General features: G+C 37.5%; 2 protein-coding genes and 1 non-coding gene across 3 annotated transcripts; 1 reads left to right on the top strand and 2 right to left on the bottom strand.

Moving 5' to 3' along the window:
- Positions 1 to 5,499: 5,499 nt before the first annotated feature.
- LOC105842522 (uncharacterized) lies at positions 5,500 to 6,999 on the bottom strand. Its single transcript, XM_038013666.1, has 2 exons — positions 6,627 to 6,999; positions 5,500 to 5,549 (listed from the first exon to the last, which is right to left on the bottom strand). The coding sequence occupies exons 1-2, from the start codon at positions 6,997 to 6,999 to the stop codon at positions 5,500 to 5,502; spliced, it is 423 nt and encodes a 140-aa protein (XP_037869594.1).
- A 27,928-nt stretch (positions 7,000 to 34,927) lies between these two features.
- On the bottom strand, positions 34,928 to 179,015 carry LOC101747010 (zinc finger homeobox protein 3). The gene is made up of 5 exons (XM_004932901.4): positions 178,733 to 179,015; positions 137,184 to 139,947; positions 130,148 to 132,840; positions 125,488 to 128,320; positions 34,928 to 38,267 (listed from the first exon to the last, which is right to left on the bottom strand). Exons 2-5 carry the CDS (start codon positions 139,909 to 139,911, stop codon positions 37,651 to 37,653), a joined length of 8,871 nt encoding a protein of 2,956 aa, XP_004932958.2. The 5' UTR covers positions 139,912 to 139,947; positions 178,733 to 179,015; the 3' UTR covers positions 34,928 to 37,650.
- Positions 54,467 to 54,564, top strand: Mir3267a (microRNA mir-3267a). Its single transcript, NR_107552.1, has one exon. It is a non-coding gene; the product is annotated as a microRNA mir-3267a (primary transcript).
- Positions 179,016 to 209,608: the final 30,593 nt, after the last annotated feature.

Genomic DNA, 209,608 nt, shown 5'->3' with positions numbered 1-209,608 from the left:
TTTCAATAACCAATAAATATTATAATCTAATTAAATAATTGGCTTTTATTTATATAAATCGAATACCTTAGTACCAGTTTGATTGGGACATTAGGCACTAGACTGCGGGCATTACCATCGAGATGGAAATGAATTAAACATAATTCGAATAATCGAGCTTCGGCCAATACAATAAAACAAAGAGAAAAGTAGGTACGTCTGCGGCCGGCCTTACCGAGGGAACGAAGGATTTCAATTTGGAACGTGATGAGGCGAGTTTTCATTTACGTACCGCCTTTCGATGATGTCTGTAATGACTCGGACGAGACGACCATTTTTTTTTTTTTTTTTTTTATGATTGAAGGATTACTGGTGGCCCGGAGGCCTTTCCAGTTTCACCAGGACAGGTGGGCGAGCAAAGGCTCAGCCAGGAGGGGTGGGATTTGCTAACAGCTACCCGAGCGCCTCCGAAGGAGACCTAACAGCTCAAGAGCAGCTGCTTCGCGAATGAATCTACTACCGGATCGGAATCGCGACCCGCTGAGAAGATCCGGCGAGAAACTCAGCGAGCTGATTCATGGGTTAGGTTGCACGGCGAACTCTTTGTCGAGTTCGACGAGTACGGTTACCGAGGTCCCTAAGCCTGCTCCTAGAGCTGAAGGTGTCGAGTGCGAAGGTTATTGGATCTGATGGATCCGTAAGGACGTGTCTAGGGCGTCGACGGTGACTGGCTCCTGCATGATCAGGATTCGGGGAGTAGTCAGCGGCGGCTACGATAAGGCGATTATCATGACGCATAGCCTTATCGAAGTACCGTTCCGACGCTGACTTCATGTATTTCTGTATAGATTCGAGGCCCAGGTCGTCGTGTAGGTCAACGTTCCTCACGAACCACGGAGCTCCGACGGCTAACCTGCAAAAGCGGGATTGTAGAGATTGAAGGGTGTCTATGTGCGTGCGGGCCGCGTGAGCGAACACCACACTCGCGTAAGTCATGACGGGCCTTATGCAAGTTTTGTAAAGTGTCACCTTGTTCCGAAGGGACATTTTACTCCGCTTACAAATCATGGGGTAGAGTCTACCGAGAATAAACGCGGCACGGTCACGGACTGATTTTATATGCGGGCGGAATGTCATCGACGCATCCAGGGTAACGCCCAGGTACTTGACCTTCCTGGCCCAGGGTATGGATTGACTAAAGAGAGTAATCGGGGGTGTGAGATTCCTCCTCCTAATACGGGAGGAAATCCGTGTGGAGCTTCCCCTCTGAAAGAGCACCGCAGTACTTTTCGCTGGGTTGATGTCTATGCGCCATTTTCGGAACCACTGTCCTAGGGCTAGGGCTGCGCTCTGAAGCTTCTTCGCGATTAGGGACTTGTTTCTACTGGAATAGTAAACAGTCGTGTCGTCGGCGAATAAAGCTAAATGGGTCGGCGGCGACCGGGGTATATCGTTAACGAATAAGCTAAATAGGAGGGGTGAGAGGACAGAGCCTTGCGGGACTCCAGCTGTGAGAGGTCGTGGGGAGGAGCGGGTTCCCTCGACTCGATATCGAAAAGAGCGGTTCGACAAGAAGTCCCGTATGATGAGCACGAGACTATCCGGCACACCCATGTTGAATAGTTTGAAAATCAAACCGTTGTGCCAGACTTTGTCGAACGCTTTTGCGACGTCGAAGAAGAGAGCTCCCGTGTATAACGGTTTTGGTCGATTAAGCCCCACAAGAATGTGCTCCGTGAGGCGGTGCACCTGTTGAACGCATGAGTGATTTGTACGGAATCCGAATTGTTCATCGATGAGAATGCCCTTGGATGAGACGAAGTCTCTGAGGCGTTTGTAGAGCAGACGCTCATACAGTTTGCCTAGAGACATGAGGAGGCTAATCGGGCGGTAGCTCGTCGGATGATTTTTTGGTTTACCGGGTTTATGTATGCCGATAACGTCCGCTTCTTTCCACACCGCGGGAAAGATACAGTTCGCCATAGCGGCATTGAAAATAGATGCCAACATCACGATGAGTTGGACGGGTAGAAGTTTAATAACGCGGTTGGATATACCGTCGGAACCGGGAGCCTTGCGAGGACGTAGGTCTTTGATCAAGTCTTTAACTTCCATCGGGGTGACGGGTGGTAACACATCAGAGGGTGGCAAGGAGGCTCTGCGTTCTACCTCACTGTCTACTAATTCTACATGCACAGGGTCCACGGATTGAGTGCTGGGCGTGCACTGGGTTTGCAATGTATCGGCCAGCAGCTCTGCTTTTTCGTCATCATCGAACGCCGTGAGTCGGCCTGAGGGGCCTACGAGGGGGGGCATAGTTACTACCGTATCCGATTTGAGAGTACGAGCTAAGCGGTAGTAAGACCTTTGGGAGGGCGCGAGTCCTTCTAAGAAATCAGACCATCTGGCATCTCGGACTTCGGCGATGCGAGACTTTACGTCGCGTTGTAGGGCACGCATTCGAATACGATTTTCCGCGGTAGGATACCTGTCGTAGGCGCGTATCGAGGCGTTCTTAGCTCTAAGGAGTTCCCTAATATCGTCGGACAATTTGAAGCGGTGAAGGAAGTCCTCCGCTACAACTTGTTTCGATGACCTATCTAATGTCGAGGTGATGTGTGACGTTAAGATGTCTATGGCTTCAGCGGTATCCTGAGGAGACGGGGTAGAGTCCGGGCTAAACGGTAGCGATGGTGGATCAGATTCAGCCAGGCTGATGCCCAGCGTGTGCCAATCCACCACAGTCCTCGTGACGGGAACGGAATCGGGAGCGCGACCGAGCTTCATAACGACGGGACGGTGGTCTGAATCCAACTCTGAAACTACTTCGATCGAGTGTAAGCGCAGAGTTACGTTTTTTAATAACGCTATGTCGAGTATATCCGGGCGATGCGCGATATTTAGCGGGTAGTGAGTCGGGATTAGCGGAGCGACGATATCGAAGGCGAGATTATCGACTAACGCGTCAAGCCGCCTGCCATTCGGGGTTGTGGTGTGTGAGTTCCACCTAATGTGTTTACAATTTAGGTCGCCCGCCAGAATGACAGAGCTCCCCATGCCGAGCAGCGCCTCGATATCACTGCTTAGAACGATCTTATCCGGTGGAAGATAAACGGACGCGATAACGATCGGCGCGTGTCCCGTCAGTGAGATTCGGCACACTGATGCTTCGATATTAGCGAACGCGGGAGGATCGAGTGGGACGCAATGCAGGGCTCTTCTATAGTAAATGACGGTACCACCACCACGAGCAGAGAGCCTGTCGTTCCTGACCATGTTATAGTTCGCGATTTTAGGGTCACGGCGCGCGGGCTTAAGTAGGGTCTCCTGCACTAAAAAGATATCAATTTGATGGTCACGCAAAAAGTCAGAAACCTGATCACGCTGATTTGCGAGACCGTAAGCGTTAAAAAATCCTATCGTTACGGATAGGGGCTTTATTCTACTTATATACGCCATTGATTACCGGCGGAGTGAGGGGAGGACGTACGTATTTAATGACGCGTATACGTCGGCGTATTCTTGCACAACGGCGATAAAGTGTTGTGCAGTGGAGGCAGAGCGAATGGCGTCGCCCAAAGCGTTAACGCGCTCAAAGTTGATCGACTGAAAGAAGTCGATCGCTAAAGCGAGATTGTCGGACGCGGTCGGAGGGCAAGTCGCGGGAGAGGGACGAGTCGCGGGGGCGGGACGAATCGCGGAGGAGGGAGTTGTAGCCGTGTTCATGTACGGCAGCGGTTTCGCCCAGGCCGAGACACTGGGCACCGGCGCCGGAACGAACGCTGGCTTAGCCTGCGACACAGAGGGTGCCGAGGCTTTGATGTCTGGGCCGGAAGCTCGGAGGCGTTTTTGGCGGGCGACGCGGCGATTTATTTTCGGGGCTCGGGGGCATCCGCGGTAATTTGCGGGGTGACCCTGTGTTCGACACAGGACGCAGCTAGGCGGTTCTGTCGCGGTTTTTTGATCGCGAGTGCATAGGGCCGTGGCGTGATCGCCTAAGCACTTGACGCATCGGGGGCGCGCGTGACAGTTACGGGAAGAATGCCCGTATAATTGGCAGTTATGGCACTGGCTAGGTGTGCCTTTCTTGTGTGGGGTTTCGACTGCGATTCCGGAAAGGCTACAGACCGTTCGGATGTTGAATATTTGCTTACCCTCGGGGGTAGGCTGGAGGGCGACGAGAACCATATTATATGGCTCCCTTCCGCGGCCTGTGTGCATGCGGTGTACGGAGTTAACCGGTAGGCCTTGTTCGAGAAGGTCGGCCTTGACGAGCTCGGCATCCAACTCTTTAGGGATGCCACGTATAACGGCACGGAGTTCGCGCTCCTCCTGGAGCGTATATGTGTGGAAACTTATACGCTCCTTACGGAGGTAAGAAGAGAGGGCCCTATGGTCGTCGGATGTTCGAACCTTAATTTGAATGCCGTTCGCGAGGTTACGGGCATTCGTAAAATTGATATTTTTGGCCTTAAGGGCCAGGGAAACTCGTTCCCAAGCTGCCTTCTCTTGAAGGATTACCGGGGGAGGGGTCTGGGCTTTATTTTGTGCCACCGGACGCGGCGACGGAGTGGCACGGGCTGGAGGCGCAACGGGAGTCTGAGGGCGGGGGCGCGACGCGTTCGCGGCTTTGCTAATTTTAGCGGCCGCGGGAGCTCGAGACTCCGCGGCACGCTTCTTACCCTTTTGCACCAGGGTGAATCCATCCGTCGATGAGGCGGGAGCGAGGTCGACCTCCATCTCCGAGTCAGAGTCGGAGGACGAGGAGGCGGGCGCAGGTGACCTACGAGTAGGTGTTTTGGACGGCGCGACGGAGGCCGCGGATGATCGCGCTGCTGGAACGGTGACCACGGCGGACGACGCAGCAGTTTTACTCGCCAGTATAGGCGACGCGGGAACGGCAGGCACGACGGAGGCTGCGGTGCTCGATGCAGAAGCTTTGCACGCAGGTACAGGCGACGCAGGAGCAGCGAGCTCGGTGGAGTCCACGAGAGGGCTCGCAGTGTGATCGGCCTTGAAGGCCTGAAACTCGGAAGTGAGCTTTGGGTAGCGAAGCCGGAGAAATTCCGCAAATACAGCGTCCATGATGTCTACGTGCCCAGGTGGGGCTACCCTGGGTCTTAGAAAACACTCGCCTTGCGGCGAGGCCCCAACTTCTCGGACCTGAGCGGTTCTATTGAACACAGGTGGCGATGCGGCACGATTACTGCAGGACAAAGAAAAATCACAACAAAACGGAAATAACAAAAAGAAACAAAACAATTAAACACTTCCAGGAAGACAGTTTGTCGGCAGATGTACCACGAACACAGAAATAACAAAAGGAAACAAAACAAATAAAAACTTCCAGGAAGAGCACTTAGTCGGCAGATGTACCACGAACACAGGCCGCGCGAACAATGGCCGGGCTAACAAAAGCCGGGCGAACAAAGGCCGGGCGATCGAGTGGTCGATGAGCACGTCCGCGCGTGACGGGTGCCTCTATCGGAATGACGAGACGACCAGAACCATTGATGCGATTTAGTTTATCTGTGGATTAGCAGTGTCGTTATTTCTAATTTTAGCTGTCACTGTCACGTTTAAAAAAAAAATATTTTTTATTTTTACCTGGGTAAGCCTATCGAGTCATACTATTTTGGTTGCATTAGAATTACGGGCCTGTTCTAGACGAAGCGGTTACCGCGACAGAAATAAGTAGGTTGATGGTACTTGCATCTTACCACAAGTAAATACGATATAAATAAAAGGCACTGAAGATTCTTTGTTGTGTTTATTTTTGAACATGTAAGCAGATACCATTTGCCATACCGACTTGTAACTATGAAAAAAACTACTCTCAGTGTCATTGTAGATTGACATTAGGCTCTGGGTGGAACTTTTTTTTATGCTGCGTGATTTCGATACTCGGGAAAAAATTATTGGCGACGATAAATGTATAATTTCTGACTCTGTAATTATACTGAGATTTTAGAACGCTTATCTCAAGGTGGGTGGCATTTACGTTATAGGCGTCTATGGGCTCCGGTAACCACTTAACACCAGGTAGGCTGTGAACTAGTCCACTCATCTATGCAATAAATAAAAAAATCATGACATATAGGATGAAACTTTGATCTTCTTGATTTATACACAAATTAGTTATTTTACATTATCCAATAGTAATAATCTTTCTTTCTGGTCGTTCCCTCAATGCTGAGGATCGTGACTGTATGTCAATCTTCTCTACTCGGTCCGGTTCTGCGCCATATGTACCGCTCCCCATATCTGGCCTCCAGTCACCTCCTTGAGTTGGTCAACCCATCTAGCTGGCGCTCTTCCTCTAGCGCGCTTCCCCTCCATCTGTCCGAGAATTGTGAGTTTCTCCAGGCTGTGCAATGAGGATCGCATTATGTGCCCAAAGAAACTCCGGATCCTTTCCTGGCACATAGTCAGCAGGCGCTTGGTGACCTTCAACTCTTCGAGGATGGAGACATTGGTTCTCATAGCTGTCCAAGGAATGCGTAGCAGCTTTCTCCAGCAATACATTTCAAACGCCTCAATCTTTTTGCGTTCCTTTTTCCTGAGACACCAAGTCTCCACCCCGTACAGGAAGATAGAGAAGACCAACGTACGAACCAGACGCATCTTAGTTACTCGGCGAATATTACGGTCTTTCCAGATTTTATCGAGGCTAGTCATGGCACTTTTAGCCATCCCGATACGGCGTCCGATTTCTTTCTCGCAGTTACCACGGTTAGAGATCAGCGACCCCAAGTATATAAATTCCTCCACTTTCTCATAATCCTTGAGTGCATTTGATGGACTTAAAACTTGAGCTCTGTCCACCGTCATCACTTTGGTCTTAGAGCGGTTTATGTGCAGGCCAAATTCAAGGCTCACTCTCTCTATTCGCTCCAAGATCGCAGCCATCTCGGTCTCGCTGGCTGCAAGGATTGTTGTATCATCGGCATATCTTAGGTTCGTGATCTTCGTACCGCCCACCGTAACGCCGCCGTTCCAGCCATCAAGCGCCTTCCTCATAATATACTCGCCGTAGAGGTTAAACAGCTTCGGAGAAAGTATGCATCCCTGACGGACCCCTCGTTCTGAGTAATAATAACAATGAGTAATAGTAATAATAACAACCTTTATTTGGTAACCTAATTTGTGGGACAAATTCATAACATGGTTCCCCTGTTTTGATTTTCTTTTTCGAAAGGTGCCTCTTTTGCGTAAGAATAAGTTTGGTTATTACAATCCAAATGATTATCTACCATACAATAGTATGATACTGAAAAATGTGACATCAACGACAGTTTCAATGCTTGTTCAGAACAATAACCTTCTGATCGTTTATGGAGTAAAACATCCGCTCGGGAGAAGATATCCCTGGTGTAGACGCTTCATTTAAGTATCTTACTGACGTGATAGGCAGACTGAAGACGGTAGTACGCATCGATTGTCTTGAATGGTTACGAGTGGGCCCATTGCGTTTGAGTTAATTCGAGATGGTGATTTAGGGATGATATGATATATTCACTACTACACACTACAGAAATCTCGTGTCCTTTTTAACTCTAGAAATTTATGTTGCACGACTTGTCTTATAGAGTCCTGTTCATTATCTATAATCGTCTCAAATATCACCAGAGCTAATTAATGGTTCAGATTAGTTGTTAAGTATATTGTTAGGGACACTACTTAAACGCTCACTTCGTTTATTCTAGACTTATTTCCAAGAGGCTGCTAGCTGAGATTATTTGTGAACATTTTTATAAATATTGAAGAAAATTTTCGTCTTTGATTTGATTATACCTAGTCAGGTCATAAATTCTGTCAAATGTTTAATGTAAAATAATTGAAACAAGTTTATTCATTATGTAATCATTCATATACCAAAATGAACTTAACAAAACATAGATTCTTATGACATTAAAGTTTATTCAAAATGACCTCCGTGATTTTGAATACAGGCCTTCAATCTGCGCGGCCAGTCGTCTATCGCAGCACGAACGAGGTCCATGTCAATATCGGCGGCTGCCTTAATCAAGGATGTCTTGAGTGACTCCAAATTGGGATGAGGCTTTGAGCACGCCTTTTCCTCCAAGTGTTGCCATATCTTGTAATCTAACGGATTCAAATCTGGACTGGAGGAGGGCCAGTCTTCGTGCCGGATGAAGTCGATTTCACGCGCCGCCAGCCAGTCTTGTGTGCTCTTCGCTCTATGAGCTGGCGCCGAATCTTGTTGGAATACCCAGTGCCTGTTATTGAACATGGTATGAGAAACAGGTTCCACAAAGTTCGTCAGGACTGTATTTTGATACACAACTGCATTCGTTTTTACACCTTTCTCACAAAAATGTACCTCTGCTAAGCCCCAATAAGAAACTCCCAACCATACCATGAGCGAGGATGGAAACTGACCTCGTTGGACACGCGGAATACGGTTTCTCGCTTCTTCACTACTGTGTGCGTACACCTTATCATTTTGTTTGTTATAGCTCTCTTCTACGGTAAAAATTTTTTCATCCGAAAAAAGAATTTCCCGATATTTTTTTCCCGCGTACCGCTTCAACAAAGCGCGGCATCTCTTCAGTCTCAGGTCCATTAGACGAGCATTCAAACGATGTCCTGTTTTTCTTCGATATGCCCGAAGCCCTAAGTCTTCATTTAACACCCTTTTCACCGTGGTTCTGCTTAACCTCATCTGAAGGGCCAACAGTTTCTGCTTACGTTTGGGATTTCTTTGAATTCGCGCCTTCACAGCTTTTATCACTGCTGGAGTCCTAATAGACCGAGGGCGACCACTTCTTAACCTGTCATCTACACTAGAGACTTCATTGTATCGTTTGATGGTACGATAAACGAATCTTTTGGTTATATTCAAATTTTTCAGTTTGTTAAAAATTTGAATTGGCGCGTAACCGCAACGATGCAACGCAATAACTGCAACACGGTCTTCTTTAAGCGTCCACTCCATATTTAAAAATGAGTAAAATTCTAAAAAGTATACATTTTTATTTTCATGAACAATTCGAAATTCGAATTCAATAAACTTTTTTGTGGCCAGCATTCTAAAAGAAAAGTTTTTACTGTGTGACAATACTTATGACCTGACTAGTTATTAATGTCGTATTATTCGATAAAATAATTATCAGCCAGCAGATAAATAAGAATACTGTTGACACCTACCATATTTTTGTCAATCGAATATAATGTCCGCAGATAATGAACTTTGCTTACAATTTATTTCAATTTCATTCAAAACGTGTGGTTGCGAAAGATGAATATAATAAAATAAAAAATACTTTACACATATTTTGAATAAATCTTTCATGTATTTATTTATTTGCCATTACAAATTACAAGAAAAATAATAATGAGTTAAAGTCGTATCTCATTACTTAAGTTGAAGCTCAACGGATCTGGACGGGCCAAGAAGCCTGGCTGCCGGCTAGCAGGACAAAAAGTATTTAAGATATAATATTACTGCAAACGAATTTAGGCTGTAGTTCCTGAAATCAGAATCGAATTTCCAATGAAGGCAAATGCGATTTTAGAGTCTTCATGAATTGCATAGCATGTGCAGAGGCCGTTCCATAATTAAAATTTTAAAATGACTCATGTTTGGCGATACGCTGAAGATCTTATTGGTTTATAGTTCTGTTTATAATATGTATTCAGATGCTGCACGTGCACGTAATATTTTAAATATTTACAATGAAAAACATCAACTTACCCCACAGACAGCCCACTGAGTTTCTCGCCGGATTTTCTCAGTGGGTCACGTTTCCGATCCGGTGGTAGATTCTGCGAAGTACTGCTCTTGCTAGGGCCAGTGTTAGCAACACTCCGGTTTGAGCTCCCCTACCCGTTAGGGCGAAGCTGAAATAGCCTCTCAAGGCTATCATCAGTATAGGTAGGGAAAAAAACGTCAATTTATCGCGTACACCTGTGATAGTGGAGTATACTATAACATAATGTAACGCCATAGCCCGACATATACAGGTAAGGTGATTGCGTCGTGACAAAATAAAATGAATTAATGGGTTTTTTCCTACCTATGCTGATAGTCTTGAGAAGCTATATCAGCGTTACCCTAGCGTTTAGGTGAGTTCACGGGGCTAAAACCGAAGGTGTTGCTAACACTGGCCCTAGCAAGAGCAGTGTTCCGCAGAATCTACCACCGGATCGGAAACGCGACCCAGTGAGAAAATCCGGCGAGAAACTCAATGGGCTGTGTCTATGGGTTAATTTACTCGCCGCGACATTCGTCGCAAGCGACGGGTACGGTATGGACGGTGACCGGTGCTTGAGGTACCTAAAAGCACCGTTAATGGATCGGGAGGATCCGCATTGACGTGCTTAGGGCGACGTCGACTGTTTACCATTCGGTCCACAGGATCGGGTATGGCAATGGATATGATTTATAACAAACAGAAATACAGCCTGACAATTTAGTTTATAATTATAGATTTGAGTGAGCGAAATCGTTGTCATGGTACCTGCGACATATTGCTGTGGGATGAGGGCAAAGTGACTGCAAACTTGTTTTAAAAGTTCCACCCAAACTTTTCGAAATTGGTCTGAACTCAATCACGTTACGTGTGACTTTATCTGGAGGCATAGTAAACGACGAACTGAGCATCGATCATAACATATTCAAATAGACATCAAGCGTTATGATTTAAGTTTTTTATATTCGATTTTATTTAGTAATTTAAATTTTTATAACATTCATATTTCACAAAAAATAATACTGTTATTGTACTCACATGATAAGATGAACGAGGTTTATCTACCTTGATGCACGACTACGATTTTAGGTCGAATTGTCAATCGCGTGGTACATACAGGAGCTCTCCCACTTTTCTAATCGGAACTCTGGACTGCTTTGCGGCAACGACAGCCGGGACGGTAGACATTTGTATTGTCGGTCAAGTACCTATTTCCATGGAAAAAAATAGAACACATCTGCCTGATTTGAACGCTGGCACGGTCGAATCACTTGATAAAGATTAAGCTGGGCTCCTAGTCCTTTATGCCATGACGTCTTTAAAATCATTGAATAGTAACTGTTTTTTTTTAAAATACAATCTTAACTATTTAAAAATATTTTTAGGCTGTTGAAACCAAATAAACTACTTTTACGATATTGAAAATACGAAGCATTCACATTTTAGTGATGAATTTCATAAGCGAAGATTTTCTAAAACCTCTGACATCGCTATTTAAGTACAATTGAGATAATGATCTCAGAATTTCCTTTTCCAAAGTCTATTACATTGCGAGAACAAATTACACAGCATTCTTACACGCTTGTGGTATCTGTGCTGTTAACCCGTCGAATAATTAAAGCGCCCACTTATAATTACTCGAACGGCGTTTAAGCGCTGTCGCCTCGAGTGTGTTCAACGTGTAATGTATGCGAAATGTGAACAGATAAGGAGGTAAGATTTACACTTCTTAGTGTCATGCTGCATCGCATGTACCGTTCGTTGACCGACCCTGGCGCGGATGTTTTAGGACTTTGTTTTTTGTTTTTTTTTTTTCTGAACATTCAACGCTTTCGGATTTGTACTAATTTCAAAAAAGTTTACGTTTTGTAAATATGTATGCAATACGAAATGGCGTTTTTTCAAAAAGGTTTCTTTCTAAAAATATTCGTTTAATAATATCGGGCTCTCTCAATGCTGATTACTATCTTCAGGTCTTTCGCCTTCTGTCTTTTGGAGACACTCCATATTGCGTTTACCAGTTCATTACAACTCTCACGTCAGCGCATTTACTATGGCGTTTTTCAGTTAATGATAATTCAGCATGTTGTTCATTATTCAATATATACACTGTAAAATTTTTGAGATATAATTTAAATTAGAACTACATTTAAATATAAGTAAATCTCGCATTGTACTATTACGGACAAGAGATAAAAAATTAAAATGTCAACGAATAACAAATTTGTGTTGCGTGACCACAAGAATTGTTTGTTTTTCAAATAATAATAAACGCGAGATTAAACCGTAAAAATAGTTTAATTATGTAATGGATTTGCGAAAACCTAGAGAAAATATTTACTATACTAATATATGTACTTTTTTTAATGGATACGCATAAGTTGTACTCCTTTTTACGAAAATTGCGCTAACGGAGGAGTATGAAATTTCTTACACTTATAGAGAATATAGAGGAGTGCACAATGCTAATATTTTTTTAAAATAATGCGTAAAAGATACTTTAAATCAATAAAGAATATATTACACACACTACCATGTATTTGATACAACACATACATAAAAATACACTCTTTGTTTACTGTCAATTGAGTAACTCTTGTTATTGTTTAGAGTCTGTGGTCGAATTGAAAATAGATTAATGTTGTTTGTCTTTAATATTATTGATCTACAGTGCAGTTTTGGCGAATACTGTGATTATATTATCGAATTATAATAGTGTTTGAGAATAGAACCATAATAATGTTTAAGCTTATCATTTCAATTAATTATAGTCGAATCTCGACTACTGCGGGGCCACTAGTATTCATTAATAGTGAATGATAAATTCAATTCCTCAGACACTAACATATTGTTTTTTATCTAAAAGCTTGGAATTATTGTGGAATATTCTTTTTCTATGACAGAACAAACAAACAATATCTTTTCATTTCGTCTCCGAAAACCGTAGCGCGAAGAGCGGCCGACAACAAAAGCTAACAAATCCTGTTTGTCCTGCGGGAAGCGTCCGTGATTTAATACAAATTATTATTAGAGAACATAAATAACGTTGTTGCGGGGAAGCCGAGCCGGGGTGGTTAATAAGTAATAAAGGAGGTCGTTCATAGCGAGAGACACGGAATTAACTCGCGCGGACATATGCTGTGCTGGCGACAGCGGCTTACTGACCGTCGGAAGGGTCAGCATTCAGCATTTTACGTGATTTCTTGTCATAAGCTTCATTGAATTGCAATTGAAAATCATTTAGAACAAATAAAAGCTCAAAGATTACTAAGGTTAGTGAAAGTGATTATTATAATTGCTTTCCTTAATATTTTGTGAATATGTTAAGTCTAAAGCTTCGCGCAGATAACTTTACGTCACACACGTTAACGGTAGGCAGCGGCTTGACTCTGCCCCTGGCATTGCTGAAGTATTTGGGTGACGGTAACCACTTACCATCAGGTGAGCCCGTATGCTCGTCTGCCCACACAGGCTGTGTTACTAATCTTTTTTTCTTTCTTCTTATGACATCAATGATTTATAATACATAATTTAGCATCATTGGACATCAGCACTGAAAAATTACGCAGCTGTTTGACGGGAACAGTTGCTATGCTTTTTAAATGTATATATTCGATTTTCAAACTATAGTCAATTTCTATAAAAAAATAACATATTTTATTTATTCTTTGTTTGTCAATTATTAGCAATTAATAATCAAAATACTGTGCCCAATAAAGGGTTAATTAGATCGAATAAATAATAATTTACCTCGGGAGGCATCGCTAGATAATGCACCCCGGATATTCTTGGCACGCGCGCTTCTAATAAACCGATATATGAAGTACACATTCCTTGGTAATGTAACGAGATATACGACCAATAAACTTATAACTATTACGGGATATCTTTGTATTATTTTGTTTTGATACACTACAACGGTAGAACACCCCAATCCACAATCAGAATTAAAAATACGAAAATATTTTCCTGGTCGTTGACTGTTGATGGTGTTAAATAGTTATATGTTTAGCATATAAAATACCGGTTAGTTTCTCTTTCGATTTATTGCTTCTATGAATTTATCATGTCATTTTGTAATTCAAAATCAGATTTTTCCTTTTTCTTCTTGTTCTTATCCCATAATATGTAATGTTTGTATCGCATGTCCATTTTTTCCATTCAGGCCTACGTTCTTTCATCCTCTTTCACACGGACTAATAAATAAGAAGCTTGTTTACTGATATGCAGTGATGCAACTATGCCAAGGTTCAAATCCTGCAGGTAGATAAAAAATTTTGAGGTCGATTCGAATCTAGATTGCTTCCACAAACGACTTCTACGATTAAGGAGTCATTCGGCTATCCCGGTCTTAGTACCGATACGCGCTATTGTTTGGCGGCAGAAATAGGAAATTCGTACTATGCCGTAGGAGCTCACAGAAAGTCCTACCGCCAGTAAGGTAATAATTCTTTTTCTATAATAATACGGCGGACAAATTAAATAATGTATTTCACAAGAATGTTTATATAATAAATAGTTCCTGATGAATTTCTAGAAGTTATTTCTAAGCCCTATTCTGTTCCCGATCGGGATATTAATATTTTCGATGGCATATACATTGCAGGCAGTGAAACTAACACGAAATTGGTATTCCGCTGAAAAATTCTAGTTATCACGGCGTTTTTTAACATAAATTTCGAATATAAGATTCCTCAGCGTTATGAAATACAGTTGTTGAATTTCGAGCACTCTCTAAAATAATTTTGATAGGTTCAAAGCTGAAAGGGTTGCCGGCCACGAGGTTGAAAAGCGCTTCGCGGACGGTACCGTAAAGCTCACCGCACACAAGGCCCCATTGCTGTACTAATCGGCAAAGTGCCGGCCCGATCTAAATATCGCTTTTACACATTCATCGAACCATAAATAACAACTCTATGAAAACATAAATGTTCTCTTTTTTTCTATCATTTTCCGACATTTCGTTTTTTTTTCATAGAGTCAAAAGCTTGAACGGACCACTTTCGCATTATGGAATTGCCAAAACTCCATTTAGATTTGAAATCGAAACAGTTTATGCTGTTGCGGCCCTTTTCGATTTTAGCATTTAACGTCAGGGCATAGGGACTTTTTTCATTGACTTTCAATTCGAGATAGGCCATGTTGCCATTGAGTGCAAACAGTGAGCGTAGAAATGAGATATTTTGGCAGTATTACGCAAATTGGATAGCTTTCAACACTCAACGGAGTAGGTTCCGAACTTTCGCGGGGAAAATTGAATTAAAAATATCATAAGACGTAAATATGTATGGGGCTCGTAATGATGTTGCCACTACGTCGGTTCGCAGACGTTTCGTGTTTGGATTTAATAAGTTTTACTCGGGCGAATTCTACTATAACAAGTTTAAGATTGTATCACATAATTTGGTAATATTTTGCGTTAGTGGGTAACTTCTTGTCATGTCACAACAAGAATTCAGCTGTAGTAATTTGTTTTTCTAGGACGTACAGATATCATAAATTGCACAGATAACTGTCGGGGTCAAAGATGATATTCTGATGAAAAAATGACTCATTAGATAACAAAATCATAAGTAATTTGTTGATATTTCAGAGACGTATATTAAACTATCCATGCATTACTTACTGTCTTTTAGCATGATAGTACCTTTTCGTTACATTAAGAATTTGATAATCTTCAAGAGACAGATCAATCAATGAAATACATTTTGTAATTATAATTGTAATACAACAAATACCACTTAATAGGACATTGACTTCGATGTGGTTCTGAGCCTAAGGATAGGATTGGTCACAAAAAAAATAATGAATTTCGAGTATATCAAAAAAACGGCATCGGTAATTTTTGATAATTACACAGAACCAGTTGAGAGTACATGACCGTGGGATGTAGACACACATACATACATAATTGTTTCTTATTAAAATCAACGTTAATCTTTTTTCGGAGCGGAATTCGTCGGGGTAGAGGATCGCATTATGTTTAAAAATCGACAGCTATAATTTCTGTTCAATCAAGATTTAATTGTTTTAATGAGGCAGCATGCGTGAATGGACGATCCAATTATTGTTTATTTTTAATCGCCCCAAGAGGTTTTTGTGTTCGCAAGGAGGCACGCAGCCGGCCTCCGGCGGTCATTTTCATTATTTTAATAATGTAAACTTCCAATAATAATTTACAGTGATTTGGGGTTAAACACGTTAAGAGATATTTATGAATTCCCCGAGAGACCCGAACGTAGTTAGCTATGTAATTTGTTCGTTGCTTGATGATGCTGGTTTTGTTCCCTTTAATCCAATTAAAAGTGATTCGCCTAATTCGTGGTGGCGGACATTAGGTTATCCTTTAGCGGTTAACTTACTTTAAATTATTTAAAAATTATATTTTACAGTGTTAGCCCTTAATAGGGCGTAATGATCTCAGAAGTAATACAAAAACGATTAGAATATCATTTTAATTATGTTTTTTTTCTAAGGAAAGAATTTTTTTATTATTTGATATTGCTAGGACAAAAACTAATTAAACTACGGTAGCGCTTAAAAATCAGCAAAAAATGAACTTTGGCTTTACAAAGGGTTTTTACTGGTGATAGGACGACTTGTGTGTCCGCACAGTGTGCTTATTACAGTATGGAGTTGGAATGTTCGCCTGTTTGTCGCTAGGGACACTGTCCCAGCTGCATACAAATTTGAGTTAACTTTTACGTTATCGAGAACGTTAAAAAACTCGCACTAAGCATATTGGTACGTATCACCACTATGCCTATTTCTGTCGTGAAGCAGTAAGCATTTCGTTTTGAACGTTGGTTGACAGTTGTTGTACTGTACTGAGACTTAGAACTCATGTCTTAAAATGGGTTATTTACGTTCTTGAAGTCTCTACGCTCCAATAACCACTTAACATGGGGTGAACCATGACCTCGATCTAAGAAAAAGAATACCATTTGTATTTAATTAAATGCATTTTGATAATTTTAACAGTCGAAATGCAAATCTAGTTAATATCATATTTACACACAATAATATTGTAATAACTGTAACCGTAACTGTAAATGTAACTTATTCCAGAGCTTTTTTAGTTGCAACATTTTAACATTTTTAGAAGTTAATAACTGACCATTGATTGAAAGTAACGGATAAGTAGGTGATAAAGCTTATCTACAATTTTGAGTGTGCAGAGTTTGGAAATCACGGAAAGCCCTAGAATAAGCTGTAACTAACAAGTTAATCAGCCCGCGGCGAATATAAAGTTTATATCAGGCTTTGCATTATGCTTCATTATCTCGGTAATTTTTGCATTGTTATGCGTGAAGTTTAGGGATGCGCTAAATTAATTTGTAAGTTGTAATAAAATCTCCTAACCCATATCAATTAGAAAATTTAGGTATTTGGAAAAAAAAAATCGTTTTGCTACAATTCTAAACGTATTTAAGTATTTTAAAATTTGTATCTCTATTTTAAATAGGCTATTGACAGTTTTAAATGAAAGTACTCTGGGTATGGGTAGGATGAAAAATATTACGGTAAATTACGTCTAATGAGTGGAAATTATTTCTACTTATAGGCAGTATTTATGTCACTGACAACCCTGTTGTGGCAAGTGAAACGGCAAGTCGCCCGCGGCTGTCCGCGACTATAGTCCACGCATTCCCTTGCGCCAAGCGCCCATGCAATTCTTCATAGATAGATCATGCAACCAGTAATTAACATATTATGTTATAGATAGGCTACGGTTGTTTTGTTCATGACAATTTTGGTTAATTATTTTAGATAAATGTATTTTTTTATTTGATTTATGTTATCCAGCCATTACGTCAGTTGAGGATGCGACTATGTCCGTTACTGACAATGAAGTTAAAAATAAATAAAAAAAAACCTACAGATTTGATTTGAATTTCCGAACGACATCCACAATTAGAATTTATAATACAGATAAATTATTGGTAGGGTATATTGTGAACGCTTACATAGGTAGCTACAACCATTTTGCTTATATGAGTTTATACGGTGAAGAAGCACTGCGATATAGATTTAAAATTACGACAGCTGTTCAATGCAATTGAGTCTTGGATCTCATGTCTCCCGTACATATGCCGTGCTTCTGGTAGCCGCAAACAACTAAGTCGTCAGATTATCTGTCTAATTATAGCAATAAAAAGTACTATAGTAGTATTACAAAGCATTTTTTTTTTTTTTTTTTTATTGCTTAGATGGGTGGACGAGCTTACAGCCCACCTGGTGTTAAGTGGTTACTGGAGCCCATAGACATCCACAACGTTAAGCGCCACCCACCTTGAGATACAAGTTCTAAGGCCTCAAGTATAGTTACAACGGCTGCCTCACCCTTCAAACCGAAACGCATTACTGCTTCACGGCAGAAATAGGCAGGGTGGTGGTACCCCCACCCACGCGGACTCACAAGAGGTCCTACCACCAGTAATTACGCAAATTATAATTTTGCGGGTTTCATTTTTATTACACGATGTTATTCCTTCACCGTGGAAGTCAGTCGTGAACATTTGTTCAGTACGTATTTCATTAGAAAAATTGGTACCCGCCTGCGGGATTCGAACACCGGTGCATCGCTTCAACACGAATGCACCGGACGTCTTATCCGTTAGGCCACGACGACTACTGGCATGGCTGGGTACCACCATTGTTCCTATTTCTACTGCGAAGAGGAAACTTTTTCCGGTTTCAAGAGTGAAATAGCCGTTATACATTACAATTGAGATTACAACCAACCCGAAAGAAATAAGCTTTCGTAAGTAAATAAATAAAATAATAAACGGTCATGATTAATGTTTTTTTTTTTTAAATAACAACAAATTGCTTGTCGCATTTACCGGCCATTAGAACGCGATCGAACGTTTGTTGTAGCAAACAATAACATTTGAACCAAATTGTCAATTTCACTAAAAATGGATAAACCTCAATTAGCCGTAATAATGACGCTATTGTGGAAACACAAGAGCCGGAGAGGGAACGGACTGAGAATTCAAAAGCATGGGGAACCTCCCGAATTACTTTAGAGTTTCGAGTTCTTATTTAAAAAAAAAATCGTTCTCATCTGAACAACAATTCGTTCAATTCTTTCATTCAAACGTAACTCAATGTCTGTTGACATAAAATTCATTATAATTTTACGAATCAGGTTACGTTATTTTAAATTATCAAATAATTGAACAATTAACAATTTAATTTAATTAACTTAATTATAGTGTATCAAGAAAAACGACAACTTATCATGTTCATTACAAGACGATGTAATGAAAACAGGTTTTTTTAAACCAGAATTTATACTTAATTCAACGGATTTTTTTAATGTGTTCCCTTACATTTCGCGTTACGTATAAATATATATCTAAGTGAAGTAAATTTCGAGATTCTTCATTCATTACTTATTATGAGACAGTCTAAATAGTTATTATGTGTAAATGAAAATACCATGAGCCTCATAAATATGATATTTGACTTTAAATACGTTTTTGCCCAAATTTCAATAGTTCAATTTTAATTTCCGTTTCTATTGTCAGATTCGTCTCTGTGCCCCCATTAGAAAAGAGTTAATCTCGATGACGGAACACATTACGGAGCACGATAATGAGAGGAGCGTGAACCTCGGCTACAATTTACAGACTCCTACAGGCATTTGGAAGTAGGCTACTGGCCCTTTCGCCTCAGATACACGAATTAACTCGCCACAATGTTTATATAGAATAAGTAGATAGAGCTGCAAAGAGATTCAGTGGCATAGACTTTTGTCATATAATTAAAAAGTTAAATTAAAAAAAGGTAAGATACGGTAGACGACCATAGAGTATTTACTGTTTGTAATTTCGTTTCTGAATGACGATGTCTTTGATTTGAAGCGGTACATATTAAATATGTTCCCACGAATTGTATTGTTCTATCTAGATATTGCGACTATCCGACACAGTCCTCGGGCTATAACTGAGATTTTGTGGACGTTGCCACGAGAATTACATTACATCGGCTATAAATATCATGCATGACACCTAAATTTGAAAATATACAGGTCTATAAATATCGAGGTGATCGCAATGATAGAAAATTAGCAATATTCGCGGTAAGAGTCGCGGTGAGGTATGGAACGCCGCCGGCGGAAACTAAACAATGCTGGTTCACGAGGCACAGTCGCACAAGTAAGTGTACAGCGACTCTGTAAGGCACATCAGAGTAGGACACCATCATATTGGGTGACGTGTAACAGAGCGGGACACAGCACATTATTACACTTCGCGAACTTTTGATTTATTCCATATAATTAACGAATAATCTGTTTTGCATCTCAGGCTAAATCTACTTGTATAACGTAAAGATAATTTTGTTCCATTACATCGCGTACTAAACGGTGACCGTTCACTAGCACAGCAATTGATAATAATCGTTGGTGAAGTATAATGGCGTACACCCAGCGGTAATTATTGTTGTACAGTCGTGAGTTCGTGAGCTAGTGCTATGGCGGAATGCATCTCCTTCGGGGGTTGCTGGCTGTAAACCAACATAGCTCGGCTCGTCGGTCGGCCGCGTAAATAACTGATCGCTCACCTCGCGCTAATGATAGTGCGGCCGCACGCTCTCGCGTCCTATTTGACCGATGCAGATAAAATATAATTACTTCTATTTATAAGCGCGCATATTTAATCGGATCTGTTACACTGGTTTTTACTAGTTGGAATGAAGTTCCTTATGGGACGATGCGGAGGGGTACCCTAACCGAGAAAAAACGTCCGTGACGTAAGATTTTTATTAGTAATGCACACAGCGTACGACTTAACTTTGTAATAACGTACAAAAAATAACATATTTTTTTATCATTCATTGACCACGACCTCAGAGCGTTCGTTTGCGCAATACACTAACTCTTATGCAAACAACCTTGAATGAAATGTACCACAATAAGTTCGCACGTTACTGAATGATCGTGGGTTGCTGCGAAACCTACAGTTTTATTTTCTTTATACCTCGAATAGAACTTAAAATTAATATTTTTATAATAAGGAACTTTGTTCTTATCCGGTGTCCCACAACACCACACATCTTTTTTAATATTGATGAAGGTGTTCCTGACGATAAATTTAGATGGCAATCGGAATCCGCCGTTGTTGGTCTTTAACGATGAACGATATATGGAATGTTTTTTCTGAGAAATTCACTAAAAAGCGAAAACTATTCGGAGTTACAATGAAGTCATTTTGTTGGTGGACGCCTCAGGATGCATCGTTCGTACGTTCCAGAGAATACACTCAACAACAGAATGCATTGACGTTTGGTCACGGGGTATCGTCGAATGCAGTTCTCTTCCGACGTTAATGGGCTCTGGTGGCCGTCGGCTCCGTTATCCCTCGTAGCTAATGATTGGCCGGCATTAAGGCCCGGCTGTTCCGTGCGATTATTGGATCTAACAGATAATTTTATATCGCATTGTCCTCGAGCGTAAAATTTTCTGTTGTTATTACGGACCCGACGAAACGCGCTTGATGCGGACTCTCAACTCTGCCTTTGCTTCTCGAAGGACTAAAATATGAGTTGCGAATCGATACGAGCATTACTTGTGGTATTTTGCAATTTTGAATATGACTTCCAACATATTACAAAAGTTTTTTTTCTTCCTACCTTTGCTGATAGCTTTGAGAGGCTATTTCAGCTTCGCCGTAACATGAGGGTGAACTCACGGGGCTCAAACCGGAGTGTTGCTAGCACTGGCCGTAGTAAGAGCAGTGCTTCGCAGAATCTACCACTGGACTGGAAACGCGACCCACTGAGAAGATCCGGCGAGAAACTCAGTAGGCTAAAAGTATTTGATCACGTACGAAATACATCAATTTTATTAGGCTTATGTACAGAGAGAGAGAGAGACAGAGAGACAAAATTTTTTGGTTACCTTTTTTTTAAAGACAACTTTTCAGAAATATTTCCTTTTTTCTTTTAAACGTTATGTTCTGATCGATTCTTAGTAAACATGACTTGTTCATCCCATAATACAGTATGTACGTAACTGGGACAGCATTCCATAAGATGTTACGAGTGCTTAAAAGGCGTCGGAGCGTCAGGTCTGCGCCTTCAGTTCACGACTGCCATTCTTCTCGCGCACATAATGAGCCCTCTAAATCAAACAATAGCATTAAAGTGTCAATAACACTTCGATAACACCTCGTCGTTTTCTTTTGTATACGGAATTATGGCTATAAATCTGTAGCGAAGTCTTTTAGTATTTACTATTTGTTCTCGAATTTGAATAAGTCTTGATTCTAAAACTGATTTTCAATAAAGACGGATGCTGCTGATGAGTTTGGTCAAATTCTAGCCGAGTATCAGAGACCATAGGTGCTGCCTATGAAAGATAAAGTTGAAATCTCAACTGAATCACAATTTCAGAGATTGGTTTTATTGCACGTTGTAATGGCTTTATCGTAGAATCTCTTGAATACAATATCGTACATATAGTAAGTACTTGGCTACCATAGCACGTGGTATATGGTTTAGCTCAAAGACATAATTTGAATTATTTTTACGGTTTAACGTGGCGTGGCGTTTACTTGACGGACAAGATCTTGCAGGGTTTTAGTCGAAAGATTTTCTTAGCATTTATGTTTTGTTTGGCCTATGCCACTTCTATAAGTCAAATGTACTGTAACGAAAATAGGGTTGTCAAGAACAACATTTTCTACTAATACGACATCGTCGACAATATGAATGTGTCGTCTTCGGAGTAGCGCCAAATGAAGCTCGTGGAACAGAATTTTTAGGACGTTGAGTCCAGAAAACATCTGCAACGTAAATGCGTCACCCACCTCGAGATACAAGTTCTAAGGTCTCAATTATAGTTACAACGGCTACCCCACCCTTCGAACCGAAACGCATTGCTGCTTCACGGCGGAAATAGGCGGGGTGGTGGTACCTACCCGTGCGGACTCCTAAGAGGTCCTACCACCGGATGTTTCTAAATCAAAATACTTAACTCATGATTAAGCCGTAAATGTTGATTTAGTTAATATTTACACTTTTCTTCTTTTTTGAAAATTAAATAACATAAACGTGGACTAAGGCGAATGCATCACAAAAAAAACATTTTTGTAAAGCTAAACACTAATTTAAGTATCAATGTTTTAGAAATTTCATATTTCGGCATCCATCGCGAAAACTGTTTTTCGTTTCCCTCTAACTATTCCCCCGCTCCTCCCCCAGCCCCAGACGAGATCGTTGGGGACACTCGTCTTTAATTATATGAAATGCGAAAAAAACAAAGCTATATTTAATGTAATAAGGAAACACAAACACTTACAGCTTATTTTAATTTTTTCAAATATTTTTCCTGTTATTGGTATTATGTCTGTATCCTACCTACTTACCATTAGGTGCGAATAGTACTGTACTTGTTTACCATCAATGAAAAAAATCCTATACATATCCACTATACATATAAGGCTCTCTTAATATAAGCTCTTTCACTCTAAGTAAAAAACGTGTTTTTTTGTCATTTAAGCAACCAAAGAATTAAAATATCACCGAAGTATTTCTGCGAGTAAATGGTTTGTTGACGATAAAAGACGATGTAAATACCTTTTTGCGTACCGATAACGAAGGTACATTCATTCGATATTAGAGGCAGTTAGCAGAAAATTATGGAATAAATTACGCTGTTAACTTGTCGAACCATTTATTCAGTCTGACACCTTTATTCGCTGGCGACCTTTTGTGATTGCTGGCGGACCTTCAAAGTAACGACTTAGAATCCTTTAACTGAACTATGTTCATTTGAACGATGATTACTTTATGATTTGAATGCGTTACTACATGTATGTATGTTTGAAGTCGTCGTGGCCTAAAGGATAAGACGTCCGGTGCATTCGTATCTAGCGATGCACCGATGTTCGAATCCCGCAGGCGGGTACAAATTTTTCTAATAAAATACATACTTAACAAATGTTCACGATTGACTTCCACAGTAAAGGAATAACATCGTGTAATAAAAACAAACGCGCAAAATTATAATTTGCGTAATTACTAGTGGTGGGACCTCTTGTGAGTCCGGACGGGTAGGTACCACCGCCTTACCTATTTCTGCCGTGAAGCAGTAATGCGTTTCGGTTTGAAGGGTGGGGCAGCCGTTGTAACTATACTGAGACCTTAGAACTTATATCTCAAGGTGGGTGACGCATTTACGTTGTAGATGTCTATGGGCTCCAGTAACCACTTAACATCAGGTGGGCTGTGAGCTCGTCTAACCCGTCTAAGCAATAAAAATAAATAAATAAAATGTATTCTGCGGACTCGCGATCGTCTTGAGATGGACCTGCTGAGGCTGCTGGCTAGATCGGTGTGGTTGTTGATGACTTGTGTCGTGTTACGCGATTTTGAGACTTAAACATAGATGACGCGGTGATATATGAAAGCGGTTGTTCGGAGTTCTACATTAAATGACTGCAATGAGAAAAATTCCCTCGACCGTATGACCGACGGTCAGAATATAGTTGAATTGGAATTTGTTTCTATGCAAGAATGGTTGAAATTGTTATCGAGATACTGATCGGTGGTAAATACCACAACTATCTTCGGTATTTCTTCAGAGCTATGAAATGTCTCTATTCAAACGAGGCTTGAAAACTGTTTTTAGTTGTAGGCAGCGCTGCCATTACGTAACCTGTCATTACGCGGGAATAGCCTTTTGAGATAAAATTGATAATTTGATATTACTAATTGCTTTAGTGGTTGATAGCAGAATTGGTAATTGTCGTTTTACTCTTGCCAAGTCCACCTTAACTACAACTAAAAAATCATAATATCAATACATTGTATCTAAGGTTATTAGTTACACACAACACATTCTAAGTTTAACTAAAAACTCTTTTTCGTCGCCGAATAGTCAATGACCCCGAAAAGTGTAATATTTTCCAAAGTCGTAAATAACATTGTCACAGTAAAATTCGGAGATTAAATCGTAAAATACCTTTAATTCCACGACTCACAAAACCGAAAAAAATTCGTTCTTATAATTATTATTTTTTGACATGATTTTGAAGAATAAGATAAGACGAATAAGACAATGCGGTCAAGTTCTAATAAAAATTTTTCATTAAAAAAAAATGATTTGATTTTTTCTATTTACTTTACTTAAATTAATAATGATTTGATAATCTAGACGCTGATATATTTAAAGGTTTCATTAAAATCTGTCCACACAAATCTATTACATTGAAACAAAAACAAAAACACGTCTGGTATTGAGAATCGAACAAAACGTTACAAAGTCGATGCAATGTCGTCGGACGTCGAAGGGTTGAAGATAAATACGTGGAAGGGGTCGCGAGGTCGGAGATAAACATGGGGTGCGCAATTTGTACCTCTACACAAATGCACATCTAACCCGTTTCAATGGCTTTGTCCGAACGGGGTGCGACCACACTCTGACTCCTTAATGCTTATACGGTTTGTCTATATTATTTACATTCTTACACTGTTCTAGAAAATTCTCCAAACAGATCTGTCGTCAAGAGTTTGAATGTTTTTTTCAGGTCGAAATTGTTTACATTGAGTGTCGGCGTCAAACGATTCTGGAAAATTCGTGTAGAAATAAGTGTGTGTGTTTTTTCATATTAAACTTTTATAGCCGCGAGTAAAACCAATTGCTAGGTGGCGATGCATATCGTGGCGACGCGTCACTGCGCTATGTGGGAATATATATGCGTATATATATACAGTATACAGTTCTAGGTATATATAGTAGTGTATACGGTGTGGCGACACTCTTTCTTAATATTTATATTTTATCTTTCATTAAGCCACATGAATTTCCTGTCGTAAACTATCCTTTTATGCATCTATACCTGTACAAAATAATATCAATATTTCACATCGGCCAGCCTTTCCACGATAGCTCACAATTTTTTAATAGTTGCACCGATAGGACCGTTTATTGGATTATACAAGCTGGTATGGGCAGGTACCGCAATTATACGAATTATTCTGCCGCGAAGCAACCTTCCGTTTCGGTTTGAAGTGACAACTGTTGTACAACACAATTGAGAGCTCGCTGCGATTCTCAAGATGTAGTCACAACTTAGTACCAGGTAGACCGTTAGCTCTTTCAATAAAAAAAGTCAGTTTTGTCAGAACAACGTAGCCGAGTTTCGTAAGTGCAAAAAATATAATATTTTTCAGTTACCCATGATAAAAACAGTTGTTATGATCGAAATAAAAATTAATCTTCTGGAAAATAACAAAATTTAATTGGTTTATTTTGAGTTTCTTTTTATTTATTTATGTTTGAGCGAAAATTACGTATGCGATCACGTAATCCAGACTAGACGATCGCAGAGCAAACGCGCTAGGGAATATTCAGTTTTAAACAACAGGAATAAGGTTTACTTGTCTATCAATGTATCAAAAATATTAACAGGCACGTTCTTTTGAAACTGTAAGACCGGTAGCTAATCCTCATTGAGAATGCTCGGCATAAACAGCAGCTCATTAATCACAGGCACCGTACAAACTTTGTCTATTCAACGAACACTCCACCTGACTACGGCCATTTTCTTTTAACTTTTAAGCTTTGTTCGAAACTCTTGATGGACCCAGAGTTTTAAGTAAGTTCAATAGTAATATATCTTGTACCGCCGTGTCAGGAGGTACCTTTATTGTAACAATTTAAAATGCTATCATTCGTAGCTCAGTTTCTTTTTCTGATTTTTTTATAATTGGTTTTAATATACATATATGAGTTGTTTATTTACATGTCAATTTAGATATTTTTGCAAAAAATGGCTGCATTCCGTCAAGGTCTTTATTTTAATAATATAGCCCTAAGCTTTAATATGCAATTCTTAGCTGTTTAGGGACAGAAATGGGCGGACTAATAGTACCTATTTACTCGTGTGAGCTCACAATATACCGTAGCACCGGCCAATTCTTTACCTTTTTCTTTTGGTCTATATATTTAGGCGATTTCCTCCTGACAAAAAAAAAAAAAAAGGGCTTGGCAGGAGTTCGCTATCAACCCAAGTAAGATTGCAAAATGCTCTATCGTCAGATAGAATGGATTAAGTTAAGGGCTTTACGACTAGTACCAGCTGTCATCAACAAGAAAATGCAAGTAACACATAATTGAAAATATAAGAAGCTGATATAATGTGCGCAAGAGTATTAATTCATTAATACCGATATGAGAGAAAAGAAGTTTTTATTTGATCCAATAACATTTCGGCCAGTATCAAAATATTTGAAACAAAAATTCAATAACTCGAGAAGCATTATCGTTTTATGAGTAAATTAAAATAATAATAAAAAAAACATATCGAAACTCGTTCTGTTGTAATCAGCTTTCGACGTTTTATTACAAAAGTATTTATTATCGTGCCTATTGTTTTAATGGTTTAAATAATTGAATAGGTAATTCGATTTCGAATTCAATTGAGAAATACGAAATGGTTTCGTTACGATTTTATAAACAATGCGCCCTGCTTTATTTATTATATTGAGATGTAATATTATTTACAAATTTGTTTCGGGCTATTTTATGGTACAGAATTAATACGTTAATGAAACGATGTACGTACAGTAAATATGTATCATGATGGTTGTTTTCAAACAATTGCTTTCGGCGTATTTTCTATATTTATTTCATTCTCTCACTGTTTTTACAAGCACCAATGCATGTGTTGCTGTTATTTGTTATAGTTAAGAAATTATATAATTATTACTTTTTTCATCTCGATTTTTAAGGGTATAATATTGATTTATAGCATGAAAATGGACATGTTAATCAATTTTAATTGAATTATATGAATGTAGTGATATAATGTTAGAAAACCACTAATCACAAAAACAAACTTTATTATAATTGGGTTAAACTTTAATGCTTGGAAAACTTTCGCAATGAAACAGAATTCCTTGTAACCTTTCAGTACGATCAAACCAGGGCAGCTATTACAATCTAAGCCGGATTTAGTTCCTACCTTATTGCTGAATTGAGAATTTTTATCACTGGCAAAGCAATCAGAGCGCCAATAATTTCCCTCATAATGACTTGGCGGTCGTAAAATTTGAGCATTGCGCCAAAATGGTGGCACATTAAAATTCTCTCCCCATCGTTATGAGTGGAGCTATCGACGCGTCGATCGGCACCGGATCGGCGCAATCGGCATTTCCATCTCAATCGGCACCGAACGCCCTCCAATAGTTCGTTTTCTTTTTTTTTTAAATCGTGCGTTAAAGATTTTGCGTATGAAGGGTTGGCCCTCGTTTTTCTGACAACCAATATCGATGGATAGCAATAGATCACGATAATTTAAAGATAAAGCTCGATTCTCGTATGGTATAAGCTCACTTTCGATTACCGGTTCCATTCTATTCGTATCGATGGTATGGACTCGTGTAATGTTACTGGTGGTAGGACCTCTTGTGAGTCCGCACGGGTAGGTACCACTACCTTGCCTATTTCTGCCGTGAAGCAGTACTGCTTTTCGGTTTGAAGGGTGGGGCAGCCGTTGTCATTATACTGACATCTTAGAACTAATATCTCATGATGGGTGGCGCATTTACGTTGTAGATGTCTATGGACTCCAGTAAATACTTAACCCTAGGTGGGCTGTGAGCTCGTCCACCCATCTAACCAATAAAAAATAGACATAACAATACTATAAAAATAACTTGTAATTACAATTCTTGCCACCATATCTTCTGTATTCTCATTTTTTTTTTAATTTTTTTTATTGCCTCTTAATACTCTCCACAAGCCTCGTTTGAAGAAGGACATGTCATAGCGCTCGGGAAACACCGTGGAGGGGAACTCATTCCATAGCCGGATGGTACGTGACAAAAAAGACCTCTGGAAACGCACTGTGGATGACCGCAGTGGCTCCAGGTAGTATCGATGAACTCTACTCCGGTGGCGGGCGGTGCGATGGTAAAAACGAGATACCGGTATCATCTCGAACAATTCCTCAGAGCACTCCCCATGGAACATACGGTACAAAATACAGAGGGAACCGAAGTCCCTCTGCAGACCCAGAGGTTCTAAACCAGGTTATCATTTGTGATTCAAGATCGATTTTTTGCTTCAAAAGTTAATAAACGGAAATAGTATTATATATTTCCTTATATGTATATGTCTACATTTGTAATGGTGGTCCATCACAAATCTCGCAGTCTTGCTGTTGTTCATGGACATCGGCAATGTCAGAGGCATAACCAAGTTGCTTCCCACTGCCTATAAGCGCGAGTCATTTCGTCCAAGGACTGAAACTTTGCTCCGATATTTAACACTAAACATACTATAACGGGTCCAATGACCCATTTTGAACTTTTGCATTGATAATTCACGTATCGTCTTATTGCTTTTGCATATTTTACTTCATGACTTTTCTTATCAATTAATCTACAGTTATTATACTATTTTTTATTTTTCTTTTGTTTTGTTTATACTTGTCGTATACCGCCATCTACCCGCTATTTTAGAAATTGGTACCAGTAAGTGTTGGTATGATTAGTGTTAATTGCTAATCTCTCTTAAGCGATTCTCGTTACTCCGATCTCGCCACAAGCCGTAAAGCATGTTACGTCGCAACTCGAACTACACGTTCATAAAACAACAAAAGCACACATGAACGCGACAAAGTTTGTAAAGACCCTTGATGTGACCTTGTTCGTTAAGGATTTTGTAACACTAACTTCGTTTATTGTTCTTACAAAGTTCCGAGCTGCGAGTGACACGACACTGACACAGGTTGCGATGTAAGCGTAGTCGCGGGAGAATATGAACGAATATTTTTATTACGTCATCCCTATAATATATCTTTTGTTTGTTTTGTTGTATTAAATAAACTGCAGGATTCTTTTGAGTGTCCTTTTAGTTCTTTTAAGCTTAGTGAAGTTTTTCATTTAAAATTTAATCAACAAAATAAATATATACTTTTTTACTAGTCCAGAACAATTTTATAGTCATTGTCACGGAACGTAACTTTTGTGCAATGAGTCTGGCAATACGGTCTTAAGAAAAAACACTTGTCAAATAATATGTGAAGCGAACCGGTTGTAGTTTTTAGTTTTTTTGTAAGTTAATATTTTAAATGTGCTAAACACACGGTCATACGGAAGAAAATGTCGTATTAATCGATAGCAAGTATTTTCTCTCAAGATCCGTCACAGTCATTTCAATTTTTCTCTTGTTAATATTTAATGAAAACAATGTTTTAAATCATTTTGTTTAGCCTACACACCCTGTCATTTTATACATTCACGCATAGTTTAATAGTTTTCATCACAATTCAAAATCTTTGCAAAACAAATTTGTTTTCAATGTTTCAAAATACTAAAATACTAAAAAAATAATGAAAAACAAATGAAGCATTTCTGTCGACCCTCATTTCAACGTTAGAAAAAGTTCAGAAGTGAAAGATAACATAGTATCCAAGCAAAAGGGTTTCCTTTATCTACTCGCACTCCCGAATTATGTATGCAACTATGTCTCATATATGTAAAATAATGCGGCCGATATATCCTCGACACCCTGGGGGGGTTTTGGGGGGAGTGGAGACGCAACCCCCGCGAGCGACTTATTCCGATATAATCAATAACTTAGTGAGATCCCCTTTGCATCCGTGTGACAGTTCCTACAATCGAACGGGATACGGCCGTCGTCCCACTTCAAGCGGCTAGCGATAAGCGATTTTGTTAATCTGTGCTACGATTTATTTCTGAATTAAAACGATTAGCCCATCGGACTCGTGATGCGCTGAAGATCTCATATTACTACACTATTATGAAAAGCCAACACCACAGACTATAAATAAATAAAGAAATAACCAGAGCATATTACACACACTTGTCTGGTTCTAACTAGAATTCCATGTATATAATACATGGAACTAGAGACTGATAAACATATTTACACAAATGTGAATAAATAATTATACATGTGGGGAGTGTTATTTTTATTACGTTTTTTTTTTTTTTTTTTTTTTTTTTTTTTTTTTTTTTTTTTTTTTTTTTTTTTTTTTTTTTTTTTTTTTTTTTTTTTTTTTTTTTTTTTTTTTGTTTTTTTTTTTTTTTTTTTTTTTTTTAATATTTATTTTGTGCCTGTTGTACCTTAAGTATTAATGGCAACATTCTATTAGGTTCAGAAAAAGATAGTAGTTTAAGGTTAGAGAGGGAAGTTCAAAAATGGAATAGTTTTAGAAAGACGTGTACGAAGCGATTGTGAGGTAAAATAAAGAATTTCGCTATATTCATCCCACTTTTACTTATGAACGATCCCACATACATATATACATAAGGGATACATTTTAAACACCTAGACAAAGAACAATAATAAAATTGTTCGCCTGACCCATGACTCTCGGCTCTCCAGTCACCGACTCAGTCAACACTATAAATACTTCTATATTGGAACTTTACTAAACAACTAACTGCTTTAATGATATAACAAAACTAAAGCATACCTCAATACTTACTAATAAAAAAATTGCAAGCTTTGAGAATGAACACATGAAAACTTCTATTGTAATAATAAATATTCTTGTTCGGAGAAACCTTGACAAACTTATTAATATGTAAATAGCCAAACATTGATATCTAAAGACACCTTCTCAATATACGACATCCATCATCCTTACGACATCCCATCTAGAACTATTTTCCTACTTAATTCCCTCATTTAAAATCTCCTAGTTCATCACATCAGTTAGGCTGTCAGCTCATGGTCATTTTGGCTAGGAAGTAAAAAAATCTCTGAAAAAAAATGAAACTCACATTATGGGGATTCTTGTAGATAATTAGGCATACGATTTTTTTATACACATATGTCTGTATTTTCTGTAAACTTTATTTCGTTTTAGACGTAGATGAAGTGTTTTTATATAGTTACAAAGGGTTGACGAGCTTGCAGCCCACCGGATAGCATCGTTGGTGATCGTCAGCAACGCTGAGAGCATAACCAAGCTATATAACCTTACAGACTGCTTTCAAACCTCGTTTAAAGAAGGTCGTGTCATGACCTTTGCGAAACCCAGTCAGTAGAAGCTTCCAGAGCATCATACTAATTATTGTTTATTTAAGTACATGTCATACAATGAGTACAGTTAAAACGAAAAACGTTACCGATATCCGAAACTTAAAACTAGCTATTTGAAAATAATACTTAAAAACGTAGAAATCCAATAGCATTAGGTGGAACAGCGACCTTAACAAGATCCCCTTTGCATCCTTGTGACAGTGCCTTCAATCGAACAGGCTAAGGGTTATGTTTTTTTTGTTCAAACACCGTCTGATTAGAGGCGCACGGTGTACGAGGGGCATTTCGAAGTAGCTTCCAATTCGCGATTGATTAGTTCAAACACAAATTTTTACCACAACTAATTGAATGAACACGTTTGCCGAATTTAAGAAGATGCAAAACACTTTGAGAGCTGTCCTAAGTTTGTCTATGATAATTTTGTGTACTGGAAACACATGCATATGAAAACAGAGACTAGTATACCCAATAAGGAATGCTGAATATCTTTATCTTTAAGAAAGAAACAAACTCCGACCTTGTGGCGAAACATTGGGTCTTTAAGCAATAAAAATAAAATATATTATATTTTTGCCACGTACCATCCGGCTATGGAATGAGCTCCCCTCCACGGTGTTTTCTGAGCGCTATGACATGTCCTTCTTTAAAAGAGGCTTGTGGAGAGTATTAAGCGGTAGCCGCTGCCTTGGCTCTGCCCCTGGCATTGCTGAAGTCCATGGGCGACGGTAACCACTCACCATCAGGTGGGTCATCTAAGTGCAAGGGCAATAAAAAAAAAATTATTAAAGCAACCAGGACTCATTATGTTAGTACGGGTAACTAACCCGAGCAAAGCGAAGATTTTAGTAAAATTACGACCGTTCGAAATAAACAGGACGACGTCTGCGCTACAATGCTTTCCAAATTAATTCATGCAAATCGAAAGCTTATGAATAATTAAATACCTTGTAATATTGAAAATATTAAATATTAAGGCTTTATAGTTTAGGTATCGTAAAAGTCGGTTATTTTATTACCACAGTACAGCGAAGGAGGCTCTTCATTTGTATTTTCATGCAGACCTTACAACTCGAGCTTGTGAGGTTAATGCAAATTGATAATTCATCAAAGGTTGAAGATGTTTCTTTATGCTGTCCACTAATGTTTTTTAAATGTTGTCAACATTAACTTTTAATAGTGTTAACAATATTTCCGTTTTTTTAAGGCTCTAGATTTGAGAACGAATTCACATCCCAGGGTTATAGGAGCCTAGTATATATAGTTATAGTTATAGGATATAGCAACGTGAATTACGCTCCTCTTCTTAAGACGTGAAGTCGAAAATACGGTTGTTTTTAGATATCATAATATTGTGTAATGTATTTATTTAAGTACGAGTATTTGTATCTATAAATATTATGTATGTTATATATACACATATGTTTAAGTAATATCACTATCACACTACACCTACCAAGCTTCATCTCTGCACTCCCCTAAGGTAGACTGTTAGAGAATGCCTATGGCATTAAGTCCGCCTTTATACTTTCTAGTATAAGAAGTTATAAATAAATAAATAATATCATGTGTAATAGATATCATAATCATTCATAGCGATGTTGACCACGAGTGCAAACGACTGAGAAAAATGAGAAAGAACGCCACTACTTTGCGGCAAAAATAGGCGGAATTGATATTGATATGAATTTTAAGTGACCATAAACAATATTATTTGTGGAATGTTGCTATAAAATCGGTTATATAAAAGTAAGTTTAATTTGTCTTGTCTGTTTGTGCCCCGAAATAATCATGCTTGATTTAATGAATTTTACTTGCATCATCTTTATATAATCAAACGTAGACATAAATGATGCATTTAATTGTAAAGAATGTAACAAGTCTTTTTTTTTCTTAAAATTAACGAGTGTTCCTTGAAAATGAATTCTTTGATATTGCATCCACATTCCTATCTATTTCTGCTGGGAAGCAGTCAATTGTTCCAGTATTAAGATTGGGATTTTTACTTTATTCAGTAGATACCAGGTCTCAATGTGGGTAGCGAAATTATTGGTGTGATATCTGCGAACTCTAGTAATTAAATTTGGTTGTCTGTCGACTCTAATAGTTTCCGGGAATACTTTAGCTTTTGTCCAGAGTTCTTTGGTTATAGCAACAAATTAGATCCATAGGTTGTGGCGCCACGTTGATCTGTGGCCAGGCCTGAAATAGTACCTTTTATACTTACGATATTTTACTGCACCAGTGTAATTGCACGTTCTGCAACTTCTGCTATCTTGAATATACTAACGGTACATTGTTAAGCATGATCTAAGGAATTGTGAGCTTTATTCTAAGCGAAGAACGATATATATTTGCTCTAAGCAGAGATACCGTTTACCGTAGGCTCCATGGGGTGTGTTTTGAGGAATTGTTTGAGATGATACCATTATCTCATTTTTACTATCGCACCGCTCGCCACCGGAGTAGAATCATCCATACTACCTGGAGCCACTGCGTTCATCCACAGTGTGTTTCCAGAGGTATTTTTTGCCACGTACCATCCGGCTGGAATGAGCTCCCCTCCACGATGTTTCCCGAGCGCTATGACATATCCTTCAAAGGAGAGTACTTGTGGAGAGTACTTAACGGTAGGCAGCGGCTTGGTTCTGCCCCTGGCATTGCTGAAGTCTATGGGCGACGGTAACCACTCACCATCATGTGGGCCGTATGCTCGTCTGCCTACGATTCTATTTAATGAGTTAAGTGGGTACCAGAGATCATGGGCACCGTTAACGTGAATACCCCGGCCTCCTCTAGACAAGATGTCGATGGATGATTTGTGTTTTATTACGGGTGTTTCACCCTTCAAAATCACAACACATAACAGCTTTGTGGTAGAAATAGGCCAGACTAATAGTAGTTACCTGTGTAAGTTCACAATTCGCTATACTATAGTTTGTTCATATTTTAATTTCCCTAATTAGAAAATGTTTCATAATAAAAACAAACGTGTCTGGTTGAAATAATATCTATATTGATATAATAATTTATTCAAATTACAACAATACAAACTTTAGTGGATCATAAATTTTTAAATGCAACAAGTATGTTTCCGAATGGCGATAGTAAAACGTCTGTTTTGCATTTATTTATTAGCAAATTTAATAAAACATTTCAGATAGTAGTAGTAATAATAACGGGTATGAAAATAAAACTCCAGTTTCTGATAAACTAACTTTGAGTTTATTTTTACCATTTACACTTGACAATGTATTCGTAATCTGTTGCTGGCTACGGATGGCATGCGTCGTAGGCGCGTAGCACGATCGTAGAGGTTAGCTACGCACACGCCATGCTACGTGAGACTGTCCCGACTTAAATAAACTAAACATACGGTCGAATGTACTAAGAAATTGACTTAAGAATTTTCGATTACATAACTGAATGCAAACTATAATTATGAAGGTACACTTGAACCCAATTTATTAGTAACTTTAGTTTAGTTAATACTGTTTTTAGTTTACGTTTAATTATTCGTGTACCTTTAGTATAAATAACGCAACAACATAATATTAAAACTAAACACAATTAGCAGACTCCTCGATGAATCGGTATAGAATTTTGATCATTTCAACATTTGCGTTACAGTTTAAATAGTAGGAACAGTAAATTTTTCACTAGTAAAGAATTTTAAAATAACTTTTTTATTACAATACAGTATTAGGAACTATGATAGACACGAGCTACCTTACCGGTAATAAACTAATATCTCGCAGTCAACACATGTATGTAGCTTCTAGATAAGAATAAAGGTCATTTTATAAACTGTACCGATTATAACAAAATTATAATAATATCAATATTGCAAATGACAAATTACAAATTAAACTAATAAACACTTAGTAACGAACAGACAACATGACCGTGGCGGCACCTCTAGCAGCAGATACAACAGACTAGTCCGAATTAATCTTAAAATATTAAAATTTGTATTCGGAAAGTATAGTGAAACTCTAGATGCGTTAATATTGAAATATACATAGGAACCATGATTCATTCCGCGGGCATACGTCCGCGGAGACACAACATCGCACTACCGATTTGTCCACCTACACTAACTCAAAACTTACACTCACGTACGTCAGACACGAACCGGTCAAAATAAATATATATATCTCCTGTGTAACGCTAACGACGTCCGTCACGCGGTGGAGCTCTGAACGCAACGCCTCAACAAACGTGTTTTCATTCTAATAAATATTAAATACTAATCAAACAAAATAATGGTGTTATAATCGCGCTCCTTCGCATCAACATAGTTCGCGGGCGCCAAGTCTATCTCGCAACGGTTTCATGGACTTCATCTTAATTTCCGTTTCATTAATTTTAGAGAAAATTCAATCAACGTCACGTACTGAACGAAAACCGTTCACATGTAGTTGTATAGTGTAATTCTATACGCCCTTGGGAATCGCGAGCCAATGGGAGATAGACGCAACACATTCGAACTTCGACTCATTGCACACATATAACAAGGACCGCCGGCAACCGGTGGAATAAAACATTGCACTTAGATAAAACGGAAAAAAAAACAAACTCAATGTTGTAGTAGGATTCACTCGATAATATTGTAATAGAACACGCCGCTAGATAAAAATGTAAATATGTAAAATATGTTTTATAACGTGACTTTTGTGCCGTCGAATGTAAATCGGACTCCACGCACACACGGTGAAGCGATGAACTGTTACGCAGCAGTCGGTTAGGGAGCCCACACTGCGTGTTAGTCCATCGATTCGATACGGACGCACTTATGTCACTACTAATAATATTACAATATCAATAAAAATTCAAGAATCACACTTAGTTCCAAAATAAACTCACTTGTATGCGAGGAAGGCTGAGCGCTGGCGCGCAGCCCGAGTTTCGAGTTCGTTCGTTTTGGAAATGTTAGCTACAATAATAATTATAATTAAGTGTTACCGATAAGCCTACGCGGTGTCGTCGCGTCTCCACGGGCGGCTCGGCGAGTGTCCCCTGCAGCCACGACCTGCATCCAGCGCCACAAGTATTCGGCTCAGTACGGACGTCACTTCCAATACGGAAAGATAACATTGTGCACGCTATTAATGACTACGCAACGAAATACTATGAACCAAAATATCACGGACCATGAATTTGTATTGAAACGATTAGTCAGTTGTGGTGGACGAGGGACCCGCGAGAGAGGACGACCGCACTACTGCCTAAATACGTACCTAACTTCGCTTCATGTTTAAAAAAATCATATACGTATATCACTATATATATTTTCATACATTTACGATGCATCAGGAACTTCTTACGAGAACATATCTATGCCTATAATTAGAACGATTATATGTATGTATTACATAGCTTTAAACAATAATTAAATCGTAGTTATCAATATCGATAATATTATATGCCATAAAGATAGGAACTTGTTTTCCTGGGAGTTGATGTTAAAGAGTGCGAGTGCGCCGGAGTGGCCGCCGACCGCGTGTCGCCGCAACGATAAACGTATTTATAATAAAACCTGTCTAACGTATGATATGAAGTGCGAGCACGCGCGCGGCCGCGCCGACGCCCGCCGCCGCCGCCCCCCAGTGCGCGGCGCGCGGCGCGGGAGCCGACCGCTAGGAACACGGACTCCGCTGCGGATTCTTTTATTGGAGCCGACTTTGACCAACTCCATCCAAACAGACTATTATAAAAACGGGACAACGGCGAACGGCTCCCGATTAACCTAATACTTAAACTACTACAAGCTTTAAACGTATAACTAGGAAAGTGCCGCTTTCGCGACGACATTCATCAACGAAAAGAAGCATTAAGAGCTAATAGTGAACTGCTGCGTTGTCGGACAACGGAGAGAGCGAGGAGCTCAGATAGATAGTAACTATACATTTCGTCAAAATAGGATTAGTGGCCGGCGCTCGCTATCGGAAGCTCGCCGGGCGGTTGGAAGCGAGGCCCGGGCACACAGAAGTTGGCATTGGGATCCTTCGGTGCGGAGTCCTGCGCTGCACGAGCCGCCAATAAAGTAATTTGATTGACGACGTCTTCCATCTCGTGCGTTAAAGCTTCCGGTTGAGCGGGTATCGGAGGCGGCAGTCCCATATTCCGAATATGCGTTTCTGTTTCTGCGTGGCGCCGGAAGTCCATAGCTGTACGGAACCGTTCCCCGGGACACGAGCGGCATTCCAGTGCGGGTTGGATCACGCGGATGACGCCGCGAGTTGCCTCTCGGCCCGCGTAACACGATCGAGCCTGATGTATCTGCAGGGGCGCGGGCGACGGGAACGCAACTTTGCAGTGCTTGCACACGTAGCACAGGTCGAAGTCAAGCTCGCGTGACCCGATCGGGGTTTCGGTTGCTGGCGGAGGCAGACGAAGCGTAGACGCACCGGGGTCTGTGGCTATGTGTCTTATTTGTTCTAGGGTCGTCGCTGGCAGTTGGAGGACGCTCGCGCCATTGCCTGTCTCGACGATGAGGCCCTGTGGTTGAGGCTGAACAGCAATGGGATGACCATTCGATCCTGAAACAACAAAATTGTTTACATTATAAAAAGAACTGGTGGTAAGACCTCTTGTGAGTCCGCGCGGGTAGGTACCACCGCCCTGCCTATTTCTGCCGTGAAGCAGTAATGCGTTTCGGTTTGAAGGGTGGGGCAGCCGCTATAACTATACTGGAGACCTTAGAGCTTATATATCAAGGTGGGTGGCGCATTTACGTTGTAGATGTCTATGGGCTCCAGTAACCACTCAACACCAGGTGGGCTGTGAGCTCGTCCACCCATCTAAGCAATAAATAAATAAAAGATAGGGGATAACAAATTTGAATGTGAGTTCAGTTTGTTTTTCGCACCGGAGACGCTTGTGTCGATGCAAACAAGTACTCTAGCACGACACTCGAGTGCGTTGTAAAGGGGTTAATCCACTTACGCGGGCTGAGGGTCGGCCCGCAGCCGTGAACTGACCTTTCGACCGATACACGATTCATATGTTTTTTCAACCCTGTCCTTGAACAAGCGTTTCTTGCAACTCCAATTGCATTCAGTAAACGGTCGACGTTACTACAATTTATGTAAAATATTCGTTGAACAACAAGAAAAAAAAAGGTGCAGTTAATAATCGTGGTCGATCTTGAAAGGCAGCTATTCCCAAATTGGGCGTTCCATTGTTCGCAATAGGTTAGCACCAGATAAGCTGGGCTTACGTTACCGGGGAGTCGATTGTACATGCGTGATGCGTTTCTAACGAGCACCGCGGCCGCTGTAATTGATTCGGACGCTGGTTTATGCGGCATATATTCACGAATGCATAATACATGCGGAGTCGCCGCGAGTGGCTAACTCGTAGGAAAGTTGCTGCAGGATTTAAATAGATCTGAACGTAATATTCGAGCGAGTTTTTTTTTTTTTTTTTTTTTTAATTAAAAGAATTCGATTTCGCGTGTTGTTTAAACAAAAATATTAGATTGGTTTTTTGAAATTATAATGCATTCCTTCAAAGAAAAACAAAAAAAAAACATCATAAAAAATCGATATTACTAAGAGGATCTTTCCATCTCCCTAGTTCTTACATTAAAATCGCAGATCGTAAATAATTTATCAGGAGCCAGGCACAAAGCCGTGTGCCAAAGCCGCGGCCTCGACGTTAATTCGCAACCCTTTCTGCCAATTAGTTTCGAAATAACCACGCTATTGTGCCGCTAACACGACCACACGTAGAACCTAACGAACTAAATCGTCGCGACTATTATGAACCTTACACTCTACAACTTAAGGTTATAAGTTGTGGTTTGCTGAGCGGCATAGGTTGGTCAGTCGGCAAGTCCTACGAGGTTTTAAGTCAAAGGGCTTCTTAATCCGGACTTGTAGGTCGTTACGCGTTATTATAACACGGTCCGAGTCGAGTATTTCTTCGCTCATTTACATCTCATTAAGGAATCTATTATTGCAGTTCAAGAGGCATTATGTACACTTACATTTGCGATGCTGCGCAATTCAGCTCAGCTTGTGTAATTACGTATGTTTAGCATTTCATTTTAAGAAAATATGTAAGTAGGGAATTTTATTTTTATGATCTTTGGATCGAGTGGATATTGATCATGACTCACACACAACGAAGTCCTGCTTCGATTCTAATGAGTGCTTAGTATTGTAAACATAAAAAACTATACAAACAAATAGCATTGAAAAATAGCATATGATCGAGTTCTTATTCAGAACGTTTCTCACAAGGCAGTGCTGAGATTTAGATCGAATTAGATAGTAAATTCCGTTTCTTAACCTGATCAACGTTTATTTATTAAACCAGACCGCTGAGAAACTATTATCTCGACAATAAATTAATTACCTATGATGCCTTTTATCGATGAGCGTTCAATGTGAAACTGAAAAGAATCAAGGTATACAGCTTAAAGAGTAATTTAGATGTGTGAATAATTAGTGGGTCGTGATTTGTTGTTTAATTCGAATGCCTTCAAGACTTAACCTATTTCGTTTCTCTATTTATAATCTTGTTCATTTAAACCGTGATTACGAGTGTGTATTTAAAATATATTACCGCATATTTATAAATCTCGAAAATTTAAAACGTGATTACGAATGCATATTTAAAATATATTACCGCATATTTATAATTGTTGAAAATTTTAAACATGATTACGAGTGTATATTTAAAATATAGTACCGCATATTTATAATTCTCAAGAATTTAAAACGTGATTATGAGTGTATATTTAAAATATATTACCGCATATTTATAATTTTGGAAAATTTAAACGTGATTACGAGTGTATATCTATACTAATATTATAAAGCTGAAGAGTTTGTTTGTTTGAACGCGCTAATCTCAGGAACTACTGTTCGTTTGAATTTTGTTTGAAAAATTCTTTCAGTGTTAGATAGCCCATTTATTAAGGAAGGCTATATGTATAAAACATTACGCTAAAGCCAATACAAGCGGAGCACCAATAAAGAATATTTCAAAATCGGGTTATTTTCCCTTTTGAGAGCTTCCGCTGCGTGCGCTGCAGAAACGGTTAAAGTTTCGCTAAAATAATGTATGACAGAATTGTTTCCCTTTAAAAGATCTAAAAAAAAGTCCGCGACAGCATATGTCTATATGTTAAGGTTGGCTCACTATAACCTTTTTTCATGCTAACCAAATTTGTTCTAAAATAAAGCATTATTTGTGAACTATTTCACGCGGATGTAGTCACGGGCAACAGCTAGTTTAAAATATATTACCGCACCTCAGATAACACCAGTCTTCCTCGTTTACCATAAACAGCGCGCCTATCTTGGTGGCGTATTCCGCAAACGTCCGATTCGAGCTACGAGCCGCGACAGTTTCGACAGACGTCCATCCCATCAGTGTCCTTGCATGTCGAACGAGCAATTAGACTAACGGACTGCAGATATCGTCTCGTTTACTTTTATACCGGAATAAGGACGTGATATTTTGGGTCGACGATTAAGTTTCTTAATTTAAATGTTTTTTTTAGAACGAAGTTCCTTATGGGACGATGCGGTACCCTAACAGGGAAAAAAGGTCCGTAACGTAAGATTTTTATTAGTAATGCACACGGTGTACGACTTAACTTTGTAATAACGTACATAAAATAACATTTTTTTATCATTCATTGACCACAATCTCAAAGCGTTCGTTTGCGCAATACACTAACTCTTATGCAAACAACCATGAATGAAGTGTACCATAATAAGTTGGGTTGTTGCGAAACCTCCAGTTTCATTTTCTTTATACCTCGAATAGAATTTAAAATTAATATTTTTATAATAAGGAACTTCGGTCCTATCCGGTGTCCAACGACACCACACATCTTTTTTTTTAATGGTTCACTTTGAACAGATTCACAGTTGTTCTGAAGTGTGAGTATTTCACACATCTTAATCTGGGTAAGACATTCCATTTTTTAGTTTCAATTGATGGGCTCTTGCCGAGATTTGTATTTTGAGGGCATTTTTGTATATAAATGAGCAGATGCGACATTCATAAATGTCTTCAAAATATTATTTGAATACAGTCAAACCTGGATAAGAGAGAGTTCAAGGGAGCACAATCTCATTCTCGCTTATAGAGGTTTCTCACTTACCCAGGTTTGACTGTATTCCCTATAAACCCTATAAAGACAATTTGTAATGAAACTCAAAGGTGTAGGTAGCGTTTTTTTAAATTATTAATATGTATTAAATTTTGATAGAAAAATATATAAGTTTTAAGTTAATTTGTTTCCCAAATAATTCCTTTGGGTACAAGATATAATAATACCTTTGGTTGCGTATAAGACATCGCTCTAAGCGATCAAACTGTATGTTGCTGTTATGTATATGTATCTATGTTATTTATAAATTCAACTATACGGTTCTTAGTTGTGGCTGTTTCAGAAAGGAGTTCTATATTATATGATTCTATAACCGGCGGTGGAAGTTTACACATTCGTTAGGTTATTTAAGACGCTGTAAGCACTGAAACCTTAGGTGTCGGCAGTTGTACGCCTCATGTAAGTATTGGAATCGGCTTTGCTCCCGCACTACAATAACTATCTGCTAATCGAATTATGTCTGACGCGTACTCACGCGGGTGCCAATACTGTAAATTTTATTTTAGTAATCACATCGTCAAGACTGCCATCCAGTTAAGCCTATCCTATATTCTAATATGAGGTTGAAGTCTGTACTAAATAAGGGCTGCCCAATCCATAAAGTGCGTAATTGTTTTGCTAAAAATAGTTAGGACGGTGGTAATTAGCCGACCAGGCCAACAATATGGCTTATTACCGGTATATGCTGCTGACGATCGCAGTTTGGTGGTATACTATACAAATAACACTTCTACCTGATCTTCCTTAGTGCTTATGTCTATGATCTATTAAAAGAGTTTAAATGATAGAAGATACTAAGAATGATCGAGAACATTATTGTTCACGAAAAGCAATTCTAATGGACGCTACGAAATAATCTCTTGAAATTTTATATCAATCATATTAACGCGCTGGCGAACTGAAACTTCCATTATCCCGACCTTACTCTCCGACTCCCCGCGGAAATCTCACCGCATTCAAATATTTAATTACTTTAGCTCTCGATCGTTTATAAATTCGACCGGGAGTGGTATCATAAAACGCGTTAATGCTTTATAATTAAAATATTCTCAACAAGCCGTGGCGTAATGGCACCTCCGGCGGTCTTCTCCTTCAGAAAAAAAAACGCATAAAAAATTACATTCACCCCAGAGGACTCACCCCTTGTGTCGGGAAAATCGATTAAAAAGAGGAGTCGCGGGGTGAAGTGCTGAGGGTGGAGGGACCGAGGAGTTTAATATGTACGAAAAATGCACGACGCCACCGGGGGAGGGACCCAAGGAGCGGGTCTTGAGTTGCCTTCAATTTTTATAATTACGTTCATACGTGAGTGGCGCGCGGCCCAGCATCGCCGGCCTCTCGACGCTTACAATGTAGTGAACATGCATCTGAGAGACAAGATACATTTTAGTACTCCACAAGAATACTTTTGAATACGTTTTTATTAGCTTGTTGGTATGTAACGCAATCTTTAAGCGTCAGCTTCAACGAAGACACTGCTATTAAATATCAGTTCAAAAAAAGAACAAAACAATACAGAAAGTCTAATTTCATTGAATGTGATAAAATCGATTTCCATTGGTATAAGGTCTCCAAAGTTTTCCACACACATGGCAATCAAGGAAAGGAGGAGGCAATAAGAACGGGATAACCGACTGGATCGCGTTATCTCAGGAGACGGTTTGCAAATGAGCTGGCGACGCACACGCGCACGCTATCACACACATACGTTAATGCCGTGTCCACACACGCCACCTACGACGCGCGTACATTTTATAAATAGATATCGCTTTTTTTATCCCAGCACAAGAATAGGGGGACCGCCACCCCGTACAAGGGGGGACCCGCGGGGGACGTGTTGGATTTCAGATTGCTACGAACTGCAAAAATGAGGGATGAAAGAAATATAGCTTAAAACGCAGATATTCCCGGCGTCTTAAGGCGCAAGGGGGCGACGGGCGGAAGGGAGTGTGTGGAACAAAGTAGAGTGGCGATATTGAACTAAAATGAAATGGTAAACGAACCGTGCGCGTCCGATCTAATGCGAATTTATAATTTGGACATTGCCCCGGACGGCGTACTCTTTGAACTCGGAGGGTGGGTTACGAAGGTGAATTTACAAAGAGTGCGGATGTGATTTATAAATAGGGGAGGCAAGCCGCTTTTACTGACCGTTCATTTTCGTTAGAAGTTTTTTTTTGTCCATTAATCTTTACGTTAACTAATATACGGAGCGAATTTAGCGTAGCCGGCCCAGTGCTTAGACGTATCCTTATTGCTCAGGTTAATGCGTGTGTCCGCCGACCTAATTGTCGCGGCGTCGCTCTTAATCGGGATATGCGCCACGCGATAATTGTAGCAAACTCGAGCTGTATTCTGAGCAACGTAAGCAACGTAAGCATTTTAATCTAATTTAGCCAACATCTCAAGGAAAACGAACGAAGCCCACACGAAAAATGCGCAGAATACGACTGTTAAAATTTTAAGTACTTATAAAATCACAGGCAATGTTGCGTCATCGCGTTAAATGTTCATTGAGGTCATTACAACAGTTAAGTGCGACAATTGCAATTCTTACTAATTCGTTAATGAGGAACGTAGGTGTAGCGCGGGCGAAACGCTTTACTGTAACAATCTTGACTGATTAACTCTAACTAGGTTTTCAAATTACTCAAAGCTATGTGTAACACGGGAATGTTAATGGATTAAGCTACGTGACGTCATTTTTCACCGGAAGGAAGATAAAATGTGCGCTGCCTAAGCGGGAAAGTGAAAATTGCGTACGTGAACTGGAAGAAAAAATATTAAAAATTAATCAAGAGTCCGTATTCGGGCGAGGGTACGGCTGAGCACATGTGTCGACAAAAAAGCGTCTCCCTCTTTCGGGGCACGTGCGAAGAACCGTTTGGAACCGTTACGGCGCCGAGTTAAAAGTTTCTTCGGACAAACAGAGGATTTGTCACAATTACAGCGGGGCGGTGCGTCCCTACTTGATTAAAACCTAAATCACGTGACGTGTTTACAGCCGCGCCCGAGGTGTTTTCAATTTGCCGACTTCTGGACGGAGCATTGGCGTTCCGGACACGTCTCGACGCACCTATCTGGGGGAGTACCGGCGTTTTGAATTTGCTGCGAATTAAATTATTGACGACGTAATCGGTCAGGTCCGTTTGGACATAGCCGCCCGGCGGGGCCCGTCGAGCCGATCCGATCAGCACAAGTCACGTAGCTTAATTATTTCTAAATGTCGCGCCCGAAATCCGAAGTAGATTGCAATACGGCCCCGTTTCGTTACGGTAGCGTTTAGACCGTAAAAAGCTACGTGAAAAGAGGAGATTAGCATTTGAATTAATCGGGAGATTAAACATAATGAAAGAAAATCTCATTACAATCCGTATAATGGCGGTGAGAAATATCGCCCGACGAACGGAGAAGAAAAAAAGAAAGGCGCGCGCGAACGAAATTAAAGGCAAAAACGAAATTAAAATTGTTGAAAAAATGTAATCGACGCGAGAGTGCGATTAGGGGGAAAGCAAACAGAAGCGAGGGATGCGCGGAGGGGTGCGCGGGGGGTGGGAGGTAAAGTTCTCAATTAAAGGCCGGCAAACGAGCTCTTGCTGTAATTAGATTCTTTTTCATCTCCATAAATCAGAAGATCTCTGCCTGCTGACACTGAGTCTGTTTAATTTGTAATCGAGACTTGTTATCGAACTCCTTCTTGAATTTTCTCGTGTCCTATGCCTAGTTTTGTTCGAATTATTTGATATTAAGAATTTACGAACGCTTCGAATCAACTTGATTGTTGTCTTCATTGTTTGATGACATACGCATCATGCTTTGTAGCCGTTTCTACACGTATGATATCTTGGTACGATTCATAATATATTCATATCTTTAAAAGCATTCTAAGATCACATTAATTATGTACTTAATCTGATTTGAATTTTATTTATTTATTTATTTTATTAGGCTCACAATACACATCACAAGCTAAAGATACATAAAAACACATAAATAAAAAGAAACAAAATCTGGCTTGCAACATAAGTTATGTTGCAACAAAACAAGACATATAGTGCTGAATTTGTACAAAACTCATAGCAAAATAATGTTCATGGGTTGTATTTATTCACTCAGCTACAAGTAGACATATTTGGAAAGAGATATCTTAATTTTAGCGTTATTTCATAAATGTTCGTGTTGGTTAATTAATTAATAAAGTGAATCTCGTGATAAAAATTTTATTGTTGTATAAGTTAGGTACGTAAGTGAAACTAAATATTTTTTTGATTTTTTTAGATTCAATTAGGTAAGAAAGTTGTTGTTGTTTTTGCTTATAACGGGAGAGGAGAATCGAGGTGTATTTGCTGTTGAAAGATATTCCATAAATCGGAGAACAAAAGTAATAATACAATGTATTTCATTAATCTCTGATAAACAATTTTAACATTAGTTAAAAGTTTGCTGGTTTATAAGTGCGGTTGATAGTTTCCCCGCAATGATCAAATTAATTGAATCTTATTTGGTTTCAATTGAAGAACAACAACAATTATTCCTAATACAGTTCACACATCTAGCGCTGGGGCCCGGTGACCTACAAAACTAGGATCGTACACAATTACAGTAATCTCCGGTAATCATTACCATCTGTCGCCTTCAGTCGCGTGTCTAATGTATTCCAGTTCCTGTACTATAATTAGCACGAGGATGCAATGAGGAATCTCTTGTGAAATTATACACAATTAGGCTGTTGACTGATGCCATATTTGATTTTACTCAAAGACCTGGTAAAGGCAAAAGGCGTGTTCAAAAACAATAGGATTAGGCTTACGGAATACTCAGATTTAAATGTTTCCAGTTTTTGTGAGAACAAAGTTAATGTCGGTTTAGAATTTGTGTCGTGCTCTTAAACGTTGACGTCATTGTGCAAAATAGTGCACTCTCGATCTGCTAACAATTTTATAGAATTTTAATTTTATTTTAATTAATCTTCTTTAGTTAAAGATACTTACATAACGGAAGAGGAAGAGCGCCAGCTAGATGGGTGGACTAACTCAAAGACTGGAGGCCAGATACAGGGAGCGGTACATATGGCGCAGAACCGGACCGAGTGGAGAAGATTGACATACAGTCATGATCCTCAGCATTGAGGGAACGACCAGAAAGAACATAACGGAAAATAACAACTTCAAATAATTAAACAAACGTAAGCAGCTCATAACAGAATAAGTAAATAAAAATTAATCTCCATCTTTCCGTCGGTTAACAAAACAACAAAATTTAATTTTGTCGTCAGACGCCGCAGTCAAATATTCAAAAAAGGAAAAATGAAAACACCGTAATTCCATCCCTTAAAATCAAAAGTTTAAACGGCTGTAACACGATCCCCTCTCAAATAAACAAGCTCTTACCCAAGTAATTAATTCCCAGTGTCCGAATGGGCGACGGAGCGTAATTAAACATCTCGCCCTGTAATTACCGTTTAAACTCATCGGAAGTTGTCGGGAATTGTCGGCGGTGTTCGGGAAGTGGTCAGCCAATTAACGCCCCCGCCGGCGATTAAGCAATTAACGCGGTTGGACGGTTGGTTCAAGCGAACCGATTTTCCGTCGGAAAACTTGGGTTGTCTGCGCAAGAGGGCGCGGGAGGGCGGACGACGCTTTGATGTTCCGTGATTGCGGAAAGCTGAATACGGATATTACAATCTTGAAGTAGCTCGTTAAATTAAATCAGGATTTTCCTTTTAATTTGATACATTTCCTTTGTAATGCATCTGCTTAAACAGATGTCTTTTGAGTAATGCATTTTTATTGTGAAGCAGTGAGGAGTTTCGGCTTGGGCAGTGGGATACCCGTCATATGATAGCTATCCCCCTGTACTGTACCAACAAGACTTCGATCAAATTCACTTTGTGACGTGGGCTCCTGTGAACATTTTACACCAGGTATGACGCGAGGTCGTTCATCAATTACGCAATAAGTACATAAAAACTTCGAATATCAGTGATTTTTTTACTGGTGGTAGGATCTCTTGTGAGTCCGCGCGGGTAGGTACCACCACCCTGCCTATTTCTGCCGTGAAGCAGTAATGTTTCGGTTTGAAGGGCGGGGCAGCCGTTGTAATACTGAGACCTTAGAACTGATATCTCAGGGTGGGTGGCGCATTTACGTCACGGATGTCTATGGGCTCCAGTAACCACTTAACACCGGGTGGGCTGTGAGCTAGTCCACCCATCTATGCAATAAAAAAAAAAGATTATGGTCGAACTTCGATCACTAGACGGACACTAGTTAAAATGAACAGAAGGTACACTCGAAACAGCCTGAACTAGCATTTTCTTTTATATTATGACTATCGGAAACACATATGATACAACGACATCCAGGGTTAGATCTTGAATTTAATATGTGAAATCAGCAAATGCCAAATTCTCTATTTACAGATTATTAATCCGACCTTCAATAGAAACAAGTCCCGGTGGTAAAGTAGTAAGGAACAAATACATTTTCAAACAAATATTCGTACGATTTTTTAAGAACTTGTTCCTATTTTTATTTCAACTAACCTTAAAGTAAGATTTGTTCTGAAGTTAACATCAGGTGTGATGTAAGTTTCTTCGTCAATCAACACAAACAAAAAGTATCGTCATATTAATTTGAATAACATCCGAATATAAAGCCCGTATTTCAATTAACAATGAAGAAGCGTTTATCATCTCGCATTAACACCCGACCGACAACCTTAAGCCCGTTAAATTATAACTAAAACAGCCGCAGAAGCTAATGAAAGGCCTCGAGGGAGTCATTAATTAAAGCAAACCTCCGGAATCTCCTTACAAAGGTATCATCCCTAACCCTTCCTTATTAAGGGCAAAGTCGACAACTTAATTCAATAAAGCTTTAGCGCAAACAACCAGGCTGCGAAAGGGTTAATTTGCATGTCGGCCTCGGCGGGGTTAAATGGCGGTTTTTAGGGCGGCACAATTAACACTGAGTTTGGAAAGAAAACTCATGGGAAAGTTGAGGTAGGTCAGAAAATTGTAATTTTACGATATTATTTCATTTAAGATTTACCGTCTATGGTTTCTATACGAACCTTATCGATCTATGTACATGTATAAATGAACGAGGATTTTTTCAAATGTTTTTTTTTTGTTTTTCCTGTTACGCGAAAGTTTTTGCTATAGTATCACCAAGCCACGATATGAGGTAATGGATATATTCATACATTTAGCTTACTTATGTGATGGGCGTTATGGTGACAAAAGTAACAACATTGTATGTCAACAATAATAACCTTTTGACATTGTAAAAAATATATTTAAAAATATGTCTCACGTACTATAAAACATATAATCAATTTATTGATGTCCTAACACAATATTTTAAAGTACTAAGTGAATTTTAATTATTCAACACTGAAACCACAGTACATATAGTTTAGATATAAAAATTAAAATCCAAAAAAAAACAAAATAAACAAAATTTAGCGTTTTTATTAAAACGAAACAAGTTTCGGTAGCCGTTTCGTAAACTATAATTATGTCGGAATTCTAAAAAGAAAAATCAAATAAACCTTTTTTGTGTTTTTTTTTATTAAAACACAAATGAAGAAATGTACCCGAAACATTGGGAGAGGGCGTCGCCTTGTGCATTAATAATATCCTAATCAGTTGTTTGAAAAAGTTCAAATTATACCTTTACAATTATATTAGTATTAATGAGGTTGGCCCGCTGTTACCTTTACACTTTTTTTCGTTTATATTTTTAAGTGTTTATTAATGTAAATTTAAAAAAAAAGCTGATTAAATCGCTCGCGCTTACAGGATACGGATTTTTGATGATCAATAACAGTGAGAGCTTTAAAATCTTTATGAAAATAAATTAGAAAAGTTCTTACTTAGTACCTTTCACTTATCGGGTTTACCTACATAACAGATGAAGTTCTGTTAAGTTTATTTTTGCTTAGACTGGTGAATCAGCTCACGGCCACCTGGTTTTAGGTGGTTACCCATAGATATGAACTACGTAAATTTTGCATTCCACCTTGAGACATCTACAACTGACTAATTGCTAACAAATCAGGGTGGTACTAATGTGGTGTCACAATACACTTTTCACTATAATTTTTAAACAGAAAGTACCGAAATAGGATTCTTAATCACAGAAAGATCTGCTGCAGTTGATATACCATACCCGAAAATATTATATACGAGGTAAAATAAAACATGAACGAATTATTATTATATTATAGTTAATTGACTAAAAGCGTTCTAAGTGTTTTATGTTCAGTCCGTTTATAAGTTATCAGCTGGATAGCTTTTATCTGGTAGTTGAAAAACCAGTTCTTATTCTTTTAATTTATTTATTTATACACACATTACACTTCATGTATTATTTACATTAGCTGACTCGATGCCTAAGGTATTTTCAACCAATCACCGAGAGTAAATATATAATATTTATACTATTTTCTAATGAGTTGTTTTAATCCAAAATACATTGAAAGAAAAAAGATCTTATCTATCTTATCTTTGTATATTTATAGTGTGGTTTTTTCATATTTAATGAACATAGGGATAATACTGATCGGTAATGGCTTCCTCGTGCGCCAACGATCGTTGGTAGGTCGGGGAGAACGTGCGTCGGAGCCTATCGGTCGATGCAATTTTGATTGATTGCATTGCTTAGTGTAGTGTGACCAATCTTATTGAAAACTACTATTGTATGCTGTCGGAAAGGCCATTGCTGCGTTCGACGCGCGGCTTGTCAAACGGTTTAAATTGAAAAAAAGCAGGGGACAACCCTAAAATCGGGGATCCGATGCCGCTGTGACATTTTATATTTTTGGGGAGTTATTATTTGTTGGGTTTAGACACAAAAAAAAATAACTTTCTCTCATGATTAAACTTTGTTGAATACCATTGTTTCTTTCAAATTAATTTTCCTTTTCAATTTTCAAATAAATACGTTTGTTTTTTGTACATATCTAGAATACAATTTTAACTCCGAGCATATGGTTAATTATTTTAATAGGTATTGTCTATTCACGTTTAGGCTCAGTGTGCTTAATGCGAGTTTTTTAACGTTCACGTTAGCGTAAAAGTTAACTCAAATTTGTATGGAGTTGGAACGTTTGCCTACGTTTGCCGCTGTTCCAAGAGCATACAGATTTGAGTTAACTTTTACGCTATCGAGAACGTTAAAAACACGCACTAAGCAAACTGATATATTCAAGCGCATCTTTAGTTTCGTTTTTTTTTTGTTGGATACACGCAAATAAATACCCTAGTTTGTTTTACTGTTCGCATTCAATTAAAAATAGGTGATGCAAACGACGCAAAGGGCCCTGTCAATACCGTGTCACTCTTCAATGTCGATGCTTAGCCAATTTAAATCGATCATGAGCCCTTTGATCTTACACTTTATTGGCTTTGTATTTTTGTAAACGAGATTAATTGTATAGAGTTTTTGTAAATGTAAACATTTTCATAAGAAACCGACGGCTAACGAGGTGATTTTTCGTTTTACAAAGAAACGTAAACATTCAGAGAAAAACAATAATTAGAATAGCCAATATCGACGCATCGCCCGGAGCGACCGTGCCTTCTCCGCCCGGGCCACCCCATTATTTTATCTAATCAAAAACTTTTAAAAGGAAAAATTATACCGAACCTTTATTATGAGTCAACTTTCTTTGGGGGAACGGAGGATATATTTTTAATAACGATTTCTTGTAAGAAAGCGGCGAAGAATTATTTTTCTTGAAACTACGACCGACGTTAGCGCACCGTGAATTGGTAAGTAGTGTATTTATGGAACTGGTAAATTAAATATATTTAAGGAAATTTAAATCTATTCATTGGCAATTCACAATATTTGCAGTATGTTATATTTATTTATTAGATACGCCGAAACGACTAAGACATTTGAAAAATCGAATTGTTACTCTTTATGTTTAGTATGTAAATTTAAACATTAAAGTTTTGAACTTCTAAATCAGTTTTATCACTTCGAAAGAAAAATGAAAATTTTATCGCGTTCAAAGACGTCGGATGAAACGAAATATTTCTATATAAATTAAGGAAAAGATGCCCTCAAAAAAATCGAGGGTGCGATATTCCCCGAGTCCCTTTCTGAGCGTTTTCCGTAAATATTGTTTGCTTTTGAGACAATTCGTAGGAAAATAGTTCTTATTTTTGGTGTGTTGTGTTCTATTTTTATCTGTACGGCTGTGATGTTTGGGAAATATTTTTCTAAGGCAGCGTTATTATTGCACACCTTGCATGCTTAAATCAATGCTCCAGGCATTTTTCAAGGAAAGACGCAATTATATGCAAAAGGAGGGTGGAAGTCTTTGATAATGAGGTTCGTTTTTCGCTCGCGAGAATTTAGATGTTTCTTGTGTGTTTTGAATTATTTGAAATGCATTGCGCATTGATAGCTACAAATAAGATCATTTAATTGTAAATTTTGTTGATAATGTATGTACTCTCCGTAATAAATGAATATTGAATAAAATTGTTTTTTTTTTAATTAGTTCCCGAGTTCAGAACTGTCTGGTGTTACGTGATATGTGTACTGAATTAATTTAATACAAGGTTATTCGAAAAGTAATTTAGTAACACGGGAATTGCTTGTGTCAAGACCTAGATGGCGCTACAAGCTACCTCGAGAAGGAATTTCATTTCGCGTTCGCATATTTTTTAAAAATAAACAATATCATATTACAAATGCATTATTATAAATAAATAAATAAAAAGTTTTTCTTATTTTGAGTCCATACATTACTTAATATTGTTTATGGTAGGTATGGTGTAAAATATATCGAAATTATTTTTTATTTTTAGAGGGTGATACTAAGAAGCTCTGTGTATACGTTAATTTCGTTAAAAGTGTTCTATGAATAAATATATCATCACTTTAAAAAACGTAATTGTAAAATAAGCAACGGGAAGTCAGTCTATTTTTAATAAATTTAATATACGAGACTGTGGATGGAGTCGTAAACACTTAAAATACAAGTTGCGAAGATTAGGTCAAGGATTTCTGGCTCAATGTCAGACAACAGAATTCAGTCTCTCGTGTAGGAAATATACCAGGAAATTACGAGCGTAGACACTATTTGGGTTCCCAATGCTGTTCTGTTAACGGTTTGGTTAGCATGTATCAATTACTCACGCCTTTTACTACATTTATTTATTTATTTATTTAATAAGTTGCACCAACAAAGTGATCATCAATACAAAACATTGACAAATTGACAAAAGTTCATGGCAGATGTCACCTCAATTATAGGTGCAATCGATAATTACTAGTGGTCCCGCAGTAGTCGAAATTCGACTATAACTAATTTAAATTCTAAATTTGAACATTATTATGGTTCTATTCTCAAAGACGTACACTTATTTATTCACAGATTTCGCCAAGACTACACTATAAACAAATAATATTAAAGACAAACAATACATACTAATCTATTCTCCATTTGACCACAGACTTTAAATAAAAAAAGTTTGACAATAAACAAAGTATACATACCTACATGTATTTAAGTGTGTGTTTGTCAAATAGATGGCAGTGTGTGTAATGTTTTCTTTATTGATTTAATGTATCTTTTATGCATTATTTAAAAAAAATATTAACATTCTGCACTCCTTCTCTATATTCTCTATAAGTGTGGGAAATTTAATACTCCTCCGTCCACGCAATTTTCGTAAAAAGGGATACAAAGTTTTTCCTTCACGTATTAACATATAGATTGACATATCGGACTCATAGAAATCACGGTGTGAATGATGCCACAATTTGAGGTCTTATAAACCAATAGACAAGTTTAAATGTAATTTTAATGTTATTTTAAATTGTTTCTACTAAAAAAGATCGTCGTGGTGGTGATCGGTTTTAGACAGAGTGACGATTGCTTCTAGTTCTTCTTTAAAATAAGTTTGAAGGGAATGAAGTGGTTTGGATGTTACTAGAAGGTTGGCGATAAATGCGTTTACTTGAGACATTTACTGGTGGTAGGACCTCTTGTGAGCCCGCACGGGTAGGTACCACCACCCTGCCTATTTCTGCCGTGAAGCAGTAATGCGTTTCAGTTTGAAGGGTGGGGCAGCCGTTGTAACTATACTGAGACCTTAGAACTTATATCTCAAGGTGGGTGGCGCATTTACGTTGTAGATGTCTATGGGCTCCAGTAACCACTTAACGCCAGGTGGGCTGTGAGCTCGTCCACCCATATTAGCAATAAAAAAAAAATCATAGAGTTGTTTTCAATTCGTATTTTCATAGAAATATTAATTTTCACCGTCATAAGCTTTTAATTACGATGCATAGGCTTTTTTGTTCCTTAGATGGATGAATGAGCTCATATCTTATCTGGTGTTAAGTGGTTGACGTAGTCCATACAAATCAATAATGTAAACGCCGCGATCTAACTTGAGACATGAGTTCTCTCAAGTATCAGTTTTACAGTACAACGGCTATCCCTTCATGGCAAGCAGTGTGGTGATAACTACCGATGTGGGCTTAGAAGGCGCCACACCACCAATAAATAAGATACCAGTCTAGCTTCATTCGTTATCAGTGTACGGTTTATATTTAAGGCACGGCCACATTAAAAATTCCGCCGAAGATGGGTGGCGGCATTAAGTATTGATGTTTTTGAGATCCGGCAACCACTTAAAATCAGATTGGCTTTGAGCTCGTCCACCCATTGAAGCAATATTAAATCAGTATGCGGAACTCTGATAGTTTTCCTTAAATTTTACATTTCATATGTTATTGCGCAGTTTGTCTAATATTATGTGAATGCGATATCAAGGGCAACTTTATATTGACAAGTTCGTAACACGCGTTCCTAGTCCCAATATATTCTGGAAGATTTTTTCATTTATCTATACTATATTAATACGTGAAGCAAAAACTTTGTTCCCCTTTTTACGAAAATTGCGCGGACGGAGGAGTATGAAATTTCCCACACTTATAGAGACTATAGAGAAGGAGTGCAAATGTCAATATTTTTTTTAATTATGCATAAAAAATACATTAAATCAACAAATAAAAATATTACACACACTACCATGTATTTGACACACACACGCATGCATACTATTTGTTTATATATCATAATAGTGTACAAATTTTAATTTCAACTAATTATAGTCGAATTTCGACTACCACAGGCCTATTAGTTTATTATCAAAACGCAACGCTCCTTTTGTATTTGTTCATTGATACTGCGTGTAACAGAGTGCTTCGTCGAAATAAAATGGTTATTTTTTATTAGAGCACACGTGAGAACGAGCTGTAGACCATGTAGTTTTGGATGGACTGCAGGATCGCAAACTGCTCTGTTTAACGCAATCAAATCGAATGTTATTTTTAATTTACAGATAACATAACATCGCACGACGTAAATCTTTCGCAAGGATTTCCTTTCGTATGCTACGATATAAGGGTGTTAAATGGTAGCCATGTTTTTACTTTATTAATTCACTAGCGACGCGTACTCGCTTCGCTTCGGAAACTGTAATTTTTTATTGATTTCTCCACTATTTAATGGATGTTATTATACATAATATAAACCTTCCTCAGCAATCGCTAAATCTATCTATTAAAAAAATCGCATCAAAATCCGTTGCGTAGTTTTAAAGATTTAGGCATACACAGGGATATAGGGACAGAGAAAGCGACTTTGTTTTATACTATGTAGTGATTATACTTTCTGTTGGCACACCTAAGCCTCGTAAAGAACGCACCGTGTGGGGCGCCACGCTGCGCTCTTTTACGTCCACAAAAACACATTTCCGTAATCACCTTATAAACGGATTACTATAAATAAAGAGGAAAAAGGAAATTAACCGCATTAGACGAGGAAAAAATCCCGTCCCCTCGCAATATGTGGGCTCCCACTGATAAAACACTTTATGTGCGTTTTCGCGAAAATGAAACAATGTGTTATTATGTATTCCTGTCAGATGTGCTATAAGTTACGCGGCCGAAGGAATTTAGTCTTATTTGTTTGTTCGTTAAGAATAATTTTTGTTTGACACGAACACGCATAATTAAACCGCAATGTCATGTGAGCAGATGAGTCTCTGTTTTAAAGTGCTTCAACGAAATCAGCGTTAGTAATCGTGGAAGGTAAATAATGTGGTTTATGGAAAACCCCTTGAAAGAACATAAAAAACGGACTAGTTACCCCACTGTGGGTTTATGCCCCACTAGGGTGGCGTGAGTAAGGGATAAAAAACAAAATGAGGAGTTATGCTTTCGGTAATAAAGGACGGACGAGAGAAATCGTTTAAGAAGACGCCAAATGAGATGGAACGAATATATTTGATTATTTTTATGGTTCGGAATGGCGATACGCTGCATGCTACGATTCCCCGTTTAAATTCTATTTGTTTTGGTAAAGATTGGGATGTTTTGTAGATGGAAAAAAATGCGTGCATTTGACAGCAAAACTTACAAGCTATGTGTAGAATGTAGTTTTGTAATGAGCGTTGCATTACTCTTTCTAGGATCGACTTTATTGCTCCAGGATTCTCTAATTTAACTTACATTAATATCCTCACTTGTCATAATCAGTTGGTAGTATCTTCACTGTAGTTTTCATTATTATTTTAATCAGCTCTATGGGTTAATGATCGTATGACTCGCCTAGTGTAAACCTATATTTGTTGTGGATACGTAAAGATAATTCCGATTTGAATTGTGGGATAAATCTTTTCAAGGCTAACAAAATTATAGTTTAAGAACTGGGCAATGTTTCTCAGTCTACTATTTATGGAACGTCTGCATTCAAAACTTACTAAACTTTAAAAATAAAAACACAAGCCCGCTGAGTTAGCTTCGCCGGGTCTTCTGAGGACTACGGTTCTTTATGAAGCCGGTGGCTTCGGCCGGTGGCTTCGGCCGGTGGTATAGTTTATAATGACATTCCATAAGTATGCCTATAGTATGCAAGTTAAATGATTTTGAATTTCCGAACCTACCTAAATTCAGGTAAACTGTCGCTTGAGTCATTTACGAACAGCGTTCGGTAAAAACACGAAATCCGATCCGGGGAATGACTTTAAATCCGAATTATGTATTCGAAGCGGATTGCGGTTTTAAATTTCCATTAAAACCTTAGTTTCGTGCATGATCGAAATCTTAATTAAAATATTGTTTCTTAGTCATACGAAGTTAGCGCACGGGACGTTTTTAGTATTCAAGATGAATACTTAATTTGCTATGTTACTGGTGACTATTTACCTTTTTTCGCGGAGTAAAATAGCCAGCGGCTGCCCCACTCAACCTGTCACACTGGAACGCATGCAGAAAGAGTAGGTACCACCATCTCATCAATTTCTGTCACGATGCAACATACGTTTGGACTTGAAGAGCGAGAGTTTTTATAGAATACAATTAATTACATCTCATGTCTCAAGGAATTTTGGGGAGTTTACGTTGTGGGATCCCGATAACCATTTAACACTAGGTGGCTATGAACTCATCCATACATTCGTTGCCATAAAATAAGAAAAATCATAATTTTTTAATTTAGATTTTTCTTATTTTATGAGAGACTAAACACTAACTAACGTGAGACTAAACAGTGAAGTATAATAGTTTTCTATTTTACTTCACTGTTTAGTCTCACGTTTTCTGAATGTCCGTGGCCAAGAAAAGTGTAGGTAAAGTATTCGAAACGTCAGAAATAATATTTTGACGATAAGATATGCGAAATTAAACCTTAAAAATAGATTACGACTTGCAAATCCCAAGAAAATTCTTAGAAAACTCACCTGTATTAGGTGGTTTTTTGTTAAATTGTTTTTCGTAATAACGCAAATGGTCTAAAACGAATTATACAAGTGTTCGATTGGCTGTTTTTCTCGAATGGAAATGCATATGTTTACAAATATTGTTATTTCTAAGTTAGAAATTCCGGTAGCAAACCAAAAACAGAGGAACAAAAGCCAATAGATATTTAGGGCAAATATAAAAAAAAATCACAGAACGTATGTTTTTTTCTTGTGTATGTACATAATACACAAAAAAAACATACTTAAATTATTTTGTTGCGTAAGCACTCCCCGAATCTAATGAAGCAACTGCATCGAAAACATTTGAGCGTTCGGAAACGTTGATTTCGATTTATGACGCTAACAATTGTTAGACAGTCGTTATTTTTATGGCTTCTAAAAAAATAGGATGTGAATCAATAGCGGGGACAAAAAGTAATTTATAAGCGTGGCCCAAAGGACTTTAATTGTTAGTGACGAAATAAACATGAACATGATTTAACATATACATAGTCTGACTGTGTTAAATTTAAAGTCGCTATTTCATCTACTGGATTAGACGAGATTGATATTAAGCGGTTATCGAAGAACCTATCATGATAATGATACATGACGTGTATTTTTTAACCAATTGTTTACTTTCCTATAGGTTGAAGGCTCAAACACTGATGTAGAGTGGCTACCGCCGCCAACATTCAAGCCTGAAGCCGAAGTCTTGCGTTACAGAACTGCTGTTCTTCAAACTCTATTAAGTAGAATAGTGGGAGCTGTCCATAAAGGCTCAATTGGCTATTTAAGTAATTTCATTTTATTTATGTTATCTAACATTGTTATTCCTTCATACTATTACCACTTACTTTACGACTACCATTGCTGATGGGGCCTAGTAGCAATAATAGTAGTTGAAATAGACATTTTTTTCCCCTACCTATACTGATAGCCTTGAGAGGCTATATCAGCGTTACCCTAGCGTGTAGGCGAGCATTCGGGGCTCAAACCAGGAGGTGTTGCTAACACTGGGCCTTGCAAGAGCAGTGCTTCGCAGAATCTACCACCGGATTGGAAACGCGAACCACTGAGAAGATCCGGCGAGAAATTCATTTGGCTGTGTCTATTTAGTTAGTTTACTTACTGAACCCTTCGTCGCAAGCGACGGGTTCGATGAGATCGGTCACCAGAGTAAAAGTACCGTTAGTGGATCGGGAGGATCCGTAATGACTTGCTTAGGGCGACGTCGGCTGTTTACCACTCGGTCCGCAGGATCAGGTATGGAATAGCCGATTGATACCAGTATTTTCTGATTAGTAACCGGTCATATCATCATGTAATTTTTTTTATTTATTTATTACTTCGATGATTGGACGAGCTCACAGCCGACCTGGCGTTAAGTGGTTAGCCTCTAAGCATCAATAACGTAAACTCCGCCACACACCTTGAGACATGTTCTAAGGTCTCCCTTTTTAGAGCACAGCGGCTGCTGCACCCTTCAAGCCGAAACGCATTACTGCTGAAATAGGCAGGGTGATGGAACCTACTCGTGCAGACTATAGAGATAGAGACTATAGAGATTTGATAGATATACCTAGTCAGGTCATAAGTATTGTCACACAGTAAAAACTTTTCTTTTAGAATGCTGGCCACAAAAAAGTTTATTGAATTCGAATTTCGAATTGTTCATGAAAATAAAAATGTATACTTTTAGAATTTTACTCATTTTTAAATATGGAGTGGACGCTTAAAGAAGACCGTGTTGCAGTTATTGCGTTGCATCGTTGCGGTTACGCGCCAATTAAAATTTTTAACATACTGAAAAATTTGAATATAACCAAAAGATTCGTTTATCGTACCATCAAACGATACAATGAAGACTCTAGTGTAGTTTACAGGTCAAGAAGTGGTCGCCCTCGGTCTGTTAGGACTCCAGCAGTGATAAAAGCTGTGAAGGTGCGAATTCAAAGAAATCCCAAACGTAAGCAGAAACTGTTGGCCCTTCAGATGGGGTTAAGCAGAACCACGGTGAAAAGGGTGTTAAATGAAGACTTAGGGCTTCAGGCATATCGAAGAAAAACAGGACATCGTTTGAATGCTCGTCTAATGGACCTAAGACTGAAGAGATGCCGCGCTTTGTTGAAGCGGTACGCGGGAAAAAAATATCGGGAAATTCTTTTTTCGAATGAAAAAATTTTTACCGTAGAAGAGAGCTACAACAAACTAAATGATAAGGTGTACGCACACAGTAGTGAAGAAGCGAGCAACCGTATTCCGCGTGTCCAACGAGGTCATTTTCCATCCTCGCTCATGGTATGTTTGGGAGTTTCTTATTGGGGCTTAACAGAGGTACATTTTTGTGAGAAAGGTGTAAAAACGAATGCAGTTGTGTATCAAAATACAGTCCTGACGAACCTTGTGGAACCTGTTTCTCATACCATGTTCAATAACAGGCACTGGGTATTCCAACAAGATTCGGCGCCAGCTCATAGAGCGAAGAGCACACAAGACTGGCTGGCGGAGCGTGAAATCGACTTCATCCGGCACGAAGACTGGCCCTCCTCCAGTCCAGATTTGAATCCGTTAGATTACAGGATATGGCAACACTTGAAGGAAAAGGCGCGCTCAAAGCCTCATCCCAATTTGGAGTCACTCAAGACATCCTTGATTAAGGCAGCCGCCGATATTGACATGGACCTCGTTCGTGCTGCGATAGACGACTGGCCGCGCAGATTGAAGGCCTGTATTCAAAATCACGGAGGTCATTTTGAATAAACTTTAGTGTCATAAGAATCTATGTTTTGTTAAGTTCATTTTGGTATATGTATGGTTACATAATGAATAAACTTGTTTCATTATTTTACATTAAACATGTGACAGAATTTATGACCTGACTAGTTATATAGGTATAAGGTCGGGGAAAAAGATTTTTCGCGGCTTGTGTTGCATTTTTACCTGTTTTGTAGCAAAATTTTAAAATGTATCGAATTTCTTCATTAGATTCACTCATCTTGACAGTACGAAAAATAAATTAAAATCACACATTTCCTAATTTGAATTTGGAATTATCTTCTTTAAAATTTAAACTTTTAATGATACCAAAACCAGCCAGATACAAATAGTGTATAGATAAAGAGATTTTATTACAAGTTCATACATACTATAATGCGAAAAGAATTTTTCCCCAACCTATTCTATATGTATGTATAAACTCATATATATATTAATATAATTTTAAAAGAGTATGATAAGTCGTGTTTATTACAATCTGCAAAATAATGTGAAAACACAGCACGCACACATTCGCAACGACCCTCGGTCTTCGCGACACATAATGAAGGGAGGCACTGTGATATAATGCAGTTTTTTATTGCTTGCTCCTTAGACCCACAACTAAAAAAACCGGCTACGCACGAGTATTATACATTTAACTATTAGTGTTTTTTTTAGGGAAGGGTTCGGACGCGGGCTTAGAGGGTTACGTCGCTTCATAAAAAATACGTTGATTCAAGTTTCGCGAGGATGTTCGTTTGGATGAGAGTCGAGGGTCATCCCGGACTGTTTGTTGTTTCATTCAATGGTTTATTTCGATTGCGGGTTGAGTTTTCGCAGTGAGCGTAGCGTAGCATAGCTTTAGATTCTGATGTGTTTAAAAGTAAAATAATGGACGACATTGAAAACAGTTATAAATTAAAAAAAATATATATGTTAAATTTGGGCATCCATACAAAGAGAGCCCTTGATTGTTTATTATTCTAATTTAATTCGGCTCGGACCTCGTCTGTCGCCTGTGTTTTATCGTCAGGTAGCCACCCGCTTCTAAGAAAAAATATTTATATCTCTTTCTATTAGAAATCCCATTGTTCGCGCGAGGGAACGTCAACACGCGACAAAAGGAACATTAATTATAATATCCGATTAAAAAACGCCATTTAGCTACGCGAGAGAAGGCCTTTGTTTGAGATGATTGAATTTGGAATTACCAACATTAGCTCATCCCGGGGGACCGAGAAGCATACATAAAAAGCTGTTATCTATTTTATTTGCGTGGGTAGCGTGCACTGTGTTCTTTTTTTCAATAGAATCTTAACATTTCTTCCGTATACCGTAACGTTAAAGATATCGGGTAACAGCGGAAAATGTAGTTAGTAAAAACTATGGGTACCAAGAGGCTGCCGAAATACGAGGATCCAATCCCATAAAGAACATCGGTGGGAGGAAGCATGCGAGTTATGTCTGTACGTGCTCGCACATAGTAATTAGATATTACGATACCCGGCTAATCGTAACTCGCACGAGTGTTGTTTTACCCAAAAGGGGGAATAAATCACAAACGCGACGGTAACGTTGTTCGACAATATAAAAAAAAAAAACACCCAAAAAAAAAACGAAACCATACCAGTGCGGGGAACAAAAGAAATTATACAAACGCGCGGATCGTCGCCGAAAAAAATCGTTGTGATAATAAAATAAAATGGTTAAATAAAACGTAGTAATAATAAGCGTGGAGAACAATACGTCGGATTTTATGCGCTTGGATATGAATCAACGTTTATTTAGCTAAAGCGACATAGATAAACTTATGACGTTTTTTCGGCGAAATACACCGCAGCTGCCGCGAATATTCGGATTAAACTATTTCAGATGAAGTACTGCATTATAATGAGATATTTTGTTTCGCTTGTCCGCTTTTATAATAACTAGAGATTTCATTATAATTAGGGTATTGTGAGATTTTTACGCATTCAAATTTAAATTAAGGGTGATTTTGTTTTTGGATGCAACGAAGTTCACAGTCTCCACCGCATTCCGTTCAGTGTAATGCAGTAGATATATCTATTAATTCCGAGATATGAAATTATTAATTCTTTGAGAGGAAGGCAGAGACGTCCGACGTTGTTATTAATGGAAGTGTATCACGGGAGCCATTAGAAACATAATTAACATCAACGGAATAGAAAGAAGAAGAAAAAAAAACATTGCCACGGGAAGTGAGAGCCGCGTCACTGGACGACGAATAAAAACTTCATTATAGACTGATCGCTTCGAGGAAAGTATCATTAATATTATTCAATTAATAAAACGTAATTTCGCGAGGTAAAAGACCCACCCCGAGGAGGAAAAGCAATTAGTGGCTAGATTGCGATCCGTCAAAACAACTGCGTCGATTGCCGCGGAAAAAAATGTGGAGGAGCATTCATTAAAGTTAAATTCGCGAGGGGTGAATATGTAAGGACTTTTTTGCATAAGACGGAGGCGCCCCCGTTTTAAGTTTTTTTTTTTGGCATTGAAAACAAACTATGTGGGCGCATGGTAAGCGGTTTTTCGTCACACTTGCCGCGTGTTGACGAAGTTTTTTTTTTATAATTGCCCCTGTAATTATTGTTGTTATGATTTTATGGTGACGTAATGAGTGAACCAGCGCGACATTTGCATGTTATCACGCGGGGACTCTCTTTTTTGTCACTTTTTGTTGATGAAGTTTTTCAAACGTTTTTTTCTAGGCTTTTTATAGCTTGCGATGTAGCTTTATTTCGAGTTTGTGGTTAAACATTTCAGTAGCTGGTTGTTTATGGCTTAGGGGTGATTGCAGTTTTTTTGGAGAGCCGTTAAATGTGGAATTAGCACGACAGAAGTTTGATATTTAATATTTTTCCCGTTTGTTTAAAGTTTGTTTGAATTGATTTAATAGTTTGATTTGTGTTAAAGTAACTTAAACATGCTCAGGTTCGTACTATCTGGCCCGTTTTGGCCACAAAGTTATCCTCTATTATGGTTTGAACGGTTTAAGTCCTCTAGATTTCTCACCGGATCATTTCAGTGGGTCGTGTGTCTGATCCGGTAGTAGATTCAACGTGGCAGGTCTCTTGCTAGGCTGATGTAAGCAATTCTCTCAGGCCGAGAAGTTAGTTTGCCCATTCACCAAGGTGAAGCCAGAATAGTCCCTCGAAGGTACTGGCTTTTAGGTAGGCAAAAAAGGTTCGTAAGGTATGAAATCTATTGTACCGACATAATTGAGACTAGAGTCGTAAATTTCATGTCTCATGACTAGTGGTTTTGTCGAAAGCGGCCTTGTGATGACCATGGGCTTCGGTAGCAGTTTAACATCTGAGAAACAATGGCCTCTCCATGCATTTTCCAAATTATGAAAAAAAAACAACATTTGATTTATGAATTAATCTTCAGTTCCCTTTCCGGTCACCGTCCTCGTCGAACCCATCGTTTACGACGAAGGGCTCGACGAGCGAATTAACCAATAGACACAGCCCACTGAGTTACTTGCCGGATCTTCTCAGTGGGTCGCGTTTCCGATCCGGTGGTAGATTCTGCGAAGCACTGCTCTTGCTAGGGTCAGTGTTAGCAACATTCCGGATTGAGGCCCGTGAGCTCACCTACACACGTTAGGGTGAAGCTGAAATAGCCTCTCAAGGCTATCAGCATAGGTAGCAAAAAAAAAAAGAAAAAAAAAGAGGCAGTCCTCCGATATGAACCTCCTCATATCACGTATAAATTCAGCTGATCAAACTGTTTTACGTTGAATCAGACATTTGTATAGAGCAACTGATGATAGAGGTCGATCGGGGGACATGCCCGAAGCCCGATTTGATATTAGCAATCATTAAATTGGAAATAGCGCTGTATCGGCGACACACGGCTTTCTTTTATAAATATCTCTCACGTGATCCCCGTGCCGCGTCGTGTCACGAACCCGCCGAAACGATCCAAATATTCAAATAATCGTATAAAAAGACAAGTTAGGTAGCATTTAAAAAGCTTGTTTGTTTAGCGACGAATCGCTTCTAGACATGACATTGTGCACGGCGCATCATCAGTGACAAATTTACGATGGAGCCCTTGAAACTAAAGTTTATCATACGTTATAAGGTCCAATTTACGATCGTCGTTCGAATGTTTTATTTGAACGGTTCCAGCGCGTTCTTGTAAGACATTTTCTAATAAGTGCCAATGAGTCTTGTTTAAAACTCGAACTAATGATACTATTGCTGTGCACTATTGTTAACGAAACATTTCTTGAACAAAACAAATCCATTTTTAAATTTTTCTTATCAGATTATTTATCCAGCACATTCGTATAGTGTATAATTTCGATTAAAACGGTAATGTTCCGTTTAAATATCATTTTAAGGGTCACATGTAGCAATAATGAGGTACATATAAGTTTGCGTCTAACGTCACGCTCTTAAATACCACGTAAATTTATTATATTATTAGTTTTTGTATTTATTACAATATGCTTTAAAAACACATTTCAGTAAATTCATACATGAATATTCATTTAAATCTATAACACAACCCTTACAATGTACGTTTATCGATAGCGATTTATTGAGTTTTTATTAAGAATTTGTTACACATTCAAATATTTCGGTGCACAATATGTTACAAATATATATTTCTTTTCCTCTCTTTTATATCGAAGTGAATATATCGCGAAAGAGACGGATATATAATCGGGGACACTTTCTCATTATTGCCGTACGAATGGAAGTCATTGATAGGTTTTTTAATGGTTTTAAAAAAAAAATGGCGACAATGGCACGCAGTCGACGCGTCAGTTTAATTTATTGCTGCTCGTAAATTGCTGTTTAAATTAAATCAATTCTAAATCCTGCTTGCCTTTGTGAGGTTATCGATTTTATCGAACAGTAATTGCCATAAATCAATTTATTTAATGCGATTGAAACCTACTTGCTTGGTACTTTCGACGCCACGAGAAACTCAGCTGCGATCAGTTGCCTCAAAGTTGAAACAAAACGTAAAATATGTCGGGAACACAAAGAACACAGCGACCGCACTCGGAGAGGTGTCTAAGACAATGATAATTGTTCCACGTGAAATATAGTGTTGCCACCGACAAAAAGGGCATAAGTACAGAAAAAAAAAATACATTTTTCATTGTAACGCTCGACCATTCAGTACAGGTGGGGCGAGGTAGGGCGAGTACGGACAATGGAGTATATCAATGGACGATACCAATTTTTTTTTTCGGTTTATAAAAAGAATCATTTCGTTTCGAGAGAATTTTCACTATTAATTATATTTGAAATAATGACTGGCCTGGGTGTGATGTGGTAAGCTGGCCACGCTGTTTCTTGCAAACAGAGTTATTTACATCAAATTGTTATGAGGTTCGATGAGATCTGCCATCTTATTTCTTTCTACCAAGGACCGATCATGCATTCCGGTTTGAAGCGTCGTTATTTCAAAGCGATTGAGGATTCCACCTTTTAATAACATTAACGACAATTGATCTCCTCTGCTCATGGTAATCGGCAGCGGTGATAATGAAAAAGCTCTGCTCTTCGATTATCACCGCTTCGATTGTAACGCCCATAAAACCTCGCTTACAAGAGTTAGCAGTCTCAAAACGTCACGAAGAGGTGTACATTCGGCTGGATGGTCATGGCTAAATTGATGCCTTAAAACTCGATGTAGATAAAGCTCTGGTTAAAAGGGAGACAGAACTAACTCTGATTTGATGGTGGGTGGTTCGATTGTTAAGAGTATTGTACTTATAAGACGGTTATGTTATTTAAAAAAAACTACTCTCTATATATATTATACTTCATAATATGTTGAACAAAGGCTATACCTCGTACCTTAAGGCATGTCAATAGACAATAGGATCTGCATGGATTAGCATCATTGGCCCAATAAGTTGGCGCGTCCATTTGGATTACAAAAATGATAAAAAAAAAATTTTTTGTCGCTTTTCCAAACAATATATAGATATTTTTTTGTCTAAGACACAAGATTAAAATAAGCAAAAACCAGATAAAGGACGTGAAAAACAAGCGTTAAAATTTAGGGGGGCTATCAATACAAGGTATTTGTTTGAAATCGGCAGCTGTTAGCGGGGACGCATCGGCGTGTAAATTTGATACTTGTGACAATACATTCCCTTGATGAGACGGATAAATTAATGACACACAGACCATGACAATAACGTGCGCGTTATTGTGTCGTATGAAATTAAATAGTTGCCTTTAATTGTTGTTGTACGGTTCGCAATGCAATTTAAGACATTGCTACACCGCTCTAATGTCCAATTTTCATTAAACTTCTGTTTGCGGTGGAGCGGATTTTATCGCGAAACAGTCTTTTTTTTTTCTACCTATACTGATAGCGTTGTGAGACTATTTCAGCTTTTCCTTGACGTGTAGGTGAATTCACGGGGCTCAAGCCGGGAGTGCTGCTAACACTGGCCCTAGCAAGAGCAGAGCTTCGCAGAATCTACCACCGGATCGGAAACGCGACCCACTGAGAAGATCCGGCGAGAAACTCAGTGGGCTGTGTCTGTGGGTTAATTCACTAGTCGAGCCCTTCGTCGCAAGCGACGGGTTCGACGAGGACGGTGACCGGCCCTGAAACAGTCGTGATTTGAAGGATAGTACGAGTATTGTATCAATGCGCCAGGCAACCGGACAACAATAGATAAACATTTTAAATATAAAAAAATATTATTATATTGAAATTTAAAATTTTAGGTTTTATTGTAAATTGAGACTTGGAACTCTTATTTCAATTTGGACCTGGGCCTTGAGCTCGTCCACCTACCGATCAACTTCAATTTTGTAATTTTGTAATCTAAATTGTCTATTAAATGAATAAAATGTACTAATTCTTAAAGTCCGTTCATGAATGATGTCATATGTGGCTAATCTATGTGCATTCTCTGTGGGGACTTGGTTCATTATTTTCGTTCCAAATTCCAAACGACATTCAAGCGCATTGAAATAATCAGATTTAACGCGGCAATTGAAAAATAATAATACTGGGAAACATGAGATCGACTGTGCTACTGTATACAGTTGTTGTACCAACTATCCCAACTTTCGGCTAAAGAATAGGAAGATAGTGGTACCTAGTAGTGCGATACTCACAGCGCCACAACAAGTATTTGCACAAGCACGTGTCTAAAATTTTCTAATCAGACTAATTCCGCATTGCACGTTTCCAAGAAACTCATTTGAGAATCCCGAAGCAACAATACTTTCATTGTTTGTTGATTCTACAACAACAAAAGAACAAACAATAAAATCAAAAACAAAACATCGGTTTACGTCACAGCATTAAAATAGGTGCCATTTTGTTTGAAGATTACGTTGCCTGTAAAGAACCACAATTGTAACGAGACAATGCATCTAAGATCAGGTAGCACCGAGAACAAAAGTATTTACGGTAATGATTTATTTATAAATACACATTTAAGGTGATATTAGCTTTTTCCCGCGACTCCATCCGCGTGGAATGGCTACTTCGGCATATCGCGAAATTTTACCCCCCACTTCATTTACGTAGAAAGTGGAGATATTTTTGAATTAAAGAATGTTACGGAGCCATGTAAACCTCTATTTTAAAACATTCTTTATTGGTGCCGCTCCACTTGTATTGGTCTTACCGTGATGTTATATAGCCTTATAGCCTTCCTCAGTAAATGGACTATCTAACACTGAGAGAATTTTTCAAATCGGACTAGTAGTTCCTGAGATTAGCGCGTTCAAACAAACAAACTCTTCAGCTTTATAATATTAGTATAGATTCGAAGTTGTTTTTTCAAATCAGCGAAAGTTCCTTAATAAAACGTAAGTCAACTATATAATTATATGAATAAGTATATATTTATTTAAACTGACCTAGTTCGTTTGTAATGTGATACCGGGAGGCGACAGATAACATAAGCGGACGTCAGATTTGTCGCCAGCAAGACAAAACAAACAGGAAGTCAGTTTCGTCCTTAAAGATTAAAAATCAATAATCACAGAGGATAAGTTCTGCGAAGGTGTTTGAGTAAGATAACGTTTGTTTAGAAGACTCGAACTTAACATAGTCTCAGACGACGGCCGTGCAAACACCTCGCGTATAGCCAATATAAATTATAACCTCATTTCGATTCTGTCTCTTGGACCGGGGTTAAAATGGAAACAAACTATTGACGAGACTTCGGCAAACCGAGATAAAATAAATATTTTAGGGTGGGCGAGCCCTAAACAAACACAGCCTGGATTTGCTGACCGTCGATATAGTTTCAATTTAATACGCCGAAATTTTCATCGTGTGTATACGTAATCGAAAATCTGCTTTATAGGGTTTCATATAGAGTAGAATATTCGTTCGACAAATATGTCGCGTGTTTACCGTTTTTCGTATGAAAGCCGTAAAGATATCAGAACGTTGTTTGTTAATGATTTCTTAGGCGTCTTGAGGCGCTGATCGCTTTTTCTATACGCTTATCGTAAAGTATTAAATCAATCATAAAGTTTATTGTGAAATGATTTTTTTTTTTTTTTTTTTATGATTGAAACATTACTGGTGGCCCGGAGGCCTTTCCAGCTTCACCAGGACAGGTGGGCGAGCAAAGGCTCAGCCAGGAGGGGGGGAATTTGCTAACAACTGCCCGAGCGCCTCCGAAGGAGACCTAACAACTCAAGAGCAATTGCTTCGCGAATGAATCTACTACCGGATCGGAATCGCGACCCACTGAGAAGATCCGGCGAGAAACTCAGCGGGCTGATGCATGGGTTAGGTTGCACGTCGACCTCTTTGTCGAGTTCGACGAGTACGGTTACCGGGGTTCCTCAGCCTGCTCCTAGTGTTAGAGCTGAAGGTATCTAATGCAAGAGTTATTGGATCTGATGGATCCGTAAGGACGTGAGTTGTGAAATGAATATACTTAACATGAGTATGAGTAGGTATATACACATACAGTGAGCGTTTCTTCACTTTGATTGAAAATCGAAATAAAGATTAAAATATTCTAGATTTTTCCATTATAACCGGATACCTACCATAGTTCGCAGTCGTACGTGTAATTAATGCCACAGCGCCGAGGGCGGCGCAGTTATCGCTCGTATTATCAAAAGCCCGCAATATTTCTTCATTAACGACGCTCCACGCCGCGCGAACTCACCTTAGCATCTGCTATAGATTTTAAGGATTTTGTTACAATGTTTCCATAAATTTACTACATCGTTCATTTTTACTTATACCCTTGTAATGTCTAATTTCCAGCGGGTATCAATGTCAACATTTCGAACCGATTTTATAGGGCGATCTTATTTCACTTGTATGAAGTTCTGTAAGTTAATACATATTTATAAACAAACGCGACTGAGATGATAAACGTAAAAGTTTTTATCAGGTTTTAGTATCAACATTAGTCATATAGAATATAAATTAGAATAATCAAAATGCCTGTTAAAGATTACGCCTATGAATTATGATTAAAAGAATGTCTTACAAAAACTGATCATAAATTCTAAGCATTTACTTGCTAACCGGAACCCGAAAGAAACACACGCGTAAGTTGTGTTTTTTTTTCTTTTTTTGTAAATTAAACAGAAGGCTCGAATCGCAATTTATCAAATAATATGACAGCGTTCGACGAAGATAATTTTACGAAAATTGTAAAGAGTATTGTGTTTCATAATTAATGAAGCAAAAGGCTTTCTTGGTAACAAAATATTCCCGATCTAAGTTTCGGTACGTCATTACCCGTCGCTTTGTGCGACATTCTTTTGCGCCCAGGTGTTCATATAATTACATTGGATGGTGCTAAACAGAGACGAACGGATACAATACAAAACAAGAGGGAAAAGGACGACTGCTTGGCCCTTAGGTTGATTGATAACTGTGACAAAAACGTAGCAGATGAAAAATAATAATTATTAGATCTTTTGTTAAAGGTGCATGAACTTGAAACAGGGGTGACAGGAATCTGTCATTTTCGTAAATGTTTGTTCTGAATCCAGATTAGAACAAGTACATAATTTGACAAATTTTTATTTTGAATACTGACTAAGCCGACTTAATCTAATAGGTGTATGGCTCTAATAAAGAATATAGATAAATAAAATACCAACTAAGAAAACACGGCTAAATATAGGATGACTAAAGGATAACTCATTATTTTTTGTTACACCGAATTGATAAGTTCCATAAGTTAATAAAAAAAAATACTCATATTAAATTTATGTCACAAACAATGCCTTCAGGTTTAAATTAAAATTGGCAACCCTAAATTTGTGCATTCGCCGGCTGCGCTGTTTGCATTCAATCAAAGCTAGACAATATGCTGAGAGGCTCGCAGGTAGAACTGACAGCAAATTTAATGTACCGTTCACATAATCAAGTAGGCCCTTAATGCCAAAACCATAAGATTCAAATTTAAAGAGAAATAATGTGTTTGATTGAAAAATGGTACTTTGTGTTTTTTTTATTTATTTCATTAGCTAAGTTCGCGCTTTATGGATCACTCACGGACGTGGGTAGTGGAATCCATATTGTTTCGTCAAATACATGAAAACTGTTGTCAATAAAAGATGGGTGGTACATGTTTTTTGTTCAGTTTTGAAGTAGGTTAGTGTGAGTGTTCAAAATATCATTCGTTATTGAAGAATAGAAAAAAAAAATTTGAGAGTAGACGTTTTGATTTTATTTCTGAATATCATGTGAAAAGTATGATACAAATCGAAAAATATAGCTCTGTTATTAACTGATCTGTTTCACTACAAAAAATAAATCAATACTAAGAAAGCATTCGGAATGTTAATCTTGATTTACTTAGAGATTTAATTAGTAAAAGTATATATCATTTTAACATGCTTAAAATATTTAAGCGAGCACGTTCGTAATCCTTTTGTCGGCGACCACAAAGCAGAGTCTAGTTACGGTATGCTTAACAAATTATTTTTAATTACTTTTCGGTTCTGGAGCAAAACGACCTACAATTTTTTTCTGGCTTTTTCCTTTAACAAAACTTAAAGATATGTATCGAACACGAAACTATTACAATATTAAATTGTAAGCTGTTTATAAACGTTGACTTATATTGTTGCATAGCTTATGTTATTTTAATTTTAAATGAGTTCTCTGGGATGAATTGATTTACGTTGTTTTTATTTTCTAGAACTCAATCGGGGCTGGCCGAACAATTGCCCGACACTTCGGCTCGGAATTGTTTACGTCAGAAAGAAAAAAACAACAACCTAGAAACAACACGATATCACACCATTACGTAACGTATTTTATGTACTCTCACGATAGAGAAACAATGTATTGCCCTTTGTCATATTATTAATTCGATCGACAGGACTAAATAATAATTGTACACATCCGAAATATTTAATGTATTTAGTGATTCTAATGGACGTCTCATTTTAATGTTACATCACTTTCGCAATCCAGTTAAAATAATTTTAATAACAACAAGCCGTTTTAGTTTAGTCACGGTTATTATTTGCCGATCTTAATTACCTGTAGGTACGATTCAGTCGTATCTGTACCGTCGATCGATATAAAATAAATCAATTTAATCTAATTAAAAGCATTACATGTTTTTTGTTCGCCATCGAAACAAGACGAGGTATTAGGAGATGGAATCGTGGAGATTAGAAGGTGAGGCTGTACCGGCGGGTCACCGATCATATCTCCTCCGGGCCCGTCAAGCCGTCCATCCGATGTCGAGTTCTATAAATTATTTATGTAATCTAATTTAATTTAACTCCCCTGACCTTTCTTTGCACTCGAGGAAAAGATCTAGAAGCGTTTCGTGTAACTCATGCAACATTAATGAGCGTTATTGGATTAAGTTGCTTCGGGCGTTACGCGGATATCTCTGTTGACTATTGATTCGACTGTACATTTGATTTTAGAATGTGAGTCGGACTTCGGTAATGGGAACGCGGACGTGTGATGCCACGGAAGAGATGGGCTGCTACAACTCGCCGTGGCCTTGCACCGTGTCTCGCCACGCAGTCTACGACGGAAGTTTACGACCAAACGCCAGCCGATTTTATTGGCTACCTCGCATCGAAGCCTCCTCGTCAGCCTCCCATTCACTCCGCCAAGAAATATACTTTTTTATTGCTCTGTCACTTGGATAATTTATTGACAATGAACACACGTGCATTTCTATTAATATTTTATGTGGTAAGAGTTTTTACGGGGTCCGTCCGGGAACCATTGTTGTTCACGGGCGGACGGTTTGTTTTATGTCCTCCCCGGAGATCAGTTTAATTGTTGTAAGAATCGGTCGTGATAGGTCACCGTGGTTGCGTACCGATGGCATTTGATTGTTCTTTCTATTACCGCGACGTCGAATCTTATTTGGAGTAATCATTTAATTATGTTAAACAATATGTTGCGTAATTTTATATTGAAATGTCCTAAATTTGTAACAGCACTAGGCGAGCGGTTTCGGAATTTCAAAACATGTTTATTATGTGACTCGCGCATTCTTTTCGTGTAATAAAAATGAAACCCGCAAAATTATAATTTGCGTAATTACTGATGGTAAGACCTCTTGTGATTCCGCACGTGTAGGCACCACCACTGTGCCTATTTCTGCCGTGAAGTAGTAATGCGTTTCGGTTTGAAGGGTGGGGCAGCCATTTTATTTTTATTTTATTTAACTATATTATACCATTGTAACTATACAGAGACTTTAGAACTCATATCTCAAGGTGGGTGGCGGCATTTACGTTATAGATGTCTATGGGCTCCTGTAACCACTTAGCACCAGGTGGGCCATGCCGTCCATTTTGAGATGTCCATGCGCTTGTGTGTTCATTTATTAGCTCTACAGTACAATGCATAACTTACGAGAGCTTCGCGGTAGAAACGAGCAGAGCTTTCGTACCAATTGAAATGGGCCCACAACACACCTTTGCCTTGGCAGTTTGTTAAGTTTTAAAAAGCATATAGGTATAATACACTGACTCGTTGGCGCAATAGATAGCGTTCTTGTTTGATGCGCTGAGGGTCGTGGGTTCGATTCCCACATCGGACAAACATTCGTGTGATGAAAAGGTTTTTTGCTGTTTTTTTTTTTATTGCTTAGATGTGTGGACGAGCTCACAGCCCACCTGGTGTTAAGTGGTTACTGCAGCTCATAGACATCTACAGTGTAAATGCGCCACACACCTTGAGATATAAGTTCTAAGGTCTCAGTATAGGTACAACGGCTGCCCCACCCTTCAAACCGAAACGCATTACTGCTTCACGGCAGAAATAGGTGGGGCGGTGGTACCTACCCATGCGGACTCGCTAGAAGTCCTACCACCAGTAATTACGCAAATTATAATTTTGCGGGTTTGATTTTTATTATACGATGCTATTCCTTCACCGTGGAAGTCAATCGTGAACATTTGTTAAGTACGTATTTCATTAGAAAAATTGGTACCCGCCTGCGGGATTCGAACACCGGTGCATCGCTAGATACGAATGCACCGGACGTCTTATCCTTTAGGCCACGACGACTTCAATGTCTGGATGTTTATAATCCATATATATTTGAACGTATATAATTATGTATGTCAGTCTCTAGTACCCATAACACAAGGAATTCTTAGCCGGATGACCGTGCGCGATTTGTTCCCAGCTATTAATATTATTATTATGTCCACAACATGAGACATCGTGTGAAAATTGCCTTGAGTACTACCAGCGACTTAATTGCGAGGTTGAATGTTAATCGAGCTATCTTATGTCTGACAGTCGCCATAAAGCATACTCACTGTCGCCGTAAAAGTCGTGTGTGGTTTTTCAACGTCTGAGATGCGGACCCTTCGAAATTATGTCCCGAATAATGACAATTCTTTTGGTTTCCCTTTGCTCTGTTCCACGATCGACATTCCCGGCGTCCGATTTTAAAATCCGAGTTTTTGATATCCCAAACGTAACGTGGTAAGTAAAATTGGAAAAATCTACTTCCAGACGCTACCAAAATTGATATAGGTACATACTTCAGTTAGTTTGATGAATATTTGAAAATTTATATTTACGTTGTACGAATAAGATTACACTTGTAATAAAGGAAACACGTAGGTATAAGCATAAAAAGAATGACGCAACAGTTTCCAAATACATTTTGGGTTATTGGGATTTTTAGGCGTGTGGGCGGCGGAATATCATAAATATTGTTTCGTGCTCCATATTTAAATATTTACCTAAGAATTTGTTTGACTTTTGAACAAAGATTGTTGTCCGGATAATGTTATAAATTATTTTACAACGAAACTTAAGTTTAAGATGTTGTATATTATAGGTATACTCGATGTGATTTAAGACTGCAATAAATTAGTACGTGTCCCCCGAAAATTTAATCAATTATTAACATAATTCTCAGTGTTTTCATGATACAATTAATTTTATTTGCGGTTCCATTTTACGCTTATGATGCAATAAAAATATCGTCTAGACGAATAGACGTTCCGTTTTCGAATTGCAACGTAACCCGAGAACATTGGACAAAGGCCGCACCTCGTAAATAAAATCGGACAAAGTACGGAGTGCACCACAGAATATATGCTATATAATTAACAGTTATGCCCGTTATGGGCTGTAACTCAGGCTCGGAGACGCTTCCAGAACAATGGTGGTGTTCGGCACTTAATGCAGGCGTTGATTGAGCCCCCGCCATAATGTTGCTGGAAGCGCGGACGCACGTCAGCGCGCGGTTTCATTTTTGTGACGTATTTACGTTTTGAAAAGAGAATTCATGGTTTTTAACGGCCATTTTTTTTGGTATTGTGCTATCTTTTGATTGTTATTAGATTGTTTATTAGTTGCTTTAAGACTGCTTTACTTGAATGTTAATTATTTTTATAATTTCGAATTTACCAATCGATTTTAGATTCGAACCGTGCGTAGTTGGAATTGCCCTTTAGGTAGAGAAAAGAATACGATTTCGTAAATAAATATAACATTTTAAAGCGCTTTCGGTGCGAAAATTTTTTACTTACTAATTTTAATTTTCTTTTTAAATGCATTGATGTAGTTGTTGTAGCGACGACCACTGGAACTTACCTGTAACAATTGCAATAATGTTTACAAAACGAAAAGTGGTTTACGTATCATATTTTTTTTTTAATGTAATGTTGAACTATTTTACTTGATATTCATAAACAGACACCAGAATTTTGTCGAAGTGCATGGAAACACACTTAAAAGCCTTCAGGCGTGACTGTGGTGAAATTTCGATTATTATTAGTTTGAATGAAACATATAATTAAAAAATGTATTAAATAATTGGAAAGTGAAATATGAAAGTAGGCCCTCTAATCAACAAATTAAAGAGCGGACGGTTAGCGTGGTATGGACATGTGATGCGTAGAGAGAAGATGCATGTGAATAGGAGATATATGGAAATTGTAGTGCAAGGTAGAGGGGGAAGAGGTCGACCAAAAAAGACATGGATGGAATGTGTGAATAATGATATGAGAGAGTGAGTGTTGAGATGACGGCTGATAGAAGAGAATGGAAGAGAAAATGAGCTGTGCCGACCCCGCCTAGTGGGGTAAGGTGGAGAAAAAGAAGAAGAAGAATTAAATAATTGAAAATAGGTTAAATACTTTTGGGGCAATGACCGTCAGAGATCGGATCGATTAACAAATTAAAAAAGATAATAGATCAAACGAATGATAGTTTGAATTATCATTATCATTTAATTGTTTAAATAGCTTAAAGCCGCGACAAACAATAGGGGGACGGGCTCAGTGTGCATTCCGATCGACGTTTCCGAACACTCTGAAAGGAATTCCGATGGTTTTTCATACAAATTCCCGCACGCCGGCTCATTCACATAATTGCGCTTAATTTTTACTTCGTGCTTGCTTAAATACAGCCCTGTGTATTAAAAATTGTAACGTGTATTGAGAAACACTTCGTAATATAAATGTTGGTTACTTATTAAAAAAGATGAGAGCATTTTTGTTCGCCATAAAAACAAAAAAAAAATACCACTTACTTAATACGTTTTGTTATTTTAGAACATATTAAAAAAAAACTTTTGAAAAAAATCGGTGCACTTTTGTTGGAAAATGTTTTCGAGATAATTTTTGTAAAATGTTGGCATGTAATAATTTTTTTATTGTCCTTGTATGTGAACGAGCGTACGGCCCACCTGATAGTGAGTGGTTACCGTCGCCCATGGACTTCAGCAATGCCGGGGGCAGAGTCAAGCCGCTGCTGTCTGTAATTAAATGTTGACTGTAAAATTATATTTAGACTACATCACTAGGATTCATTGGCATATCACCTAAGGTCAACTAATCAAATAGATAATTAGAATCGTATATTTAATCGCTATGCAATCGCATCGGAAGTATACCGATCTCTTGCATTTCCGATCGAGATCTTCTAATTGGGGCTCGTTTCATCTCATCGCATTCACGGAGACGCCAGAGCGAAACGATAATACCGCGAATCGAAATGATTGGCCTAAAGATGCTATTCAGACAGTTGATTGAATTTTTTACCGAATGAATCATTTTCAATAAATAAATTCACAGTTGCTCAAATTTGAATTAATCTGAACATGTTTTTTTTTCTGTTTACGCTAGACTGGGTTTTAATTTTTTTTTTAACCTAGAGTCCAGTTCAGTTTTTAATATTTTAGAGTTTACTGTACTCTGGTTTTTAGAGTACGAAAGTTTTGGGATGAATAAACTTGAAACATTTCGTAACGTAACTGAAATGGAGAATACCAATCATAACCGTAAATTAATCTTTAATCTATATATATAAAAATGAATTGCTGTTCGTTAGTCTCGCTAAAACTCGAGAAAGGTTGGACCGATTTGGCTAATTTTGATCTTAAATTATTTGTGGAAGTCCAGAGAAGGTTTAAAAGGTAGACAAATATGAAAATGCTCGGAATTAAATAAAAATAACAATTTTGTTTTTCCTTTGATGTGTCACCCGTCGGACGAGTTGTTTGTTTTAAGTTTATTTTATACAAAAGCTTAGGTCTTTTATTTATCGATTGAGACATTACGAAGTCTGCCGGGTCAGCTAGTTGTTAATAAATTAACTACCAACAAATCTCAGCCTATTTTTTCCGTAGCAAACGTTGATGATGAAGACGTGAAGCTAATAGCAGGGAACGCACACGGACTAATAGCGAAATAATAATAGCGCGCTTATTGCTATAAAATACAATGTGCGACTCGTAATGAGACAGGACAAATGCGAGATGACAACACGCGAGGATCTCATGACGGGCTGCAATGAACTTAACGTTGCAATCAATTTACGAAGCGATCCATTCAACGGAAAGCATGGGAACGCCGTAACAAGATATGCCCGGTACAACCGTTGAGAAATAGATCACGATTTTAGTGCATTACGTGTAACGTTCTTATTCTTGACTAGCGATCCGCCCTCGCTTCGCTTAGGAAACATTAAATTTTATTAATGATAGGCGAGTCCCGCCATGTTGCGCGCGGTACGACAATAACTGCGGGTGACGCCGCGGGGCGAAGCTAGTCTAAAAAAGTAGCCTAAGCTGGAGTAGCTTATATATCATTAACTACCAATCAGTGAAAGTCTCGTTAAAATCGGTCCAACCGTTCCAAAGATTAGCCGGAACAAACAGACAGACAGACAGACAGATAGACAAAAATTGTTAAAAAGTTATTTTGATGTATGTACCGTATATATATTCATATGCATGTAGTAAAAAGCGGTTATTTCAATATTACAAATAGACACTCTAATTTTATTTATATGTATAGATGAAGTACTAGGGAACACTTTTTGGATAGAAAATGACTAACGATTCAAAACTTTTCCCGTACATCATAGAATGAGAACTATTCAACAGCAAAATGTCTTATATGCTCTCCGTTTTCATACAAGAGAGGAATTATTTGTTTCTCGAAAATTAAATGTCTTCAATTTATATTGTTTCGGAGCAAATATTTCAAAATAAATGGAGGCTGATGCCGCTGAAAATTGCATCGTTAAAGCTAACCAGCATTCATGAAGACATTTCATGAGTTCTTGACACTTTTTTTATTTTTTATTACAACTTCATATACTAGAAAGTATAAAGGCAGACTTAAAGCCATAGGCATTCTCTAACAGTCTACCTTAGGGGAGTGCAGAGATGAACCTTGGTAGGTGTAGTGTGAAGGTGCAGTGTGACTTTTTCTGCTCATATATTTAGTTAGTTTATGGAGTTTTAAGATACGAATTATTTTAAATGTTCTTAAAGTAAAAATTTCGTAGAGTCTGCTGTGATTTCTGACAACACAGTATAAAAAAACCCGAATATAGAAAATTAGTTATTGTACAGCCCTACAAAGATTTTTTTTTGCTTACTTTAATATAGGCACTAAAGATCTTTTATTTTAGACTATAATTGAGCATGTTTTCAAAAATAGAACATCAGAACCGTTCGTCATTTACAGGAAAGTGAACACAATCATACCCGTAATGATAATCGAACCAGTCAAAGATTCTACAGAGATACATACAACAATTCACCAAGTAATTGTATCAAACGAGAGACGGACAAAAGCGGAGCGTCTTGTCACGATGGTGCGTTCCGACACTTCAGAATGACCTTTATGCTCTTGTTAGCGACCACCCGAAGAGATATCTACGTATAACAGCTCTTGATTAGACTATACTAGTAGATTACGCGTGACTATGACTGAATTGAAAGAGAAATTATTTAAAACATTTTGAACACGGTTTTATTGGCTTGGTATGTGACTGGATTTTTAAACGTTATATTCACCGACTTCAAAAGATTAAAAATAAAAAAAAGATTAAATTAATTGTCAATTCGGTTTGCTATTTAAGCGTCTTTTTGAAGTTTTTAAGCTATTACATATTATTATATCTATTTATTACCTTATAAACATGAAATAGGACTGTTAGATGTATTTTTTTTTTCGTTTTTCTATTGAATTAATAATCTTTGGAACAAATGAAAGTAGCAAAGCGTTGATAGATTTTTATTCACAAATGTAATTTGCACATATAATCTAAATCTTAGGAAACTTATTATTTTTTAGTATAGGATATTTCGCACTCGTGTCGATTAGTATGACCAGGAAAATTGGTAGGCAGTATATATTTTTTGAAAATTAAATCTTTGATTGCGACATCAATAAAAATAAAACGGAAAATGTTAAATCTTCAGCTGGCACGATCACAATTACTTTTTCATCACCAAACCGGTTCTGCTGAAGAATGAAATGTATTTCGAACGAACCGGCCACATCACTAATCTTATCGTCAAACACCTAAATGCAAGAGGTTCAATCCACTATTCAATCCGCGTACCTAGTTTAAATACTTTAACACCGATTAAGGTTGATTAGGAAAAGTAAGGACGTGACGTAAGAGCGGGACGGAATAATAGCGAGGAAAGGGATAAAACCATTTGGGGTCATAAGCGTGATGTCAGGTCAGCCACTTTTGCACCTCGCTGTACAACAACGCGTTTCAAATTATTATGGACGCCCGATAAGTGTTACTGGATTGCGTTACCTTGATACTTGATGATGCTAATTAAAGTGTTTATATTTCTCTTGTTGATGCACAGTAACAAAGTGCGTGTCGATCGCAATGTTTTCATGGGCTTAATGATTTCAAACAGAAATAATAATTTTAAACAGAACAATCCTGGGTTGACGTAAACGAATCCATTAGTCAAGATCCTCTTCAAAATTTGATAGCAACGTAACTACTCGTATTTAGGCTAAGTAACTACCTCAAAATAGCAATAATAAAATAACATTAGCGTAATAACGATTTATAGCAATAAAATGTCCGTTACGACTGGACCAATAAAATTCGTGAATCTCTTTTCGGTTTCAAAATAACCGAAGATTAAGAATAAAGATGCGCGGATCTACATCGTTTTCTTAATGCGTTTTATGCTACGAATACATTAACGCGCGAACATCGGCGATTTTAGTATGTACCTACACTAAAAATCGTCAAATCATTATTGTATTTGGGCGAATATTCATAGCATAATAGTAATTGGAGGTAGCGGTGGCGTTGTGTTTTTATATCGATTAATAATATTTTTTTATCGTTGTAGAATTTGAAAAAATTTCGATTCATGATGACGGCTCTTCAAATCGTGTTCGTGTATGAACGAGCGCCAAGTTTAAACCCATAGACACAGCCCACTGAGTTTCTCGCCGGATCTTCTCAGTGGGTCGCGTCCCCGATCCGGTGGTAAATTCTGCGAAGCACTGCTCTTGCTAGGGTCAGTGTTAGCATCACTCCGGTTTGAGCCCCGAGAGCTCACCTACTAGTTAAGGTTACGCTGAAATAGCCTGTCAAGGTTATGTAGGAAAAAAAAAGTGAGCTGCGAACAGTAGTCAGCTAGACGATTAAATTTGGCGGTTTGGTTGATATCTTTCGAACTCTACCAGCTTTATTACAATATCGCCAGGGACATTTGCCTAATAACGTCCGTTTTGGCCAACGCGTCTTAGTTCGGGTTCGCATTTGAGCGGCTATACGAACATTTGACGAATCCCGTCACTATAACTGCAGCATCAATGTTAATTTTACGATCGTTACACAACCACGAGTATAACACAGTTTTACAACGTTTTAAGCGACTCTATCTCGTATTATTAAGCCCTGTGATGCGCAGGAGCATCGAATTATGAATCCGATATAAATCAATGGAGTCGATCGTAAAACGGTTTACGTTTTGTTCTGTGCCGGCTTCGATTAGTTTTCGTTCGAGCCAGATGTGGGTACGCGCGAATTCTTAATGCTCCCGTTTTATTGCCAACCAAATTAAATGTAACGTTATAGTCCATTGCGATTCATGATACAAGTACCTACGTTCAAGTGATGACTCAATATCGTCTAATATTTAAAAACGGAACTGCCTATTTTTATTTCAAACTAGCTGACCCGGCAGATTTCGTAGTGCCTCAATCGATAAATAAAAGACCTAAGCTTTTCATCACATGGACACATTAAAGGAAAAACAAAATTGTTATTTTTATTTAATTTCGAGTGTTTTCATATTTATCTACCTTTTAAACCTTCTCTGGACTAACACGAATAATTCAAGACCAAAATTAGTCAAATCGGTCCAGCCGTTCTCGAGTTTTAGCGAGACTAACGAACAGCAATTCATTTTTATATATAGAGATTTTGAATAGCGGTCGCAGTATTCGCAGTCTGGTATCGGTCTAGAATAGTGTCACCACACTCTTATCGTGTGGGAGTGGTTTTTTTATTGCCCTTGTAGGCTGACCAGAATACGGCCCAGCTGATAGTGAGTGGATACCGTTGCCGGGAGCAGAGATATGCCACTGCCTACCGCTAAGTACTCCTCACAAGTCTCGCTTGAAGAAGGACATATCATAGCGTACGGTTGGTGAAAGGTAAAATATTTTTCTGGAGAATAGGAAGTAGCGTTCTCTATGTGCGTGATCAGCGTACTGTGATAGCCAAATGAGATTTACTGGATATATGCCCTTAGACTCGGGCGAGAAAACACAATATTAAACCTCGAAATAGTCTACATTACCTATAATAATACATGTGAACGAATTATGACTTAACTATTGAAAATATTATTGTTGGTAGTACTTCTTGTGAGTCCGCACGGGTAGGTACCACCGCTCTATCTATTTCTGACGTGAAGCAGTAATGCGTTTCGGTTTGAAGGGTGGGGCAGCTGTTGTACTATATTGAGACCTTAGAACTCATATGTAAAGGTGAGTGGCGGCATTTACGTGGTAGATTTTTATGGGGTCCGGTAACCACTTAACACCAGGTAGGCTGTGAGCTTGTCCAACCCCCAATGCAATGGAAAAAAAGAATAGTTTTGTGGATTTGGAGTCTATTTGAGTAATTAGAGGTGAGATCCCTTTCGAATATTCCCTTAAGGGTTGAAAGGGGTTGATAATGTTCATTACGAAAAAAAAAAGTTTAAGCTACAATATGTTTTAAAACACTTAGAATGATTGGGAATGCGTTTCATTGTTATCAATGTTATTGCGGACGAAACCGCGCGGCGCACCTCGTTAAGTTTATGAAACATTATGAATAGTACACATTAACACAGGGTGCAGCGTCGATATGTATGATAAATGCTTGCTGCATGACTAGTGACTCCCGGCTTCGATTCCCGATCGATATTAGACTCATTTGCGGATATGAAATGAGATATCGCGATCAAACGCTATTTACTAGTTAATGATAAAAGTTTTAGAACACCTTCGATTTACTTTCGATCACTTCAGATTTAATGATTGAGCGTTTTTGATAGATAGTCGTGTGTTATTTGTTTTGGAGGTGGACAGTAATTTACATTACATTGCGTAGGCGAAATGTGTTTATATTTCGAATTTATTCATTTTCAAATTGTAATAATATATATGAGTATTGATAGAGTCATTAATTCGTTATCACATGCCTGATCGGATGAGCACATTACCAAACTAAGAACCATAGATGGCACGTGTCGGTCACGAACCTGCGGTCTCTCAAACGAGTGGTGTCCTTGCTAACTTAACGGGTATCTCCATCTAAACAAGTGCACGAGTAGAAAATCGATATTTATCTACATCATCAGTTTATGTCAAGTAGCCTTTACTCAACTTAAAACTTATTACAATGAATCATTGAATTTCTTTGCCTGTTTTAAAAGATTTTATTTAGAGGCCTATTATCATACCCGATTCTACATAAAAAAAAAAAAAACGATTCCTTTAAAACACACAAACAATCGTCGAAAAAGAGATAAAAACTGATCCGAGCTCGAACGAATACAATGACAACTGCTGAATCAATCACAAAAAACGGAATCCGAATAAAAACAACAATTAAAAAAGTTTCCGAACAACCGAGAGACGTGGACGTAACATTTATTTCTGTATTAGTAGGGCGTATTTTGATCCGGCATGATTATAATGAAGTGTGTATGGCTGCAGATAAAAACGAATATAGAAAGCTAACGGCCAACCTTCAGGATTGAAGAGGCACTGGAAGAAGAAGAAGAAGAAGTGTATATTTATATATTATAGCATAGCTTAGTATTAGCATATCATTTAGTATATAACATAATTAATAGATGTAATCTCGTATGTCCCCCTAATAAGGCGGACCACCCAGAAACATAGGCTTCTTCATAATAAAATTGTAAACTAGGATTAAGATGATTATTAAATATGAAATACACGCAAGAAGACGTTTTCCTTTAACACCTCCCAAAGTACAACATTACAGTAACGCGGCAGAAATAGGTACTTCCTTATTTCTGTTCTGGACCGTGAATTTAAGTGGTCTGAAGATCTATGGAATTCACGTTGTGATTTGTATGGGCTCTATTGCCCACATAATTCTAGAAGAACCATGGCTACGTATCTATAACAAGAAAAGTAAAAAAAAACATCAACCCAACATCGTGGCCAAAATTTGTATTCACTTGAGATTTGATATGATGCTCTAAATCTTCACATTGACCTTTACAAGCAGTAAAATATAAAGTTTGGTTTGTAGTCGATGAATTCCTGTTTTCTTATATTAGTCCAATGGTAAAAAAAAATTCTAGGGATATTTTTTAAGCGGCTACACGTGTCCCGCTTGTCGTATTTATTGTTTTAGACTAATTAATGGCGTCTTACGGTTTTGTTTATGTATTGATTTAAAGTATTGAATTTCTAGGCTTTAAGTAGGCAGGTCAATAGTTAAGGTTCTTTTTCGTTTTCAAACTTCACTTTTTAATTTGTAAATGTATGTATGTTTTTTGATTATTCATTTCCCATTTCAGTTTCAAAAAACTACTTTTACAGTTTCTCTGTGGATCAATTGAGTCTTAACTTAACAATATAATATTAACTTAACAAAATTTACTAGTGTAGTGATTATATTAAGTAGACTTGCAAAGCATGCTCGAAGAGCTTTTTAGTTTTCTATTAAACGTTCGCGTATTATTATGTCCTTTCTTTTATTTTTAATGGGAGATCGTTCAGTGAATATGGTACCCTGTTTTAAGTTATATCAGTCTAGTAATTTTTAGCTCCAGGGATGTTCTATCTGCCAGCTGACACTGATCCTATGTTAAGTGAAACTATTGAGTGCTGTAATTATTTAAAATTATCAAGAATTTATGTTTTAAGCTGATCGCTTATTTTATATCTCTAGATTTTATGTATATAATTCGTGTTCTATACGTTCACGCGCCATGATCCGATTGAGTTGTGTAGTTATTGTTGACAGACTTTAAGAGAGGATTCTGGCATAGTACCATCAAAAAACAAGGTATGGAATGAGAATTTTTGAAAAAAAAGTGCCTGTTCGTTTTCTTAGCAAGAGTCACAGAGCGACTAATGAATTCCTATTGAATCGGAAACAGCGTTATGTGAGAATACCCGAATGCTGCGATTGCCAACTGGTATTTACTGATGGTAGACCGTATCGAGATCCCACACGGTTGGGTTTACGACTAGCACCAGTTTAAAGGGTGTAGCTGTCGTTCTATTCAATTGAGTCTTCAATCTGATGTAGCGGCATTTTTACTGCGGTGTGAAAGTTTTCCTGTCACTCAAACTGAAGAAAACTAATTGGGAATCACTAAAGAGTACTAGTTTTTCTTCCTTAACTTCGTTCTTCGTCGTATTATCCACTCACCCATTTGCTCCGCTTGTCCTAACGTGCCTCATCTCCACTACAGCCATTGCTTCCACTAACAATGTTGTGTGTGTATGCTGTGTTGGATACGTTATGGACGGTCTTCAAAATATAAAGGTAAAACTTAATTATCTTATACAGACAATGTGACTTCTTTTTTTAACGCTTGGGAATCCGTTTTCGAATATCCGGTTGAGAGGGGTAATAGACCGGGTTATGTGGGACTCCGGCACCTCCAGAGAAGAAGAGGTAGAAGAGGAAGACTGAGGTCAATGTGAATGTGACAAACAAACAATGTGACCTAAAAAATAAAATTATCTTGAAGAATTAACAACAACCCTGGCATTACGTTATGGAGATATATAAAAATAAAAATAAAAATCTTAGAGTAAGTCTCGATGATATCAATGTTTCATTAATTTGCAAAAGTTGATCCGTTGCAATCCGCTGAGTGATTGGATCTGAGCGCAGACTCGTATTGACATCCACCGCATTCTATGTAAAATATGAAGTTAATGCTATTGGTTGCTGCCTATTAATTTTTTTTAAATGGATGTGGCATACCTGATTTTGTTCAAAAGATCGAATTGGACTTAATATTAGGTAAACTGATTAGGGCTTTTAGTTTTAAGAAAGAGTATATTTTATTTTAGTTTCCAGTTGTAAAATTATGTTGCAAATTATTTTAAGTAATACAAGTAGATCTGACTTTAGATGCAAACACAAAAGGAATATCCATCGATACTAAATTCTTTCTTACGTCTCAAAACATTGGTCACTCGTTCGGACTTAAAAGCAGGCTGGGGCCGCTAGCCACCGATTGAATTATGGTTGCACTACTCCTGATTAATGCGACATCCAGCGCTGACGTGCTATTGTCTCCTCCGATCTGCATCTACCAATAAAACGATGGTAACATCGTGAATATCTTGGATGCTGTAACGACAGGTTTCGTGATAAAGTTTTCTGATTTTAACATTTATGACCCTGTCTTGTTTTGAGTGTGTGACATGCTTTTACGTATCGATTTTATTCCAATAATTATTTTCATCGCGAGAATTATTACTCTCTCTCTCTCTCTCTCTCTCTCTCTCTCTCTCTCTCTCTCTCTCTCTATTGACGAGACACTAAATCAAAAATTATTTTGCGATTTATCATTTGTTTTCATAATCATAATCGTTTTTGTTTACAATAATTATTTTTCTCGCGAGAGTTATTACTCTCTCTCTCTATTGACGAGACACTAATTCTAAACTTATTTTGCCATTTATGATTTGTTAATAACGATGTATATTATATATTATTATGTATATTAATAATAATTATATTTCTATGTTCGTTAGTTAATGTTCATATCGATTGGTAATTGTTTCTTGGAATGTCAAATTATTGCTGAATTGTTAACATGGAATTCCGTGGAAAACCAAGTTGATCTATTAAGCTCCTCGACGACTTAACAAACCTAATCATAAATACGAATCGAAAACAATTTGAGACGTAATTCGAAAGCGGCGAACCTTTCCCTTAAACAAACAAAAATAAATGAAAATTCAGCCGCCAAAATATAAAACGATAAGAGGATTAGGTGGAACGGAGATGACATTCGAAATTAAGGCTGTTTTCTTTTGTAATTTCCCCCATCTCGCCCCCGAGGGGAGGTGACGTTAAAAATGTATGTTTTCTGCCCTCCCCCCTCGAGGGGGGACTCGCTCGGATAATTTTCAGGACATGTGGATGTCCACACACGTTTTATGGGCTCGGTGCTGAGACAAAGGAAAATCAAATTCTCAGTACACTTTTGGCTTTTGTTATCATACACATAGAGCTTATTGCATTAAATTTTCTAATATGCTCCTCTATTCAATTCATATCTATTCAATTCAGAGAACTCGTCTTTTGATTTATTTAATTTATTTTTTTGCTTTTGATTTAAATTTCGCTGTTTCAGTTTAGTTTCCAAGTAATCATACGAGAAACATAATCTATACTATTATTATAAATATTATATATTTATTTGTTTGAACGCGCTAATCTCAGGAACTACTGGTCCTATTTGAAAAATTCTTTCAGTGTTAGATAGCCCATTTATTGAGAAAGGCTATAGGCTATATAATATGACGGTTAGACCATTACGAGTGGAGCGCCAATAAAGAATGTTTCAAAATAGGGGTTTATATAGCTCCTTAGCATTGTATAATTCAAAAATATTTTCACACTTTCTACATAAATGAAGTGGGGGGTAAAATTTAGCGTTGTGCCAAAGTACCTATTCTACGCGGACAGAGTCGCGGGCAAATGCCAGTATATTATATCATAATATACTTGAGCTAGTTGAATGTATTTTACATAAAAAAAAATTGATGTAGAATTTACTAGATCGTTCATGATGTCTAATTAGCCAAAGCATAATTAAATATTGTCACATACCGATATATCGGATATGGGATATACCTACCAATTTCTCGTACATTAAGGGTAGTGTGCATTAGTAGGTATTTACTTTATGGAGTAAATAAATAATTACAAATTAATTCTATTCTAATAACTCAATCTGAACGTTTGTGCGTTCGTTTTACATGTAGTATATAGATAAGCTTCGAGTAAACTTTCATTTACTTTTTGCTCGACCGGAGAATCTTAAAATGGAAGACCGAAGCATTTTCCGAAACGCTCAATTAAATCAGCGCGCCGATAAAAACGCGCGGTCGGTACGCGCGGTTCGCATACGAAGCTCGCGTTTTTTATCGAATAAAAACAAACGCTTCGCGGTCCGGGAGCGGCAATAAATTAAGCCGAGTGACGAAAGCCGACACCGGCTCAATACCCGCGCGGGCGTTAAATAAAAACATTAAAGGCTGCTTGAAATAATCGACGGGAAAAAGTTATATCGAACGGATTCGGTGACGACAAGGCCTCGCCGATGCGCCGTGAGTGGATGCGTCCCGTTTCAATGAGCGTTCGGCGAGAATTTTACGAGTTTGTTTTCGTTTTCACGTAGGTAAATTACGTTTATTTTGCATAATCAGGGTCTTAATTCAAAGTTATTTACATATTTCGATTTAAATGTCATGTGTAAATAAGTAAATTTAACAACGCACTCCAAAAACCACTCCACTGCCCAAAACATACCACTGCCCACGGCATCCTATCACAAACATTTTCCATATTCCCGCAAGTAGAACAAACCTCCTTAAATTTTCCCCTTTATCAAAGACTAGTGGACCCGGCGAACTTTGTTCCGCCACACGGTTTATTTCAAACACATCAACCGGTCAACTTCAAAATTCTACTATAATTAACCATAGACTACATTACGTTTAGCTGTCAGTTTCGTTTTGTTATTCCATATCAGTTGCGTTTTGTTATACCACGTTTTATGTCACGTCCCACGGGAATGTGATAAAAAGTAAGTAAAAGTCCTTCTCCAGGTTCTAAGCTACCTCCTCACCAATTTTCAGCCAAATCAGATCAGCCGTAATGCCACCATCATCATCATGAACGCCAATTTTAAGGGTTCAAACACTCATAGCTATGCCTATTGAAAGCCGGATCATCTAATTTTCTAAGGACACTCGTATGATTAATGATATAATGAAAATCATGAAAATGGTTAGGTGTATTACAGCCTCATTTTTTTGTTGCTAAAATGGTTGGACGAGCTCAGGTCCTAGCTGGTGTTAAGTGTTCAATGGAGCCCATAGACATTACAGTATTGACGCCGTCCATCTTGGGGCATGAGTACTAAGCCTATAAACCGAAGCGCATTAGTGTTTCACGGCTGAAATAGGCAGGGTGGTGGTACCTACCTGTGCGGAATCACAAAGCACCCTACCACCAGATATAATAAGTACTAGCGATCCGCTCTCGCTTCGCTTTGGAAACATTTTTTTTTTTTTATTGATAACTGAGGCCCGCGATGTTACCCGCGGTTATTGTCGTACTACGGGTGACGCCGTATGGCGAAGATAAGCCTAAGTTACTCTTTATATCATCAGCTACCTATCTGGAACTATTAGTGAAAGTCTCGTCAAAATCGGTCCAGCCGTTAGCCGGAACAAACAGACAGACAGACAAACAGACAGAAAGACAGACAAAAAAATATATATTGTGTTCTTTTTTTTTTATAATAAATAAATTTAATTGAGAATTTTAAACATTAAAAAAATAATTGGTGTATGTACTGTGGTATACATTACGCACTTAGTAAAAAGTTGTTATTTTATTATTACAAAAAACTCCAATTTTACACTCCAATTTTATTTATTTGTATAGATGAGTAAGTAAGTAGGTACCGCTTATACTGTTGCTCTATCCTCAACCGTATCAGCTCTCCTGTTTTCAATAAAACTACATTTCAATAATAAATTAGTTGCTTTTAGCCGTCACGTAACTTAATTTTTCTGTCTCTTAATCTCTTGTTGATGTTATGACAGAATTTTTCAAAAGACTGAATAAGAAATTAATGCTGTTGTAAAAACGACGTATGTGTCAAACACTTTTGATTTCGCAGGTAGGTAAGGGTAGGTAACGGTAGGCAGCGGCTTGGCTCTGCCTGCATTGTTGAAGTCCATGGGTGACGGTAACCACTCACCATCAGGTGGGCCGTATGCTCGTCTGCCTACAAGGGTAATAAAAAAAAGATTATTATTATTTTAACAATGAAATCTAATTTACTTGTACGAAACTTAATATCGTATTAAGCAACGTATGAAATGTACATAATTGAAAATAAATACCTTGTAAAATATAAAATGGCGGATATAAAACACGAAGCGACCTAAAGCAAATAAAGCAGCACGAGAAAATACGAATTAGTATTCGGCAATGCAATTTCAGTGCAGTTTCGCTAGAGCTACATACGGCTTGACTACATAGGGGTGGCCAGAAAGGGGAGGCTGTCTGAACACATATCCATCTTGTTAGGTATGCGCCCGGATGCGCCAGCTTCTACAAACACAATAAGAACCTTCACCCTCCCCCCCTTCCCCACACGCCCCCCTTCTTATGGAAAACTTATTAGAGCGAGGCCCGCCTGGGAATCCTTTTTCCTTCGGTAAATATTTGAGGGAGAAATTAAAATTTGACAGCGGACGTCGAGTTACGAAGGACGATAGAGACTGTTCTATATGCTCGTACGTGATACTTGAGGCGTAAAATGAAATTTAGATTGAGTTTCGACAGTATTGCTTCGTAGCTCCTTTGCGAGGGTCTCCGCTCTTATGTATTTGGGTCGTGAAAATGAACACCGGGCAAGTAACAACGTTTTGTACACATCGTCTTTGAGGTTTACGTATTTCAGGACTTTAACGGTCTTGTTTCTATTGTATATACTTACATTTTAGAGATAAATACATATATTTAAAACTTTTTTTTTATTGTTTAGATGGGTGGACGAGCTCACAGCCCACCTTGTGTTAAGCGGTTACTGAAGCCCATAGACATTTACAAGGTAAATGCGCAACCCACTTTGAGATATAAGTTCTAAGGTCTCAGTATAGTTACAACGGCTGCTCCACCCTTCAAGCCGAAACGCATTACTGCTTCACGCCAGAAATAGGCGGGGTGGTGGTACCTACCCGTGCGGACTCACGTGAGGTCCTACCATCAGTAAAACTGAATCTAAACTGTCATTTCATAGTATGGTGTTGATTGAAACGAAAAAGTAACTCTAAACACACAGAAGCGTGTGCTCTCAGATATTAAGAACAACTTTGAACGTCTGCCAAAGCGCTCCGAGACAATTCGAAAATTCTTTAAAACTTTCTCAATCGCAGTAAACAAACAGAGTACGTCGCTAGAACGCAACAAACAATAATTCACACGTTAGATCAATGTAGTGAAAAATGAGAAAGCTACTGAACGTGCGTCGCATTCGTCAGATCCCCCACCTCCGCAGTCCCGACCTAACAAATGAGCATATTTGCCTCCACGTGCCGCCTAAAAAACTTTATGTCACGGACAGTTACCGGAATACGTTATTTTGATAACTGCTAAACGATTTTGCTCAGAATTAAGATGAATTTTGTTCTTGAAACACATAGGTAATTAGTAAAAAAATCAAACCAGCAAAAGTTATTATTAGACTAATTACTGGCGGTAATTACTGGTGCCTTGTGAGCTCGCACGGGTTAGTACCACCACCCTGCCTATTTCTGCCGTGGAGCACTAATACGTTACGGTGTGAAAGTGGTCAAAGTTTCAAAGTGGGTGGCAGTAGTAATGTTGTTAATGACTATGGGCTTCGGTACCCATTTAACACCAGGTTGGCTGTGAGCTCGTGCACTCATATGAGAAATAATAAAAAACGTATTTTAGAAGTTGGACTGTTAATTCTTCTTAATTTAATGGTTTCAATTAGGTCATTAGAGCCAGCAAATGGACAGTGTCGAATCATGAATTGAATTCGATATTAATTCGACGTATTTTTCAATAGCAATGAAAGAAAGAACACACCACTCAAATATTCTCAATCCTTTGAACTGCCTCCCTGGGCCATTAGCCGTTACTTTCCAAAGTAATTACTCCTTAAAAGGCAGTTATATAGGAGCATTAAGGGGGTAATGTCTTGGCAGTAATTAAAGGTCGAAGGGAGGTCGGGAGGCTGTGCGGCTGGGCGTGTCCTGCGCATGCGTCCTCACGTTTAATTACACGGGAAACAACGAGTCATCGACGCCTTAGATTCATTAGCCCGGGAAATTGAGCCCTGATACGTGCGCACTGCGGGATTGGGCGGGCTGTTCGCTTTTATGTATCAACGTTTAATTACTTTCTGGAATCATCTATGGCAGCGGTAGGGGAACCGGGGTAAATTATCCCAAAATGGGGTAAAATGAAATTTTGGGGGGTAAAAATTAAACTGTTGTGAGTAAAAAAAAAATATAGAAGTGAAACTTCTTTAGAACCGTTAAATTTTTAGTTATTGTTTTCTTTTCAAAATTATCATGGAGGCTATAATATGAAAGATACTAAAAAGAAGCGATTTCGTTTTTTTTTATTCTTCGCCATGGGGTAATTAATACCAACTTACACAAAAATATTTAGGTGTAATAATTAAAAAAGTTCCCCGACCGCTGATCTATGGGAACATTCGAAGGTTAATTGTATTCATTGGGTGCAGATTATATATACATATATATGTAGCTTTAATAGACTCTTTACTGTTATTTGAGAATTTATATGTATAAATACCCCGTTTAATTGCTTTCTGGAATCATCTATGCGAACACTCGAAGGTTAATTTTATTCATTAATTCGAGATTACGTATATACATTTAATAGACTCTTTACTGTTATTTATGAATTTATATAAATACTAAAGTATATTCACGTTTATTTAGAAACATTAATACGAATACCGGTAATCTATCCCGGAGGTATAACGGTAGACGTAATATATTCATTTAATATGAATTTTCCAATTCCTTATAGGTATTCAGTTCAATTTCGTCGAGTATTATGTGTTCAGCGTGTATCAGGAAGTCGGCGCCCCCTCGCACACTCCCATCAGCTCGCCTTATTGCGTTCGTAAAACCTCCTTATCTGCGATTTCGAGCCCATTTCATTTGAATGTTAGTGACGTACTTTATTCTTCGCTGATGCTTTATGTACTGACGATTAGTTACACTAAGCGTATGATTTGCGTTATAATCGCTGTCGATAGATTTAGAGAGGATTATGAGAAATTTATTTTAAAGGTGTCGCGGTCTAAAAGATTAGGCGTCCAGTCTAACCCACAGAGTTGAACCCACCGACACAGCCCATTGAGTTTCTCGCCGGATCTTCTCAGTGGATCGCGTTTCCGATCCGGTGGTAGATTCTGCGAAGCACTGCTCTTGCTAGGGCTAGTGTTAGTTACGTCATCAGATTAGCTTACGTTAGCCCCATGGGTTGCCCTATTCGTTCTGTGAATCTAGTATAACCTCTTGAAGTTACTAGAATAGGTAGAAAAGAAAATAATAAAAAATAAGAGACTAGGTTAGTGTTCAAATATTAAAAGCAATAAATTTGCGTATTTTGTGGTCGTAGGGCGTATTGTGAGCCCGCACGGCTTAGTACTACCATCCTATTCATTTCAGCCGCGTAGCAGTCATGGGGTTTGATTGGAGGATTAGAAAGCCTTTAGACAATACAATTGAGACTTTAATTTCATGCCTGAAATTGAAATTGGGTGGTCAGTAATCCTGTAACTGATTTACATTGGGTGAAAATCGATAAAAATAATGCTTTTTAAATTTTATTAGACGGTTTTTAAATGTTGCCATATTTGGAAATTTTCGCAAAATCGGATGCTGAAAACAGTCATGATTTGATGCAATTTCGTTTTTATTGCATGCTATTCGCATACGACAAATGTTGGTAATATGAAATGGATAGTTAGATAGTATTTAATAATGATGTCAGAGAGAACAGAGAGATTACATTTTTCAAATTACAATACTATTTACAAAAAGTATTATCACATACACTACGGCTTATTTTCCAATTACATCAGATTAAAAGTATTCATAGCATAAAATACTATTTTTACGAATAAAAAAATTAAATTGCGTGAATAAATTAAATGTTATTGTTTCATTTTAATTTAAGATATGTAGCTATCATTTTTTTACACGTAGGAAAAGATTTTATATATTTAATTTTTATTTCATATTGTATTGAAAATTTATAACGTCCTTTAATATGCTTTTTTTTTTATTGCTTAGCTCTGTGGACGAGCTCACAGCCCACCTGGTGTTAAGTGGTTACTGGAGCCCATAGACATCTAAAACGTAAATGCGCCACACACCTTGAGATATAGTTCTAAGGTCTCAGTATAGTCACAACGGCTGCCCTTCAAACCGAAACGCATTACTGCTTCACGACAGAAAATAGGCGGGGCGGTGGTACCTTTTTTTTTTTTGCCTTTGTAGGCAAACGAGCATACGGCCCACCTGATGGTGAGTGGTTACTGTCGCCCATGGACTTCAGCAATGCCAAGGGCAGAGTCAAGCCGCTGCCTACCGCAAAACCGTGCCTACCCGTGCGGACTCACAAGAGGTCCTACCACCAGTAAAATGCTTGGTACATAGTAATTGAGAAACACCTTCAAGATGTCGAGTTGTAGTTTCAATGCCATAAAACCGGAGAAAGCTAAATGATATTCTTTATAATCATACCTAAATTACGTTTATTTATCTTGGTTCTCCCTCTAGCTATCAACTTTATCCCAATACAACACATCTAGCCTATAGACACGGCCCACTGTGTTTCTCGCCGGATCTTCTCAGTGGGTGAGGTTGTGAAAATGAAATTGTCAATTTTTATCTAGCAGCCTAGTAGTAGCATTTATAAATAGCGTGATTTAAATAAAAATCGTAGCACGCGACAAAACACCGTCCCTCATGTAAATTTTCTTCTTCTCAATCACGTCACGTAACGGGAAGGGTGCATATATTTTTGATTTGTTCTTACCGTAGCTATTTTTGTGACGTCACTCGCTGATTTGCGATTTTGTCTAACATCTTCAAAAAATTTTTCGGGACTTTTGCATCACATATGTAGTAGAACTAGTCTCGTAAATGAGTACAGCCTGTGTTGTTGGCCTATTTTTTGGTCATGAATAAAATGATTTTTTGGATAGATGGATGCCTCGTGTTCTGTGCGGTGTGTGTGTGTGTGTGTGTGTGTGTGAGTTGCGGGTTTTTTTACCTATGCTGATAGCCTTGAGAGACTATGTCAGCTTCACCCTAATGTGTAGGTGAGCTCACGGGGCTCAAACCAGAAGCGTTGCTAACACTGGCCCTAGCAAGAATAGTGCTTCGCAGAATCTAAAACCAGAAAACGCGACCCACTGAGAAGATCCGGCGAGACAATCAGTGGGCATGAGTTGCGGACGGTGTGCATGCCGCCACTCGTTCAAAGTCATGTGGTCGAAGTAACAGCGTACACCATTTTTCTAACCGAAATACTTGATTGCTTTGAAAATAGCGGTAGGTATTTATCCGTGCGGCCTTATTAAACGCCATACCACCAGTAATTACGCAAATAAAATAACATACATGCGGGCACTATACTTGTTACATGATGTTTTAGTCCTGTTATTCCATTGTTAAAGTCATTAAAGTTGATGTTATGATCTTCAAACCTAAATATATTATTTGTTAATATCCATTAAACTACGAAATCAATGATATCATGGACTTTGATTGAATCTATATACATAAAATGTAATAAGGAAGATGGCGGAAGAGAAAATGAAAAAAGTCAATGATTGAACGACATACCTATGGGAATAAATTTGACTAAGGGGGGCGGGGTTCGTGCATGAGCAGAGCTCAGGGTTACACGTATTATATGAGTGTATTGTCAATTTCATTTCGAGGATCAAATAAATTACGTTCCGAAAATATGTTATTGTTCACGAAACAAGTTAAAGTCTATATAAGAGGCGAAGATATGACGGGTTTTCTTATAATATTTTAATACATGAAAGTTTGTGTATGTATTGGGCAAGTTTTGAATTTTTTTTATTAATTCAGATGTACTTGAGACTGCGTTTGCTGTCACCCACGCACATTTTGAGCGTTGTTTCCCGGTTTGCGATTTGAAGACACAATTGATATAACAATTGTCCGACGCTTGAAGCGGAAAAACTAGGCAGTGTGGTGGTAGTACTTTATTTACTCATAGGGGCGGAGACATGGACTCTAAAGAAGGCTGATCGAAGTCGGATCGACGCGTTTGAGATGTGGCGCTGGAGGGAAATGCCGCGGATTCCCTGGATGGCGCATCGGAAAAACGCATCAGTCCTCGAAGAACAAGGCGTCCCCACAAGACTCTCCACCACTTGCCTACGTAGGATTTTCGAGTTTTTCGGTCACGTTGCGAGGAAAAAGTGTGACAATCTCGAAAGACTACTCATCACCGGTAAAGCGGGAGGAAAGAGGTCTAGGGGCCGTCCCATGCGCTGGTTCGATCAGATTATGCCGACTTTGGACTCCAGCATCAATGTCGCTATCCACTGCGCGGAGGACAGAAAGGAATTTAGGAACATAGTCCTAACAAAAGTGCTTCGTAAAGGTCGCGACCCTCAGCACTGGGGAACACGACGCACGGAGGATGGTAGTACCTACATCTTGTGCCCATTAATAAGTTTCATGATTCATTTAAATATAAAGTTAAAAGCGGGTTAGTAATGCAATGAATAGCTATTTTCTTTCACTCAAATGTACTGCTCATTGAGATATCAACGGGATATAAACATTAAAGTATCCTCATTAAACTCTATACGAATGTATATTATATGCTATTTATTGCTTTTAAAGACGTTTAGATAAAAAAATTTATCACAGAAATAAACAAAAAAATCTCATTACAAAACAGAACGTAAATGTAATCAGAATACTTTTATTACATCGGGAGGGTAAAGCGTATAATGGAAATTACAAGGGTCGTTAAAGAAAAAAGGTCGTGTCCTTTTTAGTTAAGAGAAATCTTTATCTCTCCGCGAGCCGATGGCCAGTCTCCTATCTCAAATAATTACGCTTTACAAACTGTCTCCCCTTTATCTCTTTCCGGTCCTTTCGTATCGCTACGTGTCTCATTTATCCTCTGAAATGGATCTGCATTGCATATTAGGGGAAATAACTATTTATTAACGTTATGTGTTTTTTTGGGGAATTTGATTATTTGTCTAGTAGAATTAATTTTGGTTTTTAGCAAAATAAAATATTATTTCTCGTTTAGCTCGGGAAGGAGAGGGCCTTTTACTTTCTACTTGCAAGTGTTTCTTATATTAAAATTTGTGCATATGTATATTTAAATATAACGGAAAGAAAATGTTGTAACATTAAAATCAGTTATAGTTACAAGGAATATCTCTTTATGTTTTTTTAATATTATGAGCGTGGGCGGTTGATTGGGCTCATGGTCCCACTATTATTAAGGGGTTTCCGGAGCCCATAATTTTCATAAAGTGAAAATTTTCATTATTCAAGTAGACTATCACAGGCGCTTCTAAATCGTCATGGCTTTACTACCGTAATATGATCTCTCCACTTAGATTTATCAAGAAATCCAATTCAAGGCTTACGTTGCCAAAAATGTGTACATTACGCAAAATTTATAAAAGGTTATTACTGAATCAGTATACATTATTCTAATAAAGATTGAGCTAGAGTAGTGGTCAGCAATCCGCAACTCGCGAGCCGCATGTGGCTCTTTGACTCCTCAACTACGGGTCTTCCGTGAAATGTTTAGTTAATGCACGTAATATTGCTTATAACCTTGCCTTGTAAAAGACGAGTAAACGTTTTTGAAACTTAAGTCTATACCAATATATGAGTCGACTATTATCAAAGCCGGCAATCTGACTTTTGGATAATTATTGGTAAATCAGAAAAACGAATTATTGACTTTGTATTCCATTGGCAGTCACAAAACTCTTCGGAACGACATCTTAGATAAATAACAGGTTAACTATTAACCTTTATTTAATGCAGGTTTTGAACCGTATTCTTTGAAGGAGACGATTATATTCAAATCAATCTGTATTGACATATCAATAACATTTTTTTGTCCAAATGCACAGATTGCCAACTTTGATAATAGACGACTCATATGTTTGAAAAAATTCGCTCTGTTATTAAATTTCAATTGTGCATCATCTGTATTTGGCCCTTTTGGCTGAAAACTGAGCTAGAGGAAAACAGTCTACGTTACCGAGCATTATAGAAATGTAGTCCACCCTAAGATTCTAGATACAAGCCACAATAGGCCCAATGTTGTAATGCCGGTCAGAACGGACTATGCGAAGGTTTTGCGGCCCAAACAGTGAGGCTGATGGAATTTATAACCACGGGGCTTCTCAATATGCCTCCAATATGCCAAAATGCTAGAGGAAAACAGTCTACGTTACCGAGCATTATAGTGATGTAGTCCGCCCTAAGATTCTAGATACAAGCCACAACAGGCCCAATGTTGTAATGGCGGTCAGAACGGACTATGCGAATGTTTTGCGGCCCAAACAGTGAGGCTGATGGAACTCATAACCACGGGGCTTCTCAATATGCCTCTTTGTCACAATCGCAATCGTTTCATGTTTCGAAACTGAAGATTCCTCGACATCGCTCGTAAACGTGTTTGTATTATCATTTAGACGACGTTTTCCACTTAGTACATACGTTCACAGGTCGCAAGTCGTTATGAATGTTGTAAATATGAGAAATAACGCGTCAGAGAAGATAAACATATCCGACGGGATTTACCTTAGTTTATTGGGGGTAGGACCTCTTGTGAGTCCGCGCGGGTAGGTACCACCACCCCTATTTCTGCCGTGAAGCAATAATGCGTTTCGGCTTGAAGTGTCGGGCAGCCGTTGTAGCTATACTGAGACCTTAGAACTTATATCTCAAGGTGGGTGGCGCATTTACGTTGTAAATGTCTATTGGCTCCAGTAACCACTTAGCACTAGGTGGGCTGTGAGCTCGTCCACCCATCTAAGCAATAATAAAAAAAAAACTTACTATCGATAGAGGTGCCTCGATTCAAGGTATGAATTTCGCGTCAGACCATCGCGTCTTTGAATCCTGAAGCTGTGTTTTTTTTGAACGTTAAAACATGTCTTTTGTTGAAGTTGGCTTGTTTTTTTTTTTTTTTTTTATTGCTGAGATGTGTGGACGAGCTCACAGCCCACCTGGTGTTAAGTGGTTACTGGAGCCCATAGACATCTATAACGTAAATGCGCCACACACCTTGAGATATAGTTCTAAGGTCTCAGTATAGTCACAACGGCTGCCCCACCCTTCAAACCGAAACGCATTACTGCTTCACGGCAGAAATAGGCAGGGCGGTGGTACCTACCCGTGCGGACTCACAAGAGGTCCTACCACCAGTAATTACGCAAATTATAATTTTGCGGGTTTGATTTTTATTGCACGATGTTATTCCTTCACCGTGGAAGTCAATCGTGAACATTTGTTGAGTACGTATTTCATTAGAAAAATTGGTACCCGCCAGCGAGATTCGAACACCAGTGCATCCATCACTCGATACGAATGCACCGGACGTCTTATCCTTTAGGCCACGACGACTTGTAACTTGTAAATAGTTCTAAGTGGTAGACATAGACGTGGTTGTGCATCATTACTGATTTCAAAAAAATAAACATTTACTTTACAATTGCGTTGTATTTGCATTGACCAACGCAAATAATCTTTCTTAAATTTATAATAAAAGTGAGTGGTGTTATATATGTTATAATCTATATCTTAATATGTGGAGCAAAAACTGTGTGTCCCTTTTTACGAAAATTGTGCAGACGGAATAGTATGAAATTTTCCACACTTATAGAGAATATAGAGGAGGGCAGAGTGCTAAATAAATTTTTTTTGTTATACTTGTTAATACATTAAATCAATAAAAAAAAACATTACACACACTACCATGTAATTGTACATAACACATATATCTATAAACTCTTTGTTTATTGTCAAACTTTTGCTTTTGTTTAAAGTCAAATTGAGAATAGATTAATATTGTTTGTCTTTAATATTATTTGTCTATAGTGCAGACTTGGCGAAATCTGTGATGATATGATAGAAGTGTAATAGTCTTTGATAATAGAACCTCAATAATGTTCAAACTTATAATTTCAATTAAATATAGGCGAATTTTGACTACTGGGGGACCACTACTTAAATTAAGATACCTATCCGATGCCAAGCCGTTCTACATGTAACTAAAAGGATGGAAATTCAATTTAAAAAAAAACTATGGTATCTATACGAATGTAAAGCTGTGTTATAAATAATTGGGTACCCCTGAAATCTAAGTTACAAGCACTCGTGGGTTCGCCCAAGTATTTTATCTTAACGTTCCTTCTCATAACGAAATTAATTTCATATTTCCAACGGCATTATTTATGAGTTCGAATAAGCAATAAACGTATATCGATAACATGTATTTGCTTACGGTCGTTAAGGCCCTGGATTTATCTAAAAAGGAGAACAAAAATGTCCCGGGCTAACCCTGCGCCCGACGCGACGTCACAAAAGGCACAAGAAGTACTGCGGCCGGGTCGACGCAACAAAAATACTTTATTTATATGCTAATGTAATTTATATGACGCTTAATGTCTCGTAGATGGTAACGCACGATTCCATTCCATTCTTTCAGTGGCTCGAGTTGTTTTACCGAACTGAACTCTACGGTGTAGGCGGTTAGGTGTATTTCTGAGTGGGGGTGCGTCGTGTGTGTCGATGCGATTATGAATGCGCGGTAGGAGGCAGCTTCCAGTCCAGCTTCCTTGGTGGCGGGAGGAGGGGGGTCGCTTTGGGGGAATCAATAAAAATACGCGAGAAAAGCGTTGATTATACAACGGGAATTCAGTAAGAGTCTGCTCTTTCAATAATGTTTTTTGTTCTGGTTGGTAAATTGAAAGTAGAGACGACGACGTTATAGTTCCATATTATTTTAACTGCAATTTACGATTTTCTTCGGAGTATAACATTTTTGTATCTATGATTTTTATCTTATCATTTCCATATTGACATTAAAAGGCAGATAAGCTCATTGACAGTTGAGTAGTTGTTACTATCAACTTGTGCGAGCTTACTCCATGCTTACTCACACCTACAAATATATATATTAATAAATGTCAACTAATTATGTTATTTATTACTTCAAAATGTAAGTGATTCGTGAAGACGTTTTAGGGAGGGGAATACAAAACATAGCAAAAAAATATAAGTAGGTTCTGGTATTTTTTAAATTGTCCTTGTAGGCAGACGGGCATGTAGCCCATCTGATAGTGAGTAGTTATCGTCGCCCATGGACTTCAGCAATGCCAGGGGCAGAGCTGAACCGCTGTCTATCGTTAAAAATATAATATGATACTATTGTTTGATTACTAGCAGCCATCTTATTCATTAGCCCACGGGTGAACGAATACAGATTATAATCGAAAATAGACAAAGAATAGAAAGAATCCCATACGAACAGGTTTCACGGAATCATACGATCAATAGACTTTCTTCACTGTTTACATTTTACATCAATCAAACTACGCATATTTAACCATATACGTAAGTGAATGATAGGATGCATCAGCTATTCAAATTAGATTAAAAGAATACACCGTGTGATGGACATGCCATCTGCAATGTGTGGGCATTTGCATAAAAATCCGCGGATACGAACGAAGACCGGATTTAAATGCGGTATGGTTACTCAGATAAATGTTATGGACAAGTATAAACGCTTCGCAGTTGCTCAGCGCTGGTTTCAAGATTTAAATTTAAAAGACGTAGAAGGATTACCTGTTTTGTTTAAGTTGCTTGTTAGAATTTAGTGATGGGCTTTCATATCGTACCACTAACCAGGCTGCTGGGAAGCGGTCAGTTTACTATTGACCATTGTCATTACAACTCCGCCGATGCCGGTCCCAAGCCCGGATGCAAAAGGAGGAGGGTTAGTCTGGAGATGACATAACCAACTGTAAAAAGTCAACGCCAAACATCGGGCGGCGGTTAAGTAACCTAACTCGAAGGCTTTTAGTGACCTTGAGGAATTAAATCTCGTTGAATAAACAAAAGTGGAAGGACTTGGGAACCCACCACGAATCTCCCCCAAGAAAACCTCATGATGTCGACAGATATATTATTGAATGTTCTGTGACTGACCACCGGCGCCGCCCGGTACCCGGGGCGAGTGGTGTGATTATCGGAGGCGCTCGCGGGACATTAGAAGGAGTAAAATATAATGGTCACGACCCTCAGCAGTGCGGAAACGACGCGAGGAGGAGGATAATGGAAGCCGTTGCTGATTGTCATTACCAATACCAGTGACGTAATATGTCTATGAACCAATAGGTGTTGCGATGTCTATGGTGGGTGATGCTTGACTTTTGCGAGTAGTGACCCACAAGAGAGAGTACTGTTCATTCTCGCATCCCACGAAACCCGTCCCTTTAGCCACAGAGTACTTCGAAAGAGTTCTGTCTTATCTCGGGCGAAAATTATTGACCGACAAGGCGTTTTAGTCGATTCAGCATTAAAATGACCCGCCTAACGCCTTCAACGCGTAGGCGGAAAAACAATGATTTCATTTTTACAAGAAAAAAAAGATGTTACTCGCGAATGTTTAGTTTCGTCTTTAATGAATAAACGCGAATTCAATTACTAGTAGCAAGCTCCGGCTTCGCTCGGGACTTTAACAAAAATTTCAAAATAAAAAATTATAATACACATACATTAACATCCCTTATGTTTGGGTGAGGTTTCTAAAAGTAGAAAATTATAACGGTAGCTTGAATAATTATCATTATTTTAATGAACTTTTATTTTCATTTAAATAATATTTGTTTTAATCTATTTTTTTATTATTTTTATATTAATATTTTTTTCTAATTTTGGTCACATTTTTGGAGTTTTAGTAAGGATCCCTAATTAAAAAAAAAAGAATATAGCCTATATCACTCCGGGATAGTGTAGCTTCCAAACAGTGTAAGTATTTTTCAAATCGGTTCAGTAGTTTTGGAGCCTATCCAATACAAATAAACAAACAAATCTTTCCTCTTTATAATATTAGTATATATATGTAAGTTGTGGTATTCAGTAATGTTATTCATCTAGAATAACATATTGATTTCCTATAATGAAAGATGTTATACTCTTAGTTGATAACGTGGCGGTAACTAAAGTCGGGTGCCAAAAGCCTTGTATTAGCTTCAAGATCAAGAATAAATTTATAGTATTATTTCTTTGAATTATCGCTCAAGTAATTGTTCGGTATATTTATGTGAATACCATATTCGCGAAAACGTGTTTTTGCTTTGTTAAGTAATTTATATGATAGTTTAATAGATAAATTACTCACCGTCTAGCTTCAATAATTATGTGGTAATACGTACCTGAAAGAAAAAAAAGGAATAGATTAATAAATTATCGTATAATCCGACCTCAATGCTACTGTTTAGTTCTGATGTTTAAGCGCGCAGTTAAAAACTATACAGCTTGTATAAATGTCTTCAATTTTTCAACAAGGTTGATACTTGAATATTGTATCGATAGAAAAAAAAAAAATTCTACAAAAGCACGACTTGCTAAATAAATTGTAAGTTTAAAGTTATAAGTACACGAGACGAGGACAATAAAACGTCATTAAAGGTCTGGTTTGTCGACCTTCCAAAAAGAAATAGCACCTCGATATTTTTTTATGAATAAACCCGACACCCAAAAGAACAAAAGTATGAATGAACTCATTCCGATACTTAAAACGTATAAACGGCACAGCCTCCCAATTCGAGAGCGTACCTTTCCGATCGTAACAAGAAATTTCACTTGAAAAAAAAAATTAAGAAAAAAAAATTTAAAATTTGCAGCACGGCGAATTTAAGAAGCAATAAATTTTTGTCATTAGGATAATAATAAGAATCGTAGTGGTGTCGCGGGAACAGGATGCTATAATGTCTTTTGTTCGAGCCTCCGTAACTTGCATACCAATGATCTTAATACCGCAGCTTAATAAACATACCTACATTTTTTTCGATTGCAACATTAACAAGAGGCTTTGCGAGACTTTTTCGTTATGCCATAAAACAGCCCACTTAAAAACAACAGCGACATTACAAAAAAAAAAAAAAAATTTTATACGGTATCAGCTAACACCGTCCACGTGCAAATATGTATACCTTAAAATATATAAATTATTAAGCGACGTTCGTTATCATTTGCCGTATTTTACATTATTTCCGCTCTGATTGTATCTCTTTTACAACGAGTTAGCTTATTCTGTGCAAAAATATCGTTTGCAGTGGATAGAGGTTTTGAGGTCGATTTAAGTCCACACCGCAATTTGCATTAATGGTTCACTATTGGGAATACGCAACCCGTCATTAGATATTAGCATAACAGCACCCAACAAAGAGCTGGCAGTGTTTCAGGGCTTTGCTAGGCGCCGCGCAGAATTGTAACTATGGCATCGAAATCCATCACTGATTGTTAACATTTGAATACTTATTTAATCATATTTAAAGATTAAAAACTGCAAATTGCAAGGTTTAAAGACGAGGTAACAAATGGTAGACGAGTATGGTATACGCAAGAGACAGGTCCTCATTAAATGGACGATAAGTTACTTTTTTTTTTTCGTACCTATGCTGATAGCCTTGAGAGGCTATTTCAGCTTCGCCCTAACGTTTGTAGGTGAGCTCGCGGGGCTCAAACCTGACGACGATGCTAATACGAACCCTAGCAAGAGCCGTGCTTCGCAGAATCTACCACCGGATCGGAAACGCGACCCACTGAGAAGATCCGGCGAGAAACTCAGTCGGCAATAAGTTACTAATAACGCTGATAAAACAGTAAAATAACTACAAATAAAAAAAGGGTGGAATTTTAACGCCTCAAATCAATTATGCGCTGCCAAATCATAAGATAACTAATGAATCGATGGACAAGTGTAAAGAACCCATTCAAGATCCCACATGACTCATTTAGGCGTAAAAATAGCATTATAAATTTTAGCAGCAGTTGGACGTAAGACACGTTTTTAATAAGAATAAGTTAATTTAAATAAAATGTAAGAATTAGCATGCCGGGCCGCGTTCGGATCTTTCCATTGTTTTCGCTAAACTACATCAAAGTTGTAGCGGCGAATTTGTATTTAGTATGTGAAATATAAAAAAAAATAAGAAAATGTTTGCTGTTCTAGGAAAAATGTTGAAGACAACAAACAGGTGGCCTCGACGGTCTTCAAATAAAACAAATTAACTATTTAAAATAAATTCCACTCGAAGCAGAACATTCCTTAGGATGCATGTGAAAGTAATACAAATGTATTTAAAAGCCAATCTCCTATAAACGGATCCAAACACTGGATTTACGTTGTGTTGACATAGAATTCAAAGCTACATAAACTGTAGTCCTTGTAAGCATTGATTTTGTACGTAAAAATCATTATAATTGAATTACAGTTTAATATTAATGAGAACTGTAACCAACGGGTATAGTTTGTATGATGTCTTCCATAAATCTCGAGCTCATAGAATTGAGCAAACTTTTCCATTTACAAATGCGTCCACGATGTTCCAGATCATTTTTATAACTTGATATACAATTGAATAGCGAATAATGATAATTCGATTTCGAAAAGTATATATACATTTAAATTAAAGGTACTAGATTGTTTCCCGTACACAGAGTTTTTTTTATTTTTTATTGCTTAGATGAATGGACGAGCTCACAGCCCACCTGATATAAAGTGGTTACTGGAGCCCATAGACATTTACAACGTAAATGCGCCACCCACCTTGAGATATAAGTTCTAAGGTCTCAGTATAGTTGTTTTGAATTGACACTGGACTTGCAATAGCCGTTTAAATTGATCTCATTGTGGCATTAAAAATGATGTTTTTAAATAATTTATTTATGAGGGATTTTTTTAAAAGAATTATTAAAAAAAAGTCTTGACCCATAGTGCTTTGGTAGATTAAGACAACGCATGTCTTTAATATTTCACAATTACTTTGAATCATATAGGTCTATTATATTTTTGGCAAAAAAATTACACGAATTTGTGGGCAGTTTTTTCATTTTCTTGAGATTCCGACCGGTCACACTCGGACTGATTTTACAACACTTTTTAAAAGAAATAGATATATACATTAAAACCGATTAACAAAATCAATAGAAAATAGATCTTGTGTATTGGCGATTACAACCACGGCGTATATGAATTAAGTATATTTTCGTCTATATATAAATAGACAAAGATAAAACAGCTACTATGTAAGGTTTTTCCTCTATTTGACAATCATTTTTCTGTTTGTGTTGTTCAGTAACCATTAACGAGCTCACCAAAGAGAAAAGTAATAACTATATAAAATGAATTTAAATCTTGAGTTTTCAGAGGTTAAAGTCAAAATTCGATTGTTTAGAAAAGTTTTTAGAGGTTTGTTCCAAAAAAAAACATACTATAGATTCATATTGTACTCAGATCACTACTATAAGCGCTATTATCGCTCTCCAGACAAAAAACAGATCACCCCGAAAAAAATATATGTTATAAAAAGAGGCAGCCATTAATGTAAATAATATTAGAAATTAATTCCATAATATCTAATAAACTTTCAAGAGTATAATAAATTTATATTCATCAATAGATTATATAGTAATATAATATATGATAAGTATTTTTATTAGTATGCTTTTAGCAATTATTTTTATATATTGTTATTGAATGTGAGCTTGAAAAGATCAACCGAGTGTTATGGGTCGTTTAGAAAATTTTAAAACTACATTAAAACTATTTCACACGTTACAAATGAAAATGTAATAAATAAATAATAAAAATACCTACTTATGCTATGTATGTATGTCATCGTCATGGTTGAGTACATGAAACAAAGAGAAAATTAATCGATAAAAACCATCATTCCAATATAATTATAAAATTATATTAAAATTAATACACAATAATGTAGTTACAACTATTGATAATATTGAAAATAAAAATGTAAGAATACTCTTAAATATCCTTCAAAAGATTGTTATTAAGCCTGTATATCTGTTAATTTGGTTGTGAACTTGGCAGATCGTTTCTATTCGTCTTATAGCTGTGTTTTGTATTAACCTTTTTTTTTTTTGTTCATTCCTATTATAATAAACACAAGGACAGATATCAACCTTAGGCAAATCCGTGAGACCTCGTCTGAAAAATTTATTCATGAAAAATCCATACGGTCACGTTGCAAAACAAAAAAAAACTGGACGTAAAAACACAAAAATCTTTGGAAATGAGTAAAAAATCGGGGTGATATTAAAAGAACGAGACATGCGTGATGCAGGCTCTCTGTGCTCTAGTCACGTACCGAGGTAATGACGAATCTGTCGACATTGTTATTGACAGTCGATTTTTTTTAACGTTCAAGGCGTTTTGTATAAAAGCACGAACGTGCCTATTTATTTATCGGTGTTAATTGCGAAATGAATTATGTTTAATCATATCATTCGTTTGCAAATATATTCATTATGTTTTTAGGAAAGTATAATGAAGCCCGTGTTTTATGTCGTGTTTATTCCTAATTCGTGTTTTTTTTTTAAATATATTATGAATATCCGTTAGAACCGTTTGATTGATGCTTTTAATATTATTAGGTGTTTTACTTTTGAGGTATTTTCATATCAGTTTGTATCAGATAAATATCAGAATTTATTCATGTACCAGTTTTTTGATTTGTCGTTCTTGATGTTTATCAAAACATATTGATATGTCTAAAATGCCTTCATTAATAATTTCTTCATATTTAATTTTAATGAATTCTCTATCGTATTAAATATAAGCGTAGTCGATAAAAAGGCGAACGGCCCTGATTATTTCCTAACTAAGCTAAAGTTAGACTCAAACACGGCGGTTTCCCTTTACTAAGCCATTCCAGGCAGATCCACGACAATTTTACAGTCCGAAACTCCCACTCGCAACGACTCGCGAAGTCCCTCACGCTTCCACAATTCAAGGGCAAGTGATCGTCAATTAAACACCTTCTTAAAGGTACTTTGGAAACATGAAATGAACGTTCTGTGAGTTCTTCACTTGGCAGATAGGGTTTGTAGGGCGACCCGGTAGTACTTACTGCCGTCAAAATAGACGGTAACCGACACCCGAACCAATTGGCGAAAAGAGAATGAGACCAATTCTTTAATACCCTAACTCCAAGTTAAGCGCTTCTTCATTGCCCTAAACGCCAAATATAACCTTAAAGTATTGGAATATGTATATAAGGTATAAGGAGAAGTAGGATATCAAACTAAGAAACACATTCAAATCAAAAACGACATCAGAAAAAACTACCCTGGTTTCATCTGTTTCACTTTTCCCGATTCAACCTAGGGGTCCTTTGGAGCGAAGCAATACTCGGTGCAATACCTTATGATATATTTCAGTACGGCACTAGAAGGTCTGAAAGCCATCGTTCCACAGTTCCATCCAATGCATGAGGTCTGAACTAAATGAAGCCTGCAGCGACCCTCACTTGTTGTGGTATTTAGTTTCAGGTCATAAAGGGTTATTGAGTCCTCTTCAAATGGCAAGCCAAATGCACATGACGGGGCACATAATAAACTAGAGTTACTGTCCAGTTTCTGAACGTCAAAATGTCAGCGAGGAATGTCCGCCAGGACAACAATTCTCTTTCAAATCCAGCTACCAAGAGCAACGCATCAATTTTATATTTCTCTTTTAATAAATCTTTAATTTGTCATATAGTGGTAAAATAAATACAGTCCCCCCTTACTACAACGCAACAGTTACAATTTAGGTAAAATTCATAAGGTGACTTTGTTTATTATTCAATGAACACTTTGTTCTAGCCATTGTATCGAAATTGAATCGAATCGAAAAGTTTCATTGCATTAATTACACAATGATTAGTAGATCAATGGACATCTACAATGTAAACACCACCCCACACCTTGAGATATGAGTTCTAAGGTCTCAGTATAGTTATAACGACTGCCCCACCCTTCAAAGCGAAATGCATTACTGCTTCACGGCAGAAATAAGCAGAGTGGTGGTACCTACCCGTGCGGACTCACAAGACGTCCTAGCACCAGTAATTCAGAAAAGATTTAGCGAGGCCGTGCTCTTGCTAGGTCAGTTACTAGCAATTTTTCTCAGGATGAGTCCCGTGAGGTCAAGTTGAAGAATCAGTCAGAATAGGCCCCTGAGGCTTTTGGTCGATAGGTCGGTAAATAAAAGTGACCGTATCGCATTGTTGTAATCGAAAAGTTTCATTGCATTAATTACACAATGATTAGTAGATCAATGGTCACGTGCAAACCTGTGACAATTGCAACAATCAAGGCTGCTATACAAACAAAGATTTTTAACGTTTCAATTAGTCTTAGCCTAGTCTGGGTCAGAAGTGAAACCGTCCGAGTGGCAAGTTACTGACCCCGAGTCATGGATGCGTACGTGTCAGCACTCAGAACTGACTATGGGGGGTTGCTACTTGGGACAAATGTACAAATTAAAAATGCAGGTAGTTTTTAATTGTTTTGGAAGCTGATGGATGGTTTTTATTGGTACTAATGAGCAGACGAGCTCGCAGCTCAGAGTATATAGGCACCGTGCTTATCCCCATCCAGTCATGAGATCAAGGAGTAATTGGTGAGCATGACACTTTCGCAGCAGAAAATAAGCAGAATAATGGTTCTTAACTGAATGGACCCATCGTATAAGATTTTTAAGCTTAAAGCACAGAATCACATTGGCAACCACTCCATGCGGTCCGGTGTCGGGTAAAAACGTTATTTAATTTTGGAAATTATTCCATTATTACATTATTTTATTTAAGCAATACCGAAAATATTTTTAAATGTGCATCTTATTGTCAATACACAGATAATTTAGAATCTCTGAGTATATAGGGAGACTTGGTTGTTTCTGTATGGAATGCTCTAGGGGGTCTGAGGAATTATTCGAGATAAATCCGTCATATCTGTTACTGTTGCACCATCCGCTATCGGAGAAGAGGTTCTGGGACGAATCTCCACCACGATGTTTTTTAAGCACCTTTTTTTTATTGCTTAGATGGGCAGATGAGCTCACAGCCCACCTGGTGTTAAGTGGTTACTGGAGCCCATAGACATCTACAATGTACACGCCACCCCCCATCTTGAGATATGAGTTCTAAGGGCTCAGTATAGTTACAACGGCTGCCCTACTCTTCAAACCGAAATGCATTACTGCTTCACAGCAGAAATAAGCAGAGTGGTGGTACCTACCCGTGCGGACTCACAAGACGTCCTACCACCAGAAAGATTCAGCGAGGCAGTGCTCTTGCTAGGTCAGATGCTAGCAATTTTTCTCAGGATGAGCCCCGTGAGCTCCCCCAGCAGTCAAGTTGAAGAATCAGTCAGAATAGGCCCCTGAGGCTTTTGGTCGATAGGTCGGTAAATAAAAGTGACCGTATCGCATTGTTATTAAGAATACCGGGGCACGACCGGGTAAGTATTTATTGCGAAGGAATCTCGTAATACATTTGAAGTAAAAATCATACTGGTCGAGAAACCATTCCTAATTTGCATGCAAACATACAAACATCTTTTAGTTAATATATTCAAATTAAAGAAATGTGTTTTTTGTCAATTGAATTGAATATTGTTCGTTTATTAACTTTTGTTTTTGGGGCGCTGTTTCAACTGCATACAAATTTGAGTTAACTTTTACGCTAACGAGAATAATAATAATGATAATAATAACCTAAGGACACACTCTACGGCGCAGCGGAGTCAACGCAGCATCAATCGCGTTTGAGTGGAGAAGACCTGGTCGCCCTGTACACACTTGGCGACAACCATAGAGAGTGAGATGAGAACTGCCAACGTGACCTGGAGTGATGTCAAGGAGCAAGCGCAAGACAGGGTAAAGTGGAGACAGCTTCTGAGGGCCCTATGTACCAGCGGGGTACCCTAGGACTACAATAACAACAACCTAACGAGAATGTTAAAATACTCCCACTAAGTACACTGTGCAGCCAAACGTGTGGACTTCACCAAGTGCTTCATGGCGTACATTGCAAGATTACTACATACGGACATATGTTTCAAAGCAACATTGTTACCAAATCAATGCTATTTGTGTATTTACTTTGTTGTTATTTTCAAAAGACAATGGCTTCAGCGATTCGAATGCTTCATTCGTTATACATTGCGTTGTATGTTGCCCCTAAAGTCTGTTAGCAAAAACGAAAACAAGCAATGTATAAAACGTGGATGTGAAATGATTTCGTTATGCTGATTAGAATAGAGGGTATTAATTACAGTAAATACCCCTTTTGTACATTAATTGCGTGTAACTGCTTTATAAACAATGTAACAGCACGCGATTGTGAGTTATCAATTAGATAATTTAATGCGTGTATGCCAGGCAAAATTGATGAGTAATTGTAAGTACGGATTTATAAATACCCTTCATATTTTTGATGTAAAATAGGATGTGTTCCGGTTTGAAATACCTTTATACCATACAATTGAGATTTACCTTATCTTAAAATAAGTGGTGGTCTTCATTTGACGTCCATAGACTCGAGTAATCACATAACTGGGTACGGCGTAAGCTCATTTAGAGCACCTTTTTTTTTCGTACCTATTTTAGTAACCTCGAAGTGTTATTCTAGATTCACCGAACTAGTAGGTGAGCTCATGGGGCTCAAACCGGGACTGAGCATGAGCAGTGCTTTGCTGAAACTATCACCGGATCGGAAACGCGACCCAAAAAGTTCGCTGTACATACTTATAGATTTTAAATTTGCAAAGGGTAGTTCTAAAAAAAGTTATGAATTAGACCGGTGCGCAATTTTTCTCCGCCTCTCTCTAAGGTGAGTGATAGAAGAGGATGAATAACCAATTAAGTTGCCAACAGGTTACAGAGTTCAAATCTCGAGAGGTTGATCTCAAAGGTACGGATGGCAGCAACTATTTAATTTTACAATCAGGAGGACAAGAACCTCGTTTTATCATGATGACTGAAAAAATCAGATCAAAATAATATGGTGAAATTAAATCTAAGCTTAAGTCTCCCAGGAGGGTGACTTGAAGAGAATGTGAATAAAGAAACTTATCTAAAAGGGGCATTATGATTTGATACACTTATTACAAGTCCCGTAGTTTTGTTAAATAAAAGAACTGGTTCTAAGGACAAAGGACCCTCATAATGAGGCTAACATATTGTGCGGAGAGCCCTTATACCAAGTCCAATATGATTGCGACAATATGCACTTTATAATGACTTAGTTACACTTGGATGCCCGTTATAGATTTATGATTTGCAGTTGAAAGATTTTATCGTCTCATTGCTTCGTTCTCGTGAGACTTTGATTACGCGAAGTTTTTTTTTTTTAAATCAACATATGGCATTTTTTTCTAATCCTCATATTCAGATTGTGTAATATTTATCTATGAAATTTTCTACTAGTAAAACTCTATCAACGAAGACAAGCCGTATTCTTGGGATGTCTCCCACGAAATCAACACAACAAACTCAAGGAAGCAAAATGAATGGTCATCAAATAAAGCAACACAGATTTAACTTTCAATATCCTGCGCAAGAACAAATGCCTAGACATGAGCTTCCTTATTGTGTTACAAAGAGGAATCGTTCAATCAGATAAAAATCCTGTTCCCGGAGCAATCACGACTAATCTCGACTATTTAGCGCCGATGGATTCAATTAGGACGGCGGATATGCGGGCCCCTTCCTATTGGGTGACTGAGAGTCGCTAAAATATCAATTGTCGACTAGTCGAGATTGTAGTAGTTTGATGACGATTTTCGAAACTGATCGTTATCATTTGAACAGTAACTGAAAGAGAATATTGACTTCTCATGTTTTGGAAAGAAGGATTTTCTTTTCCGATTAACAAATTTACTGTTTCATTAACAACGTAGTGTTTACGATTGTATTCGATGTATCATCGACGAAATCGATGTAATTTATGAAATGCTCAATTGAATTAATTAGTATTTTTTTTAATTCAAGGTTTTTTAGTTTTTGGGGTACTTTCCAGAATAAAAAAACTCATTGAATATTGTTTTACTTTTTTAAATAAATAAAAATATTCATCATCATCATCATCAGTCGTCTACTGCTCATATTCTATACTATACTATACTGGACATAGGCCTCACCGCGGAGCCCGGTATTTGGCTCTAAAAATTTGAAAAGGATAAATTTTGAAATAATCATCGATAAATTAACGAATTTAGAATATTATTGGAGATCAGTAAGCTATTTCTGAAGGTAACATAATATGATAAACGTACTATCTTCTTTTTTTAGTATTTGAGGGATTACTGGTAGCCCGGAGGCCTTTCCAGTTTTACCAGGACAGGTAGGCGAGCAAGGGCTCAGTCGGGAGGGGTGGGATTTGCTAACAGCTACTCGAGTGCCCCCAAAGGAGACCTAACAACTCAAGAGCAGCTGCTTCGTGAATAAATCTACTACCACTAAGCTCAGCGAGCTGATGTTAGGTTGCACGTCGAACTCTTTGCCGACTTCGGCCAGTACGGTTAGCGGGGTCCCTACTCCTAGTGTTAGAGCTGAAGGCGTCTAATGCAAGGGTTATTGGATGTGATGGATCCGTAAGGACGTGTCTAGGGCGTCGACGGTGACTAGCTCCTGCGTGATCACGATTCGGAGAGTAGTCAGCGGTGGCATCGATAACGCGATTATCATGACGTATAGCCTTATCGAAGTACCGTTCCGACGCTGACTTCATGTGTTTCCGGATTGATTCGAGGCCCAGGTCGTCGTGTAGGTTAACGTTCCTCACGAACCACGGAACTCCGACGGCTAACCTGCAAAATTGGGATTGTAGGGATTGGAGGGCCTATGTGTTTGCGGGCCGCGTGAGCGAACACCAAATTAGCGTAAGTTATGACGTATGGCTGGGATCGTACTATCCTATCATCTATTTCTATAGATAGATATTTCGTTAATAAGACTAAATTGTCTATTGTTTTCCACTCTAAAGTTAGTTCGTTCACATTGTTTTTTCGAGTTCGTGGACGTGTTTGACTGAATAATTAGTATAATTTACAACATTCTAGTACCGTACGTCTTATAAATTGTGTACGTGTTTAGCATCAAGTCCATTTTTTACAACAGCGTGCTTCAAATAATTTGGCTGTAGGTTCAATTTTCGTTTGCTTTGCTCCGAGGAACTCCAATTTAAATCATTTAAAATATAATTGAATAAATCCAATTTATAATTCAAATTTATTTCCATACCAAGAATCTGGAATATTCTAATTTCATTTATATATACGAAAAAAATATCATTGTAGGATATTTATTGATTTATGTACAACGAGGGTCTTTCGAAATTTTCCACTATGAATCTTGTAAATACAGAGCTTGTACTGAACAGTCATAAATACATCTGACAGTCAAATCTTAAGGTGATTTGTGACGATTTCGTACCTCATTTAATATGCAAGGAATATAAAGTACAGAATGAATTGATTACATGTACCCTGTTGCAAAACATCTGACTAACAAATCGGATACATTATTAAAATTTGTTGTTTATTCATTAACAATATCGCACTTGTTTAGTATCGAAGAGTTAGGATATATATACTTACCGCATAGTTGAGATTTTCGCCTAAGGTCATGAGAAATTGGGAGGAGTATAGCGATAGCATTTATAAAATATTGGCACCATGAGTTTTGTCCACTGATTAAAGGCTCCCCAAGAAAAAAAAAACATGCGGTTGAAAGAGCAAGGTCTTACCATTTGCCACCTTATTCTCGGGTTTTATTAGGGAAAGTAAAGAAATGAAAAGATTGAGTGAAGTAAATTAAAGTAGACTAATTAATGACTACCGAAGATATTATAGAAACCTTTAAAATTATTTCAACAATGATTCAAACAGGTTTGTGTAAAGTAGATATTTTCCTATCTAAGTAGACGAATTCTTTCGGCAGTTAAAGAGTCTTAGATTGGTTCCATCTTATCATGTGCATCTAATGCACGTATCACTGTTTCCAAGCTCATATTGCAAAATGAGTGACGACACCAAAAGCTGTTGTGATTTCTGTAATGCGCCGGGAATTCTAGTCCTAAAGAAAACAAGAGCTGCGTGGACGAAGGCGTGTTGCTATGGTTAGCACCAAAATCGTCAGTTCTGAAGGAATGTCAACTTTTTGCAGCAATATTGGGCGTTAACTTTAGTGCTATATTTTAGCGCTTTATTAATAACGCTTGTGTAGCCCTTTTTTAAAAATCTAGATCATAGTTTTTGGGCTATGTTCATAGGACATCTACTTCCGACCAGCCTTAAAATAACCACTACTTAAAAAGGAAAACAACGAATGAAAATTTGAAACATTCTATTATGAATAATGTAACACGTTATTAGCAGAAATAGAGAGAAAGAGCTAGTTAAGTTGGTGATAGAGAACCATGCTGTTCGTATATTCGTATCTACCACTATTCATTAAGTGCGGACACATTTTACGGGTCAGACTTTATCATACGATGCTCTGTCACTGCCGAAGTCATTCGTGACCACTAATTCTATAGTTAAATTATGCCATTCGGAAATTCGGTACTCCACAATGGAACTTACTGGTGGTAGGTATGTGAGTCCGCGCGGGTGGGTACCACCACCCTGCCTATTTCTGCCGTGAAGCAATAATGCGTTTCGGTTTGAAGGGTGGGGCAGTCGTTGTAAATATACTTGAGACCTTAGAGCTTAAATCTCAAGGTGGGTGGCGCATTTACGTTGTGGATGTCTATGAGCTCCAGTAACCACTTAACACCAGGTGGGCTGTGAGCACGTCCACCCATCTAAGCAATAAAAAATAAAAAAAAGAACAGCACGATTGAATTATTTCGAGTTCACCTGATTTCTTAACTAACTTTGACAAAGCATTTGTTATTATAGGTTGAATCAAAAGGTCACGTGTATGTGCTTTAGACCGTTATGGAAGAAACTCAAGTCGAGACGCGATACCGCACGGATAATTACCTAAAGCTAATCTCAGTTGTTTTCCTTTGTTAGCGAAACGATTAAAATAATAATCACGACTTTAATACAAAGTAATGAGACGTTCTCTTCCTCGTTCCTTGTAATCAAGTGCGACGATAATTGAACTGCTTGAGGTCTAACGGATTTACTTTGTTGTCAATCTGTTGTTTCACTAGACAGCTAATAAATCTTTGCATTGTCGTTTAATGAATTAGAGACTTCGATTGTTTGCATGTATAATTCTTTTAGTTTTTTTTTTTTATTTAGATGGACAGGCGATCTCTTGGCCCCTTTTGGTTTTAGTCAGAAACGAAAAAGCACTACTCGTGGATGCCTATTAAATACGGTATGTATAAACTCAAACACATACTTTTTGCCTTCAAGGATATGATCGCAGTTACTCTTAAATAGACTTTATTAGTTTACACTTGAATAATCTGTATATTCAAGTATCCATAATGTTATTATCTTTTTTTTTTTTATTGCTTAGGTGGGTGGACGAGCTCACAGCCCACGTGGTGTTAAGTGGTTACTGGAGCCCATAGACATCTACGAAGTAAATGCGCCACCCACCTTGAGATATAAGTTCTAAAGTCTCAAGTATAGTTACAACGGCTGCCCCACGCTTCAAACCGAATTATCGTCATTATATGATTATAATATGATATATAATATGATACAAACACTGATATTTCTAATCGAAACGGTATTCGGTATGATTTGAACTAATATTATGTACTCTAGTCTACTTCAGCCTACATAAGACTAGGGCTGCATATTTCAATATTGGCACCATTGTTCAGCTGTTCTCTTTATGGATTCTAGCAAGATTAGAAGATATTTAGACTAATTTTTGTAGGTAAGAGCAATTTTTTTGCTTTTATGGAATTTCAAATCAGTTTTCGTAAGTTTTAGGTTTTCAATTGAATACAATAAAAAATGATAATGGTATGAATTATTATTGCGCCAATACGAATTGGGCGCCAAGTTGTTTCGTAACAAAGAACATTCAGTTCGAGTTTGATACACAGCTAAAGAAAATAGAGAATTAAAATTCAATAACAAAACACCGCATCAGTTTCGAGATTGTTGTTAGTTTTAAGAGGTGTTAACGCTCTATAAATAACTAGCGGCCCACTCCGGCTCCGCTCGGGTCTTTAACAAAATTTTCAACGATAGTTGACATTGTTTTATTTTTTAAAATAAAAGAACACTTATTGCGACATAACTATAATAGTTAGACATGCTGTCGCGACACTTTTTTGTAAATAATAATGTTAGAACACATTTCTGAACAATTCAAAGTCGTAGTACATTATTTTATTCTATCATCAATAGTTTTCGCAGGGCACGCGATGTAAAGAATATTTTAGGTCATTTTTTTACACCTTGGGTTACATTTTTGGAGTTTTAGTAAGGATCCCTAATTTTTTTCAAAAAAGATTATAGCCTATGTCACTCGGGAATAGTGTAGCTTCCAAACAGTGAAATAATTTTTCAAATCTGTTCAGTAGATTCGGAGCCTATTCAATACAAACAAACAAACAAATCTTTCCTCTTTATAATATTATTATTAGTATTAGTATAGATACAGGAAAACGATTGTCGAATAAGTTGCGATGTCGAAAGACTCACAAGAACGAACCATTGTTATCCAAACATTCGTGATGTCGCGTTGATTAGAAATGCGTCTATCCAAGTACGGGAACAGATGCTGGTCGCATCACAAATCAATTTTACAAATTGAAACATGACTGTGGACACAATAAGTTTTTTCGTCCCTGCCTGCCCCTTATTGACGTAGGTGATTGAACTTCTAATTGCTGAAACCGGAATCGAGCACGCCAGTTAACGCAGTCACGATTTTCCTAGTTTCTTAGTTGCGAGTTTTTATTAAGGTCATTAAAGTAGTGTTCACATTAAATGCAGATTCTGTTCAGATTTCAACGGCTAACGACACGAGTTTACTGACTGCGCCGGCCGATAAACTATAGAATAGTCTGCCTGATTGTGTATCTATCAGGCATTTACATGTTTACTATAGGTTTAACATGTAAGGTGTCAAACCTGTTTTATAAGCAGCCAGTTATTTACGATTATTTGTATTTGATTATTCTTTATGTTCGTAACACAATACAACTGGCACACAGAGGTAACGGTTTTACCTCATTACGGGTCGCGCCCGCGTTGTCTCAAGCAATTTGAGATGAAACAAAATGGCTGCCGGTGTAAATTACCATATTTTTAGTAAAATTGACACTTTGCTATTATCTACCGGTCGGGCACCGCATTCGAGTCAACGACCTCGAACCATCCGGATCTAATTACGTAGTGTCATTAACATTGCAGAGACGGCACGTCCGCCTAGGAAATGGAATCGAATCATTAGTAGTTTGATTACAAAAAAAGGCTTAATAGAAATATAATAACGCTGAACGGAGAAGAAATTGTAAAAAGATTGTAGAGCGATCCAATAATTGGCGGTTATTTGTCGATACGGTTTGGAGCGGCTAATGGGTGGGGGCGCCCCGACGTGACTCCAGAGTCCGCCCTGCCATCTAGCATTACATTTTAGTCGAGTTAGCTAAACTTATTACAATATCAAGACCTAGAGGTAATATCCAATTACGTTTTGCTTACCATAAATAAGAACGAACGTCTATTTTAAACAGTTAATGTAAGTTTACTGCTACTGCTAAATGTTGCTAAGACTATAATTCTTCTTCTTTTTCTCCACTTTATCCCACTAGATGGGGTCGACACAGCAAATTTTTCTCTTCCATTCTCTTCTATCAGCCGTCATCTCAACACTCACTCCTCTCTCTCTCTCTCTCTCATATCGTCATTTACACACTCCATCCATGTCTTCTTCGGTCGACCTCTTCCCCCTCTACCGTGCACTACCATTTCCATACATCTCCTAGTCACATGCATCTTCTCTCTATGCATCACATGTCCATACCACGCTAACCGTCCGCTCTTTAATTTGTTGATTACTTTCACACTTCCTTTGATATACTCATTCTTTATCTTGTCCATTCTTGTCACTCCACACATCCATCTCAACATTCAACATATTGATAAGACTATACTGTTTTGTTTTAAATAGCTGTCCTGTTTTTTCTCGTGCAAAAATTGTTTTTAGAAAATAATCAGGTACAGTTAAATTTTAGGCAAATTCTGTACGTGAAAATAATCGAGATGACATCATACATGCAAGACTAAATTCTCGTCAACTTTGCGCCTCGACATACAATAGATACCGATCTAACATCAGCTGTTTTTTTTTCCGTCGTGCCGCCACACAATAACACCTACTTACGAAATCTAGTGAAATCAATGAATGTTGTGTACAGATCGGCTGGTCGTACGAGCGTAAACGCCTGAGAAAAATAAACCACCTCAGAAATATGGAACAACCTCAGTTTTGAGTTAAAAAACCAACACGAAATCTTTAAAAGGTCAGTTCGGTAGGTGTTGATTTGAATGCAGTCTTTTTTAAAAGTACGTGAGGTCAAATGTTTTTTTTTTTTCACGTTAGCCGAGTATCCGCTGTTGGCAACAGTTATGATATGAAAGGTGTAATGGCAATGACAACTGAGGAAGTCTCGTTGTAATAATAATGGACAACAGCTATTCACTCATCAATTGGAGACTGAGCTGTGCTACGAAATGATAAGAAAATAAAGTATGGGTAGCGTAATTTAAAGTCGAAATTCTATTACACGACGGATGTCAATAAAGCCTTCAAACATGATCCCATAGCTACTTCGCGGTAGAAATTAGGCAAGTTGGATTGTCGAAGATAGTGAAATGACACAGTGACTACTAGTACATCAATAGCGTATACGCTGCCTACGGTTATATCCTTTTGGAGCCTCGATTCAAAAGAGGCGTTTTGTCAACCGTTTGCTGGTGTCATTTGAAAATTTACCTGTTGAATCCTCTTTGGGTATTGTTTTTTTTTGTGAACTCTAATATGATTTAATTTAAATTTGATATTTCAGTAATGATATTAAACTTATTCATTAGGTAATTTTAATAAGTTAAGTTAAATTAGAAATAATAGAATAGTTTTTGATTTGTTAAAGTATCTATATATTTTTGGAATTGGAAAATTAGTCCCTAGGCCCAAAAAGTTTGTTAGTACTCGCGTACACAATTTCTGCAAATGGATATTAAGAGAGAATTTATCGCTCTCACTGTTCTTTGGAAGGTGCGTAAAGAATATAGGCATAGGATGATTCCAAGCTATCAATGGGAACCACTGCATTTACCCATAGTGCGATTTCAGAAGTCGATGTTACGTATTTTTCACGTGGCACTCTGTGTTTATATGTCATTTTTAAAATGAGGTATTTGCATTAGCACTGGGTTAGGTAGGCCTACGGAATTGGTGACGTGCATGACCAACGTTGGTCCCAATATCGTGTACCGCCAACAAGATTAGCTGAGTCTTTCGTTTTTGAGTAAATTTAACAGATTTATTGTTATCTAATGTAAATGTAGCTTTATTCATAGAAAAAAATATCTGAAATGTGTAAATATTTCGTCACCAATGACTAAATAGGTTCACTTTGTATTTATAAAAAGTATTATGAAAGCTCTTTCTTAATTTATTAGTAGCTCAGTTTTCTACAATTATCATATTTTTATACATAGTTCCACATTGTCTCTTAGTTTCTCCGGACCTATTTTAAATTCGTTTCCTATGATTGCTAGTTAAATTCGAATAACTCCAGTAATTTCCTTCGAGAACACCAAAGGCTCGGAGCAAAACGCTTCATTGATCTGCCTACTTATCGACATGATATTGATTCGATGAAAAAAAAATCTTTTGTTATACTACGACAAAAAGCCTTATTTTCTGGTAAGCACGTCCTATGTATATTGTATTACACAATGAAGTAATTAGTCGGTTCAGTAACGGGAACGGTTTTTATTCAACATTAGTTTTACTTCTTTGTGCGTTTGTAATTTAATATTTTTTGTAATGAACCCTTGGAATGGGTGAGTGGGAGGTAGAGGTTTTTTTTAAATCGAATTCAGTGTTCGACGTTTGAAAGCAAATATTAAATCATTTTATTTAGATAAATAACTTTAAAAAATTTGCATCGCTAAATGTTTTGTATGTCTGAAGAAATGGTTAATCACATATCAAATTCGACAAGAATGGGCAGCGCATAATTGCAATTTTATTTATTTTTTAATTCTATTATGTACAATTTTCGTGGAGACAGACAATTAAATTACTAAATTGTAAATCATGATAGTTAATTTTGAGAAACTATAGAAAAAATGCCATATATTTTATAAGCCTCATACGGAGAGCGATGGTGGCAGACGCATTCATGAGTCAATAGTATTAAGTAGTTACCGGACGTCACAGTATGGAGTCCTCTATGAGAGAGGAGACGATGTAAGTATCAGTAAAACAAGTCCTTACTGTGAAAAATAATGCAGTGGAAACCTTTCATTTTTATATACGTTGTATGAAAACTATGTTATGTCTAGAACCGAAAAAACATTTCGGTTATCCTATGCCAAAAACTATATTTCATTTCACTAGTGATGTTTACACGATATAAAAAGTGGTTTTTATTTTTAATAACACGCTGCAAACGTACTCAAATACTCTTTGAAAAAAAAAAATTATCACACACATATTTGTCAAATTTGCAATGCTTTATAAATAAGATTTTTCTTTTAAGTATTTTGCGTTGCTCGGCTTCATTTTTCGCTACGTTAGTAAATTTGTCAAGAGAAAAGGACTGTTCTGTTTTTTTTTCATTGTTTTTATCGAAGGGAGTGAAGCATACGAACTGTCTAACAGACAAAGCCAGGGGCGTAGGTGATTCGCGGTCAAACACTTAAAACTCTTTCGAAGGTCGTTTAAAGGACATGCCATAGCAGTAGAGAAACACGGTGGAGGGCAGTTCATTCAAGAGTCCGTATAAATACTCCCCGTATGTCGCGAATAAGATCTCTGATATCGGACCATGGGTGACTTCAAGCTTTTCAGGTATTGTAATAAGAGAAAACCTTTAACGAATATAAGGTTTGAATATTATAGTCTAGAATATTAATTGACTTTTGAGAAAATTTGCATTTTTGTATGGTTGTACAAAGTAATGATCGAATTGAATGTAAGGCTTGTGGTAATACTTGCTCCCAATTTTCTACTGAAAGATTCTTCGTCTTCAGCGCCAAAAGAATCGTAGTTATTATAGGTTAATGTCTTCATAATTTCATCATTTTTCATTTAAGTTATACAAAGTTGTAGCCTTAATTAAGTTCGTTTTCATGACCCATACGCGTTGTATATTTACTTGAAACGTAGATGGAATTTATGGATGGAAAAGCAATACGAGGGCTATAATGTATTTTAATATGTTATAGTAAATAGCAGGTTTGTAGCATCTATTTTAAAACACTACTAGAGGTCCCGCAGTAGTCGAAATTCGACTATAATAATTAATTGGAATTGTAATTTTGTACACTATTATGATTGTATTTTATACTTCTATAATCACAAATTTCGCCAGGACTACACTATAAAAAAATATTAATAAAGACAAATAATATTTAATCTATTCTCAATTTGACCACAGACGTCAAGAACAAAATTTCTATCAATAAATAGTATGCTTGCGTGTGTGCGTCAAATACATGGTATGTAGTGTGTGTAATGTTTTCTTTATTGATTTAATGTGTCTTAAACATTATTTTAAAAAAATATTAGCATTGTGCACTTCTTCTCTATATTCTCTATAAGTGTGGAAAATTTCATACTCCTCCGTCCGCGCAATTTTCGTAAAAAAGGATACAAAGTTTTTGCTTCACGTATTAATATATAAATAAGATTGTTCTTTTAAGGATTTTGTGTTATCGGCTTCATTTCTCGCTACGTTAGTAAATTTGTCAAGAGAAAGAACTGTTCTGTTTTTGTGTTTTAAAACAATGTCTTAATGTTTTAAAACACTATTTAACTAAAATCTCTCACAGACTTGTATAATATTTTTTTTGTAAGCAGGCGATCATTAAGAATTTATTAAGTAAGAAATGTTATTTTTAGATAGACGTGTTAAAATATCTCGAATCTTGAATTTAACATATTGAGTGTAGCATAAGCTATAAGTGCCGTAACGATCGTTTTCGTTTTTAAGCATAACACGATTAAATAGATATGAATAATAAACTAGCAATCTGTTTTATTGTCGGTTTGTATTGTTCACCTTTTTTGTTTTGTTTTTTTTTTTTCTAAAAATATTTCGCCACCCACAGCGACCAGGTGTCAAAAGTAAACTTTCATTTCTCATTTCGAGATGTTGGTTGAGCAAATGAACAAAGATAAAGGGACTTTATTGTTTTAGATGTCGCAGGTACTTTGGTCCATTGTCCGCTTGTATGTAGATGCCGGTCCGCGCTCTGTGTTCACCTGTCTCTAAGCATCCCGTAATTCTTCAGCTCATAGCAGGAGACAGACAAGATTTTTGTCTTAATACCCTTTGTCAGTGAATATTGCATTTCATATAATACAAATATACAAACAAAAGAACATAAAAAGGATAAAGGAACCAAGGAAACAAAAAAGTAAAAAAAAAAAAAACATAAATCAATAATATAAATATTGCATTTATTTCAACGAATTCTGCAAATAAAATAACTGTAGATAATAATAATAATACTATTCAGTTTACAAGAATTATACTTGATTACTAAAAGACGCATTTGTACGTCTAAACACAAAAATCAATCACTGGCTGGCACAGGGCTTTGTTTCGTTAACTATTTAGCAATAATCACCTCTATAACAGTAAATGCAGATCGCAGATAATTACATTAAAATTAAATTATACAATTAAATTAAAATGGAAGTCGTAGTGGAGGCTAATTCAATATCAATCGCACATTTTACACAGCACGAACGTGCAATTTTATATGTATCTATATGACAAAACAAAATAATAAAAGTAAAACTAAAGGACAAAAATAAATACAAACATAACATAAAAAAACAAAATAATAATATACAAAAAAAAAAATTACAAACAGAAAAAAGGCTATATGCAAATAAACATTTTAATATTCAAAATCGGCTGCTATGCGCTTATTCGTTGGAACGTAAATGAAACTATGAGCATAATATTATGTTCGGCGTTCTGAATTTTGACATTTGCATATGAAAGATCAATAAGACGTGTATCGCGGTGGCTGAAGGTGACGGGAAACAAACTTTCACATAAAGAATAGAAGGGATAAATAAAGGAATAATGGCGACACCCACGGCGCGTGCGACGACTTGCATGCGCGCACCACGAGCAAGCCTACACAGCCGACATTCGGTATTCAAGAAAATATTTGCATATCACCTAACTCCCCAATAACGGCTCACTTATGTAAATGTCTGATGAATGGCAAAAAACTGCAGCCGGCGCGACCCCGCGCGACAATAAAGACTTCATTATTATGTTAAGTGCACAGACTTGTAAACGTTATGCCTGTATTTATTTTGATACTGCTAGCATCGCTCCTTTGTCGGAGGCAATCGTAAAACATACGAAGTACCTAAGCTAATTAGATACAAGTTATATCACAAATTCTTAAGATGCCTCTACACGTAAACAATATATTTATTATACCTTTGCTTAGGTCGTACTATCTAATTACACATCAACTATCTGCAAGCGAACATTTTACAGTGCAGTACCTATCAATAACGTTACCAAACTAGTAGTATACTTTTACATATAAATATTTACAGTGGAGCACAAATAATAATTTACAAAACACTCGAATCCTACAAGGCACCTTATTTAATAGTTAAACTTCAGGCTTTTCTATGACTTTACATTTAAAATATAACTAAAATGTTAAATTCTCTAAGATATATAATTTGGTTTTCATTAAAATTCTACAACAATCGAAAAAAAACGCTAATACCTAATAGGAGTTTTTAAATATAAACAACTAGGAAGAATAATATTATGCAACAGATTACTAGTCTATATATGTATCATCACTACGTTATGTTGGTTTGTTAATAAAATTCCCTTTTTTATTTACAGTTTTAATCGAAGAAACAATTAAAGTTATCCCGTCACTCGAATGAAAGACTGTTGATTGCGACGATTTAAATAATTGATTATTCATGTAGAGCGGAATGCATGTGAGTCGGATCGGTCGCGTCAGATATACGACGTCCTTCACGCGTCCTAACTCCTACCATTGTTGTGTTTCGTTTGCATTTGAATAGTGGCGGGTAAGAGCGAACCTCCCACCGGCCCGGCTCGGCCCGCCTCTAGCGACTCGATGACAACGCGAACGCACCATTTCATCCACCTAATACTTGTCTATCACTCTCGCCTCATAAATACCAACAAACAACTGTCATAATTCGAAATAAAAACAATACAATCGTAAACTGTCACAACATGGATGCAACCGTCAGATTGGCGTTGTGTCGTGCAACGCTGCCCCGTTTCGAATGCTCATTCTAATAATTATTGAAATTACGAAGCAATTTCTGAGATTGAATCGAGTTCCTACGTGCCGCCATTAGCGATTACTAAATTTGAAATCAATAGTTTTGACGTAGTTTGTATGTTATTTTTTGGTTTTGGAAGACAACTTTTTTTAAATTATTTCATTAAAAAACCAACATAAAGTAAGATATAAATAAATTCTTGACAATGACAGATTATTTACAGAAAGAACTCACTAATAGGAAAATAGCAACGACCGTCACGACACCAAAGGAGCTTCGCTCGAACCGGGTTCAATGCTGCGAAGTTGCTACTACTTGAAATGCTACGGTCGAGCGAAACTCGCCGCTACGAGGTTCTACTACATTAGACCCTGAGTCGTACAGTGTTCTGGCACGCTATACGAGTCAGACCCTGGTCAAGTGGTGCACTCACCGTTGCCGGCGAGTTGCGGCCGCAGGAACGCGTTGTGAAGCTCTCCGCCCATGCCGCTGTCAAGACGCGCTGCCATTTGCATCAGTGCGAACGTGCTGTCGTCACCGACACTGGCGCCGCTTTCCAATCGCGCTCGTACCGCCGCGATGTGACCCCGTGTAAACACGTGATCTTGAACCGAATACTTGTGGCTATATTTAAAATCACACACGCGACATTCTTCCGGGGGAGGTGCATCAGATACTTCCGCCAATCCAGCAGCTAGGCGCGCCTTTTTTTCTTTGGCACGTGCGTTTTGAAACCAAACTTGTACCACTCGTTTTGGTAAGCCTATTTCGCGACCTAACGCCTCACACTCGGCCATCGTCGGCGTTTTGTAATCCGTGAACAGTGACTTCATGATTTTCACTTGTAAGGATGACATCTGAGTACGATATCGTTTACCGGGTGGACGAGGTGTTTGTGGTTGACCGGCCATGATAGGCGATGAGGGTTCGTCTTCTTCATAGAATTCCATTGTTTCGGAGGCAGTATCTGAACGCTCATCTGCGTCGGACCCAGGTCGTGATAAATCCACAGGCTTACTGAGATCTAAAGGGATCTCTGATTTTCCATGTTCTGGGCGTCTATCGGAGGAGTCGTTGCTTCCACCGTTCTGTTGGGCAGCGGCATGAGCTTGTAATTCGCTCACGTAACGTTTCATCGATTCTTCACTGTACTGTTTGATAAATTTCTCCATGTCTGAATGAAAAGGCGGGAAAATAGGGGGCAACATGGGAGCCCCCGCTTGGGAAAAATTTTGCTGCCTGTCACTTTGTTGAGAACCAAAACTTGGCGTGGACTCCGTACTAAGTTCTTCGTCTGGTAGTGCGTCTACGTTAATTTCGCCTCGTGTGCACTGATCAGCATGCTTCGTACTTAAATGGCTTTCTAACGCGCTTTTCACTTTAAACAAAGCTGGACAAAATGGACATCTTTTATTTATAACTTGGGCATGAGCCCGGAATTGCCCTTTTCTTTCCCGGGCTCTGGTGTTTTGAAACCAGACCTGTACCACTCTTTTTTTTAAACCCACTTCACGTGCAATATTTTCAAGCATTTTCCTTGAAGGATTTGATTCAATTTGATATTTTTGATAGAGATAGTCAAGCTGTTCTGGCAAGATGGTAGTTCTTAATCTTTTGTCTTTTGGTTGCTCTCCAGTATCTGTTTCCTCAAATTCATCAAATTTTCTTTTCACTACTTGTTGATTTAGTGCTGCGACTAAAGGGTGTCGTGCCTCCTCATTGCTTAACGAAGCATTTAACTGTTGAAGTTGAGCATGTTGTTGTAAGATCCCAAAAGGGGAGTCTGGCGGATAAGTAGGAAATAAATTTGGGTTCATTATGTGAACCAGTTGATGTTCTCGCCATAAATCGAATCGAGGGAAGACCAGGTTGCATTTATCACATTGAAAATTTCCATCTTTTTCTTCTCTAGTTTGATGTGGTAACTGAGTTACAGGAGTTAAAGTAGTTGGTGGCGCTGGAGATACAGGGTAATTAGGCGCAGCTGGAGTGGGAGTTCGAGGGGGTGCAGGTGAAACTGGTACAAGAGGATTATGATGTTCTACGGTGCTTGAATTGGAGTCTTCACTACTCAATGTTGCAGCTACTTGTGCTGCAGCAGCCTGAGCTTGCGCTGATCGTTTGGCGTCTTCTTCTTTAAAACAATGCGTTTTCTGATGTCTTATTAGTTCGTAGTATCGTTGAAACACTAGTTGGCACTTTTTACATTGATAGTTAAGACCGGGAGTGCGCTGAAATCTATTAGCATCATCTGTTGCTCCTGCCGGCGGATCCGCTGCAGGTTGATTCTCGTATACTTTTCTTGCTTTTTGACGAGCATTTTGAAACCAAACAACAATGACCCTCGGACTCAGTCCTAACAACTTAGAAAGATATTCTAAATCATCGTCTTTGGGATATGCATTATTTTCAAAAAATTCTTGAAGAACTTTTATCTGGTAATCAGTGAATCTAGTTCTGTTGGCGCGTTTGCCAGAAGACCCCGAGCTGTTGGATCCGTTCGAGTTGCCCCCGGAAAGTCCGAAATCGGCTGGACCCCTGCCGGGGCTCAGACTGCGATTTGGGGTCAAAGGTAGGACGTTCGGGGGCGCGGAGTTTGGGGACGTGAAATTTGGATTTAACTTAGGTGGCAACATTGACGGATGTGGTGGCTGCGGTATACTCGTTGCTGGTATTGAATCAAGTTGCGATTGAATTAATGAATTCAACGATATATGTGTTGGAGACGATGGTTGAGAAATATTATGATGATTATCAGGATGGCTTATCGGAGCTGGGCTTTGAGAAGGTGCTTGAGGAAAAACAAAACTTTTATCCTCTTGATGCCGATCATCATATGAATTAAATTTTTCTTCCATTGTAGGTTCATCACAAGGTTCAGATTTTACTTCCTGATGATTTATAGAGTTATTTTCTTCATATTTTGCTTTTTTTTCAGGCGGCGGTTTGCCTTCATCCGAGCTGGCAGACGAATCAAGAGGAGTAACTTTTGCTTCGCCAGTTTTCTCGTACTCTTCAAGATTTAACGTAGTAGATGGTGGATTATTGAAGTTGTACGGTGAATCTTTATTACGTTGTCGTTCTTTGAATAATGTATTTCTGAACCAGTGTTTGATTACCTTAGTGGCAAGTCCAGATTGTTGGGCCATTTTAGCGATGGCCTCATCGCTTGGTGAGTTATTTATGTCGAAATGTGCTCGTAAAATCTTGAGTTGTTCGTCTGTGATACGAGTGCGGGCTCGCTTCTGTCCAGCCGCAGCATTTGCCTAAAAAAAATTCAAAGATAAACATTTGGGTACTGCGAAATAATAGATATAATCCATAAGACTAAAACGTGTTTTTAAGGGGACAAAACAGGCTAAAGGGTTCATTTATCCACAGAGCTATGGCCCCTTATTGTTGGCAGGTAAGTTTGAATAATAACTGGAATCGTTGTTGCTTCGACCGAGATACGTAACAATAGGAGCTCTGTTACTTTGTGCAAACAGATAGCTAAAGTTAACTCGCCACGCTTATCTTGGATAGGTCAGATTGTTGGCCATAATCAAGTCATATATAGGTGTCAAAGTAAAAACGAACATTTAAAAAATATCTCAAAATACCTGATTTAAACTTTTATTTTCATAAATACATAAGTGTTTAATATTTTTATTTGAATTTCAAATTTAGTGAACAGTTGAGATTTTCATTAATTAATATCAATTAATCAATTACGAACAATACTGAAACGCTGAGTTGATCATTTTAAATTGAAAGAAGAAAAAAATTCCGAAATGAAAGGCAGCTACAATTTCATATGATTTGTCTTCAACAACATTTTATTTTGCCTCTAAAACGTAAACAAAATTTATAAATAGTTAACGTTAAAGAGACAGACACGTATTCAATATTTTGTTATTACAATATCATATCGAAGGGTAAAAAACTATTTGGTTTAAGCGACATTTTTGCAACTTTACAGGAGATTCATTTAAAGCTTAATATTATTTGGAAAAAATATTATAACAAAAAAACTTCTTTTACTATTTGAATAATGTAAATTGTAGTTTAATTAAAAAAATCGAACTGTTGATGCTAGTACTAAATAAAACGCACCTTTTATTACAAAGATAAATGTCACTTATTAAGCGAAATGTCGCTTTAACCAAAGAGGTTATATCGCCTCTCGATATAATGTTGACAATAATAGAAAACAAGTCAAAGACTATAATAATATGCGGAAGGAAAGTACTGAAAATTTAATGGAAAGTCGAATTTAGGAATCGAAAGTGATGTATGTGTACGAAAAATATTAGCTGCGATGTCAGATAAGCTCACTTCTCGCTCGATCTTATACAGACAGACGAAGCCAGCAGGCACAATAAGGGGCTGCAATTGACAACTGAGACATTCATTGTTTGTTACTAGGAAACGATTAATATTTAACTTTAGCTTTAGATAAGTTTTGGGTATTTGAGATTTTCAACATTTTAATATTCTTCAAAACATAAAATACCATCGAAATTGATTAAATAAATAAACTATTAGATTTCTTAGTGATCCTTTTGGATACAATTTAAGTCACCATAGTGCATAATATAGATATTTAATTCTCATTACTGACTTTATTCTTCGGTCGGGCTATGATTTGTTACAATTCGCATTTTTGTTGAATAAAATATCTACCCCAATGACGTTTTACATGTGTTAATAAGAAAACCTAACTAACTGTAACTATACTTGAGACCTTAGAACTTTTATCTCAAGGTGGGTGGCGTATTTACGTTGTAGATGTCTATGGGCTCCAGTAACCACTTAACACCAGGTGGGCTGTGAGCTCGTCCACCCATCTAAGCATTTACGATTTATTTTCTAAGTTTTGTATAACAATAGTAGTTAATACTTCACATTGCACCTTTTAATTTTTGTTACAGTTATCAATTGAAATGAATTGTAAACACTATGAGCTCAGTTAAAGCCGATTATGAATATATTAGAAATTATATAATTGTATCGTTTCTAAAATATTGATACACGTGACTTATTATGTATTTATCTAGTTCATATGAATTAGAGAAAGTAAAAAAGTAGTGAATATTCAATAAAAACCGTACCTGCTGTTGTTGCTGGATCAGTTGTTGTTGTTTGAGTTGGGCGTCGTGTGCGAAGGACATCGCGTCAAAGGGCGGAGGTGGCATCATTATTGGTACCAGAGGTGGTTGCAGGTTCATTGCAGCCAATGCCCCGACATTCAATCCTAGTGGCAATCCCAGAGATAGCATTTGTGCGACCATCGGATGTATCGTGCCCAGCTGCTGTTGTAACTGGATCATGTTCAGCGCTGCTTGCATCTCTTGCACTTGAGCAGCTAGCAACGCACCGGCCTGCGCTTCACCAGCCGCATTTCCGTTCTCGTTGTAATTCGCACTACTGTCACCCCGCGGCGACGGCGACCTCTCACCTTGCGGTGCTGGAGACGCAGCACGCGGCGAGTTTGGCGCACCTGATTTTCTTTCATATTCCGACTTAAATTGTTCCGCGAACTGTTCCAAAAACTCCAATGGCACTTTATCCTTGTGCACTTCTTCACAATGTGTTTTTAAAACGAATACACTAGAAAACTCTTTATTACAATGTTGACATGTCGATTTATTTTCACCGTCCGGCGGCTTTTCTTCAGGTGGCGGTGGCGGCGGACTTGGCGCGCGTGCGATTTCACGTTCCTCTTGTAGCTTTCGTCGCTGGTTCTCATTGTATTGCATGACGAGGTCGAATCCGAAGGTTTCTAAGAGTTGTTTGTACATTTGCGAGTTACGTTTGGGCGGATTGCCCTTTGCGACCATTTCGTCCAATGCCGCAGCTTCTGCCTCACCTAACGGCGAATGCGCCCGCGCATCGCTAAACGGGCATGAAGACGCACGATGTGCGTCGAGTAACTCCGCAGTCGGGAATGACGCGTGGCACCGATCGCACGCGGCGTTACCTGCGCGAGGGGAACGAGGGCTACCTGGCCGGGCGGGGGGTGAAGATCGCGGTCCCCCACTGCTCGTAGACGAAGGGGATGTATTTTTTGGCGACAGCACGTCTTGTAAAATTTTAGCGGGGTCCTTTCTATCTGGTTGCTCTACTAATGGTCGTGTCAAGTCGACTTGTCCAGTTGCGGCTAATTCTTGCAACTTGCCAGCCCTTGTCTGATGTAAGACTGATCTCATATGTATGTCGAGATTACTGCCTTGAGTATATGCTACTTTGCAAATGTTACATTTGTAACGTTTACGATCGTCTTCTTCACTCGAAGTACTTTTGGGAGTTAATGTTAGATTAGAGGGCGCCGAACCCGCTCCAGGCGATACGGGAGGATTATTATTATTCTGTTGTTCTTGCATGGCCCGTTTGAGTTTATGTAGATGGCTCACGCTGTTGTAGTGTACCAATAAGATATTCTTTTGAGTAAACGATTCTTTGCATACATCGCATTTAAAAGGTCTGTTTGGATCAAGGTATTTTTCCATTGGATAAGTTAATTTTTCACCTTTTCTGTGCAGTAAGGTTTTGTTGTGAGCTGTCAAATATGACTGACGTGTGAATGCCACTTTGCATCGGTGACACTTATATTTCCTGTTCGGGTCATTATATGAATCTTCAGCCATGGCTTGCGAGTTTAGGTAGTCTTCCAAAAATTGTTGATCTTTGTAAATTATTGAATCATCAGAGTTTTCAGCGTCGTTGTGACCGGATTCATCGGCCACAGTCGCACTTGAATCTCTATCCTCCATATCAGCTAAATCGTCGTCTGGTGTTCTTAGGGCTTCTTTACGGAGAAGCTCTGCAGTAGCAGCATCGAGAGCGGTGCCTTGTCCGGCCTGCATCAATGGATTCGATGCTAAGCTACGTTTAAAAGCAGTGAGCTCATCCTCGGATAGTTCCGGATGTGAAGTTTCGACGTGCTTCTGAAGAGCGAGTACAGATCGAAAACTTCTGCCGCACAGCACACACTTTGTCGCATCTCTGATGACATGATATTGTGAATGCAGTTGTAGTTTCTCCACTGTTTTAAACGCCAAGCTGCATTGGTTACAACGATACTTGTAAACATGTTTCTCTGATACTGACATGTTAGCGATCGAGTTTCGTGCGTGAGCTTCCCGAAAATGATTCTGCAAGGCGTGGGCTGCATCAAAGTAACGATTGCATCCTTTCTTCCAGCACACGTAGCCCGGCCCTTGAGGCGTTTGCTTGAGTTCTAAATGTCCTGTTTCATTTTGGTGCTGACATAATTCATCTACATTTCTAAATGTTCGGCTGCATGTCGAGCACCGTTCCATCTCTCCATCAGCACTACCCTCTGAGCGTGGAGATGATATTTCTCTATCTTCGTCACCCTGTCGAGATTCATCCCTTTGCTGGGTGCCACCATTTAGCCAATGACTTTGATCTACTAAAAGCAGTAGCCTCTGTAAGCCTTCTGAATTGACTGAATGAATTTGCATTACATGTCGTTCTAGGGCAGGTCGATCCTTGAAGGCATCTTGACATAAAGGACAAATAAAATGACGTGCAGTGTCAGCGTGCACGGAAGTGACATGAGCGTGTAGACGAGCTTCACTCGGGCAACTGTAATTACAGTAAGGACACGCGTGAGGTCCTGGAGTTTCCCTTTCTTCGTCTCTGTCATTTGAGGCTTGTTGATTTTGTTGTTGTGTTTGAAGTTGCTGTTGTTGCTGCTGTTGATGGTGATGTTCGAGAAATCGCAACATTTTCTGTTCTTGGGTCAGTTCTGGTTTCTGATCAATAGGCTCTTTGGTGTCTGTTGACAAAAAAAAAACTGATTATTTGTCATTATATAAATAATTTTAATTAATACGAATAAACGAACCTCCCTCAACGAAATCCGCAAACCAAATGAAAAAGGAAATGTCTGTACACCTTAAATCTACAACATCTACGTGAGATTTATCTACAAAAAAGATTATTTCTATAAATGAAACCAGCTATTGTTCGGTGCGATCGTTTGTTACTTTTCTGAACTCAAGTTAAAAATAAAATTCTTCTCTTTTATATTATTATTAGGATTCGTTTTGTTTGCGACGTCCCGGCAAGACAAAGGTATCGGTTCTATCCATCCCGCACGCACACATGCGTAACTGTATTAATGCCATCGTAACAAGAGTATTGTAATTTCGCACACAAAGAAGACATAGGACGAGCAAACAATCATTGTTCATTATTACAAAAGGTTTCGAATATTTCGTTTCGCAGTGGATCAGATGCATCGAGACAGTTAACGTATAAGTCGCGGCGTGTATGAGGGAGATGAAGCTACCGAAGATATGTGAGACTGCAATTATTATTTTGACCAGGGATAAGTCCGGGGCAGCGTGTGAAAGACTTCGATGTATCATTGTTTACGCTTAAATAAGGACGTTGGATAAAACGGTTTCAAATACAATGGGAACAGCTCAGTAAATAAATGCATATTAATAAAACTATATGCTTATAATTTCATAATTGTATTTCATATTTGTTCTTGTAGAGAGACGAAATTTAAAATTGCTGTTTTTATTTTTATTTTCAAAACTATCATCAGTGCGGTTTTTATTTTAATCATATATTAAAATCGTGCACGCCAATATGTGAGTTACTAAATCAAAGGGGACGACTTGGGGAATTGAATTTATAAAATTAATTAAAATCAAAAATCGTCTCACAGTCCAGTGGATTTAAAACCAGTCGACCCCCCAACACAGGAACCCGTTCTATAGTTTTAAGCATTCAAAACCGTTACAACTAATGATGGGGAGAGGGATAAACCCGTAATAATAATCATAGCGCAACTGACCCTAAATCCGAGCCGGAGTGTCCAGTGAATGTAATTATTTATGATGTAAAATCGCCGACCCACCGTCTGGTAGTAGCATAGAACAATGGCCAGGTAAAGAGAACTTGTCTTCATAAATGCGATCTCTGGACGCTTTTTGTCAATGGACAAAGGGCCTTTTCTAAGGAAACACCACATCGTTATAGCGTCGTAAAGCAGTATTGTGCAGTGCGAGTTTTGTTTCGCGAGATTTAGGTCAGAATTTTTACAATGTGGCGTCAGGGGTACAATGGGAGCCTGAGTGTTCATTGGCTATGGACCGACTGGGTTGAATCAGTTTCTATTAATCGTTCGTGTGTTGCAAAATTCGATCATTTGAGCTCTTTTGTGTATGTGCATGCAGACGCGCTTGCGTATTTTATATATGAATTGACAGATTATAGAATGTTCAAGCTCAAACTAGCCAGCCTCTTTGGACCTATAGTGTGTATGTTGACGTCACATTAGTTATTAATCCGTTTGATGGGAGCTCATCACTATCGCGCCTTATACTATTAATAAAAAATTTGTGACGTCTCTAAATTTGTTTGTTGTTAGATTTTTCAGAGGCTGTATTTTTGAATTTTCTTTACAACAGCCCAAGGTCGCGTCACATAATAGGGTTGTGATCTTAAAGAGGATATAATAAAAATGGAATTCTTGTAAGATATGAAATTGGTGAAACACCGGATATAAATTCAAGTATTATAAGAGACATCTTACAATAAAAAATACAGTTTGTATTACAAACGAAGTTCTCTTTGGCGGATGAGCAAAAAACCCGCTAAGAGTTTGTGACCGGCCTGAATTAGAGACCGGTTTAAATTCTGGTTTTGATTGTATTGATGAGATCCTTGTTACTAATGACTCAGTTACCGAGGGGCGGAACAGTGAGACAGGAGGCGACTGATTTAAATTGGCAGCCAACACTAAAGCAACATTTCTTTTTGTTTACACTGTGTAAGCTTACTTTTTCGTTGCATTCAACTGTCTGTTTCGCGTTGAACCGTAAATGAGTCGACCAAAAATTTATAGCAAAATCGATCATTGAAACGGTCGCCTCAATAAGGTGAAAATAAGTAATAAACATAAACATGCTCGGTACAATGGTGTAAGTGGGAATTTCTTTTGGTTTCGTGTTCCCTTCGGAGGTTATCGTATTTCACCGCGGCCATAAACATGCGTAGGGCGATGCGGCCGGCGACATTGTACGATGATGTAGCAGCCTCATCACAAGGGGCAATCATCCTTAATGTGCGACCGGCACATACGTAATGCGAGTCATTGTCCCGCGCGCGGTACTTATGGAAAATTCGCGTTCTTGATTCAAATCTTTAGTCCGTCTCCCTCGCTCGTGGGGCGGAGCCGCCTTCAACCAATGACTGCACCCGACTGTGGCGACACCGTGTAAGGCGTGTGTTATTAAAGAAACCTGTTCTAATGTTCCGCGCTTTAAATTAAATTTTGTCCGTGTGTAATTATCTCATTATTGTGATTACGAATTCTCCGCTAAATGCTCATCGATTAAAATAAAGATTGGTTCTCCAAATCGAACGTCATGTAATAAGTTTATCAATGTACTTTATAATTAAACGAATGATTTTACTTACTGTTGTTAACGTCATGGATATATCTATATATTAATACGTGAAGCAAAAACTTTGTACCCCTTTTTAACGAAAATTGTGCGGACGGAGAAGTATGAAATTTCCCACACTTATAGAGATTATAGAGAAGAAGTGCACAATGCTAATATTTTCTTAAAATAATGCATAAAAGATACATTAAATCAATAAAGAAAACATTACACACACTACCATGTATTTGACACACACACACGCATGAATACTGTTTGTTTATTGTCAAACTTTTCTTTGCAGTCTGTCAGTTATAGTCTGTCAAATTGAGAATAGATTAAATATTGTTTTCTCTTTATTAATATTTATCTAAAGTGTAGTTCTGACGAAATCTGTGATTAAAGAAGTAAAATAGTCCTTGAGAACAGAATCATAATAGTGTACAAACTTATAATTTCCATTAGTTATAGTCGAATTTCGACTACCAGGGGAGCACTAGTATTGATAATAACAAGAAAGTAAAATAAGAATGTTTACTAACATGATCCACAGAAGTCTAGTTCGAAAAACGCAAAACGAAATTGATTAAGGAACGAATTGCTTTAAATTGGAAACCGATAGTGACGTTCCGAAATTACATTCATAAGTTGGCTCAGTATTACTTTATCGATACGAACGCCGGTAATGGTTTTGGTTGAATTAGTTTTAATGGAATTTTCACGCTTTACAGAATAAAATGTTACACGAAATGCTTTTTTTTTTAGTGTAGGAATAATAAATAGTTATCGAAATGGTTATTTGTAGTCGTGTTATTGTTTATTAAAGTGGGTGTGAGCGCCATCTGGCGGAAAGTGTGTGAAGTTGAAGAATGCGCATGCGCATGCATTGCTTGGCAACTCATAGCGGACGGTACTGCCACCAATAATTAATAAATAGATCGAAATTTATTCATTATAAAACTGATTCAAATTAATGTTTGCAATCACAGAGACGTAAGACTGGTGGTAGGACCTCTTGGGAGTCCGCACGGGTAGGTACCACCACCCCGCCTATTTCCGCCGTGAAGCAGTAATGCGTTTCGGTTCGAAGGGTGGGGTAGCCGTTGTAACTATACTGAGACCTTAGAACTTATATCTCAAGGTGGGTGGCGCATTTACGTTGTAGATGTCTATGGGCTCCAGTAACCACTTAACACCAGGTGGGCTGTGAGCTCGTCCATCTATCTAAGCAATAAAAAAAAAACGTTAATCGAGGAAACAAGAGAAACAATAGCTCGGTCATGGTTGAAATATTAACAAGAAATTTATTCAGTACGTACCTACCTACTTCCCTTGAAAATAAAAACGTACATCGTACAATAAGTACCTAGTATGATTTCGACTTTTTTTTTTAAGATGGCTTTTTAATTGCTTTAATTATTTTAATTAATTAATTTAATGATTTTTTAAGAGGGAGATCCGTTTTTCATTAAATCGATCCTTGATATATCTACTTAATGACTACGGAGGCTACTATCTGAAGATATAGATTTACAACTCAGGACACTTCGAGCTAAACATCCGACTGTAGTTTCGATACTTACTTAGTCCTGCCACGAGTTTTAGTTATGATTTTCTAAAATTCCAACATTTAATTACCAATTACGGTAGATGACACGCCGTCCTCACTAAATTAGTTAGGTATAAAACAAAAAAATAATAATCCAAAACATCTTACCATTGTCCTGTTGTTCATAGGACAACTCCTGGGGCTGAGGTATGACTTGGAAAAGTTCAGCGACGTCAGGCGTCGGGTCTTTCCCTTCGGAGCGTCGTTGGAGCTGATGGATTTGTTCCATCTGTAGATGTTTTACCGAACGCACGTGCTGTAACAGCGGAAGTCGATGCGGAGCGTTGAAGCCGCATAGAGCACAGCGGTAGACGCGAGGTCGTTCCCGTGGCATCCTCGAAGCGCACTCCCGAAGATGTCTCAACAATAGAGCAGCGGCTTCGTGTCGAGCTCCTGCTGCGTGGAGTTGCAGTTTGTGGGCCGAATTAGTGTAGTAGTCGCAGGCGCAGCACCGCACCTGGACCCCTCCGACCCCCGCCCCACCAGTCCCCACAGCCCCACAGAACTTCAATTTCCATTCGTTTCTCGGGCCGCCTTCTTTAACGTGGTTCACGTGCTGCAGCCGCTGTAAATGCTTGTCAGTTTTGCAGTGCAACTGGAAATTCGCTTTCAAATTAGTCTTGTAAGTGCAGAGCTTACAGACATAATGACCCGCAACTAGTGCTAGTATCTCTTGTTCCCGGATTTTTGTACGATCTTGGGCTAAGTGGTGTCCCAATGCTTCCAAAGAATCAGTCGAGAAACAATTGCAAATACAACAATGAAAGGTCCTTTCCGGTTCCGGGTCTGCTGGTTCCGGTGGGGGTTCCATGGCTTCAGGATTTAGGCCGACGTCAAGGTGTGCGCCTAATTCTGGAGGAGACGGTCCAGGACCTCCAGTCATCAGTTGGATCATTAGCGCTTGATTGTAAGCCATGTCAGCGAGGGCAGCTTCTGGATTGGGAGGCGGCGCGTCTCCTCCATGAAAATGTAATAGAGTCTCCAGCTGTTGTTGGCTCTGCTGTCTATGATGTAACGCTGATAATGTTTGCATATGTTTAACATTTTGCTGTAAAACCAACATGTTATGCGTATGTTTTTCGGAAGTCATGTGTATTCTCAAGTTGCGCGCCACATTAGTTTCATAGTTGCATACGTCGCAACGAAAGGTCGGTTTTGGTTTTTGGCCAAGAGGTGAATGGTGTGGCAGAGGTGGTTTGTGTCCACCAGGAGGCGTGTGTTGCGGTGCAGGTGGTAAAGCTCCCTCGCCTGGGTTACCACCGTTTTGTAGTTCTTGCATATTATTAAGATGCTTATCCGATTGCATATGTATACTGAGATTACCTTTGGTAGTTGTAGAGTAATTGCACACTTCGCATCTGTAGGGTTTGTATCCGCACGTATAGGTTTCACCACGGGCAAGTCGCGGGTGTGGTTGTCCGGCTATGCAGTAGATACAGCTAGTTTCGGCTTCGGGATGTTTCTCCTTCATATGAATTTCTAAAGTCTCTTGATATTTGTAATGCCAGTTACATTTCGGACATTTTAATGTTTTGCAGGAATTCCGACTGTGCATTCCTGCTAATGGACCGCCTAAGCGTCCTGAATTTAAAATTAATTCGCACTTCGGACAATCGGCTCCAGATGGACGCCCGCCTAGATGGTCCGGACAAACTCCTATCGTTGTCCCAGATAGGAAAGCCGGTGGAGTGGCTTGGAACGGTGGAGAAGAATTCGGACTCGCTCGTGGTTGAACTGATGCGTTAATCGTATGAGGATGTGCTACAGAGATCAAGGAATGTTGAGGAATCATTGTTGATTCAGCTATTGACCTTGGTGGTCTCCATGTGTTTGGACTAGGCCTTCTATCATCACATGTGCCATTAGGTAGCATTGAATCGTTTTCTCTATCTGACGTCATTTGTTCTGCTCGTTTGTCTATTGAAGGGTTTGAATATTCTGACATATTTGCAGGACTACCTGAAGCAGAAATGCGAGATGGGGCTGCAGCTCCTACTGGTTCTAAAAATGAGACTAGTGGTTCTTTATCTTTCCCCACGCACTGAATAATTGCTGATGCATTTTCCCTCGATAAAGCGTCCCTTTCAGAGTCTAGTAACGATAAACTGTGATCTGATTGGGCATGCGCCACAAAAGACTTGGCGTAGCCGAAACTCAATTTACATATAAAGCACATTAATATTGGTTTGACCGGTACGCTGACTGGACATTCAGTTAGCGGGGATGACGGTCTAGGAGTGTCTTTTCCACCTCTAAAACTAAACACTCGATAGCTGTGCATAACAGGCGCGTCAGGCCTGGCTCGTGCTCTCTCAACGGCCAGTCTTCCATAAAGTGCACCGTATAACGATGGGTTTCTTGAAACATAGAAAGCACTGGCTATTTGAGGAAATTCAAGCTGCTTTTCGACGACGTTGCTATCACGGCTATCGACAATGCACCCAGGTTCAATTTTTGATAATTCCGATAAGCTTGTTTCGCCCTCTGACATTTCGGGATCTTCGATGATATAGGCGGAACCGTCGGGGTTGTACACAATTTTGCCATCAAATCGTTCGACGTCTGAGGAGAGGGGCGGGGAGTCACGGCGGGAGGTGAGGTCCACGGCATCGGGCGCGGCGGGCGGTGAGGTGGGCGCAGGGGCGGATGAGGGCGCCGGCGTTGGCGCCGCCGGTGCCGCTGGAGCGTTGCGCGGCTCCTCTTCCGGGCTCATGTCGCCGTCGTCGTCGTCTGGTTCGAGCGCGGCTGAGCTCTGTGGATCGTCGCGTTTGCGGCGCCGCTTGCGCTCCGGGGGCGGGCCGCTAGCGGGGCCGCCGGGCTGCAGCGGCGTGGGCATGGCGCCGGGCGTCAAAGGCCGGCATCACATGCTCTCCTGCAACAATTAATTGATCTTATGTAAAATTGTAAATTTATCTTTTGTACTAATGGTAGGACATCTTGTGAGTCCGTGCGGGTAGGTATCACCACCCCCCTATTTCTGCCGTGAAGCAGTAATGCGTTTCAATTGAAGGGTGGGGCAGCCGTTGTAACTATATTTGAGACCTTAGAAGTGGGTCGCGTTTCCGATCCGGTGGTAGATTCTGCAAAGCGCTGCTCTTGCTAGGGTCAGTGTTAGCATCACTCCGGTTTGAGCTCACCTACTAGTTAGGGTTACGCTGAAATATCCTCTCAAGGCTATCAGCTTAGGTAGGAAAAAAGAGTCAAATATCTTTTGGGTAAATTTTAAAATGCACGCAATTAATCAAATATTAATTTTTGTATGGTAAGTAATCATTTTATTAATGTCAGATCAAGATCAGTTAAAACACACCTCATTAGTCAGCAATCACTTATTTCTATTGGATCAGTTTTATATATTTGTATCAATAGATTTTATAGCCGGATGTAGGTAGGGCTAACGATCTAGTTTCTAAAAAATGCCCAAAAATAGTAAACAATTTCAATACTACTACTAATAATAAAACTCAATGGAAAACATGTCTCTCGTGTCGTGAGCTCTTATATAAATGCGAACAAACATAGGTAGGTTATTCTCTATGATGTTCGATAAAACTTAAGTTCCCATGAAGTATCATAAATGCCTACACAAATTAAAATACACAGTAATCGTTATCTAACTGACATTTGCGCAAACAGCCGCGATCAATTTATCCGTATGACAACCTGTCAACGCTGTCAATGTTGACACTATTACAATTAAGCAACCAACAAACTTAGAACTCGACAAATATAAGTCGTACAATTGGCAACGTGACTCTCATCGTAAATTAAACCTTATATCTAATCAATAAGGCACAGTAAATAGCGAACGAAATAAAGATGCATTCCGATAAGGAAAGAGGCAATCTAGAATGAAAATTCGTTAAAAACGAGATTAAGCCATCATCTACGTTATCAGAGTTATCAAAGGTACTCGTCCTACAAATACCTAACGAACTACTAAAATAATATGTTGATTCGCATGACAGATGCATGTAGATAGATAATCAATGGGGCCTGTCACAAGACTCGAGAAAAATAATAATTGATTATTTTTATTGTTCACGTTAAAACATTATGAGGTAAAAGATGTTTTGTGAGGGTTTTTTTTGTGCTTTATAAGAGCAGATGAGTTCGCGGCATATCTGGTGTGAAATCGCAACCGGAGGCCATAGAAATCCCAAAGCCCGCCACCCACGTTGAGACATGACCAATTTACGCAAAAAAAGAAGAGTTTATCGGGTTTTATTGTTTTTAGTTGTACTAATTACCTACTCTAATTTAGGATATAGCAAGTACTGTTCAGTAACTCTGTTCTGATTGACGCTGCAATAATCCAACTTTGTAATGGAAAGAACCATATTGTATATCGGAAAATAATAACCAAAAAAAAGATTAAATAATTTAGGGGTACAGCTGAGATAACGTTGTTCATAAATTGAAGAAAACTGGGAATAGTGTCCGCAGGATGTTTGTTCTGATAAGGCGTGGATTCAAATTGGATTGGACCTTGAGTTTTCTACAAATTATTGTGGCCACACCTTAGTGTTTGCTTTATTAACGGACGGTTGGCCCACGAAATCACCCGGCACCTTGATGACTTGATCGCAAATATTTGTACAATGACGTACCATCAAAGACGGCCCTTGTTCTGGACGGCAAAGGCGATTTTTATCTTGAAACCACAACGAATAAAGATACACAAATTTAAAGGAGTAATAAAGCTTGGCACTCATTGATCTCTAAATTCTATGTTTTTTTTTTCTTCAAGGCCCATCTAAAGTGGTTTATCGGGGCCTGTAGACATTATAGATGTCGATATCTCAGTTCTATAGTAGAACGGCTACCCGACCCTTCATATCGGAAGGAATTATTGGTTCGCGGCAGAAATAAGCAGAATTGTACTAAATATGCAAGGTGTACAATACGTCTGACTGTAAGCCTGTTACTTATAAGAATGTTTCTAGTATAAATATCTAATAAGATTGAGATTCAAACTTCTTTTTATAACTAAAGGTTGAGTTTGTCCTGCGTGGAATTGGTGGTTACGTCTTTATATAGTTGTGTCGAACTGTAGATGACTACAAAAATGCGATGAAAGGACAAACGAAACAACGGCCTACCTGATGTTAAGTGGTTATCAGAGTGATTGCCGCCACCCGCTATAAGACATGATGTCGAATTTCAAATAACATATTTATAAAAGACAATTGGAGAAAAAGGTTATAGCCTGTAAAATTATAAATCCTTCTCTTGATTAGATGATGTTGTCTATGGATATTCTATGCCATGGACTTGCAAATTAAATAAATAGTATTTTAGTAGAAATCTTTTATATGCGTTTCAACATGGTACGGTATATACGTTTCACTGGTGGTAGGACCTCTTGTGAGTCCGCGCGGGTAGGTACCACCGCCCTGCTTATTTCTGCCGTGAAGCAGTAATGCGTTTCGGTTTGAAGTGTGGGGCAGCCGTTGTAACTATAACCATACTTGAGACCTTAGAACTTATATCTCAAGGTGGGTGGCGAATTTACGTTGTAGATGTCTATGGGCTCCAGTTACCACTTGACACTTGATCTAAGCAATAAAAAAAAACATTTTCCATAAAATTGTAGGAAATTTGTTTTTCTTAATAAAATACTTAGTACACTCAAGTGTTTTTCTTTCTAAAATTTTATTATGGTTTTATTTTAGATTATTTATTGAGCACATAATGTTTTTTAAACAGAATTTTTGAGGTATTTATTTCTAAATGGTTTGAAAACTAATCAGACTTTAAAAAAAGTTAAGCAATGAAATAATTTCCTCATATAATTTGGTAACTGACTCAATGTTAAAAACGTATATAGATACAATTGTGAAACGCTATGAGCAGAAAAAACTTATGTTTATTTAAAAAAAAGCCTTATGCGATATTTATTTATTTAATTACTAGCTCTATGGCTCACACAAGAATACGCCAATAAATAAGGCGGAGATTTTAGGAAGAAAATTCGTAATATTCTAAAATGGTGCTGATTTCTTATTATAACTATGGAAAGACGGGGAAATTACTTATGTTTTTTTACTGTGAGTTCAATGGAACGTTTACATTTTCAATAATTTAGTTTTACGAAGCACTGCACTTATGAATAAAAATTACCAAATGCGCATGCAATTGTAATCAACGTTTAACGTTGAACTATACAATCTCCAATGATTCGTGTATTTTACATGTGACCGTGGCCATGAAAACTTAAAATTGAACTATAAACGCGGCGGGCATAAAAGTCATTTTCGAATAAAGTGATTATTTGCGAATGGCAAAAAAAGTTTTTAAATATATTTGTGACAGTATTAACCAAGTTTGTATTGACACCGACTAGTCAAGTTAAACAAAATAAAAGACAGCCATTCATTGACGCGACACCGTGTCATTATAATGCAACGAACTCCAAATTAAAAGGCCGCGAATGAAAATGCGTCTATAATTTTTGTTTTGCAAGCGTTACCAAAGTGGCACTTAATATAGTAAATTTTTAATGTGTCGTGCACGTGCCAAGATTCTCATAGTTCACAATCAGTGGTGCTGTCGATTTCCACTAATACCCCGATGCTCGCTGCAGAACTAATTCCCGATAAACACGCACACACCGATAATGTGCGGTTACATTCGAGTGCAAATTACAAGTGCAGATGAGTGTGTGAGCGTGAGAAAAGTACGGCGGAAATAACTACGAATGTGTGCTCCGACATTGACGCAATTCGCGTATACGTATTCGGTGTGCCCCACACACACGAGTGCGAGGCCCGCATCTAACTAGTCAGCCACAATGGTTACCGACTCTGTCATAATGAAGACGCGCGCTTTTGAATTCATTAATGAGACTCCAACAATGTTATTGATAGGAACCAATAGAGTTTTAGTCGATGTCCAACGATCACTGCTAATTTATATCGTTTATGTGAAGAGAAAGCCAACCGCGTATACGAAATACGCAATAATAGGTTGACGCAATTTAGAATCGAATGTCGGAAGCAATGACTGTTTAATTAGCAATGGCAAAAGCATGAAGAGTCAATTACCACACTCATTACTTTGAATGAGATTCCGGAATCCATTACATTTCAAGTAAGAATTTGCATTTTAAAACGTAGGTATATACTAAAGTATAAACGTGGCAATTAGGGTAAAAATGTTTCATTAAAATGCTACAAAACAAATTTAATATGTGACAATAATGAGGAAAAAAAATTATATGTAAAATATGATGTAATAATGTCTTTTACTGGCGACTAGTGAAATATCGATAGATGAAATTCATGAATATAACTTGTTTTTTTTTTTTTGGTGCTTGTTTCTGAAATGATGCACACGAAAGGAACACGTAAAAAGAGACTCAGTAAAACATTATGCTTCCATATTAATAATCGTTGGTTATTACGAAGGCCCTCATTAAGTAGCATGCCGTTCGCTTCACGAAACCACAACACTGCTAAATAATTACCCTCCGAGTGCTTTCTTCACAAAAACATCGTAAAACACATTAAATAACATCTAATAAGTCCGCGCAGCGAATTGTAATTTACAACGTAGGTACAAGACGGTCGGAGGATACGCCGAAAGTGTCGATAGCGATTGAAAACGTAATTGAGCGATTTACTTAATATATTGATAATAAGTGCAAGGAATTTATGTAAAGGTTGCGCGTAATGGAGGTAGTCTCGTTAGACGTGGGAATGGATCCGCGGATTGGATCGGTACACGGTGCCGGTCCAGTCCAGCGATGACCACCATTGGGGCCTGACTTTGCTTTCATTAATGGTAATGGTTGTACTCCGATGACGGGAATGTAGCTTTTTGCTTCAAAATTCAATAACAGCTCTTCCCTAAGTATTATCGGAGGGTAAGAACGTATTTTTATTAGGTATAGTGTATGTTAGAGCTTAATCAAGTAATGCTAGCATAATTAGAAATCCTTCTGCTGCTTCTTTAACTAGAAAGTTCTTTTAACTAATACTGATGACCTCGTGGTGTACCTGGTTTTAGGTCGCAATTACTAGTGGTAGGACGTCTTCTGAGTCCGCACGGGTAGGTATCACGACCCTACCTGTTTCTGAGACCTCACAACTTATGTCTCAAGACGGGTGGTTGTAGATGTCTGTCGGCTGCGGTAACCACTTAATATCAGAGGGGCTGTAAGCTCGACCATCCAAGTAAGCTTTAAAAAAGAAATACATTAGTAAAGCAACAATCCTAATGAACTTCACCAGCGAGTATGCTCTACAATATGTTCTACGTCTCAAGGTAATTGGTGATTCCGTAAGGCTCTGTGAGCTGTTTGATATCGGAAGGGGTAATTAGGTCATTTGCCAATCTATACTTAAAACAAGAAAAGAAAAGTTGAAGTCGCATTTTAAAATATAAATACATAAACGTTTTGAATTGTAGACAGAAGGGACATAATTTGGGACTTTATTTTTGATATGTTGTTCCATTTCCAATCAAAATGCTTATTTTAAACCTAATTTTAATCAATTAGCTACTAATATAATAAATCTTTGTTAGACAGTCTTCTTTTTCTCCACCTTATCCCACTAAATTAGGTCGGCACAGCTAATTTTTCTCTTCCATTTTCTTCTATCAGCCGTCATCTCAACACTCAATCTCCTCTCTCTCATATCGTCATTCACACACTCCATCCATGTCTTATTTGGTCGACCTCTTCCCCCTCTACCTTGCACTATCATTTCCATACATCTCCTAGTCACATGCATCTTCTCTCTACGCATCACATGTCCATACCACGCTAACCGTCCACGTTGCTAGAGAGTGTTGGTGCGATATTCAAATCGAAGAGTTGTTTTGAGGTTTTCTCAACGCCTAACGCCTAGTTGATAATAAGACAAATTAAAAAAATTAACAAACACGCGAAGACAATTCGCGGTTTATCGTGTGCTTTGAACTTAAGGAGAAAGCCATTAATTAAAACGGCTTTCTAATTCTGCACGTTAATAAAGTGACAACGCAAATCCGTAAGGCGTCGTACCACAAGTGTATTTGTAATTACAAAGCATTCATGAAGCGTGAAATGCGAAACTCTGTTAATAAACGAACGTCGAACACTTTCCCATTAATTTGTCATTTTAATTAAACTCCGAACAAAAACACGAATAGCTACGACACGAAGAATGCGTGTTGAAACTTTGTTATTTGTGTATTCACAAGCCAATAAATACTTCTTATGAGTTATTTGCTTTAGATGTTTGTCATAGTAAGTATTCGTTTGTTATCCTTTATTCAGAGACTAGCTTTGGCCCGCGACTTCGTCCGCGTGGAGTCACAAATAATGCTTTATTTTAGAACAAATTTGGTCAGCATAAAAAAGGTTATAATGAGCCAACCTTAACATAAACATTTGCTGTCGCGGACTTTTTTTAGATCTTTTAAAGGCGAACAATTCTGTCATATATTATTGTAGCGAAACTTTAATCGTCTCTGCAGCGCACGCAGCGGAACCTTTCAAAAGGGAAAAAACCCTGATTTTGAAACATTCTTTATTGGTGCTCCGCTTGTATTGGCCTTAGCGTGATGTTATATAGCCTTCCTCGATAAATGGGCTATCTAGCACTGAAATAATTTTTCAAATCGGATCAGTAGTTCCTGAGATTAGCGCGTTCAAATAAACTCTTCAGCTTTATAATATTACAGTATAGATAAAATTCAGTTTCAACTCAAAGGCTTGCGGGATATTCGGGTTTCAATTGAAGTTTCAACTATTTGAGTTTAGAGATCAGGGAAATCACGCGATGTTCCGGTACTAGGGAAGGGTTTACAATGAAATATTATAATTAATAGGAGCATTTCATTGTGTTATGCATCGATTACGGAGGTTTCACGTTGATCGTGCATCGCGTGAAGACTCCAGGTAACCAGCAGGCGCCATTCGTCCGTTGTTCCTCTTAGGAACCGTCAATTTGCGTCTGTAATTATTGCGGACCCTTCGATACTTATTTCTATTTTTTCTTAAGCTTAATTATTGCAACAGATGACTTTTTTGTCGAACGAACTCAAAGAGAGCGGAAAAGCATCAAACGCAGCGTCGAATTTGGAAATAATTATATATAAATAGTCCCTTGAGCGGCCGATTAAGACAATTTCCGAGGCAAATTGCCGCAGACGGGGCACATAATAGCACACGCGCTCTTCGTCATAAATAAATCTGGATTACATTTCTGTATGAGATTAAGATTGATTTGATCTCGATGCTTTCTGCTATTAATGCCTTGTAATGTCTCGGTCGTGTTAAATTTTTAAATCATTATTCGTTTTTGTGTGTGCCTGTGTGTGTGTGTGTGTGATTTGTGGGATAATTACGATCGACAAATTGCCGAGCGTCATTATGTGGATAGCGGGTGGAAGTATCGGTCGTCCGTAATTAATGAACGATACATGTGAAATAATTAATTAACGACCAGGCTGTGATCGCTTTTGAAGGCACCTCGGGCCTATTCACAAAAAAACAATGACGTGCAGTTTTGGCTTGCGCCGGCGCCGGTGGTGCCGCGGCGACATCCGCTCAACCGTCTATATAATTTCGGAGACCTCGGATTAGTTTTAATCTTATTTCTCAATGATGAGCGTGACGCCGTAGAAAATTTCTTCGAATGTGTCATTAGTCTTAGTACCAACGATTATAATAGTTTTTCTTCGTAATTCTTAAGATAAACAAAACAAAATTGACCGTATTGCCTTTAAGGAGATTAACGTTTTGTGGCTTTAAGTTTCTCAACGAGCACTGGATGTTGGTGATGGGATAGAGAATCTTTATTTAAAACAACAACATCGGAGTGATACGGTGACGATTAACTTACAAACGAATGACGACATGGCAGCAATACTGCAAGCGAATTAAACCTGCCAAAATTAATGTAATTTTTGCGCGAGTCGTATACGTAATTATCCTCGAATCGTGAAGATGAAAGCTAAAAATAAATTGTTAGTTCATTCATTGCAAAGACGAGAACGATAAATAAAAAAATACACTGTTTTTGGCGCAATATTTAAATTTTGGACGAATAGTCGTCCGTGACCTCCTCTGAAGGTGTTGCGTATCTAAAATGTCACAAAATAATCAATTGAAAAGAATAAATGTTTAATTAAAATTAGTTTTTTATGTTGTGATTGTCATAATCCATTTGATAAAAAATATTAAGATTATTATTATCCATGGTATATATCTGCTGTTATAAATCACCGCTTATAACCAATAGGACTTTCCTCGAATCAAAAGTGGGATGAAATTACAACCTGACATGAACAGATAACAGGAGGGGGGGTCTTCCCCACTATAGAAAACGTATATGGCGGAACAACTTTAAAACGTGTTACATTGCGAATAAAGTTCAAAATAGCAGCAAAATACATTTGGATAGTTATAATAATAATACATAGTATGTGTTTACAGGCGCAATTCCATTTATACTCTTATATTTTATATCAATACGTCACCTGAAAAATGAGAAATGACAAATGTCTTTTTTAAACAAATTTGTTGTTAACGTGTCTCATATTCAAAGTTTTTTTTTATCGCTTAGATGGGTGAACGAGCTCACAGCCCACCTGGTTTTAAGTGGTGACTGAAGCCCATAGACATCTACAACGTAAATGCCGCCACCCACCTTGAGATATAAGTTCTAAGGTCTCAATATAGTTACAACGGCTGCCCCACCCTTCGAACCGAAACGCATAACTGCTTCACGGCAGAAATAGGCAGGGCGGTGGTACCCACTCGCGCGGACTCACAAGAGGTCCTACCACCAGTAAAAAGTTAAGTTCATTTGTACGATACGTATTACTGTACTTAAGTACCTACTGTACGAAGTAGAGGAGGGAGTGACGCTTAAATTAGCTCACTTTAACTATTATTTAATGTCATTTTCGGATGGGAAAGATCGAGCATCACAATTGTGGGAAATTTACGAAACCGTTGACAGACGAAATTTGAATGGATAATTACTTTTTCCCAAATTTACCGGTTGTCACATTGTGCACGAGTGCTTAACGAGTTTAATGTCTTGTGTCGCGTCCGTTTTGTTTTACTTGGGTCGACAGGTTAGACAGAGCCCTGAAACTACGATACTTTAAGACAAATATATATTTTTTTTGTATGGAAACTATCGACATCTTGTAGCGGATGCCTCTAAACTTATATGTTGTTAAAGTTAAGGCATTTAATTATCGTGTAACTAAACACAAATTGATTAAATTTTATCAATTAGTGGTTTCTGAAAATTTACAAAATCCTTCATTAAAAATAATATATAGGGTAGGTAATTTATTACCATCAACAGGAGCAATGAGAAACTAATCGAAGCGAAGCCATCTAGTGGCCAACGCCCGTAAACACTTTCGTTGAGTGCTTAAGTTGCTTATCTATAACTAATTTATATGTATTATCTATAGGATAGAGCCCCGTGAGCTTACCTAGTCACCCGGTGAATCTAGGATGATCCCTCGAGGTCACTAGAATAGGTAGTGAAAAAAAGTTCTACTTGTGTTTGGGGGGGGGGGGGGGGGTATTGTGGACCCGCACGGATTTGACCAATCAATAACGCAGTATTCTAAACTGTGGAGCGCCTGATTGAAGAAATAGGGTAGGTGGTGATTTAAGCAAACAACATCCTTCATTCATTTACAAGAATTCACGTTAAGACGTCAAAGAATTTTTAGTGTGTATAAAAAAAACATTTTTATTTCCGTTTGTTTAGATGCACTTTTAATTACATTTTTCTAAATTCTGCACTCGAACGAGATATTAAAACTTATCATGTTATTACACGTGCTTTCCGAAATTAATTGAGTAATAAAATTGTGTATCGAGTATTATAATTACATAGTGATATCTCAACAAAAATCAATACGTGAGTTCTCACGATTTTCATGATCCAGGCTCGTAATCAACTCTAACTCAGTTTCGGTACGTGTGCGCAATTAAAACCAAACCCACAATCAACCGCCATGTTTGTACACGGCCGATGTTAATAGCCTTCAGTAATTACATATCTGTAACATGCCAGTCTTCTCGGAAGGCTGATCAACTTAATAGAACCTCTTTTGGGTTACAATGTGTATCAGAAACATATTTGTACTCCAATCATGGTAAGCGGCTTGGCCGATGATTTTTAGTGATAATTGGGAACAGTAAGGAACCCGTTCGCACTGACAGGATTGGTTGCAGAATTTCATATCCCCACATTTACATAAGTACGTATGTGGTATTCGCGGAACTACCGACCCCCGGCATCGTTACATCCGGGTAGAATATCTAAATTCAATTACAAAAAAGGCTCCTCCACGAGGTGTGCCGCTGCACCCGCGCCTCCTCCGAAAAGGGTGTATAACAACTCAATTCCTTCATATTATTAAGACGCTGGGGTGCACGAGTAGACTTGGGGTGGCGCGGAACACAAAAAGAATGCTAATTTAAAATTCTTATTGCTGTTTGTATGCGCGCGCGCTTTATGTATCATTCGCGTAACAAAGCCCCGAGGAAGGAGCCGCTCGAGCGCGTAATTTCAATCTAATATTCAATTCGAGAAGTATCGCGAGCTCCACCTGACATCTTTTATTTATTTTACTCGTCTAGCTTTTCTCGGATTTACAGATCATAAGCGATACGATACTTGTTTCGACAATGCTGTGGTAAGAAGATCTCACGGCCTCTTTAGTGTAAGGCTATGAAATTCTATAAGCCATAAATTTCTTCTATATAATCTTAATTCTTTATAAAGGCCAGATGACTTTAACGGTCTAGTAATTAATCAGAATACCTACAGTGTGAACTCTGCACCATCAAAGCAATTTGCTGCTTCCGTATCATCGGTCTCTGGTAGATTATTTCGGTTCCTCCTAGTTCCTATTTTAAGTTTATCGACCACCGGCTGCTGTATTGTTTTTTTTTTATTGTTTACTTTGGTGGACGAGTTCACAGCCCACCTGGTTTTAAGTGGTTACTGGAGCCCATAGACATCTATAACGTAAATGCGCCACCCAACTTGAGTTATTAGTTCTAAGGTCCTAGTATAGTTACAACGGCTGCCCCACCCTCAAACCGAAACGCATTACTGCTTCACGGCAGAAATAGGCGGGGTGGTCGTACCTACCCGTGCGGACTTACTATGCGTTCCTTGCAGTCCAATATTTAAATTAACATTCGAGTTTGCGATATTTAGTCGGGCTAATTCAGTATAACGCGTGAAAATGTAATTGGTTCATGCTCACGGCACGAGAAGAATAAATTTCGCCGGCCACAATGGATGCTTTCCATTGCAGTTTGCGGCGAGCGATCGACGAGTAGGTAATACTCGAAACGCGAGTCGCGGTGTATTAACCAAGGTACTAATATCGGTCTGTCGAACAAACCCGCAAACATACAAGGTGGTATGCTATATGACCAGAACTTTTATCAGATAGATCATATGGTATCACGTGATAATAGCTAGTTGGTACTAGGTACTAGTATTAGGTACTAGATACTAGTACTGGTAACTAGGTATGAAGCAGCAGCGGCACCGCACTTTCCTACTCCCGTCCGCGAGAAAATGGAATTGCCTCTTAGGCTATCAGCGAATAGGTAGGTAGGAAATAAGCCTTTCTTAACTATCTTGGCATGACTGGATTAAAAACAAGGAATTACACAGGAACAGGTTGGAACTGATGAACACTATGAAAAGGAGAAAACTGTAATGTGGTGTAATAATTGTGAATAACAGAATATTACATTTAAAAATTCGAAATTTGAAATCACTGGATAAAAAGTTTCGTCTGGAGACGGCGGTTTTGGTTACAGTATCTTGAGGTATGGTTTGACTGTAGCTAAATCGCTTTTTAGATCTAGAGGCGTAATGTTTAGAATAGCCATTCCCAATGGACGGAGTGCCATGAACGATATGGCTGGTTAATTCCAACCTCCTTACAGGAGTTTTTGAGCATTTTGTTCTACTATGTACTAATTCCTGTATGTTTCCTACTAAGAATATCGTTACTCGATGCAACTGGAAATTTGTTCTTACAACATTTTCAAAAAGCCGGCCTTAACCACTTACCTATCTCACGGGCAGTGAGTTTGTCTATCCCTTTGCGGCAATAGAAAGAAAACTAAATGCTAAACAACAGTTTGTAACCGAGCGAATGCCAAGGATATGAATAGATTCTTCAATTTAAATTTGTCACGATCACGAGTTCGCATTAACTGATATGAGTATGATAAGGTTTGTTCGCATTAACTGATATGAGTATGATGAGTATGATAAGGTCGACTTTTGAGGAGTCAAGGTGAATTGTTAAAATGAATTGTTTTAGATGTGACTAATGTAGTTCGTATATAGGTCGGCTTTAATGTGTATATAAGTGTTCTAACAACTACATGTGGGCTCTATCAATGCACCGGCATACACGGTTTGCACTCTTGTTACGACCGTCGCATTTGATACTAATTTACGTGACTTGAATTTTCGTATAATGCATAGGTTAACGTTATGTTAGTTGGCTTTAAAAATTCTAGTAGGTAAATGTAAGTGGGTGAGTATGGACGTGTGTTTATTTTTTATATATTTTTATTTTTTTGTTACTGTCCAGCCGACCTCATAGCCTATCTATTATTGGGCTATACATTATCGGAACACATAGACATAACAATTTGAGTACCACTGCCCAAAAGCTTTCAGTTTCATTCGTCCAAGGTCCTTCAACACAAACAACAAAACAGAATAAAACCTATCAATTCAGGCCATACAATACACGTTCTGTCTACTACCTGTTGTTGAGAAACGATCCTCGCTATCTTGGTAGCTTCATAAGAATTAGAAAATGTAGTAAAATCTAGCTTATAACAACGTAAAACGGTTCAAAAATACGGCTTATCGCGAACCTAATACTCAAATATGACTAAAGCTAATTCAGTTCCCAGACTAAGAGAGAAAGAGTGTCTGCTTCAGGGTATTCCTTCACACCATGGTCGCTCGCGAAAACGTCTTAGTTGAATATTTAATTAGATAATTTGGTACTAAGCCCAAGTTTTGATCCTCGGCATCGCCTCATCACTTTGATACGAGTACACTTCGTCTTGTCCGCGCTTACGAAAGCATCCTCAATGGTTAAACAAACTGATCGTACCTCGCGTAATTACGGGTACGGTAGACACTAAAGATCGACGTTAGACTTGTCCAATTACGTAGCATATAATAAGCTAAGTATTGTAGCACCGGTCGGCCATCGCAGTTGCTAAGTATGATTTTTAGTTTGTTACTGTGTGCAGAAAGCGTGTGCGGGCGTTCCTTGATAATTTGCTTTCCGACGTCTACGGTGGCGAAGCAGCTACCGTAACCGCTCATTCAATTACTTCTCGGTATGAAAATGACATTGGCAAGTCAGAACAAGCAGATTAATTAGTGCGAAATTTAATTATAACAACGCCGTGATTGGCATCTAATATGGCGGCCTTTCTATAAATGTATACGGAGCGTGATGATACGATTCTAAAGATATTTTTGAGTTGTTTACGCGTACAGGAATTAATTTAATGAAGGCTCGAATTAAATTTATACGAAAACATAAATATTAATACTTTAAGTAAAGACAACAATAAATCACAGAGAGACAAAACAAAATCGATTATGTCGCGTGATTAACGATCGAGTTTAATATCGTATGAAAAACCTGGTAGACTCCTAACGACGAGATCCGTTTATAATTATAATTAATATTCTCACAGTATTAGAGCGGTCGAAGATTTAAAAAAAAAACAAGAATCGAAGCGAGAATTAATAACAAACAAATGGGCTACCTGCAGTGTTTTTTGTGCGCTCCACAGGTAAAGCTATGTTGAAAGAAACTCATATGTTGCTGTCTTAGATTTAAACAATAACGTCTGATTTTGACACGGTTGCACCTTTTTATGGCATCGGCTATATTAACGGGAAGCGGTATTGCAAACAATGTTGCCGTCGACTCTGCTACCGACCGACAGATGGCGACACTACTGCTACCGACTGTTGTTTTGTTTCGAAAATTGTTGCGAGGATTACGATCTGAGACACCTTCATTCCTCCCTTTTTAAGAGCATCGTGTTACACAGCACTAACATTGATTACAAAAAAAAAAAATTAAGCTCCATTAGAAATAAGAAACCGTCGGTCGATTCGAAATTCAGGACAAAGGAGAGGAACTTTGAATGTGATACCATAATGACAAAACAGAAATATGATTTCGATTAAACGGTGGAACAGTGACGGGGATATTCGGTAATCAAGCGGCGAGAGCGAGACGGAAACTAGTTAATAATAAAAATATTTTATTTGTATAGTGGGGTAAAACACCCCCGCTGCGGGCTGTTTGGTTGGGACTGCATCCATCATCATTATATTAACCGATTTAACACTTTTGAACAGATTCCAGTGACGGCTGGGTGCCATTGAATACATTTGATAAATTTAATGTGCTAAAGTTGGGGTTTTAACAATAAAATGTACTAATATCGATATAAGATTTTACTTACAATCAAAATGTAGTGATTGTAGTGACAGATTTACTGATATTCGCTTGACATATTCAATGTACTTTTTTTGAACGAAATAAATAAATAAATTGTCTATGTATTATGAGACATTCGAAAACCACTATTAGATTATTTCATTGATGATTTAAATGAACTTTTTTTTTTTATTGCTTAGATGGGTGGACGAGCTCACAACCCATCTGGTGTTAAGTGGTTACTGGAGCCCATAGACATCTACAACGTAAATGCGCCACCTACCTTGAGATTTAGGTTCTAAAGTCTCAAGTATAGTTACAACGGCTGCCCCACCCTTCAAACCGAAACGCATTACTGCTTCACGGCAGAAATAGGCAGGGTGGTGGTACCTACCCGCGCGGACTCACAAGAGGTCCTACCACCAGTAAAGAGGTCCTGCCATTAGTAAGAGGTCCTACCACCAGTATTTGTTTTGTTATGAATTAATTAAAATGCAGCATGTATTGATGACTCTAGACACGACTTACCCGCGTTACTGACCTAGTCTACAGACGTCTGTTTGGTCACGTAGTCAAGATTGATTATACAAACTTTCCAAAGCTAGTCAGGTCGTGATCAATGCATTTCTAATTGCCAACTTAAGTTCATTTTATTGTCTTAAATTATTCCGTGACAACAAAGGCCTATCTAATACAGACTCTAGTGTAATTGCCATTATTTTTGGTGTCCTTTAAGCCCTAACTTTTTTATAAATAATAAAAAAGAAATTTATATAAAAAATCTGACATCCATATCTGTAATACAAATGCATTAGGATTTGGTAAGTTTCAAACGTTGAATCCATAAACATCAGACCTTTTGCCATTAGTGTTGTCGTATGTGTGCTTAGTGCGAGTTTTTTAACGTTCTCGATAACGTAAAAGTTAACTCAAATTTGTATCGAGTTGGAGCGCTTTTTAAGGATACTTGAATACTTTGGCCATCTCGCAAGGAAAGACATTGACAACTTGGAGAAATTGGTGGTCACTGGAAAGGTCGAGGGCAAGCGACAAAGAGGCAGGAACCCGATTCGTTGGACGGACCAGATTCGTGCAGCCCTGGATACCACAGTGCACGATGCTCTGCACTCAGCTGCAGATAGGAACAGATGGCGGTGCACTATAAAAAGCAAACTGTTTCAAGGCCATGACCACGACCCTCAGTAATGAGGAAACCGACGCAAGGAGGAGGAGGAGCGTTTGCCTACGTTTGCCGCTAGGGACACTGTTCCAACTGCATACTAATTTAAGTTAACTTAGACGTTATCGAGACTGTTAAAAACCTCGCACTAAACAAACTGAGGTCAGTCGAAAATTAACAAATTGTTCAACACGACTACTTATTAGACCAACGACAAATCCGTGAGCTACTTCTGACCGTATCTGTAAGAGAACACGGCATATAAGGCAATGCAGCATTATTCTATTGCATAATTCCGAACGTTTTAACGTCAATTATTTTACTAGGTATATTAATTGACGTGCAACATGTTCATGCGATTATAAATATTGATCGGTACCATACCTACCACAATCGTAGCGATGCTCGCAACATCTGACGGTCGCGTTCAGGAAATGCAATTAAATGAAATGATGCATGTCAATATTAAAATAGATGCATTGATATGCAAAGTGGATTCATTACGAATGCGGGCGGTGGCCGCGGCCGTCCCACGGTTCGTTCACAAATTTTTGTTTGCTAATCAATAAGTTTGACCCTAATACCAATTACTATTCAACGCTGGCAACAATGTCTGATCTACAATAGACCTAGTTCCTATTGTTTAGGCGCTGTTTAGTTTCGTACCCATTCAAATGATCGCGGTTATACCAGTAACGGGGTACGCGAGGTTAAAATCATCAATACAGCAATAAACCTATTTGATTTCAACAAGTCCCGATATACTTATATTAATCCGGTAATGAGTCAGACCAAGCGAGCTCGGATTAACGAAGCCGGTGCGGTCCGAATCTAAAACCAATAATTACCGTCGGTGATTAGATACGAGATACGAATCGTTCCGCTAATTACTCCCTAAAGCTAAACGACCGACCGCACTCTGTTTTTGCAATCGACATAATTTAATAAACATATTAACCGGCCCGATGCCACAGATAGGCTCCGCCTGGAGCTCTTCTCGCTAATACCTTTATAATCTCGTTATTATTAAATGAAAAAAACATAACTATAGTACTGTAAAGTGTTGTGGATATAGACGTGGAGTCGCCGAGGTCAAAGTGGAATGACCACGTAAACGAGTAATGCAAGACAGAAGACACTCCCGACTCGAATCACAGTCGCGCAGAACTCATTCACATAACAATCAATTTAAAATCACTCGATGTGTACGAGCGGTATGACATTGCGTCTGGACGGGTTCCACCGCGTGTGGCGGGGCCCTTCGTTTAACAACATTTAAGATGAAACGCGAAAACTGTATATTATGATTGTACGGAGTACAGCACTGATTTACGAACGTACAATGTAAGACGCCAGTAATCAAGAACGCTTGTTTATGTTGTTTACCAATAAACGCCTGACGTTGCGAGCAGTGATCTGACCTCGCGACGGGTGACTCCCATTAAGATCTCATAGGCTTAATTAGGGAAGCGCGTATCGGAGTGTCGCCCACGTGAACGCTTGTCCGAATGTGGACAATGGAATTAGAGAGTCCAGACAATGGGACCGACTCGACCGTACAACCCCACGACAAAACGTTTTCTCGCAATCTTCGATCACCGGATTAAGGGAGTCCCGTCTCGCACGTTTTATCTCCGATTGTCCGCACTTAGCGCGCACTTTACGCGGAGTGCCCCTCAAAGAGGAAATTGAAAACGATCGTTTTTCCTATGTATCTTGTACAGGGCCGCACTAATTAATCGATCTACTCCCAGGATGTACTTAAATAAAGCGCGCGTCGGGACGGTTACGGTGATTTATAGGAGTGAATAGACAAAAGTGTCGCGGGCGGAACGATTCGGTACAATGCTGTGGAATGTCGTCGCGGGCCGGTCGCTCTCCGCTCGTGCGGCCCGTGAATGCGGATTATTAATAACCCGCTCCGGTTCGGCACGATGCGACTCCTATGGTTTGAGCGACTCCCATCCCGCTTAGCCTGAAGCGTCCCCACCTGTACGATATGGTCGCGCTTTGAATTATTTACGTGTCCTTTATTAACGGTATTGACGCTTAGATACAGTCGATCATAAAATATTGTATCAATCAGAGTTTTTGAAAATTCGGAAATTATAATACATATTCACGGGACACCCTCTGCCATCTCCCCTATACGTTTTGATGACTCCCGTTCTATAGCTTCAATGCATAACAATAGCGATGGCGCGGATTATAACAAATTCCCGCAAATTGTGTGGGTTCATATTTGCACCGAACAATGTGACGAAATAGTGATAATATCGCATGTGTGTAGTTTACCGCGTTTCGAACTAATTGGGATTATTTCCTAACATTCTGATTATTGGACTAAACATCTGTCAATAATTTATGAAATCTCGAGTATAAAATGATATGACTTGAGAGAATTCAACCTAGTAAATATTCATGGCCAGAATTTATGGAATTAATGAAGTAAGATTCGCTTTGTGAAGGCTGACTGTTATACTTGATTTCAAAGAGTGGACAAAAAACAATAAAAGTGGAAAGGGCAAGCTATCCCTCAAGACGTGTTGAACGGAAAATGCATGAAATTACTTTTCACGTTTAGTTGTTATCGGTGAAACGGGAATGTTTTTTTTGGTGTTGTTTGTTGGACGAAATGCGTTAACTGCCTTTTGTTGTGACACCAACTTATATAGAAATAGTTGAGTGCCGATAGCTTAAACATAGTCACTTGTACGACTTCCCTAAATCTTGCTAGTATAATTAAAAATGTATGAATTTTGTTTATAATCATTCAAATTATTGAGCTAAGATCGTGTTGGAGATATTGAAGGTAGTTTAAGAATAAACATAAATTAACGGCGAGTAAGCGCGAAGGGAATAGTTTTCGTCGCAAGAATGTAAATTTCTCAATCATCAAAGACGAGGCAAAGGAATGTCGACTGCATTCATTGTACCCAGCCTAAAGAATCTCATCAAGGCCTTAACAGCTTTGACACTTCGTCACATTATCTTTTTTCGTTCCATTTATTTTCAACGATTTTGTATGTGCCCGTCACGATTTGTTTTTTGCGTATTTTCATCGTTTCCTTAGTAGTCGTGTCGTGAGTTCTTCGATTCGTTACCGAAACTATAATTATCTGTACCGTTATTATTTAGGTACCTACTCTTATTATTTTTTTCATATTCGTTTGGAGGAATCCGATGTTTTAACAAAGAAAAATGTGATCATTAGTTTGTTTATTTCGAAATTTTAAGTTGACCAGAATAATTCTTTCCTTTTACGTTGAAGCGATAATTGAGGCTTCTAGTTTTCATCATACATGTTACTAAGCGTTGAATTCGGCTTATTAGTGACGAATACCATTTACGTAAAATACGTTTCGAGATTTCAAATTTGTATCATTAACACGTCCTAATGCTAATTGTTCGATAGGTTGCGACAAAACGCTTGACGGTTCGTGTAACACTTATTAACCGGAGGCGCACCTCTACTCAAAATTTAATTATCAACTTTTGAATGACACCGATATTGACGGCGAATTAGAACCGGCTACGTGGACGCGGAGACAGAAGAAATTGTTTGCAAAACTGTTGAACTAAAAACCAGAATTCCATTTCAATTTGTGGATAAGCGATAATTGTACCGGCTCGCAGACGATACGAATTGAAATAACAAAAAAAAAAAACAGGAAAATGATTTATTTGAATTTACACTAATGACTTGTTCGAATGAAAGTTGACAATAATAGTACATGGGGTCGCTAAATGGATGACATTATGGCCACACGATGAGACGTCAAATATGAAGGATGAACCTCAACGACTGTTCTCTATGCGCGTTCTAAATTCAATGGCGAGGCCTCAGGTTTCGAGAACACAACATCATGTTTAATGCCGAACCGAGTTTATCATTTTGACAGATTATATTAATACAGAAAACGATTGGACTTCGCCTTTCAGGCCTTAAATGATTTTGTAAACATGCGTCGTTACAAGTTAGAAACACATTAGATACGCACACACCCGGGCCGCTGTTACAATCGTGATGTTTAAACAACATGATGAAACCGTTAAACCTAAAAAATAAATTATCGGTAGCGTTCAAAGATAAATAATAAAAGTCAATTCACAAGTCAGCAAAGAGGCAAAAACTATCAAATTATGACTACAACTGTTTGAAAATGTACCTCGCGTGATTGCTGAGTTAACACTACGCAATCTAGTGGGATTGGCTTCGATACTTTTCTGTTTCAATAAAAGGCTCAAAGGATTATAAGTTATTCGTAATTAGCACCTTATCAGTTCATCTTAAGGCTTATATTATAACGGCTGCGAGAGCGTAAGGCGACAGCGGCTAACAAGTCAAATGGCTTTTACCAGGTGTCCGACAAATGGAAAAGTACTAATTAAAGTTGGTACCTACTTTACCACGTCGACTCTTAAACGGAGGAATTTACATTCACGATCAAGGAGTTTAATTAATCTGACTTCAGACGCAATTAACCGATCGTTTTCTTTCTGTTAACACAATAAAAGACGGTGTTGTGGAATAAATTTGTGCGGCAATAAAACTCTCGTCTTATTTGTTAAAAGAATTTGTAGTGTTAACGTTTTGATACTTATTATTAGCGGATCACTTGTGGCATTGTCGTTACATAATCATCTGCTAATGGTGTTAGGTGCACGTAAGAAGTAATTGTGATATACGTTTTAGCACATCTTTTTAACCAAGGACTATAAACGTGCGTTTATTTTCCAACTTACTCTTCGTATTGTAAGCGAGACTTGTTCGGTGGAAAAGCAATTTACCGAGACGCCCTAATTCATATCGTTAGAAAGCAATTGCACTAAATCGTCGTAATAAAATTTCGGAGGTAGCGCCATTAAAATATTTCCGAATGAGACAATGTGCCCCTAATGAACGTCGGGATAAGTGTAAGAAATTATTTACGCCACACACTGCGATGGATGTGATACAAATGTTGGATACACTCATACGTAAATGTGGAAATACGTACGCCAGTATAAAGTGAACGGACACCGGCAATTACGGAGTGCTGATTATGTGACTTCTTGTTTCATTAACTGTTAAACCTCTAACGATAATTAACTTGCCCACGTCGGTTCAAGATTAAATCTGAAAATCGAAATTAGGATCCCGGAATCTATGATTAGCATTAAATTTAATTTGTTATGACACAATGGCTCCGACAGATCGAGTTTTACAAAAGTATTCTATTGTGCTCGAGAAGACGACATTTCGGAGACATTAAAATTCTTAGGAACGTATAATTACCGATGACACATTTAAACATTAAAACACCCACGCTCGGTCTATGTTGTGGCCTTAAACTTGTATAATTTGTGTTAAAGCCGTAATATATGAGGCTCTGGAGACCCCTCGTATCCGAAGCTCCATGCATTCGATCGTTAATAAAATTATCAAATCTAAACAGGTTTTATGAGCATCGCTCGTGCGTCCGAAAGAGTCGGAGTCTCCGTTCGAAACTTATGAATGGAAATGGTTTTTGGTATTTTAAGTGTTTATAAAGGTCGTAAATAATTTCTCGCCGCGTGATACTTCCGTCGAACGAATTTAAATGTATAAATCGTATGGGCTCGCTAACTTATTCGGCTACCGGGCATTAATCTGCGAATAGATTACCGAATTTTGTATCGATTAAAATTATATCGATTAAAATTTAAACTCGGTCAACTGGTGTTCGGTGAGTAATCGTTCGATTTAGTGGTGAAGTTATTATTAGTTTTTGTTGTGTATCGAGTGGGTTTTGCTCAGTAGCGCGTACAGTTGCGTCAGTGGTCGTGAGTGAGCCTCGTCAAAACCACTTAGTTGCTTACAACTCGGTCGGCATCGAAGCTGTAATTATTCTGAGCACACGTGGACATGGTTTATTGCCGTTCATGGCCTGCCTTATAAACGCGCACATTTGCTTAACGACTTTTGCAACGTAATTATTGATAATTAAAAATATCGAGAGATTTTTAAGTGTCGAATGCAGCCTTATTCGAATTTTGTTCTACAAAAAACTCGAATATAAAAAGTTTTTAATCTAGAAGTGCTCAGATACAAAGTCTCTGTTGTCATCTTATCTCACAATGTAAAGGAATTTCCAACCTCGGATGTTGAATTATGATGTCACCGTCTTAAATATTCAGTTTTAGTTACGTAATGGCCATGAATAAGTATTTAAGGGGCCTATTATTTGATGAAACTTCCAATTACTAATTAGTATGTCAAGTAACATAATTAACTTAGCTTCCGATTAACCAGTGTAATGAGACCCTTATCTCAATTCGCAAGTCGTTAACTCAGAAAGGTCTTCTTATGTTGGTATAATGTCAAACAGGAAAATGTACATATTTAAAATGTTCAATAATCCTAAGAATATTAAAATAATCACTGCAAATCGCTATCAGAGAATGATTAATACAGAAAGCATAAGTGCCAATACCTGTGAAATAATTAATGTTCACAAGTGATTCATTTCCTTAATTGCTCAATCAAGGCCAATGACCAATCAAGTCGATTGACCAATGCTTTGCCCAAACCGTGTATCAAATACAAAGCGTTCATTGTATGCTGAACAAATTTAAAGGACATTATTGACGTTACGTACATTTAACGATTGACATAAAACCGATAAATGTTTAATTTCATATTACGTCTTCGTCATTGAATTCTATTGATTACGTGTTGCTTAGTAATAAAAATGTATTGATAATTATGATTTAAACTAATATTACAGACGGATCACAGTTTATATATAAAATAAAAAAAAGTTCTTAATTTAAATCTTAAGACCAATGAAGTAGGAAACCTATGGAAATGAAACGTCAACCAAAATTTCGTGCCACTGTGACGTCATCTGGCCACAAAACATGGCGGCTTTAGTGCTGTACAAAAGATTTCAATGTTATCAGGTTTTATCGATAAACGTTCTTGGCTCATTTTATTTTAAATATTGTTGAGTATTATTTATTTGTAGAATTTATACTTTAATGGGAAGTAAGTAGGTATATTGTTATGTGCAAATATGATATGATTTAGATGGGTGAAATCTAAGACAAGTTCGTCCTTCGAATTTGCCAAGTAAACGATATGATGATTTTTAAAAGTTGCTACACTGATTTTATAAAGTTGTCGTTTGTCGCAAAACATAAAGATATGGCGTAGTTCAAAGCCATCAGCCCATTTCTAGCATGCTAAATGTTATCGTATTTTGAGTACGTGTTTTTCTTAGACTATTACAATCTATTTTAATTGTTTTCCTGACTCTAAAGTCCGTAACATACTACCGCAGCGCACCCCAAGGAAGGTGCGCCGCACCATTTGAATCACTTTCGCTTGAGAGTGATTAAAATTTTAAACTTATCAAGGGACCGCGTGAAAAAAAAAACACCTACAGAACATTTATTCATTAATTACAAACGTCATTCCTTGTGACTTCCTCTCTAAAATCACTTAATTATTAAATATTTAACAAATTTACAATAGTGTTTTACTCACTGCGGAATAAAACTATTTTATTTAAATAGTTCCGAAGAGATTTTGTCGGTAGCCTTTTTCCCGAAATATCTAAACAGAATGTCTAAATATGTTTTGATGACATATTTTAAAGTGGTATTTATGATTAGTGTCATGATCAATAGATTCCGACCGAAAAATGGATTTTTCGGATGAGGGCTCCATAATGAATTTAAATACATATAGATAATAGTTTTAGGACATTGACTTTCTTGAGATCCTATAAAATACGTTTTAATTATTATTTTTGTATGTTTTAAGCATGATAAATTATGAAATTTTATATAATCAATCATATTAAATCGATATCATAGTCAATAAATAATGTACAACCCAAAACAGACGGCCGAACTGACGTGACAATGACATTTGGCGCGCAAAACATGGCGGATTTTCGGCCTCATTAGACGGAGACGGAGATATTTACGTATATTCATGTTTCATTTTATGTACGCACTGAAATACTGTTATATTGTTTTCCTGCGAGTTAAAGTGCTGAGTAAGAAAGAGATAGATATATGTTTATGTATGTGCCTTCAAAATGGGTGCTATTTATATAAGCAATTGTACGTATAGAACAATATGTCGTGTCCCTACTATATAGGTCTATGCTTAAGACGGAGTTAAAAAATAACACTGTCCACAATTAAAAAACAACATACCCGCATTTTCATTAAAATGTTTATTTGAGGTGGATAAGTGTCACGGTTATGTCGTTCGAGAGTTGTCGACCTCATGTCTCAAGGCAGAGGCCAACTCATCGTGGTCTCCACGTGCTTAAAGTCAGTAGCCATATCATGTACCGAAATTTAAAAATCGAACGTGCCACGTAAATATTGACAGTGTCACCGTTTGTTTGCATACAAAAAACTGTTATGACATAAACTTCACCAGTGTAATGGGGACGGATTGATCGTAAAACCGGTAGCTCTATAGCCACCAACGAAGCGCGCTATACATTCGCCTATAACTGATATTTCGATACTATCTAACCTTGAAAATGACCACATGAGCTGTTTTATGAATGGATCACTTCAATGTGAATGGGCAACGATGCTTTTTGATATTTGATAAGGGCTCGTGACATGATTTTCATGAATATTACTGCGTTTCGGTTTGAAGGGTGGGGCAGCCGTTGTAACTATACTTGAGACCTTAGAACTCATATCTCAAGGTGCGTGGCGCATTTACGTTGTAGATGTCTATGGGCTCCAGTAACCACTTAACACCGGGTGGGCTGTGAGCTCGTCCACCCATCTAAGCAATAAAAAAAAAATATGATCCTTATGATAAAATAGGCAAAGGTAATTTATAAAGTACACACGCTTTTGTTTGTGTTTTGGTTATATAGTTCTCTGCCGCATTAGTGACAACTTTGTTGAACGTATGAGTGTTTTCTTATTAAGATTTACCAGATGACTTCATGTTTCGGAGATATTTGCATTCACGCTGCTTCCATTGGCTTTAGTTAAGAAGCCAACCATTTCGTGGGTGGTCTTACTTCATCGACTTCACGTACCTACGTAGACAGTAGAGTTGTTGACAGTTCGAATTCGAATTCTAAATTTTTCTTCTCATTTCGATTCTTGACATAGAGCTAAATGGAAAAACTCAATAAATCATTGCTATCTAGAACTGCCAGATTTATAATGAAGCTTGGTATCAAAAAACTTGTTTCCACATATTGGACGTCTCCGTATCAATAAAAACAATTGATTGATAGCGTTATAAGATTAATTAAAATTAGGATATTTCATCTGATACAATCTATTTTCTGTTATCCTTTTAGGTAACATAAAAAAAAAACACATTTGTTGTTTATGATTCCATCATGTGCGTTTCTGTGTGATTGTCTATGGCTTACAGTTTTACGCTGTTAAATGATTTATCGATTATATTCACACCGTGAAAGAAAGTCAGTGCATACGGACGGCTCCCGACAAATGAGAGCTGGGGACCGGAGAGATAATTACGTGGATGTCGATCGTGTAAAACCGGTAGTTAGACCCATCTCTCGCCGTTAGTTGGCACATTCCCACTTACAAACGATGTGGTAACAGAGATTTCGATCGTAACAACTTTTTTAATTAATTTTCTAGCAGATTATAGGCACTATATCATTCGTGTCTATCGGCCAGTCAAAATAATCAAGCGGACGCACTTAATTATGATTGGTTAAATCATAGAACAGTTTCGGAACGAATTGTGTCGGAGATTTTAATTAACGAATTAACGTTGATAGTTTTAAATGTCTTTTTCGTCACTACATATTAACTTTACGAGGTCATTTCGGAGTGTTGATAAAGAATTTCCTATTCTACAAAATTCTTGTTGTCGGATATCGATTCATAATGACATCTATTTCATTCAGTCGATTGTGATATCGACGTAAATAAAACAATATCACGTAGGCCCCCACAATTCTTTCAAGGCATTTATTTGTTTAAAGTAGGAGAATCCATACAGAAATAATGTAAATAATATTCAATAATAAATTAATATAAGAAATTAACTTAAATCTTATCCATTAATGTATGTTCAAATCGTTTGTAATTAAGTATCAATTATTTTTGTATGGATAAAAGAAAGCTTTAATATTATTATCATTATTTGTTTAAAGTTAAATCAAACACGCTACTATACTATTCACGATCATAGTTTAAAAGCGCTCGCATATTCCGAGTCACGGTACTGTTGTCATCCACAATGGTGATTTTGTACGAATTAACGGGGCCGGTTATTTCAACATAACTAATTAATAAACATCTCATAATGGAGCCTTGAACTTTTGATTACTCAGAAGTGGACAATGGAGCTCGTTATGTATCTTTACTTACCGAAACTTAACAATCGTACCGGACTACAGAGGCGCGTATCTAAGTAATTAATCGTAACCTATGATTGATTAAACGCATTAAATCCGTGCACGATTCCCATTTGAATATTATATCTATTTAACGAACGACATAACATTTAATACAGTTCAAATCTGAGTTATTGCATAAAAGATACGACAAAGTTTTATTTTGGGAAACAATATGGGCGTCTCATGAATAAACATCTCGCGGAGGCCAATATTAATAGGGAACATATCGAGAATTTATGTTTAATAAACAACAATAGTGTAATTGTTGAAATTTTTTAATTGCACTTCGGATTTTAGAGACAGAATAATTCATTTAGATTTGAATAATATTACCTAAGCCGAATGTGAGAAAACGTTGTCGTGTAGACACTTGTAGGGAAGGCGTTCGTAATGAAGTATTGACAACGGTTCGTACTACAAAACGGTAAACAAGGGTATTTATCAAGGCGAAGTTGTCGAGTGGGCTACCCTTTACGCGTCCGCAGGCAAGCACCACGCGAACGCGCCTCCTCAAACAAGCGCTAGTGATGCGTAACGCAAACTACCATGTCGATATTTACACGGAGACTGCAAACACTGACACTCGATATTTGTACAACTCGCGAGCTAATGGCGTGAGGTATACGAGAGTTTGTTCCTCATAAAGTACACGGCTACTGTAATCAACGAATGTTTAATTGTTTGACGAGTCGTTCGCGTTTAAAGGTAACTCAGAATTGTGGTCACAAATAATGTAAGTCAAACGCATTAAGCGTATACGAAATGGGCATAAGTTCGAACAGGATGGCTCTGAAAATAAAATAATAAAGATTAAAGGAGAGAAAAAGGAATGCAAAGCCATAACTTCATTTTGAATTCCGTTGGGTTTGTTCCCGTCTCACTCTGAATGCTCGCAGCAGGGGGCGCCATCGTTCTCACCTCGCGACGCGAGTGGTAGCCGGTCTTTAATAAGTATCGATAAAATATGTCGATAATATATGAATATTTATAAACATTTCAGATACTTATCCGTATTACTTACATCTACCTCGTATGTAGGAAGAGCGGAAGGGCTTCAATATCACGTACTAAGTTACGTTAAAAGATTAATGTTCTTTTGAAAATCCATGAATTCATTAAAATAATGACTTTTATATAAACATCATAAATTGTATGAGACTTTGCGTTAAAGCGATGCGTGTTGGGATGGAAATTATGAAAAATGTGCCTTGAACGTAATCACACCAAATGTTAACAAGCATTTATCGATAGCAACAGGTTTCGAAATTCAATTTGTAAAACGAATTATACGATTTTGTATTAATAGTCAACTAAATGTCTCGGGGACAGCACTAATTAATCTCTGGATAGAATTCGACATTAATTTAGAGTCGCAATTTCATTCATTCCGTTTTATATCTTGTTCTATATAGCTTTAGTGGTGGTTTTTCTCTGCGATTTAAAATTTTGGAGACACTTCTTTTTTCAATGTACCACCACGTGAGGTCCTAATAGCTCATTCACAAAAACATAGTTTCTTTACCACTTAATGAAAACCATCACATAGTCACCTGTATAATGCTGTAATGTGTGGACAGTCCGATACGATCTGACATACGTCATATTGACAGGGAAATATTTTTTCAAGACCGATTTAACTCGACACTCGAATTTGACAGAAACGAAATATGTAGTTCACTTAAATCAGTAATAAACGCGGGGCAAATTATGGTATGACGTCGTCTTAATATGGACACAGGCGTGAAATGACATTTTATTTTATTGAAAGTTGATTACACAAACCCATGAGTATTGATGGAGTTTCACATATAAATTAATTTGTTAACGTTCGTAATTCGTTAGCTATTTTGTTTATACCCGTTGATACATCCATTCAAAAGTATGTCGGGTAGTACGACTTTATAAGACTGTATAAATATTGTACATTCGCACTAATCATACTTAATTTTTTTTGTTTCGACAAACATTGTCTACGATCTAACTTTGATAGACAAGACAAGCAGTCAGAGGCATGTCCACGTTTTTATAACTGTAATCAAAACGTAATTGTCGCGATTCCAAAAAAAAAAAATTGAGTTAATTGTGTCGTGCCGAGTGTTGATGTTACGATGCAGTAATTACTTACCTCCGCGTCCTAAAATGTTATTAAAATACACTTAACAAAGCCACCGTGACGAGCTGTACAAAATTTAACTTCTTACATTTCAGTATCCACCGACTTTATCTCGTATTATTAGAACCGAGCAAAAACTTGGCGTTTGAGACTCCTGGCCTTCATAGAATTCTGTTTACTTTTGCTGAATGTAAAAAGTCGAACGATATTCGACTTGATTAGTAGCCGCACCTGTTCTCAAGTAAAAGGAGCGCTTGAATATTTTCTAAAATAATTCTTATCTTGGCCATCTTCAGCGGCAGTCGACGCGGACGCCCGAGGGTGCTATTGTTTTAAAGTTATTTTTTTATTGCTTTTGGCAACCCTGAACAATGGAACAGTCGGGAGGGTAATTTCGTGTGTCCGACACGGTGCCCTCTGCGAAAGATGTAAATTCACTAATTTATAAAGCACCAAAGAAATAATTCTCGTTCTATTGTATTAATTACGAAAACCAAAAAATTCATAGTTTATACCAAATTTTAAACATGACCGTTCTCTTTATGGCACAGAATAAAGTGTAACTATATTATACACCTATTATGATATGTTGCAAAGCTTAATAAGTAATCGTAATTAAATAATAAAATTAGATAAGGTTGCGTATACAAAAAACACCGCATCGCTCGCTAATCCTTAGTGATTTACAATTAGTTGTAATTATAGTATTGCTTACGGAACGACAAATACACAACGAACTCAGGCATCATATCGTGCTTAACGTTTTAAGGATCTTCGTAAATTTGACGATGTGCATAGTTAATTGCCGGCAATTTTAATTATCAGAGAAAAAAAAAGTGGAAATTTTCGGTCGATTTATGGGATTATATGCGACAAATTAGTGATTATATTTTATAGTATTACAAATAAACTACCAAGATACTAAATGTATTGTATTGTAGGTGAACATGTAGATCAGTTTGGTAGGAAATTATTGCGCAATGTTATTTGTAGGACATCAATTATTACAAAAAAATATAGATTATGTCAAATAAATCCCATAGATTAATTAATCCTAATCAAATTACGGGCTGTTTGATTTTGTCTTCTTAAAATTTTTTTGAATTTATTCACCTACTTTTAGAGAAGAGAGAAGATGCATGTGACTAAGAGATGTCTGAAAATGGTAGTGCAAGGTAGAGGGGGAAGAGGTCGACCGAAGAAGACATGGCTGGACTCTGTGAACGACGATATGAGAGAGAGAGAGGAGTATTGAGCTGATAACTGATAGAAGAGAACGGAAGAGAAAAATTAGCTGTGTCGACCACACCTAGTGGGATAAGGTGAAGAAAAAGAAGAAACTTCACCTACTTTTAGAGATTCGTCAGTAGTTCAATATTGAAACAATTTTTACTGGTGGTAGGACCTCTTGTGAGTTCGCGCGGGTAGGTACCACCGCCCTGCTTATTTCTGCCGTGAAGCAGTAATGCGTTTCGGTTTGAAGGGTGGGGCAGACGTTGTAATTATACTTGAGACCTTAGAACTTATATCTCAAGGTGGGTGGCGCATTTACGTTGTAGATGTCTATGGGCTCCGGTAACCACTTAACACCAGGTGGGCTGTGAGCTCGTCCACCCATCTAAGCAATAAAAAAAAAGAATCAATTGTACTACATTTTATTATTATTTATTGCTTCGATGTGTGGACGTAATGGCCGCCACCCTCTAGAGACATTTTTTATTTTTTTTATTTTTTTAGATGCAGATGAAAACCCGTTAAAAATGGTGTGTATTATAGAACTTTTCCAATAGGTAATATTGATTAACTGTTAGGTTTTAACCAAAAAAACATAATTGAGTAAAGGGATGATAATGGTCGTGATTCATACAAACGTTCACTGGAGCTGATGCAAAACACACACTTCAATTCATTATATTATTATGTATGTATGTTGTTAAAGAGCCAGCGAATTAAGTTTCGTGTTTGCAATTGCACTGGACATGTGTATTGATAATGTACGGTCCCTTCATTGTTACAGAAATAAGTATGATCGTACTTATACTGTCGTACGTGTAATTGTGAAATGCAATGAGACCATTAAACATTATTTTTATGATTTTTTTTATAGCTTAGATTTTATTTTTTCATCTACAACATAAATGCGCCACTCGCCTTGAGATATTAGTTCTAAGGTCTCAGTATAGTTACAACGGCTACCCCTCCCTTCAAACCGAAACGCATTACTGCTTCACGGCAGAAATAGGCAGGGCGGTGGTACCTACCCGTGCGGACTCACAAGAGGTCCTACCACCAGTACTTTGAGAACGATTTGCAAAAAAAAAATCTGTTCATTATTAACGTTCGCGCAGCCGATTGTCTGTTTAAGTTCTAATACAACTAATATCGGTTACTTGTGACGACAAAATTCAACTTTATATCCCTTTGCTTTTGCAGCCAAAAAGGAAAAAGAAAGTTTAGCACTTAAAACGTTTTGTAGCTGGTGACTTGCTTAAAGATTTCAAACAGCCGACGAACTATTTTATACCATAGACAGTCTAAGCGCCGAAATATCGGGACCCCTAAGTCGTCTAAGCAATAAAAATAAAAACCTCATTACAATTTACATGTGAAAATTGTGGTAAAAACCCATTCAAAAAAATCGTACTTACTTATAATGTAGGTAACAGCGAAAGTTCGAAACGATGAAGTATACATATTAACCAAATTATTATATTCCTAAAATGTGTCACTAAAATATATGCGACAGTAAAAAGATTATCGGAAATCGACGAATTGATCAAGAAATCAAATCAATGTTCGTTCGAGAATCTTCTATTACACTTGTCAGATAATACGAGGCCACGGCCAAGACCACAAACAACTACTAGGTTCTGTCATCACTTTGCTGTCGTATGACTTTATTCTTCTACCTCATCTGCATCGTTCTAATCTTGAGCACTTGATAGGGCATTGTCTTAGTTCACAACGGCTGGTGGCATTGCTCTGCCTATTTACTCATCGTTCTTCCTGAGGTTAAGATTATTTCAAATAATCGTCGCCCTTATTTCTGTTGTTCGGCTTTTTGTCTCTGAGAACCGCTTGAGATGAGCCGCGATCGAAACATATCTACGGTAATAATAAAAAAAATTCAGTGATGCTTCCGTAAAACGGTGTCCCTGTCTTATAGGCAATGACCGTTTATCGATTGAGTACCGATCGATTATTTAATAGCAAACATCGATGATAACGGTTTTGGGAAGTTATCGCTAATTATTGGTAGATAACAAGGTTTATTACTGAACTGAAGTGGCCCGACAATGTACTTAATCGATATACGTATGTAACGATGTGTTTAAAACGAACATGACGTAGATTGTGGATTTGCGCGGGCCATGTTCAAAGAATGCATGGGTTTAATTGGTTATCTATGGTTAACATTGTTCATAGACAAAAACTTGATATAAAATTATAGTTTATCCTTGATACCAGAACTAATTAACGTATAACGAAATATTAATTCAAAAGGTAAATAAGAAACTTATGAAGCCTCAATCAACTAAGAAATTAATGAATAATTTCTAATTGGAAAGGATGCACACAGCAATTAAAAAAAATTTAAAGCAGCAGTATCTATACAATTTAATTTTGAATTTATTTTTAATTAAAATCGTCATTTTTTCTTGCGAAAAAGCTTAAAAATACAATTTCCCATTATTCCAAAATAGCGTATAAGTGGATCTTTATAAATACCTATGGGCAATAAACAAGGTATCATAATGTTATCTGTATTAATATCGACTTGTTAATTCATTCATATCAATTTCAATATCTATCGAATTGTCAGACGCTTTTAACGCCTGATTTCTTACGTTGTTTTATTTTAAACACATTTTCATTCTAATTCGAATTCCAAATGGCTTCAATAACATAATAAGTTTAATTTATAGCACGAAATATCTGTTGTAATTATTCAAGGTTTTTATATGCATTTGTTTTTTTTTTCATGAAAATTTAAAATCCTTTTTTGCTTCTGGCAAGTTCTTCGTGCGGTGTCGTTTTGTTTTTGACATAATTTTAAATTTTCCCGCGCAACTTTTGCTTCACGAACGCGTATCGATCGCTCTTACGATCCGCGAACGAGTTCCGAGCCGATCGGTTTGCGGAATAAGGACAATGGTTCGCGGCAAGTTCGACGGCTGGCCTTGGAGGAACCAGTCGGTCTCGTCCGAAACACCTCGGGCAATTATTCAATAAAACAAAAGCATCCACGACGCCGCCACGTTTTACGCCACACCGACAGAAATGCGTACAGAAATTAATTTTCGACTTAATTAGTTGCATTCACCTGCCGGCCGTCAATATCGGTTTACTCGCTAAATTCTTGTATTAGGGAGTTGACAATAAAACGAAAGTATTCAATGTAATTAATGTTCATACTCGACCATATTTCTAACTAATATGTTGATGTTTGATATACAAAATCAATGTATACCAATATGAAAATAATACATGTACGTTTGTGATCCATACGTCCACGTCGCTTATACAATTAAGTTGGAAATGTTTACACTTGGTGGCAATTCAGGCAATTCGTGCTATAGATGTGGGTAAAATATTTTTCTCATTTAAAAAAAAAAAGATTCTCATGATATACCTACCATCCAAATAGGACAGATGGCGCGCGCTTGTATGAATTACATAGATTTAGCAATCATCGCTGCGAAGCGCTGACGGTATTCTCTAAATCGTTTTATTTATTAGTTATAAATTTTACATTCTATATAAATTTTTCATGAAAGTGTGTAGGTATTTTTAAATTGTACTATCATCGCGTCTAATCTACCAATTTGTATGAAAAAATGATTTGTATTTTCACTTAATCATTCGCATTTTAACGACAACATGCACTGTTTTTAGTATGAATACTACAGTTCCATTGAATACGTTTCTGTTTTCTCCATTTAAATCAAAGAACACAAAAAGGCATTTTTGCTATATTCACACATTAATATAATGATAATAAGATACTACTATATTTAATTTTATTCTAATGTAATAGGAGTTAGATAAGCAAGACGTTTTTACATATGATCTTAATACCCTATTCTATTATTCACGCACGTGCGCAACAAAATGAACCCTATTATTGTTCGGTCAAAGAAATCTAAGGCACGAGCCGCCTGAAAAATGTACCACGAAATTTGATATGACATATACCTCAAATCTTTTATTGAAGCTATTGCTCTCCCGAAGGCATTGTGAGTCCCGGAGGCGCGAGCCAACGAATATTTCAAATGCAAATCGTGCTAACGCTATGAATGTTGTCGTGCCAAGCGCACGCGCCGCACACACCGGAAACAAATTATCATACCCATATAAGGCGCGTACGAAACTAACTAAAAAGTTATTGATGTCACTCGAAACTGATAAATTGCGCTAAACGAGAAAATGGAACCAGAAAGTAGACACCATAATCGTTTGAATACACACAAACCGTTTGTACAACAATAATCAAGTTCGGATACTCGTATTTCGCCAGCAAACTAAACGGCCGCTTTGACGGTTGTAACGGTTTGAAGAAAAATATTCCATTAAGTTGACTTTTCTTATTATTAATTTGTATTCACGAAATATTAAGGAAAGAAAAAACACGAACACAAGGTGTCATTGTCAGGCGCTGCATAAAAAATTCGGAAATCGATTTTTTTGACACCCGCCATGTTTGTTGACATTCGATTTAAAAGTCGAACGCGTCTGATTTGAAGTAGAAAATTACAGAACGCTTATGGATCGATTTTGAGAAATGGCCTAACGGCTGAATTTCCGTGAACGGGCAAATCGGTTTTAGGTCATTCCTGAATGACGGGCACGTGTAAAATTCTAACGGTCCGTACTGGTGTCGTTGTCCAGAAAAAAAAATTGTCATGCTAACGATTAGTCTACACAAGCGGTTAAATATATACTGATGTGTCTGTAGCCTGTTCAGTAATTTTTTTATGTGGCAATTTTTTGTGAAAAATTCAGAGGGTTTAACAACGTAGTTCAAGGTGTTCTCTTTATTTACGAGAACGTAATGCGTTTCGGTTAAAAGGGTGGGAACAGTCGTTTTAACTAACTATACTGAGACCTTAGAACTTATATCTCAAGGTGGGTGGCGCATTTACGTTGTAGATGGCTATGGGCTACAGAAACAATTTAACACCAGGTGTGCTGTGAGCTCGTTCACCAAAATTCGAGGCAATAAAAAAAAAGTCAATTTTATTTTTGGTAATAAGAGGTGAGATGGTATTAGAAACTCATTGCGCGATATACCTATGGTGTCTTCGGTTGAAGGCATCCGCAAAATTTCGACGCGAAATGTCAGCTCTAGACCAAGATACGCGCACTGTTTCAAATTTAATTTGATTCTAGAACACGAGCATTATTGATACGACAGACATTCAAAATTGAAAAAAAAAACCGTTGAACCTATATTTGATGGAACTCGATTTAAATTGTATATTTTAAACATTACTTTTTATTAGTCTCGTACCGTAAAGGTCATTTAAATCTTATTTTGTTAATCGAACAGTTTTAAATTGTTTAAATCTTGTATCAGCTTAGGAATTAGTTAAAGATTACCTACTTTATTTTCAAGGTTTACTGTTATAAAATTGATCACTATTTTTAAAAGCATGTCATATGACGTCGTGTCCTTTCGCCTTATAAAACTATCGTATTTGTAAGCCCAGGTCATCTACCTTTATATGGAATTCCATCTAATTCAGTTAAACTTTTGCGTTACGTAAAAATTAAAATTTTGCGTAATATATTATGAAGCATGTAAACTTTCACATTTATATTTACGATGTGTCATTCAATACCATTGTTTCCTTTTCCCTAACGTTCACTATTTCGTGGATTTAATTTTAGAAGTCCCGCATTTCTCAAATATAATATCATAAATATATCGACTTTCCTTTTTCTAGTTACTTTAATAGTTCGTCGAATTATCGATATCGTATTTAATAAAGCCGCACTTATTGTCAACACCTAAATAAACATTGTAAAGTAGGTGGTACTCTATTCTTATCTGTTTGGAGTCCATCTCAACGAGCTGTCACTCCGTCGCTTATCTGTGGAGCAGTTGACGAATCGCGGCGAGCGTCTCAACTCAACGCGATTAGCTTAGTACGTCTACCTAGCGAGAGATGGCGTTAGATGGCGATGATAAAGCACAATAATACATGTGACATTTCTTTTCACGGCATAATTTAGTGCCTTTTTATCGTATACATTCTAGTTTATGTGTACACTATGGAAATAGCCGAGAAGTAAATGACTGTTCAAATCTGAGAATACGCTATTTATTTTCCAATACGTCAATCATTTTTCGGAAACATTATTACAATGTATTAATTAACATCATTTAAGTAGGTATATACGGGTTTATTGCATAAATCTTTTGCATCGTTATAAAACATTTTCATTAACCGTTGCCGAAAGTTATTGTAAGCACAGAGGTTTTTTTTATTATAAGTAAATTAAAAAAGAAGACTTAAAGGCCAGTGACGTATACACGACCTCGACTTTTCTTCTTAATAATGAAATAAGGCTAATGAGGGTAGGAACACACGCATAGTACCTACCTATCAATTAATTTTTACTTTTAGTATATCGTATAGTGAGCTTGCTGAACTATTGCCTATTGTTGTACTTATTTCTGTGGCTTAGTAATTAGTTAAATACCTACCAAAATATTTGAGGCCGCAACCTCAAGACTCAAATTAGACGCTTAAGGCAAAGTTTCAAGAGATCCTGCAAACCTATCGTTTAAACAATGAAGTATCTCACAAATAATATATATAATCTTATATACTCGACTTATTTTGTTGTTTTTATGAAGCTAAGTTCATCAATTCGTCACATTTGAAAATCGACGGCTTTATTATAAGTGTCATGAAACATTCACAATCACTTAAATATTTATGTCTTTAATTACGTAATGAATTGGGAAATATTTGTAACAATAACAGTTTTAATGCATGTATTCTTATGGGAGCCAAACATTTCCACTATAAATTATTTATGGAACTAAATAAATAAACGTTACATAAGTTGTATAGTACCTATCGATAAACATATACCTACAAGAGGTGTATTGCATAAGTAAGCCTCACTATTTTCAAAACTGAGCTTGTCGAACAAAATTAAATCTATTGACGTAGTCGCCTATTTACCATGTGAATAAAACTGAAACAATTCCTGTCGCCGTGTTATCTATTCATAAATAAAACACATTATGCCTTGAAGGGTACATATTACCATAACGTCTCCGGTGGCGCCATTGTAATGTTATTCGCACCGACCTGTGCGCCTACGCTACTAAATCAATTATCAACATACAAATATAATAAATTAAACAGTGTTTTCGATCGATATCGATCTAACTATGCTATGATTAATGATTAGATCTGTCCCGAATATCGGGAATGATATCGGGAGGGAAAATTATCTCGTGAGCGGCAAGATGGCCGCCCCGTAGCGCGGGAGAGCGCGCGCCTCTCCACATTCTAAACGTTATTTGAATTTCGAACACGATAAGCCGTGTTTATAAGAAATGTTTTTTTAATTCGATCGGTTACGTAGGTAAAGTTTACGATAATAATTTGTCTTAAAAAATAAATTACGTTCGAATTTCATAGAGGTAGTATTTTTTAGAATGGAAATTTAAATATAATGGAATATTAAATCTAAAACGGAAATGTTTTAATGATGTTATACTTAACGCTATCGGTTACATACATAGTTATGTTAAATATTGTTATTAGATACAACAATTACAGACAGCTAGGTATTATTTGTTCCAGAATCACTTTTGTACACAACAGACTTTTATATTTAAGCGACTTGTGTTACTAACTGATACCCGAAGGTTAATTTCACGGAAGCTAATAACAAAATTTGTTCAGTCATTGTGAAGACTATAGTTAGTGACCAAACACAAAAAAAGCTGCCTAAAATTTATTTACCTGCAATTTTCTTGAGACATTAATATTCTAATGCAATTTTTAATTTAGTTTTTCTTCTATTGGTATTTGTTGGTTTGAATCTGTTACACTTGTTAAGTATTCTAACAAAATTCCATTTATCATATCGTACATTGTATGTTTTTCGTTTTGTCTTAATTATTAGACTTAAAATATCTATCTACCTACACCATTAATTTAGGATACATTGCGTTTTATTGTGTTTAGCTTATAACTGTCATGTAATTGAACAAAAATGAATATTTAAACTGAATTTAGAACATTTATCGCGGGAGTACTTTCAATAAAAAATAAAATTAAAAAAATGTTCGACATGTAAAATTTTATACCTACTTAGCTGCGTTTTGAATGTGGTAAGAGATTAAAAAAAAAGTAATTTAAGTAGTTAATCAACTATCAATATCTAAACTGAATATTTATCACGTGAGTACTTTCAATAACATTAAATAAAAAATGTTCGGCATGTAAAATTTATATATCTACTTAGCTGCGTTTTGAATGTAGTACGAGAAAAATGTAATTTAAGTAATTAATCAAAGTTAAAGCTATAAATAAAATTACTTTAAAAAACAAACTATGCATACAGCCCCTATATTTTTTCAGATTCGAAATTTAATTTTGAATACAAGTATAGACAATTCTAAGCGGCTAGGTTACTGTCCAATTAATGTTAACAGCACACAAAAAGGTTTTTATTGGAAATCTATACGCTTAAACTCTGTAGGTAAGTCATTTGAAGTATCTGATATTATTTACTAGGGAATCTCCTGCGACCGTGACCACAAAGCCGTTGCAGTACAACCTACTTTGTTACAAAACGTAAGAAAAATAAACAAGAAAGTTATTTATTTTGCCTGCAGCCCGTGATATCATAGAAATTATAGACTAGATAGAAATTTACAGCATTTTGAATGTCTTTTTAAATAACGTATGTGTAAATTATAAAGTATTCAATTATATTGTAACATTTCATTAAATTCTTTTTTGTCATACGTAGCGCAAAAATATAGAAAAGTTTTTTTAATTTTTGAAACATTTTTCCTATAGTTAGTAATTTCTCCCGTGATCTGTGAGTTACGTTTTTTTATAAAACGAACTCATGACTTCCTTGAATTTGATAACGAATTTTATTTTATTTAGTGCGGGCTGCAGATTTTTCGTTAGTTTTCGAGCAAGCGTTGATTTTACATCAATTGGTATTATAACTCGAAATAAATTTAAAACAGTTTTCCTTTTTTTGTTAACTATTCACGGATTTCATATTTTACATGTTTATGAGGAAAATAAGATTTTTTTAAGTCACTAGCAGTCACTTACTAATAAGCTCGGAAAAATTTGGTCTGGTGCTTTTTTTTTTTGGAAAAGTCATATTTTTTCTAATTGGATTCCATTATTTATATTACCGCAATATTTCCTAAATCCAGCTAATATAGAGTATATAAAAACGTAATTTAAATCAAAATGAAAACCTGCGAGCATCGCCTGCAGAACGCAGCTAAACACGAGACTGTGGCATCGAAGCACAACCACTTGTCCAGTATCCAAAAACAACAACTCGAACGTAACTCGCGAAACACTCCAAATAATAGTTCAGTTCACAATAAACTCGTTTTGTAACACCAAAACACGCACTGTAACCGTTAATGAGGAAGCAAGGTTGTGTTGTTGGTGTGAGATGTCGTGTGGTAGTGGCGGCGCGGTCGCGCGACGCTTCACAGTCGACGGTCACCGGCACACTGCGCGGCCGGCGGCGTCTCCCCCCGGCCCGGCCGCCGGGGGCGGAGCCTCCGAGCGAGTCGAGGCGATGCAAAAGCTTAATTACGGACGCCGGCCGAAGCGGGACGGCGATACGTAGTGGGCGCGAGCTATTAGCGCTCTGAGAGCGGGACGACGCGCGTCTTAAGTATTTTGTATAAGTAATGAGAGCGGCGGCGCGGGGAAGCATCTCTCGCCAATCTTTGATGTTGATTACGCCTCTGCGCGGCCCTCATTAACGCTCGGCCACGCCTAGATTTAATTACGCGATCGTTTAATTGTTGATCCTCTGTCGGTCGATTGTTTTTGCTCGGATTCCGTTCGGCTCTGATTTCGCGGGTACCTCGCTGTGTTTTGTAACGGTTCATTGTCTCGTCACTTCGATTATTGATGCTCATTACTTTGTTTCTAACTAATTAAAATAAACGCAATCATGTAGCTACTGATTTGACTTTCGAAGTGTAAGGTCAGCTATAGATTTTATGCAATGAGAATCTGTATACTTTTATATTCGTTGATTTAATTATTGGTATTTTTTTTAAATAATTACATATGTCGCTTCCGAATAGGAATTAGTATTTGGTTTAAGTATTCCTAGCTCTAAAATAAAAGTTAATTAGAATCAATATTAATATTCTCACTCTGTGATTTTTGTAGTGCTGTTTGACTGCAAAAGCTGATGTCCAAAAGTTGAATGTTATTTTTTTTTAAATATTAAACTTTAAAAATATATTGAGATTTTACTTGAAATCGACACAAACTCTGGTAGGTGAGTAAAATGGGGGATAGGTTTTAAAGAATTAATTAAGACTAAGTATTTGTACGTTTTAAACACCATTTTCATTTAATGATTAAGGAACTCATTTTTTCCCCACCCTATTTACCCATTTCGTACTTTTTGGTATAGATACCTAATCTATCAACAATACCCATGGGTCATAACGTAAAATAAAGTCCTACTTCATATCTTCAGAGCCATCTTAGCTTTAGAAGCCCCTTATAACACAATCAATAAGCTTTATTCTTTTTTTAATTAATAGGCAGACGTACCTTCATTCATTTTTAAAATTAACTATCTGACAATCTTCTTCTACTGTCTTTATTAAGCCCCAATACATCATAAGTGAGACCTTAAATGTACCTATAGAATATCCTATTATAAAACCTTATTATTAATGAGAAATCAAATTATGAATATGAAAATAAAATAGAAAAATCGGAATGCTTATTTAAAGAATTACTGGTGAATTACTGGTGACGAACCTCTTGTGAGTCCACACGGGTAGGTACCACTACGCCGCCTATTTCTGCCGTGAAGCAGTAATGCGTTTCGGCTTGAAGGGTGGGGCAGCCTTTGTAACCATACCTGAGACTTTAGGACTTATATCTCAAGGTGGGTGGCGGCATTTACGTTGTAAATGTCTATGGTCTCCAGTAACCACTTAACACCAGGTGGGCTGTGAGCTCGTCCACCTATCTAAGCAATAAAAAAAGAATAGGCTATATCTTAGTAGCTACAGAAAGAGTAGATAACAGATCAACAGGACGATATACGCTTAGCTTCAAAGTATTCACGTAACGATGTTCGGAACATAATCCGTAAATTAGTTGGACCGCCTGATATTCGATACTAGGCGTTAACTGATACCAGACTAGTATTGAATTTATAGGAACAGCTACAAATAAAATGAATTATACTGATCATAATTTAATAGGGTTTTTTTAATCGACTGCCGATAATAGGTCTCGAGCGATTGTATGTATCGCTAGAGACTTTTGACCGATTTTAACATACCAATTGTCACTATATTCGTCTAGCAAATGACTTATAGTACATTAATACAGTATTCGCAAAATAATGATGTAGAACAATAATTATTGATTGTATTCGATAATATTCACGTAGAACCAACGATTTAATTTATTTAATATAAATTACCTAAGTAAAAAATGTGATATTCTTTGTTGTAATTGAAGACATTAATGGATGAAGGCGTTAAGTACTATTCTTAAGATTTTTTGGTTTTATACATCGAATGAAGGTGTTATGTGCCTAAAAACCATATTAGACCTTAAAACGCCGGGGCTTAAAGACTATTTTTAGAAAATGCATGTGTTGAAGGAGTTGTGTACGAAGAAAAATTACAAGTAACAATAGTTTGTTGGCCGTTTTCTCAAAATAAAAAATTATATCATATCCCCTTCATTCACTCATGTCTTCATTTAAATGTTACTTAAAGCTTGATTGGATTATGAATAACCTACTATAATATAAGCTAATAAGCGTATAACCAGGTAAAGATACTGAAAGCCGAGATAAGGTTTACTTCTTAAACATAAGTATGTGTTGGTAATTCAAATTGTATTTCAATTTACATTGAAACACCATCAATTGAAAGAATTGTGTGACCGCCTACGAGACCTTCTCTAACAGAATACCATATCTTTTTATTTTTTTTATTTTTTATTGCTTAGATGTGTGGACGAGCTCACAGCCCACCTGATGTTAAGTGGTTACTGGAGCCCATAGACATCTACAACGTAAATGCGCCACACACCTTGAGATATAGTTCTAAGGTCTCAGTATAGTCACAACGGCTGCCCCACCCTTCAAACCGAAACGCATTACTGCTTCACGGCAGAAATAGGCGGGGCGGTGGTACCTACCCGTGCGGACTCACAAGAGGTCCTACCACCAGTAATATATATCCACCAGTATCTATAGGTTTTTAGTTAAATTTTTCGAATGCAGTCGCCTTTAGTGTTTCATTTAATTGTGATGATGATGTTTGAATCAGATCGAGTTATCGTTGTATTTTTTTATCAAAAAACTCACTAACTCAAAAAATGTTAAGAACGATGAAATACGCCACGAATCAAATAATTTCATAAGAATAAGATGAGCATGGAGAGATGGCGCGACATCGTGAGACGCATCAAGTCTGCCCCTTCCAACACTACATGACGATCACGACCACTCTGTCAAGAGTGACACGACTGAGAAGAAGAAGAAGAATTGAGACTTGTCAGACTTGTATTAATTTTTAGGCAGTACCTATAAATACCAGGACGTAAATCTAAAAAAAAAAGTAATATAGATTTCTTACCTAATATGTAATTTAGTTACGTATTTACGAATAAATATACCAATTCTCAGAGTTTCGCAAGCGCCCTAGAAATCATAGATAAATTAGATATTTACGCAATATTTATTTAATTAAATGCACGCAATATGTAAATTATTCTCTTTGAAGTCCATAAAAACGAATAAATTTAATACATAAGTAGATTAAATGCTAAAAGAAGTTTCCAAATACATTCTTTACATACCTACTTAATATTTTTTAAGTAACTTCAGTATGTACTTACGTGCTTCAATAATATTAATGATCGTTAAAACACTGCTAGGAATTTTAAAAAGAGTAGATGGCATTACAATTCAATTTCACGATATTTATTCGTTAGCGCTATTTATAATTTTATAAATGCTATCTATATATTAATACGTGAAGCAAAAACTTTGTATCCCTTTTTACGAAAATTGCGCGGACGGACGAGTATTAAATTTTCCACACTTATAGAGAATATTAGAGAAGAAGTGCACAATGCTAATATTTTTTTAAAATAATGCATAAACGATTCATTAAATCAGTTAAGAAAACATTACACACACTACATACCATGTATTTGAGGCACACACGCATACATAGGTGCTATTTATTGTCAAACTTTTGTTCTTGACGTTTGTGGTCAAATTGAGAATATATTAAATATTGTTTGTCTTTATTAATATATTTTTTAAAGTGTAGCCTCGGCGACATTTGTGATTATAGAAGTATAAAATACAATCATAATAGTATAGAAAATAACAATTCCAATTAATTATAGTCGAATTTCGACTACTGCGGGACCTCTAGTAATTACAAAAAAGTAATAGGTAAGGCGTTTTTTTTGTTTGTTATGTTATAAACTATTTACGAAAATGTTTTATACGTTCGTGGGTTGAGTGGGGAAATATTAAAAAAACGCGTCGGAAAGAACTGTTTAATTATGTTACGTAGTAATTTTTTCAGTCAAACACTTGTTCATCCTGTCTAAAGCTTACACCGTCTATGTAGAGTAGATAGCACCATCCAGCTTAATATTGCCGCTAACCAGCAACCCCTTTTAATGTGGAACGGTATATACGTCGTAAAAAAAAAAGTATAAAAAAAAAAGTATTTACGTTGTGAGATATGGGTTGCCACGCCACATTCGACATAGGTATACGTCGGAATAGTTTAGTTTAATCTGTGGCCTTACGATGTCAATGTCAGTTGGTTGTCAAAAAAAGTGTCAAAGGTTAGACGTTCTGTGTTTAGGCAAGAAATAAAATTAATTGTGAAACACAGATGAATATTAAAAAAGAGACTAAATTTATATAGGTCCGTTTTACCTACCGATTCTGTGTATCTAGGATAACCCCTCGAGGTTACTAGAATAAATAGGAAAAAAAAACCGTTGTACATATTTCCGAGAACGATTTCCACTAATTTTGATCACGAATACTCACAGCCCGTTCGCGACGGTCGAATTCGAATTTTCAAAGACTTACTAGTATAAATGTGGTATTACGTATGTATTTATTTCAATTTAATTCAAAAACGATTATCATATTAAAATGATACGTAATACGGATCCACTAGTCTAGATCGATTTAGCAATTCTAATTGAATATTTATCTGTTGATTATATTAAAGCTATGCTCAGGATATTTCTGTATTTGGGTGTGTGTATTTTTATTTATTGCTTTAACGGGTGGACGAGCTCACGTCGTTCCCGGTGGTCTCTGGAGTCCATAGACATCAACAGCGTAAATGCCGCCGCCCGTCTTGAGACACGAGTTCTAAGCCTTTTCTTTTACAGTACAACGGCTGCCACACCCGTCAAACCCAAACGCAATACTGTTTCGCATCAGCTTTTTTTTCTTGCCCGTGTAGACAGACGAGTATATGGTCCACATGATGTTGAGTGGTTACCGTTACCCATGGACGTCAGCAATGCCAGGGGCAGAGCCAAGCCGCTGTCTACCGCTTAATACTCCCCACAAGCCTGATTTGATAGACAGGCTGTTAGTACCTACCCGCGCGGGCTCAAAAGATGCTCTACCACCAGTAATATGTGTTATAGCTTAATTTTTTTTAACGCTGTGAGCAGTTGGTACAGATTTTGGAGCAAAGTGGTAATCAGATTGCCTGAACAACGTAACGTCAAGGTCACCAAACATTTTGAAACATGTAGTCGAAGTTTCTATTGCCTTTAAAAATTGCCCCGCGCCAGAAATAGGTTTAATGTTGTTTTTTATTTACTTATTGCTTAGATAGAGCTCACAGGCCGCCTGGTGTTAAGTGATTACTGGAGCCCATAGACATCTTCAGCGTAAATGCGCCACTCACTTTCAGATATAAGTTCTAAGGTCTCAAGTATAGTTACAACGGTTGCCCCACTCTTCAAATCGAAACGCATTACTGCTTCACGGCAGAAATAGGCAGGGTGGTGGTACCTACCCGCGCGGACTCACAGGAGGTCCTACCACCAGTAATTACGCATATTATAATTTTGCGGGTTTGATTTTTATTACACGATGTTATTCCTTCACCGTGGAAATCAATCGTGACCATCGTACAGGCATACATGACCGAGCAGCTAAGCAAGAAATCCTTTGGGGCTCACATTGGGTGTTAAAAAAGTAGCCAGTTTTATTCGCTATAATAATAACCGGAAAATCACGCACGGTCATCCGGCTCCAAATTAGGATTCCCTGTGTTATAGGTACCAGAGACTGACATTACTTGTAAACACTTGTAAACACATAGAGCAAACAAATCTGTGCGTCACGCGAATGTTGGTTCAATGTGGGAATCGAACCCACGACCCTTGGCGCAACAGTTAGAGCTGCTAACTACTGTGCCACCGAGTCAGCTATTAACAATGCCAATCACAAATACGTTCACTCATATGTTTTTTTTAGGAAAACGACACCTATAGTACGTGTTTCGAATTCGCGATTCATTGTCTTATGATGGCGCTTGTTATTACTAGACTTTGGGCATGGTATAGTTCATTGCGAGCTCTAAATTTAATATCATTTCTATTTTTCTTATGTTTATTGTATTTAGGGCTGCCGGCTACACGCTTTCTCGGCCCGTCTGGCGACAATCGGTCAGCATAGTACACATCCCAAGTTAATGCCATTAAGGTTAAGTCAGAAAATCTCTCTACTTCAACCCGTATCCATCCAATGCTGAGTAAGTCTCTTCATATCCACTCCATTATTTTCTTTCTCTTGCCTTTCGCGTCCAATCCCTACCAGCTATTTTGACCATCGGTCCACCTTATTGATTGTCACCTCATATTACGACATTTAGTACGAGATTTCCACTCCAGTACTTTTGTGCCCCACGGATTGTCAGTGTGACGTCATATGTAGCCGTCCCACTTCCACAGTCATAGAATAATCTATCACAATACTAGTATAATTGTATAGTAAATGTCATTATTAAAATGACAACAACGGCTTATCTCGCGTTTTTCGTAGCCGCTTCGAATACTTTAAACACGTCATTTCGGATCCTCTTGATCCGGTGGTAGATTTAGCTAATTGCTCTTGCTAGGGCTAGTGTTAGCAAATTCGCTAGGATGATCCCGGTGAGCGCGCCTACACATTCGATGAACCTTATATAACCTCTAGAGTCTATTAAGATAGGTAGAAAAAAAGAAAAAAAAAAATTGACAGTTTTTGTGGTCATGGACGACTATGGTAGTATTATTCGTCGATATCTAAATATTAGGTTAACTGCCGTCTAATTTTATTTTAGAATTTACTCCTTCAGTTTTATTATTTCATTTTACGAGAATATACCGTAAAAGCAGTTTTTAATATGTCTACGACTCGACAAAACCGAAGAATATAGGAACTATGTTAATGTCATTGTTTGTGAATTTTATTACTAAACAATACATAATATATACATATATGTATATTATATAAGTATTCTATCAAAAATGACGGTTGCTATTTCAAGAAATCTTTTTTAAAATAGTGTTTCTTCCATACAGTACTTAGAAAAGTTTGAAGAATTTAAAAAAAAATATCTAAAAAAATAATTGCTTACATTAGTTGTTCGATAATATTTATCAATTGTAGGTAGTCAAAATAACAAAACCCCGACAAGAATAGTTCGATCTTGTATTTATTTTATTATTAAGATTATTTTTCGAGCCGGCAATCCTAATAGTTTTAACGTCTCCCATCTAATAGATTATACAAGGGTTAGAATGCTTTACGGTTTTCGTAATGCTTTCAATTAGTTTTAATTCTGTCTAAGACAACGCTAAAGACTACGGAAACACAATACCTACAGGGTTAATTTTAAAAAGATTGGTCACCAAACGATCTGACCATTTTCCACATACTGCTGTCGTATGTATAATATGTATAAAACAATACAAAACGACTCCGACCCGTGACATGTGACGGTAGCTACGCAATAAATAAATAAATATTTTTCTCGGTGCTGTCTGCCGACCACCCACTGTGAATGTTTATGCAAAAAAATATGCTCTCTAAGCACAGGTGCGTAATGAGAATGTGTGCTCAGACTTTGGGACCCACATTGACTGGGGGGCTTCGTGATAACATCGGACATTGCTTACAAAACATACTGGAACAATTATTGGACCTGGCAATTAGTGATTACTGTTGCTTATACATCAGTAATTACTTAGCTTAATAACAATCTATTACTAATATAACATCCTGTTGAAAAAGTAACACTTCTAACCGGTACTGTAAACTAAGAAACCAGGTCTTTAGACCCATACTAACTGCTTTTGGTAGTATGGTAATATCGCCCCCGAGAGTCGATTGTATTTTCTAGCAGCAGTATCATCGTTATAACTAAAATAAATGACTACTTCCCTGAATAAATGACTAGAATGGTTACGCCTCAGTAGTGTACGCCTCAGTACGCCTCACCAATTAGATATCGTGTCGTAAACAATAAAAGTGAGTCACATTATAAGTTTTTCTCTGTAATCATTAACAGAAACGGTGGCTTCAAAAGTTTTCTTTAATTATATCAAATATTCAAAGATATTTTGATCGTTCTTGGCCCATATTCGATTTACTCAATACGCCCCTGTATAGCTAGCTACCTGTTTTATTTGACTAGGCAAAGTTAATCGTGAGCTCGATAATTGCTTCGAGAGATCCTGTCAATTCGGGATCCTGAATTTTAGCAACGTATTACCGGGAATGCCGCAGCTGTATACATTTAAGTTTGTTTGAACGCGTTGCGCACTTCATGTAATATTAAGTGTCCACCGACATTAATAATACATAAGATGGCCATATGCAAACATAGTAATTCGTTGAAAGCGATTTAAGTTAATAAATTTTAAGAAGAAACAGTAATAGCGTTAGTTTATACCTTGTCATCGTATGTAAACACAATAACTGTAATTTACGTAATATGTCTGCGTTCGGGTGTATCGTGTTCGTAAAATAGATGTGAGAAAAATAAAATAAAACTGTAAATAAAAAACCTGTTCTAAGTTCGAAAAAAAAAATTACCCGCCAAACAGCCAGTCGTATTGACCTTAAGCCTATTCAGTCACAAAAGCGGTGCGGGCGTTGACCCGCGCGTGGCCAACCCCTGACCTTGGCGTATCGTAAACTGAACTGACGTAACCGTGACTCTTTTCCTACTAAAAACATGTGTTTTGTAGGTGAGTGCCGACGAGGAAATGTTTAAAAATGGAACGCCAGTTTTAGCACTCTATTCGTTTTCGCAAAATATTTCTTTCAATATCACAATCTCAGAAATAATATTGACTGCGTGTCCATAAAGTTGAACGCTTATTCGATTTTTGAGCTTTCATTAAAAAAGTGCATAGGGCATTCGAAATCCAAAAGAACTATTTCAAATTTAAGTGAAATTAAAAAAATTCTATATTTATAAAAAGTTTCAAGATTATTAATAACGATACTATTTAATCAAGAGAAGATTTAGTTATATCTAGCTTATTACGAATACCTTAACGTAAAGCGTTCCATCAAATATTCATACGCAAGGAATTTCCATAAAAACGCGGTTCATACCGCCCCCTGTACGATAATTGCAAAACTAACACCCCAAAGAAGAACCCTTGCTAAGAAAAACTAAGGAATTTCCACCCTCCTTCACACATATGGGCGCGCTACCGACGAACGACGCACGTAGTGCTGCCATCTCTTAGCGGGTAGTTGAAACGTTATGTGACGTTTTACGAAAATAACATTGAATCTTTTATGAGTTCTTTTGAATGTTTTAGAGGTGAATTTTACCTTAACGTAACCTTGGAGATTTTGTAGTGCTTCTTTTGGTTTTATAACGGCTTACCTGTAACAAATTAAAAAGTTCTATTAGATGTTAGTGTTGTGAAGAGGCAATTTCTTAATTTGGTGATTAAAAATTTTAAGGTTCGATTTTTTATTTGAAATATTAATGTAGATATTGGTTCCAACATCAATCTGCTCGATTCGTGTACAAACGTATATCGTAGGATAGCTGCATTTTCAATAAAAAAAAGAATTCGATCTGATGTCTCAATTAGCAGGCCTGTAAAACCGCTTATTATCAGAAGGGTCATTGCGAGTATCCCATGGTATAGTGGTCAGCATGACTAATTCCTTACCCAACGAGGAAACCGAAGTTCTAAAGACGAATCTTCAAACTAAAACAAACTATTCTCTGCAATACATAATCTCATACAAAATAACCCTTAGTTTACACACGATATTGGATATCGTTCGGTTTGACATTTTCGCAAAATCGATAGGCGCCCCTTATTGGTACCGAAATGATTGAACATCCTATCGCGACATTTTTCTAATGGCGGATCCAGTTTGAGACTCTTTCGATGTAAAACCGCGTTCACATACGCACTTATTTTTTGCGGTACAAATTGGATTTATATGTTTTTTTATAATTTAAATTCCATAGCCGTTCCATTCCATATTTGGCTGTTAAAGTACTTCAGAGTGACAGCTGTCATTATCTGTGCGTTATCTGTGCAATTAAAAGTTTATGTGTATTATCTATGAGGACGTCAAGACCCGCGCGGGCCCACGATGTGCGGTCACGAAATGATCTCTTTAAAACCGTTCTGCTTACAAATAAGTAAATTTTATGATATCAATTTATGTACAAAATAAGATGTATATTTAATATTGTGTGTTTGTCATCTAAGATTTAATATATGAGAACTTTATGAAACTTAGGAAAGTAGGAGAGGTTTCGGTAGTACCCTCCACTTACGGGAAGTGACGCGTCGGTAAATTAAAATTACAGCTGAGTCCACTAAGCCACATAAACTTTTTTAGGAAGTGTTTTGTGGTTGATTTCATATATGCTTTACATCAAGAGAATCCTTGCCCATCGTGGCCACGTGGGCGTCGCATGTTCAAAGGCACTAATAAAGTATTTTAATTATGGCATTAGCGATCCTTCCGCTAGTGTGTTTTTTTTTTATTGCCTTTGTAGGCAGACGAGCGTACGACCCACCTGGTGGTAAGTGGTTACCTTCGCCCATGGACTTCAGCAATGCCAGGAGCAGAGCCAAGCCCCTGCCTACAAAGGCTAGCCAGGGCTAATATATCGCTTCAATAATAAATGAGCGTTTCAATTTATTAAGCAAGCAATCGTGTGCACACCCTTAGACCCCTTTCTTTTTACATGTCGCAAGCTAACGACAATACGAAATCAATACCAACACCATCGATGCGAAAACCGTGAATAGTGACTCACACATGCAAAGTGGACTCGGCTTGTGTGCGTGTGTGTGTGTGTGTGTGATCAAATAATATGCAAGCTTCGGTCGTGTGAAGCGAAGACGTCGCGTAGGGTGACCGCGAAATTTATAGGTTTTCATTTCACGAGAAATTACCCGGTAAATTATTTCTTTATTTAATTTCATTTTTTACGGTTCGGTTATCAAATTTAGTATTGAATTCAGGAGAAATTGGGCACCTGTATTTAATTAAGCAAGATTGTAAGTAAAATAGATAACGATATTATGAATAAGTAACCAAGTAACCCAGCTGATTTGTCTTTCATTCATACAGTAGAGTAAAATACACCAACAATATCCCGAAAAATAAATAAGTGGAACTGAGATCATTATATTGTAAATTTAATTTAGAACCGTATTGAAACTGGATTTGTTAATAATTTACCTAGTGGTGTTTTTATGAACATAGCTTCAGTATTAAAATAATATTTTAGTTTTGTGAAGTAAACATTAAATTTTATTATGTTTTTTAGTTTCATGGTTTCTTCAAATCATGGTTACCTCATAAATTGGTAAAAAGAAAACGCATTAACACATATAGATGAGTAGTCACACATGGCAAGCGGGGTACTCACTCACACACATGCGCGCCGCCCGATTTCCACCCGCGGGCTTTCCTTTAAAAAGCGCCCCACACCCCAGGGGCCTTTTGATAAGGAAATGCAGACATTTCAAGAAAAGCTAAGTATCGAATAAGCATTGAGAGTTGAGTGTTAGTGTTTACGAAAGGATGTCATAAGGCGTGGGCAGCCTAAATAATATTCGATTTCTATATTTAATAATTTCTATGCTTCGGTTTCTATAATTTACGTGCAAGTATATTATGTTCATAGAGAGAGAGAGAGAGAGAGAGAGAAAGAGAGAGAGAGAGTAAACTTCATTACATATCAAAACACTATGAGCATTGAAAAAGACAACATTTGGGAATAATTTGTACAATATGCGGTCTTATCGCTAAAGGCGCAGCGATTTCTCAGACAACCGATTTATTTTGAGAAATTCTAAATAAGATACGGTAGTTATGTTGTAGTGTACGTACTATTTTATTAGCAATACACACAAACAAAATATAATCAAATTATTTTTTGTCGTACGTTATAATATTATGGTGTTTAGATTTTAACGGAGATTTTGATGGGTTTCTTTAGTAGCATCAACGTTTTAAGGTTCTCAGAATTATATACAACTTAAATGTGAGCTAATAGATTTTGTTCTAGTAGATTTGTTTTTTTTTGGTCAAAGAAGGATAACTGGTGACCCTGAGGCCTTTTCAGTTTCACCAGGACAGGTAGGCGAGCAAGGGCTCAGCAAGAGATTTGCTAACAGTTACCCGAGCGACTCCAAAGGAGATCTAACAACTCATGAGTAGCTGCTTCGCGAATGAATCTAGTACCGGATCGCGACCGGCTGAGAAGATACGGCGAGAAGCTCAGCGGGCTGATGTTTAGGTTAGGAGTATCCAATAAAACGGATCAGGTATACACCGTGGTAATGTTTGAAATTGCTGAAGCTTGGTCACGCTCTACTGTGAGTTCTGCTGAACTTAACAAATGCTTCCATATTTTGAATCCGTCTTGGAGTACAATACTCAAAACAGTAAACTGCTGGTGGTTGATGGTTTGACAACCACCCATTTGGAACCAAAACTCATGTCACCTGTCATATATTGGTGGTGCTAGCATGAAACCTTCCCTGAAATGTCAGTAATACAGCTGGTATTGAGTTCCATCACTATTGGATGAAAGGCATAGTGGATAAACAGCCAATAACTCAATTATATTCAAACAGTTAGAAGATCTGCAGACGTATTACGATTATTTTTATTATTACTTGAAGCTGTTGCGTTTAGAATTTCTGGGGACATCTCTAGCAGTTGATCATAAACAACTTATAGCATACGATACATTTAGAGTTACAAACAAATATGATTGGTTGGGACTAGTGGTAAAAATATATATGAATTTTACAAAGATAATACAATCAATAAAAACTTTACGACCATTTTTATAATTTTCTAACTTTATCATTGTCATCGAACTTCAGATGTCGTAGATTACAAATTGGGCTTAAAACAACGTCAAACAGATTTAAAAGCATACCCTCCGTTTTCGAGTGGTTCACAATTTACTGAAAAGCCCTAAAGCGCGGTGAGATTCGCTAATAATCAAGCTCCCCTTCTAATTAAAAGCGGGCTTTAATTGTTCAATAGGCAACCTGTTGCCGACGTTGTCCTCTCTGTCGCGTTCAGCCTTTGCTACGGAGGCTGTGGGAATCGGCCCGTATCCGGATAGCCGGGTATAATTGTTTGAAAATTCAATTTTAGAACATTCTAATTGGGGGCAAATGAAATTTTCAGGAACACACCCGTTCCCTTTGTTCGCACGCTACGAGCCGTGTCATGATTGTTTGACAATTCAATGAATTCATTTGAAACATTCTTTTGCTCGTGTTCGATTTTTAAATTAAAACCGTTCATTATTCAATTTGTAAGCCAATACTGGCAATGTCGATGAAAATTGAACTAATTGAAAAGGAACTGTCACTTTTGTTTTTGGAATGCTCAAAATTATGTTTACGAGCATTTACTTAAAATACAATAATGTTTTTTTATTTGTTTAAATTAGAAACAATTTAACGGCTGTTTCATGATTATGAACGTGCTTAATTCGAAAACAGAACTGCAAGCAATCTATCATAGTTTCGTTGGCATCCAAAAGCAATCAGGCCTCGCCACTTAACTTTTATAATTCAACAAAATTGCTCGATACGAACTCAAGAACGAAATTATCGGGCCATTATCAAATGGAACCCCTTTCTTTAATTACCAACCTCAGACTATACAAATATAATAGCCGTAGCCTTTTAAACAACCAAGTTGAGTCATTGAATGCCTTCTTTAGTATTGCAAACTGCTGTACTTAAAATTAAGCTTAGGTTCATTCCTAAGTGAAACATATCCTTCAAAAATTATTTGAATACTCAAATACGATTGTCAATACAGAATCCTACTTATACCTTCATTAGTTTGGACACAGTTTGTTTGTTCCAATTTCTATTTCCACATTAATATAATCGGAGCAACCCGCACGTAATTCTGTTTATTTGTATGCACCGCCCCGGTGATTACTTTAATAACTCGACAGGGCTCAATTTCTGAAACTGTTAGGAACAAAAATGAAGGTTGATTAGTGGCAATTTGGTTAACATATACGAAGTGATTATTAAATTATTATCGAAGAGCATTTGTAATTGTTTTTCGGTCCAATACAGACTTGCTCATTCGCACGCATACGGTAGTACTTACAGTTGGTTTTTTTTTACCTCTACCTAATCGTCAAGATTACAATGTTACCATTGAGCTTTTCATCGTCCGTCCACTTCAGTAGTATTATGATGATATTTATTAAATAAAATTTGGCGAAATGGGTGCACGTATTCATGGCTGGCCTGGTGTAAAGTGTTGAACGGAGCCCAGTGCATCGTTCATCTTAGGACACGAGGTCTAAGTCTCAATTCTATAACAACCGCGTTACCCTTCAAGCCAGAACGAAGGTCTGTTTCGCGGCAAAAATAGGCAGGATGGTATCTACTCATGCCGACTTACAGTAGGCCTTACCGCAAGTCAATGGTGTTTGGCAATCGCGGTACGCGGGTATAATATACAGCGAATGCTTGAATCTCTTGGTCATGACCACCATATTTAATAGTGCCACCGAAAATAGCACCACCACGGGAAGCAAACTGTGGTAATATTTTAGGCCAAATACCACACGGCCAAAGTGTTCAATAATTGTTTTCTTGATCATCAAAATATTTCCAGACTAATAAAATCATTAGAATATCTGTGTTAAATTCAAGATAACTATAATGTTTTGTATTAATCAAGCTTGTAAAGGCAATTAAAATTTTTATGTTAATAATCGTCGCTCACAGTATGGGACCGGTCCAACGTGTTTTTCTTCTTAAATTCTTAAATATTGTTATGAATAATACAATAAATAATTAATCGAAACAATATAAATGGGTTTTGATGACTGTCGTTTTAACAAGAGTGATAAATAATAATTAGCTGTGGGTTTTTCAATTTCGCTGCTACAAAAATAAATTCCTTTAGAATAGTATTGTGTCGATTTATTTTCAAGTTTCTTATTATTTAACTATTGTGGTGTTAAACTTTTTGAACTTCACCTACTCTTGGGCTGTATCATTTAAATTCAAATATATTTTTTACTAAAGGATAAGGGTTTTTGTTTCATTCAAATTATCCCGAAAATCGATCATTTGTAACATAATTAAGAAAGAAACTCCGAAGTAGTCGAATTATGAGAATGCTTAAATGAAATAAACATGATTTTATTAATGTATATTATGTACATATTTTTGTTACTAGAATTTTCCGTGCGAAATTTAGTGATAAAACCGGCTAGTGTAGGTAATTGCGTTATCGGAAAATTGTCTTAATTTTTTTATTTTTGCAGTACAGCATACCCTTTCTGGTACTGTATTTTTCTTTACAAAAAGAAAATGTTTCCAACCTACAGGGAGTAATATAAAAATGTTCTGTTTAGGCGATTTTAAAACTAGTGGATATTCTGATAGTTCGATCAACTGTGTCCCAGATTAACATATCAATTAACGATAAAATGAAAATTCCTCAATTTTAATATCATTAACTTTTAAGGTCAATTAGTTTCGCGAATAAAAGATTATATTCAAATTTAATTATCCAACTGTTTTCTATTGAATATGTTTATTGGCAGTTGTGTCATCGACGTATGTAGTTATCATTCTGGTAATCTCAAAATAATAATTGTTGTTAAATTCTTTATTTAACTTAAGTTGATCAAGCTATAGATCCAATGTTGATTATCTAGTTTGAAAAGTAAATATTTTAAATCTATACTAATATTATAATGAGGAAATATTTATTTGTTTGTTTGTTTCGAATAGGCTCCGAAACTACTGGACCGATTTGAAAAATTATTTTTCCATTAGAAGCCGACATTGTCCCTGATGAACATAGGCTACTTTTTTTTAATTTTTATTGAATTTTTTTTTTGTTTCATGTGTGTTTTAATGTTTCCAATGCGAAGCGAGGGCGGGTCGCTAGTTAATTATAAGCTTCACACTTTGTTAAATTAAATTCAGAAATGTTGGATAAGGATCGATACTAAAATACACAGCTTTGCTATTGAGACAGCGATGTAAAGACTGCAAGATTTTCGTAATGAGAGTCTATGGCAGGCTCTTAATCTTTTTTTAAATTATTTTTTTATTGCTTAGATGGATGGACGAGCTCACAGCCCACCTGGCGTTAAATGGTTACTAGAGCTCATAGACATCTACAACGTAAATGCGCCACCCACCTTGAGATATAAGTTCTAAGATCTCAGTATAGTTACAACAGCTGCCCTATCCTTCAGGCCGAAACGCATTACTGCTTCATGGCAGAAATAGGCAGGGCGGTGGTACCTACCCGCGTGGACTCACAAGTGGTCCTACCACCATTAACAATCTGCATTGTACCCGTAGTAATCTGCATTGACTTTATTTTAGTCTCCAAGTCCTTGCTGTTTTTGCTATCTTGTGTATTGGTAGTAATGTACTAGGTCGCGCAAAGGCAGAGTGATAGCAGCTGCTACCACGGCATCGATGCCTTGACGCATGTCTTCAAGTTAGAAGCAACCTTAATCACACGGGCGTCGGAGCGTCTTAGTGGTCATGAAAAGAGAGAAAATTACAGATTTTTTTAGCCTAAAACCTATTGCTATTTGAGATTAGTCAAAATAATTGGTTCACGTTTTCAAAATAAGCATACTAATTGTTGATAAAATTGCCTAAGCCAGAAAATAGTGTTCCATTTTTAGAACTACTTGACTAGAATCAGGAAAGACTATCACATGCTCAATCAGTAAGCTTGTTATTTAGATACTGTTTTCAGAGAGAAAAAAAAAACGGTTCGGGCGTTTGTACATTCACAGCATAGCTTCGTTTGTGTGGCACGCGGTACACATAACGAATACAAATTATATAACAAAACGTAGGTAGCTATATAATCAATTTACTTAGCGGACCGAACGTGTATGATAAATAACTTATTGAAACATAATCGTTATTAGTCTATTTGCTATATTTAGTTTATTGCTTTGAAGCTATTTTAAATCATTGTAAAAAAAGGAGGAGGCTCTCAATTTTATTGTATTTTTCATGTTTTTTTTTTTTTTTTATTTTTTTTATTGCCCTTGTAGGCAGACGAGCATACGGCCCACCTGATGGTGAGTGGTTACCGTCGCCCATGGACTTCAGCAATGCCAGGGGCAGAGCCAAGCCGCTGCCTACCGCAAAGTTAAATGTGTTAACGCGGACCTTTTCAGTCAACTGATTTAATGTTGTCTCATTAAAATTATATCAAGATCCGATCAGTGAATCGAAAACTATTTGCTATCAAGCATATTTCATTGTTTTCGATTGCATTTATAAAATTCTCATTTTATTTTGTGGAAAATCGTTTTTTTTTTATTTCTTATCATCCATTCCAAAAGACATCACGTAGTACTAAAGATTTCTTTTTTCAAAATCGAATACACTAACTGCGCGCTCAACAGAGCGTTAAACAAGCAGCAGAAATGTTCTGTATAATAACATTAGATGTAAATAATGATGAAGAAGGCAAGTCGTATGCACCTAGTTGATGATAGCTCAACTGACAGTACGTTAGCCTATACACATTGTATCAGCGTTCGGTCAACAACAGCGAAGGCGAAAGTTGCTCAGTTAAAATGGACCTCCAAGTCAATGAATCATGTTTTTTTTTGAATGGGAGTTGTGAATCCATAACAGTTTCCCTAAAATGTACTCAAATATATTTAAAACATGAGAGTCATTAATAAAGATGCTTGATCTATTATCATTTAATATTTTTCAATCGATATTCACCCATCATCAGATCGATATATTTGTCTGTATTTTAAACCCTAACAAAACGATTTAATACATACAGCACAAACTTTTCTCAATGATTATTGAGGACTACATTTAAATTGATTCTACCATTAGAATTTGACTAGCGCGCACTGATTTTATAATAATAAAAAAACGATGACATGTATGATGATTATGATTAGTTTACAAGGGTTGTCCCCAAAACTAAGTCAAATTGGTTCTCTCCTCTCTCTTTCTCTATCTCTCTAAAATATATACATTAATGATGCACCTGATACTATAATACCAATAAGAATTAGTTAACGCGCGAGAACACCGATGCCTTAAAATTCCTTTTTTTTCGAATGTTTAATTAACTTTAAGCGGTTGGATTTAAAAAAAAGGACCCTTAATCATCATTTATGTGGAATACAAAGATAATGGCAGCGCAGTTACCGATGCCCATAAACCCAGGTAATGTTAAAGGCAACCAATCTTTTGTCTTGTGTGTGTAATCAGAACAAAATTATAATATACTAGCTGACCCGGCAGACTTCGTAGTGCCTCAATCGATCAATAAAAGACCTAAACTTTTGTATAAAATAAACTTAAAAAAACAAAAGATATCCGTCCGACGGGAGACACATCAAAGGAAAAACAAAATTATTATATAATTCCGAGCATTTTCATATTTTTTCATCTTTTAAACCTTATCTGGACTTCCACGAATAATTCAAGACCAAAATTAGCCAAATCGGTCCAGCCGTTCTCGAGTTTTAGTGAGACTAACGGAGAGCAATTAATTTTTATGTATTCATTTTTATATATATAGATTTTGGCTTAACATTGTGCTTAGTGTCCGCAATAACCGTATTCCACCAATCCAATAGTAAATCATAAGGTGTATATTATTGAAAGGATTTTAATACTATGCGTATTAATGTCGTTTTTAGTTTGCACAGAAGTCTGCTAACAAGTAAAAGCTTCGAAGCGTCTAATGACATGCTCGAATGATCATAGGGAGGACGCCGTTAAATTACACGGACGTGGATACCAGCTACTTGTTTTTACACCACACTCAAACAGCAACCCACAAGGATAATTTATGTAATTGTTACATGTAAATAATGCCCGGCATACTTCTTGCAATCCGATGACGAACGTATAATCAATTTTAATGAAACGTTCCCGTTGTGCAAACTAAACGGCCGTGTGTACGACACGTATTACGTGCGGTGATGAGATTCGTAATTTATGTGAGCGATGTCCTAAGTAATAGATAGATTCTAAATAGTTATAAATGTTCAATTTTAGCTTAGTTGTAAACTTTGATTAAACGGTTATTGTTGAATTGCCTTCGTGAGATTGCTTTGCAGTAACTTATTTTTGTGTGAAGAAACTGCTGATAAAACCATGAGTGTATTATGAGAGCCGTATTGTTTTATATCGATTTTAAGGGAAAATGAATTATTTAAAATGTATCATCATGTAGTTGAATTGCATATTGAGCGAAGGATGCACAGCAAATCAATGTCGTCGACAACAAACACGATTTTAAAATTCACGGCAGCTGCCTCGATGACCCCGGAATCTAAGACGATATCAACATTTATTATCGTCTCGTTATTCGATAAAAAATAAAAACAAAAGCGTTTATTAGGATTCGCGTCGGAGCGACCGAGGACTGGCCATTGTTTCTTAACCGCCATCAATCAAGCCATAGTTCGGGCATTCGGGCCTCCTCGAGCATTTCGGGCTCCCGCGACAGGAGGGACGAGGGGGCCCGAATAACGGTTATTGAAATGAGACGGGGCCTCCGCGTTTTTTCCAAATTTAAATTTTGATAAGGCAAGGTCCTGTTTTGCTCTAACTCTCTGTCTTTGGCGAGAGGGTGGATGTTTTTGTTTTCGATTTTCCGTCTGCTGGTTTTGTTTGATTTTCGAACATTAATAACACAACAGTATTCCAACAGGGATCGCTGTAATGCATTTGTTAGGTTGGATGTTCAGAGAAATTATAAACTGTCTTATAGAATGGTTCTCATCTCATTCATTACTGATTTATGTTTAAAAAAAATGCTAATTACGTTTGAATTTAAAATAAACATGTGTTAAGTTTAGAAACTTAAAAAAAGAAAGAATTTTATTATTTTTTAGATATTTTTATTTTAGATATGTATTATTATTAGAGTGACGTCATAAAATTATGGTATTTATTGTCATTCAATGGTCCTTGACGCGTGTGCTAATTTTCAAGTTAGTCGAAAGCTTTTTTTCCATACAAACAAACATACATATGTACACACTAAGCTATAATAATAAAGCATGTTAATAGTTATAAAATTCTATTTACATTTAAAATTTCATTTACATTAAAATGATTTATTATTAACTTTCAAGTAAGTACAATTACGAGCTGTTAATGACAAACGTTTAAAAACCTTAATTTCAGCACTATCTTTGAGGAATGACGTATAATTATCTCAATTGGGCACGTGTGTTAATTCGCTTTACAACAGCAAACGAGTCTCGACACAATCCCAAACATTCAGTTACTCTCTTTTTGCAGGGCTAGCCGACCGTGCCGGCCGAATGCGTTATTTGAAGCCAGAATAAAGAATTAACATATTATCCCAAATCTCCACAGTTTCGATTCAGAACTTTTTTGTCATGTAAAAGTTTGTTACTCTCCATCCTTAAATTGCTGTCAAGAGATACCGACAACGCTGCATTGACACCTACGTTTTTTTTTTTCCAACCTCTCTTTTTTTATTATTATTATTTTCCTCGAGACTTCCATTATTTAATACGTCTCATCGATATTCATGGAGCGGGGGTGCTGTAAAACGTAATAAAACACAATTTTTATATCTCGTGTTTAGACAGTGCCCGAGAAGATGATAACGAAACCTGTTGTCCGGTCGATCGGCGGACCGGATATTGACGGTCATTCACAAAAAAAAAAAACCGACACGCGTACATGCGCGCGTTGTATGTGTACGAGAGTAGTAATAGCACACACGCGTACATCCTCGCCGTTCATTCATGAAGGATACTGCCTATAACAACGGTCACAAAATACTGGCCAGCGATGCGTGTTCCACATTCGAATTATGGGTATTCCAATGTCACAATATTATGAGCACTACAAATAATGATAGAGTTGGAATTTGTCATTATTATACTGATTTGTCGAAGGCACGTTACATAATCGAAGTTAACACTTTGACTGCCCTGTAGGTCACCGGTGCCCTACGGGGCGCTCTGTAGTAATTATGTCGATTTCTGTTACCAAGCGTCAGGATTGCCTAATTTTGACTCCTTTTGTTTTTAATGTTTTGTTATTTTTTTTGGCTTAGATGGGTGGACGAGCTCACAGCCCACCTGGTGTTGAGTGGTTACTGGAGCCCATAGACATCTACGACGTAAATGCGCCACCCACCTTGAGATATAAGTTCTAAGGTCTCAAGTATAGTTACAGCGGCTGCCCCACCCTTCAAATCGAAACGCATTACTGCTTCACGGCAGAAATAGGCGGGGTGGTGGTACCTACCAGCGCGGACTCCTACAGGTCCTACCACCAGTACATGTACATTTATGTTTTAGTCTTTTAGGTTTTTTAGAAATAAATTCATTCTCAGTATCCTCGGATTCGTCTTTTCCAGAGTCTGATGGATATTCCGGCACCTTAATAATAGAAATCGGCATTATAACTTCAGGGCGCCACGTAGGACACCAGTGACCTATACGGTAATCAAAGGGTTAAAATTAGAACAAGACATTGTACGCTTATTGTTAATCAAATACTTGTACCAATGAAACAATAACGGATACGCTTCAGACTGCGAATGGCGGCTTCTATGACGTATTAGCTTTGAACTCGTCTTAATTAATTACGGAATGCCATTCATAGGTAACGTTTATCGGAGCCGCACCTAAAAGAACACCCTCCTCTGTCGAGATGGAATGACTCATTGAAGTCTATTCTAGTGTAATAAAAATGTCGATTCTGCCTTAATAGTTCCATTCATGGTTGTCGTATGTAGGAAATTAGTCGAAATGATAGGGTCTAATTCTGTCTAATAAAGTCAGTTGTGAGCTCATTTGTTTTATACTTAAAATCGGAATGGATATTTTGTTTTTAAAGTTCATGGACAATGTGACACATCTGACGGTCATAGTTATACCAAACTAGCTGACCCGGCAGACTTCGTAGTGCCTCAATCGATAAATAAAAGACACGAGCTTTTTTATATTTTCTCATTTTAAACCTTCCTTGGACTTCCACGAATAATTCAAGACCAAAATTAGCCAAATCGGTTCAGCCGTTCTCGAGTTTTAGCGAGACTAACGAACAGCAATTCATTTTTATATATATAGATAATCAGATAAGTTTTTACTTGCCGGGAAGACTATATATTGGCCGTATAAAAGCTGTAACTAATTGTTTAATTGAATGTAAGAGCTTTATTTTAACCTTCTTAAAAACAACGAGTTTGATATATTGTATTATTTCTAATTGTTCTTTTTTATTCCTACGTAATTAATAGTATTGACATAAAAATTGACTTTTGCCGTATTTGAATGAGATTTTAAATAGTTTAAAGTATTTTATCAAGCTTTTACTAAATTTTGTATTAATAATTATTATGCTTTGCTTTACTTGAGTATTTTTTAGATAAATTTACAAAAATATTATTACGTGTTAAAAAGCTATTCCGAAAAAAAAAATTAGTTAATTTTTCAGTTTTACGTAGGGCAACCCTATTTCCGTTTCATTTCGCCGGAACGTTGACATCGACCGTCGAAACTTGTTCATTATAACTTCACGTGCTAATTAATATCCGCGTGGGCGCTGTTCCATTATCGATACAATTGTTTGGTAGCCCTATACATTATTTCTTATAAGAGAATAACAAAAATATTATGTATTTCCTCAACCATTATCATCTGAATATTCGTATCTATTATTTTTAGACGCCTTCTATTAGATTATTATGTAAGGAACTTTGCAAATGTATGATGCATATTTTAACATTCTTTAAATGCACTACAAGCATATATAAAGCTTAACAAATGTCAGTATTTCTAATTACACATACAATATTAATGCCATCGAGATGGATTACTGGTGGTAGGACCTCTTGTGAGTCCGCAGGGGAAGATACCACCACCCTGTCTATTTCTGCCGCGAAGCAGTAATGCGTTTTGGTTTGAAGGGGCAGCCGTTGTAGTTATACTTGAGACCTTAGAACATATTATATCTCAAGGTGGGTGGCGCATTTACGTTGTAGATGTCTATGGGCTCCAGTAACCACTTAACACCAGGCGGGCTTTGAGCTCGTCCACCCATCTAAGCAACAAATAAAAAAATGGTTTGATAAAGGAAACCAATTGCTTGTAGTTTAAATACTCGTCTTAAAACATCGGTAGTGGGAGTATAGTCTATTTAATTACTTTTGAGTGGCAGAATCCAAATTGTGATAACGAAGGACTTCAATATCCACGTGACAGTTGTTAGACCGTAATCTCAAATATGTCGTTTTGAGCAGTAAGGAAATAACGTTTTGCGAATCGAGTATGGCCCCTTGAGCTTACTAGAATAGGTAGGAAAAACAAAAGAGAAAAGATGTATACCTATATACAAAGCGTATGAAAACATAATATATGTCGGTTTGAATTAATGATAATAATTTTCTATTTCTTATTTTCTTAGGGATTACATTGAAAATAAATGGATTTTTTAATTATTAGTTGAATTATGGATGAATGAATGGTAAATTATATAATATCCTATTATCTTACACTGCACTAAAATTCGCATGTCAAATAATGACAAAGCATACACGCTGCTTTTAACTTATGTATTAACTAATTTTCACTATGCTTAGCGAATGAATGATTTCTTTCTTTCTTTTTTTCAATAATTAAGCTCATGTATGAGTATGATTGATTTTCGATCGATACGTGCTTTAGATTTTTCCATTTAGTACTAAAAGGAAAAAGGCCTAGGGGTAGAGGTCCCAAACGATGGTCGGACCAAATAGCGGAGTATACCTATCAGCGACGCACTCCACCGGGCTGCAGGGCGGGATCGATGGAGACAGTTGGTTGACGAAATCGGACGGAGTCACGATCCTCAGCAGTGAGGAACCGATCGAAGAGAGAGAGAGAGAGAGAGAGAGAGAGTACTGCAGACGTCCATGGTCGTAGTTAGGCATACGTTAGTCTATGTATTTCAATAAAGTGATAAAATTTTCAATAAAAAATTCACCTAAATTTGATAATTTCACGGAATTTCTATGAATTCCCTAAACAGGACAAACTCTGATTCTCTATAATGCCTATGTTCTGTTAACGTAATCTTCTAAAAATACAAGAATAAACCTTACAAGGCTACATTTAAAAATTACATTAAAAAAATCTACAACGCAATGCTTACAAAACGATGTATGAAGGCGATTTGTTCTAAGTAAGATAAATATTTGCTTCTTTGATTTGTAACTTCTTTTGTGAAAGCACATTACACAACCAAGTAAAGAGACCTAGAGTTTCTACAGTTTAGTCAATGAAGTAAGATCAACATATCTTGGTCCTAATAGATTGAGACGTCTAACATTATACAGGTTGTTCAAAAATTAGAGATGTGCTTTTAAGGTGCTATAATATGCGTCTTGTTCTTTAACTTGTTTAGCCTTTTGTAGATAAGATGTTACGTAATAATGAGTTTAAATCAGTGACGAAAAAGAACTGTTGAGTTTTTAATTATTTGTCTTAACTAAGATGGGCTTGCGGGCTTACAGTGCGCCTTACCACCAGGAATTGTACTCAAATTGTACGTGTTAAGTACATATTGCTATAGATATATTGGTATTTGCCTCTAGATTCGAAGACCGGCTCAACCGCATCTCTTAATACGGATACACTTATATAAACATCTACCATGAGATATGAGGTTGAAATCTCAGTTATATCCTAACGACTGTCCCAAGAAAAAAATATAATTTAAAAACGCATTGTTTTGTAACTAAACGTATCGCATTTCGCAACACTAACCGTTAACTATTATCGCTGTTATAACTCGAAATAGTACCGGTTCGTTGACGAACTAATCCTTTGGGCAATACAAGGTACAATCGTTAAATAAATTACAGCGCTGTAGTCATTTGTTATATCTGCGACAAAGTCTTTGCTATGCTAATAAGTTTGTCCACTGTGAAAGCTTAATACACTAGTCTATCTTTAGGGAGGGGATATAAAATTTTAAGGCGTTAGAAAATAGCATTAGTTGTTTTTGCTCGTTGAGATCTGCTGTTTTCATTATCTATATATTAATACGTGAAGCAAAAACTTTGTATCGACCTTTTTACGAAAATTGCGCGAACGGAGGACTATGAAATTTTCCACATTTATAAAGAATATAGAGAAGAAGTGCACAACGCTAATTTTTTTTTTAAATAATGCATAAAAGATACATTAAATCAATAAAGAAAACATTACACACACTACCATGTATTTGACACACACACGCATGCATACTATTAATTTATTGTCAAACTTTTGTTCTTGACGTCTGTTGTCAAATTGAGAATAGATTAAATATTATTTGTCTTTGTTAATATTTTTTATAGTGTAGTCTTGGCGAAATTTGTGAAGTATAAAATACAATCATAATAGTGTACAAACTTACAATTCCAATTAATTATAGTCGAATTTCGACTCCTGCGGGACCACTAGTATCTGTTAATGAACAATGACGTATCTAGAGGAGAAACACATATATAAACATAAATGTACTAGTTTCAAATAAATATTCTTTTATTCAAAGTGATCGGGAAAAACAGTCTCTACCACTCTATAGTCCGTAAATTGTAAGTGGATTTTTACATGTGTTGGTACGTTAAATCAAAAACCGATTACTCTTTTGGACTTATCATGTAATTGACCACGATTAAAAAGCATCTGTTATGTGTTCATAGACATTATAAAATAGCTCATCTTGAATCAGAATAGTCAGTTTTGTGCAATTAAGTCACAAACATCGCAAAGTAGGTACAAGATTTCACATTTACAATATTGAAGAGAATTGATTGAATATTATAATGATTTGAATATTATTCTTATTCGTTAGTGTACCATCGAAAATCGCCAAAAATCTAGCCACAGCAAATCTTAAGATAAAATGAGTGTTACTATAATTTACATGTAGAATATGACGACGAAGAGCATCTGATTACCGATCATTAGTTATCTAAACACACGCACGCCACTTATTAATCACAGTCAATAAAAACCATGTACATTTTTTAAAGTTCCAGAACGTTCGGAATGCCTTTAATTTCTCGAACATTCCTTCGCATGTCGTGTTCTCGCTCTCAACAAATTACAATCAACACGTCGTACATGTTCGCACGTGGGGACCGTGCCTATCAATTTATAACCTTTATGTTTAGTCGGACCAAGTAATTTCTCTATTAAGATGTTCTTTCAAGCAATATTTGTTTACAGAAAACTATAGCTTTAATTTACTTACAGATTATAGTACTATACTTTATATTAGTTATCGTTCTCTGAAAAAAATTGACGTTATTCCTTTGTAGATTGACGAGCATACGATCCAACCAAAGCATCTCCGACTATGAACAAATGATAAATCTATGCAACTCTTTTTTTTACCCTTGTAAGCAGATGAGCATAAGGCCCACCTAATGGTGAGTGGTTACTGTCGCCCATGGACTTCAGCAATGCCAGGGGCAGAGGCAAGCCGCTACCTACAGACTTCTACTACTTCAACTTAGCAGTATTAGATGCGTAGAGTGTCTCAATAGTGCGTCTCCCCTGTTGTCTCCTACTGTTAAGTAGTTACTAGGATCCGTAGACTTGGTCACCTAAATGTAGCTCTCCACCTTAAGACTAATAAATATCTAAATACGGCTGTTCCGCCCTTCTAACCAATACACAATTCTGCTTCGCGGTAAATATAAATGTAATGTAATATGTAAAGTGCTACCGTAATTGTGTATCTTCATTTCATTTCTTACTTTACATATTCTACTTCTCCTTATTTCTGTCATAAAAAATTCTGGTAGGGCTTGTGAGCCTACACGGGTTTGCACAGTTGCCCTGATTATTTACATCTTGAAATAATAATAAAAGCGAGCTTAAAAATGTAACTGTTATTGTGAAGTATCTGACGCTTTTACGAAATGACACAATATAGTTATTTTACACACCTACAGAAAATAATCCGGTTAATGTATCAGGCTTAGAGGATTTAGCTAAAAATCATAGGCAACAATAATCATTGTAATTTATTAACTTAACCATTCAAATACAAAGTAAGTACTAAGTGAGTTAGTGATATTTTTACACTAATTGATCGGCCAGAAGAAAGAGACGTATACATGTTTTTTGTACAATGTAGCAATAGGAACAGTGTCAACGCACGCGATCTCACTTTGTTGCACTAGCTCTGTTTTTGTTCCTAACAAACGTGTTTTATTATGTTATGCATTATTAACCATCATTGTATCGGTGGTTAACTTCATGAAGGTGACAACATAAATAAGCATTATTGCACATATTAAAATTTCAACTCGCGATGACTTTAGATCTAATATTTCTGTTTTTCACACAGTACATTGTGTACGTTTGACAAAAAAAGTATAGCAGATTAATTGTTCTTATAGTAGGCAGTTTGTTTTTTGCTATTAAATATATGCTAAATTTTCTACTAGTCATTGACTTTTAAAAGCGCAATATAAAACAAATTTGAACTCATCGAAGACATTATTGGATTGAAATTTCACAAAGACCGCACCTTATAAACACTTGAAGTAAATCAAAATTCTAGACGACGACATTCTTCGACTACATTCAAGCCGGTCAAACCCCAGGACAACTAGAGAACCATTAGCTCAAACATTATCCACAAACAATGTATGAATCAGAGGTGTTTATCCAACGAGAGGCCGTGTCGAAACATCCGTCAGTCGGGCCGCGGCCTCATTGCAAGCGATTAACAAGAAATGGGCGGACCCACTCGCAGTGTCACAGGCCGGTTCATAGAACATCATTAGCAAGTTTGATGTTATGAATATGTTTGTTCATAACAACCATTCGATCTGATAAGTGAATTCGTGTTAACAGTTCTTGTTTAGAACTATGGTTTTTCCGCAAAAGTTTCATAGAACGACATTCTCGGAATTACTAAAAATCAAAATTAAAAATTGCAAAATCCACGCGCTATCTGGACAATAGCCCCTCAGAGTACGGTACAAAGTTTTTTGTTGCATTAAAATACGGATTCGAACAATATCATTTGTAACTAACATCCAGATACATACGCTAGTACTGACGCTGAACACGAAACCGGCAAACTCTGATTTACAATCAGGGTAGGCCTGTCGATCTGTGGCTACTCCTACGCACATGCGCTATTACGGCTAGCTACATGCGTTATTTATGGTAAGAGGCTTTCCTAAGGATTATGTAGATTCAACGACAACAATGGAACGAACGTTTTTTTTTTTTCGGTTCGTCGATGCTGCATTAATACAGAAAAAGTCATTTAAACTAGTTCTTTATTGGTATATCATTTTTACATCTAAATTTCGTTGGTATTCATTGGATTTTTATTATCTTATACTCGTTTCGTTGATACTGGCTGTTTGATTCATGAAATTTTATGTTGGTTTATAAATCTAACTGACTGCGCCGTTTAGAATTGATATAATTAGTTTTGCTTACACAAAAATCAACTGGCTCTTTTGCTGATTTTCGATCACATATTTTCTTTATCTTGTTTAAGCTACTAGACTAGATATTTTTAATTTGAAAGTCAACAGCTTATGTCAGCAGCTCATCTTTCCCGCCATTTACAAGAAGATAGTCAGTTCTTGGTTTACTTTAGAATTACGAGTAGAGTGGCATACTTGATTATAATTGCGCGGACAGCGCGGATCTGATTTGCGTGACCAATCCTGCGCAGGTAATGACGCGAGCCTACCACCGGTATCGCTCCAAACGAAAACATTAAGCCGCAATTACGTTATAAAGGGGAGGGAGGTTTTGAAACGTACACGATAATAAACTTTTTTATTAGTGGTAGGACCTCTTGTGAGTTCGCACGGGTTGGTACCACCGCCCTGCCTATTTAACAGTAATGCGTTTCGGTTTTAACGGTGGGGCAGCCGTTGTAACTATACTGAGACCTTAGAAATTATATCTCAAGGTAGGTGGCGCATTTACGCTATAGATGTCTATGGGCTTCAGTAACCACTTAACATCAGGTGGGCTGTGAGCTCGTCCACACATCTAAGCTAATAATAAAATAAAAACTTGCAGTCATTCAATTGGGTGTAAGAAGTTTCAAAAATAATATTTTTCTTATTAAAATTTAAAACCTATATTATTTTAGTCACATTTATCAGAATGTATTAACATATTTTCTGAAGACTCTTTTACCTATTTAACACACTTAGTTTCGGAGCACTAATTGTCTATTATGATATTCATCTATGAACATTTGAATCGATCTGTCTTTATTAGAATCTTATTAGTTTATTTTAAGTTGTTTTGCTCTCAATTTTAATCATCAAAAACGCTCCGCTTATGCGACATGTCCGTGACCTTAGTGGTGTAGCACGACCGCCTCACTTTCGCACTTAATCGAGAAATATGGCGCGTGCTCTTATGCCTTTATTTATTACACCAGCCTTCGAGGGATTAAGAACATCGATTTATATTGTCCTCATTAGTGCGTCTAAATTGATTAGCTTGAGTTTTCGTTGTTTATAAAAACTAACTTTCTTTTACGTCTTCGTTCGCTTCGAGGAACATTTCTGTTTATATGATCTCGTAGCTTACTCTGACGTCTAAGTTGTTTCATTCATTATAGTACTAGGTGATATGCATTTAAAGGTATAGTCCTAGTCAAATGCTATATTCGATGCTATATTATTTCTGAATTTACGTTTAAATAATTTTTGTGAGTTATACGTTATGAAAGGCACAGTCTCTTGAAATAAGCTTACTTGGAATGAGGTCAAAAACCGGGAAGACACAAAAAAAAAATTACTTGCATAATTCTTGTTCCGAAATAACATAGGAAGCGGTTACTTCCACGTGACGTGACACGCGAGCAAAAGTCGCGTGATCTGCTACAATACTTCATTAAATTAATTACCAACTGTTAGTCCGATTGCGACACCCCCACACTACAATGAGAGTACACCACAGAGATAAGAGAGAGGCGATTTATTGCGTGCATTTCTTTTGTCAGCTTTGAAATTGTACTCGCATAAGTTAAACGAGATTAAAGTAATCGAACTTATAAATTTTGTCGCCTCACCTTTATAAGGCGAACTGCGGTGTCGACGCGAACTTTGTTCAAATTAATGGGCCGCATTATCAGATCGAGCCTCGTACATGGCGTTTATGCGGAGATAATTTTGTGTGGATGTTTTTTTTTTTTTTAATTCTTTTGCGCTTGTCTCTGTGGGTTGTGACTTGAGATGTAAGCATCGAGGCGTAGGCGCTAAGATTACATTGGAAACTTAAAAGAAAAATTAAAACATCCCGATCGGTTCTAGTTAAGTAGATCATTTGTTACGATACAGCATGCGCATCGTCTTGAACATTGTATTTATTTGTAAAGGGAGAGACAGCCAAGTAAATTAAACTCTATCGTCACGAAATCGGGCACAGTTCATAAATCGAACAGAATTACAACGCCAAACGCTAAACGTAAATTCTATCGCTTCATTGTATACAAAAATACTGGTTGTAAAACAATGA

The sequence above is a fragment of the Bombyx mori genome, chromosome 11, assembly GCF_030269925.1.
Source record: "Bombyx mori chromosome 11, ASM3026992v2".
Lineage (NCBI taxonomy): Eukaryota > Metazoa > Arthropoda > Insecta > Lepidoptera > Bombycidae > Bombyx > Bombyx mori.
This window is presented reverse-complemented; position numbering and strand designations above follow the sequence as displayed.

Coding starts and splice junctions, on each gene's coding strand:
- LOC101747010 (XM_004932901.4), bottom strand. CDS start 139,911: ATGCCCACGCCGCTGCAGCCCGGCGGCCCCGCTAGCGGCCCGCCCCCG. Junction 128,321..130,147: donor TGATCCAGCAACAACAGCAG/GTACGGTTTTTA, acceptor AATTTTTTTTAG/GCAAATGCTGCGGCTGGACA. Junction 38,268..125,487: donor GCCGCAACTCGCCGGCAACG/GTGAGTGCACCA, acceptor TTGTTGTTTCAG/GATCGAATGGTCATCCCATT.
- LOC105842522 (XM_038013666.1), bottom strand. CDS start 6,999: ATGAGGAAGGCGCTTGATGGCTGGAACGGCGGCGTTACGGTGGGCGGT. Junction 5,550..6,626: donor CGATAAAATCTGGAAAGACC/GTAATATTCGCC, acceptor TAAACGTGACAG/TGACAGCTAAAATTAGAAAT.